The 285,950-nt window shown below is 45.8% G+C and overlaps 9 protein-coding genes and 2 pseudogenes across 12 annotated transcripts; 5 read left to right on the plus strand and 6 right to left on the minus strand.

The window, feature by feature from the left end:
• Positions 1–17,803: 17,803 nt before the first annotated feature.
• Positions 17,804–24,672, plus strand: LOC124505623 (phospholipase A and acyltransferase 4-like). 2 transcript variants are annotated; one of them, XM_047071616.1, is made up of 5 exons: positions 17,804–17,869; positions 20,623–20,731; positions 22,002–22,270; positions 22,569–22,686; positions 23,512–24,672. In XM_047071616.1, the coding sequence occupies exons 1-5, from the start codon at positions 17,861–17,863 to the stop codon at positions 23,862–23,864; spliced, it is 858 nt and encodes a 285-aa protein (XP_046927572.1). In that variant the 5' UTR covers positions 17,804–17,860; the 3' UTR covers positions 23,865–24,672. The 2 variants fall into 2 exon arrangements, with proteins under 2 accessions (XP_046927572.1, XP_046927573.1); XM_047071617.1 differs by lacking the exon at positions 22,569–22,686 and having other exon boundaries at positions 17,805–17,869; positions 23,512–23,696.
• Positions 24,673–29,023: 4,351 nt separating this feature from the next.
• LOC124506104 (phospholipase A and acyltransferase 2-like) lies at positions 29,024–34,439 on the minus strand. The gene is given in 5 exon segments (XM_047072094.1): positions 29,024–30,275; positions 32,190–32,381; positions 32,383–32,453; positions 33,854–34,078; positions 34,421–34,439. Coding segments are annotated over 5 exon segments (603 nt in total). The 3' UTR covers positions 29,024–30,179.
• Positions 34,440–46,738: 12,299 nt separating this feature from the next.
• Positions 46,739–84,386, minus strand: LOC124504751 (phospholipase A and acyltransferase 3). Of its 2 annotated transcripts, none has more exons than XM_047070265.1 (5): positions 84,208–84,386; positions 83,631–83,714; positions 63,209–63,311; positions 55,364–55,632; positions 46,739–47,545 (listed from the first exon to the last, which is right to left on the minus strand). In XM_047070265.1, exons 2-5 carry the CDS (start codon positions 83,643–83,645, stop codon positions 47,444–47,446), a joined length of 489 nt encoding a protein of 162 aa, XP_046926221.1. In that variant the 5' UTR covers positions 83,646–83,714; positions 84,208–84,386; the 3' UTR covers positions 46,739–47,443. The 2 variants fall into 2 exon arrangements, with proteins under 2 accessions (XP_046926221.1, XP_046926222.1); XM_047070266.1 differs by lacking the exon at positions 84,208–84,386 and adding an exon at positions 84,112–84,151.
• LOC124504993 (peroxiredoxin-1-like) lies at positions 59,789–60,474 on the plus strand (annotated as a pseudogene).
• Positions 84,387–88,382: 3,996 nt separating the features above from the next.
• Positions 88,383–139,941, minus strand: ATL3 (atlastin GTPase 3). 2 transcript variants are annotated; one of them, XM_047070264.1, is made up of 13 exons: positions 139,848–139,941; positions 127,357–127,571; positions 127,073–127,216; positions 116,685–116,789; positions 116,137–116,187; positions 107,675–107,731; positions 105,818–105,910; positions 104,978–105,116; positions 96,170–96,297; positions 95,487–95,543; positions 94,218–94,289; positions 93,398–93,829; positions 88,383–92,622 (listed from the first exon to the last, which is right to left on the minus strand). In XM_047070264.1, the coding sequence occupies exons 2-13, from the start codon at positions 127,561–127,563 to the stop codon at positions 92,539–92,541; spliced, it is 1,569 nt and encodes a 522-aa protein (XP_046926220.1). In that variant the 5' UTR covers positions 127,564–127,571; positions 139,848–139,941; the 3' UTR covers positions 88,383–92,538. The 2 variants fall into 2 exon arrangements, with proteins under 2 accessions (XP_046926220.1, XP_046926218.1); XM_047070262.1 differs by lacking the exon at positions 139,848–139,941 and adding an exon at positions 139,525–139,808.
• Positions 139,942–144,951: 5,010 nt separating this feature from the next.
• Positions 144,952–146,871, minus strand: LOC124506106 (translation initiation factor IF-2-like). Its single transcript, XM_047072095.1, has 4 exons — positions 146,843–146,871; positions 146,439–146,584; positions 146,234–146,349; positions 144,952–146,011 (listed from the first exon to the last, which is right to left on the minus strand). The coding sequence occupies exons 1-4, from the start codon at positions 146,869–146,871 to the stop codon at positions 146,000–146,002; spliced, it is 303 nt and encodes a 100-aa protein (XP_046928051.1). The 3' UTR covers positions 144,952–145,999.
• On the plus strand, positions 146,733–207,736 carry LOC124505276 (reticulon-3). The gene is made up of 7 exons (XM_047071177.1): positions 146,733–147,008; positions 199,272–199,479; positions 201,362–201,500; positions 201,937–202,006; positions 203,220–203,266; positions 204,110–204,168; positions 205,602–207,736. Exons 1-7 carry the CDS (start codon positions 146,870–146,872, stop codon positions 205,645–205,647), a joined length of 708 nt encoding a protein of 235 aa, XP_046927133.1. The 5' UTR covers positions 146,733–146,869; the 3' UTR covers positions 205,648–207,736.
• LOC124505275 (reticulon-3-like) lies at positions 168,987–178,969 on the plus strand. Its single transcript, XM_047071176.1, has 2 exons — positions 168,987–172,039; positions 176,814–178,969. Exons 1-2 carry the CDS (start codon positions 169,726–169,728, stop codon positions 176,999–177,001), a joined length of 2,502 nt encoding a protein of 833 aa, XP_046927132.1. The 5' UTR covers positions 168,987–169,725; the 3' UTR covers positions 177,002–178,969.
• Positions 207,737–211,066: 3,330 nt separating the features above from the next.
• ZFTA (zinc finger translocation associated) lies at positions 211,067–214,276 on the minus strand (the record flags this gene model as incomplete). Its single annotated transcript, XM_047072096.1, has 4 exons — positions 211,067–211,674; positions 211,913–212,476; positions 212,726–213,112; positions 213,667–214,276. Coding segments are annotated over 4 exons (2,025 nt in total), but the record flags the coding sequence as incomplete, so codon positions are not given.
• A 24,404-nt stretch (positions 214,277–238,680) lies between these two features.
• LOC124506108 (ferritin light chain-like) lies at positions 238,681–241,471 on the minus strand (annotated as a pseudogene).
• Positions 241,472–270,965: 29,494 nt separating this feature from the next.
• SPINDOC (spindlin interactor and repressor of chromatin binding) lies at positions 270,966–282,620 on the plus strand. Its single transcript, XM_047071667.1, has 6 exons — positions 270,966–271,092; positions 274,566–274,895; positions 274,995–275,144; positions 275,410–275,547; positions 275,699–275,899; positions 281,858–282,620. Exons 1-6 carry the CDS (start codon positions 270,966–270,968, stop codon positions 282,067–282,069), a joined length of 1,158 nt encoding a protein of 385 aa, XP_046927623.1. The 3' UTR covers positions 282,070–282,620.
• Positions 282,621–285,950: the final 3,330 nt, after the last annotated feature.

Genomic DNA, 285,950 nt, shown 5'->3' on the forward strand with positions numbered 1-285,950 from the left:
TTCCTTACTTTCTCTTTTTCTTTACTGTTTATTTATTTATTTTGAGAGAGAGAGAGAGAGAGAGAGAGAGAAAGCAAGTGGGGGAGGGGCAGAGAGAGAAGGAGAGAGAGAATCCCAGGCAGGCCTCCACACCGTATCAGGACAGAGCCCGACACGGAGCTCGAACTCACAAACCGTGAGATCATGACCTCACCTGAAATCAAGAGCCAGACGCTCAGCCGACTGAGCCACGCAGGCGCCCCATTTTTATCATTTTAGTAGTAGTAAGATCGACTTGGGAAATGGGTAAAATTCTGAGTTTTAACACGTGCGGAGGTTTGTGTAACCACGACCGCCACAATCAGGACATGCGAAGACCCCATCACTCCAAAACCCTCTCTTGTGTCACTGCTTTGTAATCATACCTCCTTCATCCCTCCCCTAACCCCAGCAACCCGAGGATCTGTTTTCCACTCCTACGTGTGGCCTTTTTTGGAAATGCCGTATCAATGGAATCCTACAGTATCTGACCTGTTGAATCTGGTTCCTTTCATTGTGCATCATCGTTTTAGATCCTTCTAAGTAGCTGTCTGCATCAGGGACCAGTTCTCTTTATTACTCGACAGTATTCCATTGTGCCACAGTTCATTTACCTACTGACCCATCGAAGAACACTTGGGTGGTTCCAGGTTTGGGCAGTCATGAGTAGAGGTACAAGTCTTTGATGAACGTGAGCTGTAATTTCTCTAGGGTAGGTACCTGGTAGTGCGATTTCTGGATCATACGATAAAGGCACCTTTGACCGTATCAGACACTGCCCAACAATTTTCCAGAGTTATTTCAGAGTGGCTGTGCCATTTTGCATTCCCACCAGCAACGTGGGAAACTTCTAGTGGTTCTGCATCCTCGTACTTGTGATTGTCAGTGGGCTTTTTTTTGTTTGGGTTTGGTTTTTGTTTTGTTTTTTAATTTTTTTAATATTTATTTTATTTTTTTTTTAATTTTTTTTTTCAACGTTTATTTATTTTTGGGACAGAGAGAGACACAGCATGAACGGGGGAGGGGCAGAGAGAGAGGGAGACACAGAATCAGAAACAGGCTCCAGGCTCCGAGCCCTCAGCCCGGAGCCTGACGCGGGGCTCGAACTCACGGACCGCGAGATCGTGACCTGGCTGAAGTCGGACGCTTAACCGACTGCGCCACCCAGGCGCCCCTAATTTTTTTAATATTTATTTTTGAGAGAGACACACACACAGAGCGGGAGCGGGGAAGAGGCAGAGAGAGAGGGAGACACAGAATCCAAAGTAGGTTCCAGTAGGTGTGGCAGCACAGAACCCGATGCGGGGCTCGGACTCACGAACCGTGAGATCATGACCTGAGCCGAAGGCGGATGCTCAACCGACTGAGCCACCCAGGCGCCCCTAGCGTTTTTTATTTTAGCTATCCTCATCTGTGTGAGGGGGGATGTCATTGCGGGTTTTCATTTGCATTTCACTAATGGCTGAAGATGCTGAGACTTTTTTTATATGCTGATTTGCCATCCGTGTATTCTCTGGTTCAGTGCCTGTTCTCTCCTTTGCTGTCGTTGTTGTTATTTTTTTCTAAGTAATCTTTACACCCGACGTGGGGCTCAAAGCTACAACCCCGAGATCAAGAGTCACGTGCTCCACCGACTGAGCCAGCCAAGCGCCCCTCTTTCCTCCGTGTTTTAACTGAGTCGTTGGCCTTTTTACCCTTGACTTTGAAGGGTTCTTTATACAACCTGGACAGAAGTCCTTTGTCAAATATGCTATTTGTAAAGAATTTCTCCCCATCTTAGCTTGTCTTTTCATTTGGTTTCTTCCACCGAGTATCAGTTGGGTTTTGGTGAAGTCCAGTTCAACAATTTTCTCTTTCACGGATTATCCTTTTGGTATCATAAGCTACAAACTCTTCGCCTAGTGAGAATTTCTCCTTTGTTTCCCTCTGAAAGCTGTATACTTTTGTTAAGTAATGAAATTGAACCAACTAAATCCAGAGATCTAACAGGCTTTGTTAAACCATTCATGTCGGGCGAGCTCCCCATGTGGCAAGCAGAGAGGTGCTCCAAGGAGTTAAACAAAATGGAAGGTTCTTATTAGCAAGAAAAGATTGGTCCAGGCAGGCCTGCTTTCTAGGGGAAAAGGCAAGGGGTCTTATCATGCAGATGACCTCATCTTTCTTTGGGGGGGGGGAGGGGACCCAGGTGCTCACTGATGCTGATGGAAAGAAAAATTTCCTGACTGGTTGAGGCCACATTTCTGGGGGAGCTTGAAACTCCAATCAGATCGGGGATTGAGCCCCAGTTTGGGAACGTAATCTAAGCGCCGCCATTTGGGGCCTGCCGTCTTCTTTTTGAGCAACCTCAATAAACCCAACTTAAATAAAAAGACTAGTCTGGAGGGGCGCCCGGCTGGCTCAGTTGGAAGAGCATGCGACTCTTGATCTTGGGGTCGTGAGTTTGAGCCCCACGTTGGGCGTAGAGATAACTTAAATAAATAAATAAATACTTAAAAAAAAAAAAAAGACTAGTTCGTGGAAAGTAAGAACGTGACAATCAGGGCTCGTTCAATTATTTTATGAAATGATTAGAGAGAGCACCTTGTTTTCATTACTTACATATTAACAACCCCTCTGTTACAAGGGAAGTTTACGCTGAACTACATTCCGAAGCCACCTCCCGGACCAAGGCACGGATATTTTCCGAGGCAGATCGGCGACTCCCTCCCACAGCCGCTCTCTGACTGCACATTCCAGACACCCTGGGAGTCCTTAAAACATGCCAGTTCCTGGTGCCCACCCCAGAGGGACGAAATCAGAATGTCTGGGTGTGGGGCCTGTGCCGCAGAATATTTTAGGAGCTCCCAGGAGATTCTGACATGCAGCTAGGATCGGAAATGACTGTTTCAGGCCCCGAAGACTCTGGACATTTCTGTACCTTTACATATGAAATTGCTCCAGGAAAGAAAAAGGCCTAGTGACCAGCCCGCTGAGAGCAGGGCTTGAGAGATGGGACCCCAGCAGGGCGGGGATCGAGGGTAAGATGAAGTAGCAATGCCAGAGAAGAGGGGGACAGCCCAAATTAGGGAGCCAAGCCCCTCAGGCATACCAAGAGCGGGAGGGAGAGTGGAGAATGTGCCAGACTCAAAGGGACAAGATCTATGCTGATGAGCCTCAGGTAGACCCCGTGACCTCTCTGGTCTTCAGTTCCTTCACTGTAGAATGAGGATAAGTCATTGCTCTGATCGCCCCACAGGACTGTGGGGCTCACGTGGGAGCAGCCCTCTCAGCTTTCCAGCACTTTCCGACACATCTCATCCCTGTAAAAACCCTGTGATGTAACAGGATAAGGATGACGCAGGGCCGACCGGCCGAGTAATTTGTCAGAAGGTCACAGAGCGGGTCTCGGGGTCCTCGATTCAGGAACCAGCTCTTCCTGTCTCCTGGTCAGGAGCTCTCCACTGATTATCCTCTTGAACGTGGTTCCCAAGACATAGAGCCCGAGTTCAAATCCTGCTGTCTCTACGAGCTTAGAGGTCATGGCTTTGGGCAAATTCAGCGCATCCGCGTGGCAAGGTATGAACAGTTACATCAACCCAGCGGGATGGTTGTGAATTGAGGAGTCAAAATTGCTTAAAATGCTGCGTACTGAGTTGGAACTCAATAAACGGTGGCTCTTGCCAGACATGTGAGCAATCAAATGTCGCCCCCTCCCCCCCAACCCCCTCCCCCGGCATGAGCAGAACCAGGCGGATGGCCCCGTGCTCCCGGCCACTCAAGGACATTCTCAACCAGGTCTCCAGGCATGGCGCTTGGCGCACCTCCTGGGAAGCCAGGGAGGTGAGGACGCGGGCCGCGTAAGGGATGTCCGACCCTGCTGCGCCTCTCACGGGGTCCCCTCGGCGCGGGGCCCAGATGCTAGAGTCTGGGAAAAATGACCCGCGCTCCCACCCCCCAAGTCGTGGAGAAGGAGGGAGGGTCCCAGGACTACACGTGTGTCTGCTGAGCGCACGTTCATTGGGTGTGTGTTCACGTGCCTGTGTGGTTGCGTTTCCGCACCCGTGTCGTCGTGACGCCATATGTCCCAGCATCTTTCCCACGTGTCCAAGCACCACTCCCAGAAGTCCCCGTGGAGTCCCTTCCCTCCTCGGAGGCTGACCCTCGAGCCCAGCACCCTCCCCCCCCCCGCTCGTGGTGTCCATGGCCACGGTGAGGCTCCTCCTTGGATTCCCCTCCTGGCCTCGGGATGCCATTCTCTCTTGGCTGGTGTCCTGACCGGCAGCTCGGGCAGGGATCAGGATCTCGGGGCGGGGTGGGGGGGGGTGGCCACACAGCTGGAGGCAGTGGGGCGGACGTCTGCCAGCCCGCCCTCCCATCCACACAACCTGAGGAGGAAGCATTATCGCCCCTTGTTCAGGTGCGGGAACCGGGGCTCCCGGCCGGTGATGACTGGCTCGAGGTCACTTGTGTGAAAAGGCTGAGCTGCGTCTCTCCTCTGCCCACGTCTCCCACCGGCTGCCCCCCGTGGCCCTGCCTTCCACACCCCAGTCCCTGCCGTCAGTGTTCTACCCAGGACACCCCAGCTGCAAGAATCGACACTTTCCCGCTTCCTCTTCCTTCTATGTTCCTGATCCCGGGAACGACATCGGCACTCTAACCCTTTATTGCAGGCTTTCCGGTCCCCAAAGAGGGCCATCCTAAGTCTTCCATTCCCCTCACACACCCCTTCCCTCCACGTCCACCCCCACCACCTGTGTCCAGTCCCAAAGTCCAGTCAATGCTAACTCTAGAAGCTTCTCCTGAATTCACCTCCTCGTCCATCTCCCACCCCCTGAATTGGCTCGGGGCAGCGCTGGCCCGGCCTCTGTGACCCCCACAGACTCCTGACCGCCCCCTGCTACCCCACATCCCGTCTCCCCAAGACCCACTGTGGCCTTCCCAAAGGGTACATGTGGCCTCAGGGCACAGGCCTCAGGCCTTTGGGCAGCGGCTCCCAGGCCCTCCTGAGCGGCCCTTCCTCAGCCCCCCTCGCCCTCTGCCCCACCCGGGATGACTGAATGGCGTGCCCTCCTCCTCACCACGGAGCTGGTTCCTGCCTCCGCTCCCCTGCACATCTGGCTGTCTCCTCCTCCCATCACCTCCCCTCCTCCCCTTTGCCCCCCACACCAGACACCCCTCTCCGAGAAGCTGCTCCCCAGGGCCCCAGCCTGGCTCGGCTGCCACTCCCTGGGGTCCCCAGGCCCCTAGGACGTCCCCCTCCCTCTGCATGGATCACGTCTCGCTGGCATTCCCTGTGCCTGTCTGCACCTCCCCCGGGGCGGGATCCTGTATGCTGCCCCTCCCCCCTTCACCTCCAGGATCCGGTGAAGGGCCTGGCTTGGCATGGGGGCCCAGGGATGGTGAACACGAAGGGGCTACTCACCTCATCCCTAAATGCCTAAGCCCTCAGCTGGGGCGCTGTCAACAGGATCCCAAATCTGAGCTTGTTCCCTCCCTGGATGAGGAAACAGAGGGACACTGGGGACAGGACAGCTCCCTTCCAGAGCGAGGCCAGACAGCCTTCGCTTTTCCAGCTGATAAGGAAGACATGCTTTTCAGGAATGTTCCATTCCCGGGAATCAATGCACGAACCCCCGGCTTGTTCCTTTTCAGCTGCACGCCACTGAGCCCAAAAACCCACCCCGCCTGCAACTTCAAAGACACAGAAAGGCGGGGCTACTGGAACCTGACAGTTCACGGCCTAGGCAAGAACGGTCTGGAACGGAGAGGAAAAGACTGCAGAAGGAAGGAGAGGGACAGAGGTGCCGTGGGGAGGTAAGAACCTTTGGCCGGAGCAGAGGCCACACGATGGGGATCAGTTCACCTCCCAGAGACTGAAGGTGTCCCCCCGCCAACAGACACAGCATCAAGGCTCCTCTGTGGGCTGCGTGGGGGCAAGCGGGGCCCCTAAGGCCCAGACAGACACAGCTTCTAGAACAAGAATCCGGCTCCCTTCGTGTTTCACTCGCTGTGCCTTCCCCTCCCTACAGGCCGGGCATGCAGTCAAGCCCTGGGGACACAGACAGGAGCTATCCACTCGGAAAAGACCTCATAGTCCGTCCCCCCGCCACCGCCTCCAGGGAAAAAATAGGCTTTTATATAATAACGGCATGTTTCCACAAGTTTTCAAACTAGCAGCTGGTGCCCACTCTTCCCAAGCCCCGCAAAGCAGACCGAGGGAGCCAACCCCCAGCAGAAGTGCCCTTCTACATCAAGAGGACCTCGGCGCAGACATCACCAAGCGGAGGCTGAGTAAGCCTGGCACCTGCTGATCGCCCGCCCCGCCTTCCATACGAACTCCGAGAATCCCACTCTTGGTTCCATTCTGCCCTGCTCAGAGCCCCTCGCTCACTCACCGGCCATTGAACCCAACTCGGAAGCCTGAGAGGTGACCGTGATGTACAGTCACACAGGGACCCCTCACACGCGGAAGCAGGAGAGAGATACTGCCCCTGGGAAGCATCCCTGACCCGAGGGAGGGCCACATCCCGACTCCCACCTGAATGTTTCATCAGCTTTGCTGGGGTAACAAACAAACCCCTCCCCATCCCCCGTATCAGCAAACGCTTAGCTCTTCTCCTTCATGTAACCTGAGGGCTGTGGATCAGTGACGATTCTTCTGGGCTTAGCTGAGTTTGGCTCCTCGAGTTCAGGCCTTCCACCACCAGGGGTTCATTCTGGTACCCCGGCTGAAGGGGCAGCCTCGAGCCGGGACGCGTCTTCCTTGGGACAAAGAGCACAGGAGCTAAAGAAGCTGAGCCTAACCGGGGCGCCTGGGTGGCTCTGTCGGCTGAGCGTCCGACTTCGGCTCAGGTCAGGATCTCGCCGTTCACGAGTTCGAGCCCCGCGTCGGGCTCTGTGCTGACAGCTCGGAGCCTGGAGCCTGCTTCGGATTCTGTGTCTCCCTCTAGCTCTCTGCCCCTCCCCTGCTCATGCTCTGTCTCTCTCTCTCTCTCTGTCTCAAAAATAAATAAAAACATTAAAAAAAAAATTTAAAAGAAGCTGAGCCTAACCATGCGCGTTCCTATAAAACTGCTCAGATGGGGAAACGTGTGCTCCTTTGCTCCCATTGGTCAAAGCAGACCACATGACCCAGCCCCCCAGCCCAAGGTCAATGAGGAACATGGTAATGCTCCAGTCACATGATAATGGCAAGGATGTGTAATCTATTACTGTGAGGGAGGGTAGTGGGGAGCGAAAGAATCCAATCCACAGCAGGGACACTCTTTCCACAACCGTTCAGGAACTGAGCTCTCAGGAAGTATTTGGTCAGAAGGGACTGGAGAGTGACAAGTGGGAGGCACTGCATCTACAGCAAAAGCACAGCAGATGGGATCTAGATTAGGTGCTTTCGGGCACAAAATGTGCACTATGTTCCCTGGAACATCTTTGGCAGAAAGTAACTAAACTACAGTGCATTAGACAGTGAGGATGTAATACTCAACTCCCAGTTGCTGTTCAAGAAGTCAAGAGATGGCAGTCCCAGGATTTGTCAGATGGTCTATGATGCCATCAAGCTCCCGGCTCCTGTCATCAGGTCCTTTTCAACAGCTACGGTATCAGCCCTCATGGAGGCAAAGCGGCTGCAGCAGCTCCGTATGTCACATTCTCACATGACAGCTTCCAAAGGCAGAACAGACTTGTTTATCATGAGTCTCTCTTTTTATCAGGGAGCAAAATCCTTCCCAGAAACCTTGCAGGCAGCCTGGTTATTCACAGAGATCATCACTGTTTGAGGGAGGGGCCCATGTTGGTTGTCTAGACAAATCAGGGATTCTAGTAGGAAGAAGACTGGGAAGTGTAAGTAGACGGCTATTTAAGAAAACAACAGTGTCTTCCATGGCTCTTGATTAAAAAAAAAAAAAAAAAAAGGATTCAAGAGTATCCACAGGCAAGAATGGCATTTAAATCCATCAGACTAACTCCTTCCAGAATTCAGGCCAAGCAAGTTTGAATATGGCCCAGCCCTTTGTGCTGGGAGAGCTGTTCACTGCCTGCTCCCAAAGGGCCGTTCTCTCCTTGGACTTGTTCTTTGCTGGTTCTTCTGAAGACTTGCTAGCAAGCAGAGTTTAGGGTTTTGTTATTCAAAGACCCCAGAGGACCCCAGTGCGGATTTTTCTAGCGCCTTCTCACAGCTTATTTTCTCCCTTGAAAATCCCAGTCACCCAGTCACCCCTATCCCACCACTATCCCCAGTCTCCAATCTCTGTCTTTTCAGCTTAACGGGATTGCCACACTGTTTTCTTCCCCCTGCCCCAAAGTGGGGTCTGGAAAGGGCCGGCGGGCAGAAAGCTGGGCTGCTTGAAGCGCTCATTTTACTCAGAGCTCTTTTCTCCGATTTCCAAAGTCCAGTGTCTGGAAACAGTCATTCCGGGCGTTTTGCCAAGTTGCATAGCTACTCGTAACAAAGAGCTACTCGAAGCAGGTACTCCCCGCAACCCTCTTGGGTGTACGTTTCACGTTTTGATAGTTCCAGCCTCGCGGATCCTGCTTTCCAACGTAGAGTCTAAAACACGACATTTTTCCCTGGGTGCAAACAGTGACCCGGGTTCTGTCGTCACACGCACCCACGTGGGTCTTGGTCTAGTCGTGAGTTATACCGAGGAAACACGAGAAGTGTGCAGAACTAGTTTTGCTGATGCAAGATTGTGTTTGGCTTCCATTTTTACTCAGGAAATTCAGGTTGCTTTCATCTGGATCTCTCTGTGTAAGAGCCCAAATTAGGATCAAAGGCAATACAGGGATTCCGCCAAGTGTTCGATACATCCGTCCCAACTATGCTTTGGGGAATAAGTGAAATAAACAAACATAGGACACATAGGATGGGTTTGCAGCCCCACCGAATGCATTGCAAGCTGGAAAATCCCATTCGTAAACGTGGTTGTCTGCTAGATCTGGTAATCCAGGCGTCTCATTAGCTTTAGGCCAATATTTTTTTACATCTCTGAAAATTCTAGACGTTGTCCTCTCGGGAATCGGTTTCCTGCTACCTGCCACAGATCCTCCAGGGGGAAATCGGGATGATAATCGACAGAACATACTTGTGATATTTTCATAGGGCTTTTCTTCAAAGTAGGTCTCCTTTACTCAAGGAGATCTGGGTCTGTGATCTGACTCAGGTCTGGATGTTGGGTAAAAAGCTGTTAAGCACTCATCAGGCCTCTGAACATCAGACCTAAGGTTTTCTCAGCTGTGCAACTCAAGTAAGAATGAGTTGGGTGTTGGGGCGCCTGGTGGCTCAGTCGGTTAAGCATCCAGCTCTTGGTTTTGGCTCAGATCGTGAGCTCACGGTATGTGGGTTCGAGCCCCGCGTTGGGCTCCACACTGAGGAGCCTGCTTGGAGTCCTCTCTTTCCCTCTCTGCCCCTCCTCCACTTGCTCTCTCTCTCTCTCTCTCTCAAAATAAATACATTTAAAAAGACAGAGGGAGAGAGAGAACCCCAAGCAGGCTCCATACTGTCAGCACAGAGCCTGATGCGGGGCTTGAACACCTCCATCTAGCTAGCTGTCCCAGTGTAGAGGCTTCCTGAATACCCACTCCTACTGCCCACCGTGCCGACTCACCCAGTGTTCTAACACCAAAGGTGCACGGCCAGAAGTTAAAATGAGATACAACGGTCTTATGGAAGCATCAGAATAGCAGAGAAAAAAATAAGGTGAGAGATGAGCAGAGTCGGAGGCTGGTCTACAGAAGATCCTTCCAAATCTTAGAGCTCATATACAAGGGGAGCTAGATACAGGTTTTCCCAGACTTGACCGTCAACCAAAAACGCATGTAATATTACCAATGGTGAACGGAGAAGGTGAAATGAACTGGATCCCAGAAAAGAATTGTATGCTTTCGCCAAATTCTTGCCAGCCAACCCGAGCTCACAAAATGGATCCTCCAACCCATGGGCTCCTTTGCCACCCAAGTTTGGGCAGTCAGCCTAGCCTTGAACGGAATCTTAATTGCAAGGGAGTCCAGGAAATGAAGGGTAGCGTAGCCTTGAATGGAATCTTAACCGCAAGGGAGTCCAGGAAATGAAGGGTAGCGTAGCCTTGAATGGAATCTTAACCGCAAGGGAGTCCAGGAAATGAAGGGTAACCATTCTTAGCCTTTATAATAACCCCTGATTGAAACAGGTACTAAGTTAATTCATAATATCTGTCCTTCAAGGTAAATGGACTGATTTGATGTCTCCCTGCCAGACACTGCGTGGGTTATATTACTTGTTAACTCAGCAGGAAATAAGCCATCAGTGGAACCAAATGCAGGGGGTGAGAAAGGTTGTTATTATTTGTTACAAATCCTCCCTCCTCTGTGATAATGAACATAGTGTCAGAGGTGTGTGTGTGTGTGTGTGTGTGTGTGTGTGTGTGTGTGTTTAGGGAGCACGCACATATATGAAGAGGTGTTGGGTAACTTGAAATATCTGTCATTGGGTTGTTTGTTCACAGTAAAAAACATACTCAATAGCCGAGATCATTCAAACTGAATTTTAATGATACTGAGTCTTCGTGGGGTAAAATGTCTATTTTTTGTGGTATACAAAACTGTGCCGCCATGGAAGGGAACGTGGTTGTTTTATGGACGGGGTTCCTCAGTTTTTTTTTTTTTTCCATTAACTTGCAAGTCTTATTTTTCAAATTTCCATCTTTTTAAAATCGACCTTTGTACGGAATGCTCCGACCCGTCCGCAGGTTTATCTCTGAACGCTCTATTTTGATTCATTCTAGCTTTGAGCCAACATCATCTCTAATATTTCGTGGTTTGGCTTGTGTATTTCCTCTTCCTAGCCATCATTTTTACCTTGACTTAGGTATTCATAAACCTCTATTTTTCCATATAAAATTTACAGCGACTTTGGTCTCTCAGAAAGAATCTAGCTTAGGTTTTGGTTGTTGGCTATCAGATAAATACTAATCAAGGCCAAAAGCATCAATAATAGCAATCCAGGATGTTTCACGATCACAAAAGTTTATTTCATCATCCCCCTCCCAGCTTCTAGAGCCTGCGTAACCCATCCATGTCGTCAATTCCACCGTCTCAAATACCAAAGGTTTTCGTGAGTGGGCAGCAAAAGCTGGAGCAGATTCTGGCTCATGATTAAGGAACAGAGGCCACATTTTCATTACCCACACGGATGGCCCAGTGCTCCTTGTCAGAATACAACATTTCAAGCAGATCTCTGGAACTTGGCTCTGTTAGGATGTCAGTTACTGGAGAAATGGAGAGAGGTCGATCTGAGCAGACAATCGATAGCCCAGTAGACAGGAAAGAGAAGCTCTCCTCACAGATGAGACCCCTTCCCCGCTGTCCCTGTCAGTGCAGGCCTTGATCCCTTGACCCTGGGATCATGACCTGAGCCCAAATCAAGAGTCGGATGCTCAACTGATTGAGCCACCCAGGCGCCCCTAGCATCTGACTCTTTTTGTTTTTAATGTTTATGTATTCCTTTTGAGAGAGAAAGAGCACAAGCAGGGAAGGGGCCGAGGGAGAGGGAGAGAGAATCCCAAGCAGGCCTGACACTTAACTGGCTGAGCCAGCCAGGCGCCCCAAGACTCTCGGTCTCAGCTCAGGTCTTGATCTCAGGTCATGAGTTAAGCCCCGCGTTGGACTCCATGCTGGGTGTAAAGCCTACTGAAAAAAATAAAAATAACATATTGAGCATTCAGGTTGTTTCCAAGTTTTGATTATTATTAAAATGATGTTATGAATAACCGTACCTTTGTCTGGTTAAGAAAGGCAACATCGGGGGCGCTGGGTGGCTCAGTCGGTTGAGCGTCCGACTTTGGCTCAGGTCATGATCTCGCAGTCCGTGAGTTCGAGCCCCGCATCAGGCTCTGTGCTGACAGCTCAGAGCCCGGAGCCTGCTTCGGATTCTGTGTCTCCTTCTCTCTCTGCCCCTCCCCCACTTGTGCTCTGTCTCCCTCTGTCTCTCAAAGATAAATAAATGTTAAAAAAAAATTTGTTTTTTCATAAGAGAAAGACAACATCACTTTCTGAGTGCTTCCTTTCTGCCAGGCACTTACGGGCTTACCTTTTTATATATAACCTCACTTACCCACCTCCATCACCTCAAAAGGTAAGTATTATCATCCTCGTTTTATCCGTTGAGCCTCCAAGAGATTAAGCAACTTAGCCAAGGTCTCTGCTGAGCTGTGGTGCAGCCAGGATTTGGAACCAGGCTCACAAGGTGCAAAGACCCAGCCTGTCTCTGTTGACAGGCTGAAAGGTGTGGATCCTTTACACGCAGGTTCTGTTCCTGACCTTTCTCTTACCTCCTGTCACCTGGCACATTTGAGACACAGGACAGGGTTTTACACACACAAGATGCAACTCAACTGATATAGAGTAAGTTCCATCTAGGAATAAATGTCCGTATATAATGTCTCATTTCCACAAGAACAAGCTAATTGGCTCATCAGAACATAGTACTGATGTTAATTTCCATTCGAAACTCAGGGCTGCTGTTCAAATAGAAAACCGTTTCCCTGCCTGGAGAGGCCACGTGGACCACCCGGCAATGATCTTAACCAGGGTAAAAATTGCAACCTAGCCTCCAGGCTTTGGGGCGGCCTCGGACAAACAAACCAGACGAGGAGGGAAGATGTGTAGACTGGGCGGTAACTTCCCCCACGAGGCTCTGATATTCCGGGGTGAATCCAGCCAGGGACAGCGGGGTAGAGTCAGGGGCTGGAGCCCGGGGAAACGCCCCCGGAGAGATGAGGAGGAGAAGCGTTTGTCCAGGGGTATGTGTGTGTTATCGTGTGCCTGCTGGTTGTCTATGTGTGTGCGGGTGTTATTTTTTGTGTCTGTGCATGTGAATACACGTGCCTCGCGGGCGAGCACATTCAGTAGGTCAGAGCAGCAGGTATAACCCAGGAGAAGTGGGAATTAGCTATTTTTCTCCCTCCCTCTTCTCAGGACCTAACATGGTCCTCCTGCCTACCGCGTCCATGGCCACATGACACGGGGATTCCCTTCCTCTGATTCCCTCTCCAGCCTCAGGACCCCCATCACTAAGAGCTGACTGTCTGGGAGACAAAAATTAATGGGACCTTAGTGCTGTGCTCCCACAGTCACCCCCAGAAGGAGCCGGTCTTCCTCATCCATTAGGTAACTGCAAATCCCAGCTTATATGTTGGCAGTAGGGAAAGGGATACAGACTGGAAGGCACCCTGATTCCCCGGAGGAATATCCTGACAGCGAAGCGCGTTACGCTGTTTCAGAGAGACGTGTTCTATGTCCCCATCAGGAGGTTTTTGGCCCCAAGATATAAGACCTGGGACACCTGGGTAGCTCAGTCGGTTAAGTGTCCAGCTTCGGCTCAGGTCATGATCTCGCGGTTTGTGGTTTCGAGCCCTGCATCGGGCTCTGTGCTGACAGCTCGGAGCCTGGAGCCTGCTTCAGATCTGTGTCTCCCTTGCTCTCTGACCCTCCCCCACTCACACTCTGTCTCTCTCTCAAAAAAAAAAAATGAAAACCAGGGGCCCTTGGGTGGCTCAGTCGGTTAAGCATCTGACTTCGGCTCAGGTTATAATCTTGCGGTTCGTGAGTTCGAGCCCCGTGCCGGGCTCTGTGCTGACAGCTCAGAGCCTGGAGCCCGCTTTGGATTCTGTGTCTTCCTCTCTCTCTGCCCCTCCCCTGCTCACACTCTGTCTCTGGCTCTCTCTCTCTCTCTCTCTCTTTCTCCCATTTCTTTCTCTCATTTAAAAAAATTTTTAATGAATAAACAGTAAAAATAATTTAAGAAAAAAGATACAGGAATTAAATTCAAACTACTTAAATGATCCAATTTTGCTTTCTACATACCATTATCCATTAAAAGGCACCAGGCTGCCTGGAAAAATGGCACATTCCAGGGGAGGGACAGGGAAAGTAGAAGCCAAACCTGGATTACATTGCTTTGCCAGAAGGTAAATGTCATAGGTTGAATATTCAGGTTCCCCCCCCCCCCAAATTCATGTGTTGAAATCCTAACCTTCAACACTTCACAATGTATTCGGAGATGGGGTATTTAAGGGGGTAATTAAGTTAAAATGAGGGCCTATGTGTGGGTCCTAACCCGACTGGTGTCCTTATGAGAAAAGAGATTAGGACATAAAAATGCACAGAAGGGAGACCGTGTGAAGATCTAGGTAGAAAGCATCCATCTTCAAGCCACGAGGCTTCAGAAGAAACCAACCCCGTGCACACCTTGATCTTGAACTTCCAGCCTCCGGAATCCTGAGAAGATAAAATTCTGTCATTGAAGCCACCTAGTCTGTGGTATTTGCTACGGCAGCCCTAGCAAACTGCACCTTCGACATACATGAAGAATCCAATCACTTCTCGCTGGTCTATTGCCCAGAATACTAAGGGCTGCTCTCGCTGCTTCTACCCGGGACCCCGCGGGCTATTCTCAACACAGGATTCAGAGGGAGTCTCTAAAAACTACCCGAATCAGGTCGCATCCCTGCCGTGCCGCAATCCTCCAGCTGATCCCATCTCATTCAGAGTAAGACTCAACGCCCTTAGGGAGGCAGCGCCGCCCCCATGTAAACAGGGCTCACCGTACCTCTTGGCTGTCCTCTCCTGTGACCCGCTCCCTGGCTCCGGACACCCTGGCAGACACGTGTGGCCACAGGGCCTTTGCAATAGCTGCTGCACTGCCCGGGACACTCTGCGTGAACATACACGCGAAGGGCTCGCTTCCTGCCTCCTTGAGTTCATGACTCAGGGAGGCTGTCCCCCCCACACTACCTAAGATTGCACCTCCCCCTCAGCCCCAGCCCCATCCTCTTCTTCATTTTGCTCAGCGTGTGGCCATCTAACGTAATACCTCCCTTACTACACTTTCGTCCAGTCTCTCCAATGAGAAAGTCAGAGCCACGGTGGCACATATTCGTTATCGCCTGATTTTGATCACTGGCGCGTGCCTACAGCGGTGCTTGGCACACAGGAGGAGCTCAGTGGGTCCCTGCTGAATAAAGGTGCAAGGCGAGGTTACACCGTGTGCCGGGCACCGCGCACTTTAGTCATCTCCGAGTTCGACGCTGAGATAATCCTTGGCCTTTGCTCCCCAACCTGGACAGCCAGCACGGCCTCCCTCTTGCCCCCGCTGCCTTGCCCTCCCTGCTCCGCGGGTTCTCGTGGGAGGTTCATGCTCTGATCTCTTACTGGCTAGAACGAGGAAAGACCCTAGAAATATCCGGGCTGGGCAGCAAACACGCGGAATACCTCCCAGGCCTCGCTGAACATTTGTCAGGCCACGTCAGTGCCAAGAATTGCTCGGGTCCTGATCAGACCTGATGGCAGAGCCCTTGAGGAAGAAAGGCAGGAGGGATGTGGCCGGCGGCAAGTCCCCCTGATGGGTAAGCATGGGAAGAGCCGCTGGGGGCAGAGGCACAGACCACCTAACAGACCACCTGCCGAAACCACCCACCAACTTTGAACCTGGAGACAGGCCTCAGCAACTGAAGTCCAGGGACAGAGGTGGCTCCAGCTGGGTCAGCAATGACCAGAGTCACCATCCCTCCAGAGGCTCCAGATCGGCAGACTCACAGCCTCTAGCGTGACCAAGACGAAGCCCTCCGTCTTAAAGAGGAGGTAACTGAGACCGGGAGAGAGAGGCGACTGCCCAAAGTGACACCGCTTGAAAGAGACAAGACCTTGCTTGCGACTCACTTTGGTTTTTGTGGGGGTTTTTTTCCTTCTTCTTTTTTCAGTTTGAACGTGACCTCAGTGCAGGGACGTGAATGGTCATGACTTATCAGGGGGGAAGGCTTCCCCCTGCCCTTTCAAGATCCTTTGAGCTGGACTGAAAATTAAATGGAGATGAGACCGATTAACAAGAGAAAATCAACTTTAGTTTCGTACCAAAGGGCATCCACAACTATTTGGTCAGCAAATAATTGCCAGGCCACCCAGAGACGGTGAGACACAGAGGACTTTAATCAAACAGCCCTTGCTGGTTCCTCCCTGTTTATTATACCCGGTTCATGGCATAATGTAGTTATCTGTGGTGACAGCTCTCTTCCCGGAGCAAGCCTCCCATCTAAATTCCTTTTGGCATTTGTGCGAGAGGACAAATGCTTTTCCTGAATCTGTTGCCAAATCTGATTGCCTTTAACTGAAAAATAACCTTCAAGCCAAGGTGGACCGTCGTGGGGCAGCCTGCCCTTGGCCCCTCCAGTCTCTAAGGCTCCTTTTACAAATGAAGTTCACTTGGAAGCAGAATGGGTGGTGCCGTTCTGGGGCCAAGGCCAAAGGAGCCAATAGACCTTGGACCGTCAGAAGGTCTAGTCGAGAGAACCAGGGGGCAGGGGGTCATGTTGACAGAGGCAGTGCCCTCCCTGAGCCCCTCAGGCATAAGCTCCTTCCGATGGGGGCTCTGTCCGCATCACGTCGGCAAGTCTGTTACGTTCTCTGCCGGTCACTGAGTCAACTGCCCCCACTTTTCCTGCCAGATCCTATAGGGAACCAGTCTGGTTGTTTGCAAACGGTCTGCAGCCTCTGTGTGGCCTTATAACAAAGCTGTTGTGACAGCGGATGGGAAGGAGGTGAGTGAGGGCTTCTTCTGTATCGGTGGCCTCGCCAGTGGCCATCTCCCCACCCGCCCACACATACACACACACCGCCCCTGGCCTTCCCCCAGGCTCACAGGGCCCTGCGGTTCACTGGGCAGCAAGAGCCCTGCCTCGGATCCAAGGAAGCCCACAACTGGTTTAGGACCCAGTGCTGGGGAGTGAAGGCGTGGGAGCGAGACAGGCAGGGGATCGTGGGAAAGCTTTGACTCCCAGGAGAAAAAAGAGACCAGTGATGAGAACCATCTTCCTTTGCCACTTTTGGACATTGCCAGGTGAAAATGCGCCCCTCAGGGCTGCTGGCAGCTGACCGATGGCCTCCAGGGGGCTTTGAAGCTACAGCAAGACTAACTCCATCTTGAATTCATTTTGCCTTGAACCCTTCTCCCTCCCTCGTTATGCCGCATTACACCTGCCTGCACACTGTACTGTAAGCCTGAAGGGAAACTAGCTGACCTTTGAGTTTTTGTTTTATTTAACAAAAAAAAATTTTCTAATGTTTATTTTTGAGAGAGAGAGAGAGAGACACAGAGTGTGAGTGGGGGAGGGGCAGAGAGAGAGGGAGACACAGATTCCAAGACAGGACCCAGGCTCTGAGCTGTCGGCACAGGGCCCGACGCGGGCCTCGAACTCACCCACGGGGAGATCGTGACCTGAGCGGAAGTCAGAAGTTTAACCGACTTGAGCCACCCAGGCGCCCCTGACCATCAGATTTTACTGGGATGACTGCATTAAGACAAAACACATTGCACAAAATAATCAGCACATTCTTGCCTGTCACTCCCGAAACCCATGAGAAGCTTTTAGTAATCAATTCTGTTTGAAGTTTCTTAGGGAACCTGAGCCTGGCCCCCATTAATTGAAGACATCTGACTGCTCAAGTGCTTGTATGAGCTGGTTTCTCTCTTCACGTCTCTCCTGTAAAACCCCTGCCTGCACCGACACGGGAGGGTGGTTTATTGGGACGTCAGAAGGCCATGTTCTGGGTTAGGTGACTCTCTCGAATAAAATCACTTTCCTTGTCCCAACACTCTTGTCTCTCTCGTGCAGCGAGCAGATCAGACCTGGGTTCAATAACCAGCCACAGTGATTCCATGGTTTGGGGGTGTTTCCCGGCTTTCCCTTTAGAGGAAATGTTTAGTCTCTCTTAAAAAAAAAAAAAAAAAAGGTTAGCATTGAGCAGTTTCTAAGTGATGTCAAAAGGAAAGCGAAAGCAAAACTCAACTTTGGTGCAACAGCCGGCTCACCAGTGGCAAACACCACCAGACACAGCCATGGCTCAGGTAAGCTCCCTGGAACTTTCTGTTGGTGGCTCTACAGCAGGAGGGGGGCCCCCTCCGATAAAGGCCTCAGTCTGGCCTTGGGCACAGTTAACCCCAGACCTCAGAAAGGCTCTAGAAGGCGTTTATGGAAAACCCTTTGTTGTGGAAAAAGTCCCTTGCCCTGCAGGACGGCGAGGGCTTGGGGCTGAGGCTCCCGTCTGGCACAGCGTGGGGCCCAGGGGCCTCCCGTGGAAGAGCCGTGGGTGGGTGGCTGGGGGCTTTGCCGCCGGGTGGGGTGCACAGGCAGAGGGGGGAGCCAGGACTTGGGAAGTGAGTGGATCCCCACCCCGCCAGCCTCCGAGCTCGGTACCTGCTCAGCTCTGTCCTTCCCTCTCTCCCGGGCATGTGTCCTGAATGTGAGGTTTCCTGGCTCTGCATCTCCCGTCCTGTCAGCCCTGCCAACACAAAATCCTGGCTCTATTGCCTGGGCAACTGTCTCTTTATTCGGGCAGGGCCCCAGGTCACATTTGATCTGCCACCAGCTACCGTGGACAGTTTCCGGGCCCCACCTTATTTAGATATTTAATCTCGGAGTGAAAAATCCCCTTCTGATTCCAACCCGGTGACCATCCCTGGCCCTGCGCCGCCCTGGCTGAGAGAGGGGAGGAGCGGGGAGGGGGTCCTGGCCCCGCTGATGCTCCAGCCCCTCTCCCACGGAGATTTCCTTTGCCCCCATGCCAAGCCAGGCCCTTCACCGGATCCTGGAGGTGAAGGGGGGAGGGGCAGCATACAGGATCCCGCCCCGGGGGAGGTGCAGACAGGCACAGAGGGTACCAGCGAGACGTGATCCATGCAGAGGGAGGGGGACGTCCTAGGGGCCTGGGGACCCCAGGGAGTGGCAGCCGAGCCAGGCTGGGGCCCTGGGGGGCAGCTTCTCGGAGAGGGGTGTCTGGTGTGGGGGGCGAAGGGGAGGAGGGGAGGAGGGGAGGTGATGGGAGGCAGACACAGCCATTCAGTCATCCTGGGGGGGCAGAGGGCAACGAAGGGCTGCTCAGGAGGGCCTGGGAGCCGCTGCCCAAAGGGCATGCCCTTTGCCCTGAGGCCACATGTGCCCTTTGGGAAGGCCACAGTGGGCCTTGGGGAGACTGGATGTGGGGTAGCAGGGACGGGGACAGTCAAGAGGCTGCGAGGTTCGGGGGGGGCCTGGCTGGTTCCTTCAGAGGAGCACGTGACTCTTGATCTCGGGGTCGTGAGTTTGAGCCCCGTGTTGTGTGTAGAGATTACTTAAAATAGGGGCGCCTGAGTGACTCAGTGGGTTGAGCGTCCAACTTCGGCTCAGGTCATGATCTCACGGTGCGTGAGTTCGAGCCCCGCGTCGGGCTCTGTGCTGATGGCTCGGAGCCCGGAGCCTGCTTCGGGTTCTGTGTCTCCCTCTCCCCCTGCCCCTCTCCTGCTTGCACTGTCTCTCTCTCAAAAATAAATAAACATTTAAAAAAAAAAAGAGATTACTTAAAATAAATAAAATTTAAAACGACAAAGGAAAAAAGGAGGCTGTGAGATCTCAGAGGCAGGGACAGCGGCTGCCCTGAACCAAGTCGGAGGGTAGGAGATGGATGAGGAAGCGAATTTGGGAGAAACTTCCAGGGTCAGCGTTGGTTGTTGGATATTGGCAAGAAAAAGATGGTGAAGGTAAACTGACCCCGGGGCTCCGATCGGATGACCTGGAATGAGAGATAGGGGGCTGTCGTTTGCTAAGATCAAGGCACAGAAAGGGAGACCAACTGAAAAATTCTCAACTCAGAAGCTGTGGCACCCGGAGGGGCGGGACGCTGAGGGGCAGGAAAGAGGCGAGGAAGGGGAGGAAGGCAGATGCCTGGTGTGGCCACGGACTAGCAGAGCCAAGAGGTGTGACAAGGACTTGAGGGCCAGTCTGAGAAGCCGGTGACTCACCTGCCCGACTTGGCTGGGGAGGGTGTGGGGCTCCCAGCCTCAGTGAAGGGGTTTTGTTTGTTTTTTTTTGTTTGATTTCTTAATGTTTCTTCTCTTTTGTTTCTTTTGAGAGAGAGAGAGAGAGAGCACTCAGACAGGAGCAGGGGAGAAAGAGAGAGAAAGGGAGAGAATCCCAAGCAGGCTCTGTGCTCAGCATGGAACCTGACGTGGGGCTCGATCCCACGACCCTGGGATCATGACCTGAGCCGAAATCAAGAGTCGACACTCCACCCACTTAGCCACCCGGGCGTGAGGGGGTTTTACACCCCAGGGAAGGGGTTGTGACGTCCACACTCTCAGGAGCGCGCGCACAATTCCCCTGCACGTGGGCGTTCACGCCCTCGGTGTGCCCACGAGCATACCCAACACGAATCTACAAACCCAACACATACAACACACACAGAGATGTGCATATACACAGAACACGCAACACACGCGCATATGACATGTGCACACACACACGTGTGCCCATGCACCCCCGTGCGATGCGGGCACACACGTACATAAGAAATAATACACACGCACTGAATAAATCTCCACTCTCCCATTCCACGGGGTCCTTTTTTCCAAGCTTCCAGCCCCCAGTTGTGGAGAATCCTCTAAAAGAGACAGAAGGCTGAGGCCCCCACGGGGGCTAGGACTTCCTTCCCATTCCAGGCTCTGACCCGGTGATGAGTATCGGCAAAGGAGTGGGGGGATCCTCAGGCCAAGCTACGGGGCCCCCGCTGGGGTCTCTGCTGTTGCCTAGAAAGCTGCCTACGCCATCTTGGGTTTTTCTGTTGCAGTTTCATGGAGAACCCAAGCCTGGAGACCTGATTGAGATTTTGCACATTGGCTATGAGCACTGGGCCATCTATGTGGGAGACGGTTATGTGATCCACCTGACTCCTCCAAGTAAGGACCGTTGGAAATATAATTTCCAAAATATTTGTTAACATAATGAGAGCAACCAGGGGCGGCCGGGTGGCTCAGTCGGTTGAGCGTCCGACTTCGGCTCAGGTCACGGTCTCGCGGTTCGTGGGTTCGAGCCCCGCGTCGGGCTCTACGCTGACCACTCAGAGCCTGGAGCCTGCTTCGGATTCTGTGTCTCCTTCTCTCTCTCTCTCTCTCTCTCTCTCTCTCTCTGCCCCTCCCCCCACCTCACAAAAATAAACAAAGATTTTTTAAAATTCCAAGAAAAAAAAACCCAAAAAAACATAACGAGAGGAACTGAGAAAAGAGCTTAACCAGGGAAACCTGAGTTGGTTTCTTCCTGAGCAGCCCTTGAACACGCCCGTCCTGTTTGAGTAATCGAGCGGGGTCCCATGGGTCCGGGAGCAGGGAAGGCAAGCAGAATGCACGTTCCAAGGACAGGGAGGGAGTGGGGAGCCTCTGACCGCTGCCGTCCAGGTCATGGGTCAGCGGTGGTCATATCCTCTGGATGACCTGGCCCGACACCAATATTGGTTGTCAAATGGAGATCATCACCTTAAAAGTTAAAAAGGAGGGGCGCCTGGGTGGCGCAGTCGGTTAAGCGTCCGACTTCAGCCAGGTCACGATCTCGCGGTCCGTGAGTTCGAGCCCCGCGTCGGGCTCTGGGCTGATGGCTCAGAGCCTGGAGCCTGTTTCCGATTCTGTGTCTCCCTCTCTCTCTGCCCCTCCCCCGTTCATGCTCTGTCTCTCTCTGTCTCCAAAAAAATAAATAAACGTTGGAAAAAAAAATTAAAAAAAAAAAGTTAAAAAGGAGAGTAGTAATATCTGAAAAGTCGCACAGTGTGTGCCTCGCAGTGGGTGCTAAGATAAACTTGATCTCTTTCAGAAATGTACAAGGGCACAAAGATGAATTAATTATAAATGTTTGACTATCATTGTCTATAATGGCGAGATTTTTGAACAACCTCAATGCTCAGCAACCAGGGCTTGGTCAGATAGCCGATATATATCCGTGTAATGGGACACGACGACACTGGCACAAGCAGCCGTGACATTCAGTGTCTTGAAAAAAATACCCACAGCTTGTGAAGTAAAAAGAACAAAATCTGTGGCCCCTCCGGTCCCATCTGTGAAAAGACAAACACCAACACCTCGATGGGGTGCTCCCCTCGGCCTTCTTCCTCGCCCCGCCCCTTCTCTGTCTCGGTCTCGGCTTCCCCAGCGGCTCCCCGTGACGTGTCTCCGACTCCAGGTGACCTCCTGGGGGCCAGCTTCTCCATCATCTGCTCCGTTCTGAGCAGCAAGGCGGTGGTGAGACAAGAGCTCCTGCGGGACGTGGTGGGGCACTGCCGCTATAGGGTCAACAACCACTTGGACCACAAGTACAAACCACGGCCTGTGAAAGTGATCATCTGTTCTGCGAAGAAGAAGATTGGTGAGGAGATGGAGTACAGGCTTCTGGGCAAGAACTGTGAGCATTTTGTCACCGATCTGAGATACGGTGTGCCCCACAGCAGGCAGGTAAGACCCTCTTTGGGGCCAGCCCTCTCCCCCTGGAGGTCTGCTGCGGGGCTGGGGGTGACCAGGCTGTGTGGCCAGAGGGGAGACTCACCATGACCCACTGGCTGGGAGTCGGGCCGTCCGAGCTCAAATCTCGGATCTGCTTCTGATCCGCTGAGGGTCTTTGGACAGGTCGCTGTCTCTCTGGTCCTCAGTTTCCCCATGTGTAGGAGGAGTTGGATGGAGGACCTCTGGAGGCCTGCCAGTCTGACCTTCTGGGATCCTTTGCCTCTAAAGGTAGATCGTGATGCCCCCACAGGTCGTCAGGAAGAGTCTGGGCCAACCCAGCACCGTGACTCGTCTCCGAAAAAGAGCACACAGGCAGGGGGTGTGCTCAAGGTCCACGGGCCTACGTAATGGCTCAAGCATTTGTCTATGTAAGACCTGGGGCACAGGGTCTACCCCCACCCCTTCAGTCTTCCGCGTCTGTTGTCTCAAAACACACAGCTGATAAGTGGCAGAGGTGGGATTCGAACCCCAGCAGTCCTTCTCTGCAGTCTCTGCTCCCTTCCATCGTACAGCGGCACCTCCGGGGCTCCAGGCCCAGTTGATTGGGTGGACGGGGGCCCCTGGATGAGATGAGGATAAGGACGGGAGGAGCAGGTTTGAGAAGGGAAATCCAGAATTTGGATGTGGTGGTGGGTGGCCAGTTAGACCTCCAGGTGGAGATGTTGAGTCACAGGTGGACCTAGGAGCCTGGCGTTCAGGGCCGAGGTGGAGCTGGGCATAGAAGTTTCCAGGCTGCACTTGGCAACCATGCACAGTGAACCCGAAGTACGCTGCCCGTGGCCCTAGTCTCCTGAAGTCTCTCCTCGGCTTTTGGCACAGCCCTCCCTCCGCAGGGGTGTAGCCCCGACTGCAGAGCCGTTTCCAGGCTCAGCCCCAGAGCCCGGGCTCTGGGAAACCAGGCACAAAGCCTCCTCCCTCCCCACTCAGAGTCAGGAACAAATGTCCTCACCCAGCACGCTCACACGAAAGGATCCCATCCGCCCATCCTGCCAGGTGTCGGGACAAACCCTGACAAGCTCACCAGTAAGAAGTGTTCACAACCCCATCTCCCGGGGCCCCTCTGACTCATCCAGCATCTTCCTGGGCTGGCCAGCTCAGAGGGCAGGAGGATGAGGAGACTCCAGGCCCTTGGAAGGGAGGGAGAACTGGCCTGCATTTGCGGTGGATGTTGAACATGGGTTATTCACTTTCAGGCGGAACTTACCCTGATTGGAGGAGGGGTGTCCCTGGGACTCGGCATTCTAGGCATGGTTGGCTACTCGCTTGTGAAGACATGATCCCAAAAGCAATGACAGCCCGAAGGAGCCCCAAATCCTTCAGCTGCAGAGACCAGTGGAGACACCCCATGGCTCCTCTGTCTACCGGACCCTCAACCTCCAGCAACCTGTCGTTCTGTCTCTCCCTCTCCCACTCCCTCTCTCACTGGCTGAAGGATGGGCTAATTGTGCCAAGACCAATGAATGAAATAAATATATCTTCAAGAAGGACTTCCACTATATTTTTGCAGACTTCAGAACCAGGAAGGAAGGAAGGAACATTACTTTGACACCTGTTGGGTTCTCCCCGCAATTTCTAGCTGAGTGACCTTGAGAAAATCTCTGGACTCCCAGAGCTTCAGTCCCCCTTCTCTGGGACGGGGATAAGGATTACATAAGGCAAGGTGATGTGGAGAAGACTCCTGATGTCTGGTAACCAGCAGATATTCAACGGGTGGTCTACATCGCTCCATGTAGATGCTACATCGCTCCGTGTAGACTCACCATTGTTGTCACGAGACATCGTTCATTTTACCGTCGGGGTGCAAAAGTGCCCCAACAACTCAGTTATGTCCTGGCACAGCCACACCACCTGGTGCGTAAACATTTCCCAACACCTTTCCGAGTACCTTCTTCATCCAGCCTTCCTTTCAGTTTTCCTTTTCAACTCCAGGGCCTAGTCTTCACCCACCTGGGACTGCCAGACGGAAGTATGTTAACTTTCCATGCCGACGTTGCCATGGCTCAAGCTGCCCGTGGGTTGAATGGTGAAAATTCGCCACCTCAATCTTTAGGGCAGTGAAACTCTGAATGAGACCATAGCGACGGGTACATATCATTACACGTTCGTCCAACCCCACAGAATGCACAACACCAAGGGTGAACCCAAAGGTAAAGTGTGGACTTGGAGGGATTGCGGTGTGTCAATGCCGTTCGTCCGTTGTAACCCACACGGGTCCTCTGGGGAGGGATGTTGATGGTGGGAGAGGCTGTGCCTGGGGGAGAACAAGGGGTGTATGGGAAATCTCTACCTTCCTCTCAATCTTGCCGTGAATCTAAAAAGTCTCTAAAAAATAAACTCTCTATAAAAAAAAAAAATTAGCCTCCTCTGAGTATCCCTCCGTTACTTCCCAGCAAGCCCTCGGTGCGGTCTCAGAAGCTCCATGGTCTCTCGCTTCCTCAGCTAGCCTCTGCTGCCGGTGACCCTACTGAATGGCCACTCCATGGTGGTCACCGCAGCCACTCCCCCTCTGGCTTGAGCACTAAGGATGTCACCCTCCCCTGGGCTGTACCCTTCGAGGATGTGAAAGCTGGTGGGTTCCTTAATCCCCCCGTGCTGCAGAGACCAGGCTGGCGCTAATCACAAGACCCCCCCCCCTATAAAACACAGGGCTCTCAGAAGGTTGAAGGTTCAAGAACAGAGAGTAACTCACAGTTGCTACTATCAAAGGGGCCCCCGCTCAGACTGCCAGGCTGGACTATCCGCCCCCATCTGAGGGTTCCAGAAGGGTCCATGCCTGCCGCACTCTGGTCAGAGGGCCCCACTGCCCTGTACAGAGTCTGGGCCCAAATGGGAGGCCCAGAGAGAGGGGCAGAGGCTTCCTTACTCCTTGTTGTCTAAGACTCGCCTCCCTGGACCTCGTTTCCTGTCAGGATCAATTGTTGCACCAAAATGGACAGTGGGAGTCTCCAGGCCCTTCCAGGGTGGGCTTGGCCTACGTGACCAAGTCATATCCCCGTTAGTGGTCTCGGGTGCCCACGTATCTGCCCTTTACGGCAATTGTCACCGTGGGACCCCAGCATCCATCACAATGCCTGGTGTACTGCCGGGGCTCAATAAAAAGTTGTTTACTTCATAAGTTCACTACTACATGGGAAAATACCATTATTATTCTCTGCAGTCGAGAGAAAAACTGATATGAAAAAAAGTTGCAGCCCAAACAAAAAAAAGCGTGTTGCCATCAAGTTTTAAAATGTAACGGACCGTTGGGGCGCCTGGGTGGCTCAGTCAGTTAAGCCTTCAACTTCGGCATCCCACTTCGGCTCCTCCAACTCTGATCTCACGGTTCGTGGGTTCGAGCCCCGCGTCGGGCTCTGTGCGGACAGCTCAGAGCCTGGAGCCTGCTTTGGATTCTGTGTCTCCTTCCCTCTCTGCCCCTCTCCCACTTGTGCTCTGTCTCTCAAAAATAAATAAACATTGAAAAAAAATTTTTAAATATAATGGACCAGGGGCTCCCGGGTGGCTCGGTCGGTTGAGGGTCCGACTCTTGATTTTGGCTCAGGTCATGATCCTGGGGTCATGGGATAGAGCCCTGTGTCCATGCTAAGAGTGGAGCCTGCTTGGGATTCTCTCTCTCTCTCTCTCTCTCTCTCTGTCTCCCCTTCCCTCTCCATCTGCCTGTTTCCCCTGCTGGTACACGCTCTGTCTCAAAAAATTAAAAAATAAAAATAAAAATAAAATATACTGGACCAGGCTCCTACCCTCTAGACTGACTTCCATAAACCGGATTCCAATAAAATGTAAAATATATATATAATTAATAAAAGCACACTTTATTTTCATATGATAAGCTGACAAAATGGTTGCACTCGCTCTGGACAGTCCTTGTTCTCAGCAGAACTGCTGTTAAGGACTATAACTCGCTTTAGAGACTATGCACATATTCACCGACTGTGTGTCAGCCCAAGAAAAGTTTACCAAAACTGAGGAATGGGTGCTGAAGAAACAAGGATTCTGGAGCCTGCAGGGCATGACTCGGATTCTCCTTTAACGTCATTCTGTCACTTTTGCAAGCCAGCGTCTCCGTCGTCACCCCCACAGCTGGGGAAAGGCTGGCAGGACAGATGAAAGTCCCCACTGCTTCCCCTCTGGCCTCGTGGATGTCTGGGTGTTTTCCTCCGTGTGCCTCCACCAGAATCACCAGAATTTTCTAAAGGCGGTTGGGATCCGGGATGACGGAGACATAGGAGGACAAGGGAACTCTCAGGACCGCCAGCCGGCTGGATGTGCCACAGAGCCATCCTCCAGGGGAATGACCCTGTGCTGCCTGGGGTGAGGGGACAGGGGCTCAGGGGAGATACTTGCCGGGGTGACAGCAGCACCAAGAGCACCTAGTGACCCTTGGCAGTCCCTCTGCTGTGGGGAAGGGCCATTGTCCCATCTCGTGGCTGGTCACCTGGAGAGCTGTCTCCCGTCATCTCTCTGCAGGTTTTGGGGCAGTCCCCCTAACCCCAGTCTGTTTCTCTCTGCCGATCCTGGTACCTGGAATTTGCCACAGTGAATTCAGTTTTTAGCATTTGCCTTCCCAGACAGCATTCGCATCCAATCTCTTTTGAAGCCGTCGGTATCTTAGTAAAAAGTGGTCCTGTGGCGGCCTTCAGCTCTCTGGAAGGACCTGGAAGAATCGGGACTTAGGGCGGGTAAGTCTTGGTGTGAGAGTGTGTGTGAGGGTGTGTAGCCAGGAACCGGGGCTGTTATAGGGGGAGGAAAGTGTTCTTTAAAAGAAAACAAGACAACGGCACGCCTGGGTGACTCAGTCGGTTGAGTGTCCCAATTCCACTCGGGTCGTGATCTCACCGTTCGTGATCTCACCTGCTTCGTATTCTGTGTCTCCCTCTCTCTCTGCTCCTCCCCTGCTCACACGCTGTCTCTCTCTCAAAAATAAATAAAGATTAAAAAAAAATTTTTTTTAAAGAAACAAACAGGGTGGGGAGGCAGTAGGGAGTCAGGAAAGAGGGATGCTGAAGAGGGAGGGGGGAGACTTGAAAGCTTCCCAGTTTCCCAGGGAACACCTTGCACGCTACAGGGCAGGAGGTCAGTCCTGCTCTGGGGGCTTCTGGAAGGCACACGGGAGTCAGAAGGCTCGGTGGCCGCCCTCCGGGAGAGGCTGGTGGGGAAAGGAGACGGGAGGCCAGGGTTGTGGGGATCCCCTCGGCCCTTCCGCTCAGCCAGACCCTCAGGGCAAATGCTGGCATCCTCAGACTGCAATCTACACCCTCGCTGTTTGCTTTGCTCTCTGGGCAGCTCTTCCTTGAGACTTTTCCGGGAAAAGGCCATGCTCAGCCCTGATGCACATTCTCCAGCCACCTGAAAAACAAAAGAGAGAGAAGCTAGTTTCCCCTCCTCCTCTTGGCCCCCCCAACAAGAACTCCCCAGGAGTTATTAATGAGGAAACCGAGGCCCAGGGGCACCAGGCTGGCATTCTGGCCGAGTGAGATGGACACATGAACTGTCTTCATGTCTGAGGACCCGATGTTTTCCGAACTAGCGCACCGAATCCTGGAAATGGTTTTTCCTTGGAAAAACTAAGGACGTGGTAATCAGCCCAACAGGGCCTGGCGATGATGTCTCGTTGGTGAAGTGAGTGCTATCCGTGGGATGCGAACTGGCTCAAATACTTCGACCCGCCCCGCCCCTGGCAGGAGCACAGTGCGGGAGAGAAGCCCGGAGCCTGTCTCTTGAGGGATGGCATCTGAAGCTTGACTCGTAAACTCGCCCGTGCCCCGCCTCCGGGGGGGATTTCTGGTTGCCTGATGCTGGCCATGCGGGCACCAGGACCCCGCCTTGTGTGAGCCTTTCATGCAAGGCGTGGGCACAGCACGGGACAGGATGGTGGGTTCATGTGCTTCCAGAACAGGCTGGATGATTGGCGAACGCGTGTTTAATCAATACTGAGGTGTGTGATGTGCTCAGCTTTTGTTATAACACGAGGGGGAGGCCTGGGGAAGTGGCTAACAGTCAGACATTTCCCTGGCTACCATTATTCACCAATGGAAACCCAAAGAACTGTGCAGGAAAGCGACAGCTCAGCTGATCTGCCACAGTGGGGGCCAGGCTCTGGCTCACAGAACTGGTTCTGGGCCCACAGGAGGCCCCTCACGGCCGCCCTTCCTCTTCACGCGGTAGGCCCTCAGCACAGACAGGGGGTCTGGCCAGGTGGGGCTGGAGGGACAGAGCCTTTCTTCTTCTTTCTCAGTGCTCCTGACGATGAAATGGACATCTGTCATGAGACATGAAAAACATAATCACAATAAGTAAGGGGCGCCTGGGGGGCTCAGCCCGTTAAGCGGAGGACTCTTGATTTCAGCTCAGGTCATGATCTCGCGGTTTGTGGGTTCAAGCCCGGCATCGGGCTCTGCTCTGACAGTGCGGAGCCTGCTCCGGATTCTCTCTCTCTCTCTGCCCCTCCCCCCCCCCACGCTCTCTCTTTCTCTCTCAAAATAAATAAATATTTAAATGAATGAATGAATGAGTTGGAATCAAATATTTTATTTTCCAAAGAGTAGTGAGGTTGTGGAATCAGATCTTAGGAGAGATGTGAGCGCCAGCCTGTCATTCCAGTCAACGAAAGTCCCCTGGGTCAACACCCGGATTCCCAGCAGAGGGCCCCCCCCCACCCCAACCAGGGCACTGGCTCCGCCCCCTCCCCCTGGGGCTAACCGCCTCTGGCCCGTCCCTCCCAGGTCAATTCACTCTGTGGTCAGCTTTGAGCTGGGTGACCCCGCCCCTGCGGGCAGAGCTGATTGGCCTAATGAGATCACCTGACCCAGCGGCGGCCAATCAGCAGGCTGAGCCAAGAGGGGCGCAGAGCCCCCCCCCTCCCGCCCCCGCACTCTCTTTTTGGGAACGCGTTGCGGTTCCACAGGCCGAGGTGGGCGAGGTGGAGCTGGGGTGATGGGAGAGGAGGAGCCGCAGAAGGAGTGTGGGGCGGGGAGGGGGTTGTTGCACACGACAAGCCCAAGTGGAGAGGAAGCAGGAGCGCTGGGGACGTGGAAGCGATGAGGCAGAGGAAGGATGCGGAGAGCACAGAGAGCGGTACGAATCGGTCCCCGGAAGGGCGAGGAGCCGGGAGTAGCAGGATCGGGGAGCTTTCCCTCCCTGGCGTCACATTCGTGGCCGAGAGTCTTGGACGCAATTCCGGCTGCTGAGATCCCAGGCCCTGGCAGGCCCGTGGTTCCTGTTTTTATCCATCGTGGGTGTGCCTCCCTCCCCCTCGTGTGTCCTCACAGCATAAAAAAGAATCCAGGCCTCGAGAGCTGTCAATGGCCAGGGCGCACCTTGCGGCGGGGCGGGGAGGGGGGCTTCAACAGAGGACATTTACATCTCATGGTTCCGGATGCTGAAAGTTTCAAGATTGAGGTGCAGGCGGACCCAGTTCCTGCTCAAAACCTTCTTCTTGGCTTGCCCGTGGCCACCTACCCACTGTGTCCTCACATTGGAGGTGTGAAAAGAACTCTGGTCTCTCTTCTTACAAGGTCAGTAACTCCATTGTGGGGGACCCCACCCCCCATGACCTCATCTAATCCTGACCACTTCCCAAAGGCCCTCTTCCAAATATATCGCATTGGGGGGTTAGGCCTTCACCATGAATTGTAGGGGAATACAACCATGCAACCCATAACAGAGCCAGTTGTGTCTTTAATAGACGCTACACGAGGCTGCATGTCCCCAAACGAAATCTTCCTGTGCTTTCATTTAGCTTTGCTAAAACAGGCCTAAAGGGTCACGAAACAGAATGAAGTCAATAAACCAACCGCCACGGCTGCTGGCCAGGCAACGTTTTGCTCCATAGTCACCGGATACCCGGAGGACAGTTCCCTTCAGCTCATTGTTTTTTCCGCTTGCTTCTGGCCCGCAGAATCCTCACGAAGACCGTGGCAGCCAGGAGAGCCGCTTGTATGGTCTTGACCGCATCAGGGATCTGCAACGGAAGAGAAAAGGGGTCACGCTCAACATCGGGGGGGGGCCTGACCACGGAAACACACACCCAGAACCCGCATCTCAGGAAAGCGCCTTGTGGCATTTATCCTCGCTGACAAAACCACAGACGCAACAAACGTCAGCAGGGAGGGGGGATATTAAAAGCGCAGGCGAACCAAGAAGTTAGCCTGGTGGGTATTGACAGCATAATAAAGCCCCAAGGGGTGGCTGTGGAAGGACAGAATGACAATGTCTGATGTTCTAGGTCAGGGGCGATGTTGTAGGTCAGGGCTGGCCTCGAAGCAAGTATAAAACTGGAGAAACCACCCTCTGAGGGCAGAGAGCTTGCCTGGATTGTCCTCCGTGTTCCAGGAACTCAGCCCGCCCCCAGGCACTCAGAAGGTGTTCGTGATTTATCTGCTGAACAGCTGTCTTGACTCCCAAGTAGCACTAAGCTCTGCATTTATGAAATAAGATGGCCTCACTTGTGCGCTGATAGCAAAAGGGCTCTGGAAAAGGAAGCGGATCCTCTGAAAACACGCCATGAGGCGACAGGGCCGTGAGGATGATCCCTGAGGGTCGGTGTACCCAGCGTAGCTGGTGGGAGCCCAGGGTTCTCACTGTGTCGGTGAGACCGGTGGAGGAGAAAGGAGCGAGAGGGAGAAAGGAAGGCAAGGTAATGAGCGACCTTCAGGGGAAGGAGTTCAGAAAGAGGCACCAGAGCAAGAGACACACGATGTAAGTGAGGTGGGTCCCTCCTGCCCTCTTGAGCTCTGACCTCCCAGAAGCGCAGCAGAGGGGACAACCACTCTCAAAAAGTTGGGGTCTCCCAGATTGATTGCTGAAGCTTCCGCACAGCCTTTGGATGTGCTTCTAGATACTTCTAGATGCCCATCTCTCTCCCTCCCCTCCCACCCCCTGCCACCACCCCTCCTGGACAGAGGCAGGTCTGCCCTCCTCAGCTCAAAGGAGCAAGGGACCATCAACAGGGTCACTCCTGGCCACCCTGAAGCATTCCCGCTGTGCCCCAAGGCCACCAACAGCGCCTCGGTTAACAGCCTGGGCTCCTCATTTCCAGAAGGTAAGGCTTCTCCTTGCCCATCCCCCTTCCCCCAGAGGCCTTCCCCTCCTTTCCGAGAGAAGAGCTTAGACCTCACCCACCCTGCATCTGTAGTGCACAGCCTGAGGTGTGAACGCTCCTGGATGCCAATAGGGAAGGTTAACTAATGCGCTGTCCTACCCAGGCAGGACTTCTGGAAGAAATATGTAACCCCAAACCCACCTCCAAGGAGGCGGCTCACACTGTTCCCTCTGCCCGTCCTCCTTATCACTCTACTTCCTGGTCAATCTCCAACTCACTTTCCAGTTTTAGATTAATCAAAAGAATTAAATCAGACTCACCTCAGGCATGACCTTGCACGAAGCCTGGCTAGACCAGAGCTTTTGGAGCAGAACACCTCTGGGTGCAAACCCCGCCTCTGCACAGTGGCTGTCCTGGACTAGAGACTCAGTACCTAGTTGCTGAGTGAGTTTGGACTAGCTACTTACACGCGGTAAGCCTCAGTTTCCCCATCTGTAAAGTGGGATTGGTAACACCTGCGTCTGGGGCTGTGGTAAGGGTCTCGGGGCCTAGTGGCCAGGGAGGGCTTGACAAACAAGCTGGCATTCATGGCCGTGACTCACGTCCTTCGCCATCACCGCCCCCCACCATCAGTCCGCGGGGCTGGCTTGTGGGTCTCCACACCCTGGTCCCCACCCGGACTGTAACATCCTTGGGGCCAGGGATTCTGTCTCTGTTATTTTTGTCTTATTCATGCCCCTGTCTCCGCCCAAGCCCGGCCCACCCTGACACCCAACCACTGTCAGCTGAGGGAATGGCCCGGCTCCTGGACGGGGACACAGGCTGGGGACGCACCTGATCGCTGCGGGCGACTCCGTAGCGCAGCTCGTTCGCAAAGTGCTCGCAGTTCTCACAGGGCAGCGAGTAGGGCAGCTCCTGGCCCACCAGCTGCTCCGCCCGCTGGACGATTTTGCTGGGGGGCAGCGGCGAGTACTTGTCATCGTGTTTGTTATTGACGTGGTACCTGTCTCTCCCGACCACGTCATTCCAGCAGCAGCTTCTCCGTCACGGCCTTCTCAGTCAGGGTGGACGTGGTGCGGCCACACCAGCTCCCACGATGTCACCCGAGATTCACAAAGAGGAGACGGTGACTTCAGCCCTGGGCTCAGAGCCGTCCCCAAGCAGGCAGCCCCGTTGCCCTCGGCCTCATCGGTAAGGATGAACTAGGGCCAACCTGCCTGGCCTTGAACTCCGAAACAGGCCAGGCCCATGCCTGGGTGACTTTGGAGAAGTCACCAGGAGTCCCCGGGCGCTGGTTTCCTCACTTCTAAAGCAAAGGACGTGAGTTCCTCTAAAGGATCACGTGAGCTCAGATGCCCCCAGAAGAGCGGAGCAGGAGTCAAGCCGAGGGGTGCAGGGCGAAGGGAGGGGACGGAAGACACTCAGGTCCTCCTCCCGTCCTCCCCTCACGTGCCCGTGGCCTAGAGACCGTCACCGAGCCCCCCTGAGCCGCAGCTGTGTGGCCCCAGCAGGCTAACGTGGCATTTTGAAATAGTAAGAAAGGAAGCATCTGAACAAGACGGAGGCCCGACCTGGGAATCAGGGCCCCAGACCGCAGCCCCGGCCCATTCACCAGGCCTCGAGCAGGTGCCTCCTCTTTTCGCCAGCGTTACCATTTACAGACTGAAGGGATGGGGCCGGGCAAGTGTCCACACTCGCTCAGCTCAACGTTGTCCAGAAGGAAAGAGAGGTTGGTTGGGCACGGGGCTAAGCCCCGCACCGGGGCTCTTCCCGAGCACCTCTTCGTAACTTTCCTCCACCACCAGGAGGCAGGGCTTCCTGCCGGCTCTCCAGGCTGCGGTGAGCAGGGTGGGCAGGGGACCCAGGATGCCACACTGGTTCTGTGTAACTGGGAGACCTGTGCTCCTTCCATTACACTCTGCGGCCAGTTGTAAACTACTCGAAGGAAGTAGCTGCCTTTTACTCTTGTCTGTCCCTCCAGAACCACAGACGCATAGGGGATTGGACCTGGGGAGTGACGTCCCTCAAATACAACGGGGTGGGTGGAAATGAACCCTGTCATCTAATGGAATAAAGGTGCACGGTGTCTCCACGAACCTCCTGCTAAGGAGGAATCACAGTCGACGTACAGAGCAGGGAAGAACACGCAGCAAATTGTCACAGAGGGCCTCTTAATGCCAGACACTCGCGAACACCCCCATACACGCATGACTGTTCACACCTCACTCCTGGTGCTTAAACAGAGAAACTGTCCTGGGGCGCCTGGGTGGCTTGGTCAGTGAGGCGTCCGACTTCGGCTCAGGTCACGATCTCACGGTTCGCGGGTTCGAGCCCCGCGTCGGGCTCTGTGCTGACAGCTGGGAGCCTGGAGCCTGCTTCGGACTCTGTGTCTCCCTCTCTCTCTGCCCCTTCCCCGCCTCGCGCTGTCTCTCTGTGTCTCTCAAAAATAAATAAAGGTTAAAAGGTTAAAAAAAGAAAAAAAGGGAGAGGGAGCATATCCTTACCCGAGGGAGCCAGATGGACCACATAGCCATCTCCCACGTAGACGACCCAGCGCTCGTAGCCAAAGTGAGAGACCCCAGTCAGGTCTCCAAGGGGTGGTCTGGGTTTGCCCCGCAGTGGAAAATCCAGAGGCAGGCAGAGGTGAGCCCTTGCTGGGACTGTTCTAGAGCCTGACCTGCAGGATGACCCAGCCCAGCCTGTAGATTCCCTCTGCCCGTCACCTGCAGGAAACAGGGAGGAGGGAGCCCTCCTCCCACCGCTGGGAAAGCCTCCCCTCTACCGGGGCTCCTGTGTCGGAAATGAGCTCTTACGGGGAAACAAAGGTGAAACGGAGAGCTGCGCTCACGACACGGTGGGGGTGCAGCACGGGAGTGGGGCCGAGTGCCGTGCACAAGCCGGGTATGCGTGCATTATGTGCACGGAGCATGGACGTGTCATCGAAGGAGTATATGATTCCCAGGAGGTCTAAAGTCCCTCATAAAGGGCCGCCTGCTGCATCCCCGGGCCTGAGTGATTCCTGTGAATCACCGCCTCTAGCCCCGAGTGTCAGACATAGTGCTCACCACCGGACCATCTATCCATCACTCCTTTGGGTAAGAACGATCATTATTACGCCACTTACCAGAGGAGACATAAGACTCAGGAAGGTTAGGCGATGTGCCAAAGACCCTTCCCTGGTGGGTAGGAGACCAAGACTGAAACCTAGGTGCAAACGTTTCTAATATTGATGGCCTTCACAGAATGTCCTAAGCAAGCCCGGGGCAAGTGACGGCTGGGGATCACAGGGTAGGTTTGGAGTCGATGGCGGGGAATGTCCTTCTGGACTTGGCACGAACAGGAAATAAGTTGCCTTGGCCACACTCAGAATGCCGTTGCCATAGGAGCTCTCTGAGATCGGATAGCACCAGCCCCACCCACCTCCACTCTACCCTCCCCACCCACCCCCGGCTCAGCTGAGCCAGGCCTGGGGCTGGACCACCTGATCTGGGGATTGAGCCTCTGGAAGCATCAAGGCTGCCGGCCAACTGAAGGCCTTGGAGGGGAGTCACAGTTGAGAATAAAGCCTGAGTACAGGGGTCAAGAGTCAACTTGACCAAAACAAGCAAAAACGAAAACAGAGCCAACTTGACCCAAGATGGGACAACATGAGCATCAAAAAGAATAATCACTGGGGCGCCTGGGTGGCGCAGTCGGTTAAGCGTCCGACTTCAGCCAGGTCATGATCTCGCGGTCCGTGAGTTCGAGCCCCGCGTCGGGCTCTGGGCTGATGGCTCAGAGCCTGGAGCCTGTTTCTGACTCTGTGTCTCCCTCTCTCTCTGCCCCTCCCCCGTTCATGCTCTGTCTCTCTCTGTCCCAAAAATAAATAAACGTTGAAAAAAAAAAATTTAAAAAAAAAAAAAAAAAAAAGAATAATCACTGGGGCGCCTGGGTGGCTCAGTCGGTTGAGCGTCCGACTTCGGCTCAGGTCATGATCTCACACTCTGTGAGTTCGAGCCCCGCATCGGGCGCTGTGCTGACGGCTCAGAGCCTGGAGCCTGCTTCGGATTCTGTGTCTCCCTCTCTCTCTGCCCCTCCCCTGCTCATTCTCTGTCTCTCTCTGCCTCTCAAAAATGAATAAACGTTAAAAAAAATTTTTTTTTAAATAACCACGGCACAGAGATTGAAACACATCAAGTATGCTAAAAGCCATGCATTTGTAACATTTTAAAAACTCATCAGTCGCCTTGGCAGGATGTAAACAAAGTCAACATTGTATTCCAAAAACCAGTAAAGGAAAGATTCAAGCATTTCCTAAATGAACTGTCCTCGGGGGACCAGACTAAAAACCATAACAAAACCCAAAGCCACAAAACGACACTTATAGGGTGACTATCTCTATGTAGGCAAAGGCGTAGAAAAATACGTAGGGGGAGGGGAGGACACGCCAAGCTTTACTACCTACGACGGAGGGGATAATGCTAATAGTTTCGATTTGGGTCTTGTTTTGTTCTGTGGGGTTCTTTTAACAAGGGAAATGGATTCACATGCGCTCGGTGGCATTGAAGACATTAGTCTTTTTCGCTTTTGTTTTTGTTTACAAAAGGAAAGCCTCTGGAGTCAGACCCTCCTAGGTTCAGATGCCCTCTCTGCCTCTTGGGTAAGTCGCTTTGCCAGAGTGTCCGTGCCCTCATCTGCAAAGTTGCTGCTTCACACAGTTGTTAAGATTAAATAAAAGCCTTCCGCGAGGCATTGCCTCCTTTGTCAAAGATTAATTGACCATCTAATTGTGGGTTTGTTTCTGGGCTTTCTATCCTGTTCTATTGATCTCTATATATGTCTGTTTTGGTGCCAGTACCATTTTGTTTTGCTTACTACACCTTTGGTATAACTTGAAATCTGGACTTGTGGTAGCTCCAGCTTTTCCTTTGTCAAGCAAGATGGCTTTAGCTATTCAGGTTTGTGTGTGTGTGTGTGTGTGTGTGTGTGTGGTTCCATACAAATTTTAGGACTCTTTGTTCTAGTTCTGTGAAAAATGCTGTTGGCATTTTGATAAGAATGGCATCAAATCCATAGATTGCTTTGGGGAGTGTGGACATTTTAATAAGATCTGTGCTTCCAGCCCACGAACATGGAATGTCTTTCCATTTCTTTGGATCATTTTCAAGCTGTTTCATCAAAGTTTTATAGCTTGTAGAGCACAGGTCTTTCACCTCCTTGGTTAAGTTTATTCCGAGGCATTTGATTATTTTTGGTGCAGTTTCTCTCTGCTGCTTCATTAGGAGCGTACAGAATGCGATGGGTTTCTGTACATTGATTCTGTATCCTGCAACCTTACTGCATTCATTTCAGTTTTAGTAGGTTTTTTCTGTAGCATCTTTAGGGTTTTCTGTATATAGTATCATGTCATCTGCAAATAGTAAAAGTTTTACTTCTTTCTTATCAATTTGGATACCTTTTATTTCTTTCTGTGGACTGATTGCTGTGACTAGAACTTCCAGGACTATGTTGAATAAAAGTGGTGACAGTGGACATCCTTGTCTTGTTCCTGACCTTAGGGGAAAAGCTATCAGTTTTTTTACCGCTGAGTATGATGTTACCTGTGAGTTTTTCATATGTGGCTTTTATTATGTTGAGTTGCGTTCCCTCTAGACCTACTTTGTTGAGGGTTTTTATCATGAATAGATGTTATGCTTTGTCAAATGCTTTTTCTGGATCTCTTGAAATGATCATATGTTTTTTTTTTTTTTTTATCCTTTTTCTTACTGATGTGCTGTATCACATTGATTGATTTGTTAATACTGAGCCACCCTTGAATCCCGGGAATAAACCTCACTTGATCATGGTGAGTGATTTTTTTTTTTTTGATGTATTGTGTATTTGGCTTGTTAATATTTCGTTGAGGATTTTTGCCTCTGTATTCATCACAGATATTGGCCTGTAGTTCCCTCTTTTCATAGTGTCTTTACCTGGCTTTGGTATCGGGGTAATGCTGGTCTCATAAAATGAATTTGGAAGTTTTTCTTCCTCTTCTATTTTTTGGAATAGCTTGAAAAGAATACAATCTGTATTTCTCTGGTGTTGGTTGTTACTTCTTTCATTTCTGATTTTGTTTATTTGAGCCCTCTCTCTCCCTCTGTCTCTTTGAATTGTCTGCTAAAGGTTTACCAATTTTGTTTTCAGAGAAGTAGCTCTTGGTTTCATTGATCTGCTCTATCGGGTTTTTTAGTTACTATTTCGTTTATTTCTGGTTTAATTCTTATTATTTCCTTCCTTCCCCTAGTTTGGGGGTTTGTTTATTGTTCTTTTTCTAGCTCCTTTAGATATAATGTTAGGTTGTTTATCTGAGATTTTTCTTGCTTCTTGAGGGGGGCCTGTATTGCTATAAGCTTCCCACTTAGAACAGCTTTTGCTGCATCCCAAAGATTTTGACCGTTGTGTTTCCATTTTTATTTGTCTCCATGCATTTTTAAATTTCTTCTTTGATGTCTTGACTGACTCATTGTTAAGTAACATGTTATTTAACCTCAATGTGTTTGTGCTCTTTCTAGATTTTTTTCTGGTGATTGACTTCTAGCTTCGTAGCCTTGTGGTTGCAGAAGATTCATGGTATGACTTCAGTCTTTTTAATTCATTGAGACTTGTTTTGTGGCCTAATATGTGATCTATTCTGGAGAATGTTCCATGTGCACTTGAAAAGAAAGTATTTTCTGCTGTTTTAGGATGGAATGTTCTGTATATGTCTATTAAATCCATCTGGTCTAATGTGTCATTCAAAGTCACCGTTTCCTTGCTGATTTTCTGTTTGAATGATCTATCCATTGATGTAAGTAGGGTGTTAAAGTCCCCTACCATTAGTGTATTACCATTGATAACTTATGTTTCTTATTAACTGCTTTGTGTTTTGGGGTGCTTCTGTGGTGGGTGCATATATTCCATTGTTATATATTTTATCCATTGTTAATCATTTATGATTATATAGTGTCTTTGTCTCTTGTTACAGTCTTTGTTTTCAAGTCTGTTTTGTCCAATATAAGTAGTGCTTTCTTTTCACATCCATTTGTATAATAAATGTTTCTCTGGCCTCTCACTTTCAATCTGCAGGTGCTTTTAGGTCTGAAATGAGTCTCTTATAGGCAGCATATAAATGGGCCTTCCTTTTTTATCTGTTCCATCATCCTATGTCTTTTGATTGGAGAATCTAGTCCATTTACATTTGAAGTAAGTACTGAGAGGTATGTATTTATTGCCATTTTGTCATTTGTTTTATGGTTGTATTTGTAGTTCTTATCTGTTCCTTTCTCCCTTGCTTTCTTCTCTCATGATTAGTCGGCTTCTTTTAGTAATATACTTGGATTCTTTCTCTTTATTTTTTGCATATCTATTACTGATTTTTGATTTGTGATTACCTTTAGCTTTGTATATGACATCTTCTGCATATAGCATAAGTTGATGGTCACTTAAATTTAAACCCATTCTTACTCCTCTCCCCCTCATATTTTAGATATATGGTGCTATACTTTATATCCTTTTATTTTGTTAGTGCCTTGATTGATTTTTACAGACATACTTATTTTTACTGCTTTTATTCTTCCTACTTTTACACTCCTACTTATGGTCTTTCCTTCCCACTCAAAGAGCCCCCTCTAACATTTCTTGTAGGGCTGGTTTAGTGGCCATGAATTCCCTTAACTTTTGTTTGTCTGGGAAACTCTTCATCTCTTCCATTCTGAATGATAGCCTTGCTGGATAGAGTATTCTTGGCTGCAGATTTTTTTCCTTTCAGCACTGTGAAAATATCATGCACTCCCCTCTAGCCTGCAAAGTTTCTGCTGAAAAATAAGCAGATAGCCTTGTAGGTAACTGTTTTCTTTCTTTCTTTCTTTCTTTCTTTCTTTCTTTCTTTCAAGTTTATTTATTTTGAGAGAGACAGAAACAGCATGAGCAGGGGAGGGGCAGAGAAAGGGACGGAGAGAGAGAATCCCAAGTAGGATCCATACTGTCAGCACAGAGCCCCATGTAGGACTTGAACCCACAAATGTGAGATCATGACCTGAGCCAAAACGAAGAGTCACATCCTTAACCGACTGAGCAACCCAGGCATCCCTGTAACTGCTTTCTTTTCTCTTGCTACTTTTAAAATTCTTTGTCACTTTGCCATTTTAATTACTATGTGCTTTTTCTTTTAAGTTTATTTATTTTGAGAGAGAAGGAGAGAGAGCATGGGTGGGGGAGGAGCAGAGAGAGAGGGAGAGAGAGAGACCTGAGTAGGCTCCACGCTGTCAGCACAGAGCCCAACACGGGACTCAGTCCCATAAACCATGAGATCATGACCAGAGCTGAAATCAAGAGTCAGACGCTTAACCAACTGAGCCACCCAGGCAACCTGATTACTATGTGTCTTTGTGTGGACCTCCTTGGGTTGATTTTGTTGGGGGATCTCTGTGCCTCCTAGATGCAGATTTGTTTCCTTGCCCAAACTCAGGAAGTTTTCAGCAATTATTTCTTCAAGTAAGCTTTCTGCCCCCTTTTCTCTCTCTTCTTCCGAGATCCCTAAAAGTGAATGCTATTACATTTGATGGGGTCACTGAGTTCCCTGAGTCCATTCTCATTGTGAATAATTTTTTTTCTCTTACCTGCCCACCTTGATTACTTTCCATTACTCTGTCCTCTGGGTCACTGATTTGTTCTTCTGCTTCCTCTAGCCTACTGTTTATTCTATCGTATTTTTAGTTTCATTTATTATGTTCTTTATCTCTGATTGGTTCTTTTTCATCTCTTTATTAAGGGTCTCACTGATGTCCTCTACTCTTTTTTCAAGTCTACAGCTGAGTAGTTTTAACAAAGGATTGAAGATTTTGGTTCACAGTGGTCTTGCACTCCATATATCTACTGCTGGGTGATGAGGGAAGGCCTAACTGAGTTGAGCACAGAACCCAAGAAAGTGGGCGAGTAAGTTCTGCAGCTATATCTGGGGGAGGGGGTGGGGAGTAGTGGAGTAGGAGACGGGGCAGCAAGACGACCTGGGGTGGAGGGTGCTTGGCAGGATTGGAGAGCAGCAAGGAGGCCAGTGGCTGGGACTGGGAAGTGTGACAGGAGGAGGCTTAGCGATGACGTCAGCGAGGCATTTAGGTCCTGCTGATGCTCGGCTTTTGCAAGGGCTCGGGCTCTTCCTCTGGGGGAGGTGGGAGCCGTGTGTTGAGCAGAGTAGTGATGTTATGTGAGCAGAGGGTCACTCTGGCTGCTGCATTTGGGATAGATTTTTAGGGACAGGCGTGCATTCAGTGAGGCCGGTTGTGAAGCTGTTGTAGTAATCCAGGTGAGGCTTAATAAGTCCGTGTTTGTAAAATGCGTAGCTTTGTGTGCCTGGAAAAGAGTATGTGCTTAATAACTGCAAGCCATTATTTATCATTACTGTCACTACCTACGGTTAATTACTCGCGGTCTTCTATTCTCCACGCAGCGGTCCTTCTATGTTCGTCCTGTAAAATACTGTTCCGTGGCGACTCCAGCGTGGAATGCAGTTCTTAGCATGACTTTCTGATTCCACCTGTCCCATTGACATTCAAGAAAACACATCAGCATACAGAGGAATGAGGGTGTCATTTATTATGGGGATTACCTGGAGTTAGTTCTAATTTATAGTCCTGTAAAAAGCAAAGAACATCCTTCCTCAGCCTTGGCCTGTACCTGGTGACTGGTGTTTCTGCACCGGGGCCACGACTCAGTGGTTGAGAGCTGTTGTTCTTAAACGCGTCTGTCAAAACTTGAGTTCGACACCTTTTCCCCTGAAACGGATTCCTCTCTAGACTCCTGCCTTCCGCACACGTTTCTGAATGTCTACCTCGTGTGAGGCGGTGCACCCGGTGCTGTAGACACAGTAATGCTTGAGGCAGACGTCATCGTGTGTGGATTGTGTCATCCGGTCAGCGAGAGGTCATAAATGAGTAGGGGTGGGTGACGGGTGAGGGCTGCTGTAGCCAAGGACCGCAAACGAGGGGGCTCACACAACACAAAATTATTGGGTCACGGTTCTGGAGTCTGGAAGTAGAAGTCCAGCTGTCCACAGGGCCATGCCCTCTCTGAGCCTGTGGGGAAGAGTCCGTTCCTGCCTCTTCCTCGCTTCTGGCCGTCCTCGGCATTCCTTGGCTTTGTAGACTTTCGGTCTCTGCCCCTGTCTTCCCTCCGTGTGTCTCTTTGTCTTCACCTTGCATTCTTCCCCGCGTCTGTATTACTTTTTCTCATAAGGACCCCAGTCATACTGGCTTAGGGCCCACGCTAATGACCTCGTCTTAACGTGATCACCTCTGTGAGGACCCTGTTTCCAGTAACGTTTCCTGGTGGAGATGCTTTCTTCACTCTATGCCGTCTTCATAGAGGCTGAATTTAGCTCTATAAATTAGTATATGATATCTATCACTGTAGTAAGTTCTTTATTTTTTTTTAATTTTTTAATGTTTATTTATTACTGAGAGACAGAGCATGAGCAGGGGCGGGGCAGAGAGAGGGGGACACAGAATCCGAAGCAGGCTCCAGGCTCTGAACTGTTAGCACAGAGCCCGACGTGGGGCTCGAACTCATGAGCTGTGAGATCATGACCTGAGCTGAAGTCGGATGCTCAACCGACTGAGCCACCCAGGCGCCCCCGCAACTCTGTACTTTTTAACCCCCTTCACCCATCTAGCCTGCTCCACACTCCCTCTGGCAACCAACTATTTGCTCTTTGTATCCGTCAGCCTGGTTTTTTGTTTCATTTTGGTTTTGTTTTGTTTGTTTGTGGTTTGATCTGGTTTGGTCTTAGAATCCACGTGTGAATGAGATCACACAGTAATTTTCTTTCTCTGCCTGATTTATTTCACTTAGCGTAATACCCTCAATGTCTCCCCATGTTGTTGGAAATAAGCAAGATTTCCTTCATTTTATTATTCTTTCTTGGAATAAATACCCCAACATGGATTTGCTGGATATGGTAGTCCTATTTCTAATTTTTTGATGAATCTTCATGTTGTCTTCTGTAGTGGCTGCACCAACTAAATTCCCACCAACAGTGCACGAGGATTTCCTTTTCTCCGCATCCTCACCAACACTTGCTATTTCTTTTCTGTCTGATACCAGCAAAATTCTGACAGGTGTGGGGTGATACAGCAGAGAGAGGGAGAGAGAGAGGGAATCCCAAATAGGCTCTGCACTGAGCGTGGAGTTCCCCAATGCGAGACTCGATCTCACCACCCTGGGATCGTGACCCAAGCTGAAATCAAGAGTTGGACACTCAACTGACTGAGCCGCCCTGGTGCCCTTCGCCGAGTGCTTTTTCATGCATTTGTTGGCCATCTGTTTGCCTTCAATCTTCTTAAACTGGATGATTAACTTATTAATTTGCACTTTTCTCTTTCTTCATATAAGGACTTGTGCTACAAATTTTTCCAAGTCTCCCTTTTGTTGCATGGCCCCAAGATCGATATCTAATATTTTTGTTACCATTCAGTTCCGAATATTATCTAATTTCCATTACGTTTTCATCTTTGTCTCATAATGTAACTACCGATGTGCTCTAAAATTTCTGAAAGTAGAGGGGTTTTCTAGCTATCTCTTCCTTATTCATTTCTAACTTAATGCACTGTGATTAGACAAGATAATCTCTATGTCACCAGTCCCTTGAAATTTGCTTAAGACTTGCTTTGAGGCCAGTTTTATGTACATACATTCCTTTGTGTGTGGTCAAAAGAATCTGTTTGCCACAATTGTACTATGTAGTACACGGCATATACACTGTGCTATCTATATTAAGTCAGCTTGTTGGTTTTTCAAATGTTCCATATCTTTGCTGATTTTTGTGTCTCCTTGATTTATCAGTTCTGAGAGAAGTGCATTTACATTCCCTACTGTAATGGAGAATTTGTCAATTTCTCCTTGCAATAGGCCAACATTTTCAGTATCTGGTTTAGAGATTCGTATTAGATGCAAACAAGTCAAGAATTATATCTTCCTGGCGAGTTGAGACTTTCACAGAACCTTTTGGAGTGTTTTCCTACACCAGCAACCTATCCTGTGATTCTCCGACACCAACTGGGCGTCCAACAACTCGTTCCAGTTTTGACAGCGACACCTGGGAATTAGCACAGACCCCACAGTAAGGGCTCAATCTCACCAGACTGCACCGCCCCTCCCCTCCTTCGGATGTCATTCACAAGACCCGGCCCATCCAGGCCTCTGTCCATGGGTTATAAATTGGGGTTTCCCATGACCACCCTTAGGTCCAAAAATCTGCTAGCTCACAGAACTTAGAAAGGCACTTTACTTATGTTTAGCAGCTTATTATAATGGGTATAACCCAGGAACAACCAAATGGGAGAGATGCACGGGGCAGGATATGGGGGCAGAGGGATGCAAGGAGCTTCCGTGCCCTCCTCAGACATGTGGCTCTCCCAGCACCTCATGCATTCACCAACCCAACAACTCATCAAGTCTCCTTGTTCAAGAGGTTTTATGGGGCTTTGTCTTCAACCTCACTCCCTCTCCCAGAGATCAGTGTGGGAGCGGGGCGGGGGAGGGGGGGTGGAGAGGGGTGGTGCTCTAAGTTCCAATCCTCTAATTACTTGGTCTTTCAGATGACCAGCCCCATCATAAGGCTCTCGAGTGCCCCCACCTTACATCAGTCATTAGCACAGACTCAGGTGTGATAGAAAGGGGTTCATTTTGAATAATACTAGAGAATCTTATCACTCAGGAAATTCCAAGGGAGCTCATGCTCAGAACCAAGGACAAAGACCAAATATGTTTCTTATTATGCCATACTTTTTATTTTTTATGTATTTTAATTAATTATTTTTTCAATTTTTTTTTTTTTTTTTTTTTTTTGAGAGAGAGAGACAGAGTGTAAGTGAGGGGGCGACAGAGAGAGGGAGACACAGAATTTGAAACAGGCTCCAGGCTCTGAGCTATCAGCACGGAGCCCGATGCAGGGCTCAAACCCACAAACTGACCATGACCCAGGCCGAAGTCAGCCACTTAACCGACTGAGCCATCCAGGTGCCCCTATTTATTGTTGTTGTTTTTTTTTTTAATGTTTATTTTTGAGAGAGAAAGACAGAGTGTGAGCGGGGGAGGGGCAGAGAGAGAGAGACACACACACACACAGAATCTGAAGCAGGCTCCAGGCTCCGAGCTGTCAGTACAGAGCCTGATGCGGGGCTCGAACCCACGAGCCGTGAGATCCTGACCTGAGCCAAAGTTGGACACTTAACCGACTGAGCCACCCAGCTGCCCTGTATGCCATACTTTTTTTAAAAAAATGTTTATTTTACTTGTTTTGAGACAAAGAGAGAGCCAGGGAAGGTCAGAGAGAGAGAGGGAGAGAGAGAATTCCAAGCAGCCTCCTGCTGTCAGCACAGAGCCCGAGGCAGGGCTCAATCTCACAGACCATGAGATCATGACCTGAGCTGAAATCGAGAGTCAGACGCTTAACCAGCTGAGCCACCCAGGCCCCCCCTTAGGCCACACTTTTTAATGACCTTTCTGTCTAGTAATAATTTTTGCCTTAAATCCTATCTTTTCTGATACCAATACAGTATACCAGCTTTTATTTTTTTTTTTTTTTAATTTTTTTTTTCAACGTTTATTTATTTTTGGGACAGAGAGAGACAGAGCATGAACGGGGGAGGGGCAGAGAGAGAGGGAGACACAGAATCGGAAACAGGCTCCAGGCTCTGAGCCATCAGCCCAGAGCCCGACGCGGGGCTCGAACTCACGGACCGCGAGATCGTGACCTGGCTGAAGTCGGACACTTAACCGACTGCGCCACCCAGGCGCCCCTACCAGCTTTTAGTTAGTATATGTTCTTAGCATTTGCCTCACGTATCTTTTATAATTTTTAAAAATTATTATATTTATTGAAGTAGGTTCAAAAGTCTTATTTAACTGTCCAAGTTCAAATTTCAGATTTTTAAAAAGGTTTATGATGTAAATTCTTAACATATAGAAAGTACTAGAAAGACTAGTACAATGACCACCTATATACCCACTGCCTTGATTAAAAAAATTTACTGTTTTGTCATATTTGGTTTATCTGCATCTATTTTGTCAATGTTTATTTATCTTGAGAGAGAACGTGAGCAGGAGAGGGTCAAAGAGAGAGAGAGGGAGACAGAGGATCCCAAGCAGGCTCCGCACTGTCAGTGTGGAGTCAGAAGCCGGGCTCCAACTCACGAACCGTGAGATCATGACCTGAGCCAAAATCGAGTCAGACGCCCAACCGACTGAGCCCCCCCAGGCGCCCCTGCGTCTGTTTCTTTAAATCAGGTCATGTGTTCACACAAGCCTAAAACCAATTCACTTAACAAAATTAATAATTCCTTAATGTTCTTTAATACCCGGGCCATACTCGAATTTCCCCCAATTGTCTCAAGTTGCTTTCACGGGTGTTTTTTCACATTTAGCTGCTTTGGGCCAAGCGTGTCTTTCAATGGAGGACAGATTTCACACCCCCTCAGTGTTACTCCTCGATAGCGTTCATTTTTTAAAGACATCAGTCTTAACCCAGTGTCTGTCTCCAACCCAGTGAAAGGTGTCTCTCTTACGTGGCCAGTTTATATGGTGACGATCAATGTATTTGGAACCAATTTTTCTATCTTGTTTGGTTATTTCTACAGCATCCCACTTTTTTGGATAGAATTTTTATTTTTTAATGGAACCAGGTGTCTTCGTTTTGTTTTCTTGTGTTTATCCTTCCTCGGCCCTCTGTTCTCGATAATTAGCCTGAAGGTTTCCACCTCATGCGTCCCCATCGTCTCACCTTATGCCATGTGAGAGGGGGGCCTTCGGGAGGACCCGCCCTTCGAATTTGGCCTACGTCCCCTGCTTTGGGGAGCTTGAGAACTGGGACGAGATGTTACATCAGCAGAGCTGAGACACAAAGAAAACCGCACTGGGAGACAACTATTCTCATCTCTACGCTGGGGTGTGGGTGGGCACGAGTTGACCCTGGACTGGATCTCGGCCAAGCAGGAGGGAGTTGGCAGGGAGCCACGGGCAAGTCCCGTCCGGGAGTCTGACAGACGAAGGTCTCCGGGCAAGCAGGGCCGACAAAAGGACAGATCTGCAACCAGATGGAGAAGCCTTGCCCTGTGGAGGGCAGGCCTCTTGGCCCCAGCACAGTACTTCTGAGGAAGCCACGAAGGCCCCCCTGCAGACAAGTGGCCCCTCTGAACACCTGCCAAGTCCGGCCAGCAGCAGCAGCGGCAGACCTCAAGCCACAGAAGGTGGTGCCTCGTCCCCAGGGGAGACCGGTCGTGGGGGCAGCCGCAGCCGGGGTCTGAGGCTTCCCTGTGACCCGGCCCCATGGGCAGGGCTGACTGGCCAAGCGGCAGGCTGGGCGTGAAAGCTGAGAGCCACCGTGGATGGGGGGCGTGGAGCGGACGGGCCACGGGAAGAGGGGGCCGCAGGAGGGGTGCGAGATCCAAGACTCGGGGGTGGGGGGACACGGCCAGCCCGAGTAGCCAGGAAAGGGGGGGCGCAGGGGGCTGGGGGCGACAAGGCAGAGGAAAGGTGTGGGGAGCAGGGGGAGACGAGGGGGGTTTTCACAACATCGGCGAGAGCACACACCGAGTTTCCTTCGGGCAGAGGTTTGGTTCGGGCTTTGGTTTGGGCTTTGGCTCCACTGACCACCCGCAGACCTCGGCTGCTGAGCCCCGGAAGAAGCCGTCCCGGGTCTAGTTCCAGGCCAAGGGTCCCGTCCTCGCGCATCGGTCACGTCCATCTGTCCGTCTCCCCGGCTGCTCGCCTGTCTCCCCACAACCCGAGATGCCCATTGCTTGAGCTCAGGAGTCGGCCTGTTTCCTGCAAGGGGAAGAACGCAGCCGGCAAAGACAAAGGCAGGGAAGACCACCAGGGGGTCCAGGGCCCGGCTGTGCGCTCGACACACTTCACACCAGGCAGCTCCTGCTGTATTTCCTCCAGCAAAATCCTCCCTTACTGGGCTTTATTTTATACTGCGAAAATAAGCCTTATCATCAAACAGCATGAAATCTGCAAACTGAAACCTCAACACCTCCGGCCCGACAAGACCCCCTGAGTGTACAAAAGTCACTGCTGCTGGGACGGTCCCTTCCCACTCATTGCTTCTGCCGCTTGTTTCTGGAGAACATGACTCCGATGAGGCCCACGGCGGCCAAGCCCACGCCGGCGATGCCAGCCGCCACGACGGCGTCTCTGACCTGCAAGAGAGCGGAGGGGAGATCAGACTCTGCGGGGACTCCGCGTGCAGGCCGTACCTGCGACAAGAACGCCCCGCTCCGGGAGACTCACATGCCCCTTGGCCCACTCGACAAACTCGGGAGTCAACGGATATTGGCAGGGAAATGGGGAGAAGAGGGCTGGATGGGGAAAGAACAGATGGATGGAGCCAGCTGGCCAGGAACGCACATGGGCCTAAGGGCAACTCGATTCACTCTGTGGGTGTTGAAAGCACACAAACCCTCAGAGCGCGGTTGTGCGAAGGGCAGGGCGGCGAAGCCCGGGTGGCTGCGGGGAGCCCTTGAAGCGAGTGCAAAGCGGGGCAGGAACTCGTGTTGAATGGTCAGTATGCCAACCTTGCCCTTCATGAGAGCCAGGACCTCGCCCGTCTCCCTTGCCTTGTGCCTGGCTGCACCCCCGTGCCCAGTTCTGCCAGGCACAGAGATGCTCTCTACGAGTTCTTATATGAGCCCCCGACTATGAGCAGTAGCGATGTCATACTTTATTAGGATTGCTGACTTGTATTGCTTGTACTAGGGGGGAAAAAGTGTCGCAAAAGTCAGAGTAGATTTCGGGGTAAAAAGTGAACGTGTGTCAAATTTCACTCTCTCCTGACACTTAACCAAAAGGAAGGCACTCGTTTTAGGCATAATTCCACAAGGGACCCACAGGACTCTACATTCTAAGGCGGCAGCAGGAAAAGTCGAGGATCCAGCCGAGTTGTACAACAGGGTCCTCAGGAAAGATCACCTATTGGCAATGTCAAATACCTCCGGAAACAGGAGAGAGAGCTCTGCGGCTAGGTCCCCGGACCCCTCCTTAACCACAGCGGAAGTCTGAAAGTTTATTCTCTGCAGACGGTGAAACAGAAGACTTGGGGGCCTTCTGGAAATCCAGAAGCACACATGAGGATGTGCCCAAAACAAGGGACGGAGAGACCAGAAACATGCTAAAGGTGAGACCCTTGGCCCTCCTGGCCCTCTCTGCTCCCAGAACTTGACCCATCACACACGAGTCAGGAAAACTTTCCTGGGGAATCTGACCAGCCCAAGTAGAAACAAAAGATACCAATACGAAGATTCCCCAACAGACTGTCCACCTATGTCACCCAGAAGTGAAACTCAAAGTCAGCAAGCCACTGTCCCCTCTCAGTTCAACTCAGAATTTCCGTTCTGTAGGAAACCACCCACCCTGAGTCATGAGCATACGACCAGGATACCAGACATCTGAGGAAGACTCTGAAACAGGAGACAGAGAGCAAGACCAACAAAAAACAATCTGGGGAACCAGAAACCGTATCTATTTTTTTTAATAACGAGGTTTAGTTTTTTAAAGTTTATTCATTTATTTTGAGACAGAGAGAGAGCAGGGGAGGGGCAGAGAGAGAGAGAGGGAGAGGGAGAATCTCAAGCAGGCTCCACACTGTCAGCACGGAGCCTGATGTGGGGCTCGAACCCACGAACCGTGAGATCACGACCCAAGCTGAAATCAAGAGTCGGACGCTTAGCCGAATGAGCCACCCAGGCACCCAGAAACCGTATCTAGGAAAGAAAACATCTTTAAAAAATGATCGCCAGAGAATAAGAGGATGTACTGCATCCAATAAATAACACACGGTGCTATAACAAATAATAGAATATTGAGAGAATAAAAACAATTCTTAGAAAGCACAATGGAAATGACAGACTGAATAGAAAGTTTGAAAGATAGGGGCGCCTGGGTGGCGCAGTCGGTTAAGCGTCCGACTTCAGCCAGGTCACGATCTCGCGGTCCGGGAGTTCGAGCCCCGCGTCGGGCTCTGGGCTGATGGCTCAGAGCCTGGAGCCTGTTTCCGATTCTGTGTCTCCCTCTCTCTCTGCCCCTCCCCCGTTCATGCTCTGTCTCTCTCTGTCCCCAAAATAAATAAACGTTGAAAAAAAAAATTTAAAAAAAGAAAGTTTGAAAGATAAAGTTGAGGAAATCTCTCAGAAAAAAAGAATTTTTTTTTTAAAAGAGCAAAAAGATGAAGACAAAGAAAACAGAAGCCAAAGGAAACAAGAGGGAATAATCCAGGCAGGCCAATATCTGAATAATAGACGTTCCAGAAAGAGATAATACAGGAAACACAGAGGAGAATCAACAATGAAATTATCCATGGACTAAGGGAGGCAGGTTTTCAGATGGAAATGGTGTTCTGAGGCCCATCATGATGGATTAACGTAGACCCACCCGAAGGCACACGACTGTGAAATTTTAGAAAACTGGGTAAAGAGAGGCACTTGGGTGGCTCAGTGGGTTGAGCGTCCAACTCTTGATTTCAGCTCAGGTCATGATCCCAGGGTCGTGGGATCGAGCCCCCGCTTTGGGTTCTGGGCTGAGCACGGAGCCTGCTTGGAATTCTCTCTCCCTCTCTCCTTCTGCCCCTCTCCCCCACTAGTGCTCTCTCTCTCTCTTTCTCTCTCAATATTAAAAAATAATAATAATAAAGAAAATTGGGTAAAGAAAAGATACTCCAAATGCTAGCACAGGGAAGAAAAACAGGAAAGAGAGGAAAGATCAAGAGATCAAGAGTTGGGATCGCTTTAGATTTCTCCAAAGCAATTCCGGAAGCAAGAAGGCAATGGAATATTGCCTCCAAAATTCTAGAGTAAAACAATTTCTAAACTAGAAATTCCGTATCCAAACTATCAAACCAGGTGCAAGGATAAAACAAAATAATTCAGAAACGCAGGGTTTTCAAAAATGTACCTTCCATACATCCTTTTTCAAGAAGCTGCTAAAGAAGGTTCCCGCCAGAACAAGGTAGTAAACCACGAAAGAAGACACGAGGTGCAGAAGAGGGGGCGCTCCGGTACGAAAGTGGACCGAAGAGAATTTCTCCAGAATGATGGGGAGGGGAGATCCCCGGGACAACAGCCTTGTGCCAGCTGTAGAGAGTAACCGGGAGGCAGAAATATGGCCCCCTGAAGACGTCCATGTCCTAATTCCAGGGACCTGTGAGTATATTGTGCTACATGGCGAGAGAGAACTCAGAGTGCAGATAGAATTAGGTTGCTAGTCAACTTACCCTAAAAAGGGGAGCTAACCCTGGGTTACCCACGTGGGCTCCAAAGTGTAACCATGAAGTTCCTTACAAGATGGAAGAGGGCATCAGAAGAGTCAGCATCGTGCAACGTGAGAAAGGCTCAATCAACAATTGCTGATGTTGAACACGGAGGACGGGCTTCAAGCCGAGCAGCGCAGGAAGCCTCTAGAAGCCAGAAAAGGCAAGAAAATAGATTCTCTCCCGGAATCTCCAGAAAAGAACACAGCCCTGCTTCACCTTGATTTTAGCCCAGTGAAACCATTTTTAGACCTCTGACCTCCACAACGGTAAGGCAGTAACTCTGGGTTGTTTTAAGCTACTGAATTTGTGGTAATTTGTGACGGCAGCCAGGGGAAGCTTATACAGTAACCAAACCGGATAAGAGCGGTGTGCCTCAGCATCCCCGTTATCTCATGTACTGTCTTTCGAACCTAAAGCCACTTCTGAGGGACGTGGTCTACGTAAATTAAGAGAAAATCTGAGAAATAAGAAATGAAGAGATCATGGAACCAGGGTATCCGATCCAAGAGAAAGGCAAAGGAAATCCCAAGGAAGACAGCAAAGGGAAATCCTGGGGTAAAACCATGCGGTCAGCCAAGAGCCAACCAGCACTGACGGCAGAATGGCCATCTCGGGGATGCATGTGTCCAAAGAGAACATCCTAGAACTGATAGATTACTTGGACATGATTTCCCTTGTGGAGAACTGTACTGAGGGCTAATCAGACAGTGTGGGGAGAACTGACAATAGGTACAAGGAAAACTAAGCAATGAAAGGAGATAATAATTATCTTCGAGGAAAAAGGAAACCCTGGGGCACCTGGGGAGCTCCGTCGGTTAAGGGTCCAACTCTTGGTTTCAGCTCAGGTCGTGATCTCATGGTTCGTGAGTTCAAGGCCCATGTTGGGCTCCACGCTGTGACGTGGAGCCTGCTTGGAAGTCTCTCTCTCTCTCTCTCTCTCTCTCTCTCTCTCTCTCTCTCTCTCCCTCTCTCTCTGCCCCTCCCCCACTCTCTCTCTCTCTCTCTCCCCCTCTCTCTCTGCCCCTCCCCCGCTCTCTCTCTCTCTCTCTCTCAAAATAAATAAATAAACTTAGTTTTTAAAAATTTTTAAATAATGGGGAGCCTAGGTGGCTCAGTTGGTTAAGTGTCCAACTTCAGCTCAGGTCATGATGTCACGGTCGGTGAGCTCAAGCCCCGCGTCAGGCTCTGTGCTGACAGTTTGGAGCCTGGAGCTACTTCAGATTCTGTCTCCCTCTCCCTCTGTCCCTCCCCCATTCATGCCCTGTCTCTCTCTCTCTCTCTCTGTCTGTCTCAAAACTAAATAAACATTAAAATAATAAGAAGAAATATAATACAAGAAATTCAGAAATAGGTAAATGCCAAACTCAAAGAGAGAAGAGTGGCTGCTGGGGGGGATGGGGAGGAGTAGAGAGGTGTGGGGTAGGGTACCCTGAGCCCTGGTTGTCTTTACAAATTGTGTGCATGCATTACTTGGAAAGATTAAAAATTAAATTTCAAAGACTTCTCCAGAAACAACAACAACAAAAGACAAAAAAATAGAGGCAACCACAGTTAGCTCAGAAACCTGCCGCGAAACCCTTCTGCACCCACTTGGAATGCCGACGCCATGTCTACAAGACTTGAAAGGCAGGAAGGTGATGGGGAAGCCATCCCATAGGTGAGGCAAAGACTATGGGCATTTCAGGAAGACACACACGTGACATCCCAGCAAACAGCCACGGGAAAACGTCACTGATGCATCACACAGACAACTATGTGTTACACTGATCGAACAGAAGCATGTGGTTAAATGATTGCTGTTGTGATAGTCTGGCTTTGTGACGGGGCCACTGAGAGCTCCTGCACGCCTGCACGCGCGCGCGCGCGCGCACACACACACACACACACACACAGCTCAGATTCATCCTTCACTTTGTTGGAAACATTCCCCTTACCTCTGACCTCTGCCCTTCAACCTGGTTTGTCTCAAGTGCCTAAGAGTGCACTCAGCTTTGCTATTGGTGTTCCAGACGACAGGACTCTGTCTACCTCTAATAAGCTTTCAGGAATTAGATCTGCTGTCCCAGCTCTTTTTTCACCTCAACATTCAAGTCCATTTGATGTGCATAGCACTCTCCTTGTATAATTTGAGAACCCGACAGTCTGCCACTGAGCTGAAACATGGTGGCCATAGATGAGCTCTATGGACGTTAAGACCTTCGTTTCGGTGTCGATCAAAAGCCTCTGTTAGTGAGTGTTGAGGATGTACTCTGAAGCTTAGAAAACACCCCCAAGGGGCACCGGGGTGGCTCAGTCGGTTGCATGTCCAACTCTCGGTTCCTGCTCAGGTCATGATCTCATGGTTCATGGGTTGGAATCCCGCATTGGGCTCTGCAGTGACAGCACAGAGCCTGCTTGGGATTCTCTCTCTCTCCCTCTTTCTCTGCTCCTCCCCTGCTCTCTCTCTCTCAAAATAAATAAATACACATTAAAAAAGAAAAAAACACCCCCAACACAGAAGTCAGTTGCCCTAATGTACACTCCGGCTGCAGAGCCAATGTATCCAGTGGCCCTTTCCCCAGTTTCTTTCCCAGCTTCCAAGCCACCGTGTCCTCACAGTCACCGTTCCGCCCTTCACGTGTTATCAGGTGCAGCAGCAACACTGAAGGTAACAAAACTCAGCGGAAACAATTCAGATCAGCAAGAAACCGTGAGAAAGTTCGGCCTCTTCCCATTTCCAGCACTATCCAGGCGCAACTCTGGGGGCACGGGCTCCCGTGACAAAGCAAAGGGAGAGCCAGCCCTCCCTTCCGCTCACAGCCACTGTCCCCAGTGAAGACACAATGCCCCAAATCAGCAAAACTGTGCTTTTTCCCAGCGAAGGCAGGAAAAAGCATCATGAACAGGGATCAAGAAATCTCACCCACAAACCAAGTCAGGTGTTGAAGCAGAACCAGGGACAGCAAAGACCACGATTTTCGATCCTCGCTTTTATGCCAAGAAGTCCAATGAGGACAACGTGCCAAAAATTGCAGGAACAAAAAGGATGGAAACTATGAACTTGATACCCAAAACGAACACGCTTACCCAACACGGTCGACGATGCCCTTGCCGCCTAAGCTCACAGGCTGCCTGGATTGGATGCTGTGACTGCCCAAACTCCTACATGACCCCCTGGAGACAAGAACTTGGAGGTCTTCGATGGTGAAAAATATATACATCTTGGTGCCGCCCAGGCTTACGTGGGCCATAAAGGGACCCACCATAGCTGTGCGCGGTGTCAGGAAATACGCCCGCATCACTGACGTCACCAGCGTGGTACCCAGAACCGCCGTTCCCAGCAGCCAGAAGGCGTGACGACGGAGTCCGGATGAAGCTGCTGACCTGACATTTGCCTACAAGCCAACCTTTAGCCTTCCTCCTGGAGGAAATCCGGCATGGCCTTGTGACAGCTGTGCTTCTCTGTTATGGAACCTGCCCGAAAGCACTTGTCCCCAGCGTTTTCCTCGCTCAACGGATCTGTCCGGGTGGGACAAACAGTTTCAGATGATGCAGGAGGCACAACGCGCCCCCAGTTCTCTACAGAACCTCACAGAGTGAGGGCAAATGCTGAGGCAGCGGCTTCGGACAAAAGGTACTTTGTCAAGGAAAACCACAATAGCCTGACTGCGAGCGTGGTCCGTGAGGCATCAAAGGGTATCATCAAATGCAAGAAAGTGGTCTCTGGTTAGTTCTGATAGTGCACATTTTACGGGGGATGGGGTGGGGGTGGGGGGGCGGGTAGTGAAGCCTGAGAGAGTCAGCACTACGGCCACCACCGGGCATTTCCTAGTCGCGGGGCTGCTGGGTGAGCCCAGGCTCCGCGCTGAATTATGGGAGCTCTGATCACAAAAAAGGGCCACGTGGTGTGAGCACACACAGGTCTTCAAGGAGAACAGCATGAAACAGAAAAAGCTGTCCCTCGTTAGAAAGGCGAAGAAATCTGCCTTTTTGGTTTTTTTTTTAATTTTTTTTCAACGTTTATTTATTTTTGGGACAGAGAGAGACAGAGCATGAACGGGGGAGGGGCAGAGAGAGAGGGAGACACAGAATCAGAAACAGGCTCCAGGCTCTGAGCCATCAGCCCAGAGCCTGACGCGGGGCTCGAACTCCCGGACCGCGAGATCGTGACCTGGCTGAAGTCGGACGCTTAACCGACTGCGCCACCCAGGCGCCCCCCTTTTTGTTTTTTTAAGCGGACAGACTGAAATTCTGTTAGAGCACAGAAAATTAGCCGGTTAGACTACACGGCTCCCCCGCGCGAAGCCCCAGCATTATTCCTGGGCACAGGAAAATTCTACCGTGCGCTTTCTTCACTCTTAGCAAAGTTCTAAGTGGATAAAAGAAGAATAGTGTTGGGGCCCCTGGGTGGCTCAGGTCATGATCTCACGGTTCGTGAGTTCGAGCCCCGTGTCGGGCTCTGCGCGGACAGTGCGGAGCCTGCTTGGGTTTCTCCCTCTCTCTCTCTCTCCCTGCCCCTCCCCCACTTGTGCTCCCCTCTCTCAAAATAAATAAATAAACTTAAAAAAGAAAAAGAAGAAGGTTATTCAAAACACAGGATTCCATCAAGGCAGCGGCTGACGACGGCAGGGATTCTGCCTCTACCGCTTCATCGTCTTTGTGCCTGACGCCCAGCCACAGTCAGCTGAGGGAATGGCCCGGCTCCGGGGGACGGGGACACAGGCTGGGGACGCACCTGATCGCTGCGGGCGACTCCGTAGCGCAGCTCGTTCACAAAGTGCTCGCAGTTCTCACAGGGCAGCGAGTAGGGCAGCTCCTGGCCCACCAGCTGCTCCGCCCGCTGGACGATTTTGCTGGGAGGCAGCGGCGAGTACTTGTCATCGTGTTTGTTATTGACCTGGTACCTGTCTCTCCCGACCACGTCATCCAGCAGCTCTTTTTTCACCACGGCCTTCTCAGTCAGGGTGGACATGATGCTGGCCGCGCCCGCTCCCGCCATTTCACCTGAGGATTCACCAAGAGGAGACAGAGGGATCGGTCCCGGGCAGGCCCGTGGGGTCCGTCCACAGGCCCTTGGCACCATCCACAAGAGCGTGAGCAGATGTGGGAGGGAAGGGGGAGCAGGGCCAGACACCTGCTGTGTGGCTTTGGAGAAGGTACTTGCGGTCTCTGGGCCCCGGTTTCCTTACCTGAAATGTGGAGTGGTCAAGTTTCGGGATTTGTTGTGATTTTTTTTTTTTTTTTTTTTTTTGGACCCAGAGAAGCTGACCTTCTACACCCCGTGACTCCTCAGGGGCCCTGTTGGCTGTGCAAATATGGGCCCTGAGCACAGCCATCTCCCTAGGGGAATAGAGTATGACCCTTCTGGGAGTCCAGCAGGGATGCGCTCCCGAGACAAATACAAGGCTGATTACTGCAGAAAAGGTGGATCTGTAGCTCCCAGACTTCTGGAAGCGGTTCCTCGAGACGTGGCGCCAGGGAGGCCCACTGGGTGCACTGGCACGGCCCCGGCCGAGGCTGAGGGACTGGAAGGGACACCAAAGCTCCAGAAATTAAACTGCCTGTGGAATATTACTCAGCCACAAAAAAGGATGAGGTCTTGCTATTTGCAACCACACGGGTGGAGCTTGAGGGTATTAACGCGAAGCGAAAGAAGTCAGACGGGGAAAGATGGATACCGTATAATTTCACTTACATGTGGAACTTAAAAAACGAAACAAATGACTAAAGAAATAAACGAAAAGCAGAAACAGACCCATAAGACAGAGAATGAAACGGTGGTCGCCAGAGGGGAAGGAGCAGGGGTGGGGTGGGAGTGGGAGGTACAGGCTTCCAGTTACGGGGTGAGGAAGTCATGGGGATAAAAGGCACAGCACAGGGAGTGTCATTAGGGATGTCGTAGTAGCCTCTTATGGGGGCGGATGGCGTCTAGACTTGCGGTGAGCACAGCGGAATGGGCAGACTTGTCCCTTCACTGCACACCTGAAGCTAATGCAACATCATGTGTCAACTATACTTTAATTTAAAAAAAATAGGGGCGCCTGCGTGGCTCAGTCGGTTAAGCATCCAACTTCGGCTCAGGTCATGATCTTGCGGTCTGTGGGTTCGGGCCCTGCGTCGGGCTCTGTGCCGACAGCTCAGAGCCTGGAGCCTGCTTCAGATTCCGTGTCTCCCTCTCTCTCTGCCCCTCCCTCCCTCCCTCTCTCAAAAATAAACATTAGACATTTTTAAAACCATAAAACTGCCTCAAAGAAAGGCAGTCTAGGGTCAATACAAGGACCAGGAGGGTGGGGAGGGGAGGCTGATGTCAGCACAGAGACTGGCCATCTCCCCCCAAGGCGGCCAACCTACACAGTGCGAGCGTGCTTTGCGTACGACAGCTGAAAAAGCGGGTGCACACCAAAGAGGTGGACCCCGGAGGGACCCAGTCTCTCTCAGAGGGCCTCTGTGGCCCTGCTGGGATCGGATCTCCAAGGCTCCTCCTGGCAGGGGACGCACCGTGTTAGGCTGGGCAGGAACTGTCTTCCACTGTGACACCGTGTGACAGCAACAAGCAATGCCAGGAGGGGCTGATCAGATTCCAGGTCCTACGCTGCTTGGGCTTTCCAAAGAGGACTAAACCCCTCTGCCCTGAGTAGAATCCTGAGAATTTAGAAAACCAGGGGAGTTCAGACTGGCTACCAATAGGGCAGGAGGTGTTTGAGGGAGCCATTGGAGTAAATAAAAGAGGTGGGTACCCTGGTGGGTGGTACAACAGGGCCCTGGCTGACAATGAGACTCATTCTGGCCCCATCGCTGAGTGGTCCCGACCTGTCACTTCATTTTGCTGAGCCAACACAGTGGGAGTCCCCAGATACATACCAAAACTGACACCCAAACACACATCGTAATTTAAGTGTCCTTTTCAAAGGATTAATTTCTGTTTTTAAAGTCAGTCCATTAAAGGGGCGCCTGGTGGCTCAGCCGGTCAAGCGTCGGACTTCGGCTCAGGTCATGATCTCACGGATCGTGAGTTCGAGCCCCACGTCAAGCTGTGCGCTGACGGCTCGGAGCCTGGAGCCTGCTTCCGATTCTGTGTCTCCCTCTCTCTCTGTCCCTCCCCTGCTCGCGCGTTCTGTCTCTCAAAAATAAACATTAAAAAAATTTTTTTAAGTTAGCCATTAAAGAAAATATTAATTAAGTGGGATGCCTGGGTGGCTCAGTCAGCTGAGCATCTGACTCTTGATTTTTTGCTCAGGTCACGATCTCATGGTGTGTGGGATTGAGCCCTGCGTCAGGCTCTGTGCTGACAGCAGGGAGCCTGCTTGGGATTCTCTCTCCCTCTCCCTCTCTCTCTCTCTCTCTCTGTCCCTTCCCTCTTCATGCTCTCTCTCTCAACATAAATAAACTCAAAAACAAATCTTTCTTTAAAAAAAGAAAATATTAATTAAGCAATCATAGAAAGGGCACATGCGTATGGCACACATTTGATGACCGAATTGGGGGAAATATCAGACTGGGCAGTATAACATCATGGTTAAAGGCCCAGAATGGAGAGTCAGACAGCCAGAGTTCACCTCCCACCTCTACCTCTATCTGCTGTGTGACCTTGGGCAAGGTGCTTAACTTCTCAGAGTCTCCAATTCCTTGTAGAACAGAGACGATAACAGCCCTCTCTGTCCCTACTGTACCGCAGTGGGGGCTGCAAGGATGATCAGACCTGGCCATGTAAGGTGACTTCTCTGGTGCCTGGAACAGGGGGAGTGCCCAGCAAGTGTCAGCTATCACTATCATTAGGGTCGTTCTCCATGCTTCCTTCCAACTCTGATTTCTACCATTTCCTGAGTAGCATGAGGTCAGTCCTGACCTATCTGGCAAGATTCCTGCGTAGCTCTCATGAGAAGATACACGTGGAAGCAACTTTTCCCATTAAAGGAGCATCACCCACCCAATGACCCGTGACACACACCTGTCCCCAGGATCCCTGCCATGCCCTCCCCTGTCTCCTGTCCACCAGGTACATCCACTGTGCAATCAGGCAACATGGACGCCCTCCTGTGTGTCGGGCCTTGTCCAAGGTGCTGGAGACAGTGGCATGAACTGGACAGGGTGCCTCCCCTCAAGTGGCTCACATTGCAGTGAGAGGACTCACCCCGATAAGGAGCAAATACACAAAATCAGGTACTTCTAGGTAGTGAAAATGCTCTGGATTAGATTAGGTGAAATATTACAGGAGATGATGACTAGGAGAGGATTACAGGAGAGGGGAGCCTTGGGAAGGGGAGGTCCACCCCAGGGAATGGGCGTCGAGTGGAGCCTGGAATGATGGGGGCAAGGCAGCTGTGCTGAGATCCAGGAAGGAGCATCACATGCAAAAGGAAGGGCAAGGGCAAGGGCCTCCAGAAGGAAGAGTGTGGTATGCTCCAGAGGCTGCAGGGAGGCCGGTGTGGCTGCAATCCAGAGACCCAGGAGGAGGGGAGAGAAAGATGAGGGTCAGAGAGGCAAGCAGAGGCCAGACCACACCGGACCTCATGGGCCACAGTATAAACTTTGAGTCTTATTCTATGTGTCATGGAAAAGCCGATCAAGAATTTGGGGGTGGCTGGGTGGCTCAGTCAGTTAGGCCTCCGACTTCAGTTCAGGTGAGTTCGAGCCCCACATCAGGCTCTCTGCTGTCAGCGCAGAGCCTGCTTCGGACCCTCTGTCTCTCTCTCTCTGCCCCTCCCCTGTTCATTCGCACTCTCTCTCTTGCTCTCTCTCAAAAATAAACATTAAAAAAAAAGGATTGGGGCACCTGGGTGGCTCAGTCAGTTAAGCATCTGACTTCAGCTCAGGTCATGATCTCGCGGTTCGTGAGTTCGAGCCCCACATCGGGCTCTGTGCTGACAGCTCAGAGCCTGGAGCCTGCTTTGGATTCTGTGTCCCGCACCCCCCTTTCTGCCCCTCCCCTGCTCATGCTCTGTCTCTCTCTCACAAAAATGAATAAACTTAAAACAAATTAAAAAAAAAAAAAGAATTTTAAGGGGCATCTTCTTCCCAACTGGTCTTTGGCACGTTGTCTCAGAGCTGGTGAGAAGCACTCCCACACCCCGGTTGGCACTTTCTCCTCATCCTCCCCCCCTCCCGGGGACCTGCCCTACTCAACGTAGGGTGCCCTGAAGGGGGAGGCATCCAGGTGAGCTCTGGTGCTCGAGAGTGGTTAGGGGCAGATAGCAAGATGGCTTCAGGAAATGCCAAAACTGGGCACCCTGCCCCCAAGTACAAAGCCACGGCCGTTATGCCAGATGACCAGTTCAAAGGCATCAGCCTCTCTGACCACAAAGGAAAATCTACGCTGTGTTCTTCTTCTACTCTCTTGTCTTTTCACCTTCGCGTTCCGCACGGAGATCTTTGCTGTCAGTGACAGGACGGGAGAATGTAAGAAACTCGATTGCAAGTGATTGGTGCCTCTGTGGACTCTCATTTCTGTCGTGAATCCACACACCCAGGACTGGGACCCAGGTATCACACCCCTAGGGTACCATCGCTCAGGACAATGGAGTCTTCAAGGCTGATGAAGGCATCTCGTTCAGGGGCCTCTTTATCATTGATCATGAAGGAATCCTTCGGCACATCATGTGAATGACCTCCCTGTCGGCCGCTCTGTGGATGAGACTCTGAGACTAGTTCAGGCCTCCCAGTTTACTGACAAGCAAGGGGGGAGTGGGCCCAGCTGGCTGAAAGCCTGACAGTGATACAGTCAAGCCCGATGTCCAGAAGGGCAAAGAATAATTCTCTAAGCAGAGGCAAGCGCTGGGTCATTTTCGGGCCGGGCTGCAGTGGGCGGCCATGAAAACAAAACCTCTTTTGTACTATTGTCATGCTTAAAACACAAGACTTTAGATTTGGTACTGGGATAGGACAGGCCTTTCCTGCAGGGGCTGGGGAGGCCAGCCTTTCTTCCTCGGGCCAGCCTTCCTTCCTTTCTTCCTGGTCACAGCTCAGGCTGTGCTATGGGGCAGGCCAACTGATCTGCACGGTAGTGGGGCATCGCTTTTGATCTTTTGTTGTTTCTATTAAACTTGAACTGAGAGGGGGGAGGAATTTTAAGGAGAGAAGTCACATAATCAGATTTATACTTTAGAATGATCATGCTGGCTGCCCAGGGAAGGAGGGACGGACCACAAGCGGGCGAGAGGCAGAGAGACCAGCCGGAAGCTTCAGATGAGAGAATGGTAGCTTACCCCAGGGCACGACAGTGGAGACGGTGAGAAGTGATCAGACCCGGGGTCTGTCTTGGAGATAAAGGCAACCAGCTTTCCCGGTGGATCAGATGCGGGGTGAAAAGGATTGAGGGTGACGCCTGGATTTTGGGCTCCAGAAGCTGGGTAGTGCCATCCACTGGAGACTTTCAGGACATGTCAAGTTCAATGTGCCAACTGGACACCCAAGTGGAGATGCCAAGTGGTCAAGAGGCTATATACAAGGCTGAAGCTGAGCGGGGAGGCCTAAGCTGCGGGTATGGGCTTAGGAAACATCCACCAATAGAAAGTGCTGGAAGCCAGGGGCCCGAGGAGGTCACCTGGGGAGAGTAAGGATGAGGGATATGGGACAGGATGAAGAACCCACACAGGAGACCATGAAAGGAGGGCCCAGTGAGAGAGGAAGAAAGACGGGTGCTGGGTGAAGACCAGAGAGAGGTTGCTCGTGTCAAATGCTGCAGAGAAGCCTCGTAAGTTTTGACGAGAAAATGGACCTTTAGCTTTGTCAAGATGTGAAAGGTCTTTCAGTAGCTGTGAGAAGGGCTACCTCGGGAGGGGGCTAAACAAAGAGACAGCCCAGTGGAGGGAACCGAAGAGGGACGGGCAAGTGAAGAAGCGTTGCTGGCCATGGTAGACAATCAAAGATTTGCTCTACAGGGAGTTATCTAGAGAAGACATGGGGAGGGCGGGGGAGCATTGTTCATTTCATCAACAGAGCTATTACCGTGGTTTCTATGCCAGTTGGAATAACCTAGTAGAGAGGGGGACCATGATAATACAGGAGGTGAGGAATTTGAGGAGCAAAGTGCTCATGAAAGTAAGAGAGGGGGTCTAGGACCCCCATGCAGAGGCTGGCCTTTTAAACCTTAGGACAGGGGCACTTTTTGCATTTTAGCAGAAGAAAAGGCAGATGATATGGGTGCAGATATTGGGGGTTTTGGTTCACCAGGGCTGGGGAAGATGACCTATACTCTGGTTACTTCTGGTTTCTCTGTAATTACAGGGTGAGGCCATTATTTAGAGGAAGGGGGAGGGTGGGGGCAAAAGACTTGTCCAAGAATGTCCACAGCAACTGTGTTCACAGCAGCCGAACACTGGAACCAATCCAATGTCCGTCAGCGGGAGAACGGATAGCAAACCAACGTGTATTCACATAACAGAAAACACCCAGCAATGATAAAGAACTTGCTCCTCACAAGCCGATGACTCTCACGGGCTGAAGGAAAGAAGCCAGACACAAAGGAGCACAGACTATGCAGCTCTTCTGACATGAAGGTCTAGAGCAGGCAAAACTGATTTATGGCAAGAGAAGCTACAATAGCGATCGTCCCTGGGGGTGGGGGTGGGGCAGTGATAAGAGGGAGCCTCTTAGGGTAGGGGAAATGTTCCAGATCTTGGTCTGGGTCACTGTCACACAGATGGAGACTTTTTTTTTTTTTTAATTCACTGACTATACGCTTTACTATGTTTCTGTACTTTACTATATTTATGTTATACCTCAGTTTAAGCGAAAAAAAAAAGTGTAAGAAAAGTGATGGGGGACCGTCACGACGATTCTCCCGGTGAAGTGTTCTTAGCCTCAGTTTACAGAAAAGGAAACCGAGACTGAAGACTAGAAACTAGGTTCGCCACCAAACCTGCTGCCCAAAAGCCCATGCTCTCTCAGGGAGCTTTACACTTAAGAGTTGAATGTGTTGGGGTGCCTGGGTGGCTCAGTCGGTTGAGCGTCCGACTTCGGCTCAGGTCATGATCTCACGGTCCGTGAGTTTGAGCCCCGTGTCGGGCTCCGTGCTGACAGCTCAGAGCCTGGAGCCTGTTTCAGATTCTGTGTCTCCCTCGCTCTGCCCCTTTCCCGCTCGTGCTCTGTCTCTCTCTGTCTCAAAAATAAATAAACGTTAAAAAAAAAAAAGAAAAAGAGTTGAATGTGTTCTGGGCGCCTGCATGGCTCAGTCAGTTGAGCATCCAACTCTTGATTTTGGCTCAGGTCATGATCCCAGGGTTGTGGGATCAAGCCCCATGTCAGGCTCTGCACTAAATTCAGAGCCTGTTTGGGATTCTCTCTCTCTCCCTCTCTGTCTGCCCCTGTCCCCTGCTCACATTCTCTCTCTCTCTCTCAAAACAAAAACAAAAACAAAACACAAAAGCAGAGCCACCCCCTTGGAAGCCCACCTCAGCCCCTATAGGGAACCCTTAGGGTCCCAAGGGGCAGAGTTTGAAAACCATTGCCTCACACCAGATTGCCTCCCCGCAGCACTCAGGAACCAGCCACCAGGCGGGGAGCTGAGGTCACCTGTTACCCACAGCCGCCCATCTCCCTCTCCTCCCAGCCCCAGCACAGCGGAGGCCCTCAGCGCCCTTACTTGGGGGTGCCAGGTGGACCACGTATCCATCGCCAACGTAGATGGCCCAGTGTCTGTAGAAAGGGCGGAAAATCTCAATCAGGTCTCCAACTTTGGGCTCTGGCTGCAAAATCAAGAACAGGGCTGTTAGAGGTGGTACAAGTGAGACCTTGGAACCAGGTAGCAGAGGCTGGGGTCCCTTGCCAGAGGCTGTCAAATTGGGAGGGTGTCTCTTAGGTACTCCGCAACCTGGCCTTGGGCCTGACCAAGAATTGGTATGTCTCTGGAAGTAATGTCCTCCCAGCTGCTCATCCCAATGACGAGTGGCTGCGTGTGTGTGTGTGTGTGTGTGTGTGTGTGTGAATGTTAGTATATGAATAAAGGAAACTTCTTTCTCCTGTACACTATACTCACACCAACACTTCTAACACCAGATATGTGGTTTTTCCACACCAAGCCATTCGATCCTCGATGGAAATGGACTGGATGTCGTACAATTTACCCCGATTCTGACACTCACTGCCCAGAGTTAACACCGGCCCCACGGGTTAAGGGCTCAGTCCCCCAAGGCTGCCCCCCGCCAACTCCACTTCAGCTGCCAGTCACAAATCCTGGGTGTCACCTGTGCTTCTGACCAGCCAGCTATAAATCAGGGGTTCCCATATCCCCCTCCTCAGGTTCTGTAATTTGCTAGAATGGCTCACAGAACTCAGGAACCATTCACTTACTAGATCACCGGTTTGTTATAAAGAATGCAACTCAGAACAGCCAGATGGCCGAGACGCGCCACACCCGGAAGGCATGTGGGACGCACACAGCTGTCCGGGGTGCCACTCTCCCAGCACCTCCCTGTGTTCACCAACCCAGAAGCTCTCCGAACCCCTTAGGTTAGGGTCCTCACGGAGGCTGTGTTAGTTACACAGGCATGATTGATTCATTCATGGGTCCTTAGTGATGATCTCGCCCTCCAGCCTCTCTCCCCTCCCAGGAGGTCGGAGGTGGGGCTGAAATTTCCAGCCCTCTAATCAGGTCAGTTCCTCCAGCTCTGAACTCTCATCACCTCATGAGCAGAAACTCCAGTGCGGGTGGAAGGGGCTTGTTAAGAATAATGAAAGATTCTCCTCTCTCTCCTGTCAGTCAGGAAATTACAAGGGTTTTAGAAGCCTCGTGCCAGGAACTGGGGACAAAAACCCAAAATTATACTTCTTACTGCCTCACGAGGAGTGCGCGCAGGGGTGAGTGGGTGCGCGTGTGCCAGGGAAATGCCACTGGGAGCCCTACCCTGCTGGGGCGCATGGGGCAGAGCCGGAGAAAACTTCAGAGAGGTTCGAGATCACTTGCCTTAGCATTATTGAGGGACCAGCAACAGACCCTATGCTAAGTGCTGGGGGTGGGAGCATTCGATTTGGACCAGAATCAGGGGTGACAAGTTTCTCTGGTCCAAGCCAATCTTAAATCTCTTTAATGAGCAAGGAAAATCCCTTTAGTCTTCAGCGAGTGAAGGATCTGGGGGGGTGGGGGAGCCTTTGGCCTGCTTGCCCTTGGTGGGCAGACCCACGGGGGCTCGCCCACATTCCACCGCCAAGCTCCACGGACCTGACAGAGATTTCATCAAGGATGTGATGGGGAGGACTCACCCTTGCATGGCCTCCCTGGGGATAAAAACAAAGGTTAGTGGGACTAGCCAATCACAACTCCACAAGCCCTACGAAGCAAGGTCAATGGCAAGTTCATTTCTATTTATACAAACATTAAAACTGCAAATAACTATTACATATGACGGGAAAAAAATCTTTTCACAGAAACGTCATGGATAAATCATGTTCTCTTCTGCAGTGATTGTAAATAGTCTGCCAAAAAGAAGGCTCCCCGACCTTACTGGGAACCTACTTCGGAACAATGGACAATGGTTGCAATTTATGAATCCCACTTGTTTTCCAGAATAAAAGAAAAAAAATGTATTGTGTATGGTTTGGTGAGAGTTAGGGGGTCTTCAGAAATCCCCCAAAGGGAGTTTAGCTGGGGGTCCCCATGAATAAGCAAGGACATGAAGACAAGGCAGGGATCCAACCCTCAGGAAGCCCACCGACTACAACAGGAGACAGTTTGACCATCAGTAATAAGATGTCAGGCAATGAGCAGTTGGTGGGTATGCAGACCCGAGGAGCTCACTGTGTTCCAGACAAATACCAGTGAAAGGAGGTCTACACATAGAAGGATGCCTGAAAAAAAATTTTTTTATTGCAATGACAAAAATATCTACAAAGAAATTCAAACCTTATAACCGTAAACATCAAAAGGTAACAGAGCGGCAAAAGCCTGGTGCTCAGTAAAGGAAGCCATACCCAAAAAGCAGTGCAATGTATTAGCCCACGTATGTCTCGTTCCAGAAAAGCCGTCATTATAGGAGAGAAAAACGATCCGTGATTGCCAGGGGCCAGGAGTGGGGAGAGGAGTGGACAACAAAGGGGCAGGAGGGAGGAACAAACTTTCTGTAATGTTCTGTATCTGATGGTGGTGACAGCTATGCAGTCATGTGTGTTGGTGAAAACTCATAGAAATGAACGCTAAAGGGGCGCCTGGCCGGCTCAGTTGTGGAGGGAGTGGCTCTTGATTCAGGGTTGTGAGTTCAAGCCCCACGTTGGGTGGAGAGATTGCTAAAACAAATAAACTTTTTTTAAAACCAGAACTATTAGGGGCGCCTGGGTGGCTCAGTCAGTTAAGCGGCTGACGTCAGCTCAGGTCATGATCTCGCAGTCTGAGTTTGAGCCCCGGGTCGGGCTGTGTGCTGAGAGCTCAGAGCCTGGAGCCTGCTTCGGATTCTGTGTCTCCCTCTCTCTCTGCCCCTTCCCTGCTTGCTCTCTGTCTCTGTTTCTCTCTCTCTCTCTCTCTCTCTCTCTCTCTGAAAAATAATAAACATTAAAAACATGTATTAAAAAAAACTAAAATTATTAAAGAAAAGAAAGGGGACGCCTGAGTGGCTCAGTCGTTAAGAATCTGACTTTGTGACACAAGAACAGACACTCAGATCCATGGAACAGAATAGAGAACCCAGAAATGGACCCACAAATGTATGGCCAACTAATCTTTGACAAAGCAGGAAAGAATGGAATAAAGACAGTCTCTTCAGCAAGTGGTGCTGGGAAAACTGGACAGCGACATGCAGAAGAATGAACCTGGACCACTTTCTTACACCAGACACAAAAATAAACTCAAAATGGATGAAAGGCCTCAGTGTAAGACAGGAAGCCATCCAAATCCTCAAGGAGAAAGCAGGCAAAAACCTCTTTGACCTTGGCCACAGCAACTTCTAACTCAACACGTCTCCGGAGGCAAGGGAAATAAAAGCAAAAATGAACTACTGGGAACCTCAGCAAAATAAAAAGCTTCTGTACAGCGAAGGAAACACTCAGCAAAACTAAAAGGCAACTGACAGAATGGGAGAAGATACTTGCAAATGACATATCAGATACAGGGTTAGTATCCAAAATCTACAAAGAACTTCTCAAACTCAACACCCAAAAAACAAATAATCCAGTGAAGAAACAGGCAACTGACATGAATAGACACTTTGCCAAAGAAGACATCCAGATGGCCAACCAACACATGAAAAAATGCTCCACATCGCTCATCATCAGGGAAATACAAATCAAAACCACAATGAAATAGCACCTCACACCTGTCAGAATGGCTAACATGAACAACTGAGGCAACAACAGATGTTGGTGAGGATGTGGAGGAAGAGGATCTCTTTTGCATCGTTGGTGTGAATAAAAGCTGGTGCAGCCACTCTGGAAAACAGTATCATTTTCTAAAAATAGAACTACCCTACGACCCAGCAATTGCACTACAAGGGATACAGGTGTGCTGTTTCGAAGGGACACATGCACCCCCATGTTTATAGCAGCACGATCGACAATAGCCAAAGTATGGAAAGAGCCCAAATGTCCATCGATGGATGAATGGATAAAGAAGATGTGGGGTATATATACAATGGAGTATTACTCGGCAGTCAAAAAGAATGAAATCTTGCCATTTGCAACTATGTGGATGGAACTGGAGGGTATTCCGCTAAGCGAAATTAGTCAAAGAAAGACAAATATCATATGACTTCACTCATGTAAGGAATTTAAGATACAAAACAGATGAGCATAAGGGAAGGGAAGCAAAAATAATTTAAAAACAGGGAGGAGGACAAAACAGAAGAGACTCATAAATATGTAGAACAAACCAAGGGTTATTGGAGGGGTGGTGGGAGGGGGGATGGACTAAATGGGTCAGGGGCATTAAGGAATCTACTCCTGAAATCATTGTTGCACTATATGCTAACTAATTTGGATGTAAATTTTTAAAAATAAAAAATAAAATTAAAAAAAATAAATTGCAAATACTTTCTAAATAAAAAAAAAAAAGAATCTGACTTTGGCTCAGGTCATGATCTCACAGTTCGTGAGTTCAAGTCTTACATCAAGCCCTGCTTTGGGTGAACACAAGCCCCACTTCAGGTAAAACATGAGCTCTGGGTGAGCCCCACTTCTCTCTCTCTCTCTCTCTCTCTCTCTGTCTTTATGTCCCTTAGGGGATTCTTTCTCTCTCTCTGCCCCTCGTTCACTTGTGCCCTCTCTCTAAATAAATGAATAAATAAGAATTTTAAAAGAGAGGAATGCTAAAAAGGATCAATTAGACCTCAATTTTTAAAACAGATTTTATTTTTTTTAATGTTTATTTATTTATTTTTGAGAGAGAAAGCACGAGCACAGGAGAGGGGAAGAAGGCAGCAAGAGAGGAAGAGAGAGAATCCCAAGTAGGCTCCAAGCTGTCAGCAGAGAGCCTGATGCAGGGCTCAAACCCACAAATCATGAGATCACGACTTGAGCCAAAATCAAGAGCCAGCAGCTTAACCAACTGAGCCACCCAGGCGTCCCCAAACACAAAATTTTTTAAATGAATAAAAAAATTAATGTTAATGGATGTCTAAAGTTTGAAGGAAAAAAGTTTTTATTTTTTAAAATCTGCAATCATGGGGCACCTGGGTAGCTCAGTCGGTTAAGCATCCGGCTTCAGCTCAGGTCATGATCTCACAGTTCGTGAGTTCAAGCCTCGCGTCGGGCTCCGGGCCGACAGCTCGGAGCCTGGAGCCTGCTTCGGATTCTGTCTCCCTCTCTCTTTGCTCCTCCCCCACTTGCATTCTGTCTCTCTCTCTCTCAAAATAAAATAAATAAATAAATAAATAAACAAATAAGCATTAAAATACACAAGCAAATTGCCTGCCCCTTATAGGAGCAGATGGTACCTATTTCCAAATATGCACAAGGCCAATACATAATAGCACCCAAGGACACTTCTTTTTAAAAATGAAGTGAAAGGTGGCGGACTCACCTGTGGAGCCCTGTGCACCAGTTTCTAACTAGTGCAAAGACTCGGTGTTCACATGGCAACAAGGATGATCTTTTAGATACAGAGCTAAGTGGAAAAATGAGAATAGCTCTGCCACCCAACACCGTTTATATAGATTAAAGGTACCCACACGCACACCAATGATACGCATCTTAAAAGAACCATACCCGCAAAGATCGTTTTAAAAAACCAACAAGAAGGGCGCCTGGGTGGCTCAGTCGGTTAAGCATCTGACTCTTGGTTTCAGCTCAGGTCATGATCCCCATGGTTCATGGGTTCAAGCCCCACATAGGGCTCTGCACTGACAGCACGGAGCCTGCTTGGAATTTTCTCTCTCCTTCTCTCTCACTCTGCCCCTCCCCTGCTCGTTCTCTCTCTCTCTCTCTCTGCCCCTCCCCTGCTCGTTCTCTCTCTCTCTCTCTCTCAGAACAAACAAATAAATAAATAAATATTTTTTTAATAAAAAATAAAAAACCAACAAAAACAAGAACAGAATCATGTGGACTAAGGAACACACATTAAATACATCAGGATCCCAGCCGTTGGAAAGGGATGAGGATATAAGGGAACCCAAAGAAACCAAAACAAAAAAACCCACAAGAGAAGGGCGGCGGGGGGGGGAGAGGGCCTTACAGGGACCAGCCAGGACAGGATGCCATGAACTAAGAATATGAATGACTTCACCCTCTGTCATAAAATCTAACTAGAGAAACAATAACTTCATGAAACACACAAGCCAACTGAGCTGAATCCAAGTTAAGAACTCAAGGAATCATGTTATAAAATCAGATGTATGAGCACGACAATCCCAGCGCCAAATTTGTGCCTGTGCTTATCTTTGTATGCAAGCTAAGAATGTTTCTTTAAGTGGTTGGGGGAAAAGTCAAAAGAAGAATGATGTTCTGTGACACATGAAATTGCATGAAATTCAAACTTCAGGGTCCATAAAATTTTATTGGCACACAGCCACACCCACTCATTTACATATTGTCTGGGGTTGCTTTCTCTCTACGGCAGGTGAGTTGAGGGGTTGCAACGGAGACCCCATGATCTGCAAACCGTAAAATCGTCACTATCTGAGCTTTACAGAAAAAGTTTGCCAACTCCTGTTATAAAAGGATGGGTAGTGAGGTAGCTGGGTGGCTCAGTCAGTTGAGTGCCCAACTCTTGGTTTCTGCTCAGGTCATGATCCCGTGGCTTTGTGGGCTCTAGCCCCACATCGGGCTCTGTGCTAGCGGTGTGGAGCCCGCTTGGGATTCCCTCTCTCCCTCTCCCTCTCTCTCTGCCCCTCCCCCACTGGTGCTGTCTCTGTCTCTCTCAAATCAAATAAATAAACTTTAAACAAAAGGATCGGTAGTGATGTCTCCCTCACTCAGTTTGATCCACATTCTGGGGGATCTGTTTGTCAGCTGGTTCTTCCTCCAGGAACAAGTGGCCAACAGGGAGCATCAGGTAGAGAGCTACCTCGGGGTGCCTGGGTGGTTCAGTCGGTTGAGCATCCGACTTCCGTTCAGGTCACGATCTCGCGGTTTTTGAGTTCAAGCCCCGCGTCGGGCTCTGTGCTAACAGCTCGGAGCCTGGAGCCTGCTTCGGATTCTGTGTCTCCCTCTCTCTCTGCCCCTCCCCCACTCACGATCTCTCTTTCTTTTTCCCTCTCTCTCTTTCTCTCTCTCAAAAAATAACCATTTAAAAATTTTTTTTCTTTTGAAAAGCAAGAGAGCTACCTCTCCAGGGCTGGACTCCTGGGATTCCCCAGCACACACGGTAACCAGGGTTCTACTGCACAACGCAGGCGGAAACAATGGCAAAGCTGAGACTCTGTGCCCATGGGATTTCAGAACAAAAAGTCTTTATCCTTCCCACAAAAACAGAGTTACAAAGAGCTGCATAACAGCCATTTTCCTTAGCAAGCAAACCGAGGAACAATTTCTGGCCTCCGAAATTATCGGAAAAACAACCTACATAATCATCAACAAGAACCAATTAGATAAATTATCCTGCATCCACCTGCCCATGTGCACATACAGCCATTGGAGAAAACAAGGTAGATTTATATGAGCTGACGTGGAACTAATTGTAAAAGTATGTTGAAGACATGATTATCCCATTTTTTCCCTAAAATACATTTTTGTATATTTATAAGCAAAATGCACTGTATATACTATGCATGATCTGGGAAAAACAGACCAAATTGTTGTGTATTATTTACAGTGGGGGTTGGGCTTCAGAGACTTTCAACATTTTTTAAATGTTCTTTATTTATTTTGAGAGAGATGGGGGGCGGGGAGGGAGAATATGAGTGGGAGAGAGGCAAAGAAGGGAGAGAGAGAGAATCCCAAGCAGCCTCCATGCCATCAGCGCAGAGCTCGACGCAAGACTCAATCTCACAAACCCGGAGAGCATGACCTGAGCTGAAATCGAGAGTCAGATGCTTAACCAACTGAGTCACCCAGGTGCCCCTGAGTTACTTGTATAATAAAAACTTTTTAAGATTTTTAGATGGGGGGGAAAAATCCCTCATGTTGATGAGCTTGCAGTTTTTAATTGGAAAAGGTGGCTAATATCTGTCACCAAAATCCCTTGAAATCATCTCCCATCTGGAACCTGTAAATATGACCATGTTAATGATGTTTAAAAATCAGTAACACTTTAGGGGCACCTGGGTGGCGCAGTCGGTTAAGCGTCCGACTTCAGCCAGGTCACGATCTCGCGGTCCGTGAGTTCGAGCCCCGCGTCGGGCTCTGGGCTGATGGCTCAGAGCCTGGAGCCTGTTTCTGATTCTGTGTCTCCCTCTCTCTCTGCCCCTCCCCCATTCATGCTCTGTCTCTCTCTGTCCCAAAAATAAATAAACGTTGAAAAAAAAAATTTTTTTTAAATCAGTAACACTTCAATATAAGATATAAAAACATAAATTTTAAACTAATATTGAGGGATAGGTATCATCTTAGAATCAAGACCCACTAGGAATAAAAGCCAAAGAAAAAGGCACAAAGGAAAAGATAAAAAGGTTTTTAAACGTTTTAAAAATGTTAAAGGTCTTATTATTAAAAGTTTCTAGGGGCGCCTGGGTGGCTCAGTCGGTTGAGCATCCAACTTCAGCTCAGGTCATGATCTCAACAGTTTGTGGGTTCAAACCCCACGTCGGGCTCTGTGCCGACAGCTCAGAGCCTGGAGCCTGCTTGGGATTCTGTGTCTCCCTCTCTCTCTGCCCCTCCCCCACTCACACTCTGTGTGTGTGTGTGTGTGTGTGTGTGTGTGTGTGTGTGTGTCTCAAAAATAAATAAACATTAAAAAAAATTTTTTTTAAGTTTTCTACCACTGCCTGCTATGTTCAGACTCCCTTTTAAGGGAAAATGATTGCCCACAACCCCAGCTGCCCAGGCAAACAGATTTCATTCCATGTGACCACTGCCTCCCACATCAGCCAGCCGGACCCGAAGCAGGCATGGGCCCGAAAATTCCTCGCCCTATGATCCTCCGTGATAAGTGAAGCTGGTTGTCGCTTGCACTCTCCCTCTTGCTCTGACTCAAAGATCTGAACCAAGAAATGGAGGTGGGGGGAGGGGGATAGCTTTCTGGCAGTGGGGGCTAACACTGAAAAGTCATGATGTAGAGGAAGCAAGAGAGACTGCAGGGACCATGGGCCAAACCAAGGGTGAGAGGAGAGAATGCCAACTCTGGTCAAATAGAAGATGCTTTGACAAATCAAGAATGGCTAGTGCGTCACGTGCATGGGGACGTACTAACTCCAGCAACCGAGGGGCCTGCGACGACCTTGATCCTGAACTGCCTCCCAGCTCCCTGGGAGACCTAGCCTTATTATAGCTCAAGTTCTTAGATTTTCACGAGAATCCTCCTACCTCTCCACCTGTGTCCTTAAATTAAAAACTTCTTTACCTAAGCTGGCGTAAGTGGGCTGCTTGTTACTTCTAGCCAAAAGAGCGAGACCAGCACATTCTATGCATTGAAACAATACCACAAATGACCACGATCAGCTGGAAGAAAATGACAGAAAAACAGATAAATATCTTTAATATATAAAGAGTTTTTACGAACCAATAAAAAAGATTTAAATATCAAACTAGGAAAAAATGGACAAAGAGCATGATAAAGAATTTAAAAAGGAGATATACATATTACCATTAACACAAACACATTCTAGTATCACTATCTCACGAGTGGTCAAATAAATGTAAACTAAAAACTGGCTTTTGGGGGAATTAAAATACTGATATTATGGGGCGCCTGGGTGGCGCAGTCGGTTGAGCGTCCGACTTCAGCCAGGTCACGATCTCACGGTCCGTGGGTTCGAGCCCCGCGTCGGGCTCTGTGCTGACGGCTCAGAGCCTGGAGCCTGTTTCCGATTCTGTGTCTCCCTCTCTCTCTGCCCCTCCCCCGTTCATGCTCTGTCTCTCTCTGTCCCAAAAATAAATAAACGTTGAAAAAAAAAAATTTAAAAAAATTAAAAAAAAAAAAAAATACTGATATTATGTTTTTATTATTTTTTTAATGTTTATGTGTTTTTGAGAGAGACAGAGTGTGAGTGGGGGTGGAACAGAGGGAGACACAGAATCTGAAGCAGGCTCCAGGCTCTGAGCTGTCAGCACAGAGTCTGACGCAGGGCTTAAACTCACAAACCATGATGTCATGACCTGAGCCAAAGTCAGATGTTCAACCGACTGAGCCACCCAGGCGCCCCTAAAATACTAATATTAAATATAAGAAAAGATACAAGTAAACACATACCCTCATTCGCTGCTGATGGGAATACAAATTAGTGCAACTTTTCTGAAGGGTAATTTGGCAATTTGTATCACTAACCTTAAAAATATTCATACTCTTTGACCCAGTTTCTACTTGGAGACCAGATCTTAAGCAAATCATCTGAAATATCCACAAAAGATGTCCATTCCAAAGTTACATCTAATGACAAAACATTGGATATGTAAAAATCCTACATAAAGAGCTTCTTTAATTCTTGCCATATTTATATACGAGGATACTACATGTTATGTTGTAAAGATTTATTTTAAAGGAATACTTAATGCGCCTGGGTGGCTTAGTCAGTTAAGAATCTGACTTTGGCTCAGGTCATGATCTCACAGTTGGTGAGTTCGAGCCCCACATCAGGCTCTGTGCTGACAGCTCAGAGCCTGGAGCCTGCTTGGGATTCTGTGTCTCCCTCTCTCTCTGCCCCTTCCCTGCTCATGCTCTGTCTGTCTCTCTCAAAAATAAGTAAAAATTAAAACAATTTTTAAAAAGAATACTTAATGACAAGAAATGCCCTTTCATATTAGTTAATGAAAAGCCTTATACAAAATAGTATATACTTTTAAACTTTGTTTAAAAAAGAAAACAATGGAGAAAATCTGGAAATATGCCAAAATGTGAACAGTATTTATTACTAGGCAGTGAAATTGGGGGTATTAATTTTCTTTTCAATTCTCTTCTAGTTTTGCAAAATGTTCAAATACACATATATTCATTTTAGGATCAGAAAAAAAAAAAAACAAGTCTTGACAAACATCAGTCTGTTCAACTTTGGGTAATGCATACAATTACTATTATGTAACAAAATAAATACACATGGAAATAGACAAGAAAGATAAATACCAACATCTCAGAGATTCCCTCTGGGTGCAGGGGCGATGTGTGGTTACTGGAATTATTCTCCTCCTTCTATTTTTTGGTATTTTCTAGCTTTCCCACAAATCGCATTTTTAAGTTCATAGCATGCTTCCCAACATTTTACGATGCAAAATTTTCAAAGAGACAATCAGAATTTTCAAATATTCAAAATTGACAGGGGGCGCCTGGGTGGCGCAGTCGGTTAAGCGTCCGACTTCAGCCAGGTCACGATCTCGCGGTGCGTGAGTTCGAGCCCCGCGTCGGGCTCTGGGCTGATGGCTCGGAGCCTGGAGCCTGCTTCCGATTCTGTGTCTCCCTCTCTCTCTGCCCCTCCCCCGTTCATGCGCTGTCTCTCTCTGTCCCAAAAATAAATAAACGTTGAAAAAAAAAAAATTTAAAAAAAAAAAAAATTGACAGAATTTTTTAGTGAACATCTGTGTACCCACCACCTGAGATTCTACGATTCTGGTACTGTATTTGCTTTATCACAATTATGTGCACCTACTCATTCCACCTGTAGAGTATCTTTAAACTCTTCCTTTAAAACTTAAACGGAAGTCGAGGTGTCTGGGTGGCTCAGTTGGTTGAGCGTCCGACTTCGGTTCAGGTCATGATCTCATGGCTCATGAGTTCGAGCCCCCCATCAGGCTCTGTGCTGTCAGCTCGGAGCCTGGAGCCTGCTTCAGATTCTGTCTCCCTCTCTCTCTGCCCTTCCCTCGCTCAATCTCTCTCTCTCAAAACTAATAAATAAACATTTAAAAAATTTTTTAAAAAACTTAAATGGAGGTGTGTGGGTGGCTCAATTGACTGAGTGTCCGACATCAGCTCAAGCCATGATCTCAACGGTTCGTGAGTTCGAGCCCCGCGTGGGGCCGTCTGCTGTTGGCACCCAGCCTGCCTCGGATCTTCTGTCCTCCCTCGCTCTCGGCCCCCACCTCTCAAAAATAAATAAACATCAAAAAAGTTTTTTTAACTTAAATGATCAGTGTTCTGAGACAAGCAGAGGTGAAGTGCGGAGGGAGTCCCGGACAAGGCAAACAGCAACATCGCCGTGTGTGATGTGCTCTAACTGTGCTCTAGAACTCGCTGGGTTCCTGACTCTGAGCCTGCAGCCTTTATCCCCAGCTGTGGTTCTGAGACTCGAGCGAGCACACAAATTGCAGGAGAGGGGGCTGCTGGCGTGCATGTGGAATCACCTTGCATTTAGAACAGATCCCCTCTCCCACCCTAGGGCGATGGCGTCAGTGGCCAAGGACCTCCCTCGAGAATCCCTTCACCTTGGGGATGCCCGCCTCTGCCTGGGAGGATCAAGGAACTCATTTATTTACTCCTTTCACTCAACACATGCTCAGAGTGCTAGGTGCCAGGCGCCAACCTAGGCACCTGGGCTGTGTCTGTGAACAAAGCAAAGATTCCTGGCGTCACGAGCTTTTGTTCGTGGGGGAGAGACGGCATTTTTTTTTAAACCTTAGTAAATAAGTAAATCACCTAGAATATTAGAAGAAATACCAAATAAAAACAAAAAGAAAGAAAAGGTAAAGCAGGGTTAAAGGGGCTGGAGGCTGGAGGGGGACGGGAAGGGGTCAGGGAAGGCGGACAGCAGGCCCTGCAGATATCTGGGACGTCGAGGCAGAGGTCACAGCCTGAGCAAAAGTCCCAGGTAGGAGCGTGTTTGAGGAACAGCCCAGGAGGCCAGTGTGGCTGGAGAGAAGGAGGCGAAGGAGGAGAGGGTTTTGAATGAAGGATGGAGAGAGGTGTAGACGGCTCAGAGAAGACGGGGCGGTGGGGAAAAGAAGCAACAGGTTTCTGGATTTCTGTGACGGTTGAACCAACGGGATTTGCTGATGGAGTGAGGTCGGGTGTGAAGGAAAGTGGAGTCAAAGATAACTGGGGTTTGGGGGCGCCCGGGGGCTCCGTCGGTTGAGCGTCCGACCCTCGATCTCGGCGCAGGTCACGATCTCACGGTTCACGAGATCAAGCCCCAGGTCGGGCTCTGCGCTGACAGCGTGGAGCCTGCTTGGGATTCTCTCTCTCTCCCTCTCTCTCTCTCTCTGCCCCTCCTCCACTTGCACTCTCTTTCTCTCTCTCAAAGTAAATAAATAAACATTAAGAAAAAAAAGAAAAAGATAACCAGGGTTTCTGGCCAGAGCAAGTGGGAGGCAGAATGAATAGGCTTTTGGACAGGCCAGCCGCTCGGGGCAGGGGGTTGAAGCACTCCCAGGTAGCCACACGGAGAGGCCAGGGAGGCAGCTGAACCCACGAGTCTGGAGGTCAAGAGAGTGCTCTAGGGAGAGGGTCACTGGTGACCTTTATGAGCACAGCTCCTATCAGAGGTGGAGGCGGAAGCCTGACTGAATGGGTGTCAGCGAGGAGGGGGAGGGGAGCTGCAGAAGAAACTAGAAAAGGCAGCACCTGAGATTTTTGTTGAGGTCCTGAAAGGTGAGAGGGGCAGAATTCAAACCCGAAGCCTACGCTCAACCCTCACACCCTCCTGAAGCCACAGAAGGTGGAGGGGGAGGAAGTTGCCTTCAAGGAGACAATGGACACAGGTACGCAGGGGCGCGGGGCGGACTGGAGCAGAAGCACAGCTGTGAGGGCATCACAGGGGCATTTTTTTAAAGCTTCCAGGTGGTCCTCCTGTGCAGCCCAGAGTGAGGACCAGAGGGGAAAGAGCAGTGACACAGAAGGTCAGGCTGAGATGGGCACAAATCTCATTTGGCAGGTGGGGGGGACCGAGGCGAAGGGAGATGAGGTCATTTACCCAGGGTCGGCCTGAAAGGGGCAAAGGGAGAACTAGAAGCCCCTCCTCTTCCACCACCGCAGGGAGAAAGGAAACGGCCCAGCCCTCCCATAGACAACTCCATCTACGATCGTGGCCCCTGCGTAACAATCCACATTCACCCCCCAGCTCTGCTCCAGGGTGAGGCCCTCAGCTGAGGGCACCAGACAGGGCCAGAGACCACAGTGGCCGCCCCTCCAGAAGAATTTTCAACCCAACAGGTGAAACAAAACAAAAAGAATGCTTCTCTTCAATTCAAGGCCGCCACGGAAGGGCTCCATTCCACACACATCCGGCCCCATGTAGCCATTTTGCTCTTTTAAGTTTACTTATTTATTTTTGAGTGAGATAGAGACAGTGCAAGCTGGGGAGGGGCAGAGACAGAGAGGGAGAGAGAGAATCCCAAGCGGGCTCCACACTGTCAGCATGGAGCCCGACGCGGGGCTCGAACTCACGAAACCGTGAGATCACGACCTGAGCCGAAACCAGGAGTCAGATGCTTTAACCGACGGAGCCACCCAGGTGCCCCTGCCATTTTGGGTTTTTTTAATGAAATATTTCAGGTGTACAAAAACTACGGAAAGTAGGCTCCTGAGCGTCGTGACTCCTGAGCGTGTTTAAATCAGGACGGATTTCATTTTCAGAAAAAGCACACTGACTATACAGCCTCGGGGTTCCAGAGCCAGACAGCCTCGGTTCAGATTTGGGCTCCACTACTTACTAACTGGATAGCCTTGGACAAGTGACCCAACTTCTCCTAGCCTCAGTTTCCCCAGCTGTAAGTTGGGCGTCATTGTAGCCCTTGATTCATGGGGCCGTCCCGAGGATCAAATATGTCAATACCTACAGAACACTCAGCAAATACCGCCTGGCACACAGGAAGGAAGACCTTCTGTAAACAGCAGGGTTTACAGCCACTGTTCCTGGGTGTGTTCTTATTATTTTTCTGACTTGGAAAGTTCCCAGCTCCAGGACCAGCTGGAGAGGCTGTGGAGGTTGTGAAACGCAGCCCGAGAACAGGCTGCCCTTGTTCCCAAAACCACGTGCTGCGTGCGGCGAATGTGGAAATCCCAGCCTCAGCCCCTGCATTTCTGATGCTCTGGGAGAAATGCCTAGAAGTTAGTAATAACGAGAATGACTGAAGTCCAGCATGGGTGCTGGGAAGGGACTTCCCAGCAAAGAGTTGGGAGTTTGGTACCAAGGCTTCAGGAAGAGAAGAAACCTGCGAGGGCCTGGGCGTCAACCCCGTCTGTCCAAGGCTGCGTTTTCAGAAGCAGAAACCACCACCCAAGACTCAGCCCCTCCCTGCTCTGCTGCTCTGTGAGTTTCAGGAATCACTCAACCTCTCTGAGCTTCTCTGGTACAATGGGGCCATACGGGCCCAACCAGCAGAGTTTGTGCGAGGAATACATGAGATCATGGGGCAAAAGCTGTAAAACTACGTGTACCCGTGAGAGGGTTGAGATCCTGCGCCCCCCCGGCCTCAGGCCCAGAGAGAAGGTGGAGGACGGGTTGGGCTGACACATCACCTCCACCCTTGCCAGTGGCTCCAAGGGACACCAGGTCCCGCCCCCGCAGCCCAAAGGTGTCTGAGAAAAAGGAAGCAAAACTTATCTGCCTTCCACGGCTCTTGATCTCCTGGCTCGAGGCCCACACTATGACGGAGTCCAGCCTCCCCCCACGTGAATCAGGACTGCCTCCTAACTCATCTGGAAACCACCACCACCCCCACCGGGCACCACTCGGCACACAAGTTACCTGGAATTCTTAACAGCAGCCCGATTTTACAGATCGGGAAATGGCTCAGAGATGGGAAGTAACGTGCCCAGGGTCTCAGAGCTCCCCAAGAAACACTGCCAGGACTTTCTGAATCCAAGGGCCAAATTCTCCCCAGTATACCAAGTAGTTCACACGAAGGTACCGACTTCCGATAACAACTCCTTCCCCCCATCCCTCGGCGAGCTGGGCCTCTACCTCCATGTTCTCTAGGCCTGCAGTACCCTTGGCTATTCACTGGCACAGCCCTATTCACCCCTCCAGATGGGCTCAGCACATCCACCTCCGTGCCTGCCCTGCTACCCCACCAAACAGTGTAGCTGCTGCTTCTGCAGGCCGCAGCCCTGTTTATCCGGGGACTAGAATTGTTGAGCTGAGCCCACGGGAAGGAGGGATGGGGTTCCGATGCCCAGCACACCTGCTAGAGCCGACAGCCGGCCTGGCGCCTACGATGTTCTCAGCAGACGGTCATGACCTCGATGAATGCGCTCCTTAAGCCCCTCCCAGTTGCGGCCCCTCCAGGGTGCGGATGAATCCGTGCAGGGCCTGGCTCAGAGACCTGACAGAACGGCGGACAAACTTAGAGGGTCTTAAAAGTTGTCGAGAAGGGAGTCTAGAATCGAGATCAGAGTTAAGCCCATCAGTTTCCTCCTACTGAGAGCAGGGACTGGACTCAGGTCCCATCAACCCTGACCTTGAAATAGAATATTCCTGGGCTGTCTCCATGGGGGGGGGGGGGAGCCACAATTCTTGCCCCTTGAATAGTCTACCTTGCAGGAATTCAGAGAGAGGATGTTCACTTGAACCGAGGATGTTTACTACCAAGATCGGCTTAGACCAGACCAAACCAGTCTGCACCCCAAGAAGGACCCCAGGGCTGAACTTCTCCCGACTTTTCCTCTCATGAGAATACTAAAAATCACGCCCAGGGGGTGGAGATTTAACATGCTAATTAGACCTACTACACACAACAGAAGCATGACCTTTAAGTGCCTAGGTGCTAATAAATCCCTCCCGCACACACCCTTCCCACCCCCCCCCACCCCCCCACCCCCGCCTAAGTTTCTTTTTTTTCTTTAAGTTTATTTTGAGAGACAGAGCAGGGAAGGGTAGAGAGAGAGAGAGGAAGAAAGAATCCCAAGCAGGCTTCGCACTGTCAGCGTGGAGCCCGACGTGGGGCTGGAACTCACGAACTGTGAGATCATGACCTGAGCTGAAGTCAAGAGCCAGACATTCAACTGAATGAGCCAGCCACCCAGGCGCCCCCTCCCCCCCACCTAAGTTTCTTTGAAAAACTCACCCTGACCTCTCTTCGCCCAGTCAGCCTACAGATTCTCTCCTTCATGCTGCCTCCCTTGTGTCGGAGCATAAGCCCCAGTAAAGCCTTTCCTGGAAGTCTCTTTCAGCCTCTTACCAATTTCTATTGTTTCAAGAGTCCAAGCCCCCAGTTTGGTATCCAGATTATGGAGCCCCTGTTTCACTTTGGATTTTCACTTCTCCAGCAGCCAGCCAGAGATTTAAGGGCAGCATGGCTGGAGAAAAGCTCCTAGCCCACTCATTCTTCGCAGATTCGGAACATGGACGGGTTAGCGCTGGCACTGACCAGGAGGCATCACAGGCTGGACTAAAGAGAGAGAAACATTGGCCCGGACGGCAGACACGCGGCTCTCTGCGCCTCCGGGTCCGGGCACCTGCTTTAACAACAAATGACATTTGTCAAGCCCTGAGAGTCAGACAGCGGCACACTCAAAGAGCAGGGAGGTAGGGGCTGTATTCCTTGTGATGAGAGACACAAAGGCAAGAAAAATGTAATTTCAGTTACATTTCCTTACAGATTGCAGCCCACACTGATAGACCCCCGAAACACGCAGAGTATATGACCTTCCTCAAGGAACTCACGGCTGCCTTAGTGCCTTAATGTTTACGTTTGATTAAAGACTAAAAGTAGGGGTGCATGGGTGGCTCAGTCGGTTAAGCGTCTGACTTCGGCTCAGGTCACGGGTTCGAGCCCCGTGTTGGGCTCTACACTGACAGCCCAGAGCCTGGAGCCTACTTCTGATTCTGTGTCTCCTTCTCTCTGTCTGCCCCTCCCCTGCTTGCTCTCTGTCTCTCTTTCAAAAATAAATAAACATTAAACAAAATTTTAATAAAAAATAAAACTAAAAATTTTGCCTTCTACATGGAAATGCAACCAGAAAACACCCAGTTATATAGTCTGCAGACACACAAACTCAACCATTGTTCTAGCAGTAAGTTCCAAATAGCTCAGAGCCGTACTGAGCTCACTTTTGACACAGTTTGTGTGCCAACTGTCCAGGTCCTACATTTTCCTGTGTTTAAACAGAAGACAAAAGAGACGGCTCTCTCAGCGCCAGAAGAAACTAAAAGAGAAATGGATCGTTTTCATCGAGAACTAGACTTATTCTAAAGCAATGGATTAAATAAGTGTCAGCATTCACTACCATTCAACCGTGTTCTCTGATTTTTCCAGAAGGAAAACTTGGGAGAATTTTGCCAAATGAGATAAAAACGTATGCTGAATTTTCTGGTGACGACGTTGTAGTAAAAATGTTTCACATACGGAGATATTTAAAAGCAAGCAGATTGATTTTTTTTTTAAGAGGCAGTATCGCGATTTCTGAATTTATTCTGAAATGTGCTTTTTATGAATCTCTGACACACTTGTCCTAATGTGTAAGACTTTTCTTATTTGTATATCTGTGGTTTCATGCGAGAGAAACCTTTGACATTAAAATTAATAAAAAGTGCTCTTCAGTCAGCTGCGAGCAAAAATAAGACAAATCTAGCTCAACGGACTACTGAACATAAATATGCAGAGAAGATCAATTTCGACAGAGTCATGGACAACTTTCCAGAAGTAAAAGTTCCAAAAGAGAAACTGTAATATTGCTATCATTCATGACTGTGACCAACCTACATGTAAGAGTAAGCTTTCTTTCAAAAATACACAAATGCAATTAAAAACCCTTCTTTTTAAAGATTTTATTTTTAAGCAATCTCTACATCCAACATGAGGCTTGAACCCACAACCTCAAGATCAAGAGTCGCACGCTCCACCAACTGAACCAGGCACGTGCCCCGCAGTTAAAAACTCTTAATCCATTACTTTTCCCCCATTTTTCTCCATAACATTTTTCCTTACTTTTCATGTTTTTCCTCTTTCACTGGCATGATTTCATATGCAAAGCTCAATAAAAGAAAATTTTCACCCTTTCTTTTCTGAATATTGTTACTAATAGTATTACTAATATTAGTAATATTTCCTGTTATTAGTAATCAGTTCCTGGTTATTATTGAAAATAGTGTTGTCAGATAAAGGAGAGGGATATTTAAAATGGCCACTCCAAGGGGCACCTGGGTGGCTTAGTTGGTTAAGTGTCTGACTCCTTGGGAATGCAAGCTGGTGCAGCCACTCTGGAAAACAGTATGGCGGTTCCTCAAAAAACTATAAATAGAACTACCCTATGACCCAGCAATTGCACTACTAGGCATTTATCCAAGGGATACAGGTGTGCTGTTTCAAAGGGACACGCGTACCCCCATGTTTATAGCAGCACGATCAACAATAGCCAAAGTATGGAAAGAGCCCAAATGTCCACCGATGGATGAATGGATAAAGAAGATGTGGTATATAGATACAATGGAGTATTACTCAGCAGTCAAAAAGAATGAAATCTTGCCATTTACAACCACGTGGATGGAACTGGAGGGTATTATGCTAAGTGAAATTAGAGAAAGACAAAAATCATATGACTTGACTCCTATGAGGACTTTAAGAGACAAAACAGATGAGCATAAGGGAAGGGACGCAAAAAGAATATAAAAACAGGGAGGGGAACAAAACATAAGAGACTCTTAAATATGGAGAACAAACTGAGGGTCGCTGGAGGGGTTGTGGGAGGGGGGGGTGAGCTAAATGGGTCAGGGGCACTAAGGAATCTACTCATGAAATCATTGTTGTACTACATGCTAACTCATTTGGATGTAAATTTTAAAAAATAAAAAAGTGTCTGACTCTTGATCTCAAGCTCAGGACTTGATCTCAGAGTAGTGAGTTCAAGCCCCACGCTGGGTGTGGAGCCTACTTTAAAAAAGAAAATAGTGTTTCTCTGAAAAAATAAATGAATTAATAAAACGATCACTCCGGGCATCAAATATGCCAGGTACATACTGATGTTGGTCACTGTGGCATCTTTTTGTGGATTGAGATAATAGTAATAGTGAATTTCAGTTGAGCACTTAATACGTGTGTGAAACACTACTCTGAGCACAGCCTTGTATTAAGTCATATAATCTTCACTTTAGGGGACAGAGTAAATTTGAAACAGGAAGTGCTCAGAACAGCACTTGGCACACATATGTCACAGCCAAGGGCTGGGTGGGAACACAATCCCAGGTGGGTCTACTTCAAAAGCTGGTGAATGGAAGCATTTGGTAAGCCCCTTTATGATTTCTGAACCATATCAGATTAGAAAAAGGAAAAGTGAAAGCCTGGAAATTGGGCAGGGCTGGTCACGGGGTGTGTCAGCTGAGACCAGAGGTCAGACCCAAGGCCAGGTGTTCTGGTCTCACTTGTGGAGCCAGTTGCCCTCGCTGCCTCCCTCCTCCGTAGGTCCTGCCTTCCCTGGGACTTGCTCCAGACAGGTGCCTGTGCAAGAAAGGCAAGCACGGAGACGACCAGGGGCTGACTTACTTACATCTGACACTTGATGGCCCGAGGCTCCTAGAGGTGTGGCCCCACGTCCTCCAGGATCCTTCCCATCAGTAATAATTCAGACTCCAGGACCATGAGTCCCCTCTGAAACACAGCCCCCGCCCCAGCCCACGCCGCCCCACACTTACGATGGACGCTCGCATCTTTTTTCCTGCCGTGGACCCTCAATTTCAGGCTGGAGTTCGGTTTATCTGCTGCGTAAAGGCCTGAGGCTGCGGGGAGCAGGGGTTCGTTATGTCATTAATGGGGAACAGCGCTCCCAGGACCCCAGGGTACGGAGGTGGGGGGGGGGGGGGTCTGGCCAGGAGACCGTGCGCGGTTCTCCCCCGACTCTTCCGAGGGCCGCCACCTCGCTCCCTTCGAGTTCCTCGCCGGCTCCCTCCCTGCCCCTGCACTTGGCCGTGAACGGACGAACCCCTCGAAGGGTCGGGTCGGGGGAGGCTCACCCCACCCCCACTCCCCCCCCCCCTCCGCCACCGGAGAGGCGGCGGCGCGGCCCCGGGGGAGCGCGATCCCTGTCGCCTGCCCAGGGTGGCGCGCCCGGCCCGCAGGTGCCAGGGGGCGCCTCTGCCGACGGGCTGCTCCCTAACTTGCTTCTTCCCGCCTCACCCAACTTCTCCGCCTCGCACGCAGCGGTCCGGGACCCGGAGGGCCACCCCGAGCATCTCACCCTTCCTTAAGTCGGGGCAGGACCGCCCCACCCACCTCGAGGACTGGGAGGCAGCGCAGCCACCGAGGGATGAGCTCTAATGGCCGCAGAGGCCGGGCCAGCGTAAGGTCAGCCGGCTCCTCCCCGCGCGGCTGACTAATGAGAGCCGCCAGGGCTCCCGGCCCCGCGCCCCAGACAGCCGGCCCGGCCCCTGGGGCAGACAGGCCAGGTTGCCGCCCGCTCCCCGCCGCCGCCGCCTCTCCCCACGCCCTCCTCCACCCAGAGGCGCTCCGGTTCCAGCGCCACCGCCTCCTCACCCCTTCCACCCGCGCGCTTCCGGCCGCCCCGTATTTGAGCCCGTCTTGTATTACACTCCACCTGCATACACAGCCCACGGGCGTGGAATCCGTTTACTTACCTCCTCCATTCGAGTGGACTCACGGCTTAAAACGACATTGAATTTGAAAGTCATTCGAAGGCAAAGGTCTAGCAGAATGAGAGCACTTTTGGGGGCGTCTGGGTGGCTCAGTCAGTTAAAGCCTCGGACTTTGACTTGGGTCATGATCTCGTGGTTCGAGGAGCTTGAGCCCCACATGGGGAGGGGGGTTCTGTGCTGACAGCTCAGAGCCTGGAGCCTGCTTCAGATTCTGCGTCTCCCTCTCTCCCCCCTCCCCCTCGCATTCTGTCTCTCAAAAATAAACATTAAAAATTTTTTAATAAAAAATAAAAAGAAAGCACTTTTAACTATTGGGTCTTAAGCCCTCAGCCCCCAAACACGGCACACAGCAGGCATTACGGCACACAGCAGGCATTCCGGGAAGGAAGGAAGGAAGGAAGGAAGGAAGGAAGGAAGGAAGGGAGGGAGGGAGGGAGGGAGGGAGGGAGGGAGGAAGGAAGGAAGGAAGGAAGGAAGGAAGGACCAGACACTGGCCCTTCCTGGCACTGGGCTCTGACTGGGCTGTGACTCCCTAAGAGTAGAACCAACTCCTGTTCACCTCTCTTCCGGCCAGGGCCGGGCAAGTCCCTGAGCCTTGCAGTCAAGATGCTTGGGCCAATCCTAGCCCTGTCACCTGCTAGCTAGAGGGCCCAGGACACCCTTCCCTCTCTGAACCTCAGTGTATTCATCTCTTAAACGGAGTGATGATGGTATCGGACAACATGGAAGTTAACCTATAAAAATGCATTCCCCAAAGGGAGAGCAACAAACGAAATGATGCTTGTAAAGTGCTGAGCCTGTTGTGTGGCACGTGGTAAATCCTCATCAGGACATGCTGGCCGCTAACAGGAGGAAAGGCACGTGCTCATCCACATCAGGGGTCACTCACTAGCTTCCCGACAGGTGAGTCAGAGGCGATGCAGATACATACCAGAGCTTTTATGGGCATTACAAACTGTAGTGCAGATGAAGCAGGTGACTGTAGAACAGTCCAAACCCTGGGTGGAAAGGTTCAGTTTTGAGCCCACCAGACTGACTTCTGCTTCTCCTTACTCCCTGCTTTCTACCAGAAATGTCACTACCCAGATGTCACTTTCCTTTCTCCTCCCACTGTGCTGTGCCAGGAAGAACAAAACAAAAAGCATATGGGGGGGGGGGACTGAGGATGTCAGGAAAGGGATTGGTACCTTCCACACGGCTCTCAAAAGAGGAGCTCCAGGGGCACCTGGGGGGCTCAGTGAGTTAAGCCCCCAACTCTTGGTTTTGGCTCAGGTCATGATCTCACAGTTCGTGAGTTCGAGTCACGCATTGGGCTCTGTGCTGGCAGTGTGGAGGCTGCTTGGGATTCTTTCTCTCTCTCCCCCCTCTCTCTCAAAATAAATAAATAAACATTAAAAAAAAATTTTTTTAAGGAGCTCTGTAAGACAGACTGCAGGCTGAGAAGCTACCAAATGATGTCGGTCCATTGTCAGCAAGACTCTCCTTAAGCCCCATCCCAAGTCCATCACCACTGTATGGGTGGGAAGCCATGCCAGGATCAACACCAAAGCTCCTGGTTTTCCTGCAACCACAGCCATGGAGACCCGTTCTTCTTGTGACAGGGGAGGAGCAGTATTAACTAATTATTTGCAACGTCCCCATTCTCCTCCTTCTAAGGAGGGGGTGGGCTACTCCAGGAGAATCCACTGTTTTGCTCTCTGAGAAAGTAGGAGAAAATGGCTCAGGCCTATGCTGAAGGCGTGGCACCTTGTGGGGATTCCGAGCAGGTAGGGTAGAAGCAGCAGGAAGATCAGAGCAGGAGAAGGAAAGGAGGAAAGGGGCAGGGGGAGGAGAGAGGGCAGGCAAGCCACATTTAAGGAAACAGAATCCATTAGGAGTATTTTGTTGAGAACATGAGCATTTCTGTTGCTTGACATTAACTCTCAAGACCTGAACACTCTTCATGGGAAAGCTCTATCAGTCAACTGAGTACAGGTTTTTGTTTTTTTTTTTTTTTAAGTAGGCTCCACCCAATGCAGGACTTGAACTCAAAACCCTGAAGTCAAGAATTGCGTGCTCTGCCAGGAACCCCTTAGCCAGCCAGATGCCCCTGAAGGACATCTCTTTTAACATTTATCCATTATACTCTGGTGAGGCTTTGCGAATATGCCAGTTCTGACAATTTGCTCTGACCAGAAAAATCAGGTTTTTATGAAAGAAAAGAAAGGTGACGTATAACTTCCTCCTGAATCTCCATCTCTGAAACCCCTCAAGTCCTACTGAAGAGAACAAATCCTTATTAAGAGGCCCTGAAGAGCTTCCCCTGCATAAATGTGCAGCATAACGACCATACTTCCCCTTGAAAGAACATTCCTGAAATGTTCAGCCTTTCTCATCCCACTGTTTGTTAAATGGCCTCACAGTCCGGGGACCTGGGAACTGTAATGGACATTCATTTTTGTCCAGCGGTCTTTCACTTGGTGACTCTGGGTGGTTCTGGTGGATCTGCCATATCACAGTACTCTGTCACCCTGACTGGGGACATCCGTGACCCAGGTCCAGCTATTGAGGCCCCAGCCCCCAGGATATATCCACTGACCCTGGAAGGAACATATGACCCAAGCCAGACCAATCAGAAGCCTTCTCCAAGATGGAGCTATGTACACACACACACACACACACACACACACACACACACACACACACAATTTTAAAATAGGCAGTGGGTCAAAAAAAAAAAAAAAAGGCTCTTTCCTCTGGAGACATTTAAGTGGTATGATGTAAGCCTGGAACCATCTGTGACTTTCCTCCCCTGCAGCATGGAATAAATCCATCTGCTTTTGAATTTGCCAACACATACCTGAGAGAACAGACCTGTTGACATGAGTTCTTCCAGTACTTGGTATCGGTTTTACCCTGAGACATCCAAATACAATTGCTTTTTCTTCGATTAAGCTAGTGAGAGTTGAACTCATCTTTGCAAACTGATACATGGAAATCAAAGGCAAGAATGTCAATGTACCAAAGACAAACCAGTTTGCTGGACACACACACCACATCCCCATCCACACACACCCACTTTCCCCCCTTTCCTTCTCCCCAGCTTATGCTAATGGAGGTATCTGCACTCTGATGGTAGCACCCAAGTATTCACCATAATCTTCGTAGTGTTATCAGTTCGTGAGTTTGCGCCTTCCCTAACTAAACTGTGCGGAACTCAAACATGACAGCTAGCCTGGCACCTAACACATGACCACCACTGGCGGGGGAAGGCAGGTGGATGGACAGATGGATGCTACTGACCCCACCCAGCCTGTTTCAAACTAGAAACATAGTAGAAATCTTCTTTCTTACTGCAGGGCCAAATGGGCTATGTCTGGCGATTAGTCAGTATTTGAGAAGTTCAATGCAACCTCCCCCCTGGCTTCAAGGTCACCACTGAAAGAGAAAGCTTTCGGTAGAGCTTCACCACACCCCAGTCCCAAAGAGGAACCATCTAACCAGATGGGGCGACCAGGTGAAGTGCTACAAGTTCAAAGGTCCTCACAAGTTCGTGTTGTTGCAAATGAAATTTGTGCTCGATTTTAAGCCCCACCACCAAGTGCACAGCCCTCTCGAGCACTATGCTAGGAAGATTGTTCAGGACTACTTGGCAGGACAGAGAAAGGGGACAAGCTCAAACCACATTACTACTGCCCACTTTGACATGGAGTTATCCATCCCCTTAGATCTCCTATTCGCTTTGCCAAGCCCGAATCTATCTCACAGATCTTCCCACATTAAAGAATGGAGAAAGGGGGAAAAAAAACCCACAGACATGGTGCTATGATCTTTATTCAATTAAATGACCTTACAACTAAGAAACAGAAAACATGCTTTTAAGAAACTAATAGCATAATCTCATCCCATTGCACTTTTTAAAAAGTATATTAAACTTTAAAGCCATTCAAAGGCAAGGGTCTAGGAGAAAGTATTTTCAACAAATCATTTTTTAAAGAAAAGAAAAAGAACTCTGAGAAGAAAACCTGTATATGCTCAGGATTAATATTGACCTTTTAAGGCTAAAGTCCATGGCAGCATTTAGCCATCTAGATTAGAAAGCTTTGAGAATCAAATGCAACCTTCCCTTGGTCATAAGAGCACTGCATTTAAATTTTAGTTCTGGCACATGAAATTTCTTCCCAGGGAGGAAAAATTTCTTTTGAAAACTTTCTGCTTTTAGACCTAGAACTTTGAGAAGTTCCTGATATGGGGCACTTTTGTCACTAATTTTCAAAGTTGTTTTCTCCTTCCTTTTCATTATTATTATTTATGGCTTAAGGTTTTCTGTACAGGAATGATGAGGGGTTCAAGTCAAAGTGCTGAATTTTGTTTTTAAAGAAAAACAACTTTCAAAATAGTTTTTTCAAAATCCTAATTACACTTGTTAGTAAACAGGATACGTGTACATTCATTTTTCAGAGAAGGCACTATGACATCCTGATTTACAACAGCTTTAAGGAGCCTGGACGATCCTCTAGATGAAAGATATCCCCCTTATTACTCTGAACGTGGGAAACTCTCAGCCAGGGTCTCTGGCGGCAGACCACATATCGTGAGCCTTCGGTAAAAGCTGTCTGTCCACTCGCCTCCAGACAATACTGAATTGCACTTCCCCATCACATGGTGCGGTCTCTCTCGCCGGTCTCTGAGCCACCTGCAATACTGTCTTATCAAAGTGGTGACTCCAGGGCCACAACCCAGACCCCCTGAGGCAATCCCTGACATAAAGCTAGGAATCTGAATGTTTTTAAACAAGCCTCCCAAGTAAGTGTTATGCACTCCAAGGCAGATGAGAGCCACTACCCAAATCATAACTGTAACAGGACATAAGAACACTATTCAATTGCAGCAAATGGTCTCATACAATGGACTTCTTAAAGTGATTTTAAAAAAATCACTTATATACATGGTTTGTACTTTCATGACTGAAGCTTGTCTTCATTATGCCCTTATTCCTTGACTAAAATTTTGTCAGATCGAAATGTAAGCCAGAAAGATGTAGCCCATTCTGGCTACCTTACATGGTAGCCATCCTAAATCACCCTAAATTACATTTCAATAGTTCTATGGGGGGGGGGGGGAGAAGTCCTATGAAGATTTCCATATAAATTATTAAAAAAAAAAAACTCTAGGAAAAAAAATAAAATGTTTATGAGCCAGGTAGAACACTGGATATGACCTGCTAAGGAAACACACTGCCAGCAACAAGGCAGTTTATTTGTTTGCCTAACTTCACGTTAAAAGAGAAAGAACAGATAAAGCGAAACAGTATTCATAGACAATTTTACCAAGTATAAAGCAGGCATTAATACACAAACCTCCACAGAACAGACTTCTTGGCATACTGCTAAAATACGGTAGGACTCCAAAAGATGCTTACCATCATACACGATCATTAGATTATTCGTGAAAGAATTGAAATTCTGACTCTATGATTTTTACCATAAAAAGCTAATTGGAAGTATTAAAAAAAATGAAGAAACATTTTTCCCTGAAATGAATACTTTTCATCGAAATTCTGAAAACCTCCTTTTATACGTTAACAGGAATAGGCCCCGTGTAACCATTTGAAATGAGCACACAAAAATCGCCTGTGTGGGAAGACTGGCCAGGGATGGCAGAGCAACATGGCCAAGCCAACGCTTTCAGTCTGAACTATCCCTCCTCAACGTCTCCGACCCACAAACTAAAGGCTGAGGGAAGTTAAGAGGGAAAAGACATTCCTTTCAACCTGATTATAAATCTCCCCAGGACTATTTAAAGCCAGCAATGAGAATGCATCTTGTATTGAAAAAGATGATATAAAACCATCAACTTCCTGTAAAAATAGGCCAAAGAAAACTCATTAAGGATCCTCATTGAGAAAAACTTTATAAACACGCTCCAGAGGCATAGTAAGTTAATAAAAACAAAAATAATAAGGCTTCCCCAGGGTAATTAAGCCAAATTATTTCTTTAAGGTCAAAACAGAAATGGTGACTTAAACAGTTAACTAATAGTAAGACTGCACTAATCACATGACATATTTATTTTAAAATTTCTAATACTTTAGGATTAAAATAAGTTTTAGACACATCATCCTTTTCTCATTAAAAGCATCGTTCTAGACAATTATTCTGAAAACTATAAATGTGCTTCTACAATGCATTAAAAGCCAAGTATCTCAACATGTGTAAGGCCTTTCGCTAGTAAGGACAAACCTTCAGGAAAATGAGGGGCCACCTGATATGCACCAAAATTTCAAAGAGAAGCTTTCGATTTAATAGTCAAAACTAAGCATCACTGATATGCAAGTAGACAGTTTTCAGAACAAGCTGGAACTTTCCTAAAATTTAATGGCAACTGAAAAAAATAGCAAGAACTTCAGGATAAGATGGTGTATAAATATGGAAACATACAACATGCTCGGAACTAGTTCAGGACTTATAAAAATGCTTCAGTGGTGAGGCATCAAAGAAATAAAAAGAAACTTCCTTGATTAAGAGATTACATGCCACACGAGACTTCTTTGTGCCTTCCGTTCAGACTTCACGTACATAGAACCTACACTTGGATTTGGCCTAAGCCCTCCCTATCTCCCCCCAAAACAAGAAATATCTTAAGAATTAAGGCTCTCAGACCTGAATGTTTATATAAATACTTGCAGGCAAGTTTTATGAAGTTTTAAAATGTACAATTCACCATTATAAATCAAAGGAAAAGGCAACTAATAGATAAAGTGTTTTTTACCACACAAGGTAAATAAAGGTTTCGTGGATACTTCTAGATACTGTCCACATTTGGGTAGGACTTTGGTCCCTACTAAGCCAAAGCTATTTTAAAGCTACAGGATGACTCACTAAACAAAACTGACAATGTTAGTAGCTTCGTTATTAAAAATCTTAGTGCATAGGAAAAGACAAATGGTTTAGATAAAGACCTGATTTACTGCTAGGCCACAAGAACAGGACATCAACTAAAGGCAGTAATGTTTGGTAACGTGTTTCCTCTAATCCTTAATAAAGTTCATTCTTATGCAGAACTCTTGAAAAAACAAGGCCTCTCAAATGATAACCGTGAGTTATATATAATACATATATGCATACAAACCTACAAACAGTGAATCTGACCAAGGCACAAGTTCAAGTGACTTATCAGAGGTCACATGGTTCACTTAAACTCAAGCTTTTTTCTTAAAATATCAAGCTCACCCCTTTTATGATGAGCCACTCTGGCTTTTCAAGGCATGTTTGCTTCTTTTCTAGAAAGAAGCTATAGGAATGAAGGCAAAAATAAAATAAAAGTATATCCCACCAAAACTGTTAGCCTGTCAGGTAAAAGACTGGAAATTCCAGGGTACGGTGGATTTCAACGTGATACAATCTTCCCACACTATATGGCAAACAGGATTCTCTAATATCATAAGATTTTAAAAGTGTAATGGCATCGTTTTCAGCCTTTTGTTCCGAAACTTTTGCAAGTTTTGTAAACTGTTTAAAAAGAGTAAGGTATAAAAAGAACGGACAGGTTTCACCCCAAAACAGCATCTTCCATGAGGTTATCCTCAATCCCCTCCCTATCATGTCCTCAAAAGCCTGGATTCAATCTTAAAAGGCACGAAGTGGCACATTCAGGATTTAAAACCACATTTGCATTTTCTCCTTTCGCTTTCTCCCCCTTTAAAGTGCACAAAGCAGAGTAACAAGGAAATAGACACAGGCTTGGATCTATTATCAGCAAGGAAAAGAAATGCTTCCAACAGAAATGGAAGTATGTGTAAGAATTTGAAGCCACGGGAAAGGTCTGTTCATTTATTACTGCTGAGTCTCAGCTCTTCCCGGATGATTCCCAGATCTGTGTTCCTCTGGACCTGGACCTGTGGCCGTGGCAGAAACCCAGAAATCGGTTGGGGCTGGCTGCGTTCTCGTTGGATCCTCTTGTGAAGATGCTACTAAGCTTTTTTATCCGCGGGTGGCCTCCCAACGACCGCTTCCCTCACAGCGGCCTGAGTGGAATTACCCATATGGGATGTAGCCTGCAAAAGTCCATTTGTTCAAACACGTAAGTTAATAAAATACAACACAGCGCCGAGAGAGTAAGACCGCGGAGACAAACTTTCAGACATCTCGTTCTACAGCACGGGTATGTTACAGAAAATGGGGAAATGAAAACACAGGTGTTGGGGGAGCAAGTGGCAGCAGCAGACCCCCAAGAGAGCCCACTGAGCCCCTGCTCTGTGACTGTATGTAGCAGGGCGGGCAGCTCTCCTGGCTTCTCACAAGCTTCTGACTTAACCGATCTGTTCATGCTACTCAGAAAAAGAAATCAATCAGGGTCTCAAGTATCTGTAAATCTGGAGGTCACGTCAATGTCAAAAGCCACTGGCTTGTTGAAAGATCTGAAGTGAAAGAGATGCCATCCATTAGAACTCAAAACAGAAAATTTTCAAAGCTCTTGATTTTCAGGGAAGCAAATTAACCTCAGATCAGGGAGAATCACACAGGAATCGTCTGAAGAGCATGTGGTTAGAAGTTTCCCGTGATAAACACAGTATGTCCAAGTTGAAACTCTGTTTGCATTAGAGGAGAGTTTTTAGGCATGAAAACAAAATAATAGGATTAAATATGAATATCCTCAAGAAGGATGATACAACATGTCTATCAAAAAAACCCAAAACAAAACAAAAAGCCAGGGGAAGTTTCTCACGCCTTCTTTCACTATGAAACTCTTTCAAATGGAAATACTTTACAATAAAAGCACAAGCATCCGTCCCTTATCGACCCTCAGCCTTGTCAGCTGGCACCACTTACCTGCTCTAACACGTACGCTGCACCAGAATCAATTGCTCCGCCCAGCTCACGATATTGACCAGAATACCTGATGTAGCCCCACGTGAGAAGGGCTATTAACAGCAGTCCAACCATGCAGTTGAACAGCTGGGCCACAACCTCAAGACCAACAAAGCCAGTGAGGCCTGAGGCGATGTACAAAGCCACAATGCCTGTGAAAAGCACTGCGGGGGTTCGGAAGGTGCTGAAGACATTCTTGCTACCATTGTGTTTGCAGAAATTCTCATACAGTTCGTTGATTTCCTCCTCTAGCTCCTGCTGATAGCGGAGACTAAAATCCTTCCCACCCATCTTCTTGGTCTTCTTAAAATGGTCCAGAGCAAGTTGTTTGAATTCACAGTGCTTCTCCTCTAGAATGTCTGGAGACAAATAAGGTTTCTCTCCTCCACAAACCTAAGAAGAATGAAGACATAGGTGTTGAAGACGCCTTCGAAAACAGGTGCCCAACGAAACAAGTGAAAACACTGCAAAAGAATGTTTTAAGATATTAGAAATGAACTGTAAAATGGTGACCAAGACCAATAAAGTCTGGTTTCACCTCCTCTGAAAAGTGCACTTACATAACCAGGGTGACACTGATCAGTGACAGCAACGACACCGTAAGAAAGCCTTGGTTAGAAATGGTAATAATTGGAAGACCCCTATTACCCAAGGGACCTGAACACAGCTTTGCTGTCTCATCACGTTAAGATACGGTAAACAGGGTGAGGTTGGGCTTCCGAAGGCAGCAACAGGCCCAGGTTATATAGATCTTTCAGAAGACGACACATGCCCAACATACCTCCTCCATGTTGTTGTAATAGATGTCTTTGGCAGACGCCGCAGCTGCTAAATTGTTGGCTTCAGCAGTGGCCTTTTAAGAAAGGAAAGCATAAACTGTGGATCCTTCCTCTTTTAACATTCTTCCACAATCTCCTCTCACCCTATCCCCGTTCACTTTTTTATGATCCTTCTGCCATTATTTAGGTTCCCATATAGCCCTATTTATAAAATAAAATATAACTTTGCTTCCAAATTTTCTGCCCCAAAAGTTCTTATATGTAAGAATCTTATCGCAAAGTAAACTTCTAAAAATATCATTCCCTTTGCTTCAATTTTAAATGTTAAGAAACAGATACAAGTCAAAAAAGGGAAAAATTTATCTGTACATGAATCCCAAGCTCTGGCTTCCTTTGTGAAAATGTTTTGCTATTAAAGAAATAAACCTTTGGGGGCGCCTGGGAGGCTCAGTCAATTGAGTGTCCGACTTCGGCTCAGGTGATGATCTCGCAATTTGTGAGTTCGAGCCCCGCGTCAGACTCTGCTGTCAGCACAGAGCCCTCTTCAGATTCTCTGTCGTTCCCCGCCCCACCCCTCCTTATGTACACATGCTCTCTCTCACTCTCAAAAAGAAACATTAAAAAAAAAAAAAAAAAAAAAGAGGAGGGGGGCCTGGGTGGCTCCGTCGGTTAAGCGTCTGACTTCAGTTCAGGTCATGATCTCGCGATTCGTGGGTTTGAGCCCCACGTGGGGCTCTGTGCTGACAGCTCAGAGCCTGGAGGCTGCTTCGGATTCTGTGTCTCCCTCTCTCTCTCTGCCCCTCCCCTGATCACACTCTGTGTGTCTCTCTCAAAAATAAACAAACATTATAAAAATTTTAAACAACAACAAAAATAGAAGAACCATTTGGCAGTAAATTACCTTATGTTATGCACCTGAAAGTCAGAAATTATATATTTTAATGAAATTACATCTTGAAAATACCAAAATATTGAAAATAAAAATCTCTGAAAACAAAAAACCTGACTAAAGAAGTATGTCAGGATTTAGTAGACCACAGATAACAGGAAAGTAATTTGTCTAAGATGAGTGGGCCCGGCCTACCAGGCGTAAGAAAAAAACAGTGCTCTCCCCGGGATGTCTGGCGGGAAGACCAGGGGAAAATCCGTTCTGCTTTAACTGTACCACCGGAATACGCACAAAAAACCCAAAAGGCAGTCACACTCCCATTCTCATATATGGGTCACCAGTAACCAAACAGGATCACTTAAGAGGTCAAAGAAGTGCTCACCTGAAGCATGGACTTGGGATGAGGCAGATCTTCTCCTTGGTAAATTTTAATATACGCCTTAGGATATAAACGTAAAAAGAACTATGAAAAATGTCATTCTGTCACAATTCAGTCACATTTTAACTTTTTAAAAGTGACCGTACAACTGCATTTTCCTAAAGACCTAGATCAACACCCAGGAATTAGCCAAAACACAACACACCTTTGAGTGCATGTTAGCGTATTTTGAGTTAACTGAAAGTAGCTCTCAAGCAGCACGAGCCTACCAAGGCTAGGATTCCCACCAGATTCCCCATGCACACTGGCCTCACCACTGCCTGTGGGCACAGTGACCATCCGCCTTGAGGTAGTCGTGTCACATCTAGGTGCCGTCTCCTCCTACTCACAGCAACTTCCTAACCACCTCCTGTCCACACCATCTTCCTTGAGGAACAATCTTCCTTTAGCCACAGTAATTACTCCTCTAAGAAAGTGCAAAGAACATTCATTTGGTTCCTAGACCGATACTGCCACCCAGTGGCCCGCTCCTGGAAGGACCCCGAAGGCTCTGAAAATGCCTCTCACCATCTCCCCGTGAAACTTTCCCCCTTCAGCTTTAAAATAGTGAAATTCAAAGTTAGTTTACAGCCTAGATCAGTTTCACCAAAAATCACATTATTTTGATAATTAAAACCCATATTTACCTTAAAATACTCCAATAGCCCCCGACAGGTGACTTTTGAGCCATTGATCTCCTTTTCCATTAAATTAGCCGGGTTTAACACAAATGGAATCAGGGTCTGCAACTGCTCTTTGAACTCACTGGCAATATCTGTTCATGAGACCACGAAGAAGCAGACAATAAGCGAAGCAGACTTACTCAACCAAGCTGAGCATAAAATGTGATCTTCATAGTCTGTTTTAACATCTGCTAGTTGAAAGTGAAGGGAGGGGGTCCCAACTGTGTCTGACACTCTCTGCCTATGACCAAGCTGCTGTCGGACCTCTGTCTACATGTACCCTCACTGTCTCCTTCCCTCCCTTCTCAGGATTGTTTGCGGGGTTTTTTTTTTTAAGTGTATTTGTATTTATTTTGAGAGAGACAGACAGAGAAAGAGGGAGAAGGAATGAGCGGGGAAGGGGCAGAGAGACAGGGAGAGAGAGAATCCCAGGCAGACACCAAACTCCACGCTGAGCCCAAACGGGGGCTTTCAACCTCATGGGCCTGAGCCAAAATCAGGAGTTGGACGCTTAGCTGCCTGAGCCACCCAGGCACCCAGGAAATGATTTTCTAAAATACGACTTTAAAAGTACTTCACAAGAAGCAAAAACAATATAACAGCAGGGAGGGGGACAAAACATAAGAGACTCTTAAATACAGAAAACAAACACAGAATTGCTGGAGGAGTTGTGGGAGAGGGGATGAACTGAACGAGTCAGGGGTATCTACTCCTGAAATCATTGTTGCACCATGTGCTAACTAACGTGGAGGTAAATTATAAAAAATAAATAAGTTATAGAAAGTAATGAATGCAAAAAAATACATAATAAACCTTCAAAAATAAAAATAAAAGTACTTCAAAAAATCAAAAGTGAATGAATTCAACCACATTAAAACTAAGGCACCATTAAAAAAAAAAAAGACAAGACACAGATGGCAGAATACACGTGCAACACATAACCAACCAGCAAAGCTTCATATCTTAAAATACACATATAGGATGTATACGTTGCATAGAAAGACAAGCCCCATCTAAAACTGAACAACAGGCATAAGTAGGAACTGCAGAGGAAAGGAACCATGAAGGAAACATGAATGTAACTAAATACACGAAAAGATATTCAATCCCATGAACAATCAGAAAAATGCAACTTAAGACCATAATGACATATTATTCTATATCACTAATTTGGCAAAAACTAGAAGTCTGAAAATGCCAAGCACTGCCAAGGATATGGACCAATGGGAACTTCTGTACACACTGATGAAGGGACCATAAACCGGAACTACACTTTGGGAAACAATCGGCATTATCCAGTTGAGGGGAAAATACACAGATTCCAACATCCAGTAGTCTTGCTTCCAAAGCACATACCCTCAGGAAACTCTCATTTATCCATATATACCAGATTGTGCATGGCAGCACTGTTCGTAATAGCAAGTAACTGGAAAAGCTTATATTTCTATTGAGAATAAACTGCGTTATATTCACAGAAGGCACAATTATGCACAACGAAAGTGAATGAACTACAACTACATGCAATGATACAGATAATCTCAGAAATAAAACACTCAATGAAATGCAATGCATACTGTTTTTAATAAGTCAAAATTAAAGAAACTTGGCAACAAACTGGTTCAAACACAAGCAATAGTTGTTGTTTTTTTTTAATTTAAGGGTAGAATAAGCAAAATTTAGAACAGTGAAACAGTACTGGTAATGTTCTAGACAAGAATTGGCAAACTACAGCCCTTGGGGGCAAATACGGCCTGCAAACTGTAATTGTAAATGAAGTTTTATTGCAACACAACCATGTCTTCACTTATGCATTGTCTATGGCTGCTTTCTTGCTACAACAAAGCTGAATAACTGTATGGCCCACAAAACCTACAATATTTACTATCTGGTCCATCACAGAAAAAACTTGTCAATTCTGGTTCTAGATATTAAGTTGGGCAGTAGGTTTGTGATGTTCATTATATGATGTACGAAGCCTTACCTATATAAGTTCTGCGTATTCTTTTATATGTGTAATACCGCTACATTCTTTGGTAGTTAGGCCAAGATTTCTTCTGTACTGGTTCATCAGCTGATCTCCTTTTCCCCTACTAGGGACCTGTTTCTTAGAATACAGTCACTCTTCACAAACTAAATAAATATGCTATCCTTATGTGTACTAAATTCTCCAGTTTGTTTGACTTTTTTTTTTTAAGTTTATTTATTTATTTCGAGAGACACAGAGAGAGAGAGAGAGAGAGCAGAAGAGGGGCAGAAAGAGAGGGAGAGAGAGAGAATCCCAAGCAGGCTCCACACCACCAGCACAGAGCCTAACGTGGGGCTCGAACTCACGAACCGTTGAGATCACAACCTGAGCCTTACCTGACTGAGCCACCCAGGCATCCCTGTTTGTCTTTTTATAACATGCATAAAACTATCACGTACTCAAACCGACACCATTTTTCTTTGGCAATTTCTTTTATTCCTCCTAATTTTAAGGAGTCCTTCCCCAATTCCAGAGGTCTAATAAAATTAAATTTTCCCCATGCTTTTTTATAATTTAACTTTGTAATCTATCTAGAATTTATTTATGCTTCATAAATTGAAATCTACATGGCATTTCTCTGTAAATAGTAATAGGTACTTCTCATCTCCACCAACTCACATCCCATCTTAAATAACTGACCAATTATAAAATCTCTTGACATCGAAAAATTGTTTAGGTTTATAAATCTGTCCTACCAAAAAGTAAATTGGTACCAATCTCCCATCCAAATACTCTTAATTCTATATTCTCCTCAGGATGGCGCCAAAGTATGGCCTATGCAAATGTTAAAAAGGGATCAATCCCCATATTACATATTGATTAGTGGCTTAATGTATGATAAAGGTGACATTTCAACTAGTGGGGCAAGCTGGACTATTCTATAAATACTTCTGGAACAAATGAGCCGCCATTCAGAAGATGAATCTAAATTGGATCATAAGTTATAATGTGAAAGTGAAACTGCAAAATTTCAAGAAAAAAATGGGACAAATTCCTCATGACTTGAAGCAAAAAACGCCTAAAATTGTGCGTATACTATGCTATTCTGCGTATACAGTATTCATATCTGCTGGCACACTCTAAAGAAAACTCTGGAAGCCTATAAAAATGGAAGAGAGACTTTTCACTAAATACTTTTTAATCCTTTTTGAGATTTTAAACATGTGAATGTATCACGTATTCCAAAAAAAAAACTTTTTTTTTTTTTTATGCCTTCAACTTTTATCATATTGGAAGACTAAGGGCTTCAAAAATATTTCACTCAAGGAACTGGCACAATCTAGACACCACAGACTGTTCCTAAACCCAGTTTTACCCAGATTTAAAGACCTTTAAGCATTAATGCTTCTCTGAAGGCTGTACCAAAATACTAGTTTTAGACTCAGAATAGACAAGAATGGTCTCCTGATAATCTCAAAATCTCGTGCTGTCAAAAAAGACAGTGCCCGGGGCGCCTGGGTGGCGCAGTCGGTTAAGCGTCCGACTTCAGCCAGGTCACGATCTCGCGGTCCGTGAGTTCGAGCCCCGCGTCGGGCTCTGGGCTGATGGCTCAGAGCCTGGAGCCTGTTTCCGACTCTGTGTCTCCCTCTCTCTCTGCTCCTCCCCCGTTCATGCTCTGTCTCTCTCTGTCCCAAAAATAAATAAACGTTGAAAAAAAAAATTAAAAAAAAAAAAAAAGACAGTGCCCTACAAACTCTTCAGGTTAATTTCTAGCTAAACAACTCAGTGGTGGGGCATCTTGGTGGCTCAGTCCTCGATTTCGGCTCAGGTCATGATCCCAGAGTCACAGGATCAAGCCCTGAGTCGGGCTCCAGGCAGAGCATGGAGCTTGCTTAAGATTCTCTCTCTTTTCTCTCTCCCTCTGCCCCTGTAACCTGCTCATGCTCTCTAAAATAAACTTAAAAAACAAAAACAAAAACAAAACAAAACTCAGTGGTTACTGCATTAAGTCTCTCTGCTCTAGAAAATACAAAGATGACAGTTTTCTTTATGGTGATGACACAGTCATCTGTGTCTGATGAAAGGGGTCTTAACAGTGAGCTAATCTAGCCAACAGGAAGCAGCAGCAGTTAAGCAGTAATTACACCAAAACTAAGATTGTGTTTGGCAAGTGTTCACCTCTGAATAAATGGTCGTTCTTTAAAAATAAATAAAACAGGGGCGCCTGAGTGGCTCAGTCGGTTAAGCAGCCGACTTTGGCTCAGGTCATAACGGTCTGTGAGTTTGAGTCTCATGTCAGGCTCTGTGCTGACAGCTCAGAGCCTGGAGCCTGCTTCAGTTTCCGTCTCCCTCTCTCTGCCCCTCCCCTGCTCACACTGTCTCTCTCTCTCTCTCTCTCTCTCAAATAACAAATAAACATTAAACAAAATTAAAAAAAAAAAAAAAAAGATCCTCCTATGGATTAGGCCTAACTGCTCTCAAGCTAATGTCTTTCTCAGGTTGTATGGAATAGGGCAGCAGGATCTCAACCAAGTCACTGTACAAGGATATACTTGAGAAAATACAGCATCTAGGCATTTTCTTTAACTCTGAAAAGTACATCAGCTCTATTTACAGGTCCCCCACTATAAAGTATATGTGGTTCTCAGTCAAGCACCTGCCAAATACTCCAAGTCACCATTTGCAATTTAGCATCCAATTTATGCTTCACTCAAAACCCTTCTTTTAAACACCGTTTAGATTTCCTAAAATTACAAAATATCTGTCTCCAAAGCTACGAAGTACACAGACCTTTGCAGAGCTAATAAGAATTCTTTGGGAACAATCCTAATGACTATAGTTCCTGAAACAGACACACAAGGGCAGATTATAAACATATTGTTGAAGTAAAGCAAAAAAGGAATTTTTTATTTTTCAGATCTTTTCTTAAAAACATAATTATAAATACTATTTTGGAATAAATAGGATCATACAACATATGCTACTGTGCAATCTTTCTACATTTAATAATATGTCATAGACAACTATGTAAATACATACAGATCCATCTATCTACCTTAACCTTTTAGAAGACTTTTAATAACTTTTTAAAATAAGCTTTTAAAAGTGCAGAGGTACTAGGGCACCTGGGTGGCTCAGTCAGTTAAGTGTCCATCCAGCGCTCGATCTTGGCTCAGGTCATGATCTCACAGTTCGTGGGATCATACCCTGAATCAGGCTCTGTACTGTCAGCCCAATGTTTGGGATTCTCTCTCTCTCTCTCTCTGCCCCTCCCCTGCTCGCCCTCTATCTCTCAAAATAAATAAATTAAAAAAAAATGGTTTTAAAAGTGCAGATGTACCATGATTTCACTAACTCCTCAAAAACACCCATTTGTTTCCAATTATTCCCTGTTATGCTACAGTAATATATATCCTTGTCCATACATCTGCTTAGTTGAAATTCTGGATCAAAGGACATAAACATTTAAAATTTTGATACCGACACATAAAGACTGAATCTGTACCAATAAATTTGCACTTTGTTAATTATTTTGCTGCTACACATACTTTTATGAGTATATACTGACCACTTGTATTTCTTCTTTGGGGACTTGCCTTTCACGTAAGAGAGGAAGATTTTAACCTTATAAATGTGTTTTGAACATCAATGGTGGATGAGGGAACCAAATAATAATCATGAGGCTAAAAGTTGCTTATACAGAATTTGTTCCCTATTTTATAAATATATGAAAATTAGCACACTGAATACTCAGTGATAAGCTGTTCATAATTTTTAAATACATACAGGGTTGAACAGTACCCCCCCAAAATGCATATCCTCCTGGAATCTCAGAATGTGACCTTGTTTGTAAATTACATACATAACTAGTTGAGATCCTACTGGATTAGGGTGGAACCTAAATCCAAACAGTGGTGTCCTTATCAGAAGAGAGAACACACAGAGATACACAGAAAGAAGGCAGCCATGTGATGACAGAGCCCGGAGTGACACAGCTACAAGCCACGGGGTGCCCAGGCTTGCCAGCAAACCCCAGAAGCTAGGAGAGAAGCACGGGACAGATTCCCCCTCAGAGCTTCCAGAAGGAATCAATGCTGACACCATGATTTTGGAATTCTGGTCTCCTGAACTGTTAGGGCAGTAAATCTCTGTTGTCCTAAACCACCAGTTTGTGGTACTTTGTTACAGAAGTCTTAGGAAAGATACAATACACAAACCCAACAGCGATACAAAATTTCAAAGCTCAGGGCTACAAAACAGTTAAAAGAAACTTTTCCTATCTCCTAGAATAACATGATGAAAGTGATGAATTTTAAAACAGAATGTTTTAGGGGCGCCTGGGTGGCGCAGTCGGTTGGGCGTCCGACTTCAGCCGGGTCAGGATCTCACGGTCGGTGAGTTCGAGCCCCTCGTCGGGCTCTGGGCTGATGGCTCGGAGCCTGGAGCCTGTTTCCGATTCTGTGTCTCCCTCTCTCTCTGCCCCTCCCCCGTTCATGCTCTGTCTCTCTCTGTCCCAAAAATAAATAAACGTTGAAAAAAAATAAATAAAACAGAATGTTTTAAAATGTTAAAATGCTTGAAAATACCGAGGAATGCCATTCTGTATGTTTATCCCCGAAAACCTGGGACCACCCTGAGGCAAGCCCACTCCCTCCTCAGATTCCTCATTTAGGAATCCCCTGGGCACCTCCTCGCCCAGTGAGGACCAAACCAGAGTTTAGGTTTGGTAAAAGTATGTCTAATAATAGAGTATCACCACCCAAAAGGAACACATCACCTACACACCCAACTTTCTCTACACGCTCCACTCAGAAAGTACCTGTTACTGCTTTTCAAGTAAAAGGTTCTAGCTCCAAACTTGGATTTCTGAATTGCCATCTAATAGGCTCTGAAGTCTCCTGCTCAGGAAAGCTGCCAACCACATAAAAATACCACACAGGGACAAACAGAAGATAAAGCCTCTCAAACGCAGTTCCTTTAGCAGTATTAAGACCAGCTGGAATGTAAATCTTAAGGTGAACAAGTATATTAACGTTCTTGGATCAAGTAAGTCCAATAAATTGAAAATGATGCATTTTGTGTTTAATATGAGGCCATGAAAAACTTCCACTTCAAAAGTTCTCCTGGTAACTAAACATTATATACCCTCTAAACTATTTCCTCAGGTCGCCTGGGTGGCTCAGCTGATTAAGCATCTGACTCTCTGATCTTGGCTCAGGCCATGATCTCAGGGTTCATGACATGGGAGCCCTGTATAGGGCTCTACACTGATTCTCTCTCTCCCTCTCTCTGCCCCTCCCCGACTTGCGCGCTCTCTCTCTCAAAATAAATAAACATTTAAAAATAAAAAATAGGGGCACCTGGGTGGCTCAGTCGGTTAAGCATCCGACTTCAGCTCAGGCCGTGATCTCACAGTTCATGAGTTTAAGCCCCACATCGGGCTCTGTGCTGACAGCTCAGAGCCTGGAGCCTGCTTTGGCTTCTGTGTCTCCCTCTCTCTCTGCCCCTCCCCGGCTCACACTCTGTGCCTCTTTCAAAAACATATAGAAAAAAATTTTTTAATAAAAATAAATAATTTCCCCCAAAATAACAGAGAAACTTCTATTTTAGCACAATATGACTCTGGGGCAAAAACATTCTAGATGTGAATCTCTACCCCATCACTTATCAGCTGAGTACTTTGAGCAAGTTGCTTAACTTTCCTAAGCCAGTTTCTTCATCTGTGAGATACGGGAGAGAATATCTGCATATGGAACCACCGGGAACAGTAAGTGTGAAAGTGAACTACCACAGCGCTGGTTCTATAGTCTGAACGTCTGTGTCCCTCTCAAATTTGGTATGTTTAAATCCTAACCTCTAAAGACGGTGGTATTAGCGGGTGGGGCCTTTGGGAGGCGGTCAGGTCACCAGGGTGGAGGAGCCCTTGTGAACGGGACTAGTGTGCTTACACAAGAGACCTCACAGAGCTGGCTAGTCCTTCCACCACATGAAGGAACCAGAGGCCTGAGAGCAGGAAGACAGCCCTCACCCGACTGTGCTGGCACTCTGACCTTGGACTTCCAGCCTCCAGAGCTATGAGGAACAAATTTCTGTTGTTTACAGCCGCTCAGTATACGGCATTTTGCGACAGCAGCCCAGACAGACTGATGGCGGGGAACATGGCTGAGCCTCTAAAAATGGCAGCTATTTCCATTCCAACTTTACCGGGAACCTGAGAAGCTCAGACACGTTTATAAACAAAAGTGCTTGTTTTAAACCTGTGTAAACGGAGGGCTAGCCATTAAATGAGTCAACGTCTTAATGAATAAGGAACAAAAATAAGATAATGGAATCCAAGAGTCCCGACTCTAATTTCTCCAAGCTGCCATCTAGGCAACACCTCCTGATAATCGCAGGTGACCCGGCATCAGGTTTTGCCATAATCACAAAGAAGATGAAAACAAACAGCCAAGCCACGCATCATGTTACCATCCTTTGGCAACTTAATTTTACTTGATAAGTATTAGCTAACCAACGTTTAGTCTTTTATTTTAGTACTGCTATGTCTTGTAAGCCAGTAATTACAACACGTCTCTTAGAAAGACATCAATATTACCACCACCATTTCAGATGGAAAAATTAAGGTAAACTCTGATGGTCACAGTACGGCAGATGTAAAAACTAAAGTAGACTCTAACTACCATTCTTTCTAAGGAAACATACTATTCCTCTTAAGCATTCTCTGGACTCGTAACTGATAGTTTCTGGTCACTGGTTCATTCCAAAGCTCAAATCACATGTCTAGAATAACATGACTTGTGACACACCTTTCAATTTCCCATCAAAGTCGGGGCTTGTGGCCACCTGGAGCCCTGGATGCGGCAGGAGAAAGCAAGTGACGTTGGAGAAGCATGAATGAATGTGATTTCGGACATTCTGAATTTCTTCATGCTGATGTTCTTTTACCTGCCAATGAAGACCAACAATTTACAAAAGACCAGTTGTGTTTCTGCACTGGGAACCAATGGTACAGGACAAAGGAGAGAAGATATCCCAACTCTGATGCATCAGAGCAGCCTATGTTTTGTCCAGTGAGGAAACTCAGGACGCTAGAAGCAATAAATGCATACATTTGATTAACCATGGCCTGGCTCCTTTAGCCACTCAAGAACACGTACTGAAGACTTTCTTTTACAAAAAAGAGGATTGCACAATACTGGAGAAGAACAATGGAAGGTTTGCTTGTGAGCAGAAGGAGGATGTAACTAGCTAGTAGCGATTGACAGAGGACTCCTGTATTTTAATTTTGGAGAACAGGCTAAGCCGGTTTATGTCCACCCCAAAACAAGCAAGAACTGTGAACAAGAACAACAGAACAAAAGTTCTGAATATGACATTCTAAAGGCACATGGAGAACCTGGTGTAAAACATGAAATGGAAATTACAGTCAAAGCTCGGGCCTTTGCCAGGAGAGTCCTTCTCTGCAGTCTCTATGCATTACATACCCAGGCTCTGTGCTCTTACACAAGCACTATTAGTGTGCCGATACCTGTAAGTATTTAACACTTAAATTTTCTATAATCTGCTTTAAATACAATAGCTAAAGGCAAATGAGAACGTTATCAAGACATGTAGGTAACTCCTCAGAAGACTGCATTTCTATTTACCTGCAGGCGCTTATCCAAAAAGGACATTCCTCCCTGTAGTCCGTAGCTGTATTCATAGGGGAAACTCCAGTCTCGAACCAAAAACATCAGTGTCTATTTAGGAAAAGAGCAGAGCATGTCACAAGGCTGCATAAATGCATTTTCAAAATAACAACTGAAATACTTCTTTGCATAATGCCAGCTTCTTCAAAGGGAGCAACAAAATGTGAAGGATGTATTTCTTCCGTAAAGTCTTAGGAACATTATAAACACTCAAGGACACGTATAAGCCAAATGTGTGGTCACCAGGGGCGCCTGGGTGGCTCAGGCGGTTGGGCATCCGACTCTTGACTTCAGCTCAGGTCATGATCTCATGGTTCGTGAAACGGAGCCCCATGTCAGCTCTGTGCTGACAGTGTGAAGCCTGCTTGGGATTCTCTCTTTCTCAAAATAAATAAGCATTTTAAAAAACATATTAAAAAAAACAAAACAGGGACTCCTGGGTGGCTCAGTCGGTTGAGTGTCTGACTTCAGCTCAGGTCATGATCTCGCGGTTCGTGGGATCAAGCCCCATGTCGGGCTCTGTGCTGACAGCTCAGGGCCTGGAGCCCGCTTCGGATTCTGTGTCTCCCTCTCTCTGTTCTTCCCCTGCTCACAGTCTGTCTCTCTCTCAAAAATGAACAAAAATTTAAAAAAAAACTTTTTTAAACAAGTTTTTTAAACAAAACAAAACAAATGTGAGGTCACTATAACCTATCTGCTGTTTTTGTTCCCATGGGTTCATAAGAGCAGAAGGAAGAAACTGACGAGAAGACGTCAAATCTGGGGCTGTGCTATAAAGACAAGTATAAAGAACGGACTAAAGGACAAGAAAACAACATGGTAGCAGCATATCATAAAATCAGATCTACTTTAAATGTTAGAAAGGAAAACTAAACATCAAAAAAAAATTTTTTTTTTTTTTTTTAACACAAAAGGAGCGCCTGGGTGGCTCAATTGGTTAAGCGTCAGACTTCGGTTCAAGTCATGATCTCACGGTTCGTGGGTTCAAGCCCCTCATCGGGCTCTGTGCTGACAGCTCAGAGCCTGGATCCTGCTTCGGATTCTGTCTCTTCCTCTCTGTCTGTCCCTCCCCCGCTTACAGTCTGCCTCTCTCTCTCTCTCAAAAATAAACAAACACTAAAAAAAATTTTTTTTAAAAGAAAAGAAAACTAAATTAAGTAATACTTAAAGCTCCTCTAATCTCACTGAGGCTACTATGCATTCTCACCCTCATGAAACAATTAACTAAAGCAGGGGCCAGAAAACTTTCGTAAAGGACCTAAGAGGAAGTATTTTAGAAGTATTTAAGTATTTAAGAAGAAGAGGCTGTGGACAAATAAGTGTAGCTGTGTTCCAATAAAACTTTATGTAAAATTTAAATGCCAGTGTCCACAGCTAATTTACACGTCATGAAATATTATTCCTCTTTTGACCTCAATCATTGAAGAATATAAAAACCACTCCTAACTCACAGGTCTTATAAAAACAGGCCGCTAATGGGGCGCCTGGGTGGCGCAGTCGGTTAAGCGTCCGACTTCAGCCAGGTCACGATCTCGCGGTCCGTGAGTTCGAGCCCCGCGTCGGGCTCTGGGCTGATGGCTCGGAGCCTGGAGCCTGTTTCCGATTCTGTGTCTCCCTCTCTCTCTGCCCCTCCCCCGTTCATGCTCTGTCTCTCTCTGTCCCAAAAATAAATAAACGTTGAAAAAAAAAATTTAAAAAAAAACAAAAAAAAACAAAAAAAAAACAGGCCGCTAGCCTGATCTGGCCTGTGTCCTGCAGCTGGCTGGTCTCCGAACTGAAACAAAGACATGAATTACATTATAGTTAACACTCTACCTGGAAGGGTTTTTGGAAAATTTCATCCATCGCCAGACGACCATATTCTGTGAAGAGCTTTGAAAAAGAAAAGTTAATGGCTTGTTAGGCCAAATTATTTAAAGTACTTCTATGGGTATTCTTTAGCAAAGAACTCATTTAACAGACTCAATACTACTCATATGAGACCACAGTTCTACGGCTTCAAAAACTCAGAGAGCCATGAACCTTACAATAACCTGTTATTCCTATCTCACATCCCATGTCCCAATTCATTAACAAACCCAGAAGCCAACCACTCCAGCTTCTATGTGGCTTGGAATATTACACAGCTTCCTAACTGGCCTCCCTGCCTTACCCTTGCTCCGCCCCCCAGACTATTCTCAATACAGCAGCCTGGGTGGCTGTGCTTTGAGAAGTTAGTTAGATCACATGATGCCTCTGCTTAAAACCCTCCAACCTAATCGTATAAAAGGCAGCCCCTTACGGTGAGATCTGGCTACACTGGCCCTCCTTGCTCTTCCTCCAGCACGCTGGGCACAGTGCTTGCCTCAGGGACTTTGTTCTGACTCCTTCTGCCTACAATGTTCTCCCCCCAAATAACTGCACAATCAGTTCCCTCACTTTTTAGTCCAAATGGCTCCTTCTCAAAGAAGACTTCCGGACCACCACCTACCTGAGAGGATTACAAGTCTCCCCACAATTCTTCCTACCCCGTGTCTTTCAAATATTTTTCCTTAACCCATCTCACTAGGCTACACACCACACCTTTACTTACTTGGACAGTGCCTGCCTTCACTACTAGCAGATACACTCCAGGGGGGCAGGAATGTCTGCCTGTTCTGTGCACTGTCTCTCAGGCAGCGGGAGGAATATGGGGCCAGGGGCATATATGCCATGCAAATGACCAAATGAGCAAATTCTCTACGGTCAGGGTTTACACGTCCGTTTATGTCTATGTCCTTATGAAGCCTCGCACTAAAAGTACAGCAAAACGGGGGCACCTGAGTGGCTCAGTCGGTTAAGCCTCCAACTCTTGACTTCAGCTCTGGTCATGATCTCACGGTTTGTGAGATCGAGCCCCGCGTCAGGCTCTGCGCTAACAGCACGGAGCCTGCTTGGGATTTTCTCTCTCTCTCTCTCTCTCTCTCTCTCTCTGCCCCTCCCCTGCTCACATTCTCTCTCTCTCTCAAAATAAATAAATAAACTTGAAAAAAACAGTATAGCAAAATGAAGTTTAGAAGTTATAAATTCACAGGACAAAGAAGATGAGAACTGATATGGCAGCAAAGAGTTATCAAAAATACTCTGGAAGGAAAACAGACAAATGAAAACTGTCTCAAGTGTTGTCTTTCTCTGCCTTAAGTTGTCTGTGACAGGCAGGGGCCAACAGGAAAAAAGCAGATTCTCTCAGCAGAATCCCTGAAAGGCTCAGAAATGAGAAGCACCGGTCACCATGTAGGAGGGGGGTGAGGGAACGGGACTAACAACTAAAGAAACAGTTGAAAGTCTTTGGAGAGAGCACCTTTTGGAGCACCTAACCTCACAGATCCCGCTTCCTCCCCGCGCTCCAAACCCTCTATCTGCCCACAGAAGATGGGAAGTGTACTATCTGGAAGGGATAAACTAGAAAGAATTTAGACTTTGATACCGAACTCAGCCAAGAGGAGTAAGTCCCCTACTTTACCAGAAACGGGCACTTCAGTCAAGGTCGACATACTGAACAGTGAAGTCTCCTTAGCCTGTCGCCCTGCTGGAGCCACAGTAAGCTTCTACCCACTCGGGCAGGGGTTTAAAGAACTCTTCTCTGGGGACACTCATAGCCCAAGAAGAACAGTCTGCAAATACAGACATTTCGGGGTTGCAATAAAATATCCAAGTAATCTTGCTCAGTCACCTCACTGTCCAAACCAGTGCACAAGGCTCGCCCTCTCGCCAAAGGTCCCAGTCAGATTTTTAATAACTCATCTTAAATACACATGGCCAAGGACACCAGACCTCTGAGACAAGCTTCCAGAAGAAAGACAAAAACTCATGTCCTTCATTCTAGAACATCATCTTACATTATCCCTTTTATAATTTCTTTCCCTCCATTTTCTCTTTTACTAAAACACCTATCATTAATAACAGGTGCGACCTCTCTTGAACTGATGCTCAATGTTTCCTTTTTTTGCTGTGCCCTCCTGTTCTCCTTCTTCTCCACCTCTCCCTCTCCTCTCTTCTTCCCTCTTTTCCCTCCTCTCTCCTCCCCACCCCCCTGCCCTTCTCTCTCTGCTTCACTCCCTCCCTCTGGTCTAATTTCTACTCTGTTCTTTCATTCAACCTACCAGCAAGAGTTTCTCCAATTTGGCGTCTAACTCCTTCTCTACAAAAGTTTCCGTTTTTGCTGCCACAGCTTTCATTTCCAGGAGCTTTTGTTTTCTGAATGTTGCTTCTTAACAGCATCCAGTTTTCTCTTGGTTGCAAGAGCTGCAACATCTTATGTTTCTGAGGATGCGGGTTTACAAAGAATGAAGAAAAAGCCCACACTAAGGTACATTACCATGAAAATTCATGCCAACAATAAGAAGATCTTAAAAGCTTCAGAGAGAAAAAGGTCACATACAAAGGATCAGGAATCAGATGGTGTGGGACTTCAGCAGCAACACTGGAAGCTGGAAGGCAATGAAGCAATGCCCTCAATTCTAAAAGAAAATTACTTCTATCCTATCATTAATTCTAGGATAAAATTAAAATATTTTCAGACTTACAAGAACTCAAAAAAGTGATCTGCTATACATCCATTCTAACCTTTCTCAGAAAAGCTAGGGGAGAATGTCTAGAATTAAGGAGAGAATAAACAACAACAACAACAAAGGAGAGAATAAACAAATAAAAGGTTAAATAGGATTCAACTGCAAAAGGAATTGAAAAAAACATCCCAGGCCCTGATTTCAAGCTATATTACTGTTTTGTAATAAACACTGTATGGTATTGGTATAAAACCAGACATGCAGATCAATGGAACAGAACAGCTCTCTGTTCTCCTAGAAATAAAACCACATACAGATGATCAATTAACTTTATGACAAAGCAGCCAAGAATATACAATGAGGAAAAGACAGTCTCTTCAACAAACGGTGGTGAAAAAACCGGACAGCCACATGCAAAAGAATGAAAGTGGACCACTATCTAACACCAGACACAAAAATTAACTCCAAATGGATCAAAGACTTAAAACTTGAAACCCTAACACTCTGTGAAGAAAACACAGGTGGTACGCTCCTTGACGTCAGTCTCGACAATTTTTTGGATTTGGCAACAAAAGCAAAGGCAGCAAAAGCCAAAATAAACAAGTGGGACCACACCAAACTAAAAAGCTGCACAGGAATTAGAAAAATACTAACAACATGAAAAAGCAACCTACTAAATGAGAGAAAATAATTTAAAATCATATATCAGATGAAGGGTTAATAGCCAAAGTATATAAAGAATTCAGGGCACCCAGGTGGCTCAGTCAGTGTCTGACTCTCAATTTAGGCTCAGGTCACGATCTCATGGTTCACGGGTTTTTTAACAGCTTGGGATTCTCTCTCCCCTTCCCTCCCCTCCCTCTCTGCCCCTCCCTCCCACACACTCATTCTCTCAAAATACATAAAAATAAACATTTAAGGGGTGCCTGGGTGGCTCAGTCAGTTATGCATCCAACTTTGACTCAGGTCATGATCTCACGGTTTGGGAGTTCAAGCCCCACATTGGGCTCTCTGCTGTCAGCACAGAGCCCACCTCAGAGCCTCTGTCTCCCTCTCTCTCTGTCCTTCCCCCACCAGCGTACAGGCATACACTCTCAAAAATAAATAAACATTAAATTTTTTAAAAAAGAAATAAGCATTTCTTAAAAATTAAAAAATTAAATAAATTAAAAAATTTTTTAAATAAAAAAGAATTTATATAACTCAACAGCCAAAATAACAAAAAAAGAAAACACAAACAACACATGCCCACAAAAACCATAATCCAATTAGAAAATGGGCAGAGAATCTATACAGACATTTTCCCAAAGACGATATACTGATAGCCAATGGGTACATGAATTATTCATGTTCACCATCAATAATCACCAGGGAAATGAAAATAAAAACCATGATAGGGGCGCCTGGGTGGCGCAGTCGGTTAAGCGTCCGACTTCAGCCAGGTCACGATCTCGCGGTCCGTGAGTTCGAGCCCCGCGTCGGGCTCTGGGCTGACGGCTCAGAGCCTGGAACCTGTTTCCGATTCTGTGTCTCCCTCTCTCTCTGCCCCTCCCCCGTTCATGCTCTGTCTCTCTCTGTTGCAAAAATAAATAAACGTTGAAAAAAAAAAATTTTAAAAAACAAAACAAAACAAAAAAAAAACCATGATATATTACCTCATCAGTGTGATGAATGAATGTTTATCAAAAAAGAAAAGAAATAATAAGTGTTGGCAAGAACATGGCAAAAAGGGCACCCTTGTCCACTGTTGGTAAGAATTTAATTGGTGCATCTATTATGAAAAACAGTATGGAGGCTCCTCTAAAAATTAAAAATGAAACTACTATATGATCTAGCAATTCCACTTCTGGGTAATTATCTGAAGAAAGCGAAAACAGTAATTCAAAAAAACATATGCACCCTCACGGTCAATGCAGCTTTAGTTACAACAGCCAAGATATGGAAGCAACCTAAGTATCCATCCATGTTTGAATGGATACAAAAAATGTGGTGCAAAATTCAGTGGAATATTATTCGCCATAAAAAACAAGGCAATCTTGCTATCTCCAACAAATATGGATGGGCCTTATAGGCACTGTACTGTTTTACTAAGACAAAGACAAACACTATGTGATCTCACTTGTATGTGGAATCTGAACAAATTTAAAAACAAGCGTATGGATACAAGGGTGGAGCGAGGGTAGGGGAAAGAAAGTGAAGGGGGTTAAAAAGTATAAACTTCCAGGGGCGCCTGGCTGGCTCAGTTGGTAGAACATGCGACTCTTGATCTCAGGGTTATGAGATTGAGCCCCATGTTGGGAATAGAGATTACTTAAAAATAAAATCTTAAAAAAAAAAAAGTATGAACTTCCAGCTATAAAATACTTAAGTCATAGGGAAGCAATGTACAACATGGTGGCTATAGTTAATAATATGGCATTGTATATTTCAAAGTTGCAAAGACATATCATAAATGTTTTCATCATGAGGGAAAACATAATAAAATGTAAAATTAAAAAAAGAAAGAAAGAAAGAAAGAAAGAAAGAAATTGACAGTGGGACAGCTGTGCACCAGGCCTAAAGGAGGCAGTCCAGGGGAGAGGAGGAGAACACTGTGACCAGGCATGAGGCCTCCCCAAGGAGAAAAAAGAAAAAAAAACAAAACACAAAACACAAAACCAGAGCCTAAGTGTGTAGATCATACTGAGAGGTTTAGGAGTCTATCCCTTGAGATACATTAGTGATAAGCACACAGAACACTAAACTAATGACGACCACAACAAAAAAAGCAACAGGTAATTCATTACAAGAAATGCAACCATAATTCACAAGAAACGTCAGTGATGAAAAACATAGAAAAATACCCATACAATAAGGCAAATACAAATACCTTTTTAGCTACAACTTGTGACCTACCTATTGGAAGGACGAGGGGAAGGAAGCCAATGGGTGAGGGTGGGAGAGTGGTAAAGATGCTAAATCCTAATTCTGCACAAGAAGCTATGACTATTTCAATTGTAATAATCCAGAAGGAACAGTATAAGCATGTTCTTTAAACATTCAGAAGCAAATAGCAGAAGACACAGCCCAAAGCACAAGTGGTTGCCTCTGGAGAACGAACTAGGAGGTCAAAAGAATGTTCTTTTTTATTATGAACACTGCAATTCTACTGACTTTTCCACTATGTGTGTGTGTATAGTATATATACATATGTGTATGTATATACATTATTTTGTGCATATACATTATATATATATTACTTTGTCAAAACAATGAAATGATACTTAAAAAAAGAAAGCACCTAAAACATATAAAATACTACATATAAACAAGACAAAAACACACATACAAAACTGTACAAAACCCATGATCTCTCCTACCTAATTCTGAAATCCAACAAGTTCTGAAAACCATTTGGAGGAAAACCTGCCTTGAACTGATGTGAGGCTTTTTCTAAGCTTTATTTGTCCCATTTCATCTCTCAGACATACCTTTCACTGCAGAAATAGTAAAATGTTTTATTAGGAGGTATTATCTGAATGTCTATTACTGTCCTCAACCTCATGCTTATATGCATCATATTTCTCTATCTAAAATCCAAAAAATTTAGGAGTGCCTGGGTGGCTCAGTCGGTTGAGCATCCGACTTTAGCTTGGGTCATGATCTCGCGGTTCATGGGTTCAAGCCCCATATCGGGCTCCGTGCTGACAGCTCGGAGCCTAGAGCCTGCTCCAGATTCTGTGTCTCCCCTGCCCCTCCCCCGCTCTCTGCCCCTACCCTTCTCCCACTCTGTCTCTCAAAAATGAATGTTAAAAAATATATATTTAAAGTCCAAAAAATTTCAAATTCCAAAACACACATAGTCTCAAAGAGTTTGCATAAGGCACGTAGTCACGTTACCTATTTTCTATAGGGATATATATGTGCTTACAAAGAAAAAGAACAGAAAGGATACATTCAAACCTGATCTGTGTGGTGAAGGAGGAGTTCAATCTATCCAAGGTGTCCAATTTTTTGCAAGAACATCATCATTTTTTTAGAACATCATTTCTAATGTCATAAGGAATACACTTCACTTTTAAGAATAAAGAAACTACTACAGTGACAGATAATGTATTACTAATTTATAGAGCTAAATTCAGCCTCTATGAAGACGGCATAGAGTGAAGAAAGCATCTCCACCAGGAAACGTTACTGGAAACGGGGTCCTCACAGAGGTGATCACGTTAAGACAAGGTCATTAGCGTGGGCCCTAAGCCAGTATGACTGGGGGTCCTTATGAGAAAAAGTAATACAGACGCGGGGAAGAATGCAAGGTGAAGACAAAGAGACACACGGAGGGAAGACAGGGGCAGAGACCGAAAGTCTACAAAGCCAAGGAATGCCGAGGACGGCCAGAAGCGAGGAAGAGGCAGGAACGGACTCTTCCCCACAGGCTCAGAGAGGGGATGGCCCTGTGGACAGCTGGACTTCTACTTCCAGACTCCAGAACCGTGACCCAATAATTTTGTGTTGTGTGAGCCCCCTCGTTTGCGGTCCTTGGCTACAGCAGCCCTCACCCGTCACCCACCCCTACTCATTTATGACCTCTCGCTGACCGGATGACACGATCCACACACGATGACGTCTGCCTCAAGCATTACTGTGTCTACAGCACCGGGTGCACCGCCTCATACGAGGTAGACATTCAGAAACGTGTGCGGAAGGCAGGAGTCTAGAGAGGAATCCGTTTCAGGGGAAAAGGTGTCGAACTCAAGTTTTGACAGACGCGTTTAAGAACAACAGCTCTCAACCACTGAGTCGTGGCCCCGGTGCAGAAACACCAGTCACCAGGTACAGGCCAAGGCTGAGGAAGGATGTTCTTTGCTTTTTACAGGACTATAAATTAGAACTAACTCCAGGTAATCCCCATAATAAATGACACCCTCATTCCTCTGTATGCTGATGTGTTTTCTTGAATGTCAATGGGACAAGTGGAATCAGAAAGTCATGCTAAGAACTGCATTCCACTCTGGAGTCGCCACGGAACAGTATTTTACAGGACGAACATAGAAGGACCGCTGCGTGGAGAATAGAAGACCGCGAGTAATTAACCGTAGGTAGTGACAGTAATGATAAATAATGGCTTGCAGTTATTAAGCACATACTCTTTTCCAGGCACACAAAGCTACGCATTTTACAAACACGGACTTATTAAGCCTCACCTGGATTACTACAACAGCTTCACAACCGGCCTCACTGAATGCACGCCTGTCCCTAAAAATCTACCCCAAATGCAGCAGCCAGAGTGACCCTCTGCTCACATAACATCACTACTCTGCTCAACACACGGCTCCCACCTCCCCCAGAGGAAGAGCCCGAGCCCTTGCAAAAGCCGAGCATCAGCAGGACCTAAATGCCTCGCTGACGTCATCGCTAAGCCTCCTCCTGTCACACTTCCCAGTCCCAGCCACTGGCCTCCTTGCTGCTCTCCAATCCTGCCAAGCACCCTCCACCCCAGGTCGTCTTGCTGTCCTGTCTCCTACACCACTACTCCCCACCCCCCCCAGATATAGCTGCAGAACTTACTCGCCCACTTTCTTGGGTTCCGTGCTCAACTCAGTAAGGCCTTGCCTGATCACCCAGCAGTAACAGGACCGGACCGCTGTGAGCCAAAAACTTTCCCCCACCATTCAATCTATTGCTATAACTACTCAGCTGCAAAATTTTTCTTAGTCTCAAAACTTTTAAATGATACATTATGACCTTAAGACTTTTATGATGAATATATACCTGTAGCTGCTGAAGATCATCTTCCTGAATGTTCTGGGACAGATTATAAATCTAGAAAACAAAAATCCAGATTGATACCACTCTAGCTTACTTGAAAGGAACCCCAAATAAGCAAAAGCACTGAAGAGAAGCTTTGTACAACTAAAGGTTTGCACAGAAGTACCCAAGGTCTGTCCAAACAGTAATATTATCTCTCTTTTGGGAAACGACACATATAAGGTTGGAATCACATAATTCTTCCTTTACTGCTTAAAATACAGTTTTCTTAAGTTCTTACCAAATCCCCAGTTCCTGTGTGATGTAATTAACGTGATTCAATTTCCACTTTCCAGACTTTTTTTGGCGTATTTTATATATACTTACGACCAAAGTGGAAAAACAGTTTAAGCTCCTTTTTGAGCTTCTAAGAGCTTAACGTCTATCTGTAGTCTAAAAAGAACATTTACATGTCACCTAGGGATTCTGATAACAGAACAATAACTGAAAATAGATATACTCCATTTATCTTATTTCCTCTGCAAACTTTTATCTTAAGCAAGTGGTGTTACCTGCACAGAACTGGTCATGGTGCTTAGAGCGAAGATGGTGGCACAGTCTTTCACGGTGGACTGGCTGTCAAATGCCCCCTGGGTATCCATCAGAACAACTGCAACCTAAGAGAAAGGAAAAGACCAGCAAAGTAAGAGTGAGAAAGGGAAAAATGTAAAAAAGAAATTGAAAAGTCCAGGTGACATGTAAACGAGGCTTTGGCACCTGTTCGTAAATTCCACAGAAAAGTAGTTATTTAGGGGCTTTGTCTTGATCAGAGAATCTTCCTGGAGAAGATTATCTGCTCTGACTTGATGAGATGGTATGAAACAGAGGCCTACAGAGCAATACGTATGGAAGGGAAAAATGCCCACCAATTAAGAGTCAAATGTTGGGGCGCCTGGGTGGCTCAGTCGGTTAAGTATCTGACTTTGGCTCAATCTCCTGGTTCATGAGTTCAAGTCGGGCTCTGTGCTGACAGGCCAGAGCCTGGAGCCTGCATCAGATTCTGTGTCTCCCTCTCTCTCTGACCCTCCCCAACTCACGCTCTCTCTCAAAAATGAATAAACATTAATTTAAAAAAAAAAGTCCAATGTTGAGACCGATTAGCTCACCTACCTAGTCAATCATTCAGGCATTTTTGTTCACAAAAATGATTATTACTTTATGTAATTCATAGATCAGGTCCTAGTAATCACATATTATGTTTTTGAGTTTATTTTCAGATACCCAACCCACTACTGTGGTAGAAGAGATATGATATAAATCCACGCAAAAGAAAGTATTATGCATCGGGGCACCTGAGTGGCTCAGTCAGTTGAGCATCTGACTTCAGCTCAGGTCATGATCTCATAGCTCGTGAGTTCGAGCCCCGCGTTGGGCTCTGTACTGACAGCTCAGAGCCTAGAGTCTGCTTCGGATTCTGTGTCTCCCTCTCTCTCTTCCCCCAACCCACTCGCATTCTGTCTCTGTCTCTCTTAAAAATAAATAAACGTTAAAAAAAAAATTTTTTAAAGGAAGTATTATGCATAAAAATAAATCAAAGCAAATAAAGTTTCTAGCCTCAATACACTGAAACCTAGTGACAGACATGAAAACTTTATCCTTTCCACACATCCATTTTCTGAAGAGCATACTGTCAAACTGAGTAATCAACACCAATTATAGCTGAAACAAATGAATATCCACACACAAAAGTATCCCTACCTCACATCACCTACAAAAATTAACTCAAAATGGATCAAAAACCTAAATATAGGAACTAAAACCACAAAACCCTTAGGAAACAGAGGTGTTTCCAAGATCTTCATGATCTTGGGTTTAGTAAAGGTTGCTTGAACATAAAGCACAAGCAAACAAAAAAAAAAGTACACAAATTAGATTTCATTAAAACTAAAACTTTTGCACGTCAAGAGACACTATTAAGAAAATTAAAAGACAACCTATCGAATAAAAGAAAATAACTGCAAATTATCTATGTTGACAAGGGTCTAGTATTCAAAGTATATAAAGAACAATTCAACAATAAAGACAAATGATCCAACTAAAAAATGAATTTGATTTGAATAGTTATTTCTCCCAAGAAAATATGCAAGTGGCTAGTAAGTACATAAAAATATTCTCAACATCATTAGTCATTATGGAAACACAAATGTAAATCAAAGCCACAATGAACCAAAATAAAAAGCTTTTGAACAAATGAAATTTAAAATTTTTAAATTGAAAAAAAAAAAAAAAAGCTACTGCACAACAAAGGAAACAACCAAAAAAACAAAAAGGCATTACTGAATAGAAGATAGGAAAAAATATCTACAAATGATATATCCAATAAAGGATTAATATCTAAAATATATATATAGAACTTATATACCTCAACACTAAAAAGCAAACAATCTGATTAAAAAGTAGGTAGAGTGGCACAAAAACAGACACATAGACCAATGGAATAGAATAGAAACCCCAGAACTAGACCCACAAACGTATGGCCAACTCATCTTTGACAAAGCAGGAAAGAACATCCAATGGAAAAAAGACAGTCTCTTTAACAAATGGTGCTGGGAGAACTGGACAGCAACATGCAGAAGGTTGAAACTAGACCACTTTCTCACACCATTCACAAAAATAAACTCAAAATGGATAAAGGACCTGAATGTGAGACAGGAAACCATCAAAACCTTAGAGGAGAAAGCAAGAAAAGACCTCTCTGACCTCAGCCGTAGCAATCTCTTACTCGACACATCCCCAAAGACAAGGGAATTAAAAGCAAAAGTGAATTACTGGGACCTTATGAAGATAAAAAGCTTCTGCACAGCAAAGGAAACAACCAACAAAACTAAAAGGCAACCAAAGGAATGGGAAAAGATATTTGCAAATGACATATCGGACAAAGGGCTAGTATCCAAAATCTATAAAGAGCTCACCAAACTCCACACCCGAAAAACAAATAACCCAGTGAAGAAATGGGCAGAAAACATGAATAGACACTTCTCTAAAGAAGACATCCGGATGGCCAACAGGCACATGAAAAGATGTTCAACGTCGCTCCTCATCAGGGAAATACAAATCAAAACCACACTCAGATATCACCTCACGCCAGTCAGAGTGGCCAAAATGAACAAATCAGGAGACTATAGATGCTGGAGAGGATGTGGAGACACGGGAACCCTCTTGCACTGTTGGTGGGAATGCAAATTGGTGCAGCCGCTCTGGAAAGCAGTGTGGAGGTTCCTCAGAAAATTAAAAATAGACCTACCCTATGACCCAGCAATAGCACTGCTGGGAATTTATCCAAGGGATACAGGAGTACTGATGCATAGGGGCACTTGTACCCCAATGTTTATAGCAGCACTCTCAACAATAGCCAAATTATGGAAAGAGCCTAAATGTCCATCAACTGATGAATGGATAAAGAAATTGTGGTTTATATACACAATGGAATACTACGTGGCAATGAGAAAAAAATGAAATATGGCCTTTTGTAGCAACATGGATGGAACTGGAGAGTGTGATGCTAAGTGAAATAAGCCATACAGAGCAAGACAGATACCATATGGTTTCACTCTTATGTGGATCCTGAGAAACTTAACAGAAACCCATGGGGGAGGGGAAGGAAAAAAAAAAAAAAAAAAGGAGGTTAGAGTGGGAGAGAGCCAAAGCATAAGAGACTCTTAAAAACTGAGGGGCGCCTGGGTGGCGCAGTCGGTTAAGCGTCCGACTTCAGCCAGGTCACGATCTCGCGGTCCGTGAGTTCGAGCCCCGCGTCGGGCTCTGGGCTGATGGCTCAGAGCCTGGAGCCTGTTTCCGATTCTGTGTCTCCCTCTCTCTCTGCCCCTCCCCCGTTCATGCTCTGTCTCTCTCTGTCCCAAAAATAAAAATAAACGTTGAAAAAAAAAAATTAAAAAAAAAAAAAAAAAACTGAGAACGGGGGCGCCTGGGTGGCGCAGTCGGTTAAGCGTCTGACTTCAGCCAGGTCACGATCTCGCGGTCCGTGAGTTCGAGCCCCGCGTCGGGCTCTGGGCTGATGGCTCGGAGCCTGGAGCCTGTTTCCGATTCTGTGTCTCCCTCTCTCTCTGCCCCTCCCCCGTTCATGCTCTGTCTCTCTCTGTCCCAAAAAGAAATAAACGTTGAAAAAAAAAAAAAAATTAAAAAAAAAAACAAAAAACTGAGAACAAACTGAGGGTTGATGGGGGGTGGGAGGGAGGGGAGGGTGGGTGATGGGTATTGAGGAGGGCACCTTTTTGGGATGAGCACTGGGTGTTGTATGGAAACCAATTTGACAATAAATTTCATATATTAAAAAAATAAAAATAAAAATAAATAAAATAAAAAAATTAAATAAATAAAATAAATAAATAAATAAAAAGTAGGTAGAGGAGGGGTGCCTGGGTGGCTCAGTCGGTTAAACGTCTGACTTCAGCTCAGGTCATGATCTCACGGTTCATGAGTTCGAGCCCCGCATTGGGATCTGTGCTGACAGCTCGGAGCCTGGAGCCTGCTTCGGATTATGTCTCCCGCTCTGCCCCTCCCCCTCTGCGCTCGCGCACGCGCGTTCTCTCTATCTCTCTCTCTCTCTCTCTCTCTCTCTCTCTCTCTCTCAAATAAACATTAAAAAAAAAGTAGGTAGAGGATCTGAATAGACATTTTTCCAAAGAAGACATACAGATGGCCAATAGATACATGAAAAGATTCTCAATATCATTCACTAATAATCAGGGAAATGAAAATCAAAACCACAATGAAGTACCACCCACACCAGTCAGAGTGGCTCAGTGGGAGGGGGCCTGGGTGGCTCAGTCAGTTAAACATCCGACTCTTGGTTTCAGCTCAATTCTTAATCTCACGGTTCATGGGTTCGAGCCCCAAGTCAGGCTCCATGCTGTCAAGTGCAGAGCCTGTTTGGGATTCTCTCTCTCTCTGCCCCTTCCCCCCTTGCACATGCTATCTCTATCAAAATACATGAAAAACTTTTTTAAAAAATTAAAAATAGAACTACCTTATGATCCAGCAATTCCTCTTCTGGGCATATACCCAAAAAGAATTCAAATCAGTATCTCAAGATATCTTGACTACTATGGTCATTGCTCCCATGGTCATCAACTGATGAAGGAATACAGAAAATGTGGTATCTACCTACAGTGGAATACTACTGAGCCTTAAACAGGAAGGAAATCCTGCCATACATGACAACCTTCGATCTCTCCCAGGTCCAGTAGGAACCAAGCAAGGTCATTGCCGTATTGCCAAAATACGCTTCCGGGCATCTCTTTCTCCTCAATTAGCGCCCATGAATTTTTGCTATCTACCAATTTAGTGTAGAGGATACTGAGATAAGCCAGTCACAGAAGGACAAATGCTGCCTGATTCCACTGACATGAGACATCTAAAATAGTCAAACTCAAGGAAACAGAGAAGAGAATGGTGGTTGGCTGGGGAGAAAGCTAAATGGGCACTGTTTAATGGGTATAAAGTTTTAGTTACGCAAGATGGACGAGTTCTCAAAATCTGCTACACAGCCTACTGCCTATAGTTAACAGCATTATATTATGCACTTAAAATTCTAACAAGGTAGATCTCATGTTAAATGCTCTTAACTACAGTAAAAACAAGGAGAAAGAAAACCTATGTTTACATGAAAACTTGTACATGAATGCTCATGGTAGCATTACTCATAATACCCACAAAGTAAAAATAACCCAAATATCCTTCAAATGATGAAAAGATAAAGTGTGACACGTCCATACAACAGAGTATTACTCAGCCACGAAAAGAAATGAAGCATTGATGATGCTACACCACGGATGGGTGTTGAGGGCGCTGGGCTGGGAGTGGGGAGAGGCCAGACATAAGAACCACATATTGTATGATTCCATTTGTATGAAATAAATGTTCAGAGCAGGCAAACAGATCCGTGGAGAGGGAAAGTAGATCAAGAGTGGCCAGGTGCTGTGAAAAGAGGGAAATGGGGGAGTGACTGCTAATGAGTACTGGGTTTCTTTTTGGGGTGATAAAAATGTTCTGGAATTAGACAATAGTGATCCTTGCACAGCCTCATGAGTAGATAAAAAACCAGTGAATTATACGCTTTTAAAAAAAATATTTATTTTGAGAGAGAGAGACAGTGAGCGAGCAGGGGAGGGGCAGAAAGAGAGGGACAGAGAGAATCTCAAGCAGACTCTGTGCTGTCAGTGCAGAGCCTGACGTAGGGCTCGATCCCATGAACCCAGAGATCATAACCTGAGCAGAAGTCAAGAGTCAGGTGCTTAACCAACCGAGCCACCCAAGTACCCCTAAATTATATACTTTTAAAAGATGACTTTTATGATATGTGAATTATATCTCAATAAAAAAGAGCTCATCGTGGCATATATTTACAAAAAGAAAAATAAGGCAAATGGGGAAACGAAATGCTAAAGAGAAGCTCTTGCAGAACAGGAGTCACATGTACACTCAGATAAACTGCTGGATGTCTGGGGAAATGGTATTCTCGTATCACATAGTGAAATGGTGAACTGTCACAACCACGGTCAAGAACAATTTAGTAGCAGCTAGAAAAGAGGAAATGGGCATTCTCAGACCTAGCAAATGCACTGCCAGGTGGCTCTCTAATGTTCTGGACCAGAACCCAAAGAAAGAAATATATTTAACATCATGACTGAATACATTACACACATACACAAAGCTGAAACTAAATGTGTATGCACACTGCACTCTGATACTTTCTGCTCTGTTCTAGTTCTTTCTTTTTAAATACTGGTCATGAGCCAATAAATTGATTTCTCTACCCTTCATGGGTCATGGACAGAGTTCAAAAACTATGGCTTGGGGTCATGCTTGCACATTTACTCAAGGAGAGATTTATCAGATTGTTCACTGTAGCAAGGATTATAAAAATTAAAAAAAAAATTTTTTTTAAAAAGGAGACCATCTAAATGGGTTTAATTTAAGTTAATGGAGTAGGTAAATGGATAAAATAAGACATTCATATAATTACTACATAACAGTTAAAAAGAATACACGAGTTACATATTTAAAAGATTTTCAACTAAAAAGTATAAATAAATTTACATTTTTATCCAGGTAAGTGCTAAGCTAAAATCTCACCAAGTATATTAAAAAGTTAAGACAATCATGGAGTGCCTCATGAATGGCTCAGTCAGTTAAGCATCCGACTTCAGGTCAGGTAATGGTCTTTCGGTTCGTGGGTTCGAACCCCTGCACTGTTAGCACAGCACAGAGCCTGCTTCAGATTCTGTCTCCCTCTCTCTCTCTGCTCCTCCCTCTCCCTCCCTCTTCCTCTCTCAAAAATAAATAAGTAAACATTTTTTTTTTTCTTTTTTAAGTAAGACAATCATGGGATGCCTGGGTGGCTCAGTCAATTAAGCATCCAACTTCGGCTCAGGTCATAATCTCACAGTAGTGGGTTTGAGCCCCATGTCAGGCTCCCTGCTGACAGCTCAGAGCCTGGAGCCTGTTTCAGATTCTACGTCTCCCCGTCTCTCTGACCCTCCCCTGCTCATGCTCTCTTTCTGTCTCTCAAAAATAAATAAAAGTTTAAAAAAAAATTAAAAAAAAAAAAAAGACAATCATGTGAAACTTTTATTTGGGAAACTTCTAAAAAAACTGCTTATTAATATTTATACAATATTATATTGATTTCTGAAAGCACTCCTGATCCTGTTGAATGTCTGAACATAATGTTTTTTAAAGAGGTAGGAAACACAACACCAAGATATCTCTGGGGGCGCCTGGGTGGCGCAGTCGGTTCAGCGTCCGACTTCAGCCAGGTCACGATCTCGCGGTCCGGGAGTTCGAGCCCCGCGTCAGGCTCTGGGCTGATGGCTCAGAGCCTGGAGCCTGTTTCCGATTCTGTGTCTCCCTCTCTCTCTGCCCCTCCCCCGTTCATGTTCTGTCTCTCTCTGTCCCAAAAGTAAATAAATGTTGAAAAAAAAAAATTAAAAAAAAAAAAAAAGATATCTCTACACACCTATTAGGATGGCCAAAATCAAGAAGATGGACAACATTAAATGCCGACGAGTATGTGGAACAACAGGAACTTGCATCATTGCTCGAAACAGTACAAAATGATACAGCTACTTTGGAAGACAGTTTGGCAGTTTCTTACAAAACTGAACATCGCCTTACATACAATCTAACGATCACACTCCTTGGTATTTACTCAAATGAGTTGAAACTGACATCCACACAAAAACCTGCTCACAAATGCTTCCAGCAGCTTTATTCGTAATTGCCAAAACTTGGGAGTACAGCTCAGGGGTAGGGCATTTGACTGCGTAACTGCCAAAACCTGGAAGCAAACAAGATGTCCTTCAGTAGGTGAAGATACACTGTGGAACATCCATATAATGGAATATTATTCAGGAATAAAAAGAAATGAGCTATCAAGTCATTAAAAAAGGTGAGGAACCATAAAAGTACATTGCTAAGGGAAAGAAGCCAATCAGAAAAGGCTACAGACTGTATGATTCCAACTATATGACTTTCCAGAAAAGGCAGAACTATGCAGACAGAAGATCAGAGGTTGCCAGTTCTGAGAGGAGGAGGGGGGAGGAGGCAGGAACAAACAGGTGGAGCACAGAGGATTTTTAGGGCAGTATACCTATTCTGTCTGACACAATAATGGTAGCTGCATATCAGTATACATTTACCAAAACCCACAGAATGTAGAGCACAAAGAGGGAATCCTAATGTAAACTGTGGGCTTTGGTTAATAGCAATATATCAATATTGGTTCATTAATTATAAAAAATGCATTACACTAAAACAAGATATAAACAATAGGGGGAAACTGGCAGATGGGAAGGTGAGTATGAGAACTCAGCAGTTTCTGATCAATTTTTCCATAAATCTAAAATTGTCCCAAAAAATAAAGTCTATTAATGCAAACTGGTGCAGCCACTCTGGAAAACAGGATGGAGGTTCCTCAAAAAAATTAAAAATAGAACTACCCCACAACCCAGCAATTGCACTACTAGGTATTCATCCAAGGGATACAGGCGTGCTGTTTCAAAGGGGCACATGCACCCCAATGTTTATAGCAGCACTGCCGACTATAGCCAAAGTATGGAAAGAGCCCAAATGTCCATCGACGGAAGAATGGATAAAGAAGATGTGGTAAATATATATATATGATGGGATATTATTCAGCAATCAAAAATGAAATCTTGCCATATACAACTATATGGATGGAACTAGAGAGTATTATGCTAAGTGATGTTAGAGAAAGACAAATATCATATGACTTCACTCATATGAGGACTTTAAGAGACAAAACAGATGACCGTAAGGGAAAGGAAGCAAAAATAATATAAAAACAAGGGAGGGGGCAAAACATAAATATGTTTTGTTTCTCTTAAATATGGAGAACAAGCAGAGGGTTACTATAGGGTTTGTGGGAGGGGAGATGGGCTAAATGGGTCAGGGGCATTAAGGAATCTACTCCTGAAATCATTGTTGCACTATATGCTAACTAATATATGCTAACTTAAATTTACTTGGTTGTAAATTTTAAATAAATAAATAAATAAATAAATAAATAAAATAATCATCTCAAAAAATAAATAAGTAAAATCTATTAATTTTTTTAAAGGTGAGGAAGCCAAAATGATGTCAAAAAACAATGAGCTTTATGGGAGTCAATTCACCAAGATAAAATGAGGGCACTACAAATGTCAGATAACTAAAAGCAAAGTTTGCTTACTACTAACTTTGTAGAGACTTCCTAAACTATTATGAAAAATTAACACACCAGTTGCCCCCCAAAATAAGAATCAGATCCACCAGTTCTACAAAATCACGAAGTCAAAAATAATTACGTATTCCTAGAAAGAAAATTATGAAAGCATCTACCATACATTATCAAAAATGTAGAAAGAGAGCAATGATACTGAAAAACACAGAAATGAACAGTTGTAGGGCCTTGTTGTAATGCCTGACCGAAGAGCCCCTGTATTACCCACTGCAGGCCTTAACTCCCTGGGTCTCTTTCTGGCATCTCTAAAATGGGAAGACTGGGCTTCCACTTCCCACCAAAATGGAGTAAGAGACTGAAATTACCCTCCTACCCGAAACCAAAAAAGAACAAAATACATGAAAAGGCAGTTCAAGACACTGGACATCAGGTAACAAAGGATAATGATCCTCAAGGGAAAGGAAACAGGTAAGGTGAGCCCGTCCGTTGTCCCAGCTTACCGGCCAAGGCTCGGGCAAGGGAAACCCAGGCAGAACCCGACAGATTCCCTGAGTTGAAGAGACACAGCTGAGAGTCAGGGAGACCAAGAAAGCTGGAATTCCCAGGCAGAGAGAGATACAACAAACCCCAGGGATCTGCAGAGGGTCCACATCAAGAGTTCAGCTGAGTACTTACAAGCACGTGTGCATGAGGACACTACCTGAGGCTCGAGAAACAACCATCCAAAAGGTTCAGAGGGAACAGTACCCCGTGCTCACAGACAGCCAAGAACAGGCCTATTCCCTCAGCCAGACTGAAAAGTCCCATAATTCTAGAGTACTCAGAAGAGTACTGGGTGGTGAGGAGTAAATAGGTCTAGATTAAATACAACTCTGGTACCATTTAACAAACCTTTTTATTCTTTTTTTTTTTTTAATGTTTATTTTTGAGAGAATGCGTGGGTGGGGTAGGAACAGAGAGAGAGAAAGAGAGACAGAGGATCCGAAGCGGGCTCTGTGCCTACAGGCTGACAGCAGCGAGCCTGATGTGGGCTTGAACTCATGAACCATGAGACCATGACCTGAGCTGAAGTCAGACACTCAACCGACTGAGCCACCCAGATGACCCTGGATAAATATTATTTTTAACGGAATTATCAGAGTACACATTAAAGTTCCCATTTTGTTGTTTTTGTTCATTTAAAAGTCTGTTCTTCCTTACCTTCTTCCCACCTGGCTTCTCCACAGTGAAAACTTCACTCCAGATCTGAATCCCAGTGGTTTCTGGGTCAGAGCCCCCTCTCCATGAAAATCCTGTTAACGGTTCTTCTGAGTCACCCAACCAATTTGAACGGCCACCTTCCTTCTACAGGAGAAATAAGCAATATCCATTAAATCTTAAATTTTGAGTAATTTTGCACATCAAGGATAATCCATGAGCTTATTTTGCTCTTTTGGACACAAAAGTCTCATTTTCTAACCTGAGATGAAATAATTCTTACTTACCTGGAAATATAAGTATCGTAGCATAAAGTCCAGAAAGAAGGATTTGCCCTTCCGGAAGGCACCAGCCACGGACACCACCACCACATCAAGGTCTCGGATGTGGTCCTGCAAGAGAATGCTGGCCAAAGCTTTCTCTTCTAGCTCAAAGGAATGCTGGTCTTTCTGAACCAAAACAACCTGCACTGGACCAGGCTTTCCAGTCTCCATGGCATCACCTAGATTGTTGGAGAGAAAAATATTAAGTTTCAAATCTTTTTTTAAATTTGTATTTTTGAACATGGGAAAAGCAAAACCTTCTTAAACAACACAAAAGCACTAACCATAAAAGAAAAAAATGACAAATTAGACTCCATGATAAAATTAAGAATTTTTGCTCATTAAAAGACATCATTAAGTAAATATGAAAGCCACAGGCTAGGAGAAAATATTCACAATACCTGTATCCAAAAACTCACATCCAGAATGAATACAGAAATCCATAAGAAAAGGACAAATATTCCAATTTTTAAAATAGTAATAAGCAAAAGGCACTTCATGAAAAAAGGATATCCAAATGGTCAATAATCATATAAAGAGGTGGTTCCATACCATTACTTAGCAAAGAAAACATAAATTAAAACCATAATGAGATACCATCACCTGTCCATCTGAAAGGCTAAAATTTAAAAGACAGACAATATCAACTGTGGGAGAGGATACGGTACAACTGGAATATTCACACACATTCTGATGAGAATATAACCACTCTGGAAATCTTCTTGGCAATATCTATTAAAACTAGACATACCTACCATCTAGAAATTCTACTCCTAGGTATGTAAGAGAAATAAATGCTTATGTCTACCAAAAGACAGAGATACAAGAATGTTCATTCACATCAGCTTTATTCAAAATAGTCCAAAACCAGAAACAATCCAAATGTCCATCAACAGTAGAAAGGATGCCCGCCACTGCTAAGCCTTTTACATACATTTAATTTAATCTTCAGAACAATCCTATGAGGTAAATAATACCTCCCTGTATTTAAAAACAAGGATACTAGGTGGGAATGCAAGCTGGTACAGCCACTCTGGAAAACAGTACGGAGGTTCCTGAAAAAACTAAAAACAGAACTACCCTATGACCCAGCAATTGCACTGCTAGGTATTTATCCAAGGGATACGGGTGTGCTGTTTCAAAGGGGCACATGCACCCCAATGTTTATAGCAGCACTATCAACAATAGCCAAGGTATGGAAAGAGCCCAAATGTCCATCGATGGATGAATGGATAAAGATGTGGTATACAGATACAACGGAGTATTACTCGGCAATCAAAAAGAATATCTTGACATTTGCAACTACGTGGATGGAACTGGAGGGTATTATGCTAAGTGAAATTAGTCAAAGAAAGACAAATATCTTATGACTTCACTCATATGAGGAATTTAAGATACAAAACAGATGAGCATAAGGGAAGGGAAGCAAAGATAATATAAAAACAGGAAGGGGGACAAAGCATAAGAGTCATAAATATTGAGAACAAACAGAGGGTTACTGGAGGCGTTGTGGGAGGGGGGATGGGCTAAATGGGTAAAGGGCATTAAGGAATCTACTCCTGAAATCATTGTTGCACTATATGCTAATTTGGATGTAAATTTAATTAATTAATTATATTAATTATATTATAATTAATTAATTAATATAAGGATACTAGAGCTTACAAAAGCTAAACATCTCGCCCAACAAGTTCTGGAGAAAAGCCTGAAAGGATGTTTAGGGGCTAGGACTTGCAGATCACTCTTAATAACCTAGTCAACATTTTAGGGGCAATTAATTCTTTAGCTCAAAATTAAGCACTAACTAGTAGTTTCCCTGACACAGTTGAATGCACAAAGATATTAATTCTTTGAAATTCAGAGCCGGGGCCCCTGGGTGGCTCAGTTGGTTAAGCGTCTGACTTTGGCTCCAGTCATGGTCTCACGACTCTTGGGTTCAAGCCCCATGTCAGGCTCTGCGCTGACAGCACAGAGCCTGCGTGGGATTCTCTCTCCCCCTCTCTGCCCCTCCCCTGCTTGCACTTTCTCTCTCAAAAATGAACAAAAAAACTTAATTTTAAAAAAAGAAAGAAATTCCGAGCCACTTAGTAGCTATGGATTTATGGAAAGTTTACAAAAAGCTACAAGTGTAGCTTAAGGATGAAGCAAAGCACTATCTCCCTAAATGTGAGTATGTGCCACAGGCATTAAAGGAGATGTTTCCATGTAGTTAAAAGGACAATTTTTATTCTAATAATTATGTATTTTAATGTGTATTAGGAAACAAAACCATGTTTTAACGGACTATTGCTTAGAAGGATGGCAAGTTTAAAAGGAGAATCAGGGGCGCCTGGGTGGCGCAGTCGGCTAAGCGTCCGACTTCAGCCAGGTCACGATCTCACGGTCCGTGAGTTCGAGCCCCGCGTCGGGCTCTGGGCTGATGGCTCGGAGCCTGGAGCCTGTTTCCGATTCTGTGTCTCCCTCTCTCTCTGCCCTTCCCCCGTTCATGTTCTGTCTCTCTCTGTCCCAAAAATAAATAAACGTTGAAAAAAAAAAATTTAAAAGGAGAATCAACTTAAAGTCAATTGAGAGGCACCTGGGTGGCTCAGTCAGTTGAGCATCTGACTTCCGCTCAGGTCATGATTTCACAGCTTGTGGGTTCGAGCCCCACATGGGGCTCTATGCTGACAGCTCAGAGAGTGGAGCCTGCTTCAGATTCTGTGTCTCCTTCTCTGCCCCTCCCTTGCTCATGCTCTCTCTCTCTCTCTTTCAAAAATAAGTAAACATTAAAAAAATTTAATAATAAATTGAAAGATAAATATTAAGTAAAGCATTGTACAGGTAAGCAGGTATGGCCAAAATCACAAATATGGTTCCCAAGTTACTTTTGTCTGGGAAGGACTGAAGGTTGCATGATCACAGCAGGCAAAGTCAACAAACAGCATGACTGCCATACTGCACCCTTTAAGCTAAAGAAATTGCTGATCACTTTTTATATTTAAAATGTCAGCAATAGGGGCGCCTGGGTGGCTCAGTCGGTTAAGCAGCCGACTTCGGCTCGGGTCACGATCTCGCGGTCCGTGAGTTCGAGCCCCGCGTCAGGCTCTGTGCTGACAGCTCAGAGCCTGGAGCCTGTTTCAGATTTTGTGTCTCCCTCTCTCTGACCCTCCCCCGTTCATGCTCTGTCTCTCTCTGTCTCAAAAATAAACATTAAAAAAAAATAAAAAAAAAAATAAAATAAAATGTCAGCAACAAAAGGGTCTTGCCACTTTTTAATTTTTGGCAGACTACTGGAAAACAAGTTATAAATACACAATAACTGTCATGGTATCATTGTGATAAATGTATAGGAATATTTTTCTTTCCCTTTACTGCCTGGATAAAAGGAAACATTTCTGTGAATATTCTCTCGCAGGTGAATCCAGGAACTAAGGACCTTCAATCTTTCATATAAAAGAACTAACAAGAACAATTTATTCGGACCTTATGGATAAGCCACAGTGTTAAGTACTGTGCAATACTCAGAGCAGTTCCAAACAAGGTCCCTGAGATGGCTGGTCGCTCCCCCAACATTCATTTTCCCCTCCTGCTATGGCAACAAATTTTTAGCTGGGCATAACACTGCCGGAAAGAAAAACGTTTTCAACCCAATCCTGTAGCAGGGCCATCACCGTGTGCCTAAATTCTGACTGGAAACGATATAACAACTTCCCCCTTTCCTGCTAGCTGGATGCTTCAGCGGGAGGGAGTCATCCTGCACCAGGCACATGAGGGCAACGCCCGGGAGCACTGGAGCAACAAGAGAGGTAGGGCCTAGGGCTTCATGCAGCAGAAGCGCCATGCTGGCTCGCTGTTATGTGAATGAATGCATGAATGAATGAATGAAACTTACTTGAAGGCTCTCTCAGATACAGCCAAACCCAATAACCCGTACAACAGTCCCGGGGGACTTCACAATTAAGTTCATGATGCTGGCTCTTTCAATTTCATCTATTCCACCATTAAAGTTTGCTGAGCAATGTGGACGTTCTGACACACAGCAGGCTCACAATAAACGACTGTAAAAACAATGAACCGTATGTTCTGGAATACGGTTGAAAGCTACGACCCCGAGGATGCAGATGGTTTTGTCAGAGCACCAGGCACAGGAGGTAAGGCTCCTGGGGCTACAGAGAAGATGGAATAAACCGATGACCAGAACGTATGCAGTTGTGCACAATGAACTGTGCTTCAAGGGAAGATGAAGACGACGGAGAAGGCCAGTTGGGAGAACAAAGGCGGTAAGACCGTCATTCATTTCTTCCTCTTTCCGCCTACAGCCCAATGAAAAGGAAGAGAACCGGGCTATGTTTAGTTGGAGGACCCGGGGTGAGCTTGCATTTCTCTTCACAACAGTTTACTGGGCACACTGCATTTAAAAAGATCTTGTTCCTTTGGTTTGGTTCCACTTAAGGGAAAAACCATTTTGAACTGTACACACCACCGATAATTCAATTTAAACAGAGTTGCTCTCTTTTCACCACATCATCTTTCTCTCTCACTTCCTAAGACAAAGAGACAGTATCATTGATCTTCCAAGTAAAAACTTTATTTCTACTCACACCTTTCCAGATGTTATATAAATGTCCTTTTTGTCTTAAAAAAAATTAAAGATTTTATTTACTTAAGTAATCTCTACACCCCACGTGGGTGTAGAATCACATGTTTCTCTGACTGAATCAGCCAGGTAACCCCCCCCCCAAAATTTTTTTAAAAAGAGGCACCAGGTTGGTTCAATCGGAGGAGCACATGACTCATGATCTCGGAGTCGTGAGTTTGAGCCCTACGTGGGGTGTAGAGATTAGTTAAATAAAACTACAAAAATAAATTTTTTAAATAAAAAAATAACTGTCCTTTGCTGATTTATCTGCATATCTCAGGCTCCCTGATCCCTTAAGATCCCTTCATCAAAACCCTAGCTTAGGCCATACCACCTCCAATCTTTCTTGACAGTTAGGCACCGTCCCCAAGGGTTACTTTAATGATAGGACCTCATCCATTAGGGCTGACCTTCGTTACAGCACAAAAACACATCACGACAGCAACTACACAAGGGGCTATCAAAACACTTTATGGACTGATGGCTCAAAGCTAAATCTCCATCCTCTAAGCCAAAGTTGTTCACGGTTCTCCCCACTGCCTTGGTTCGTCTAATTCCTTACTCCCCTCATCTTCCCAGGCAGATTTACATTCACTGGTCTTTCTACTGGAAGAAACTTAGGATTCAGGTCCTGTCCTGCCTGGATTCCAAAATTTCCAATGTACAACCTATTCAGCCATTTGTTCCCACCTCCTGAAATGCAAGCTCCCCCGACTCCAGGCAAACGATTATATTTCGGCGCTCACATTCACCTTCCCTCTGTCCTGATCCCTTCCAGCCCAGACTCTCAGAGCCTATCACTTTACCTGATATACTAAAAAGAAAACAGGCTCTGGAATCCAGAGGGCAGGGCTTGAATCTTTTTTCTCTCCCCTCTAGGATGTAAGCTCCATGAGGGCAGGAATTTTTGTCTCTTTTGTTCAATGTTAGATCCCCCAAGATCCCAGAACAAGGCCCACACCTAGTGGACACCCAATAAATACTTGTGGAATAACTGAATAAACCCCACCACCTAGTCTCAATGTGACTATGGATAAATTTCTTACCACTTGTAGCTCCATTTATTTACAAATTGAATACTCATTTCAAAGCAGAGTCTAACACATATTAGGAACTCAATAAAGTGGTCCCACTTTCCTATTTCCAATAAAACCTCATACCTACTATTATTCCACTCATTATAACACTAGCATTTGTGATCATGACTTATTACCCAGCTAGGAGCTTCTGGGAAGTAGGGAAACTGTCACATTCAGTCCCAGTATCTAAAAGGAAGAAGTTTCCTTGTATTGCGCACATTAACCCCAATAGTACATGTCAAGTATCTTAATAAAAATCAGTTTCTTCTCTTCCCTCTTGCAGTCTCCTTTCACCGCCAAACTCCTTGAAGGTATGTCTTCATCCATTTACCCATTCCCTTCTCATCACTTTGCAATCTTTCCTCTCAATCTCCCTGTTGAAACTATTCTCAGGTTTATCAATGACCTCTTGCCAAATCCAATGGCCCTTTCTTGATTCTCATTCAACTGTGTGACAACACAACTGCCACCTGCTTCTAGAACTTCTGAAAACCTTTGGACTCAGAGACAGCGCTCATTCCTAGCTCCCACCCAATCTCTTTACCATCTCCTTCAGCTGCTTCTTTTTCTCTTTGGCCTCCTGTGAGTTACACCAGCACTCTGCTTCAGTCTTGTGGTTCTCATTCGCTCCCTCAATGAGCTCTTTATTCTTGTAATTTCACTATACCCTCTATTTTGGTGATGCAACTTCATTAATTCCTAACCTGCATTCAGGTCCAAATGTGAAACTGCCTAAGGGACAGATTCGCCTGGATATTCCACCATCACCTAACTCTCAGAAGTAATATGTAGAAATATACGGGTGTAGGAGTCAAGAGACGAGTTCCTGTTCCAGTCCTACCACTAACAACCTGTGTCATTCTGGGCATGTCTAGTCTTCAGTCTCAACTGTGAAATGAGTCAAGATTCAACCTCTAGAAACCCTTCCAGTACTAACATTTCATAAGTCTACTTGTAGTGTCATCAAAATGAATCCTCTCAATTATTCCACTTCTCTGAAATCTCTACCTCTCAACCTCTACACCTCCCGACTCTATCTTCCTTTACACTATATCCCCAAATCCTATCATTTCCTCCTATGACTCAAGCTCCTCTTTTGGCAAAGGTTGTTACTCTAGTGAGGCAGAATGTACAGGAGAAAGGTCTGCCCCAACAACTGGGGCCCAGTTTTGCAATGACTCTTAACAGCATGAGTAAATCATTTTACTTCTCTGTGTCTCAGTTTCCTCTACAAAACCAGGCAGTTAGGTGAAGTGATTTTCTAGCTCTAAAATTCAATGACTCTTTAACAATTGAAAATTTCCTGGATATTTAAATTGGCCAAACTTGCTAGGTAACCCATTCATCCCTTGGCGTAATTTAAATTATACAGGACTGGCTAAAGAACGGATCAAAATTTATAACGATAAAAACATTAAAGCAACTTGCTAAGGATTCACACGAAAGCTTTCGAGGTTTGGGGTTTTGTTTTGAGGGGTTTTTTTTGGGTGGGGATTGGGATTCCCCCTAATTGCAATGAAATTACTCCCACTTCTCAGGAATCTTAAACTCTAAAGATCCAACCTCCAGGAATGGTAGTAGAAAAACTTTTAAGTGGCAACCTTACATGCCTTCTCCCTTTAGTGAAGCAATTCTTCCCCAAGATCTATAAATCTACTCTGACACAACAGTAATGCTCACTTATATGAACAGTTAATGTTGGTTTATATGAAGAGCTAAGGCTGTATTGTGTTTATATGAATAACAGAGACATTTTTGTACACATATAGAGATGTGGCCTGACCATAGTCACATCTGTCATCCGTATACATATAAGGGAACTTAAAACCTATGTTCAAAAAAAAGTGTGTAGGACAAATGCTCTTTCATACTGCCAATTCTGATTATTGCTGTAATAGCTCATAGTAATACTGAAACAGCCATCACTTCAGGTATGTAGGAAATGCTGAAAATATCTGGATAATTAAAGTCTTTTAACAGTTTGTGTGGAAGCTACAATCTTTTTTCCAATTACTTTTAAAGTACTGATTTATCCTTTACTTTTGGCACAACACACCTTAATCCGGACTCACCAACAGGTCTATATACACCTGTTCAAATAATCTCTGTGATAACTGCATTCAATACACTTAGCTCTGCACCAAAATGGCAAAGGCAGACAACCCAAGTGGAAAGTTGAAAGACTTAACAGGTGAAACAAATTATCACAGGGAAGCATTTGTAGAGACCTAGCAAATTACAGCATTAACTCTTCCTAGAACGATCTAACTTTGAATGTTTAAAAGACTTTTTAAAACGTAGTTCCACAGGCTAAATTAAAAATAGGTGAGACTACTGAATCATAACTGGGCTTTTCAGGTCTATGGAAAACATAACTTCTAACAAATAAATTCTATCAGAAAAGCATTATAGGGGGGCACCTGGGTGGCCCAGTCAGTCGGTTAAGCATCTGACTTCTGATTTTGGCTCAGGTCATGATCTGGCTGGTGAGATCGAGCCCGTCAGGCTGGTGCATTGACAGTGCAGAGCCTGCTTGGGATTCTCTCTCTCCCTCTCTCTCTCTCTCTCTGCCCCTCCCCATTGTGTGCTCGCTCGCTCTCTCTCTCAAAATAAACAAACTTAAAAAAGCATCGTAGGAAAAAAAGTTTAAATTCCCCTCAAATATTTGAAAACACACCTGAACGGGGATAAATTCAATGAAACTAGTTAACTGGAAGCAGTTGCAACTGCTACTTCAGAAAATTCATACAGAATTTAGTTGATCAATTCGACAGTGTAGACCAGGGTTATTCAACCTGGGCATTACTGGTATTTGGGGCCAGATAACTCTCTACTGTGGGAAGCTATCCCATTCATTGCAGGATATTGAGCAGCAACTCTGGCCTCTACTCACTAGATACCAGTAATGCTACCCCCTGGTTGTAAGACCCAAAAATGTTTCCAGAAATTGCTAAATGTCCCACCGGGGCATAATCACCCTGGGTTAAGAACCACTAGAGTAGAGCCAGCCTCAGTGCTCATCTTTACTGCTCAGAGAGTTCCAAAAAGCAAATAAACTTCAGTTTCAGAAACATTTCTACTAAGTATAGTGTATGACTCAGGGTAAAGTTATGACCTGAGTTCTCCACTCTCCTTTTGAAACACATTTAATAAAGGGCAAGAGCAACACACCAAAAACAGAGGCATATCATTTCATGCCTTGTTCTCGCTGGCAGTCTTTAAAGTTCCTAATTCAGACAAGGCCAGAGAAAACACATCATCATATGTGAGGGTAAGTACACTAAGACCTCAGCCAACTCCAACTGCTGGGTGTGGTTCCATTTGCTCATGGCTGGGGAGTGCTTTTATATACTGTATTCTATTCTGTCTTAAGGCAGGAAGTAGATACACATATTTTTTTAAGTTGTCTCAATGAAAATACTACTTATACGAAACAAAAGAGAACACTGGGGGAAATTTACATTCTAATCAATTCAAGGGCTTAAGAGGAATTTTTTCTCAATTCATCTGCCATAAAAAAAAAAAGCTGTGTACTTTAGCACAGAATGCTGAACAAAACCGTATTTTCCTGGTCAGTTTTGTAGTGCTTTATGAACTTATAAAGATAACTATGACTAAAGAGTACTGAAAATTCAGAAATGCAGAGACCAGGCTGAATCTAAAAATGACGCCAGGCTGTATTACAGAAAAAAAAAATTTTTTTAATAGAATGAGTTCAATATTCATCCTATTTGACTCCTCCCTAAAAATAAGAAATCACCAAAATCAATTTGGTTACCTGAAGGTTTTATTTGTCTGTGTTCCAACTGAATAATGCTTTCTTAATTGGCAATATTTGACTTGGATGCCTTATCAAGACATGAAAACAGTTTTTTCACCTACTACACCAGTAAAGTCTATTTCCTAACTTGTAATATAATTTAGCTGTGAAATATATCAAGTTCTATCAAAATACATGCTACTAAAAAGTATTTTTTTACAAATTTGCAAAGAGCATCAACTTCTCAATACAAATACTGATATTACGGGGACACCTGGGTGGCTCAGTCGGTTAAGTGTCTGACTTCGCTTCAGGTCATGACTGCGAGGTTGAGTTCAAGCCCCACATGGGGGTCTGGGCTGACAGCTCAGAGCCTGGAGCCTGCTTCAGATTCTGTGTCTCCTTCTCTCTCTGTCCCTCCCCAGCTCTGTCTCTCAAAAATAAACATTAAAAAACAATTTTTTTAAACGCATATTGATATTACAAATTATAGTTCCCATAAAGTAACAAATCAATTCAAATGTAAGCAACCACCTACAGGGAAATTTTAGTATATATTAGTACGCAAATTAGAATTACTTGGGGTTAACTGTTGGCTGGCCCCTGGATGAAGTAAATCAGAATCAGTGGGTCCCACACATCATCAGGTTTTAAACACCACAGGTTTTTCTAATGTGCAGAACTGAGATAGTTGGCTCTACAGTGACTAAAGCTTTTTTTTTTCTTTTAAACAAAAGCTTTCCCCTCACTTCCCCCTTCCCCTGCCATGTTTTTTAGACAATATATTCCTAAAACTTCAGATAACTTGGGGAAATGTTTTCAAATTCAGATTAACTTTAAAATGCATCTGTGTTACGTGAACAATTTCTCAGTTCACAAGGCCAGAGAAACTTAACAGGCATGCCTAGTCATTATAGGCAAATTTTAAACCGGTTCTCAAACAAGTTCACACAACCCAGGTGCTTCATAGGAATCTTAATGGGCGCCTGGGTGGCTCAGTCGGTTGGGCGTCCGACTTCAGCTCAGGTCACGATCTCGCGGTTCGTGAGTTCGAGCCCCGCATCGGGCTCTTGGCTGATGGCTCAGAGCCTGGAGCCTGCTTCCGATTCTGTGTCTCCCTCTCTCTCGGCCCCTCCCCCGTTCATGCTCTGTCCCTCTCTGTCCCAAAAATAAATAAACGTTAAAAAAAAAAATTAAAAAAGGATACTAACCAAACTGTTAAATGACCTAGCACTGGGGATATGGGGAGGTCAGACAACTTTATACTGATCTCTTGCTTCTTACAATTCTCTATTATCTCATTTTAAATAATGAGTGTGCATTTAAACTTTTTTCTAAGATTTAGAAATCATATGAAAAACACAGTGCTGCAACGCAGAAAATCAATCTTAAAAAGCCCATTCGAAACAAGTCCTATTTAGTGAACGCTAAGAAAATTATGCCAGTGCACACATTTATCCCCTATCGTTATTTTCCTTAATTTCACGATTATCCCAATGAGATAGTAAACGGTAGCTAATAAAACAACGTGCTGCACTAGTGTTATTTCTTTTCTTACAGAGATCCGTTTCATCCAAGCATTTCCTATACAGGTGGTAAAAGCAGAAACAGGGATTTCTACACTACAAGTCTAGTTTGGTACAAAGTCGAAAAAAGCACTAATTTGAACTTCAGGTCACTGCAACACTGAACACCTGACACAGATTAAAACCACGTAGGTTTTGCTTCTCCAAAGGCAAGCCAAAACGTGAAGTGACGTTTTGGGGTCCGTTAGTTCTTCTCTCCCTTTCACAAAACATTGCACCCAACTTCGCACTCAGATTCGAGGGCTCGGATTTAAGATTCTCCAAACAATGTTCTTTTTTTTTTTTTTTGCTTCTAGGTTTCTCGAGTAAAACTTTAGGCGATTTCAGTTAACACACAAGCCAAGAACAAAGCTGGGTAAAATGACTGATGAAGTATCTATCCTTCAACCTATGGTCTCTATTTGATTGTTAATACTTTTGCTCTTTGTTAGGTCTTCGGGAAAGCCTCGGCACAACGTCCGGTGCCTAACGTCCTAGAAGAACTTCCTAAAGACCAATTCAGGCCACATTCTTTGATCTCGTTCACGGAAAGAAGGGTGATGTTAAAATCCACTCTCCTAATACTTGTCAGCGCCTCGAGGTCGTTAGGACGAAAATAAAGCTTCCAACTCCAAGACTTCGGAGTCCGCCAGCACCTTGCCAAAGGCTGAACCTAGACCATCTACCTTCCCGCTCCCTGGGCCCCCGGATCCCGGGCCGCGAGCGAGAGAGCGAGCGAGCGAGCGAAGTGCCGGGCAGGGAGGGGGGCCGCAGCCCCGGAGCCCGCGCCGCTCGGCCAGGGCGGGGCCGGCGGGGCCGCAGTTGCGGGACTCCGCCCGCCCACCCGCCCCACCAGCCTTCGCGCACTGCGGGCCTCCCCCGCCCGCAGGGCCCGACCCCCGAAGGCGGCCGCTCCCAGCCGGGAGCCAAGGCGCCGCCCGCGCCCGATCCTCGCTACCAGCCCCCGGCCCCGAAGTCGCGGCCGAGGGTACCCTGGGCAGGGGCGCGCGGTACAAGCCCCGGGACCGAAAGGGCGGCGGTGCGGACGGGCGGTCTCCTTGGAACTATAATCAGGAGGGCGGCGGGGGCGGGGGAAATTGGGCACCTCACCTGCTCCTCCCGAGGCAGCCGCTACCGCTCGCTGAGGGGACAACATGGAGCCTCCGCCTTCAGCACAAGCAGCAGGGGCGCGGAGAGGGGCGGGCTGAGGCGAGAACGAACCGGGCCCAAGAGGCGGGAAACGGGCGGGGCCTGGGCTCCAGAAGAAACTGGGGAGAAGGAGGGGTACGCAGAGCTTGGAGGGAAAGAACACGGGGCGGGTCTGCGAGGCGCTGCAGGCGCTTGGGCGGGCCGGGGGTGGGGGAGGCGCAAGCGACCGAATCCCGCCCGCCCGACGCGTGTGCTCGTGCGCGCGCGCGCGCGCCGCTGGCTACCTGGGACTGCGCAATGGGGGCGGCTGTCCGTTGGGAATTGTAGTCCGGCGCCCTGAGTCCCAGCCTGCGGTCCCTAGTCTGCGCACTCATCCGGGGCGGGGAGGAAGCGGAAGAGAAAGGACTTGGCGCGGCTCTTCGACGACTGAACTACAACTCCCGACAGGCCACGCGGGGAGGGGAGGAGCGAGCCCGCTCAAGCCCGGGCCCGCCCGCGAGCCCCGCTGGGATCCTGATCTTGCGACACGGTCCGGGGCGAGGGATTTGGGGTAACCGGCCTTCAGCCCCTACCCGCCGCGTCTGAGACGGTTTCGGTGTCTAAGGACGGAAGGGAGGCCTCAAACCGGGATGACGTGAGCGTCACTGGTTTTTTAACGATTTTGACTTCACAAGGAGAGGAGGTCGTGACTTCATTACCACCATCATCAGCTTCACCCCGTAATCCCCTGCCTGGCCAAGGCTGGTGGTGCAGGATCACCACCGCCCTGATAGCTAAGAAATTCCAGTGAGTCTCCTTCCACAGGCTTTGTCCAGCCTAAGCTATGGCCATGTCTGGTAAATGTCAGATTTACAGGAGCTTGCTTTGAAACTACTTTTGCAAGCACAACTCACTGATCAACGCAAAAGCAGGTTCTCCAAAAATGCTTTTATTCACACGTCACATATGATTGAGAAAATGTCAGTTGCCACAGTTGAAGAATCTTGTTATTTCGGATTTGTTGGGGTAGGGGCAGTTATCGGAGCTAAGTAGCTGGTGGAGCTTATAGGAGGGTAAAGCAGCCATCCCAGCACCACCACCACCTCTTGGTATTACCATTCCCTCATTCATTAGATAAATTATTATACTTTCTTCTGCCTCTGCCTTAACTATTATAACCTACCCAGAACCTCCTTCCAGCTACCTGTAGGCCTTGCCAAGCCTTTGAGCTGTCTTTAGTGCCTGAGTGATTAGGACAGAGGTGAGGAGATAGAGATAATTCTGCCTAATCTTACTAGAGAGACCATGTTTAGATTTCTTTTCCCCTGCCTTCCTATTCTTCCCAAACACTCAAGATCACTTGAATACTCTCCTTGAGGCTTTAGATTTAAGAGTCTAGATCTAGTCCATTTAGGCCAGCAAAAACCTAGACAGGGACATCAGGGCAAGTGGCTAATGGGGTTTCACACTAGGTGTGCAGGCCCTACAGGATGTGTCACAGCTACAGGGCATTATGTGGCATGCTCAGAAAGAGAGAGGGGCCAAAGGCCAATGACTGGTCACAATTGCAACATACAGTGTAAGAATTTAAAATTGGACATACATCCCAGAATTCTCTAGACCCTTTCCTCATCCATTTTCATTAGACTTCTTGCCATATGACTTATTATGTTTTAAGTAAAACATAGTCTTTTAAAATATTTACTTATTTTGAGAGAGTGTGAGAGGGAGAGAGAATCCCAAGCAGGATCCACGCTCTCCACACAAGAGACTGAGGCAGGGTTCAATTCCACAACTATGAGATCATGACCTGAGCCAAAATCAAGAGTCAGATGCTTAACCAACTGAGCCACCCAGTTGCCCCTAAGTAAAACATAGTCTTTTCACTTCTCTTCCCATCAGAATAGGAAGTTTTGTCTGTTTTTGTTCACTGTTGTATCCACAGTGTTTCAAACAATGCCAGGCAGATAGTAGAAACTCTAATATTTATTGAACAGATAAATAAAGAAGGGATATGTGACACCTAACGCTGCTCACTCACTTTCTTGCTCCCTTAATATTAAGTCCCGAACTTCTGCTTTTGAACAAAATACCCTGTTCTATTTTAAGGGCTCCCAACGGAGATCTGCTGAAGTCCATCCTGTCAGGAAGTGACCAGTAAATGCTGACATTACATCTGTCTCAATATAATATCACCAAAGTCAGTGTTAGTTGCATTTGGAACAACAGTACAAATTATAGGTAGATTTTAAGGATTAGTCACAGCTCAGAAAACAACTCCTATAAACGAGAAAAAATGTTTTGTTGTTAGTGTCATTGTTTCTTCGCCAATAACCAGGGTCATCAAAACAGTAGACATTTAAAATGCTCAATATTGATAATACTGATTACAGCCTGCCTTTAGCCATCTCACTCTGAATTGAGTCATGTGGTATGACCAGAGTCTGTGTTTTCCTTGTGGCTTTCCAGAAGCAGGTGACATGTAGACATGTTTGAATGGCTAAGGCCACAGTGTTTGGGGTCAGACCAGCCTGTCTTTGAATTCCGGCTCTGATGCTTATTAGCTGTGCAAACTTGGGGGGAGTTACTAAACCTCTTTGAACTTATTTCGTTATCTCCTGCCAAATGATTCGAGTTGTTGTGGGTTAAATGCGATGTAAGTGTTGGGCAATTATGACTGATGCATAGTTGGTGCTCAAATATTGGTAACCGGAGTCATTTGGGAAAAAGCAAAACAAAGTCAGAAATATTCCAGATAACCAAGTGTTTTATGAAGCACACAAGTAACAAAATTGTTTTCTGCAGTGACATCCACTGTGACTCAGGTCCCAAAGCTTTCCAAAAATAGCTTTCCAGAATTGTTATGTGCCAGACATAGTGCTAGGCCGTATTGCTGATATATGAGTAAGACACATTCCTGTCCTCCAGAGACTCACAGTATTATGGGGTAAATAGCCAAGTAAATAATTATCACTCACTGTGACTGTGCTGGGACCCAATTCAGCCTTTTCTCCTACCGCCTACTCCTAAGATCCACGTTTAAGCAACAGTCTGGGGCCTTGGAAGGGACAGACTGGACTACTGGCATCTCTGGGTGTCATTTAAATATCTACCTTACTTTGCTCTGTGTATAAAATGAGCTATTGACTTGGTGGCATAGTTTATGAAAAGAAAATAGTCAACCCCAACTGACAGGGTGTCAGAAAGTTGGAGGGGTGCCTGGGTGGCTCAGTCGGTTAAGCGTCCTACTTCAGCTCAGGTCACGATCTCATGGTTCGTGGGTTGGAGCCCCACATCGGGCTCTGTGCCGACAGCTCAGAGCCTGGAGCCTGCTTCGGATTCTGTGTCTCCCTCTCTCTCTCTCTGCCCCTCCCCTGCTCATGCTCTGTCTCTCTGTCTCTCTCTTTCAAAAATAAATAACATCAAAAAAATTAAAAGGAAAAAGTCGGATATCAGGCCCTCAACGTGGTGGTAACACAGTAAAATCTCAAAACGTATCAGCTGTTTCATCACTGTTATTTCAGCCAACAGCACAGCTATCTGTTTCTTCAAAAAGATACTAGAGGGGCGCCTGGGTGGCGCAGTCGGTTGAGCGTCCGACTTCGGCCGGGTCACGGTCTCGCGGTCCGTGAGTTCGAGCCCCGCGTCAGGCTCTGGGCTGATGGCTCGGAGCCTGGAGCCTGTTTCCGATTCTGTGTCTCCCTCTCTCTCTGCCCCTCCCCCGTTCATGCTCTGTCTCTCTCTGTCCCAAAAAAAAAAAAAAAAGATACTAGAGGGGTGCCTGGCTGGCTCAGTCAGTTCAAGCCTCACATTGGGCATGGAGCCTACTTAAAAAAAAAAAAAAAAAACGATACTAGGAAAGACCCTTAGAATTTACTATTAAGGAAAGGAAGCAACAACCTGTGTATAGCATGCTATCATATATGTTAAAAAGAGTGAATGAGGATGAAGATTGGCTCTCTTCACCTTTGCATTTGCCACAAAAAGCTCCTAACAGTATTTACCTATGTGTGTGTAGAGGAGACTAGTAGCTGGAGAGGGGTTAAGAATAGAAGAAAACTTTATAGCGGGCCTATTCTTGAATATATATACTCCTATATACATGACATATGAATATATTCAAAGAGGTTTCTTAATTAAAATATATCCTTTTTTTTCCCCTAAGTCAGGGGGAAAAAAATGGGATAATGAGATGGCCTAGAAGCCGAGGTGGGAAACTAGCTGTGTAAACACCAGTCCTCTAAGGACAGGGCCAAGGAAGAAGAGGCCCAGCTCAGTGCCTCAGCAGCAAAAAATTACTCCAGAAAAAAAAAAAAATTGCTACACAGAACTGAGAAGTGGCTATGCTCCAGTGAACACTTCAAAAATCCCAACTGAGGGGCACCTGAGTGGCTCAGTCGGTTAAGCGTCCAACTTCGGCTCAAGTCACCATCTCACGGTTCGCGGGTTCAAGCCCCGCGTCGGGCTCTGTGCCGAGAGCCTGGAGTCTGCTTCGGATTCTGTGTCTCCCTCGCTCTCTGCCCCTCCCCTGCTCGTGCTCTGTCTCTCAAAACTAAATAGGCATTGAAAAAACATTTTTTTAATAATCCCATCTGAGCCCATCTCTGTCGGAAAACCTCACTGAATTCACTGGGTCCCCCATATTCCCATTAGCCTTAAGAGGAACCCTCAGTTCCTCAGTGCTGTATTCCTGCCTTTCCACACTCTGGCCCCGACACATCTTTCCCATTTTACCTCCCTCTTGTTTCAATTCAAGCCCTTGGCTCTAGCCAACTGGGCTAACCACACCCTAAAAACCTTACTACAGTCACACTTCTGACCCTCTAGCCACCACAGATGGCCGTGTAGTCTACGTGTAGCCCTAAGGCAGCCTGTGGAGGGGAGGGGCAAGAGGGGATCAAATCTAGGCCAAGTTCTGCTAAACAAGCCAGCATTGAAGTGCATCATGGGTTGGGCAGGGAGGAAGGAGTGCTCTCCAGTGATTGGTCTGCCCAGAAGGAGGTCTTACTGTATACTTGCACAAAAGCAGCCGCTTCATTTGCTTCACTCCATTCTCTGCTTTTAATGACCTCCTTACCATTCCAAACTCTGACTTTGTTCTTCATAAAACCTCCCAAGCCACTACCAGCTCCATTATGATCCCCTCTCCCTTTAAATTCATACAACTGAGTTGCCATCTCATCAGAACACTACAGTTCTGTGTTGTTTGGGGTTGTTTTGGTTGCCATTTAATTTTTATTTTTATGCGAGTATTTTCAAGCCCCAACCAGCTTGTAAGCTCATTGAAGACAGGACAAACATATTTTTTTGATTCCTCCACATTCCCCAGGATGGTGTCATTCTCTCAGCAGGTGATCAGTAAACATTTGTGGAACAAATCATAGATACAAATAACATCTCACGCAAGAGTCAGTCTCAGGGAAGTTTACTGGTACAGCAAGAGGGAGCAGGAAAGAAAAAGTTTCAGGAATTGGACCTAGCACAAAGGTCTCTTACGGAAGAAATCTTAAGAGTATGAAAGGACCACCAAGACATCCGTGCCTTTATTTTTAGCTTCTTTTCTCTACTTCTAGTTACCACGAAAACAGGTTTCCTTTCCTTTCCTTAAGAGCCTAGCAATCGCTGTCAGGGCTAAGGACCAGCCTCATTCATTTTCTTATCCAGCATCGAATAGCATACATTTTTAAAGTTTATGCATTTATCAGAATGGGTAGATAACTGGCTTGGTTATCAGATTGGTTTCTATTTCCCTTTGTCATCTAAAGGACAGATTGCTGCATTATCAACTGATGCCGTAAGTGTCAGAGGAAGATATTTGCCACGTATTATTTTGGGAAATATCTTCTGGGCCTTTTTTTCCAGAGCATTTGCAATGGCCAGTTTTTTTCCTATCTGGGCTTTACCTGACCTTAAAAAGTGTCAAGGGCAGATGTAGTCTACTTCCTGTTCTAGAAGATTTCCAATGGTCAGATCACTCGTCCTTTCTGTTGCTGCCTGGCATACCACCTCCCCCTTCGTGAGGCTGCATCTCTACAGGATCTGCTGATCTTGCAATTGCCCTTCAGGTCATCGATTGCTGCTTTAGCAATCACAAGGCCTACAGTTTTGATTTTTGCCATTTCCAGTTTACATTCCCCTTTTTAAAAGAATCATGCACATTTCAAGTATTTTGATCACGTGTATGGAGAAGGCTTTGAATTTCACAATCCAACCAAAGAGGAGACCAAAACAAAACAAAACAAAAACGAACAAAATCCAGTATAAGCTAGATATCTGGCTTCAAATAAATTTTCTACTAAAGACTCCATTTAGGCTATGGATAAAATTCAATTGTATGTATTTTGTGGCATATTCTCAATACCTCATTTTACCATCCCCCCATAACCGCAGCCAGGATGTTATCTCCGGGCTCTTCTTCTCATTAGCTCAGCTATTTTTTCTTCAAAATATGTCTTCTTTACTTGATAGCCTATTTGGAGGAAAGGACAACCTTAAGACCCAAGGTGGACCCCTCTTTGGGAACAGAAACAAGGTAAGAATATGAAGCAGGTTCTGTTGGCTGCATTGGAATGTGACTAGAATGAGTAATAGTTTTTCATTCTGTATAGCATCTTGCTCCACCTACCAAATGGGAGACCGTGCCATCTCTGCCTCAGAGATTACGACACATCCAGAAAAATTAATAAAGCACCTTGCACAGTGGGCCTATATCCACATTCCGGTTTTCACTTTTCATTGGCGTCACAGGCAGGAACGCATCAGACAAAAGACATCCGCTCTGGAATTTATGGGAAAGACATTCTCCAGCTAATGGAAGCAAAGAAACTTCTGTTGTTAAAACCCATAATCCGGCGACCCTGACACATTCACATAAGGAGTTATGAAGAAATACTAACCTGCGGGGCCCCCTCCCACTTCGGCCGCAGTGGTGGGCGGGGCTTGGCCTTTGGCCACGCCCCCTTGCGTCTTGTTCCCGGAGGGGCGCGGCCCACCCCGGCCTCTCGCGCCCGCGCTTGGTGAAGCCAGTTTTGCCCCTCCTTCCCTGTAGGAGCGCGGAGGGACAGTTCTTGCGCTTGCGCCCTGCGTCGCTGGGCGCCTAGACCCAACCGCCGCCCGCCCGGGAGCCTTTTGTGCGCCTGCGCGCTCGCGCTCGCCCTCCCACCCTCTCGCTGCGCTCGGCTGAGTCAGTCAGTCTGTCGGAGTCTGTCCTCGGAGCAGGAGGAGCGAAGGGACTTCCGAGAGCCAGCTGCCCGATTGTTTTCTTTCCCCTCCCTCTCTCCCGCCCCACATCTCTCTTCACCCCTCTCCTGCCCTTGCTCGCGCGGCCATGGCGGAGCCGTCGGCGGCCACTCAGTCTCCGTCCGTCTCGTCGTCGTCCTCCGGGGCCGAGCCTTCGGCGCCCGGCGGCGGGAGCCCTGGAGCCTGCCCCGCCCTGGGGGCGAAGAGCTGCGGCTCCTCCTGTGCGGGTGAGGCGCTCCGGGGAACCCCGCCCTTGGGGGGTTGGGGGGGACGTTGGAGTGTCAGGGAAGGCAAAGGACCCTCGCCTACCGGAGGCTTCAGCCCCCGGTTACGAGCGGGTGGAAAATGGGCTAAGGGGGAGGGGAGAGTAAGGTGGTGCAGGCGGTGAGGAAATAACGGGGTGTGAGGCAAACAGGTTGGGGGCGGGGAGATATTCTGGGGAGTGGGCGTTAACGCCGAGGCACAGCAGGTGGGGGAGAAACACCATTTCGGGGGAGCCGTCGGCTGAACCGGGGTGATTTAGTGGAGGATTAGAGAGATTGAGAGGATTGGGGCAGGTTGGTTGCAGGAGAGCGAGCTGGCTAGGGTTTTGAAGAGATGATGGTGCAAAGGTTGCACTGCGGGTTTACAGACAGGTGTTGACATAGTCGGAAATTCGTGGTAGTCTTCCAGAAATATAGAAATATTTTTTTGATTTCCCGTGGGGGAGGAGGATCAGGACGTTTGATGGAAACATGGTAGCCGTTTTCTATGCTCTTTTCCTGCGCCTGTAATTTTTGTTGTGGTTGGACTCCCTAAATGCTCGCTTTTCTGAGGCTCCGAGGTGAGAGGAGGCGTGATGAGAATAGCTCCGGGAAGATTTGGGAGGGAGCAGCTGATGGTCCAAGATGGATCCGTGGCTGCATCTGCAACACAGCCCGCTCTTCACTGGCGCGGCGTGGGGGTGGGGACAAGCAATCAATTGCTTATATTCTAGAAGATAATAGAGTCATGCCAAGCCATCAACACATTTTGATTTCATGCTCTCTATGGGCCATTATTGATCGCAGTGTAACAAAGGGGAGTGTTTAGCGCAGAAAGGGGGGAGGGGGAGAAAAATTAGACAAAGCAGGAGCTGGTTGAACCCCCTTCTTCTGTCTCTCTGTGAAAGACTAGGAGGCAAGCTGCAGGCCGCTTTTAGTTTCCATTGTATACGCGTTTGCCTGCTGGTGGGAGCTGGCTGGCAAGCTCCCCTCGTGCAGAGATCTGCAGTGCAGATGCCTTCTTGAGGGCAAAAAAAAAAATGCACCATGAGCAGGTGGTGGTTCTTAGAGGAACTCAGTCTTTGAAAAAAAGAAAAAAGAAAAAAAAAACCTTTTCGTCAAAGGAAGGGGGCCATAACCCGGGGAAAGTACAGACAATTTTGTTCTGCATTTAGTTACCTTAAAGGATTTTGAGCGGGTTTAAAATATTCCGTTGTCTCCATTGCCAGAATCTTGGGTTGATTGTTCTAAAGAACGTGGGATTTCTGATCTTGGCTTTAAATATTCTCTAGATGTTCTGTTTTGTTTAATCTCTACACCCAAAGTGGGGCTCGAACTCACGACCCCAAGATCAAGAGTTGGATGCTCCACCAACTGAGCCAGGCAGGTGCCCCTTTTCTCTAGTTTTTTGAACACTGGATTTCCACATAAGAGCTTTGGGACCCTGTTGGATTTTCCAGTGTGGTTATGGCCATTTTGATAGAGACGATATCAGAGGAAGCTTCTGCAAGGTCAAGATTAGCTGTCCAGATAAAGGAATGAGGCAGCAAATTTAGAACCCTTGTTCCCTTTAAACGGCCAGCGTTTCTCCTCCAAATTTTTGTGTTCTGGGCAAAGGTCCAGATGAACAACAGCTTCCCTATAACTTAGCAACTTGGTGTTTTGGATTTAATCACTTGTCATTGCTTACTGTTTGGTTGTTGGCCCTTTTGTATAGACCTTTTGATTCTTCGTGATTTTGAATTCTTGATTCACCTGCAAAATAGATAGATACGCTGTCTTACTTAAGTTCTCATTTGTTGTAGATGGGTATTAATATTATCTAAAAAGCATTCATACAGTTTTGGTGGGCCTCATTGGTCGGGTCACTACTTGAAAAGTTGAGCTTAAGATACTGTAATGTGTGCTTAATCATTCCATTGGAGAAGCTCTTCCCCCTTGTAGAATGTTTTCTCCATATCTCAAAGGAAATGTCCTAGGCTTCTGCACTACGAAAATAAGGTGAAGTTTGTTATTCCACAATTTAACCTATTTAAAATGGACATTTAAAAATCTACCTCGATTGTTTAAAAAGTCTACAAGTGTTGATTGATGTCAGCCTTCAGCTTTCACATTCTTTCACCAAGCTCCTCTTGGTTTAAGAGACTTTCAAAATGTGGAAAGGGTGGTCGCTTGGTGTCCTGCAGGAAAAAGTTTTGTCTCAACTGACCTGTCTAGTAACAGCTTTTAGAAATATTAGTTACTACCTAAAGGTAGAGAATGAGTGATGACACTCTCTGGTCTAGTGCCCAGGTGCTAGTGCAGCCAGCAGAGTATGCTGGGAGAAGGTGGTCAAGGGCCAGAATTGGCATCCCGATTTTCTGCCTTTGAAGAAAATCAAAGATCTCAAAGGCAGAAATTTGAGGTCAAGGTAAAAGAAACTTAAACATTTAGTGTTTTTTCAGAAGGGGGATTGCCTTTATTAGACACCAAGTATAGATACTGTGTCTGAACTTTGAAGGTTTACTGTCTTTTTAAAGCGATTAATAGTGTTTAAAATCCTACAACTTGACAGAGACTGTCCTTTATTATTGCTCTGAATATCATGATGCCAGAATAAAGCTACATTTCTTGTATCTGTTCATGGAAATTAACTCAAAGCAAAAACAGCTTGGACAGTTAAAAAAAAGTTTTTGCTTTAAATCCTTCTTTTCTCACTCGTGAAGCTTAGTTGTCCTGTGTACTTTTTATGGCATCACTTTCACAGTTTATTCTATTATGTCAATCAAATATAAGTATGTAATTTGTATTTTCCATCTTAACCCTTAGGAAGGAATCTACCTGTTTAACACTGACATTAACTGTATTATATTCATGTCACATTATCAGTGGCAGTATGACATGGTGATAAACATGCAGATTTGAGCTCCAAAGGCATATAGATTTCAAGCCTGATTCTTTTAATGGTTGTATGACCTTGTGCATATCCTGAGCCTCAGCAATATGACCTAGGCAAATTTGCTTTGTGCCCTTAAATCCTCACTTTCACTGAATAAGAGTACCTAATATTTGATTCATTTATTTGCAGGTTACAAACTGTTTGCACATAGATAAAAAATGTCAGTTGAATTTCAAGTGAGAAATCATCATCTTCCTCACAATGAAGGAAGATCTTACACCACTTTCCTCTTTATAAAAGTGGGTGTTGCAGCTTTTGACCCTTCACATTAATGTCTTCTAAGCTACCAGCCCTTTTCACTCAGCCAGTCTGTTAAAAGGAAGGTGAGGGGCAGCCGTGTTTTGTAGATAGCTTGGCATGACATCAGTATGATTAAGTATTGGGGCGCCCAGCTGGCTCATTCAGAAGAGCATGCAACTCTTGAGCCCTACGTGAAGTGTAGAGATTACTTAAATAAAGCTTAAAAATATATGCTTAAGTATTTTCTGCAGCATTCTGACCATAAGTGTGTTACAATACACTGTCAGCGAAAGCAAGAAAGAGTGCAGGAGACAGCAAGAATGGTCATGTCAGTATGGTTTACATTTGCCTATTGACTTGGATGGTTTTTATTCCCCAGAAATAAAATGTTTCTTTTAATACTGTTTTCTTTTAGAGTCACATTCACAAATAGTTTAACCACTCTAATCTAGTCTCTCATGTGTGACAAGCATACCTTAACCCTAAATTGAAATTTCTAGATGATTGTTTATGAAAATTGCTGGTAAGTACATCAGTGTTTTTAAATTTTTATAATTTGAGATGGCCTAAAAACAAAATAAGATGAATACTATTGCTTTTATTGTATTTTCTGGTAAGGAAATTATATACTCATCCTGATCTAGGACTCACTGGTTTATTTTATTTTATTTGGGGGGAGGGGCTCACTTACCTCTTTAATCCTGTGTGTGTTTCAAGCACTTGTAAATGAAGTTTAGTAGTGAGGGAGTTGGTGACATGTCATTGAAGTTTAGGGAGAGTTAAGGTTTCCAGTTTTTTTGAGGCTGTTTGTTCTATAGAAAAGCACTTCCCTTTAGCAGTAATCCTAGAACTTAACCATTTTTGTAATTCCAAGTGGAATTATAAAAGGCTCCAAATAAATGAATAATTACACATATTTGTTGTATGTGCTTAATAGTTTATGTTCAGCTTTACTGTTAATGATGAATTTTATAACTGCCTCCAAAACTTCATAGGCTTGTGAAAAATATATTAATTTAATAGTAAAGCTTTTTAGATAAAAATTATCAAGTTGATATTATGTTTACATAATTATCTTATTCAGAAGCTGCCCAGGAAACTGACTTGACTTTTTACTCAGTTCATTTATTACAGCTGTTAATTCTAGAATTATTTTTGGTCATTGAGTATGCTACACATGTTTTGAAAAATTGTATATGCCACGTAAGTTTGCTATAATCAGTATTGCTTGTGATTGCGTCATTGAAGTCTTTTACTGCATTCTTGTGACTTATGTAAGACATTTTTACTCTGTGATAGTGCAGTTTCAGAGAGAATCCCTTTAAATACTGTATCAGATTGGTGTTTGTTTTATTAGGAAAGGGTGTGTCAGAAGGTAGCCTTCTCTTATGATTTTCTTTTTTAATTTCGAAGAAACATACTTACCTATTTTCTCCAATCAGCTGTTTTATTTCTCCCTGTAAGCATATCATCATAACCTAACCAGAAGAGGCGGTTGGAGCTTTCTGACACGTTCCTCATTGGCACCTTGCCCTTAAGGATATTGAAGGGTATCCTGGAAAACTTTTTTAGCAAAACTGATACAGATGCCCTTTTGTCCTGTTACCTGAAAGCATTTCAGCAATGCAGTGTCTTTTACATAGGAGATAGAAATATTTGATTTTTATATCTTATCTTTGTGTATTGCTTTATAGTGTAAGTTGTGCCCATACATTGACTTAACAAATGTTTGAGCATATAGTAAAGCTCTTTGGGAGATAGGCAGGTAAAACAGATATCTGTATCTCTGGAAGCTATATTCAATAAGAGAAAGACTTGTGTTATGTCTATCTATGACATAGATAGTGATATAAGTGTCATTTTACAGATGAGGAATCAGGCTTAGGGAGATTAAGTGACATGCCTAAACGTTTGTTGCCGTAAAGTTGAGGGCAGAATAAAACTAAGGGATTGAGGGTCCAATTCAGTTCTCTTTTGTTTTTTTTTAATTTTTTTTTTTTTCAACGTTTATTTATTTTTGGGACAGAGAGAGACAGAGCATGAACGGGGGAGGGGCAGAGAGAGAGGGAGACACAGAATCGGAAACAGGCTCCAGGCTCTGAGCCATCAGCCCAGAGCCTGACGCGGGGCTCGAACTCACGGACCGCGAGATCGTGACCTGGCTGAAGTCGGACGCTTAACCGACTGCGCCACCCAGGCGCCCCTGGTTCTCTTTTGAATACACATACTGCCTCTCTTTAAAATTTGAAACAACCTGTGATAAAAATCTTTCAGTCACCCTCTTCACTTCAGTTATTGGTTGAACTTAAAAAGTTTAATTTCTGACTGTATGTTAAACTAACAAATTTAAATAAATAAATTTTTAAAAAATTTAATTTTTGATCCCATGCTTCCTAAGCCATGTGCCGTATGGCTCTGCTTTTCTATAGAAACTTCTGTTGTGCTCACTAGTTATTTTCCACATTTTAAATCCAATAGCCACTTCTTAGTCCTCATCTGAAATGCCCTATCAGCAGCTTCTGGTAAAATTGGTCACTTGCTTCTTCTTTGAAATAATACTTTTCCTTTAGTCTTCCACGACACCACATGCTCTATCACTGGCTGCTCCTCCTTTGTGTCTTTTGCTAGTTCTTCTCCTCCTCTTTCCCCTCTCCTTTTTTTTTTTTTTTTGAGATACAATTCACATAACATAAAAAGCACCATATTAAAATGTTTATATATATATATATATATATATATGTATACCCAAGGTTATGCAACTATCACCACTGTCTAGTTCCAGAACATTTTCATCACCCCCAAAAGAAACCCTGTACCTGTAGCAGTCACTCTCCATTCCTCCCTTCATTCCTTGGCAACCACTAATCTTTCTGACTCTGTGGATTTCCTTATTATTGGGATTTCATATTGCTAATTCTTTTTTTGTCTCCCCAACGTCTAAAATTTAGAGTGTTCCAGGACTTACTTCTCAGAACTTTTCTCTGTGCTCTGGTCTCATTTATGAGAGCCATCTTGTGGTTTGCAATACCATCCATAAATTGGTGACTTCCAAATCTTTATCTTCAGTCTTCATGTCTATGGGCATCTCATACTTACTGTGTCTAAACTTGAACTCCTGATCTTTTATAAGTCTGTTCTTCTCACAGTCTCGTGCATCTCAGTAAACAGTCATTCTCTCCATATTTTGCCCAAATCAAGAAACTTGAAGTCATCCTTGACTCCTTCCTTCATATAACATCAGCAAATCCTGTTGATTCTATGCTCAGAACATATCCAGCGTCTAACCATTTTTCTTGACCTCCGTTGTTACCCTGGCCCAGGCTGCTATCATAGCTCCGCTGGATTATTGCATTTGCCTCCTAACTGGTCTTTATACTTTATCCCTTGCCTCTTTTCAGTCTGTATTCCATACAGCAGATGGTGTAAGCCTGTGAAAAACGTAAGTCGGATCATGTCACTCATGGGCAAATGCTCCAGTAGCTTCTGATCACACTCAAGAGTCAATGCCGGTCTCACCCTCCCCCTTGCTCACCCAGCTTCAGCTGCAGTGGCTTCCTTACTGTTCACACCAGGAACACTCCTCTACCTCAGAGTGTTATTTGCTGTTCACTCTGCCTAGGATGCTCTGCCCCCATATATCTTCACAGCTTTTCACTCCCTCACTTTCTTTAGGTCTTTGACCACCTTATCTAAATCGAACAAGAAAAAACACCTTATAGGGCTCCACTGCTTTATATTTCTTACCATCTGTCATATCTGTCACAATCTTACTATATTTATATAGTATATGATCTGACTTACTTTGTTTATTGTCTGTCTTCCACACTAGATGCGAGTTCCATCAGAGTAGAGATTTTTGCTGTTTTATTCACTGCTTTTTTTTTTAAATATTTATTTATTTAATTTTTTGAGAGAAAGAGAGGAGGGAGGGGCAGAGAGAGAGAGAGAATCCCAAGCAGGCTCTGTGCTGTCAGCACAGTGCCTGATGCAGGGCTCAATCTCACGAACCATGAGATCATGACCTGAGCCAAAATCAAGAGTCAGATGCTTAACCGACTGAGCCACCCAGGCGCCTCTTCACTGCTCTATTTCTTTTTTTTTTTTTTTTAACGTTTATTTATTTTTGAGACAGAGAGAGAGCATGAATGGGGGGAGGGTCAGAGAGAGAGGGAGACACAGAATCCAAAGCCGGGTCCAGGCTCCAAGCTGTTAGCCCAGAGCCTGACATGGGGCTTGAACTCATGAGCCATGAGATCATGACCTGAGCTGAAGTCGGACGCTTCACTGACTGAGCCACCCAGGTGCCCCATTCACTGCTCTATTTCTAATATCTGAGCAGGACCTGGTGCAAAGCAGGCCCTCAGATATTTTTGGATGAACAACTAATCATTTTTGTTAAGCAACTAAAACTAGTCCTTGGTTTATAATAGGTGTTTAATAAATATTTATGAAATGAATGGTTGGAGACATTTTATTCCCAGAAAAACAGGCATATAAACAAAGTAGTGCATAAGCTTTCACAGAGTTCATGAACTGCTATGAAATTGTTCATAAACCACAGATGAGGAATGTTTGGTTTTTGAAAATCAAATTAGGAGTTTTGTAAAAAACTTATTCCTGTGGAAATTGATACATTGACATAGGTGCTAAGAAGAGGGTTTTTATGTAAGCCCATAAAACTGTATCTGTAATAAATATATCTTGTGTTTAAGATTGGCTTCTTTACGTCTGGACTTGAGGTATTTTTCACTAATGGTTTTAATCCAGAAAAGTCTCTGTTTTGTAACCACCTGAATGCCACATTTTGGTGTGTTAGACTCCATTTCGAATAAGGACTCAGTGGTAGGCTAGTCTGATGTGTCAGGATTTTTAAATATGTTAAAATAAGTCTAATTTCCATCTCATTCCTAAAAAAAAATGAGATTTTGATTCACTACATTGATCTTGAATACTATTTGGAGAAGGGTAAGACGTTTCTAAAAGTAAATGTAGTGCTGTTTTAGAAATTGGGTCATTAAAATATTTGTAGCCAATTTCCTATTAACACCGTCCATTTAGTTTCTGTTAGACTTTCTAATTATGTTTCTTTTGCAACAAGAGTTCTGATTGTTCTTCTCTTGGATTATATATACATTTATTCCATAAATGTACAAAGAAACCCAACTCTTTTAGTGTTCTAATAAAAGACTTAAAGTAGGAAGTGCTTAGTGACTTGGTTTCCAGAGAGTACAGTGTGGAAGGATGGGGGAGAAGTACTACCTGGAGAAACCTGGCAAACTCCCTCAACCAAGGGATCAAGGTTAACATCTTCAGTGATAAGTCATATTGAGATAGTAGATACCCTTGATACGTTAGAAGGAGGACCCTTCACCTAAGTTGTAGTCTTCCCCAAAACCCAAAACTCCAGTCTAACCATGAGAAGAACATCTAAACATGAGACAAACCCAAATTGAGGGACATTCTGTAAAGTATCTGACAAATGCTCCCTCAAAACTGTCAAGACCATCAAAAGCAAGGAAAGTCTGAGAAATTGTCATAGTCTAAAAGAGACTAAGGAGACTTGATGACAAAATGTGATATGGTATCCTGGATGGGATTTTGGAACAGAAAAAGGGCTTTAGGGAAAAATTAATGAAATGTATCAGTGTTCATTAATTGTAACAAATGTACCACCATATTAAGATAACTTGTTAACAATGGGAGAAAGTGAGCACTGGATATAAAGCAATACTCTACTACCTTTGGGCCTTTTCTGTAAATCTAAAATTATTCTAAAATTAAAAGTTTGTTTTAAAGAAACCCTTAATCATGAAATCAGAATTGCTTTGGGAGAGGGAAGGAGGCCCACTTTCACTACTTCTCTTCAGTGATGCAGTAATAGAAAAAATATACGGGAAAAATGGAATAAATTTTGGGGAAAAAATTGGTCTGCTTATCCCTGGAATTCTGATTAGAATTCTGATAGGAGAGAGGGCATTATGATAACTCATAATGATGTGAGTTATCATCAGGAATTGTGGTCACGAGAAAGAATAGAAACCCTTTTCGAGGAGCCTACCTTTATAGGCAAACAGGAAAACTAAGTAATGAAAAGAATATTTAATTTTAACGTTAGAGAGAAAGATGTTTGAAAGAGCTGATGGATTTCTAATTTTCATTATATGAGTTTTAGATAAAGTTTCAAATACTACTTTTCCTTATGTATTGAAAGATGCCTTAATAACCGAACCTTGTTTCTCTGTGTAAAAATATAGTTTGTATTCTGCTGGTGTTGAAGGACAGCTGTCACTAAAATAAATAATTTGTTGGAATAATATTTTAATGGGGGTTAGAAAATTCAAACAGTGAGATTTATTTGGTTTATTTTCCCTCAATAATAAATCAAAACTGAAGTCTCATGTACAGTCCAAAGCACCTCTCTTCCTATTCCCTCTGCCCCCAACAGTATCTGGCACAGACTTGACACAGATTTGAAAACCTACTCTAGTGTGCCCTTTTGCTCTCTTTGCACCTGTTTTTCCACTTCTCACCCACTCAGTATGCTGCTAGGGAGAGAAGGGTTAAAAGGTAGGGGACAAGATCTTATTTTACTGGTCTGGTGAAGTTTTAAAACATAAACTTGACTAGTAAATTTTTAGGTAACTAGCATATAAGATAGGTAATCTGACTGGTGGATAGAATTGTATAAAAAGAAAGGCACAGACTTCCAGGAAAAGTGTGGATTTGAATACTGATTCTTGACACAAGCTTCAGGTTTTCATTTTTTTTTTTTTAAATCATAAGTGAGGTTTGTAACGATTTCATTTAATATGCATAGAAGTATTTAGTTCAGTGTCTATCAGCATTCAGGACTCAGTAAATGGAACAACCTGTTTTCAAAGTGGCATGATGTGTGTGTGTGTGTGTGTGTGTGTGTGTGTGTGTGTGGTAGTTTTGACAGTTGCAGATTAAAGTCTTACGAGGATTAAAAATCTAGTGGTGTGAAGACTAAAAAGATTATTCACTAAAATTTTATTGGAAGACCTGTTAGAGATCCCATTTGAGGTGTCCTTTTTCTCCTCTAAGGTTGCTTACCTGTTCCTTGTAAGGAGAGGGCAATTAGAAATTAGAAATTTAGAATTCTTGAAAAATGTATGTCTATAACAAAATTCAAGAAAAAAATACAAAGAAAATTAAAAACCAGTGAGTAGTACCATCCAGTTAACATTTTCATGTATATCTTTTCATATATGTATGAATATATGTATATATATGAATGGAATGTCATATATATAAGAATTTGTATGTTAAAATTTTCCATTAGGAGGGGATGTTAGGTAGAGGTAGATAGGCAAGTTCACAGGATCTGTTTTGGCAAATTGTTACTGGTTATCTGTGTTTTGTATCAGAGTAGATGTGATGCATAAGAATTTGTGTGTTAAAATTTTCCATAGGAGGGGGTGTTAGGTGGAGGTGGATGGGCAAATTCATAGGATCATTTTTGGCATTGGGCTTTTTCAGCATTTGGTTTTTGCTTATTCAAATTTAAACTCATCATCTGGTGGAGATTTAATGTTGAAGGTAAATGCATATAGGGATGAACCCATCTGGAAACATTAAAGAAACCTATAGAAATGCTTGCTTTAAAAAGAAGAGAGATGGGGTTCCTGGCTGGCTCAGTTGGAGGAGTGTACAACTCTTGATCTCAGGGTTGTGAGTTTGAGCCCCGCGTTGGGAGTAGAGATTACTAAAAAAAATAAATAACGGAAAACAGTTTTTCATTTGTAGTGGCAAATGTGGTGCTTTATCTTAAGATGATTAAAAAGCAATGAATTTTAAAAGTCTGGTCTTGAGTTACTGAATTACTGCTACTTGTCCACTAAACTGTCTTGGTGTTATGTTCTCCATATTTGTTGACTAAGTACTTACAGTATAGCTATAGCCCAGTCCTTTAAAGCAATCTCCCCCATTTTATTTCTAATGTTTGTAAAAACATGTTTATAATTGCAAGGAAAAAAGGAGGTAACAAGTAAAGGCCAGTATGTTTAGGGGCATTTGGGGGGAGGTTGCTTTTCCCATGCTATTTTTATTAACTTTTTTTCTGTATTTACTGAAAAGATAACTTATATGCTTTGGTTTGTTTGTTTTTTTTTAAAGGGCCAAAGGTTGTAGTTAGAAGCAAATCTCCCCCACCTCAAACCTTAAAGTCCCTTTTGCTAGTCCCCTTTGTTGCCAGTTAACAAACGGGGGCATATGTATATATCTCTGCCCTTTGCTTTTTCATCAACTGTATCAACATACATAGCTGTGCCTTTCTTCTTTTTCATAGCAGCAAGTATTCCATTGTTTGGATGTAACTAGTTTCCTGTTGGTGGTCATTTTGATTATTCCTAATATTTATGACCACTGCTTTTATAAATATTCTTATAAACATGTTTTTATACTCTGTGACAATATTTTATGTTATATTCCTAGAAGTATAACTGGCCAAATTCAAAAGAATGCTGATGGTTGGTGGGGATAGTACATGCATTTAAAATTCTGATAAATGTTGCCAAATTTAGAGGAGTATAATTTTAGAAGGTGGAAGGTTTCTCATGTAGTCCTATTTGCCTAGTGGATTATTTGTGATTTTTTTTAACGTAATCAGGGTCCACTTTGTTTATTTGCCAAGTATATAACTTTAAATGCTCATATTAGTGACTAACTCTTCAAATGCAGTTGAAAATAGTTAAAAGGAAATATCAATTAGTACTAAGATTCTTATTTTTTCTTTCCCAAAAAGACTTGCAGGGGAGTATCATCTTTCTTGAGGTTATATTTGTTTTAAAATGCTAGGGGTTCCTCTTTTCGTTCTCTGAGGGTGAGAATATTTGATCCAAAAAATTAAATTAACTTTTAGAAATGCATCTTGAAAATGAAATAAGGTTTTGCTGCCAGGTGAGTGAAAACAGTAAATGGAAGTAAAGATTTGAGTTTTCCCATCTTGCTCAAACCCAATGAAATTATGATGCTTGGCCAAAAAAAAAAAAAAAAAAAAGGAGAGTTGAAGTTAAAATTCCTGTGTGAGGTTGTCAAATTCTCACGCTGTATATTTTCTTTCAGATTCCTTTGTTTCTTCCTCTTCCTCTCAGCCTGTATCTCTATTTTCGACCTCACAAGGCAAGTCTGTCATTTTTTTGTGTGCATTTATAAAAGAAAAATGTTGAGAAAGAGGCTGTAACTGGGGATATGAGGCACAAGTTTTCTATTGCTCCCAAATCCCTTGAGATAAAATCTGTAAACCAATTCTTCATATTTAGCAGTTTGCATTGGATTTCCTGTAAAGGTTAATAGATTAAGGCTAGGTAGGTGGACTCTTTTAACAGAGCAAAAGCTTTAGGTATAGTTTTGAGCATTTCTTAAAGGTTATAAACTCAGCCACAGAATTTAGAGCAGACAGAATTGTGGCTCAGAAAACAACTCACTGCAGGATGCATTTAACTTACTGATTTGCAGTTATGTAACTGGTTTAGAGAGGTAGTAGATTTGGAAAGACAGTATAAAAGTGTGCTTCCGCTGAACTGCTAATCCATCAACCTAGCTAGAGTACTTTAGTGTGAATTTATCTGAGATTTGTCCCAAGAGCTAGGCTCGTACCAAATTGCCTAGGGACATTGAACAAGTCAGTTGACTTTTTGAAAAGCAAGGCTTGTTTTCTAGGGATTGTGGGGTTGCTTGTTTGTTTAATTTCCCAGCCAGTGAAGAAGGGAATTGGAGTGTGATAGCTGTATGTGGGGGTAGCACTACCAAGAATCTGCAAGGGAGAGCACATTTGCACTGATAATAAAGTACAGTTTCATTTCTGTGGTTGTACTTGACCTAAAATATAGGTCAATGGAAAACGCTTATTTTAAAAAAAGGTAATTAAACTCACTAGATAGGTCTGAGAAGCCCTGTGCAAACAGATTATTGTCCCTGCTGGAATTGTCCCATCTGTAGATGCAAAGTGTGACTGCTGGTTTGGTAGGAAGACTTTGACCTTATAAGAATAAAAATATAATGGGATAAAGTGAACAAGTATATTTTTTCAGGGGTTTAATCTGCTTCTTAGAAAGCATGGTAAATAATTTATTGCTTTTAATTCAGACTGATAATATTAGATCCCCCCCCAGCCCCTTTGTAATGTGTCTCATTGTGTGAATTTGGGTATCTTGGGGTCAAATCATGACCTCTAAAATTAAGCATTTATATGGGCCACCTGGGTGGCTCAGTCGGTTGAGCGTCCGACTTTAGCTCAGGTCATGATCTCACAGCTTGTGAGTTCGAGCCCCGCATCAGGTTCTGTGCTGACAGCTCAGAGCCTGGAGCCTGCTTCAGATTCTGTGCCTCCCTCTCTCTCTGCCCCAACCCACTCACATTATGTCTCTGTTTCTTTCAAAAATAAATAAACATTAAACAAAATTTTTTTAATTAAGCATTTATATTAAAAGATAGATATTTTGTGAATACTAGAAAATAACTGAAATCTACAAAGAGAGTCAACATCTGGAGCCCAACCAAATGATATTTTTAATTTTTTTTCTTTATGAGAAATTTAATAATTTAGGCAAGTAGGTGTTACATGTATTCTACTCTGGAAGATAAACTGGTAAAAATATCATAGTGTAAATGGAACAAATCATTACATTCTCTCTGTTGTAAATATTTGAGATCTTTTAAAAATAAATTCTTCATGCTTATAACTTTTAGTCACTTTTTTCAAAAAGGGGATAATTGATATCCTGATATCGTAAATAGTGTAACAGTGTAAGCCAAGCACAACATCCCTAACATATGGAATGTTGACAAGATAAGTGTCATAGCTTCAAAAATTATTTTAGGTCCTGTTAGGAAAAATACACATACATTCAAGTAGAATGGAGGTAAATAAAGGATTTTGTTAATTAAAAACTAAGGTTTAAGTAGACTTCAGTGGCATAGTGAGTTTGTAAAAGAAAATAGATTTGCCATTTTTCCTTCTTGCTTATAGCTATTTTGACCAGTGCAGATTTAGGATAATGTTATTGTTAAAAAGGGTATCATAAAGTGGCAGTTTTGGGGTTTTTTTTTAAGCTTATTTACTTATTTTGAGGGGGGTGGGGAGTAGCAGAGAGAGAATCCCAAGCAGACTTGTGCTGTCAGCACAGAGCCCAACACAGAGCTTGATCCCACAAAATCAAGAGTCAGACACTTAGCCAACTGAGCCTCCCAGGTGCCCAGTAGAGTAACAGTTTAAAAAGCTGTACCCCTGAAGGTCCCAGGAACGGAGGCTCAGCAGACTGAGCCACCCAGGCACCCCTCCATTTCTTTTTAAATAAACTGTACTCCTGAGTTGGTCCTTTGTAGTCTTCTTCTTATTGATTCCCTTTTTCTCATCAATACAGTCTAGCCTGTATTAGTACTAACATTTTTCTCTTGCAAAAACAAACCAAAAAAAAAACAAAAAAAACAAAAAAAACAAAAAAAAACACGTAATGGAAAAGTAACCCAATTGGTGCTCTACTTCATTGTCAAGTCTAGAGATCAGCCTGTTGTTTGAGGAAACACCTTGGCAAGTAATTAGGTATATTCTAGAATAGCCAAAAACGGTAGCTTCTAGAATGCCTTAATAAAAATGAGGAAAGAGGATGTTGATGTCCTTGATTAACTGGCTTAAAAACCCTGGGGAGAATAGCTGAGACCAGTCTGGCCCAACGCAGGACTTTCAGAGTGACTGCTGCTACCACCAGGAACCTTGAGGGGCACCTGGGTGGCTCAGCTGGTTAAGTGTCCAACTTCAGCTCAGGTCATGATCTCATGGTTTTGTGAGTTTGAGCCCCACAATGGGCTCTGTGCTGACAGCTCAGAGCCTGGAGCCTGCTTTGGATTCTCTGTCTCTCTGTCTGTCTCTGTCTCTCTCTGTCTCTCTCTCTCTCTCTGTCCCTCCTCTGCTCATGGCTCTCTGTCTCTCTCTCAAAAGAAATAAATCATTTAAAAAACAAAAAAAAGAGGAACCTTAAGTCCATCACTGGCATCAACCCAACTAACTAATCTGTCTCTGGCTTCCATAGCCCTTGACCATTTATTTAGTCTTGGAGAATTGTGTCTCACTTTTATGTATCTAAACCATATTAAGCAATATGTAGCAGTTATTGAGTAGGACGTTTTCATATTTAAGAATGACATCTTCAGTCCTAAAATAGTTATCATTATTGGCCTTCAGGGCTATCCCATTTACAAAAAACTGCCATTAATTTGGACTGAATAAAGGAAGGACAGAAAATAAAATTATATAATATTTATAAAATTATATAATGTTTATAAAATTGTACTACTTTGAAGTATACAGCTATTTAAATTAGCAAAGTAGGGGCGCCTGGGTGGCGCAGTCGGTTGAGCGTCCGGCTTCAGCCAGGTCATGATCTCGCGGTCCGTGAGTTCGAGCCCCGCGTCGGGCTCTGGGCTGATGGCTCAGAGCCTGGGGCCTGTTTCAGATTCTGTGTCTCCCTCTCTCTCTGACCCTCCCCCGTTCATGCTCTGTCTCTCTCTGTCCCAAAAATAAATAAATGTTGAAAAAAAAATTAAAAAAAAAATAATAATAAATTAGCAAAGTAAACTTTTTGACAGCTATTAAATACATTTGTAATGACAATAGAATACTCCATTTCTTCTTATTTATTTATTTTTTTAAGTTTATTTATTTACTTGGGGGGGAGGGGCAGAGAGAGAGGGAGAGATAGAATCTGAAGCAGCCTCTGCACTGTCAGCACAAAGCCTGATGTGGGGCTCGAGCTCACAAACCAAGCGAGATCATGACCTGAGCCGAAACCAAGAGTCACACGCTCAGCTGACTGAGCCACCTAGGCACCCCTCCGTTTCTTTTTAAATAAACTGTACTCCTGAGTTCGTCCTTTGTAGTCTTTTTCTTATTGATTCCTTTTTTCTCATCAAGCAGAATTTAATTTCAGCCTAATCCCTGAGTATTTCAAAATAGGGGAATACATTTTCATGGTGTTTTCCTGAGTGTAAAATAAGGATACCAACAGAGGTATAGACGTAGGATGTGGCTCATTTTTATTGAGCTTTTACCTTGTTCAATACTTGATGAGAACCATCTCATTTACTCCTCACAGCCAGTTTTATGGAGGAAAAGGCACTACTAGCTCTTTTACCAGATGAGAACACTGGGTTTAAAATGGTGCAATAACTTGCTCAAGATCACAGAGTGACAGATGGAGAACTCCCAAGTCCATGCCCATAAACACTGCCTATGGTAAAGTATATTAGTCGTAGTTTAGGGTTTGCGGATATTTTTTAGAGGTGTCATTTTCAGGTTGATGTTACAGTCATGAGAGCAGGGGAAGAGGCAGAAATTACTATTTGAACCATATTACCGCTGTTAGTGATATAATTTAGTATCATTGGGGATATGTGCTCCCTCCGTCAGCACAAAATCAAACTGAAATTTGGTTTCTACTTTTGAAACCTTTGATAAGAGTGGAGGCTGGAAAATACTCTGGTTTTCTTTAGAAAACATGGAAGAAAAGTAGGTGAAAATAAGATGGGAAAGAGAGGAACCACCTACCCTGGAGAGCTGGGAGCACATTTGCAGTAATGAACATTTGCATTCAATTTGAGTAATGCAGTAGGCATCTGGAATAGGAAGTTAAACACTGAACTTTGGGGCAAGTGTTGAGGGAAGAAATTTGCCAGTTACAGCCTTTTTTTTAACAAAACCAAAACATTTTTCTTTGTACAAAAGAGACTTTTTGTTTAGAATCTAGCTTGGCTGCAAAGTGTCTGCTGGCTAACTTCCTATTTTGATGCTGTGGCTGAAAGTTGCTGATACTGTTTTGCACGAGAATTTGTCTTTTCCTGTTTTGTGCACATGAGAAAATTCAAGTGTAGGAAAACCTATACCTGAATATTTCAAGCCTCCTTTGTATGAATATGCATAGTATTTCTTCACTGATGTGTATGGTTTTCCATGTTCCAGCTATCCTTTTACTTAAAAGTAATAAATTTCCTTAGTGAGGGCGAGGGGGTGGGGGGAGTAACCAGACAGTAACTATAATGATTCTAAGCTATTCACTCTTTTTAGGAAGAACTCTGATGACATTATTGTTTACTTGTTTCCTAGATCACAATGTTTTCAGTAGTTAAGTTACCAACACCTAAATACAAATACTAAATCTTTTTTGAAAAGGCAGTTTGGGGAATAAAAGTAAAGAGGAGCTGTTTTGAAGGATAAACAACACATGAAGGGCCTTTTTCAATTCCAGTGCATTTACTTGGTGTGAACCCAGTGCTTACTTGGAAGTTGATTTTTCATTCTGCCATTTTTAACTCCCCTCCTTGTTCTGTGAGGTAAAATACTGTAGGCATAGGAGAGAGGAACTTCTTCCAGAACTCCCACACCAAAGTCTCTAGTCAAATGGAGCTTTTGCCTTATTCAGCCAAATTTTCGAGTTCCTATACTTTGAAATTAGTAGGTAGAAGCATTTAAAGCAGGCACAAAGGACCACCCTTGCCCCACTGATGTGTAAGCTGTGCTTCTGGACGAGGACCATCCAGGGGCAAGAGTGAGAGAGAAGTGTCAGGCTCATCTCCTGTGGGATTTTTACAGGATGGGAGTTGTAAAGTGCAGACAGGCTGTGGGTTTCAAACCAGGTTCATTACCTAGGACACTTGTAATGCAGATTGTATCCATCTCAGGAAATGCTGAGTAAGTCAGAGATCACACATGAAGGACTAGCAGTTCTAAAATTTGAAAGCGATTGCCAAAGATGGTGTCAAACCGTGTTTTTGGGCCAGGTGGTTGTACTGTTCAGCTAGTTGCACATTGAACTAAAATGTACTTTGACCTTGATGGTGGTAAAATGGGAAAAGTTCTGTTTTCTTTCAACATTGGCTTCAAATTTTTTCGGTATTGGGCTGTCTTAAATGTCTTTACCTACACAGAACCTAGCATGATTCTTGGAATGCCGCAGGCATTTGTTGAGCAATAACTGATTGAGAAGTTGCCTCACTCAGATTTTTGAAATACATCAAAGCTCCTTAGTAATTACTTCCTTTTATTTGAGAATGGTAGGAGGGAAAGTGTCTAAAACTCTGAGTTTTCTCTGTGTTACATACTCTCCCCTATCAAAAAGGCATATGATATGGAGTCTGTATGTCAGGAGAATTTTTTCCGAGAATGTGGAGGTGTTAGGGGATGTTTACCGAGGGTTTATTAAGTGCCGGATGTGTTCTCAGCTCTTCTCACATATTAACTCATTGAACCTTCACAGCAGTTCTCAAGTAAGGTGCTTTAGTATCCCCATTTTTTTAGATGAGAGTAAGCAACTTGCCAAGACCATGCGATTAGTAAATGTGATAAAATGATTTTGCATCTTTTAATAGGAATTTGTGGTCTGGGAGAGGTCTAGAAATTTAGACTATGACTGCCAACTTAATTTCCTAGTCTTTTTCAGGTAGTACACTCAAATGGAGACCTCTAAATATTTAGAGCTTAAGAAGATATGGGTAAGCAAAGAACTCAGTACTGGATAAATTTGGGAACATTCTCATGATCATCATGGGCTTATGATATTTTTCACTTAACATACATAATTCCCTTTTTAACAAAGCTGTTAAGTGTATAACCCCTTTGTTAATAGCCCCTTATTTTTAACTAATTAGAACTCTTGAAAATGAATATGCACGTTAAATCCTATAATAGAAAATAAATGAGCAAATATTCGCAATGAGGAAAATTTTTTTGACAGACAGTGGTTTTGAGTAATGTTGTAAGTCTTGTAATACACGTGAAGGGTTGGATCTTCTGAAAAAGGAAAGGGAGTGGACATTTCCTGAAATGTAAGAGGATCCCAAGTTATTCTATCAGGCAGTTTTATAGTATATAGTATTTTAAAAACTAACAAGCTTCAAACTCCCTGGCGTTTCCTGCTGTTTTGCAGGCTTGGACAACACCAGTGACTATTAAGTGCCATACTCACTAATTGGAAGAGTCCTTGCTTATGGGAGCTGTTCTAAAAAAAGGCTTAGTAGATGCTGGTCTTCATTCTGTTTAATTTTTTCATGCCTTTATAAACTCTTTACTTCCAGCCCAGTTTTTTCCATTGTCTTGGTACAAGTCAGCTGTGTCCAAGTTTGTTAGGGTTTCAACTAGCCAAAAAACTTCTTTTCATTTGCTGAGATTCTAAACATGATAATTAAAGCACAGGTGAGGGTCTAACTTACTTTGCTACGTGTGGGAAAGCCTGATTGCTGATGCCGAGAGCTAGCGCCTGTGTCACAGCCTCTGCGCGATTACTGCGTTGAGCTCTTTCTCTTTGCCCCCCCAAGGCTAACCTCCCAGAAAGCACTCTCCACCCCATATGTTAAGTCACAGAATTACTAGGAACACAACTAAAGTTATTTTTGTGTGCATAAGAGTGACGTCATATGAGTCTTAATTAAAGAATATTGGAAGTTTATTTATTGCAGGACTTGCTGGTATTCTGAGAACGATTTCTAATGTAATCTTCTAGCTTCACCTCAGATTATTGTATATTTAACTTGAAACTTTTAGAATATTGAGTTCAAAGAAGATAAACAAGGCTTGGAAAACTGACAAGTGTGTGTCCTGACAAAGCATGTTAGAACAGTTCCAACATGCTTTTTCCCACTAATGTGCACATTCTCTGATTACCAATCAGTGTAGGTTGCTTTCTTTTTCATTTCTTCAAGCCCACTACCACCACATCATCATTTTACTTGTTGATTTTGCTTACTGTCTATCTCCCACTCTGTGCTGTGAGCACCACAAAGGCAAGGATTTTTTTTGTTTTGTTCACTGCTTTTAATCTAGTTTCTTTTCTTTTTTGTTTTTTGTTTTTTTTTTGCTTTAATGTTTGTTTCTTTTGAGAGAGAGCACGTGCATGAGCGGGGGAGAGGGAGAGAGAATCCCAAGCAGACTCCAAGCTATCGGAGCCACTCTATACGACACAGGGCTCAATCCCAGGAACTGTGAGATCATGACCTGAGCTGACATCAAGAGCCAGACACTTAACTGACAGAGCCACCCAGGAGCCTCTTAGTCTAGTTAAAGCAGTGTCTGGCACATGATAGGTACTTAGTAAATATTTGTGGAATTATTACTAATTCTTTTTGTCCATTTTTGTCTAGAAGATGGTTGGTCTGAGTAATCTGATAGTGCAGTCTCTATAAATCATGTAAGTTGAGCATTCCCTGTAAGGTGGATTCAGTTTTGATCATGTCAAAGTTCCACTCATGTTTGAAGGGAGGGGTTCCCAAACAGTTTTACCTAATCCAGATTTCATCCATTGAGCATTGAACTGGTAGAAACAGTAACCAGTAAGTTCAATAACAATACGTAGCTCAGATCATGGAATGTTTCTGATTTAAGTGTAGCCTATAAATGAACTACTAAAAATGTAGTTCTTTAAATTGCAGGGTTTTGAACCTTTTTTTTTTAATGTTAATTTTTTGAGAGAGAGTGATCAGGGAGGGGCGGGGGGCAGGGGGAAGAGGATCCAAAGCAGGCTCTGTGCTGACAGCAGCGAGCCCAACACGGGGCTTGAACTCAACCAACTGTGAGATCATGACCTGAGCCAAAGTCAGATGCTCAACTGAGTCACCCAGAGGTCCCAGGTTTTGAACCTTTTAACCTATAATGCTGAGCTTCATTTATATTGTTCCCTTAATTTGGTCTTGTTGAGTACTATATAATATTATATCATAGTATATAATGATAGATGCAAACCATCTCTGTCTACTACATTAGAAGTAAATGTGCATTCACCTTCAAATATTTTCTCTCTCACTAGTACAGTCTGTACCACCAAACTTTATTATTCCTCAGTTTACAAAGACTTTTTCCTCAATACCCAGATTCCAGTTAAACTATTTTAAAAGGTCAGATCCTATTACATGAAATTTCAGTGATGCATTGATGTGGAGGAACTTTATCATCTGGCATTTGGAAACATTTTTATAATAGTGGAATTTTATTTATTGCAGTAAGATATTTAATTTTCTTTTCAATCTTATATTTTGAATAAAGTTACAATTTTGCTTTCGTCAAGTATTCAGCTCCTCACATGAAAAAAAAAATACAAGCTGAATGAAAGTAATCCCAAAGGTTTTTCTTTTTCACATCTTCACAATTACTCATTCACACTCAAGGTGTTGCTGTCCTGGACCTGCTTAGCTCTCATCTGACCAAACTGAATCTTTGATTCACTCATTTGGAACTATTTATTTAAGACCTACTTTTGTTCCAGCTGCAGAGGTAACAACATGCACGAAAGACAGCACCTGCCCTTGGGATGGTTGTTTTGATCTTTTCTCAAGTAAAAACTTGCTAGATTGGAAAGTTGGAAAACAATGTGATAAATCACTGGCTACTGTGGTATTAAGAACTGATAAGACTTAATGTATTACTTTCAGAAGGATATTTTCTGTTTTAAAAGGATTTCTGGAGTTAATTCTTCCTAACCAAAAGACAAACCTCACTGATTCACACAGTTCAGTGTTGGTTAAATTGGCAAGTTGATGTAAGAGATTTTGCAGTCAGCCATCCTTTTCATACTCTTTAGTTTAAAATCATTGAGACCATCTGGGGCTCTTGGGTGCTCAGTTAATTGTCCAACTTAGGCTCAGGTCACGATCACAGTTTGTGAGTTTGAGTCCCACGTAGGGCTGTGTGCTGATAGCTCAGAACCTAGAGCCTGCTTCAGATTCTGTAGTCTCCCTCTCTCTGTCCCTCCCCTGCTCACGTTCTCCCTCTCTCTCTGTCTCTCGGTCTCTCTCGGTCCCTCTCTCAACAGTAAATAAACATTAAAAAAAAATTTTTTTTTTTAAAGGAGGCCATCTGTACCTGAGGCCAATCTTCCCTAGGATAGAATACAATAATTCTAGTCTGATTCTTAGACCTGGGAGGAATCTGCTATGTCTCCTCAGAATCAAAAGAACTGTAGTCGCTTTTTTTTTTTTCCATCTCAAATTGTTGGACTGTAACAGTGGATTTGTAGAAGCTGTGTGTACTGAAATATGCAGCTTACAGATGAGAGCATATCAGTGCTTCATAATAGTGAGTTGTTTTATATGGATTACATTGAGTAGCTCTACCAAAAAAACAAAGAAAGGAACCTTCCCAGACTTTCCAATCTTTTTATACTTCTTTATGCTTTACGTTTACAATGGAAAAAGTAGACTGAAAAATATGTCATGAAATTTTGTCATTTGCAATTTGTAGCATGATACAGCTTTTCTGTTTGACTGTTGGCAATTTTATGCATGTTTTATAGGATTACTGTTGGTCCTTGTTTTGTTACATATTTACGTGTGTTGTGTGCGTGTATGTGTATATGTATATATACATCCTGTGTGTATATATATGTAACTTGAAAAATGAAAAGCATGCTGCTTGGCCTGAGTAGTTAATGTGTAATTGTGCCTGGTAAACAAACTTTTCTCTTTCAAATTCTGACCATAGAGGGATTGAGCTCTCTTTGCTCTGGTGAGCCACCTTCAGAAATTATGACTTCCTCTTTTTCATCTTCTGAAATGCATAACAATGACCTTACAATACTACACGGAGAAAAAAGCAAAGTGTCAGGCAGCCAGCCTATTTTAGCCAAAGAAGGAAAAGACTCCTTGGCTCTCCTAGATGTGAAAAAGATGGAAAAGCCTCAAGAGACCAGTAGAGACCTAGCATACTCCCCAGATTCTGTGGCAGAAGGAGTTCAGTGTACCCGTCCTTTCATTCCGGCCAATTTCCCAGATCGTCCTGCTTTTCTCTCAGAGGAAATGAGTCTACTGGAACAGCAAATAAATAAAGATCAAGAGTCCAAGAACCCAAATGAGGTACCAAGTACAGACGGTAAAACTGAATTGGATGCTGATGACAAGTTCACTTTGCTGACAGCTCAGAAACCACTGACCCAGCAGTCTAAGGCAGAAGGCATTTGTAAATATTCCTTGTCCCCATCTGAAGTTTCAGGAGGTGGTATTATTGAAAAGGATTCCCCTGAGTCACCATTTGAAGTAATTATTGACAAAGAAGCATTTGACAAAGAATTTAAAGATGTATATAAGGAGAGCACAAATGATTTTGGTAGCTGGGCAATGAACACTGATAAAGAAACATCTGCAGACATTTTAGAGTCTAATGACAAAGTATTTCCACTGAGAAGTAAAGAGGCAGGGCGTTACCCAACCTCTGCATTGCTCACTAGACAGTTTTCACACACAACTGCAGCACTGGAAGAAGTGTCTAGATGTGTGAATGATATGCATAACTTCACTAATGAAATACTGACTTGGGATTTGGTTCCCCAAGCAAAAGAAGAGAGCTGTAAGTCTGACTACATCACAAAAACCACAGGACTTGACATGAGTGAATATAAATCAGAAATCCCAGTTGTAAATCTTAAAACTAACACTCACCAGAAAATTCCTATACGTTCTATTAATGGGAACACTCCCATCACTAAATCAGCAGGTGATCGGGCACAGGAATCCCTCCCACAAGAAAATGCTAACATTGACAAACCTGTACCGGATTGTCTCAATTCCACAAAGGAAGTCAATATCAAAGGTGTGGGAGGCCATGCGCAGAAACAAGATAACACAGTTGCAGAGTTCCCTGGGTCTCCATTTGACAAAGGTGTCTCTCGGGGTTCTGGAGTGGCCACCGTGAAAGTGGTTTTACCTGATGGCCACCTGAAAGATGAAATGAACTGGCAGAGCGCTGTGTTAGGAGAAGCGACAGAAGCTGATAGTTCTGGTGAGTCTGATGACACAGTAATAGAGGACATCACAACCAGTGTTTCATTTGAAGGTAAAAAAATTCAGGCTGAAAAACCTGTTTCCATTCCAAGTGCTATTGTAAAAAGAGATGAAAGAGAAATCGAAGAGGCTTTCAATTGCAATAGGGAAAACAAAACATGTGAAACCTTTGAAGGGCCAGTCAGTGACCCTGAGGCAGCACACGTTCAGCCTGATATTCCCGAAAGGAGTCCAGTGGGTGAGGCGGCATGTTCACAAGTACGTGATCTGAAGATCATGTCAGAAGATGTGCAGCAGTCAGGTAGTATGAGTGAAGCTGCTGCTGAAAAACATGTTGCAACTGAGAACCCAAAGCATCCTTCAGCTGTATCTCCAGGTGTTCTTCATGAGACAGAATTCTCACTAAATGTGACAACCTCTGCCTATTTGGAGTCATTACATGAAAAAAATGTTGAAGATGTAGATGATTCTTCCCCAGAGGACCTGATAGCAGCCTTTACAGAAACCAGAGAGAAAGGAATCATAGGTAAAGGTGAAGGGAATGCCTTTGACGCAACATCAGAGAAGACTAGGGACTTTAAAACAAGTCTTGCTGTGGAAGTCTTGCATGAAAGTGAGTCAGGTGGTTCTGAAATTAAAGACCGAAGAAGCGAACCCATGGAACAAAGCAAAGAAACAAATGGAAGTGAGATTCTGGGTGTTTTCCCTGCCCGAGGTACTCCAGTGGCATCTCTTGACTTAGAACAGGAAGAGCTCACAATCAAAGCCCTTAAAGAATTGAGTGAAAGGAGGACTGAGAAGTCAGCTTCTGTACAGGGTGATGTAGAATCTCCTCCTGAAGAAACACTCGAGCACACTTTCACATGTGCTCCAGAATCCTCTTGGCTTCAGAGAGCGTATGATGTCCTAGAACACACAGAAGTTAACACTGGATCTGATCTTGGGATTTCCAAGAAGCCCACAATTGTCACAGAAACTACTAGGGTAGATATTATACCGAGCCTTAGTAAGACTGAAGTGGTAAACAAGCAAGTCCTAGCAAGACTTCTGACGGACTTCTCAGGTAATCATTTACATTAGAAATACTGCATGTGATTACTTCTGCTGTGATTGATTATTTAATAGAATGCCATTTTTCTAAGTCTCTGATTTTATATCACCAAAATTATGGCCAGAATAAAAACACATTGTATAGTGGAGAAAGGTAAATTTTTTTCATGGTTGCTTGATTTGGTTTTCTTCTACAAATATTTCCCAAATCAGAACACTTGTTAAATTAATATTCTCCTTAAAACATTGTTTTATGCTCCAATTGTTTCAAGGTTCTCCTTTCCCTATAGGTTGGCCCTAGGGCAGTTGGCTGCATTTAAGGATGTCATTAGGCATATATTTATTTACAAAGCTTATTTTTTTTTAAATAATTTTTAAAACTTTTTTATTTTAGAGAGAGAACAAGCACAAGCAGGGGAGAGGGGCAGAGGGAGGGAGGGAGGAGAGAGAGAGAGAGAGAGAGAGAGAGAATCCCAAGGAGGCCCCACACTCAGCACAGAGCCTGATGCAGGGCTTGATCCCATACTCTGTGATCATGACCTGAACTGAAATCAAGAGCCAGTTACTCAACCAACTGAGCCACTCAGGCACCCCCAAAGCTTATTTTTAAATCTCCATAACAGTTGCACTGCTTAGCACTTGGGTTTTTTGCTGTGGGCCTTGTGAAACCTATTTAGCAATCAAAGATAAAGGAATTCCTGCTGGGAATGACAGCAAATGAAACTTTTAATTAATTTGATCTTATACTACAGAGATTTTATGTTCTGAAAGTAGGTAACCAGTATTATATTGTAGTACTGTTTTGTGAGTATTGCTCAAGAGAAGTCATGCATTCTTCTACTTTGGACCTTATTTAATATTGTTCAGGCCAACAGTTATTTGGTACTAGAAGCCCTTCCCATTGTCTCTGTTTACTTGATTACTTTTCTCACACTCAGCCTTCAGTTAAGTTACTTCAAATGCTATCTGTTCCGGGGTCTTAGAAGATGTAAGAAAAAAAGGATATTCCAAGCCTTCCAAAAGGTACCCCCAACTTCTGATCTAAGATCTATACTTACTATATGGTCACTCTTAGGTGCTTTATAGGGATCTGTGGTTGTCCAAACTTCTTTGACAATAGATCCCTTTTTTCAAATGAAATCATACATAGAGTTACAATATTTAAAAAGATTTTTTTGTTAGGATAAACTTATAAATGTGATTATACTATTTTCTTTTATCCTCTTCTTCTTCTGTAAAGGTTTTGTTATGCACAGAATGGACAGGAAGCCCAGCCCTTAGCAGCCACTTTCCTATCCTGGTGGCAGCCAGAACCTGCTCAGCTCTTCTTGCTGGGGTGCCTCTCGTGAGGAGTGAAACACACCTCTCAGATCTTGTCTTGCACTGATTTGATGTGCTTGGTGGGGTGCTCATGCCAGCAGTGCTTTGGCTTGCTCAAGTTCTTGGTCACCTTGGGGCCCTTGTTGAGACCCATGACCATGGGGTCTGCAGAGACGTGGTTGCTGCTCTTCAGTGGCTGCTGAAGTGGAAGGGCACCATTTCCTTTATATTTCCTTTCTGAAGACCACAGGTGGTTTACTTAGTCTTTCTAAATTTTAATCGTTAATATAGAGATAATTGTGCTTACCTTATATTAATAATGTAGGGATTAATTGTGGAAATGCAGGTAATGCAGTGCCTAGCATATAGTAAATACCGCATAGTACAAGACCTAGCATGTGGTAGGTACCGGGTAATTAATTGTTAGTGAATGAATTGATCAGTATCAGTGAAAACATTGAGACTGTTTCACAAACTAAAAAATTTGAAGTGACTGCTAAGGATAGCTGTTATCCTCTAGTGATTGAAGATTGCTGAGCTTGGATTAAGGAGTGAATTCTCATTGTTGCTTTACAACATCTAGAAGTGTGGCTTTGAACAATGAAGTTATGTCACCTTTTGGGGCCTTAGTTTCCTTATCTATAATGCGAGAATGTTGAAGATTATCTTCAGTATCATTTTAATAATACTCTCTGACTGTAGGGGCCCCTGGGTGTCTCCATCAGTTGAGCATCTGACTCTTGATTTCAGCTCGGGTCGTGATCCCAGGGTCGTGGGATTGAGCCCTGCACTCAGTGCAGAGCCCGCTTAAGATTCTGTTTCTCTAAAATATAAAAATAATATTCTCTGACTCTAGATTTCCTCATGAGTTGTTATTGTAATTCTTATAGGTTCTTTTGTGTGATGAGGCATATGGGAATTAGGCTACAAGAATTTTGGTGTCTAATTTTGGCACATTCCTGCTTTAGCATGACCTTAGCTCATCTAACTGGTTCAACATCTTCCTTTGTTAATATGGCTATAATTATTTTGCCATCCTTTATAGTGTTGTAGTAAATAACAAACTGTGTAAATACTAATTATTACTAGTTCTTAACTGAGTTGTTTAATCTATTGTGAGAGGTGAAAAGGGCCGTGGAAGTTTAGGATATTTGTCACTGGCTAAATTCTGTGATTAGTAGATATATTTAGATGCTAATTAAAAACCAATATAATTAGATCAAGACGCTAAAAAGTCTTCCTTTGCAGGCTTCAAAACAGAAAACCTTTTTATTTTTTTCTTTTTTTTTAAGTTGATTTATTTTGAGAAAGAGAGAGCAGGGGAGGGGAGAGAGGGAGAGAGGGAGAAAGAGACTCTGAAGCGGGTTCTGTGGTGCAGAGCAGTGGGGCTCAATCCCATGACCCTGGGATCATAACCTGAGCTGAAATGAAGAGTCAGATGCTCAACCAACTGAGCCACTCAGACGCTCCCAGAAAATCTTTTTAAATTGTCTTACTTTATGAATAAATCTTTAAAATGTAACTACTTCAGCAAAATACATCAGTCTCTAGTTCTAAGTAGTCCATCTGAATTGCCTTCCTTTTAAAGTTAAACCAGTTCGGGACACCTGGGTGGCTCAGTCACTTGAATGTCCAACTCTTGATTTCAGCTCCAGTCATGATCCCAGGGTCATGGGATCAAGCCCCGCGTTGGTCTCATTGTGGAGCCTGCTTACGATTTTCTCTCTCTCTCTCTCTCTCTCTCTGCCCCTCTTCCCTTCTCATGCTCTCTCTCTCTCTCTAAAATAAAAAAATTTAAAAAGATAAACCAATTCTGTAATTATGTTCTGCCTGAAACTGTGAGGGGAAAATAGGCAAAAGAAAAGTATTAACGGTTTTTTATTTTTCTTTTGCTGTTTTATGATACATTGGGTATAAACTCCTAATGAAGCCTAATTTCATTCCCTTTATGATAACATTAGAGTCTAATAACTGTGATATGAGCTATGATATAACTAATTGGGGAAAATTTAAATCCCTGCTCATACACCTAATTGAGTGAAGACCGTTTTTTGGATTTTAGTATCCAGATTGGCAAGAATGCAAGGAAATAGGCAGGTATATATTTTGGTGATAGGTGTGTGTAAGTTGTTACAACTTTTTTGGAAGACATTTTGGTAATATGTAACAAAGACCTAGAATTGAGCTAGCAATTATGTTTCTAGGAACTTATTCTAAGGGGAAGAAATTGTACATGCAAAAACAATTACAAAGATGTTTTTTGTAGTGCTGTTCAGAATATTGGCAGGTATCTCAGTGTCTTAACAATTAGAGATTGGTAGAATATGTTATGACCTATCTGTGCAGTCAAGTATGCAGCCACTGAAGTTGTTGCAGGTTTTTTTTAAGAAATGGAAAAATATAGGAAAGTACAAAAAGACATACACTCACATTTCTATATGTAGAATTAACTTCTGTTAATTAACATTACTGTTAATGGTCATGATCGCCTCCAAACCAAGGAACCCTTTGATTACCACCTGTCCCACTTACTCCCTTCTTCCCTTCTCTGGAGGCAACCACCATCATGGACCTGATAAATGCTTTCAGTTTACTTTAAATGTATGTGTATGTAGTATTGGTTTGTGTTTTTAAACTTTTATTAATATTACCATCTTTGATATCCAACTTGTTTCATTCGACATTAGGGTTTTTTAACTCCTTCCATACTGAAATATATATAATTTCAAAGAAATGAATAATTTATTCATTTTGACAGCTGTGTAGTAATCCTTTTTATCTGTGTTATTTCCCTTTTGATTAGTATTTGGGCTATTTTCCATTTTTTACTCTTAAAGACAGTGCTGAAGTTAACATCTTTGTACTTGTCTGGTTTTACACATATACAAGTATTTCTCTAGGGTCAGAGTGCCGCTGCTCATCAATTTAACTTCTAGGTATGTGCATTATTTTTCTAGTTCTTGTCAGTTTGCCATCAGAGCTGGAGTTTCTGCTGGTATGTGAAAATGTTCATAATTTACTTTTTTAAAGATTTTATTTATTTTTTTACATGATCTCTACACCCAATGTGGGGCTTGAACTTAACCCTGAGACCAAGAGTTGTATGCTCTACTGACTGAGCCAGCCAGGTGCCTCAAATGTTCATAATTTATTAATAAAAATTGTATTATTGAATACCTTTGTAGAGTTTTTGTTATAGGATGGAATGATTACAGTAGAAAAGCACAAGTTAGAAAACAAGATATTCAGAATAATGATTAAAAGTGAATCTATATTGGGTGCCTCGTTGGCTCAGAAGAGGATGCAACTCTTGATCTCAGGAGGATAATGAGTTCAAGCCCCATGTTGGGTGTAGAAATTACTTAAATAAACAAAACTTTAAAAAGATTTTTAAAAATCTGTATACCCACACACGTGAAACTGAAGTAAATTTTTAAAAAATAACATCACAATGGTTTTTCTTGCAGTATGGCCAAGTAGGCTTTTACTGGAACTGATCTTTCTGCATATAACTATATATTCTGGACAAAATTGGAAGGAAAAAAAAGATCTGAAGGCCCTGGAAAATGAACAAAAGCAGGCAGATTCTGAAAAGGGACTGACACTTCCAAGAAGAGAAAACATGGAATGTGTTCTCCATGTTTACTGCTGTTAGCCAGATGACAGGCTGAAGTTGACACTCAGCAGATTGGCTAATAAAGCTTTCATAGAAAACTTACGAGAGGACAGAATTTGGGTCAGCCACAGCCATTCAACCACTGAAAAGTAAGAGAAGGAAGAATCCTGGAGAGGAAAGATCCAGAGAGTGAGAGCCTAAAATTCTGTGTACATACTCTCTGTATACACCTCCATTTAATCCTTGAACTACACACATACTTGGAAGACTACAAGCAGCTCAGCTCTAGAAAAAAGAAGTGAACTAAGATTGGAGATGGTGCCCAAGAGGCAAGAGCTTGCAGTTTGATGCACCCAATTAGGTGCATACTGAAACAAGTATCAGCACTCTCCAGAGGAATATAACGGAGTCCAGAGGCTGTACAACGTAATATTCACCGTGTCCAAGATATAATGCAAAACTACACATTTTAAAAGCTGAGAATATATGACCCGGTCTGAAGAAAAGGACAATGAACAACTACTAACTTCATTTGTTGGAATTTGGAAACCGGGGTTTTAAGGCAGCTATTATTATGAAATAGAGAAAAATACAAGAGCCGAGTGGAGGTTTTAGAACTGTAAAATACAGCTGCTGAAATCAAAATTCACTGAGTAGCCTTAACAGCAAAATGGAGATCACAAAGGGAAAGAGTCAGTGAAGTTGGTAACAGATGAACAGAAAGTTACCCAACCTGAAGAACAGAAAGAAAAATATATTACTGAGCTTCGGATACCTTTGGGAAATTATTATAAGATCCAACTCATATAATTGGAAGTTTCAGAAGGAAAGGACAATGAGAGACAGAAGTGAGAATATATATGAAGACAAAATAGCAAAAGAATGCCTCATTAAACACACACACACACACACATTTACTGATTAAAGAAGCTTTAGCGGAAACATTAAGATAAGAAAAGAACCATACCTTTGTACATGTGTCGGGTTCCCATGACCACCTTCAGGCTCAATGATTTGCTCGAAGGACTCAGGATTGAGAAGCTGTTATACGTACAGTTAAGAGTTCATTGCAGCAAAAGGACATAGATTAGAATTGGCAAAGGAGAAAGGCACATGGGATGAAGTCCAGGAGAAACCAGGTGCAAGCTTCCTGGTGGCCAGAGGAGTCACACAGGGATGCCCTTAATTTTCCCATCAGTGATATGACAGCATGTGCAGTGTTGCCAATAAGGGAAGCTATACTCAGTGCTTGGTGTCCAGAATGCCATGCAGTGCCCACATGGCTGACCCTAGCTACTCAGACCCCCAGAGTAAAACCAGATGTTTGCCATACATCATATTGTTAGAATAAACTCACCTGGTCACACTAGTACAGCATGGCTCAAGTGCTCAGGCGTGCAAAAAAACACCAGCCAGAGTAGTCCAAGGGCTCAGAGTTCATCTCCTAGGAGCCAGCCAAGGACCAGTCCTGAAGACTGACCTTTCTTTGGCATGTACAGGGTTTGAGCATTTGAGGCCTACTTAGTTAACCCTTTCTTTTACAGTATTATAGTCAAATTACTAAAGCCAAAGATGAGAATATCTTAAAAGTAACTATAGAGCAATGAATGACATATAAAAGGGAATGGCAGTTATAATTAGAGCTAGCTTCTTACCAGAAACCACAAATGCTAGAAGACTGAAATAACATCTTTCAAAGTGTCAAACAGGGAAAAAAACGTCGACCCAGATTTCTCTATTCAGCAAAAATACTCTGCAAGAATGAAGGCAAAATAAAGACTAAATTATTAGATAAAAGAAAACTAAGAATTTGTCACTAGAAGATCTGCACTATAAGAAACACTAAAGGAAATCCTTCAGATTAGAGTTGATACCAGATAGAAACTCAGACCTCCAGGAAGGAATAAAGAGCATTAGAAATGCTAAATACCTGAAAAAAATACTAAAGGCTTAATTTTTCAGGGTGCCTGGCTGGCTCAGTCAATAGAGCATGCAGCTCTTGATCTTAGGGTCGTGAGTTCAAGCCCCACATTGGGCGTAGAGCTTACTTAAAAAAAAAGTTTTTCCTCTAATTTAAAATATATAGGACTTGGGGTGCCTGGGTGGCTCAGTCAGGCGTCCAACTTCAGCTCAGGTCATGATCTCACAGTTTGTGAGTTCGAGCCCCGTGTCAGGCTCTGTGCTGACAGCTTAGAGCCTTGAGCCTGCTTCGAATTCTGTGTCTCCCTCCCTCTCTGCTCCTCTCCCCCTCTCATGCTCTGTCTCTCTCCTTCAAAAATAAGTAACATTTAAAAAAAATTTTAAGTATATAGAATTCTTCAAAGCAGAAATTATTATGTGTGTGGAGATTGTAATGTTATTCGTATAACAACTTATAACAAAATATATGAACTTGTATAGCAAGAATTTCTACATCTTTTTGAAGTGTAAGTATTAATTTTAAGTAGACTGAAAAGTCAAAATTGTGTATTATATACTTGGAAACAACCACTAAGATGATAATACAAAGACATAGCTGAAAAGCCCATAGATCAAATCTTCAAATAATTAAAGAGAGGGCAAAAAAAGAAAAAAGAGGAAATGGTGATAAAATGGGAGACTTAATGCAACCATACCAATATGTTTAGTGGACTACACACTACGATCAGTAGAATGGCAGACTACATAAAGCTGCTAGACCCATCTATATGCTGACTATGAAAGCTGCACATTAAAGACACAGGTAGGTAAAAAGTAAACAGATGGAAACGTATATACCAAAAAATATATAAATGAATACCATGCAAAATTTAAGCATAAGACAACAAAGGGTATTACCAGAAATGAAAAGTGACATGTTGTCATGATAAAAGGTATCAAGAAATCTTCGGTCATAAATGTGTATGTACCTAATAACAGCTTCAAAATACTTAAAGCAAAAATTTCAGACTTAAGAGAAATAGGCAATTCTGTAATCATAATTGGAGTTTTTTGGTTTTTTTTAAGTTTATTTTGAGAGCTCACACGTGTGATCAGTGGAGGGGCAGAGAGAGAGGGAGAGAGAATCTCAAGCAGGCACTGCTGTCATCACGGAGCCTAGTGTGAGACTTAGTCTCATGAACCGTGAGATCATGGCCTGAGCCAAAATCAAGAATCAGATGCTTACCTGACTGAGCCACCCAGGCACCCCTGGAAGATTTAATACCTCTTTCTCAGCAATTGATAGACCAACCTGCACACACCTATGCGCACACACACAGACCTGAGTGCTGCAGTCAACCACTTTGACCTAGATGATATTTATAGAACGCTGTACCCTGCAATGGCAGGATACACAGTCTTTTGCAAGTGGACAAGAAATAAATTTGCCAATGTAGACAATATGCTAGGCCATAAAAAAACCCAGTGAACTTAAAAGATGAAAAGCATACAAAATATATTCTAAGACCATAATGAAATTAAATCTTAAATGAAAATAAGATACCTAAGAAAATTCCTAAGCATTGAGAAATTAAGCAAGACACATTTACATAATCCATAGCTCAACGAAGAAATCACAAGAAAAAATTTTAAGTGCTTTAAACTGAAGTACAGTGAAAATACAGTGTATCAAACTTCTGGAGTGCAGTGCAGAAAGAAATTTATAGCTCTCAATGCTGATATTAGAAAAGAAAAATATCTATATTCAGTGATTTAAGCTTTCAATTCAAAAAGCTAGAAAAGGGGGCACCTGGCTGGCTGGCTCAGAGCACGCAGCTCTTGATCTCGGGGTTGTAAGTTCGAGCCCCGTGTTGGGTATAGAGATTACTTAAAAATCTTTTAAAAAGATGTTTTTTAAGCTAGAAAAAAGAGCAAAGTAGGGGCGCCTAGGTGTCTCTGTTAAGCATCTAACTTCGGCTCAGGTCATGATCTCATGGTTTATGAGTTTGAGCACTGTGTTGGGCCCTGTGCTGAGGAGCCTGGAGCCTCCTTCAGATTCTGTGTCTCCCTCTCTGTCTCTGCCCCTCCCCTGCTTGTGCGCCGTGTCTCTCTCTCTCTCTCTCTCTCTCTCTCTCTCTCTCTCTCTCTCTTTCTCTTTCTCTCAAAAATAAACATTAAAAATATTTTTTAAGTTAAAAGAAAGAAAATATCAAAAATAAGAGCGGAAATCAGTGGAATAAAAAACAAAATTAACAAAGCCAAAATTTAGTTCCTGGAAAAGATCAACAAAATTGATTTCTTGACTGATCAAGAAAAGAGCAGAACCAGATTACCAATATCAAGCATGAAAAAGGGATCACCACTTCAGATCCTACAGATATTAAAAGGATAATAGAATATTATGAATAGCTTTAGGCCAAGAAACTTATCAACTTAGATGAAATGGACAAACTCTTTGAAAAATACAACTTACTGAAACTAACACAGTTTCTATTAAATTCATTATCAAAAATCTGTCATGCAAAAAAAGTTCAGGGCCAGAGGTTTTACTGGGACTTTTTCAAGCTTTTAAGGAAAAAGGAGAGAACACTTTCCAACTCTTAGACAAGTATATAGTAATAGCAAAACTGGACAGAGACATTGCAAAGAAAATTATAGACTAATATCCCTCATGAACATAGTAAGATAAGAAATCTTTTAGAAAATGAGAATTCCTTAAAATATTAGCAGATCAAATCTAGCCGTGTATCAAAAGGTTAATACACCATGACTAAGTACAGTTTGTTCCAGGAATACAAGCCTGTATTAAGATTGGAGAATCAATCAGTGTAACTCAGAACATTAACATAATAGAAAAACTATGATTATTTCAGTCAATACAGAAAAGACATTTGAAAAACCTCAACATCCTTTTCCTGATCAAAATTTTCAGCAAACAAGGACTAGAAGGTAATCTCCTTAGTCTAATAAATGACATCTGTTGAAAACTACAGCTGACATCATCCTTAGTGCCAAAATAGTGAATGCTTTCCCCTTGAGATTGGGTATAAGGCAGGAGTGCTCACTCTCTTTGTATTCAGCATCACACTGGAGGTCCATCCTACCCATTGAATTATGACAAGAAATAGAAATAAAATGAATGAAGACTGGAAAAGAAGTTGTCAAACTGTCGTAGTTTACAGTTGACATGATTGTTTACATAGAAAATCCTAAGGAATTTGCAAAACAACTACTAGGACTAATAAGTGGATTTATTTAGCAAGGTTACAGGATATTAGGTTAATGCACAAAACTCAGTTTGACTTGTTATGTGCTGGCAGCAAATAATCAGGAAATGAAATTTTATTTTTTAAATTTCTTTCCCTCAGTTAAGACAGTATATATGTGTTACATTCAGCCACAAATGAAAACAGAATTAGTCCTGAGATATTTTGGCATTAAGTATATCAGTCCAGGGCAAAGGACCAAAAGGGACTGTTTTTATATGAGCAAGGTAGGCCTCTCAAAGGTGGTCGATATGATCAGATGACGATGGATGTTCTAGATCCGTTTAATCAAGCTCTAGAACGTAGGCATGCAGTCCAAAAAATTGTACCAGTATCCCTGGCCTCTGACTTTCTTCTCCTGTAGCTTCTGTGGGTGCACAAGCTAGTGGTTTACTTGGACCTCTGCCTCATCTTTCTTTTACACTTTAGTCTATAGCCTATGCATTTGCTTCTTCCTAACTTGGCTTTCATGGCACAGAGGTTTCTAAGAAGATGGTGCTAGGTCCGAGAGAGACTAGAAAACGACATATGTTTTAAAATATTTTTAAAGTTTATTTACCTTGAGAGAGAGGGTGCGCACAAGCGGGGGAGGCACAGAGAGAGGAAGAGAGAAACTCCCAAGCAGGCTCCAGCTGTCAGTGCAGTGCCCGACGCAGGGCTTGAACTCATGAAACCTTGAGATCGTGACCTGAGCCAAAATCAAGAATCAGATGCTTAACCAACTGAGCCACCCAAGCATCTCCAGAAAATGAAATTTTAAAACAATAGCATCAAAAGCATAAGATAGAAATAAATTTAACAAAAAAATTTGCAAGTCCTCTATATTGAAAACTGCAGAACTGCAAAGAAAAGCTTAAGAACTATCGAACAGGAAGGCCCTGCTATGTTCATGGGAGCCTCAGTATTGTTAGATATCAGTCCTACCCAGATTCATCAATGGATTCAATACAATTCAAAATCCCAGGAGAATTTTTTCTATAGAAATTAATAGAGTCGTTCCAAAATGTCTATGGAAATACACAGAACCTAGAAAATCCAAAGCAATTTTGAAAAAGAACAAAGTTGGAAGACTTGGAATACTCACTTTAAGACATTATAAAACTCCAGTAATAAAGACGATGTAGTACTTGCAAAAGAGTCAAAAAATAGATCTAAGAAACAAAATTCAGAAATAACAATTTGCTGCAAATTTAGGAACTTAAATCAACAATTTATTATCTCACAGTTTTCATGGATCACAAGTGTGGGCACAGGTTAGCTGAAATAAAGTGTGCTCTGAAAACACCAGATGTGAACAGGGTTGTGATCTTATGTGAGACTTGGAGTTCTCTTCACAGATTGTTGGCAGAATTCAGGAGGTTGTAGGGCCGGATCCCCATTTTCTTGCTTGCTGACTGGGGGCTGGGAGCCATCCTCAGTTCCTGGTCTCATGGCCCTCTCATCACATGGTAGCTTACTTCTTCAAAGTTTTCAGGAGAATTTCTCTCCAGTCTACTACCAGATCTTATGTAACTGAAAGATAAACACAAGAGTGACTACTATCCCGTCATATTTACAGGTTGTGCTCACATTGGGACATATGCAGGACATATATACAGGACATATACACCAATGGGCAAGAGTCTCTGGAACCATCTTAGCATTCTGTCTACCACAATCCCTACTTCACATGACATGAAAAATTAAAATGGATCAGAGACTTGAACATAGAAACTAAAACAGTAAAACTTTTAACAATAAAACTTTTAAAAGAAAGCATAAAATATCTTCACGACTTGGGGGTTTAGGCATAAGTTTATTGCACCATACAATGCACTAGCCATAAAATAAAAATTCGATAAATTAAACTTCAAAATTAAAACTTGCACATTAAAAGATGCCACTAATAGGCAAACCATTGACTGGGAGAAAGTATTAAAAAACATGTGTCTCATAAAGGATTAGTATCTAGAAAATACTACTATATTTTAACAATGAAAGGACAAACATTATAAAAAAAAACTGATTAGAAAAGATTCTGGCATTTCACAAAAGAAGACGTACAAGGGGCGCCTGGGTGGCGCAGTCGGTTAAGCGTCCGACTTCAGCCAGGTCACGATCTCGCACTCCGTGAGTTCGAGCCCCGCGTCAGGCTCTGGGCTGATGGCTCAGAGCCTGTTTCTGATTCTGTGTCTCCCTCTCTCTCTGCCCCTCCCCCGTTCATGCTCTGTCTCTCTCTGTCCCAAAAATAAATAAACGTTGAAAAAAAATTAAAAAAAAAAAGATGTACAAATGACCAATAATGCAATAAAAATGTGTTCAACGTGGGAGTCTTCACATAATTAAAATAAGATATCATTGCACATTCACCTGAGTGGCTGAAACTAAAGACTGACAACACCTAATGTTGGCAAGGATTTGGAACAACTGAGACGCTCATAAATTATTGGTAAGAATGTACAAATACTTTGGAGAAAGTTGGTCAGTTTCTTAGCGACCCTAAACGTGCAGCTACCCTATGAGCTTGTAACTCCCCTGTAGAGAAATACAAATATATTCATACAAAAACTTGTTATGTTCATAGCAATTTTATTCATCATAGCCCAAAACTGGAAATAGCTAGTGGCCCATCAACAAGGGAGTAGATAACCTGTGATACAGCTAGTTATCTTTTGATACTTGTGGCAATATGGATGAATCTCCGAAATTATGCCAAGTGAGAGAAACAGTGCAAAAAAGGTCATACTGCATGATTCCTTTTAGGTGTAATTATAGAACAAGCAAACTGGTCTATGTAGGAAAAAGAATCAGAGCACTTGTTACATCTTGGGATGTTGGCTGCAAAGAAACATGAGGAAACTTTCTGGGGTGATGATAATGTTCTGTAGCTTGATGGAGTTAATTAGGTGTACGCATGTCTCCAAAATCAGTGAATGTGTTATGTATTTCGGCATAAATTTTATATCAAAAGAAAAATAAACATTGAACTTCAGTTCAAGCTAAATAGATTCGTGGACAAAAGCATTTGGGTCTGTCTTTGACAAATAGTTTTGTGTTACTCGGTGATCCTTCTGTGCCATTTTGAAGGGAAGGGAATGTCTTTGGTTAAGGGTAAATCTGTAGCAGGGCAGACTATTAACCCGTTTTAGCAGTCACAAAATTTGAATCTACTCTCTTTTGCAACTCAAAAAGTGGCTTCATTTATTATTGTGAGCTATTAATGTAAGATAAAATAATCAGTGTGAACATATCTCTGCATTTTTCTTTACATCAATAATTGTTCATACCAAAAACTTAATTACCTGTTTCCCTTTTATTAATGTACAGTTTCCCACTTGTGGTCACAAAGCCTCGCTTATTTTTTTTTTTTCTTTCAGCCACATTTCAGTTTGCTTAGAGATACATACTTACAAATTTTGAAAAACTAATGCATGGAACATAGGAAGAGTTGTACAGATTCTTGAGTTGGAAGTTTTTTTTTTTTTTTAATATTTATTTATTTTGGAGAGAGAGAATGTGAGCAGGGTAGGGGCAGAGAGAGGGAGACACAGAATCCAAAGCAGACTCCAGGCTCTAAGCCATCAGGACAGAGTCCAACACGGGGATTCAAACTCATGAACCATGACATGAGATCATGACCTGAGCCAAAGCCAGATGCTTAACCATTGAGCCACCCAGGCACCCCAAGGAGGTTTATTCTTCAAAATGAAGTTAAAGCTGATTAACTGCTAAAACTTAAAATTTCTTAACCATTTACTCCTTTTCAGAATAAGCATTTCAACAGCCTTTCTTCTAAGGTGTATACTTTGGAGGGTGGATCGAAGTCAGTTGACCTTTGGGAATGGCTGAAGTTAATCAAACCAAGAGCTTTTCCCAAATTGAGTAATAAAAATCAATAGGTAGGGACTCAACAAGGTTTGCTGTTCTCACTTGGATGGACAGGTACCGGTTTCTTTTTCCTTAGCCTTGAGCTAACCATTGGGAGTGTTAGTGCCCTCTTTTGGTGTAAGGAGGGTACTGCAGCTGGCATCCTTAAATAATATGTGCGAGCAATAGACATCCTTTTGTGTTTTATTTTTTTTAATTTTTCAAAAAAATTTTAAATTTATTTTTGAGAGAGAGCACAAGCAGGAGGGGGAAGAGAGAGAGGGAGACACAGAATCCAAAGCAAGCTCCAGGCTGAGTTCTCAGCACAGAGCCTGATGCAGGGCCTGACTCATGAACTGTGAGATCGTGACCTGAACCGATTTGGACGCTCAACTACTTGAGTCACCCAGGAGCCCCCATTCTTTTAGGTTTTTAAAGTAAAATAATATGGTCACATTACAGAATATTTGGTAAGTTAAAGGAAGGATTCACTCATAATTCTACCCAAATATAAACATCCTTGATGAATTCAGGCATTCTTTGTCAAATGCTTCAACTGCCGTTAGTAAAATAATTAAGATAACTGAGCAGTGAAGTAAATATATTTACAGTTATAAAAAGAGGTTGTATTGAGGCACCTGTGTGTCTCAGTTGGTTAAGTGTCTGACTCTTGATTTTGGCTCAGGTCATGATCTCACGGTTCGTGAGTTCAAGCCCTGTGTCGGGTTCTGTGTTGACAATATGAGCCTACTTGGGGTTCTCTTTCTCTCTGCCCCTGCCCTGTTCATGTGTGTGCATGCATGCACGCTCTCATAGAGAAGAATAAATTAGTTTTAAAAAACTTTAGATCAGGGGTGCCTGGGTGGCTCAGTCAGTTGAGTGTCCAACTTCAGCTCAGGTCAGGATCTCGCAGTTCGTTAGTTCGAGCCCCGCGTCGGGCTCTGTGCTGACAGCTCAGAGCCTGGAGCCTGTTTCACATTCTGTGTCTCCCTCTCTCTGCCCCTTCCCTGCTCATGTCCTGTCTCTCTCTGTCTCTCAAAAATGAATAAACGTTAAAAATAAAAAACCTTTAGATCAAAAATAGAAATTTTTAAAGAGGTTGGATTATGTATTGAAATATTATGTATTGAAATAAAAAGCATAATTCATACAGCACAAGACTTTCAAGTAGAGACAACTAGAAAAAAATTAAGAATTTTTCAAATGAAAATAAATGTTAGGTAATGTTATATTAAAGTTGTAACCTGAAAAGTAAGGAAACAGTGACTTTGCACTTTTGAGAACTTTTGGCTTTCATTTTTCCAGTACCTATTAAACTGGCTTAGGTCACTACTCTTTAGGACTTTTGGAAAAGGCCAGCCAGAGCTTCATTCTGTCTCTGTAAGATAGAGGACTAAAGTAGCACTTTGTTAGTCCATCGGCTCTCAATTAAGATCTTACTCCACTGTGGATAGATTCAAGAAGGTAGACCTTGTCAGGCATTGGATGTAGGGAATGAGGGAGAAGGAAGAGTGAGTCCTATTTCTCAATCTCTGTCTTGAGTAGACATTCCACTAGGTGCTTAGTGGGATCTCATTGTAGTTTTAATTTGCATTTCCCTAATGACTAATGGTGTTGGGCATTGTTTCATGCGTTTACTTGCCATCCATGTATCTTCTTTGATGAAAGATCTGTCCACATTTTTGACTAGTTTATATTGTTTTGTTTGCTTTTGAGAAAATTTATATATACATATTCTGGATGCAAGTTGTTTAGATAGAAGTCAAATATATACTTTGCAAATACTTTCTAGTGTGTGGCTTTTATTCTTTTAACGTCTTTCAAAAATAGCAGAATAAACTTTTAAAAAAAGGGTGCCTGGGTGGCTCAGTTAAGTGTCCCAACTCTTGATTTCGGCTCAGGTCATGATCTCCCAGTTGGTGAAATTTTCCCACGTTGGGCTTTGTGCTAACAGCACAGAACCTACTTGAGATTCTCTTTCCCTTTCTTTCTGCCCTCCCCTGCTTGCTTGCTTGCTCGCTCTCTCTAAAAATAAACTTTAAAAGAAAAAGCAGAAATTTTTAATTTTGGTGAAGTACTGTTTATCATTTTTTCTATTATATGTCATATGTTTATTGTTATATATAAGAAGTCTTTCCTAAACCAAAGTTTTCTTCTAGTAGTTATATGGACTAGATTTTACATTTAAGTCTGATCTTTTTCTGTTAATTTTTGCATATCGTGAGATACTGATCAAAGTTTGGAGTTTTTTGCATGTGGGCATCTATGTGCAACACTATTTGTTGAAAATTCTCCACTGATTGATTTTGCAACTTTGTCAAAAAATAATTTGTTCATATACGCCTTGGTCTATTTTTGGACTTGGTATACCATTCCATTCCTCTTGTCTCAAAGTCATTGCTACACCATCTTGATGATGATAGTTTTATAGAGTCTTGAAATCAGATAGTGTTAATCTTCCAACTTTGTTCTTTTTCATAGTCAGTTTGGCCTTTCTAGGTCCTTTGACTTTCCATAGGAATTTTAGTATCACTTTGTCCATATCTACAAAAATACCTTCTAGAATTTTGATTGCAATTCTATCGAGTTATAGATAAACTTGGGGACAATGAAGAGTTTAGCAATTTTGAGTTTTTTAACCCATGAAAACAGGATCATTTTCCATTAATTTAGGTCTTCATTAGTTCCTCTCAACAATGTTAAATATTTCAGTGTATGGATCTTAATACATCTTTTGTCAGATTTGTCATGGGGTATAGCTCAGTGGTAGAGCATTTTGACTACCTCTTTTGTCAGATTTACATTTAAGTATTTTATATTTTCATGCTATTTAAAGTAGAATTTTTAGCTCAATTTCTGGTTAATACATGGAAATACATGTATTTACATGGAAATATACATGGAAATATAGTTGATTTTGTATATTGACTCTATATTTTGCAGATTTGTTAAACTCACTTATTCTAGCAGCTTTTTGTAAATTGCATCAAATTTTCTAAATAGGCTATATGCCATCTGTGAATGGTAGTTTTAATTCTTTTCCGAGTTGAATGCCTTTTACTTCTTTTTTTTTTTTTTTTTTACTTACTATACTGGCTAGAACCTCTAATACAGTGTTCCATAGAAGAAGTGAGAAAGAACATTCTTGCCTCTTTTTATGAAATATGTTAGCTCTAGGTTTCTTATAGATTCTCTTTATCAAGTTGAGGAAATTCCCTTCTATGACAGTAGTTTGCAGCTACTTGAAAGGTTGTTGAAATCTTGTAGAAAGGTTTTATTAGAGAGGATATTGGATTTCCTTAATTGCCTTTTTCTGTATCTTTTGAGATGGTCATATGGTATTCTTACTTAGTTTTAGTTTATCAATATGGTGAATTATATTGAATGACTATGAATGTTAAACCAATCTTGCATGTTCCTGATAAATCCCACTTGGTCTTAGTGTATTCTTTTTATATATTGTTGGGTTTGATTTGGTAAAACTGTGTTAAGAAATTTTTGCATCTATGCTCATGAGCAATATTATTGCTCTGTGGTTTTCTTGTAATGTCTCTGTATAGTTTTGGAGTCTAGGCAGTGCTGGCCTTATAAAATGTGTTGGAAAACATTACCTTCTCCTCATTTCTCTGGAAAATTCTGTGTGGAATTGGTATTATTTCTTGATAATGTTTGGCAGAATTCCCCAGTGATGCATCTGGACCTAGAATTTTCTGTGTGGGAAGCATTTTATTTATTTGTGTTTTATTTCTTCAGTAGGTATAGAACTAGTCATTTTATTTTCTGAGTGAACTTTGGTAGTTTGTGTCTGTGGAAGAATTTGTCCACTTTAAGTTATCTAATTTATTGGCATACTGTTGTTCCTAATATTCCTTTATTATCCTTTTAATGTCTGTAGAATCTGTAGTGAAGTCACCTCTTATTCTTGGTATTGGCACTTTTTGTACATTTTTACCTTTTCTATTCCTTTCCTTTCCTTTCCGTTCCGTTCCGTTCCTTTTCTTTCCTTAAGTGTATTTATTTTGAGAGAAACAGAACATATGCATGGGACAGAAAAAATGCTCAGCAGGCTCTGTGCTGTCATGACAGTGTAGGGCCTGATCCCTTGAACCCTGAGATCATGACTTGACCCGAAATCAAGAATCAGACACTGAACTGACTGAGCCACCCAGGCGCCCCCTTTCACCTTTTCTTGATCAATCTAGATAAAGTTTTATCTGTTTTATTGATAGTCTCAAAGTCTTTGCTTTCATTAATTTTCTCTGTTGTTTTTCTGTTACCTGTTTAATTGATGTCTGTTCTGATTTTTTATTATTTCCTTTTTTCTGTTTACTTGGTTCAGGTTGTCCTTTTTCTAGTTTTTTGAGACTGCAGCTGAGATCACTGATTTGTCATCTTTCTTCTTTTCTAACATAGGCACTTTTATACTATGTATTACTTTAGTTGGATCCCACAAGTTTTGATTTTCATTCAGTTCAGAATACTTCTTAATTTTTTTTTCAACGTTTATTTATTTTTGCGACACAGAGAGACAGAGCATGAACGGGGGAGGGGCAGAGAGAGAGGGAGACACAGAATTGGAAACAGGCTCCAGGCTCTGAGCCATCAGCCCAGAGCCCGACGCGGGGCTCGAACTCCTGGACCGCGAGATCGTGACCTGGCTGAAGTCGGACGCTTAACCGACTGCGCCACCCAGGCGCCCCAGTTCAGAATACTTCTAATTTCCCCGTTGATTTCTTTGATTCATGGGTTGTTTAGAAGTGTGTTGTTTACAAATATTTGAGATTCCCCCAATATCTTTCTTTACCAATATCTTTTGTTATCATTTCTAATATAATTACCTTGTAGTCAGAAAACATAAAGGTGACTTGAACCCTTTGAAATGTATTGGGACTGTTTCATGATCCAGGGTTTGGTTTATCTTGGTGAATGTTCCACATGTACTTGAAAAGAATATATATTCTGCTGTTGTGTGGAGTGTTCTATAAATGGCCAGAAGATCAAATTGGTTAATAGTGTTTAAGTCTTCTGGGTTTTTTTGATTTTCTGTCTACTTGTTCTACCAATTATTGCGAGAGGGGCGTTGAAATCCTAAACTGTAATTGTGGATTTGTCTTGTGTTTGTTTGTTTAACACCCTTAATGAGGTATAATTCCAATACTATACAGTCCATCCATTTAAAGAGGATAACTAGGGCCACCTGGCTGGTTCAGTTGGTTAAGCATCTGACTTCAGCTCAGGTCATGATCTCACAGTTCGTAGGTTTGAGCCCTGCATCAGGCTCTGTGTTAACAGCTGCAAGCCTGGAGCCTGCTTCGCATCCTGTCTCAGTCTCTTTCTGCTCCTCCCCCACTCACACACAGTCTCTCTCACTCTCAAATATAAACATTAATTTTTTAATTTAATTTTAAAAAGTGTACAACTATATGTTTATCACTATCCAATTTTAGAATATTTTAGTCCCCCCCCCACAAGAAAGAAACCCCATACTCATTAGCATTCATTTCCCATCTCCCGCCACTACAGCCCTAAGCAACTAATCTACTGTCTGTCTCTCTAGATTTGCTTATACTGGATGTGTTACATAAGTGGAATCATGCAATATGTGCTCTCTTGTAATTGGCGTCTTTCACTTAGCCTAATGTTTTCAAGTTTGAGCCAGTTCGTAGCAGGTAGCATTAAGAACTTCACTTCTTTTTATTGCCAAACAGTAATTACGTTGTGTGGGTATATACTGCATTTTATTCATCTGCTCATCAGTTGATGGACATTTGGATTGTTTCCACTTTTTGGCTATTATGAATTATGCTTCTGTAAATATTGGTGTACTCAAATTTTTGTGTTGTCATATGTTTTTATTTCTCTTGAGTGGAATTGTCGGGTCATATAATAACTCTATGTTTAACTTTTTGAGGAACCGCCAAACTGTTTTCCATAGTGGCTGTGCCATTCTTCCTTCCCACCAGGAATGTTTGAGGGTTCCAATTTCTCCACATCCTTGCCAGTATTTGTTACTGTATCCTTTATTATAGCTGTCCTAGTGGGTTCATTGTGGTTTTGGTTTGTATTTCCCTAATGACTACTGATGTGTGTAGCATCTTTTTATGTGATTATTGGCCATTTGTATATCTTTGGAGTAATGTCTATTCAGATCCTTTATTTTTCGGTTGGGCTATTTTTTAATTATTGAGTTATAATTCTTTATTCCTACCATATTCTGGACACAAATACCTTATCAGATACATAATTTGCAAATGTATTCTTTCATTTTGTGAGTTTTCTTGCCACTTTCTTGGTACTGTTTATAGAACAAAGGTTTTTAATTTTGATACAGTCCCAGCTTATCTGTTTTTTTCTTTTGTCACTTGTGCTTTTGGTTGAGAAATCATTGCCTAACCCAAGATCACAAAGATTTACTCCTGTTTTGTTTATCTTTTGATTTATCTTGGTGAATGTTCCACATGTACCAGAAAAGAATGTGTATTCTGCTGTTGCTGTGTGGAGTATTCTATAAATGTTGATGTAAATGTTCTATAAATATTTAAAAAATAAGCTTTTATCTTAATTCTAGTTAATTAACATAACAGTGTTATATTAGTTTCCGGTGTACGATACGGTGACTCAACAGTTTATACAACACCCTGTGCCCATCACAGGTGCACTCCTTCCTTAATTTCCATCACCTATTTAACTCCTATTTTCTTCTAAGAGTTTTAAGACAGTTTCTCACTTTTCTAAAACAACCATTTATCTTCTTCTCTTGTCCCCACCTCAGCTGAAGTCCTCAGCACCTTTTTTGTTGAGAAACTGGAAGCATTCAGAAAGAAATCCCTCTTCTTGCGATCTTCATGTCTATGGATGAGCCTGTGTCTCTCCTCATCTTCTTCACTGTGTGGTTCTGACAAGGGTCCGTCCCTTCACCTGGGTTCTGGATCGCTATCCCTCCCTTCTGAACTTCGCTTCTTCTGCCCCCCATCTTCAACCTCTTCCTGCTTGTGTCTGCGTATAAACATGCTTGAGTGCTTCCCGTCTTTAAAGAGCTGACCCTTGGTTCCAAATGCCCCACTCCCCTTTGCAGCCAAACTTCTCAGACATTTCCTCTCACGCTGCCTCCACGCCTCACCACTGCTTCCTCTGCTCTTCCCTCCAATTGCTCCTTCCCGTCACTCCGCTACACAGCTTTCGTCAGATCACCAGCTGTCTCCGTGTTCCAAATCCAGGGTTACTTTTTTCCTTATTCGAGCTTGGCAGAATTAGCCAGTTTCCACACCTCCTCCTCAGAGTACTCCTCTCTCCACTTCTGTAATCCCATACTCTTCCTAATCCTCCCCTACCTCCCTGGTTGTTGCTTCTGTTCCCATTCCCTAGCTCCTCTAGTTTTATTCAATTACGAAATACTGGAGTACCATAGAATTAAGACCTGGGCCTTCTTCCCTATCCATATGAGGTAACCTCATCCATTTTCATGACTTTTAAATATTATTTGTGTGCTAGTGACTTCCAAATGTGTCTCTGGCTCAGACCTACTTTGTGTGTTGCACACTGGTAGATCTGACTGCTTTCTTTAATAATGGTATCTCTAAACATGGATCCCCAAATTAATTTTTTTTTTCAACGTTTATTTTATTTTTGGGACAGAGAGAGACAGAGCATGAACGGGGGAGGGGCAGAGAGAGAGGGAGACACAGAATCGGAAACAGCCTCCAGGCTCTGAGCCATCAGCCCAGAGCCCGACACGGGGCTTGAACTCAAGGACTGCGAGATCATGACCTGGCTGAAGTCGGACGCTTAACTGACTGCGCCACCCAGGCGCCCCTGTGGATCCCCAAATTAACATGCTCTGTACTCTGCTCTTCCTCACCTCAGTGAATAACACTATAGCCATCCATTTGTGCAGACCCCAAACCTATGTGTCACCCATATTTCTTCCCGGTGTCATCTCCCACATCCTGTCACCAGGTTTTCCCTGTTCTACCTCCAAACCGTAGCTCATGTCTGTCCACTCCTCCATCCTGACTGCCCCCATCCTAATCTAAATGACAACCATCTTGCATTTGAACATCCATGTTAGCCTTCTAGGGAGTCTCTCTGCCTGCACTTTTGCCCCACCCTTTTCTATATGGTAAAAGCGTTCTTCTTCTTAAAATACAATATATCATGTTATACCCCTGCTTGACCTTTAGTGGCTCCCATTTCACTTGAAGTTAAAATCCATGCTGCTTACCTTGCTCTGTGAAAGTGCTCCATGATCTAGCCCCTGCCAGTCTCTCCAGCCTTGTCACACCATTCCTCTGGCTTTTTGCATGGCCAGCTCCTTCTCATTTTTCATACCTCACCTTTCATGGCAGTCCTCAGAGAGGCTTCTCCTGACCAGTAGCTTCAGTCATGCCTGTGTGCACACCATTATTCTCATCGTGGCACAATGGATTCATATCCTTATGGGTCTCTGGTACAAATGACACTTACCTTGTTTGTTATTCATGCCTCTCCCCCCCCCCCCCCGGAAACTAAGTAAGGTTCTTGTTTGCTTTGTTCACTGCTGTATTATATTCCCAGTTCTTAGTGCTTTGCCTGGCACATGGTGGGCACTTAATTAAAGCTTGCTGAAAGAAGAGAGGAATGGGAAAGGAAGGAAAAGAACACATTAAAAATAAAGAATTCCCAGGACGCCTGGGTGGCTCAGTCAGTTAAGTGTCCAACTTCAGCTCAGGTCATGATCTCATGGTTCGTGAGTTCAAGCCCTGCGTCGGGCTGTGTGCTGACAGCTCAGAGCCTGGAGCCTGCTTCGGATTCTGTGTCTCCCTCTCTCTGTGCCCCTCCCCTGCTCATGGTCTGTCTCTCTCTGCCTCTCAATAATAAATAAATGTTAAAAAAAAATTTTTTTTAAATAAGGAATTCCCTGCTTTACTTTTTTTTAAGTCTGTTTATTTGAGAAAGCATAAGTGGGGGAGGAGGAGAGAACGAGAGAGAGAGAGAGAGAGAGAGAGAGAGAGAGAATCCCAAGCAGGCTCTGCTCTGTCAGCACAGAGCCTGACGAGGGGCTCAAACTCATGAAACCATGAGATCATGACCTGGGCCGAAACCAAGAGTCAGATGCTTAACCAACTGAGCCAGCCAGGCGCTCCAGGAATTTCCTGCTTTAAAAAGTTCTATACTGAAGTATTAAGAGCAGATTCATGAAAGTAGGAGGGAGAAAGAACATTTTATGGAACTAAACCATTGCAGCTTCTTGGTGCCTTCCTGATTGCGCAGCAAACACTGAAACCCAGTATGAGGGCTTCACCATTTTAAACTTTTGGCAGCTGCCTCATTTCTTCCCTTTGTCCTCATGTGTTTCATCCTCCTAACTCTTCCTTGAGGATCAGAGGGCAGCATTTCCAGATGTACCACGTTCCTTTCGTTAGTATTGTATCCTCAGAATCCAAGTCCACCGTACTTGATAGGATCTAGGTGCAGGAACTGGGCCTCTCATAGATTGAGAGAGATTATCAGGACACAAATGCAAACTGGTTATTAGCTTAGCCCATGTTTTAAGCATTCAATAACAGATCTGAAGAGCTGCTGTAAATAAAGTGATCTGTGCTCTGAAGAAAAATAAAGCAGAATAAGGAGATGGACCGTGATCAAAGGAAGGGGAGGTTAGGTAGGGTGTGCATTCTGGGGGAAGTAGCCCATGAACCAGGACCCAAAAGGGAAGGAGCAAGTCACGTGAAGTTGTGGAGGAAGAGCATCCCAGACAGGTTTGAGGTATTAACCAGCTTATGCTAACTTCCCCTCTGTTATCCCCTGCCGTTAATCAGTGTGTCCCTTTTCCAGACCAGACCGTAATTCTACCATTGATTATAAGGCCCAGCCCAGGGCCTTCTATACTATTGTGCAGATTATATACTGCACACCTCTAGGGGGCACCACTCACATATGTTATTGCAGGTTTAAATGTTTCTTATGCCAGTTTTCCAGCAGATGGCAGTAAGGTTCATGAGGACAGGGTGGCTTTTGTTCATCTAGGTTTGCATATAGGCTAGTGTCATTAGCCCTCTTTCCTTCTGTGATGCATATGCATCCAGGTCTTTTTCTCTCTGGGCTCCAGTCTTATCCTGTAAGCTTTTCTTTCTTTTTTCTCTTTCTTTCAAACATTTGAAACTTAAAAAAATATATTTTTTAACGTTTATTTATTTTCGAGACAGAGACAGACCATGAACAGGGGAGGGTCAGAGAGAGAGAGAGAGAGAGAGACACAGAATCCGAAGCAGGCTCCAGGCTCTGAGCTGTCAGCACAGAGCCCGACGCGGGGCTCGAACTCATGGACCACGAGATCATGGCCTGAGCCGAAGCTGGACCCTTAACCGTCTGAGCCACCCAAGCACCCCTCAAACATTTGAAACTTAAAGAAATGCACGTATAGTACAAAAAACTCCCATATAACCTGCGCTCTAGTTTACCAGTTGTTAACATTTGCCTACTTTTGCTTTATCACTGCGTCCCTCTCTCCATAGGAGAGCTGGTTGCAAACATCCTGCCCCTTTACACCCTGACTTTGGAATGTGTGTGGGGGGGGGGGTTTTGGTTGTTTTTATTTTTGTTTTTTTGAGCAAGAATTTTGTTTTACATAGCCGCAGTACACTTACCAAATTTAGGAAATTTAACACTGATACAATACAGTTAACCCTTGAACCTCACAGTTAACGGGCTCTGACCTCCATGTAGTTAAAAATTCACATATAACTTTTGACTCTCCAAAAACTTAACTACTAATAGCATACTATTGAGTGGAAGCCTTACCAATAACATAAATAGTTAACACATATTTTGTATGTTATGTGTATTATATATTGTATTCTCACAATAAAGTGAGCCAGAGAAAAGAAAATGTTATTAAAGTCAAAAGGAAGAAAATACATTTACAAGTACTATACTGTATTGGGAAAAAAATCCATATGTAAGTGACCCATGCAGCTAAAACATGTGTTGTTCAAGGGTCCTCTGTACTTTTATCAGTTACGTAATCCGCAGTCAAATTTTGTCTATTGTCCCAGAGGTGTCCTTTATAGCTATTTTTACCCCTTTATCCAGCATTCAGTCTTTGATCACATTTGGATTTATGCTTTGAAACCGCCTCACTGTATTTTAATTTTTGTTATCTTTTATTGAAGTACAATTAGCACACAATGTTACATTAATTTCAGGTGTACAATATGATCCAGCAATTCTGTACATTACTCAGTACTCATCACAATAAGTGTACTCTTAATCCCCTTCACCTGTTTCACCCATCTGCCTCACCCCCTCCCCTCTGACAACCACCAGTTTGTTTTCTGTATTTAAGAGCCTTTTTGTTTGTCTCTTTTTTCTTTGTTCATTTCTTTTGTTTATTAAATTCCACATATGAGCGAAATCATATGGTATTTTCCCTTTTATGTCTGACTTACTTCACTTAGTGTACCCTGTAAATCCATCCATGTTGTTGTAAAATCCTCAATCTTAGTTTGCTGTTTTCTTACTAGATTGAGGTTCTGTGTTTTTGGCAAGAGTATTGTAGAAATGATGTTGTGTCCTCCGTGCATTACACCACGAGGCACATGGCCTGTTTGTTCCATTCCTAAGCATTCTATGTTGAAACTGTACTTGTGGTCTTAGGAACTGCATGTATGTACTTGGATGCTGACTGTAGGAATCCAGCTTAGTATTTGCTCTCATAAGAAGGCAGCACTCTCTTCAGCTTTCCTGTCCAATCAAGTGAGCCTGACTTGCCTCCCAACTCTTCCTTTGCAATGTCATTACCTGGGACTCTCGGCTTCCCATCAGGAGTCATAATACCTCTTATTTCTCCTAGTGTCACATCCCTCGGCTGGAATCTCTGAACCAGTGATTACTTCTTCTGTACAATCAGCAAATCTTTAGTGTGAACGTTACAAGTTAGGTTCCTTTGGCTCTGGCAAGGTTAGGCTTCAGAGGAGAGTATTGTGTTTGAAGATGGGAAGAACTAGGTACCAGGGGGCCCACTTGAACAGATTCAAGTTCATTTTACCCTCAATCACAGTCTTCCAGGCCTACCGTATTTTGATTGTAGTTAAAATTTGAGTGTTTATTGTGTGTCATTTACAGTGCTAAGCATTCTACTGCATTAGCCTTATATAGTCCTTAAAACAACTCTAAGAACTAGATACTACTTTCTTTATTTTACCAAAGAAAAAATAAAGGTTTAGAAAGGTCAGTTAAGACAATACAACTAAAAATTACCAGGACTCTAAACTCCTATCTCCAATTCCAAAGCCCTTACTGTTCTTTATAAACAGAAGAATCCTACAGTAGGGCCATTAGTGTTGAAATTAACCTTCACAGATTGAAATTCAAATGTAGTGTCATTGCTAGATAGGAGATCATTGCTAGCCACTTTTACACACATATTTTGAGGTGTCTGTAAATAGAAGAACTTAGCTTTTTGCAATTTGGATGTCCCCTGCCGGAAGAGCCACTTGCCTAAGACAGCCTTGGTTTATACCTATTTCATAACAGTTATTAATAGTGGCCCCATTCATTTGCAGAGGTATTGGGGTTTTTTTCCAATTTTTTTAATGTTTCTTTATTTTTGAGAGAGAGACAGAGCCTGAGTTGGGGGAGGGACAGAAAGAGAGGGAGACACAGAATCAAGAGCAGGCACCAGGCTCTGGGCTCGAACCCACAAACCATGAGATCATGACCTAAGCAGAAGTCGGACACTTAACTGACTGAGCCACCCAGGCGCCCTCAGAGCTATTATGGTTTAGATAATGATACGGTCCCCTGCCCATAATCCTTCCTGAGTTCTCTTCAGATTAACAGAGAGACTGGTATATTTCGTTGTAACTAATGCTAATAGTTTGGTTTGTTTTTATCCATCACTCTCTCTGGCCCGGCCCAATTTACACATTAGCTTTGGTTTTACAGTGACCAAACTATAATTTATTGGCATGGTTTGCTTAATTTATTCAACAGTTATCAACACTTTATCACACTTGCTGTACATCCTTTCTGCTGAAACATTTAAAGAAAATGACACTTTACCCCATTGTACTTCAGTAGCCATCTCTAAAAAAATAAGTTTCTAGTTTTTATGAACCTGTCCAGAAACCACAGGAACCTTTTGCAGTGTGGATCATCACTTCTGATATAATTTGGTTTTCATGTATCAGGTTCTCTTAAAGAAGGGTGTGCCTGCAATTGCATGCTAGTATGATGCTTCTCAGGTATGCAGGACACAGCCAAAGAGCGGTGCTGGCCACGTGGCCGCATGTAACCTATGTTTCCTTTTCTTTCGGCAGTGCACGATCTGATTTTCTGGCGAGATGTGAAGAAGACTGGGTTTGTCTTTGGCACCACACTGATCATGCTGCTCTCCCTGGCAGCCTTCAGTGTCATCAGTGTGGTTTCTTACCTCATCCTGGCTCTTCTCTCTGTCACCATCAGCTTCAGGGTCTACAAGTCTGTCATCCAAGCTGTACAGAAATCAGAAGAGGGCCATCCATTCAAGTGAGTTGAAGTATCACAAGTAACACTGTAAACTTTAGGGAGGGGGTTTGCTGAGGCCGGTCAGGTCTGTAATTCAAACCTGACAGAGTCAAGAATTATAGGGCCTAATGCAGCTGATCACTTGCATGAACCATCACCTAAAAACCTGTCACTTAAAAAGTGGCCAAGAACTTTTTGACAAACTTACACTTTAAGGACAAAGAAGACAGTCTAAATTCCTGAGCAGGGTAGAGAGAGCAGGGCCTCCAGGACAGCACTCAGTTACATGGAGTCCCGAGGACATATTTAAGCTTCCACGCAGCTAAATCTTAAAGCAACTTTGAAGTCTAGATTCTGAGCCTGCACTCTAGGCGATACCAGAATTTGATGTGTTTGCTCTTAGTTTTGTTACTGATTTCCTTTTTAATTTTCCTTTAGTTTTCTTAATACCAGGAGCAGGTCTTGATGAGATCAGTAGGTCATGCATTTTTAGAATCCACTTGCTAGCTTTCCTCATTGTGCTGTGATTTTAACAAATATTTTCCTCACACTTTTCCTTTTGAAAATCTTAGTCTGTAAACATTTTTAACATTTGCAAACAACGTTTTTTTTCAAAACCCCTCTCTTATAAGGAAAGAAACTCTTCTGTGACCTCTCAGGACTGTGACAGAATAGGTGTCTGGCTGCAGCTCTGGTCCTTTTATTTTCTCTTAGTGAAAATAGAACAGATAATTTAAACTGTATGCGGCATTAAAAAAGTTATTGCAGGTTAGTTTTAATAAATCAGTAGGTGTTCAGTGAGTGAATAAATTTTACTGTTTTGCCACAAGCTCAGCTGTCTTAGCAGGGTTTTCCTCTTTTGCATGACAGTGTCGTGGATTTTAAATGTGTATTGCTAAGTTGTATGAATTACAACATCCAGTTTTTGTTATTTTCGTATTTGGTTGTACATATTTTCCTGAATACAAAAAGTAAGCATGCCTGTTCCTTTTCTATTTTTCGAAGACTGTAGGCTCTTTAAGGCAAAAGCAGCCTTCTCTTTCCTGATGTGCCCAGCACATAGCAGAGGGTCTGATACTCAGTAGGCACTCAGTAAGTACTGAGTGAATGAACAAGTTAGGAGCACATGGTTACGTGTCAGTTCTGTAGTACATCTGGAAACAGATGGAAACAAACCCAGGTCTTTCTGCCTTTTTCTTCAGTCGTTTACCCTAGTAAACTCAGTATCTGCACCTTCCTTTTTGTTAACAAATACTTTACAATGCCTCCTTTATCATTTTCAAGTGAGATTCATAGGTATCTACAAACAAAATTTCAAAAATAGACTATAATTATAGTATAAAGGAGTAAGATAAGCTATTCATAATAAAATAATATGTATCTAGTCAATATTAAACTGCTTGGACATGACTACACGCACAAAATAAATACAGACATCAGGAACTTGCAGTTAGATGTATAATCTCCAGTACAGAGGTAATTTTTCAAAATAGTAAAGCATCTCAGTAAAGTTTAGCATGAACAAAATTCAGTATTAAAAAATTCAGGATGTGTTAAAACTATGGGGAAAATACCTTGTTTTTATACGTTCTGGGCTTTTGATAATTATAAATGGGTTCACGCCTTCATGAATATCCTGTGAGGCAGTGAAAGTTACGCAGGACATAGGACAACTCTTTATTGTGTAAGTACATCCCACACTTTGCAGACATCTGGCATCTCTGCCCCTGCCCACTGAAGGACAAAGGTGTCCTCTCCTCACCCCGTGACAGCAAAAAATGCCCCTACAGATTTCCAGAATGCGCCCTTGGGGGGGTATCGTGCTCTAAAGAACTGCTCTCCTAACAGAAAGAGATCTTCTTTTTCTTGTCAAATGTATGACTGTTGTTTCTTCTTCTGGAAGAGCCTACCTGGATGTAGACATTACCCTGTCCTCAGAAGCTTTCCATAATTACGTGAACGCTGCCATGGTGCACATCAACAGGGCCCTGAAACTCATCATTCGTCTCTTTCTGGTGGAAGATTTGGTTGACTCCTTGAAGGTTAGTTGTTTCTACAGCTTTTGGTGGTTAGACTGAGGAGAACCAGGGACTAAATTATAATTCAGAAGAAAAACAGTAAACAGGGTTTCCTCACACACAAAAATAAATGTATGCTTCTTGTCTCCTGTATTTGGGACAGAAGTGAAATGGGGATAGGAGTCAAGAGGAAGGGTCTCCTGCACCTGAAGAACTTCAGAACAAGGAGAATGTAATTGGCAGAAATACAGTTACAGTCTGAGCTTAAGAGAACTACAGAATTGTCTGATGCATCCTTCAAATGTATGGTGCAAATGAAGTAACCCTCATTTTGAAATTACTGATGGTATACATCACTGAATTTATGCAGACTTAATTGGCAAGACGAGAATGGCATCAGTTAACCGAAATTTTACATTATGATTATTCCTGCTTAACCCTCTGATGTTGGCTTTCCCAGCTGGCTGTCTTCATGTGGCTGATGACCTATGTTGGTGCCGTTTTCAATGGAATCACCCTTCTGATTCTTGGTAAGGTGACAAGGAAAATGTCTCCATGCTCTTGGAAGTACAGTTAGCCATTGAACAACACAGGTTTGAACTGCATGGATCATAACACTTAAACGTAGAATTTTTGCAGTGCAGTATTATTTATAAATGTATTTTCTCTTAGGATTTTCTAACATTTAGTCTTGTCGTAAGAATACAGTGTAGAATACATACAGCATACAAAATATGTGTTAATTGACTGTGTTCTCAGTAATGCTTCTGGCCAACAGTAGGCTGTTAGTAAAGTTGGGGGTGAGGGATCAGCGGTTGTATGCAGATTTTCGACTGCACGGGGTATCAGTGCCCCTAATATCCACAGTGTCAAGGGTCATCTGTGATTGGTAAAAGTAGGAGCAAAGAGAATGCCCAGCGTGTCTCTACTCTTTGCACACGGCCCAGCCTTTAACATCCATAAACGTTGAACTGGATGTTGAAAGAACCTCTGTTTGTGGCCACAGGTTTATTGAAAGATCCCAACTATAAAGAAGTATCAAAACAGAAGTAAAGGAGAGTTGTCTACATTTGGTTTAAATATGGGGATCTTATAAAAATCATTTTCGGGGCACCTGGCTGGTTCAGTTGGTTAAATGTCTGATTCTGGATTTCGGCTCAAGTCATGATCTCATGGTTCATGAGATCAAGCCCCCGTGTCAGCACAAAGCCTACTTGGGATTCTTTCTCTCCCTCTCTTTCTCTGCCCCTCCCCCCTCTCAAAAATAAATATTTTTTAAGAAGAAATCATTTTCATAATTTGGAAATTATTTGTAATACAAAGAAGGCAGGCAGCCTGTGTACCTATAGCTAACTGTCCTTTTTTTTTTTTTTTTTTTTAACATTTTATTTATTTTTGAGACAGGGAGAGACAGAGCATGAACAGGGGAGGGTCAGAGAGAGGGAGACACAGAATCTGAAACAGGCTCCAGGCTCTGAGCTGTCAGCACAGAGCCCGATGCAGGGCTCGAACTCACGGACCGCGAGATCATGACCTGATCCGAAGTCGGCTGCTTAACCAACTGAGCCACCCAGGCGCCCCTATAGCTAACTGTCCTTAATTGAGGGCTCTAGGTAGGATTTCTCATATTGAAGATTCAGGTTTCCCTGTATTTCCTGAGGAAAAATGGTGTGTATTACTTGAGTCTTGGGTCTTTTTGACTGCCTCACATTATACCTGCCGTGTCCTGTGATTCTCTTACAGCTGAACTGCTCATTTTCAGTGTTCCAATTGTCTATGAGAAGTACAAGGTAAGCACGTATCTGTTTTGAATCGGATAAGCCTATTGATTATGACTAGTTTCAGTTCACGTTTTAGGCATCGAAAGTTTGGAGCAACCATTTTCTAACCCATTTCTGCAGTCTGATTTTATAAGTCAGGAGCCTATATGAAATTGGTAATAGTGGTTTCCTATACCAAGAAAAACTGAATGTTGAGGAGAGAAAAGGGTAGGAAGGAGACTTATTTTTGTGCCTTGCTGTGTCTTTCAAGTTTTAATCAGGTGAATGCATTATCTGTGCAAAAAACTAAGTTGGAAAAAATGCTTAAGTAAATAAAAGCTGGTATCTGGAAAGAAATTTAAACTGTCAAGGCTATTATGGGAATCCCATCGGTGTGGAAAGATGTTTGCATTGTGGAATGCCGTGTGCAGAGCCTTGGTGGATGTGAGAAGGTTTTTCTTTGTAGGTTGTCATCCATCAACAGACTTTATTTATGCCTTTTGGTATTAAATGAATTAGTCTTACGTGGGAGCCAAAACACGTTTGTGATTACAGAGGATAGATTAGACTGTTTCTAGTATTCAGAAAATGCTTTACTCCAGTGTCTCTAAAGGAAACACCTAGCAAGTAAGACCTTAGCAAAAGAAATGAGTGATTTTTACTTCCAACAGAGTATGAGGTGTTTGTGGCATAATTTAAATTCTGAAACCTTAAGTTTTTAAAATATATTTTTTTAAACGGGGCATTTTCATTTCGCAGAGTATGCATTACTATTTTTTTTTTTTAATTATTAAACTGGACAACAGAACGTTGCCTTCAGGGAAATTGTTAATCTGTGTGTTGCCGTAACTGAGTCTCTTTCCTTCCTTAAAGACCCAGATTGATCACTATGTTGGCATCGCCCGCGATCAGACCAAGTCGATTGTTGAAAAGTAAGTATGCTTAAGTTCCACATTTTATTATGGCATGTGTGTTTTTCCCCAATTAATTTTAGCTTCCTCTGTAAAATACTGACTCAGAAAGTAATTTTCACCCTGAAGAAAAAATGTTGGTTAATAGTTTGATTTTATTAGAAATTATTTCATCTGCTTCCTTAAAAAAATATCCTTTGTGTCTTAGACTAAAAAGAATCAATGGAATTAGAACCTTTGCCTTTTTGAATTGGCCTTTAAAGGTTTGTGGTTGCCAGCTCACATGCATCTGTTTTCACATGTATCAATTTTAAGCCAAACTCTTCCCTCTCTTTTCAGAAATGAGAGATTTACTAAAGAAGTGACTCAAGGTGCAAAGCTACCTCTTTTCTAAAACTACCAAATCCCCGTTTTCTGTTTTCTTAAACCCATTTAATATTAAAATCAAGTTAGTAATAAAATACTGGTAGACATTTTTATGACTCCCTCTATCAAGGAACCATTTGGGGTTTTTTGGAGCTTTTTAAATGACTTACAGTAAACACTAAGGAACCCATACTTTTAATTAAAATATTAACATTTTTCCATATTCAGACATTTTAGAAACAAAACATCAAAAGCAGTTGTTTCTCTTTTGTGCTCTCCCCACCCCCAGTTCCAGTCCCTTTCATATCCCAGATTTTAGTGCTTTTTCTAGTTTCGATAAGTGGAAGCCGACTCTGTGCACACAACTTGGGCTTGATGCCAGGGTCTTTACTTGCTCTTTCGCTTTTTTAGGTATACATTGGAGCTAAAACCAGGCAAGGACAGTTAGCACAAATATGTATCTGGTTGCTGTTCACTCCTCATTGGGAAAGATGGTCATAGCTTAGCTTTTAAACCTGATGTCTTGGTTAGTCCCTGCTGGAGTGGCTTTGACATTGGTTGAGAGGTGTGTGAATGACCTTAGTGATGGGTAACCTTGATGCACAAAATAAAGGGTAGCTCTGGTGTCTGGTGAGGGGCTGGGAACCGTCGCCTGCTCCTGTCGTCTTTTTATATGTCACCTTGACCTTTGACTCTCGGTTCCTTTGGGGCACTAGTGGGTAACCTCGCATTCCCAGAGAAATGGGCTCTTGCACTGCCGGTGTGGAGAACATAGGCATTATGCCCAGATACCCCTTATTCTCCTCTGGAACCCCCAGGGAAGGAGCCAGGAGGTGCAAGCAGTGAAAGAGGACAGGGAGCTGGCATGGTGGCGGGGAGAGGGGATAGATCTTTGTGGACCCCTCAGCTCGTCCCGGACCGGCCTCGGCCCCTGCCTCTTTTCATCCAGAGTAAGCCTGTTGGGAATGGGAGGGTAAGTTTCCACAGTGCTCCAGCAAGTTCAGGACTGTCTTCCGGTATCACTATTAAAGTAAAAACCTAGAACCAATGTCTGTCTTTTCACCTTCTTTTTTTTCTTTCTTCAATAGGATACAAGCAAAACTCCCAGGAATCGCAAAAAAAAAGGCAGAATAAGTACATGGAAACCAGAAATGCAACAGTTACTAAAACACCACTTAATAGTTATAACGTTATTACTTGTACTATGAAGGAACGTGCTCAATGTCAGCTCGAGCCTGCATTCCAAGCTTCTTTTTCTTAATTTGGTGTTTTCTCCCCTCCTTTCCCTTTACCCTCAGTATCAAGCACAAGAATTGTTGGACTTAAAAAAGAACTGATATCTTAGGACCCAAAAGAATAAAGAAAGAATCTAATAGGGTAAATCAGTACCTTAATGGTGGTGGGGCTTTTACTTGGAGCTTGAAAGGGGAGAGGTTGGAGGTCAAGGAGAAAATGAAAGATAAAGCACTGCTCTTGGATTCTGCTATCCAGTGTTCAAGGACTAGTCTTACGCAGCTTCCCGTCAGTTTTACCCTTATTTTTAAGTTAAATGATTAACTTATGAGGAAATTATCCGGGGACAAGAGTGGGATTCCTTCCCACGGGTCTTTGGCAGCTCTCTGACCCCATCTTCCTGCCCCACAGTGTGAGCGGCTGCTCCTAACATTCCTCTTCTTCACGTAATGATAGAACTTTCAAGTCTATGAATAACTTGTAGGTGATAGTGTGCATTCCTGATTCCCAGAATGCCATCTGGTAACCGGGGTTGGAACCGGAAAGTGGGACTGTGAAGGCCCTCCCTCTCCCGCTCATCCCTAGAAAGGAAAGTTCCCGCCATTTGGGAGGGTGGTGTCTGTGTCGTTTCTTGTGGGCACCAGTTCTGAGCTTTAGTTTGAGAACTCATTCCTGAATGTGCTTTCCTCCTCCTTCCCTGCCCACCTCACCTCGAGTTTAATAAATATGGTTGTACTTTTCTTATTATGAAATAAATGTCTGTAACTGCTGTAAACTTGTTAGAGAAAAAAAATAATCTGCATGTGGGCTCCTCAGGTGTTGAGTTATTGTAATCCTGTCTCAGTCCATGGGGGGGAAACATTCTCAAGAGGTGAATACAGAAACAAAAGGCCTTTTTTGCTTTTGTCTTTTCTCTGCAGCTTCCTCCTTCCCATGCCACATCCTTACCCCGTGCTCGTCATCTTACCCTAAGCACCAAAGCCAAGCTGGCTTGAGAGGAGATTGTGTGTGTCTGTGGTGGAGAAGCCACAGGTTAGTGTAAGGAAGTGCATTCTGTGGTTCACAGGAAGCTTTGACTTTGAGGCTAGCTCACGGGTGTGTGTTATAGTTTGAGGCTCCTTCGGCTTCAGGCGCATGAAATGTCTTAGCGCCTCTGCCATGGCCCAGGGTGCTCCTTCTGAGAGTGCTTTCCCCGAAGCGTTAGGTAAAGGCGACCAGGCAGGGCCAGCTTGTGTTGATGGACTCCGTGCACAATTGAAAGCTAACAGAACAACCCAGACCGACATCAGATGGAGGGCGATCAGGAATCTGATTCCTGTTGAGACCGATCAGTGTCTTTGTCCCCTTCCAACATGAAAATTCGGTCACCTTGAAAGAAAAGTCGTCTGAGCTCCTTCAGGTTGTAAACTCCTAGTCATGAGGGAATGTGCGCTGGTGACTTTAAAGTAAGGGCTATAGTGTTTGACGGTCCCAAAGCAGTGCAACTCTGTAGAAGGTAGTGGAAATTTTCTTTCTACTGTTTTGGAGAAGTTACTTCAGCATTTAGATGGGTAAAAGGTACCCTTGCCTTACTCCATTTTCCTGTTTTCTTAGCCCTCTTTCCTTTTGAACTTTTAAGCTGATTTCATGTCGGAGTCAGAAACATATTCTCCATCCTATCTTATGCCCTCCCAGGAAGTCAGTGCACTGATCAACTTTTTGGGCTTCCCCTCCAAAGGACCCTCTTCTGCACTGGAAGCCTCCACACCTAGCTGTTTTGTTTTGTTACTGCTGTATTTAGGTAATTGGACAGATCTTTGTGCCACACAGGAGTTTTTTGTTTTTTTTTTTTCTTAAGAAAAACCCATAGGTGAAATATTACTAATGAAACTGTGTGTGCGTGTATGTGCGTGCAACATAAAAATACAGTAGCACCTAAGGAACTTGAATCTTGGTTCCTGTAAAACTGCAAATTGATGTGTTATTAATAAAAAAATTGGAAGAAAAAAAACACAGTGACTGCGGTGTCGTTCTGCTAACTTTATTCTTTATACACAGTTTGGGTAAAGTAAGAACCAGGCTTCCACCAGCCCCCATCCCCACTCCACTTTTGAGGCTTTAAAAAGCACCTACTAGTTGATACTGGTCATAGTTCCCAAGGTTGCGGAATTTCCATAGTAGAGCAAAGCTGTGCATTTGGTTTCTGAAAGATCACGGAGACCCTCTGAGAGGTGACCTTAGGAAGATGAGGAGTGGGAGGGGCCAGAGGGTCTGTTGTCCCAGTTCAGCCTCACACCAACCTAGGAGGGTTTCCCGTCTGCAACATGAAGCAGCCTATAAATCAGAGCCACAGCGTGCTTGAGTCACCATGGAAAGCGGAAACTACATACATTAGGTCTTTGCTGAAAGAACTGTTATCACTTCAGATTTTTTCTTCCCCCAAAACTAAGGCTGCCATGACCCTTAAGCTGGATTTTAAAAATTTATTCAACATACCTCTTAGAAAACTTAGGCTGAAATTTTTAAAAAATAACTGATGCAAACAACTTCACAAATACACATACAAATGTTCGAGTAATGTCACTAACATGGTATATAAATATGGATTCAGAGTAACATTTACATATTGGCCATAATAGCAAGCATACCATTAACAAAAACTTCATGAAGAAACTTCACCTGTTCATGTCAGACTTCCCAAGGCAGGGAGGAGGCACCTAGAGAGGAGGACCACCTAACCCCCCTGACCCCTAACCCAAGAGGCCATGGCCGCCGTCAAAGCAGGAATCACTACAGTGGCACTCGGGTCACTGGGGCTTAGATCTTCAGCTTCATGATCATTGGAGGGCTTATCAGAAAGGACTGCTGGGTGCCGCCCATTTCTGATTCATCAGGGTGGGGCCCAAGGATTTGCATTTCTAGTAGGTTCCTGAAGTGATGCTGAAGCTACCGGTCCCGTGGCCACACTTTGAGAACCCCTGGAGTGCTTGGGGCTGCCTCTCAATGAAGACTTTGACTCCTGTCTTCCTAAGGCCTCTCTCCCTGCCTATCAAGGGGAAAAGCCATTCCTAACCAGCTCTCTGTCCTGGCCGACCTGAACTTGGGCAGCAGGCTTGGGTGACCAGAATAGGTCACCCCACTTTGCCTACTGTTTCTGAACAGGCAGAGTAGTAAAAGTGGTAAAATACTCATTCTGGATCTGAAAACAACATGCACGAAGGAAAATAAAAGAATGGCAGTGCCCAGCCTGGTGCCATCTGCAATCCCTGTTCTCAAGCTTTTAATACTGTCTCAAAAACCCTGGGAGTTTCAAACACACTGGGAATTCACTTTTCGGTCAACCGACAGCTCATGCAGGATTTCCCGAATCGCTGGTGGCATCTGCAACAAAACCCAGAGACTACCAGAGCCCTTGCCCTACTGGAGAGGCCATGGGACAGGTGTTAGCCCCCACTTGTGGGGTTCTGATGAAGACTGCCGCCCAAACCCCGGAGCTGAGGCCTGTGGTGGCCTGGAGACTGCTCATTCCCAGGAGGCGTGCAGTTCTTTGCCATCCCCAGGTCACGACTGCACTGAAACGGCCTGCAGCACCCAGCATGTGCCATCCTTTGGCAGGCCTAGTGGGAAAAGAAGTTGTACGAATTTACAGAGACTGGGAGGCAGTGTGGTGTAGTGCAAACAACACTGAATTGGGAGTCGGGATTTCCATTCTAGTTCTATACTGTTCCTACCTGGCTGTGTGATCATTTCAGTTTCTGTACTTCACTACCTTATCTGGGAAAGGGGTTAAGGGGGCAGGTACTGGTTGATCTCCAAGGTCTTTCCAGCTTTGACAATCTTGAATTATATAAAAATGCTATAAAATCCGTGGTATAAAATCCAATTCCCAATCAGGAAGAGTCCAGGGGACTGGGCCTGAGGCACTTGAACCTTGGGCTCTGGCCTGGGGGTGCTGGGATGAGGAAGGGCTTCCTCTTTGCACTGGGCTTTCCCACCCACCCACAGAGGCCGACCCTGGCCCCAAGTGCCAGGGCCCCTCCACCTCCAGACCCAACCCTCAAGTCCGCCCACTCACCTCCCCACTCTCAGGCTTTAAGACCAAAGGAACCGGCCTGGCTATGTGAAGAGCAGACACTGGGGCCCAGAGGCTTGAGGACAGGCCCCGGAAGAGGGTCACACATTAGTGTGGGATGTTTGGGGTCCCCCAGCCCCACCTCTGTCCTCACTCCTTCCTGTAGGTCCTTCCTCCACCACCTCACAGCTTATCTCTGATACACGTATAATAAATAAGACATTTGCACATAAGGGTGAATGGGACAGCTCGCTCCCCGCCCCTCCCCCTTTCATATAAAAGCATTAAATACAGTTTCAAAATAAAATACAAAGAGCAAAAAGGGCCTGATCTCGGGGCCACCTGTTCTCCACAGGAGAATGAATCTACACATCCCACTCGGACCTGCCTGGGAGATCGCGGGGCCCCTTCCCGGCCCCACCGGGCCTGGCGCTGCCGCGGGTTAGAGAAAGGAAGGCCGAGGCCCGGCCCCAGGCCCTTGGGTGCTGAGAATGGGTGGCACGTCCACCGTGTACAAAGGGGGACAGGGAGGGACGGGAATAGAACGCCAACTGCCGGGACCTCCAGTGCCCCGGGCTCGGACTGTCGGGGACGATAGAGCAGGAGTGCCTGACTGAGTTTAGGGGGAAACGGAGGCCTTCAGAGCAGGAGAGGAGCAAAGGAGAAAAGTGCTAATCCCTTTACAAGATCGGGGCCCGGGAGGGCGTGGCAGGAGCGGAGGAGGCGGGAGGGGCCGCGGGGCGCACCGTCCCCAGAGCCCGCCTGGGAGGCTGGCGCAGCTGCCGGAGCCCCAGCCCAGCTCCGCCCCCGCCTCCGGGACGCCCGCCCGCGGTCCCTGGTGTCCTCGCCGCCCGGGGGGTGGGGCTCCCGAGCCCCGCCCCCCGCTGGAAGCCCTCGTCCGCAGTCCTGGCCTCCGAGCGGCCGCGAATACCAATGAGGCCCCGGCGGCAGCCGCCCGCGACCCCGGGGGCCGTGCCTGCCCGCGTGCAACTCCGCGGGGAACTGGGCCCCCGCCCAGGGACGGCGCCGGCGCGGCCTTCCTGCCCTCCCCCCCAACCCTTGGGGCCCTAATACTGACTGTCGGCACCCCCACCCCGGCCCGGCGCGGGGCTGGGGTTGGAAACCCAACGTGCGCACGCTCGGAGGGCCAAGGTGGCCTTTCGGGAAACGTGGGGCCCAGCGCGGGGGAGGGCCAGGGCTCCGGCTCCGAAGCGAGCGCGCGCTTCCCGCAGCGCACCGACCGGCCCGGGGGGTGCTCCTGGGCACCGAGCGGAAGCCGGCGACCCCACCCAATTCCTATCTCCGCCCGGCCCGGCCAGCGGGGGGGCAGCTGCGGCGGTCAGGGCCGCGGGAAGCTGGGTGTCCCGGCCCGAGGGCCGGCCGAGCACAGGGCCGAGCCGCCCCGCGAGCCCGCTACGCGCGACAAATGGCGCCCGCTTTGAGGTCCGCGCCGCCGTCGCGCGGCGCCGGAGCCGGCGGCCCGAAGCCCTCGTGGCCGTAGCAGCGCAGCGCCGCCTCCTCGTAGGCCTCCAGGATGGTCTGGCGCTCCTCGGGCGTGAAGTCCATGGAGAAGGGGTGCACCTGCAGGATGTGCCGCTTGATGGTGCTGACCTTGAGGGTGGCCAGCGCGCCCCCGCACACCATGCACACCAGGCCGCGCCGGCTGCCGTCGTAGTCCATCAGGTACTCGCCCCGCCAGCGCGGCTGGTAGTTCCGCCGCTGCTCTCGGCTGCGGGGCGGGGGCGGAGGCGGCGGCGGCGGCGGCGGAGGGGGCAGCGGCGGGAAGGCGAGTCCCCCGGGCTCCTGGCCGTCCTCGTCGTCGTCCTCTTCCTCCGCGGGCCGTTCCGACGGCTCCCCTGGGGAGAGCGGGACGTCGCCTGGGAAGGGACAAAGGACCGCACTGGAGCCGGCGGAGGGCAAGCCGACCGCGTCCAGGGTCTCGGCTCCACGACCGCCCGCCTCGGCCCTCCGGGCCCATCCTCCCCGGCCTCCCCTTCAGCCTTCCGCTCTCCCCACCCCCTTCCACCCCAGCACTCCCAGCCTTCGCTCCCTGCCTGGCCCGGGTCCCTGCCCCCACTCTCCCGCGCCACCTGCTCTGGCCCTGCGCCAGCTCACCCCACCACTCCTCCTCCGGCTCCTCCTCCTCTTCCCCTCCCCCCTCCTCGGAGGCTGCGGCTGTGCCGGGGGCGGCAGGGTCCCTGGGGGACTCGGGGCAGGGCAGCCCCAGGGCCAGCAGGTGAGCGGCCTGCTCGCTCCACTCCTGGGCGATAAGGGCCTTAACAGGCCCGCTGAGGCGTGTGGAGCCCGGGTGGCGCTGGCGGATGTGCCGCTTGATGGTGCTCATCTTGAGCGAGGCCAGCGCGCCCCCGCACACCATGCACACCAGGCCGCGCCGGCCGCCGTCCAACTCCATGAGGTACTCCAGCCGCCAGCGCTCCTGGTAGCGGCGGCGGTGGTCACGGCCCCGCGGCGACCGGCCCGGGACCCCCACCCTCTCGCCCTCCTCCTCCTTCTCCTCCTCCTCCTCCTCCTCCTCTGCCGGCCCGGGCCTCTCAGGGACCCCGCCAGCCTCTTCCTTTTTTACGTCTGGGGGACTGAGATCCTGAGAGGATAGGGCTCCGGCAGTGGGGGCGGGGTCCCGGCTCTTTCTGGTCAGGTCCTGGGGGACGAGGTCGTCGTCTGTTGGGGAAGGGGTGAGGGAGAGGGGCTCAGCCTGGTGGCAGGGCTGCCCTTACCCACGCAGAGGGGTCCTCACCCCAGCCCCTGTCTAGAGGCCCCAGCCGGTGTGGGTGTGGGTGTGTGTGTGCCTGTCTGCGGGTGGGTGAGTGTGGGTGTGGAGAGGAGTCCCTCCCGGTTTTGGCCACAGGCCCCACTTTGCAGCCCTAATATGGGGGGAGGGGGGTCTCGGCCCAGGGATGGGCCTCGCACCTGGTGGGGACCGAGTGAGCTCAGACAGTGTCTCGGGCTGGCCTCCCCAGGCTTGCAGCAGGGCGCTGCGCTGGGGGCCGCTGAGCCCCAGGGAGCTGGGGTGCACCTCCAGCACGTGGGCACGGATGTCGTCCAGGTGCAGGCTGGGCAGTGCCCGGCCACAGGCCATGCACACCAGCCGGTTCCCCCGAGGGTCATAGTCCATGAGACACTCTGCCCGGAACCAGTTCTGCAGGGACTCCTTCAGCCTCCGCTCCAGCCGCCGGGCCCCCAGCCCCCTGCTGCCCCCGGCCCTCCGGGAGGCTGACAGGCGCCGACGCCGAGCCCGGGGTGCCACTGGGCCCCCTCGCCGCTGGCATCGGCCGCCCTCACCAGCTGGGGCTTTGCCTGAAAGGGTCGGAGCGAGGTTAGGAACCGAGATGCTGGCGATCCAGGGAGCTCCCCGCGGCAGCCAGGTCCTCCACAAGCCTCTCCCTCGCTCGGACTCTGCCTAACCTCCGGCCTTCTCGCCCTCTCCCCCCATGCCTTGACTCCTTCACCTCCGAACCTGCCTGCACACAAACCCGAAGCCCCACCCGCTCCTCCCGGAGACCCAGATTCTGGCCGCTTCCCCGGACTTCACTGTCAGGCCGGACCTTTCCAGCACCCTCTCCTCCCAGCCTTCCCCCCCCCCGCCCATCCCCCCACCTCCAGTCTCCTTGAACCTTCTACATCCGCAGAACGCCGAATCTCTCTCGGGGGATGCGGGAGACCCCCTCACCTCACTGTCCCTCCCCCAGTATTGTAGGGTAAGGGCAGTAAGCAGACCCCACCCAAAAAAGAGCAGTGACTGGCTCAGGAAAATCCGTTCGTTGGCTGGGGAGGCGGCCCCACCCGGGCCCCGGCCCCGGCCCCGGCCCCACCTGCCACCCCGGCCCCTGCCTCTCCAAGTCCTGCGTTACCTGGGCCCTTGGGCGGGCAGGCTTGCAGGCTGGCCCCCTCCTCCTCCTCTTCCTCTTCCTCTTCCTCCTCCTCCTCAGCCCCCTGGGCCCCCAGGCCCTCAGACTCTCCACAGGCCCCCAGCCCCAGGTGGGCATCCCAGCTGTTGCTGATGACTTCCTTCTCCCGGGGGCTCCAGTGCAGGGAGTAGGGGTGCTTTTGGCGGATGTGCCGCTTGATGGTGCTGAGCTTGAGGGTGGCCAGGGAGCTGCCGCACACCATGCACACCATGCCGTGCCGGGCGGGGTTGAAGTCCATCAGGTACTCCAGCCGCCAGTGGTCGTGGTAGTAGCGCCGGTGGTCGCGGCCGGGGATGCGGCTCTTTCCGGGCCTCGAGGCCCGGGCCTCACAGTGGTCTGAGTATTTCCTGCCTGAAGATGCCGGTCCCCTGGCCCTGGAGGAGGGCAGGGGGGCACTCCCCCAGGACCCCAAGGCACCCCCTTCCAGCTGAAGATCTTGCCCTGAAGAGGGGAGGGGGGGAAAGGGAGACGGTTTTTCAATGTCCGATTTCCAGGGAAAGAACCCAGGCTGGGATTTTGCAGAGAAAGGGAGGCGGGGGAAGGGTCGTTCAGGGGCAGGAAAAGGATGGCAACAGCAACAAGAGGGATGTGGGAGAGGTGGGAGTCAAAGCATTGGCCCCTTTATGAAGAGTGAGGACCCTTTAAGAGAGGGCCAAGAACGAAGGGATGCGAGGGGCGAGCTCTGACTTTTTTTTTTTTTAAATGAGGTGAAGGCCAAGCAGGCAGCTGGCTCTCTATGGCACCCTGTTTGGAGGAGGGCTGTAAGAGCGAAGCCAGGAGAGCAGCACGCCGGGGCGGTTCCGGCCAGAGCAGAGCGGGCAGTGGGGCGAGAAGAACAAAGGGGGCATCTGTCTGCATCCAGGGCTGCACACAGGACCCACCCGTCTGAGGCCCCAGCCAGGAGGGCCCCACCCAAAGATCTTCCCCCTTTTTCCAATGATGCCTCCAGTGCAGCCTTCTGAGAGTCCCATTTTGGGGGGTCCTAAGCATCGTCGGTTCCCCAAATACAGGCACCCACGGGAGGGATCCCCAAGACAAAGCTGTCAACACCTCCAGGGAAAGGAGTTTCTAGGACCCTGACTTCCCTAGAGTCTGGGAGAGCCGACCACCCTGCAAGGGGACCCGCAGGAGGGCCACCAAAGTGGCTACTGAAGATTCTGCGGAAGGGAGTGGCCACCACCCACTGGAGCCCATTAAGTCTTTCTGGGGATTTATTTTTTGCTCTGGCAGAGAGCCGGCCACTGCCCAGCAATCAAGGGGCAGGCACTGGAGAGGCCCAAGCACAGCACACTACCCCGGTGGTGTTGCCTTTGGCCAAACAGGCAGACACCCGAAGCGGTCCCCCACCTTCCTTGCAGTTTGGACCCTATTTTATGTAGAAAAGGGTTTCCTGGCCACATAAGCTGAATGGACAAGTGTGGTCATGCTCCCTCTGGAGAATCTCAGGGTCAGAGAAACAAAAGACAGGACCAGATAGGACTCCTGTCACCATTGTGGTGTTTGCCTGTTTTGATTTCAGTAGATCCAGAGAAAGAAAAGCACTGGCTTCAAAGTCAGAGACCTCGGTTCCAGTATGGTTTCCACCCGTAACTTGCTCTGTGATCTTTGATAGGTCGTGTGGCTCTCTGGGCCTAAGCCTCTTTGTCTGAAAAGGCACTGGATGGCTAGCTGGTCTCTAAGCATCCTTCCAGCGCTGGATCTATGCTAGTCTAAGGTGGATTGGCCCTTTAAGAGCCCAAAAAAGGGGAGGAGCTGAGATTCTTTAAAAACAAAAGGGGATGGGGAGTTTCTGGGAGGGGAGCTCGAAGATTAGGGCAGAGTCTCCCTAGCCTGGACAGAACCGTCACGGGTCTTAAGGCGCTGACCCTTCAGCAGGGGAATGAAGACACAGTGTCCTCTGGGAGAGAACGGGGAGGACGGGCTGGTCCTACTATAGCTGACAAATTGTGGCAAAATTTTCTGAAAAGAAGGGAGGCGATAACTCGCGGACGGGAGGGGTATCTGCCTTTGTGAGCGAGCCCATCCCTTTAGAAACTGCCCGCGGTGGGTAAGGTAGTGGTGGGTCCCCCCACCCCCCACCCCGAGGCGCAAGCCAAGCTCTTTCCTAGAAAGAACATGGGGAAAAAGAAAAAGGATTCCTGTCTGCAAGCAAGGCCACAGGAGGGGAGGAGCAGCGCGACTTAAAGCAGCGGAGTTCCCAGCTCAGCTCCTCTAGGGGAAAGCCCCCCGAAAGCGACCCATAGTCTGGGCAGACTTTTAAGAGACAGCCGGATAAGGGAGACCACCTGGGAGTCTGAAAGAGAAAGGGGCGGGGGCGCAAGTCCAAGAGCCTACAGCGCGCGCCCCATGGCGCCTGGCCAGGCCCTTTGGGGACCCTACGGCCTGGTCTCTGAGGCGGGGGCCGCGGGGCCCTTTAAGGGGGAGGGAATCCGCCCGAGCCCCGCGGGCGGACCCCGGGAGCTGGGCGGGGGGCTCCCCCGCTGGCCCTGCAGCCGCGATCCGCGCCCGCCAGGTGGCGCCCCCGGCCGCCCTGCCCGCGTCCCCCCCTTTGTTCGGCGGCGGAGAGGGGCCCGGAGCCCGGAGCCGCAGCCCTCCCCTCCCCCATGCCGGGGCCCCCGCCCGAGCCGCCGGCCCCAGCTCTTACCGCCGTCGTCCTCCTCGGGTTCCGCGCCGCCGCTCGATCCGGCGGGCGGCAGCCGTCGGCCCCGTGCCGAGGCCGCTGCTGGCCCGGGGCCGCCCCTGCCGCCGCCGCTCCGGCTCCGGTGGTCCCCGCCGGGCTCCATGCGCTGCGCTGCGGAGCGGGGCCCCGGGGCGGCGGGGCGCGGGGCCGCGGGGCCGGCGGCGGCCCGCGCGGGGCGCTCGGTGCTCGGGGCCCCGGGGCGCGGGGCGCATGCACGGGGCGGCTGGCCGCACGGACGGCTGGCTGCTCGCTCGGCGGCGCGGGCTGGACCGGGGTGGGGACTCCTGTCTGGGGCCCCTGGGGCTCCTTTAAGGGCTCCTGGGTAAATTTAAAGGGGCCGCGCGCTATTTCCTCCTGCCAGCTCGCGGGGGGCTGGGGGGGAGAGGCGGGAGGCGACGAGCTGGCCCGAGGCTCCGCAGCCGGCGCCCGCCCCGGACGTTGGGAGCACAGACCTCGCCGCCCTCGCGGGCCCGCACCGCCGCCTCCGAGGCTCCGGTCCCGGCTCCTGAAGGGTCACCGAAGTGGCGAGGGGAGCCCGCGTCCGCTGCGACGCGCTTCCACCCGGGCTCCGCTCGCAGCCGCTGCCCCCTCGGGGCATCTCAGCGCCCGGCTCCCTGCACCCGCGCCGGCCGGGGATCGCCCGGTGGGAGGCCCGGGTCCCCGCCGGGGCTGCCTCCGCCCGCGCGAGCTGGGCGCGGGCCCCAGAGCGGACGCGACTGGCAGGGGCCCCAGATGGCCGCGGCCCCGCCGAGAGGGTGGAGCCGCGGGGGCGGCCGCGCCCCCTCCCGCGGGAGCCGCCCCGGAGCGCCGGGAGTTCGGGCTCCTCCATTGGAGGCGCCGACCGGGCGAAGCTGCCCCGGAGCCGGCCGGGGGCGGGGGCCGCAGAGACCCAGGCCGGGAAGAGGGGGCGCGCGGTGGACACGGGGGGAGCCAGCTGTGCCGGGGCCCGACGCTGCGGGACGGAGGGGGCCCCAGACTGGAAGCCGGGAGGAGAAGGCGTGTGCCGCCGTGACTCAGGCTCCGGCCCCCGGAGGCCTGGGGGTGCCCTTGACGCAGCCCCAGGACCCCCGCCGGCCCGAGGAGGCGAAGAACGCTGACCCCGGGCGGGGTGTCGGGCACCTGGGGACGGGCGCCACCACGGCTGGGAAGCGCTGGGGCGGACCCTGGCTGCAAGCCCCCGGACGCCTCGGGGGCCCCAGCTCCCCAGGATGCGGAGAGAAGGGACCCCCCCGAGAAGCGGTCAGGGGCGCGGCAGCCTGGGGTCCTTCCGCGAGGACCGGCTGGAGGAGCAGGTGCTTGCTTCGCGTGTGGTTGGTCGCCCACAACAAAGGCGATTCCTAGAGATCCAAATTACAGGGTGCGGAGGCCATGCAGGGTCTTATTATCTAGAGGTGGGTTGTATGCTTTTCCCTGGGGATCCAGCGATCCGCTGAAGAAGTCACCCTCGACAGACTCATTCGCCCACCCAATACCTACTGTGTGCCAACACGCTTTTAGGCGCGGGGCAGTGAACAAGACAGACAAGACTGATACTGTTTACGACTTAACAGGCACCAACAGCTTAAAACAAGGAAACAATTCCAGCCCTTCGGGAGCCATGGGAAATATTAAGCGATCTGGAGCACAGGAGGCCTATCCCCTAAGCGTTTGTGAAGAGGGGCCCAGAACTAAAATTTCTGAAGTGCCTAAAGGTGTCTGTCACCGCTGGAGATGTTAGCCCCATGACGACCTGCCGGAGACGTCACTTTGGGTAAACTGAGTCTCGGCCCTACGGCTCTGTTCGCTCCACTGCTGGCCCTGCTTTCGGGTTGGAGCCGCACGACTTTTAGCCTCTGGGGGCTGGGGGGCCCTGGTGCTGATGGAGTGCCAGGCGGTGCCAGGAGATGGGAGAATTCCCTCATTCATTATGTGCTACACTTGTGCCAAGCCCAGGGCCACAAAGGGAAAATGAGATACAGACCTGACCTTCACATGCTCCTAAGTATGGGTTAAAAAAGTACGAGGGTAAGCCACCATCAGGGCTGGCCTCCCTGCAACACTTCGGTATATGTCCTTTCCAGTTCTCTCCCTAAGGATAATTTTTGTTTTAAGATTTTATTTTTAAGTAATCTCTCTGCCCATCGTGGGGCTCCAACTCACAGACCTCAGATCAGCAGGCGCCCCTAAGTAAGATCATTTTGTTACCAAAAGAAAGACATCAAGGCCCCTGTGGAGCTTTTTTTTTTTTTTTTTTTTTTTTTTTTTTTACTGAGCCATGCTTCTCTCCTTGCCCACATCCTGCACAGCTCCAGAAACAGCTCCAGGCTCTGTAGTCCTGCAGGATTTTCACCAACTGGTCCTCACAGCCACCCTACGGAGATAAAGCTTCGAATTCGTCACTGAAAAAATTACCTAACACAGCCAGGTTGGGGGTGGGAAGGGGGGGGTCATTTCCACCACCTCCCCCCCCCCACCCCAGCAGATCTTCATCTACTGGGTCTACTAAGGCGATGGGAGGCAATGGCAGTCAGGACCCCATTGTGGCTTTTCACGGGCCCTACCTACTTTAGCCTCCGTGAGTGTCTTCCTCTATTTAAAAAAAGAGAGAGAGAGAGAGAGAGATTTAATGGATTTTTATGGGCCCTGCAACTGTCTTTATTTTCTCCCATGTGAGAAAAAAATAACGCCTCTTCTTGACCCTCGAAGGTCATTTTTCTCTTCTGATTTTAAAGTGAATTAAAATGTTTCCATGAGCCCCTATAGATATCGTGGGCTCCAGACACTACGTCCTTGGTGCCCAATGGTTGGCCAGGCTTGACTGCAATTGGCGGGGGGGGGGGGGGGGGGGGGGGGGGGGATAAGAGCCAAGAGCCAAGAGAGAGGCCATCCATAGGGCGCGTGGGTGACTCCGGCTCTTGACTTCAGTGCAGGTCATGTGCCCCTCGTCAGGCTCTGTGCTGATAGCAAGGAGCCTGCTTGGGATCTCTCTGTCCTTCTGTCTCTGCCCCTCTCCCGCTTGCACGCGCTGTCTCTCTCTCTCTCTCTCTCTCTGTCAAAATAAATAAACTTTTTTTAAAAATTAAAAAAAGAGAGAGAGGCCACCCAAACTGAGAAGACTTCTAGGGAAGACATTGCTAGAGGCAAGTCTTGAAAGACCAGGAGAAACCGAGGCCCGGGAAGGGAAGTGCTGAGTGAAGGAGGGGTGAGGGTGGGAGAGGCAGAAGAGGAACCGGGAATGAGCTGGGCGCCATGCTGGGTTCCATGCTGAGAAGCTGCCTTTGTCCTGAAGGCAGGAGGCCAGCCTGGAGCCCGTGTCCAAGGCTTTCTGGAAGCAGCCCTGAGAACAGGAGGGAGGGAGAGAAGAGAGAAAGATTGTGGACACTGTCCAGCAGTCCACACCTGCAATAGGAATGACATCAAGGGGCGCCTGGGTGGCTCAGTCGGTTGGGCGTCCGACTTCGGCTCAGGTCATGATCTTGTGGTTCGTGAGTTCGAGCCCCACGTCTGGCTCTGGGCTGACAGCTCGGAGCCTGGAGCCTGCTTCGGATTCTGTGTCTCCCTCTCTCTCTGCCCCTCCCCCACTCATGCTCTCTCTCTCTCTCTCTCTCTCTCTCTCTCTCTCTGTGTCAAAAATAAATAAACATTAAAAAATTTTTTTGAAATGACATCAAGGCAGTGGGGCTAATGGAGAGAAAGCAGATGGTGTAAGCAGGGCCACACAGCCCAGTGTGTGCAATCTTCTCTGCACACAAGGGGACAGTTTTGGGGTGAAATGCCACCTGTGCCCCAGCTGAGTCATGCACCCTGGTGTCTGCCAGGAGGAAAGGATTCCTCTTCTCACCAAGGAGCGATTTGTTAGTCCAGCATGTTCCTGAAAGCTGCTTCCGCTCGGAGGGGTCGTCTTTCCCTAATTCACTAGCCCAAAGGGGGCCCTTTTAACTAATTTTTAACAAAGGCCCCTTAGAGGCTAGCCGCTGTCCTAGATTGAGCCATATCAAGAGGGTAGAAACCACAGGACATGGGGCGGGATTAAATGCCTGATCAGAGAAAGGACAGGCTAACTCCCAAGTATGTGGAGCAGGGGGACAGGGATATAAAAAGAAACACAGATCTGGAGGGCGGAGACAGAATGAGGTCTGGTAAAAGATAAACTGAGGCATATTAAAATTTTAGGAATTTATTTGAGCAAAATCGATTCAAATGGGGCAAGGCCAAACCAGAAGTGGTTAGAAGCACTCCGTCGACGGGAGCTGGGGACAAAACTTTCATAGAGAAAAGGCGGAAGCAAAGCAAGGAAGTTATTGATTGGCTATAGCTCGAACCCTTGTTGGCTGTTTGCGATTGCTTCTCCCTAGGTCTCACTTTAGTGACCTTGAGGTATTTACAGGTTTAAATTTTGGTTCGCTCACACAGGTGTGAGGGTGTTAGAGCCATCTCAGTCTAATGGCCTCCTTGTGTAACTAACTTAACAATTTCTCCCATTTGGTCACCCTTTCACACGTGGGAGATTGACCACAAATTTGGAACGGGTACCACTCCCCGTGTCCATCAGAGTTGAATTGTTCTTAACCTTACCATGAAACTCCTCGTCATGACGAGGTCACATCCACTGGAGAATTGCTTTTTGCTGTTTGTCAAACATCCTGTTTCTGGTTTCTCCCCGCTGATGTGCTGATGGCTGCAAATATCCATGTAAGATCCTCAGAGCACGGGAGGGGTTACAATGCTGACATGAGTAGGATCATAGTACCAAGGGGCTGAAGTGTACCCTTCGCCAGGTTCCCCATGAACCAAAAGAATCGGTGCCACGTAAGTCAAAGAATGTACCCGATGAGGTATCAGCCTGTGCTACCAGGAAGCTTGTGGGTTCATCGCTTGTATTTGAGTTTTTACAAAACCAGAGGTGTTGGTTCAGGTGCAGCAGACGGCTTTTTGCTATGGCACAAGCGCCTCCTTTCTCAGCCGGCAAGTAATCTAAAGCAATCCTATTATCCAGAACCGCCTTAGCAAGAGAGTTTAGGGAACTTTGTCATCCTACCGTGGCGTTAGCAATAGACTCAGCGATGGTCGCTAATCATGTTTGTTTGTACAATTCCAGGTGAAGGAAGAAGGGACTATATACATATATACATAGTATACAGTATATATATACTATATATACTATATACTATATATATATACTATATACTGTATACTATATACTATATATATACTATACTATATACTATATAATATATATATACTATATACATACTATATACTATATACTATATATATACTATATATATACTATATACTATATATATATACTGTATATACTATAGTATATACTATATATATACTATATATATACTATATACTATATATATATATACTATATACTATATATATACTATACGATATACTATATACTATACATATAGTATACTATACATATAGTATATATACACTATATACTATATATATATACTATATACTATATATATATATACTATATAGTATATATATATAGTATATATATATAGTCAATGGATTTCATTTCCAAATCCCAGATTTAGGGATCTTTAACTTAAGGCAAAGATTTAATATTTTAACTTTATAAAAGGGGCCTGTGGAACAATTTAGGCATACAACGGCATGTGGGATGTCAGTGAAATTACTCATAGGGTGAACCAAGGGGTCTCTCCCTGCACATCCCGATTTTGGCACGGCGTGGCATATCCAGCAGTTCGCTAAGTTTCCTGCAGTGGTAGTATTTGCGAAATCCTAATTATAGTGGTGTCTCCCCAGGCATTAATAGAGAGGAAAGCAAATAGCAAATAGACAGAAGGAATAACAATTTCATATTGGAAATGGAGATCTTGACCCATGATCTTGGGAAAGTTGTCCAACTCAAGATGTTGACGGCTTCGGGGCAGGAAGCTCCCCGGTCTATGTTAACTTTACGTCTCTGGCTCACATGCAGTTCCGAGTCCGGAGGAGCCCTTTTCAATTGGGACACGTGGACCCCAATGTGCAAGTCCCTGAGATTTGGCTGCCACCTGAGTAGTAAGGAGAACCTGGTATGATCCCTTCCAACGAGGTTCAAGGGCAACCTTCCTTAGGGGTTGTTTCCAGAAGACCCACTCTCCAGTTTCTAAGTTGTGGAAAGTTTGGCCACCTGTAGGAGGATTACAGAAAGCATCTTTTACCTGCTGGAAATACACGCGGGCATAATCCATTAAAGTTTTACAGTACTGAAGCATATCAGAATTTATGAGTATGGGAGATACATGGGGTTCTATCATCAAAGTCATGGGTCTACTTGTTACTGTTCCCTTTCTAAGGCATTAATTTATGCTTTCCCATAGGTGTTGATCTACTCACCATCCAAGCCAATGGTAGAACCTTTAGCCACGGCAATCCAGTTGATTTTGTTAATTTAGGTAGCTTTGGTTTTAAGCTGCCACTTGTCCATTCAACTTTACCAGATGACTGAGGATGGTAAGGGCACCGGTAATGCCATTGTGTCAGCAGAGCCTTATTTCATTGTTTACCTACCCAGGGAGGTGGGTTCCCCTATCCCTGGAGATCACTCTTTGGACACCCCATCAGGAAATATATTTTCTCAAAGTTCCTTAGTCACCATTGTGGCATCAGCTGTTCTGCATGGGAAGGTTTCAATCCATCTAAAGAACACACAATACAAACAATTACAAGAACGTATTGATAAACCCATTGCAGGGAGCCATTGAATGAAATCCATTTGTAAGTCTTCAAATGGCCCAGCAGGTGGTGGGAATGCTCCATTTATTACCTTAATAGTCTTTCCAGGGTTATGGGTGTGACAGATCAGCCAACTGGCTAACCAATTTGTTAACCAAAATTGGTAAACCAATTAGGCAACATTGGAACAGTTACCTTTCGTAATTTGGGTCATTTTCTCTGCGCCGCAAGGAGTCGCAGAACGTAGGGCTTTTAGTGATGGCATTCTTAAGGACTGAAAAAGAACCGAGCACCCACCTGGGCCCTCAGGGAGTCCTCATTTAATATTAAACTTGCATCCTCGGTCATTCAAGTTACATACTGGAACAGTTTCAGTGCTGGCTGATTTAGCATAGAAGCCTGCTAGGGTATTTCCCTGACACTCAGGTTCTGTTTTCCTGGTATGAACTTCAATTTTAATCGTTGCAATTTGGTTAGGCAATAGAGTAGCAGGGAGTAGTTCGTTTACTACTTGGGCCCATTTTTAATTGGGGTTCCATTAGAAGTGAGGAACTCTCTCTGTTTCCATAACATGCCCAAGTCATAGACCATCCCACAGGCCTATCTGCTATGGTGTAAACGTTTACTGATTTTCCTCTGGAGAGCTGACAAGCCCAAGGGAGGGCACGGAGTTCCGCTCCGTGGTTCGACTTCAGCTGGGGAAGATATCCGTTTCCAGTAGTTTATATTGAGTTGTTACAGCATATCCTGCTTGATATTTCCCTTTTGAATTCTTAGCGTGGGGACCCATCCACGAAGAACATGGCATCTGGGTTTTCCACCGTGTCCCATGAGTCAATGCGAGCCAAGACCTCCCGCCCACGCAGGTATGCTGCTCTGTACCCTTGTCAGGCAGGGGGAGCAGAGTAGCAGGGCTGAGCACGTGGCAACGCTCACGATGGAGGTTAGAAGGTGAAAGTAGGGGTGCCTGCGCGGCTCAGTCGGTTCAGCGTCTGCCTCTTGGGTTCAGCTCAGGTCATGATCTCACAGTGCGTGGGATCAAGCCCCACGTCAGGCTCTGCGCTGACAGCACAGAACCCGCTTGGGAGTCTCTCTCTTCTTCTCTCTCTCTGCCCCTCCACCCCCCCCCAAAATAAACAAACATTAAAAAAAAAAGAAGAGGGGCGCCTGGGTGGCGCAGTCGGTTAAGCGTCCGACTTCAGCCAGGTCACGATCTCGCGGTCCGGGAGTTCGAGCCCCGCGTCAGGCTCTGGGCTGATGGCTCAGAGCCTGGAGCCTATTTCCGATTCTGTGTCTCCCTCTCTCTCTGCCCCTCCCCCGTTCATGCTCTGTCTCTCGCTGTCCCAAAAATAAATAAACGTTGAAAAAAAAAAATTATAAAAAAAAAAGAAGGTGAAAGGAGAAGGTTCTCATGTGAGCCGGCCTGCTGAGAAACGTTGAGTCTGATCGGAGCGTAATAGACTCCCGATGGCATGGGGTACTTTTAAGTGTAAGTCATGTCCTACCTAATACCGGTTGGGCTGAGGCTCCCACCGATCGCACTGCCGTGGCTACAGCTTTCCAAAAGTTTGGATATGGTTCGGCTGCTGGGTATAGCTATGAACAGCTGGTCTACGTTTTCCTCCATGCGGTCGTGTTAGAATTCCTAGATTCCTGCTTATCGTGTTTTGCACAAATAGGGTGGAAGATTTAGTATCATTTAGGAGGCTTGGGGCTGGACTTTGTTGCAGGACTAATTTTGGTTGGCTAAAACCTTGCTCACACTTATCTCCCCAGGGGGCAGGCTCTGGCTTTGACGCCCTTGTAAGCTCCTCCAGAGGCATTGCAATCAGAGAAGCATTGGGAACCCAAGATCCACAATGTCCTGAAGGAGACTCCTTAATGGTCTCTTGGTTGTGGGTCTGGGGAAACGCGGGAGAGTCTTTGTTCTTTCAGGTGAGACAGAGACTGCCTTTTGCAATCGCACCATGCCCAACGTCGTGGGCCTTGTCTTTTGAGAACTGGACTTTTTCCTTGGAGATCTCATGGCCTTTGCAAGCTAATTGCTATAAAAGAGATATCAAATCTAACTTCTTGGGCCTCCCTCCTAGGGGGACATACCAATGGGTCATCTACATATTGAGTGACTGCAGCGTTCTTCGGGAACTGTAAGTTTGCTTATTTTTTGTGAAAAATAAGGATGTTGTCTCAGCAGTCCAGGTGTATTGTTGGTTGTTCCAAGTGAAGGTGGGCAAATATTGGTTCTTCCTGTCAACTGGGCTACTAAAGACAGAGGAGCAGAGATCCATCACCACTGCGAACCGTTCTGAGTCAGCAGGGACGTTAAACAACAAGGTGTTGGAGATTTGGAACCACAGGGAACCTCGGTATCGCAATTTTGCTGACGGCACAGAGATCCTGGACAAAACACCAACCTCGTCCATTTGATTTTTTTTCATGTTTTATTTTTGAGAGAGAGTGAGAGAGAGCCGGGGGGTGGGGGGTGGGGGCAGGGGCAGGAAGAGAGAGAGAGAGTCAGAGGATCCAAAGCAGACTCTATGCTGTCAGCACAGAGCCCGGCGGGAGGCCCGAACCCACCATCCGTGAGATCACGACCTGAGCCGAAGTTGGACGCTCAACTGACTGAGCCACCCTGGCACCCTATTTGATTTTTTTTTTTAACTTTTATTTATTTTTGAGACAGAGAGAAACAGAGCATGAGCAGGGGAGGGGCGGAGAGAGAGGGAGACACAGAATCCGAAGCAGGCTCCGGGCTCGGAGCTGTCAGCACACAGCCCGACCCGGAGGCTCGAACCCACAGACCGAGAGATCATGACCTGAGCCGAAGTCAGACGCTCAACTGACTGAGCCACCCAGGCGCCCCCCCCCCCATCTATTTGATTTTTTAATGGATTAGATAGAAGAGTTGTAGGAAGCAGTCCCCGCTTCATTTGGCCTTCCCCAATTGGTGAGAGCCCTTTGCTATTAGTGGAAATTCAGCCAATTTAGGCGGGGGTTAGGAATGATCTATTTGGATTTTTATGGGTTCGGTTCCATTAATTTTGCCTCTGTCGGTTGAAGAAGAAGCCCATAGGCATTCAGGCACTTCTGAGAGATTGGGACTCTTATTTTTATTTTTATTTTATTTTATTTTATTTTATTTTATTTTATTTTATTTTATTCTATTTTACTTTATTGTTTTGTTTTGTTTTGTTTTGTTTGTTTTTCATACCTTTGAGTCTTAATTTCACCAATTTCTATTGGCAGAGAACAGAGCAGTTCCGGTTCAGGAGGGTTCAGGAAATTCTAAGGTCATTTCTCCTTCTGAGTTAAATTGTACACGACTCCTGAATTTAGAAAGCACATCTCGTCCTACCAGGTCTGCTGGGCCAGTGGCACACAGGAGGAAAGCGTGGGTCCCCGAAAAGGACCCTCATGTCATTGGGACTGATTTCGATACAGGTACCCTTAGAATTTGGTTAGAAACCCCCACTCCAGAAATATTCTCTTTCCTCCTCTTTCTGTTTTATGAAAGCAGCGTTCCAGGTAGATAAGGCTCTCGGATCCACCAGTGTTAAACGGGACTCTCCATTAATGTTCCCCTTGCTCGTTGAGAGGTATCACTGGGAACGATTTATATGAGGATCCCTCAGAGTCCCATCAATGCTTATTATTATTTTGGTAACAGGGGAACATCTTCCCAGACCAGCTTGGGTCTCTTCAAAAGATTGTTTTTAAAAATTTTTTTTTTCAACGTTTATTTATTTTTGGGACAGAGAGAGACAGAGCATGAACGGGGGAGGGGCAGAGAGAGAGGGAGACACAGAATCGGAAACAGGCTCCAGGCTCTGAGCCATCAGCCCAGAGCCTGACGCGGGGCTCGAACTCACGGACCGCGAGATCGTGACCTGGCCGAAGTCGGACGCTTAACCGACAGCGCCACCCAGGCGCCCCGAAAAGATTGTTTTTAATCTTTATGTATTTTTGAGAGAGAGAGAGACAGAGCATGAGTGGGGGAGGAGCAGAGAGAGAGGGAGACACAGAATCGGAAGCAGGCTCCAGGCCCCGAGCTGTCAGCACAGAGCCCGACGCGGGGCTCGAACTCACGAACCGCGAGATCATGACCTGAGCTGAAATCAGACACTTAGCGGACTGAGCCACCCAGGGGCCCCAGCTTGGGCCTCTTCAATAGGCAACTTAGTTTGGGCCCAAGCCTGCTAATGACTAAGGAAGTCAGGGCGTCTTTCTGTGCCTGCGTGTAGTAAAGAAAGCTTAGAGTGTGTCACGAAAAGTGTTTCCAGTCTTGTCTTGTGGTCTGAGACTGGTTCATCCTTCTTTTGTTGGCAGGATTGAATGATAGTCTTTTGAGGAAATAGTTCATCAATCCTCTCAAACGGGTCTTGGGCGTTTGTTTCTAGTGCGTTTTGGCCCATCTCTGGCGGAGTGAGTAGTATGTGAGTCTTTAATATCTCTCTCAGTCTCTTCCCATTTGACCTTGGCTGTCCATTTTCAGGTGACACGAGGACCTAATGTCATGTGAATAAATCGGTAGAGGTCTGGGAGCCCCGGATGGTAAGCTCTATTAGAATTCTAAAATTTCAGGGATCTCCTGGGTGGCTCAGTTAGTGAAGCCTCTGACTCTTGATTTTGGCTCAGGTTGTGGTCCCAGGTCACGAGATCAAGCCCCGCGTCAGGCTCCGAGATGAGCAGGGAGCCTGTTTAAGATCCTCTCTCCCCCTCTGCCCCTCCCCCGCTTGCGCTCTCTTGTGCAGTCTCACTCTCTCTCTCTAAAATTAAAAAAAAGAAGAAGAATTCTAAATTCCTGGGGCACCTGGCTGGCTCGGTCGGTAGAGCGTGCGACACTTGACCTTGGAGCTGTGCGTTGGAGCCCCACGTTGGGGATCGAATTTACATCCAAAATAAGTTAAATAAAATTCTGGCTCATCTTCTGAGTGTCAAGGGATTAGTAGATTCAGAATATTTAAGGAGAGGAGGTAAAGGGAAGGAGCACTCGGACAAGTTAGTCAGTGTGCATTTCTTTATAGATTCAGCATCGGCTTGTTGTATATGCTTTTCATTTGCCTTTTGTAAAGAATCTTTAAAAAAATTTTTTAATGTTTATTCTTGAGAGAGAGAGAGAGAGGGAGCATGAGCGGGGGAGGGCAGAAGAGAGGAGGAGACACAGAATCCAAAGCAGGCTCCAGGCTCCGAGCTGTCAGCACAGAGCCCGACGTGGGGCCTGAACTCACGGACTGTGAGATCATGACCTGAGCCAAAGTCAGATGCTTAACGGACTGAGCCACCCAGGTGCCCCAGTGAACTGGTTTGGGGAAATTCGGGATCCTTTTTCTCTAGAGCATCTCCTAAATGGATAAGATTAAGTGAGATTCCCTATCGTGGCCACTGGAATTTTCAAGATTACCTTTCGTAAGGTTAGCCCACTGGTTCACAAAACAGAGGTTCCGGGCCCCCCCCTTTTTTTTAAAGTTTGTTTGTTTATATTGAGAGACAGAGGGAGGGAGAGTACACACACACATGTGAGTGAGAAAGGGGCAGAGAGAGAGGGAGACAGAGAATCCCAAGCAGGCTGCGCATCGTCAGCACAGAGCCGGATGCAGGGCTCAAAGGCATGAATCTCGAGATCATGACCTGAGCCAAAACCAAGAGTTGGACATTTAACTGGCTGAGCCCCCCAGGCGCCCCCTGGGCCTCTAATTTCTATTCCTAGAGTTAGTTGGGGTTCCAGATGGAGGAAGCCCAGGTTGTTTAGACTCAGAAAAACCCATTTCTCTCTCTCTCTCTCTCTTTTTTCTTTTTCTCTTATTACACGAGGCCTCACACTGGACCCAGCCCAGCTTAAGTCAGATTCAGTCCGACCTTGGACCCAGTCCAGTTTCTAAGTTGGACCTAGTCTGATCCTGGACTCGGTCCAGTTTCTTTTACATTGGCTGACCCCAGCCCCGGACTGGAGAAAGAAAATGCTCGAAGAAATTCAGAGAGCTCTTTTCAGGGCAAACCCCCCACCCCCTCCTGGTCGCTCACTGCTCCCGGGGCCTTTGGGGGTCTCCTTCGGATCCCCCTGCTGGCCGGAACCCTTCAAAGACAAACTGAGGCATATTCAAATTTTAGGTATTTATTTGAGCAAAAATCCATTCGAATTGGGCAGCGCTCAGCTACAAATGGTCAGAAGCGCTCCCTCGGGGGAGCTGGGAAAAACTTAATTTACCGGGCAACGGAGGAAGCAAAGTGGGGAGATTACGGATTAGCTATAGCTTGAATCCTAGTCGGCTAATGTGACTGGGCATCCTTCAGGTTTGCTTTTTGAGGGACTTACAGGCTTGGGTTTGGGTTTGCTGAGGCAGGCCCTGCGGCGTTAAAGCCACCTCAGCTTAGTGGCCTCCTTGCTTAATTAACAGGTGACGAGCTGGAAACTTTGGGGCCAGTATGAAACCCAGAACACCTCATGTTTGCTCCTCGCCTCTCCCCTGCAGTTCTCTGACTCAGATCCTTGGTCCACCATGTTGTGTCTCCATAGGGTGGCTGGTCCTAGCCTACAAGGGCCAGGGCCACCCAGGGCGCGTGGGGGCCCTCCATCCCCAGCGCCTCAGTGGTTCCTTGGGCGGTCCCCAAGGGTGGAAGGAAGAGCCCGGCTGCTGACCAGAACGGAGGGACTGGACTGGCCACGTTCTCCGAAAGGTAGACCTGAACTCTTTCAAAGAACAAGGAACCTGTGGGTGTCAAAGGGGTGTAAATGTAGTTTGTAAATTGAATCACTCCGGGGTGCCTTGGCTGTAGGGCAAATGATACTTGCTGGGGGCTGGAGGGTGTTTCCTGAGTTCAAGCCCCACGTGGAGCGTTGCAATTACTTTAAAAAATGAATAAATATATATATAAGGAGCGCCTGGGTGGCTCAGTACGTTAAGCATCTGACTCTTGATTTAGGCTCAGGTCATGATCCCTTGGTTCCTGAGATCGGCCTCCTCATCGGGCTCCGTGCTGGTGCTGGGCGTGGAGCCTGCTGGGGGTTCTGTCTCTCCTTCTCTCTCTCTGCCCCTCCCCTGCTCGTGCTCTCTCTCTCATAAATAAATAACTAAATACATCAACTTTAAAAAGAAAGAAGATAAAAAAAAAAATAGGGGTGCCTGGGTGGCTCGGGCGGTTGAGCGTCCCACTTCAGCTCAGGCCATGATCTCAAGGGTTCAAGTGAGTTTGAATCCTGCATTGGGCTCTCTGCTGTCAGCGCAGAGCCGGCTTCAGTTCCTGTCTCCCTCTCTCTCTCTCTCTCTCAAAAATAAACAAACAACAACAACAAAAAGATCAAAAATGAATCATCCCTTGTAAAATCCTGAAGGAATTGCAAACGTAAAGATTATCTCCCGGTATAAACTAAAACTTCCGACTTTGTAGGTATGTGTTGGGGGTGGGGGGAGGGGGAAGGAGGGGAGGAAGTTCAAACCCAGCACTTCAACTTGAAAATGAAGCAGCCAACATTTGTGGGTTTTTTCCCATTTGTTTTTAGAGAAGAGAAAACCGGCAAGCTGTTCCCCAGTGTCAACTTAATCGACTGTGCAGGTGAGTAGGATGTGACATCCCAAGAGGGACAGTCACAGATGGGAAAGAAGTAACTCATCCAGAAACACAGCTGGTATTGGTGTAAGGAAGTCTTAACCCCCGACCTGCCAGTCCCTAAATCCCTGACACTTAAAACCCCTTTTTTTAATGGGGCCCCTGGGTGGCTCAGCCGGTTAAGCGTCCAACTTCCGCTCAGGTCATGATCTCATGGTTTGTGGGTTCAAGTCCGGCATCAAGCTCTGTGCCGACAGCTCAGAGCCTGGAGCCTGTTTCGGATTCTGTGTCTCCCTGTCTCTGCTCCTCCCTTACTCATGCTCTGACTCTCTCTCTCTCTCTGTCTCTCTCAAAACTAAATTAAAAAAATTTTTTTTCAAAATTTAAAATAAAAATTAAAACACTTTTTTTAATTATAAAATATTTCAGACATACGGGGGGAAGCTATTATATTCATCCATATATATACCTGTACCTCTCAGCTTTTACAAATCTAAACATTTTGACATGTTTGCTCAGAAATAAAATATCAGAGACGGTTGATCTCCTCCACAAGCCTTCCTCCTCCCTTCCCCTCACACCCTCCCCAAGCTAACGCTTCCTATGGCCTGCTTATTCCCAAACTGCTTCTGATACTTTCACTGCTTATGTCCATAAACACCATAAATCAATGACTTTCCTGGGCGTAAGGTTGAAATAAGTGGTATCGCTCTATGGTGTTAATTCTGGAACTTTCCAAATTTCTTGCACTCTCCCCACGCCACACAGTCTATTCTCAAACACATTCATTTTTTTTTCCCCTTTTTTTCTTTCATTCGCTCTTGTTTCTTGACTATCTGTTCCAAATATTGCCACCAAGGTTGGCTCCCTGATAAAAACCCTGGCCAAGACCCTGGGATTTCTGGTTCGGCTTCTGGAGGACCTGGACCAATGAAGCACTCTTAATGCCCAGGCTGTACGATTCATTAGGGCGATGTGATCAATGAGAAAATACAGGACAACATACCTGCCCCTATCCAAAGGAAGGATAATTCTAAGAGCCACGGCACAAGTGACCTGAGTCCCTGCCACCCCAGCACTGCCGGTCCTCAGAACCAGCCTCAGATGCTGGCCTGCGGCCGGGCCTCCAGCGTCCGGTTGTAGGGATGTCTCCAAGATGGTCCCAATGTCCTACTCTTCCTGATCTGGAACATGAACATGTAAGGATGTGAGGCTTCCCCCTACTTCTCCACCCTACTAAGGTCAAGTCCCACAATGGCCCAACTCCTTGATTTGGCCACAGGCAGAAAGGGGGAACAGAGAGTAATTGACTACCAAGGCCTGCATTCCTGTCCTTCTTTCAGGGTGTCAGATGAGATGGGGCGCGTTCAGGGTGTATGGCCGTAGACTCTTCCAGTGTGTCAAAGCTGGACATTTGGGATTCCTCTGTCCCTTTTCTGTAACCTGTCATCCAACACGGAGCATTCCAGTGGTTGCTTAATGTTTCATTAATCCTGTCTCTTTGTATGAGTTGGAAAACTTTTGGTGGTAAATGACAGAAAACCCAACTCAAACTGGTTTTTAAAACATTTTTTCAGGGGGGAGAGGGTGTACGTTTGTTTTGTTTGTTTGTTTTTCCTCACTGCTGTGGGAGAATCAGCAGGCCACTGAGTTTGGAAGCCTGGGTTAATAGAAGCAGAGTCGCGGGATTGTTCCAGAAGGGAAGGATCTCAGGAGTTGAAGGCAGTCCTGGCAGGATTCCAAGGGAGGCAGGGAAGGGCTGCCTGTGGACACCTCCAAGGTCTTGAGAGCAATGGGAAGATCGCTGGACTGAACTCAAGGAGGAGTTTGTCAAGCTCTGAAAAAGTCTAGCAGTGGGTCTAGGTGGTCAGAAAAAAGCTCACCTGCGAAAGCCAGCGCACCGGAGGGATCTGAAGGCAGGGCAGGCGTGGAGCAGGTGAGTGCGGTTGGGGAAGACCACTCCTGGCATTCTAGCATGTGCAAAGGGAACAGACTCAAGAAGGAAGTAGTTGGGGCGGGGAGGGGGCATCTGGGTGGCTCAGTTGGTTAAGCATCTGACTTCAGCTCAGGTCATGATCTCATGCTTGGTGGGTTCGAGCCCTGCATCGAGCCTTGCACTAACAGTGCGGAGCCTGCCTGGGATTCTCTCATTCTTCCTCTCTTTCTGCCCCTCCCCCCTCCCCCAAGTGTGCATGCAAGCACTCTCTAAGTAAATAAATAAACAAACTAAAAAAAAAAAAAAAAGAACAAAGGAGTGGTGGGGCACCTGGTTGGTTCAGTTGGTAAAAAGCGTGTGACTCTTGATCTCGGGCTTATGAGTTCGAGCACCATGCTGGGTGTAGAGATTACTTAAAACCAAAATCTTTAAAACAAGAAGAAAGAAAGAAAGAAAGAAAGAAAGAAAGAAAGAAAGAAAGAAAGACGGATGAGGTATGGTGTGAGGTAGGCCCAAGTATGCAGGGTTTTAAAGACCTATACCACTTGCCTCCAAGAGAATCCTGATTAGGGGAAGACCCCTGGTTGAATTTTGTACATGTTGAACTTGAGATGCCTCTGATGTTAAGTAGGCTGTTGCCCACATGGGTCTGAGCTGGAGGTTTAAAATCACAATTCCCCTTTTATAGATGGTGATTAAATTCCTCAGACCTAGAGCCCAACGTGACACAATGTAGGGATTTAATGAACATATGCACGAGTGAATGAACGAACGAATGAACGAATGAACAAATGTAAGAGTCAGATTATTCGTTAGTAGCCCTTTAAAACCAGAAATTCTGACCAGTCCAGGTAGATGGGATAAATGGAATGAATACAGCTAAAGAAAACATTAGTGAACTGGGTGATCAAATTGAGTAACTTTCCAGAAGGAAGAAGCAAAAAACAAAAATAATAGAAAACATAAAAGAAAAACATAAGATACATGGGGCGCCTGGCTGGCTCGGTCCAAAGAGCGTGTGACTCTTGATCACGGGGTCATGAGTCCGAGCTCCACTGGGCATAGAGATTACTTAAATAAATAAAACTTAAAAAAAGAAAAAGAAAAACATAAGATACAGAGGATAGAAGTAGAAGTAAAAATATCCAGACACAAACATTTCAAAAAGAGAAACATAAAAATGGATTGGAGAAAATGTTTGATGACATTTTTTTTAATTTAAAATTTTATTTATTTATTTATTTATTTATTTATTTACATCCAAGTTAGTTAGCATATAGTGTAATAATGATTTCAGCAGATTCCAGTGATTCATTCCCTATGTATAACACCCAGTGCTCATCCCAACAAGTGTCTTCCTTAATGCCCCTTACCCATTTAGCCCATCCCCCCCACCCATAACCCCTCCAGGAACCTTCAGTTTGCTCTCTGTATTTAAGAGTCTCTTATGTTTTGCTCCTTGGTTTTATATTATTTTTGCTGCCCTTCCCTTATGTTCGTCTGTTTTGTATCTTAAATTCCACATATGAATGAAGTCATCTCATATTTGTCTTTCTTTGTCTAATTTTGCTCAGCATAATACCCTCTAGTTCCATCCACGTAGTTGCAAATGGCAAGATTTCATTTTTTTTTTATTGTTGAGTAATACTCTATTGACGAGTAATACTCCATACTATATATATATATATATATATATATATATATATATATACCACATCTTTATCCATTCATCCGTCGATGGACATTTGGGCTCTTTCCATACTTTGGCTGTTGTAGATAGTGCTGCTATAAACATTGGGGTGCATGTGCCCCTTCTTTTTTTTAATGTTTTCATTTATTTTTAATTTTTTTTCAACGTTTTTTATTTATCTTGGGGACAGAGAGAGACAGAGCATGAACGGGGGAGGGGCAGAGAGAGAGGGAGACACAGAATCGGAAACAGGCTCCAGGCTCTGAGCCATCAGCCCAGAGCCTGACGCGGGGCTCGAACTCACGGACCGCGAGATCGTGACCTGGCTGAAGTCGGACGCTTAACCGACTGCGCCACCCAGGCGCCCCTTCATTTATTTTTAGTATATGTGCTGCCAAAGCGAGGACGATGTTTTTATTTATTTTTGAGAGAGAGACAGACACAGAGACAGAGACAGAGCACAAGCAGAGGAGGGGCAGAGAGAGAGGGAGACACAGAATCTGAAGCAGGCTCCAGGCTCTGAGTTAGCAGCACAGAGCCCGACACGGGACTCGAACCCCCAAACTGTGAGATCATGACCTGAGCTGAAGTCAGACGCTTAACCTACTGAACCACCCGGGCACCCCCACATGTGCCCCTTCAAAACAACACACCTATCTCCCTTGGATAAATACCTAGTAGTGCAATCTCTGGGTCGTAGAGTGATGACATTTTTTTTAAAAGATGAATTTACTAGAATTTTTAAAAAGATCAAAAGGCTCCACTCCCAACCAAGATACAGAGTTTTCAGCAGGTCACTGCTCCCACTGCAAGAATTAGAAGGGGGGGGGGAACCCAGAAAAGTTGCAAGAACCATCTTTTTCAAGACAGCAGAGGGCTATAAATGCAATGCTATGAATGAATGAAATGAACAAAAATTTCAAAGACAGAAAAGACTCTCCTTCCTGAATGAGCTGAGGATCACTGCTCACATAGTCTTCCCTGGGGCCATTGCCAATTCTGGCCACAAAAGCTTAGCTCAGGCAAAGGGACCCAACCGGGAGAATGAGAAACCAGTGGAGTTGCTGGTGGCCATGAGGAGCTGCGGGCTCCTGGAAGCTCCTAAGTAAAAGACAGAGTGAAATCTTCTGCAGCCCCATCATGTTTAGAAAACCGAGTCCAATTCGAGAAAGAGGGCCTGCCTGGAACAAAGGATATTTGCCAGATTTTGAAGGTATGTGGGGTAGGAGGCAGGAGAGTTAAGCTCAAAACCTCCAAAATTCAGAAAATCTCCCACTACTCACAGGCTGAGACAGAGGGCTTCCAGAACTGAGGAAGGAACATGTCCGGGAAATGAAGACGAAACAAAGGTAGAGTTTTGGTAAAACTGGGTCTCATCCCCAGTCTGGCTCCATCCCTACTAGATAGATGTGAGCAGTTTCTTAGTGCATGAGCCTAAAAGAGTACAGATAGAACATTCTCTGGTGGGAGATAAAAATCATCTCCATAAAAGTCAGATGGGCCCAACTTTGGGCCCAGTATGTAAGAAGTTTGGAAGTTACCTATCATAACCAGTAAGCAGGTGAACTACCTGAAAAATGAACAATTCTTCTTAGGTCTGTAAGAGAAGGGAGGTCACAGGGTGCCTGGGTGGCTCAGGAGATCAAGCGTCCGACTTCGGCTCAGGTCATGATCTCGCGGTTTGTGGGTTTGATCCCCACCTTGGGCTCTGTGCTCACAGTTCAGAGCCTGGAGCCTGCTTCAGATTCTGTGTCTCTCTCCCTCTCCCTCTTCGCCCCTCCCTTGCTCACGCTCTGTCTCTATCTCCCTCTCTCAAAAAATTAACATTAAAATTTTTTTTAATTAAAAAAAAAAAGAGACGGGTGGTCACAGCAAGTGATAGAAGGTCTCAGAGTGACAGGGACACGTACAGTGAGTCCCCAGAAGTGACCTCGCAAATTGGAGAAACAGACACGTGAATACAGAGAATCCAAACCTACCAGAGCAGAAACCCACAACCCGAAACTTCCATGGGAAGCAGCGCTAGGGTAGGGAAACCCGAACTGTAGGTGACAATTGCTGGGGGCTCAGTGTGGACAGCTCTGAGAGTTAAAATCTCTAGGGAGACTCAGTCATAAGGGGGCCCTGACACTTTTGCCAGTTTTATCTCCAGGAGCTCGACCCGGTTTTCACAGCATCAGAGAAAAATTCCCTTACGCTTCTGGCCAGGGAAGGGGAAGAGTAACCATTTTGAAATATGCCAAGTATTCTGTCCTTCTTAACAAGATCTGCCTTCGAGAGAACCTATTTAACCAGACCCTAACCGGCTGGGGTTTTATCAGAGCCTAACTGGCCTGGGGAAAGGAAAATACCCAACTCCAGATAGTTGTAGCCACACTGTCCCACCTAAGGGAGGAGAGAAAACACACACTTGCACGCACGCACGCACAACAACCGAGAAGACACATGTGAAGTTCATAGCCCAGAGGTAAAGACTCACTAAAAGACTGAGACGTAATCATGGGAATATGGCATGCTTCCTCCTCCCCACATTACCACCACATTACTACTGGCTGATCTACAACAATTCTTTATCCCCAGTATATCAAGAAAAAATTACAAGGCATACTAAAAGGCAAAACAAAACAAAACACTGTTTGAAAAGACAAAGCAAGCATCAGGATGTTGGAATTATCAGACCAGGAATTTAAAACAACTGTGATTAATATGCAATAATTATATCCACTACTGGACAGAGCAGACAGCATGAAAGAACAGATGGGCAATCTAAGGATAGATGGAAATCCTACAAAAGAACTGAAAGAAATGCCAGAGCTCAAAAACCCTGTAACAGAAATGAAGAATGCCTTTGGTAGGTTTATCAGTAGACTTGACACACTTGAGGAAAGACTCTCAGGCTTCAGGACACATCAAGAGAAACCTCCAAAACTGAAAAGCAAAGAGAACAAAGATGGAAAATAACAAAATAAAATATCCAAAGACTGTTGGACAGCTATAAAAAGTGTAACATACACATAATGGGAAAACAGAAGGAGAAGAAAGAGAGAAAGGAACATAAGAAATATATAAAACAACAATGACTGAGAATTTCCCCCAAATTAATAACAGATGCCAAGCCACAAATCCATGAAGTTCAGAGAACACTATGCAGGATAAATGCAAAAACAAAAACCTATACCCAGGCATATCACATTCACACTACAGAAAATCAAAAATAAAGAAAAAATTCTGAAATAAGCCAGAGGGGAAAGAAAAACACCTTATTTATAGAGGAACAAAGATAAGAATTACATCCAACTCTCCTGGGAAACCTTACAAACAAGAAAAGAGAGAAGAGTGAGATATTTAAAGCACAGACATATTTCATTCTTTCTCATTGCCAAGTAGTATTCCATTGTGTATATAAACCACAATTTCTTTATCCATTCATCAGTTGACGGACATTTAGGCTCTCTCCATAATTTGGCTATTGTTGAAAGTGCTGCTATAAACATTGGGGTACAAGTGCCCTTATGCATCAGCACTCCTGTATCCTTGGGTAAATTCCTAGCAGTGCTATTGCTGGGTCATAGGGTAGATCTATTTTTAATTTTTTGAGGATGTAGCCACATGGATGCAACTGGAGAGTGTTATGCCAAGTGAAATAAGCCATACAGAGAAAGACAGATACCATATGTTTTCACTCTTATGTGGATCCTGAGAAACATAACAGAAGACCATGGGGGAGGGGAAGGAAAAAAAAAGTTAGAGAGGGAGAGACTCAAACCATAAGAGATTCTTAAAAACTGAGAATAACCTGAGGGATGATGGGGAGTGGGAGGGAGGGGAGGGTGGGTGATGGGCATTGAGGAGGGCACCTGTTGGGATGAGTACTGGGTGTTGTATGGAAACCAATCTGACAATAAATTTCATTTTTAAAAATAAAAATGAAAATTAAAAAAAATAAAGCATGGACAGAAGAAAAATAACCAACCTAGAATTCTGTAATCGGTGAAATTATCCTTCAAACGTGAAGGAGAAATAAAAACTTCCTCAAACAAAAATTGAGAGAATTTTTTGCCAGCAAACCTACCATTTCTTTTAAGAAATGTTAAAAAATAGTTCTTCAGAAAGAAGGAAACTAATATAGGTCAAACATTTGAATCTACACCAAGGAAGCATATCAAAGAAAGAATAAGTGGAAGTAAAATAAAAAAATTTCTTTCTTTCTTTCTTTCTTTCTTTCTTTCTTTCTTTCTTTCTTTCTTCTTTCTTTCTTTTCTTCAAAAAGATTTATTGTTTCCATGTGGTCCATGGCTTGGGAGAGGGTGCCAGGGTGGTGAAAAAGCTGCCTAGTGGTTGCAGGGAGAGGCTCAGGTACAAGCCTTGTCACCAGGGGGATGCCAGAGGGGGCCCTCAAAGGATGCTGGGCTTCAGAGGCTCCTAGTCATGTTTTAGGGTGAGCCTTTTGAAGAGATACTGGTCCAACCCAGCCTGGGGACCAGCCAGCCTGCAGATGTGAGTCAGATGGTCACCATCTTGATGAGTTTCACATCCCCATCTAGGAAGTGTTTCTCCAGGAAGTCACAGAGATGGGAGTCTGCACAGGAAGAACCCAGGGCATGTAGATATAAAAGGGCCTGATTCAGGTTCTTCTAAGAACCATGGCAGCTTCCATGGCATCCAGGGTTTATCTTGGGACAGTTTCTGCATGTTTCAAAAGAGGGCATGGCCACCTTGCATCTTCAAGAGAGGCTCAGCACCCTCATGCTTCTCCTCAGCCAACTTGTGGAAGAAGTGACCAACTCCTTGCAGAGCCACACTGTTAAGGTCAACATAGAAGCCCAGAGAGAGGTAGGTGCAGGAGGCCTTCAGGTGCATGTTGACCAGGCAGTTGAGGTGGCTTCCACCTCAGGGGAATAATTCTGATGAATCTGGGAGCTCACGGTTGATCGGTAATAAGGAGCTAAGCCCAAAATAGTGTGTTGGCTGGTCCCGGAGGCAGAAGGTGGCCAAGAAGATGGCTCTGAAGGCTGTGACTGGAAAAAAGATTGGAGGGTGGTTGGAGGCTGGTAGAAGGGACATCCCTTGGTCTGTTCCATCAAAACACTGTTAAAGCAAGAGACAGATCTGCAGGACTGCCAGGCATTCTGCCTAGTTTTCTTAGTCTTAATAAGTTTGTCCAAAATGATAATAGTAACAGTCTATTAATACACACACACACACACACACACACACACACACACACACACAATGGATTCAAGCCCCTGCTCTATCTCTCTCCCTCTCTGCCCCTCCCTTGCTTGTGCTCACTCTCTCACTCAAAATAAATAAATAAACTTAAAAAAGAAGTGAATGGGTGGGGAAAGGAAAGGTATACCATGGTATATACTATATATCATCAAAAGAAAGTAGTAGTAGCTATATTAATTTTAGACAGAGCAGACTTCAAAACAAGAAAACTTATCAGAAATAAAGAGGGACATTACATAATGATAAAGGAGTCAGTTCTCCAAGAGGACATAACAGTCCTTAATGTGTATGCACCTAATAACAGAGCTTCGAAATATACAAGGCAAAAACTAATTGAACTGCAAAGAGAAATGGATAAATCCACTGTTTTAGCTGGAGACTTCAACACATTTTTCTCAAAAAATGGACAGATCCAGAAGGCAGAAGATCAGTAAGGACATAGATTAACTAAACAACACCATCAATCAACTGGATATAATTGACATCTATAGACTACTTCATCTAAAAGCAGAATACACATTCTTATCAAGCTCACATGGAATTTTCAGCAGAATAGACCATATTCTGAGGCATCAAATGCACCTAACAAATTTAAAAGAACAGAAATCAGGGGCACCTGGGTGGCTCAGTCAGTTGAGCAACCGACTCTTGATTTAGGCTCAGGTCATGACCTCATGGTCATGATTCCAAGCCCACATAGGGCTATACACTGACAGCATGTACCCTGTTTGGGATTCTCTCTCCCTCTATCTCTGCCCCTCCCCAACTTTCTCTCTCTCTCACTCTCATTCTCTCTCAAAATAAATAAATAAACTTAAAAAAAAAAAAGAATTGGGCACCTGGGTTTTCAGTCCGTTGAGCGTCCAACTTCAGCTCACACCATGATCTCATGGTCTGTGGGTTCAAGCCCAAGTCAGATTCTGTGCTGACAGCTCAGAGCCTGGAGCCTGCTTTGGATTCTGCATCTCCCTCTCTCTCTCTCTCTCTGCCCCTCCCCTTCTCATGCTCTATCTCTCTCTCTATCTCGAAAATAAATAAACATTAAAATTTTTTTTAAAGAATAGAAATCATATGTCTACTCTCAGACCACAATTAAATTAAACTAGAAATTAATAACAAAAAATCAATTGCAAAATACATGGAAATTAACACACTCTAAATAACATATTGGTCAAGGAAAATATCTCAGAAATTTTAAAAAATATTTTAAACTAACTGAAAATGAAAACACAACTTATCAAAATTTGTGGAATGCAGCAAAAATAGTACTTGGATGGAAATTTAGAACGTTGAATACATATATTAGAAAAGAAGAAAGGTCTAAAATCAGTATTCTAAGTTTCCGTTTTAGGAAATTAGTAAAGAAGGGCAAATTAAATCCAAAGTAAGCAGAAGAAAATAAACAATAAGAATTAGAGCAGAAATCAATGAAATTGAAATTAGAAATCAATCAAATTGAAATTAGGAAACAGAAATTAGGAATCAACCAATGAAACCAAAAACTTATTCTTTTTTTAATTTTTTTTCAACATTTATTTATTTTTGGGACACAGAGAGACAGAGCATGAATGGGGGAGGGGCAGAGAGAGAGGGAGACACAGAATCGGAAACAGGCTCCAGGCTCTGAGCCATCAGCCCAGGGCCTGACGCGGGGCTCGAACTCCCGGACCGTGAGATCGTGACCTGGCTGAAGTCGGACGCTTAACCGACTGCGCCACCCAGGCGCCCCCCAAAAACTTATTCTTTAAAAAGATCAATGAAATTGATAAGCCTCCAGCCAGATTAAGAAAAAAAAAAAAGAGACGACAGAAATTATAATATCAGATGTGAAAGAGCAGACATCACTACAGATCTCATGCACATTAAAAGAATAAAGGAAAACTATAATCACCTCTATGGCCACAAATTTGAAAACCTATAGGAAATGGACCAATTCCTTGAAAGACACAATGCACTAAAACTCACGCAAGAAGAAATACATCATCTGAATAGGACTTATCTACTAAGATATTGAATCAGTAACTAATAACTTTCCAAAACAGAAAGTAGCAGGCTGAGATGGGTTCACTGGTGACTTCTAACAAACTAAAGGAAGAAATGATACCAATTCTCTACAATCTCTTTCAGAGGATAGAAGCAGAGGGAATATTTCCTAACTCATTCTATGAAGTCAGCATTTTTTTAATACCAAAACCAAAGATGTTGCAGGAAAAGAAAACTACAGACCAATATCTCTTGGGACTATAGATGCAAAAATTCTCAACAAAATATAGCAAATCAAATTGAACAATTTACAAAAAGAATTATAAAGCACCACTGAATAGGATTTATCCCAGATATGCAAGACTGGTTCAATATTCAAAAATCAATGTACTCTATCACATCAAATTAAGGTACTCTATCACATATCCAAGTGTTGGCATGGATGTGGAGAAATTGGAACTGTTGGTGGGAATAAAAATGGTGCAGCAGTGGTGGAAAATAGTATGACATTTCCTCAAAAAATTAAATACAGAATTATTATATGATCCAGCAATTCCATTTCTGGGTATAGACCCAAAAGAATCGAAAGCAGGGTCTTGATGAGATATTTGCACACCCATGTTCATAGCCATATCATTTGCAATGTCTAAAATGTGGAAGCAACCCAAGTGTCCACTGACAGATGAATGAATAAGCAAAATGTGGTATATGCATACAGTGGGATATATTATTTGGTCTTTTTTAAAAATGTTTTTTTTGGGGGGGCACCTGGCTGGCGCAGTCAGTTAAGCATCCGACTTCAGCTCAGGTCATGATCTCACAGTTTGTGGGTTCGAGCCCCGTATTGGGCTCTGTGCTGACAGCTTAGAGCCTGGAGCCTGCTTCAGATTCTGTGTCACCTTCTGTCTCTCTGTTCCTTCCCTACTCATGCTCTGTCTCTCTCTCTCCTTCAAAAATAAATAAAAACAGGGGGTGGATCACCTGGGTGGCTCAGTGGGTTAAGTGTCTGACTTCAGCTCAGGTCATGATCTCACATGAGTTCAAGCCCCAGACTGAGCTCTCTGCTAACAGCACAGAGCCTGCTTAGGATTCTCTCTCTCTCTCTCTCTCTCTCTCTCTCTCTCTCTCTTCTGCCCCTCCCCCAGCTTGTGTTCTCTTGCTCTATCTCAAAAATAAATAAACATTAAAAAAATTAAAAAAAATAGCAACTCTATTAAATATGTTTTTTAAGGGTGCCTGGGTGGCTCAGTCAGTTGAGCGTCCAACTTTGGCTCAGGTCATGATCTCACAGTTTGTGAGTTCAAGCCCCACATTGGGCTTGTTGCTGTCAGCACAGAGCCCATTTCAGATCTTCTATTTCCCTCTCTGTCCCTCCCCACTTGTACTTTCTCTTTCTCTCTCTCTCTCTGTCAAAAATAAATAAAAGATTTAAAAATGTTTTTAATTGAGGTATAATTAACATATAACATATTAGTTTCACATGTACAACATGATTTGATATTTGTATGCATTAGAAATGATCACCACACTAGGTCTAATTAACGTCTACTCAGTGTTTAAAGGGAAGGAAATCCTGATAGATGCTACAAAATAAGCCAATCACAAAAATACAAGTACTGTATGATTCCACTTATATTAGGTACTTAGGGTAGTTAAATTCATAGAGACAGAAAGTAGAATGGTGGTTGACAGGGACCAGGGGGGTGGGAAAATAGGGAGTAACTGTTTAATAGGTATGGGGTTTCAGTTTTACAAGGTGAAAGGGTTATAGAGATGAATGGTGTTGATGATTGCACAACATTATGAATTTAATGGATTCAATACCACTGAACTGTATACTTAAAAATAGTTAAGATAATGGGTGTCTGGGTGATTCAGCCAGTTGAGTGTCTAACTTCAGTTCAGCTCATGATCTCACATTTCCTGAGTTGAACCCTGCATCAGGCTCTCTGCTGTCAGTGTGGAACCAGCTTTGGATCCTCTGTCCACCTCTCTCTCTACCCCACCCCCATTTGTGTTTTCTCTGTCTCCCTCTCCTCTTTCTCTCTTCCAAAAATAAATAAGCATTTAAAAAATGGTTAAGATGATAAAAATAGTTAAGATGATAAATTTTATGTTATCTGTGTTTTACCACAATAAAATAATTGAAAAAAAATCTATAGGAGGAGAACTACAAAGCTGATGAAAGACATCAAAGAACTAAATAAATGGAGAGATAGTCCATGTTCATGGATATGAAGAATCAATATTATCAAGATGTTAAATTTTTCCCAATTTGATCTATAGATTCAACACAATCCCAATCAAAACCCCAGCAAGTTATTTTATGCATATTTTTTAAATTGCATATGCAATTTTAAACTGATTCTAAAATTTATATGGGGAAGCAATATACCCATGATAGCCAACACAATATTGAAAGAAAACAAAGTTGGAGGATTGACACTATCCAACTTCAAGACTCACTAGACAGCTACACTAGTCAAGACAGTGTAGTACTGGTGAAAGATTAGACAACTAGATCAATAGAACAAAATAGAGAGCCCAGAGATAGACCCACATAAATGTAGTCAATTCATCTTTGACAAAGAGGCAAAGGCAACACAATGGATAGAAGATAGTCTTATCAATAAACAGTGCTGGAACAACTGGAAATTCACATACAAAAAAATAAATCCAGACATAGACTTTACACTCTTCACAAACATTAACTCAAAATTGATCACAGACCTAAATGTAAAATGCAAAACTATAAAACTCTTTAAAGATAACACAGGAGAAAATTTAGATGACCTTCATTTTGGCAATGACTTTTTAGATTTAACACCAAAGGCACAATCCATGAAAGAAAGAATTAAAAAGCTGGACATCATTAACATTAAATTTTTTCATTGGGTGTAGAGATTACTTAAAAAAGAGAAAATAAAAATTTTTTTAATTAAAAATTTCTTCTCTGTGAAAGAACTGTCAAGAGAATGAAAAGACAAGCCACAGACTGAGAATAAAAGTATTTGCAAAATACATATTTAACAAAGGATTGTTACCTAACATATACAAAGAACTCTTAAAACTCAACAATAAGAAAACAAACAACCTGATTAAAATAAGAGCCTATCTTAGTCCATTTGGGCTGCTATAACAGACTGGGTAACTTATAAACAACAGAAATTTATTTCTTAACAGTTCTGGAGGCTAGAAGGCTAAGATCAGGGTGTAAGCATAGTCAGGCAAGCCCCTCTGGTAAAGGCTTGATTCTTAGTTCATCAATAGCCATCTTCTCAATGTAACCTCATGTGGTGGAAGGGGCGAGGGGAGTATCTGGAGTCCTTTTTATGAAGACACTAATTCCATTCATGAGGGCTCTGTTCTTATGACTTAATCACATCCCAAAGTTCCCACCTCCTAATGCCATCACATTGGGGATTAGGATTTCAACATACGAATTTTGAGGGGATACAAACATCCAATCTATAGTAGGGTCAAAGACTTTAATAGATACCAAAGAAGATATACAGTTGTCAAATAAACACATGAAAAGATGCTTCACATCATGTGTTATCAGGGCAATGCAAATTAAAACAACAAGATACCACCACACACCTGTTAAAATGGCAAAAATCCAGGAAAATGACAACACCAAATGCTGACAAGGATGTGGAGTAACAGGAACTCTCATTCATTGCTGGTGGGAATGCAAAATGGTACAACTAGTTTGGAAGATAGCTTGGCAGTTTCTTGCAAATCTAAACATACTTCTACCATATGATCCAGGAATTATGTGCTTGGTATTTATCCAAAGAAATTGAAAGCATGTTCAAACAAACAAAAAAACCCTTCATAACGATGTTTATAGGACCTTTATTCGTAATTGCCAAAACTTGGAAGCAAGCAAGATATCCTTCAGTCGGTGAACAGATAAATAAACGGTGGTGCATCCAGAAAATGCAATATTATTCATCCCTAAAAAGAAATGAGCCATCAAGCCTTGAAAAGACATAGAGGAAACTTAAATGCATATTGCTAAGTGAAAGAAGCCAATCTAAAAAAGTTACATACTGTATGATTCCAACCATATGACAGTCTGGAAAAGTCAAAACTTTGGAGATCATAAAAATATCAGTGGTTGCCAGGGGTTAAAGGGGAGAGAGGAGTGAATAGGTCAAGGACAGAGGATTTTTAGACCAATGTATTTACTAAGTATGATACCTTAATGGTGGATATATGTTAAAATACATTTGCCTAAACCCATAACATGTACAACACCGAGAGTGAACTCTAATATAAATTATGGACTTTGGGTGATAATGATGTGTCAATGTAGGTAATCAGTTGTAACAAATGTGCCACGCTGATGGGTGATATTGATAATGGGGAAACGGAGGAATGGGGCAATAATTATGTGGGAAATCACTGTAACTTCCTCTCAGTTTCTCTGTGAGCCTAAAATTGCTCCAAAAAGTAAAGCCTATTTTTAAAAAAAGATAATTGTTCATTTATATCAAATGTCCAAAACATAGTTAACATTCACTAGACATGCAAGGAGGCAGGAAAATATGACCAATATTCAAAAAGAAATGAGAAGTAGACTCACGGATAATTCAAATATCCCAGTAAGCAGACATGGACTTTACCATGAATATGTTTAAGAAAGTACAGGAAAATAAGAGAAAATGGATGAAAAGATGTAATCGAATTTCCAGAGAGTCAGAATCTATTACCAAAAAAAAGTCAAATAGACAAATATATAATTTCTGAAATTACGAACTCATTGGATGGGTGTAAGTAACTTTGTGCTGTGTGTTTGGCTAAAATAGAACTACATGTCCCCAAATCCCCTTTCCTATGTGGTCCTGGTTAGAGTTGGCCTAAAGAGACAATTTCGAGAATCAGGGAAGGCAGAAGTGATAAAGCAGGCACTGGGTTTCAGTTAAAGATGCTGGTGGAGATCAGCTTGCCCAGCTCTTCTTTCCAACCCCTGGCCTCTTGACCAACAGGAACACCCAGCCCAGCACCAGATGCAGAGGCAGTAACCTTCCATAGATATCTGTACTGGCTATTTTTTCTGGTCCAAGTCTGGCAGCTGGATGTGCCTGCCTTCCCAGATTCCCATAGCACCTACTCTCATATATTGGGTCTTCTCTCTCAAATTGTCCCTACAGCCTCATAGGATATTCCTGTGAGCAGCAAACTGAGAAGGAAAATCTTTGGGCCTGGTTTACAAGTTATTTGGCATAAAATGTTGGCAGGCCACCTGGGTGGCTCCGTTAGTTAAGTGTCTGACTCTATTTTGGCTCGGGTCATGATCTCACAGTTCCCAAGATCAAGCCTCATGTTAGGCTCTGTGCTGACAGTGCAGAGTTTGCTTGGGATTCACTCTCTCCCTCTCTCTGCCCCTCCCCTGCTTGTGTTTGCATTCTCTCTCTCTCTCTCTCTCTCTCTCTCCCCACACACACACACACACACACACACTAAATAGATAGATAGATACATAGATAGATAAATAAATAAATAAATAAATAAATAAATAAAAATTTTTAAGAATAAAATATAATGTTGGCACTGTCTGAATATGCACCCTGCAGCACTATAGCCCCGCTCAGGGTTGACCCTGAGAGACAGTGGTGAAGGAAAAACTCCCAGGAGACAGAACCTTGAGAAGTGTGCATTTGGTGGCTCATTTTCTTCCAAAAATGGAGCTCTCCAGAGGTGCAGATCTACACTGATTTGTGAAGATTTAATAATGGATTTCAAGGACTTGAGAGAAACATGAATGGAAAATTGGCAGCACAGAAGTCTAATGAAGAGATAGGTGGATGGACTCTATGAAGTGACAATGACCATGAAGATACTTTGCTGCATGTGAATACTCACTGAGAAGACCAACAACCCACTAAAAATGGGCAAAACACTTGAACAAGTTAATTTAAAAAAAAGATATTCAGGCAGTTTTTTCTGCTCACAGGTCCTGTCCCTGTGCTTTAATAAAAACACCTTTTGCACTGGAAAAAAAAAAAAGATATTCAAGTGGGCTAATAAATATTTTTAAATGGGTTTTGCATCAGAGAAATGAAAAAAAAAAAGCACAAGGAGGGGTGCCTGGGTGGCTCAGTCCGTTAAGCAACCAATTCTTGGTTTGGGCTCAGGTCATGATCTCACACTATGTGAGTTCGAGCCCCGCGTCAGGCTCTGTGTTGATGGCTCAGAGCCTGGAGCCTGCTTCGGATTCTGCGTCTCCCTCTCTCTCTGCCCCTCCTCCGCTCATACTATGTCTCTCTCTGTCTCGAAAATAAATAAAAACATTAAAAAAAATTTTTAATAAAAATAAATAAGTGCATATGTCCACCAAGAGATGTGCATGTGAGTGCAAACAGCAGTTTTATTTGAATAGTTCTAAAATAGAAACCATGCTAATTGCCATCAACAGTGGGATGGATAAATAATTGCTGCTCTACTTCTAAAACTACAAAGCAACGAACAAGAACAAAATACTGCTCTACACAATAACATGGAAGAATTTTACACACATAATGTTGAGTAAAAAAACACTGGATGCAAAAAGTACTGTGTCTCTAATAAGATCAACTGAATTCCACAGCAGCTGGCTAAGCAAGATTTCTCCACACTAAATGGTTGCTTTCAGGACAATTCCTTGGACCTATTGCTTTTCCTGTTTGCTTCTGACTCTAGATGAGGCCTGCGACAAGCATACCACTCCTAGAACACCTGTTATACCTACTGTCTGTGACCTGCAGAAGAGAAGGGGGGGAGTGGGTCACCCTCAACATCAGGGGTTTAAGCAGAGATACATACACCCATCCTAAAGTTCAGGTGGGATCTCAAGGGGCCCCCCAAGAGCCCATACAATATCGAAAAACAAGAACAGAGTTATAGAATTCATACTTTCCAATTTCAAAACTTCACAAAAATGACAGTAATCAAAGCAGTATAGTATTGGCATATGGAAAGACAGACAGAGCAATGAAATAAAATTGAGAGTCCAGAAAGAAACCTGTATAACTATAGGTCAATGGATTTTCGACAAGGGTGCCAAGGAGAGTCGGTGGGGAGAGAATTGTCTCTTCAACAAATGGTGCTGAGACTACTGGATTTCCACATGCAAAATAATGAATTTGGACCTTTCCTCACATTACATGCAAAAAATTAACTCAAAACGGATCAGTGACCTAAATATGAAAGCTAAAGCTATCAAACTCTTGGAATAAAACATACAGGGTAATCATCATGCCCTTGCACTTGGCAATGGTTTCTTACGTATGATACCAAAGGCACAAGCAACAAAACAAAAGACATTAAACTTCATCAAATTTTTTAAAAAATAAAAAAAAAACATTTTCAAGAAGGCGAACAGACAATAGAATAGCAGAAAATATTTACAAATCGTGTATCTGATGAATCTAGTATTCATAATGTTTAAAGAATTCTTATAACTCAACGGCAAAAAGAAAATACCCAATTAAAAAATGGGCAAAGGACTCGAATAGACATTTCTCCAAAGAAGATATACAAATGGCCAAACAACATATGAAATGATGCTCAATGTCCTTAGGTAAATACAAATCAAAACCATAATGAGATACTTCTTCACACCCACTAAGATGGCTGTAATCATAAAAATAGAAAATAGTCCAGTGTTGGTGCGGATATGGAGAACTTGGGACCCTCCTATGGTGCTGGTGGGAATATAAAATGGTGCAGCCACTGTAGAAACCAGTTTGGCAATTCCTCAATAATTAAATATGGTAGTACCATATCACTGGAAATTCCACTCCTAGGCATATCCTCAGAAGTGAACACGTTCAAACAAAAGCGTGTATATGAATGGTTCATAGAAGCCCTATTCATGATAGCCAAAAAGGTGGAAACAACCTGAAAGTCCGTCTCTGATGAACGGATAAATAAAATGTGGTATATCCATCCGTACAATGAAAAATTGTTCAGCCTTCAAAAAGAATGAAGAATCGATATGTTACAACATGGATGAATCTTGAAAACATTATGCTAAATGAAAGAAGCCAGACAGAAAAGGCCACATATTATACGATTCCATTTATATGAAATACTGAGAATCGGCAAACGCAGAGAGACAGAAAATAGAGCAGTGGTGGCCAAAGGCAAACTCTGAATTGCCAGAATTGGGAGTGAATGCTCGACAGGTACGAGGGTTTCCTTTTGGGGTGATGAAAATATTCTGGAACTAGATTGTAAGGATGGTTTCATACACTGTGAGTGTACCAAATACCACTGAATTATGGGCTTTAAAATGGTTTAAATGGTGGGGCGCCTGGGTGGCTCAGTCGGTTGAGCGTCTGACTTCGGCTCAGGTCATGATCTCACAGTTTGTGGGTTTGAACCCTGCATCGGGCCCTGTGCTGACCGCTTGCTCAGAGCCTGGAGCCTGCTTCAGATTCTGTCTCCTTCTCTCTCTCTGCTCCTCCCCCACTCACGCTTTGTCTCACTCTGTTTCTCAAAAATAAATAAATGTAAAAAAAGTTTTTTAATTAAAAAATAAATAAATAAATCATACAATGGTTTAAATGGTGAATTTAATGTTATGTGCATTTTAGTACAATGTGTGTGTGTGTTTTTTTTTTAAAGGGAGTCTCAAAAGGGAGCACTAAGGGAGGATAATTCAGTCTCTCAATACAAATTGACAGGTTAGTTTTTCTGTGGATCTGTTTCAAGATGGCTGCCATAGCTTTAGAACTTCCCGCCCTCACATGACAATACCATTTTCTTAGGGAGGAAAACCCTCCCAAGAGCCTTCCAGCAGACTGTCCCTTAGAATCTCATTGGCTAGAGCCTCGTCACATGCAGACCCATAAACCAGAAACTACAAAAGAAATAGGATTCTGGTGTTTGGGTTAGACCAATTACGGTTCATCTGAGGCTGAGCAAAGGGCTGTCCTTCCCTTCACATTGCTGCTGAATAGAATTTGCACTCTGTTAGCAAGGGAAAAAAGGGACACAGTTATTTGATAGACAGGTGGTGGTGTATACCATATCCTTCTTCCATGATAATATCATCCCACAGATACTTTGGAAACTACCAAACATAACTCTCAAAAATGTGGTTCAAATGGGATGTAAGAGTCACAGTGATGGTTCAAGGATGGGCATATGGCCTCGTCTCACTAGTAAGAGGCATCCTCTTCACTTTTCTGGAATTTACTGGACAAGACGAATTTACTCTCTGTTGAGCTTGCTAAACTACCAGATTATAAACCTGAAGTGGCTATTGATGTGAAATGTTGGGGGCTGGGAGCAAACAGTCAAGAAGGAATTCTTGAGACATCTTTAGTGCAAAAAGGGTGGTTTTATTAAAGCATGGAGCACAGAAGTTGTGGGCAGAAAGAGCTGCACTGGGATCGTGAGGAGTGACTGGGAGAGGGTTAGGGATAGTATAAGTCTCTAAAGAATTTGGAAGAAAGGTTTCTAAGACCTTGAGGGGTCATTTACTACTGTCTAGTAAACTCTTAGTCATGAGACCCTTCAGGTGTATCAGTGGGCCATATGTTTGGGGGATGATCGATAACATATATCTTGGGGAGTGGGGTGGGTAGAGATAAAGGAAGTTTCCAAAGGGATTTTTTACAGGATCCTGGAGGTTGGGCTAATGTCAAGCTAGGGTTGCCTTTTGCCTCTAACAAATGGTGAACATTGAGGCAGCTAAGCTCCCAGAGGAAGATCACTCTGCCTATCTCAAGTACTTGGCAATGGCTTGTAAGTTGTGAGGAAGTTTAATTTCTTTTTCTTTTTCTTTTGCCTTTGTTCTCCACATCATTCCCCCCTGAACAATTCTGACACTTAAATCTTTAAGTTGCTGAGGATGGAAGGTCTCATCTTCTGTAACTTCTTCCTGCTGAATAGGGGTGTAGAGACGTTCCTACCTATGGGTCAACATTGGTCAGTTGGCGACTTCTATATATAGGAGTTACAAAAGGCAGGAAATATGGATCTTCCTGAGTGGAAAGGATCATCTGTTGACTTGGAGTTATGGCAGTGAAGGAGTGTTGGCATCAGGTGGATAGATGTGGGGGTAAACAACAAAACATGATTAGAATAACAAAAAGAAAAAGAAGCCCAAATAAGAGTCCTTTGATCGTTAACAAAAATCTTCCTCCGGTCCAGGAATTTAACCAATCATTAAAGGAAAGAGAGGGATCATTTAAAGTGCCAATTGAAGTATTCATGTCAGTTAGAAACCCAGAAATACTTTTGTGGTAATCTGGAATGTATACACAGCATTCTGTTTTTATGAGAGCACAAGTTCTGCCTTGCGCAGCAGTTAAAACATCTAATGCCGTTCCATTTTGTAAAACTGTTTTCCACATTTGTGTTACTTCAGCATTTAATAGGTAAATGCTATTTTGAGTGTCATTTAGGGCTTTGACCATGTACTTATTAAAAGCTTCCATGTGCTAAATGACACCCTCCAGTTCTCAAAAGGAAATAAAGGTGGAAAGTTAGGTGGTCATACAATGAAACACAGAATGTGCCCACCATTATGTTTAAATTTGGAAGGTTGGCTGGGTTGGTAATGGTTTTAATCATGCATCTATACATCCAGGCAAAACCCAGAGTAGAGAGGCCTACCCAGCCTGGAGGGAGTCATGGCCACAGGTTAGAGTCACACAGCCACTGGGCCCTGTTAGGAGCCAGCCATCTGATTCTGGGCCTCCTTGAGCTGCAGTCAGGATATTAGGGGCCGTGTGGTTTTGGAGGGCCACCTTCTGAATTTGTGGGTGACTAGGAGTTGGGTCTGGATAAAGATGGCTGCTATATGCTTGGCTAAAGCCTCTATTTGCAATTTTACATCAATAGAAATGGCTCCTAGGACAAATATGGCTAAGGGATAAAACCATCAAGAAGCCCTCTCTCTTTGGGGCACGTGGGTGACTCAGTCGGTTGAGCAGCCGACTTCGGCTCAGGTCATGATCTTGTGGTTCGTGACTTTGAGCCCCGCATCAGGCTTGCTGCTTCAGATCTTCTACCCGCCCCCCCCAACCCTCCCTCTCTCTTTCTTTCTCTCTCTCTCTCAAAAATAAATAAGCCTTTAAGAAAAAAAAAAAGAAGAAGCCCTCTCCCTTTGAGGTTTAGCCTTAACAATATCTTAATTACAACTGGAATCACTGGCAGTTGGGAGATGATCTGTCTCAGGAGATGAGGACATTCCTAAGTGTATCATCTAATCCAATCATAGGGTAAGTGGGGCTGTCCATTATCACCACAAGTCATAGTTAACTCCATGGTGTGGGGTATACTCTGGCTTTTAAGGAGTGATTTTGTCATTCTAGACACATAGAATTGGTCAAGGTGATAGTTGAGTTATACAGTTGTTGGGGAATTCATCCCATTTTCCAGCTGCTCAAATAATCATATGCCCATGGGGTGCTGTCATTCCACAGAATAACAAGCACAAAGGTTATTTATACATGAGCCATTGTGGCAATTTCTCTGAAGTTGACTTCAAGTTGTCTAGTTTAGGCAAACAACAAACATTCAAAGACAATCAGAACTAGAATTTAGCATTTGCAAAGGTGTGTTATTGAAACATAATTTTGTCTCAGCCACCTGTATGGCTCAGTCAGTTAGGCATCCAACTCTTTATTTCAGCTCAGATCTTGATCTCAGGTTCGTGAGTTCAAGCCCCATCTTGGACTCTGCACTGGGCATGAAGCCTCTGAAAGAAAGAAAGAAAAGAAAGAAAGAAAGAAAGAAAGAAAGAAAGAAAGAAAGAAAGAAGAAAGAAAGATTGATTTTTCTTTTTATAATCACCCTTATTTCCAGAGACAGCCAAATCAAGACTAATTCATTTGCAAAACAAGTCCAAATTTAACAAACCTGGCCTAATTATTTACATCAGTTCAACAAGAATAGTAACTGGTCATATAGATGTCGTTAAAATATGCTTTGCTAGAACTTTTCATAAGTAGAACTCTTAGTAGCCCCTCTAGGCCAGAAGCTAAGCCAAGTACTTGCCATGAGACATGCCTACAAATATTTGCAGATTTGGGTGAATTCCTCTTCTTGAGGTCCCCAAAATATCCTGAGATTCCTGCACCTGCCAGGAAGTGACAATCTTTATTCACCCGGTAAGGGTGCCACAAACTCTTGTAAGCAAGGTATCAGGCCAACATTCCAGGGGGCTTTATTGGTTCCATAAGGTCAATCTTAATTCCTTAAAGCTGTTTGGTCCTATCTGGGTCTATGCATGTGTCTCAAATATGACATTCCAGTCAAAGCCTTGGTAAAATAACCAATGTTTCCAATGGTGTCCTTAACGAGAACAAATTCTTATTGAACTTATGCCAATAACCACGATTGCCATGGAAGAAAGAAAACTCACTGAGACTTTTCTGAATTCTAGAGGGTTCAGGTAGAGAGGAGAGTTAAAGAGCTTCAATTCATTCATAAATGAATATTTTATCATATTTATGTAAGTCATAGATAAGAGAAAATTTCCTTAATCTGCAAGAGCAAACATTAGAGAACCAGCAATGTTTCAAACAAGAGTCACAAAATTATAAGCATCTTCCTCAATTTATTTAGTCCCATGTTACTAATTCTTGTTCAGTTTGAATGCAGCTTTTTAGTTCTGGAAATTCTTACCTATTTTAGTCTCATGACCTTAAAGATATAAAAAACCTGTATTTGTCAAAAGCCCTTCTTATGAATCTCCTTGAAAGTGAAACTTATTTTGCAAGAGCATCAGAACAATAACTATAAATGACAAAAAATAAAAATAAAAAACCTTGGAAATGGACATTGTTAACGATCTGAGAGTTCATTATGATGTAAATAACAAGGAAACTTAGTTATTTCTGTGACACAAACATAGAAACTGGTTTTCCTGGGCAAAGAGAAAATAACTTTATTTACATTTTCTTATCAAGGGCAGACAAACAATCCAAGAAAACATTGTCTTTTTTTTTTTTTAATTTTTTTTTCCAACGTTTATTTATTTTTGGGACAGAGAGAGACAGAGCATGAACGGGGGAGGGGCAGAGAGAGAGGGAGACACAGAATCGGAAACAGGCTCCAGGCTCTGAGCCATCAGCCCAGAGCCTGACGCGGGGCTCGAACTCACGGACCGCGAGATCGTGACCTGGCTGAAGTCAGACGCTTAACCGACTGTGCCACCCAGGCGCCCAACATTGTCTTTTTAATAGACAGAAAGCAGAAATTTAATCTTATACTAGTGCATTTATTTTTATTTTTATCTTTAGAGAGGGGGGGAGACAGAGGGAGCACCAGCGGGGGAGAAAGGCAGAGGGAGAGAGAGAGCATCTTAGGCAGCCTCCATGCTCAGTGCAGAGCCCAACACAGGGCTTGATCCCACAACCCTGGGATCATGACCTGAGCCAAAATCAAGAGTCAGATGTTCAACCGACTGAGCTACCCAGGTGCACCTAAACCAGTGTATTTTTTAAATCCATTTATTTTGAAGCACCTGGATGGCTCAGTTGGTTAAGCGTTCCATTCTTGATTTCAGCTCAGGTCATGATCTCACAGTCATGAGATGGAGTCCCAAGTCGGGCTCCATGATGGGAGTGGAGCTTGCTTAAGATTCTCTCACCCTCTCTCTCTGCTCCTGCCCACTCATTCTCTCTCCCCCTCTCTCAATAAAATAAAATAAAAAATAAAATAAAATAAATAAAATCCATTTATTTCAACCTTAGCTCATCCTGACCATACATAAAATTCCTTTCCAATGATTTCCATTCACAAAACTCCTACAATTGTCTTTTGCATTCAGATTTTTCCCCCAAGCCATTTCTCTCCAAATAACCAGTCTCATTTTAGGACAAAATTACTTTCTTTTTCCTTCAACAAAAATGTATTCCCAATAGAAAACCTAGAAGTAGACCCACAACTATATGGTCAACTAATCTTTGACAAAGCAGAAAAGAATATCCAATGGAAAAAAGACAGTCTCTTCAACAAATGGAGTTGGGAAACCTAGACATCAACATGCAGAAGAATGAAAGTGGACCACTTTCTTACACCATACACAAAAATAAATTCAAAATGAATGAAAGACCTAAACGTGAGATAAGAAACCATCAAAATCCTAGAGGAGAACACAGGCATCAACTTCCTTGACCTCGGCTGGAGCAACTCCTTACTAGACATGTCACTGAATGCAAGGGAAACAAAAGCAAACATGAACTACTGAGGCTTCATCAAGACAAAAAGCTCCTGGGAATGACTGGGTAGCTCAGTCGGTTAAGCATCTGACTCTGCATCTTGGCTCAGGTCATGATCTCACAGTTTGTGGGATAGAGCCCTGCATCGGGCTCTGTGTTGACAGCATAGAACCTGTTTGGGAGTCTTTCTCTCCCTTTCTCTCTGCCCCTTCCTGCTGTCTCTCTCTCTCAAAATAAATAAATAAACTTAAAAAAAAAACCACTTCTGCACAGAGAAGGAAACGATCAACTAAACTAAAAGGTAGCCTATGGAATGGGAGAAGATATTTGTAAATGACATATCTGATAAATGGTTAGTATCCAAAATCTATAAGAACTTATCAAACTTGACACCCAAAAAACAAACTAGTTAAGAAATGGGCAGAAAACATGAATAGACACTTTTCCAAAGAAGACATCCAGATGGCTAACAAACACATGAAAAGATGCTCAACATCACTCCTCATCAGGGAACTACAAATCAAAACCACGATGAGATACCACCTCACACCTGTTAGAATGGCTAAAATTAACACAAGAAACAACAGGAAAAAGGGGAACCTCTTGCACTGTTGGTAGGAATGAAAACTGGTGCAGCCACTCTGGAGAACAGTATGGAGTTTCCTCAAAAAAACTAAAAATAGAGTTACCCTATGATCTAGCAATTGCAATGTTAGGTATTTACCCAAAGGATACAAAAATACAGATTTGAAGGGATACATGCACTCCAGTGTTTAGAGCATATTATCAACAATAGTCAAACTATGGAGAGAGCCCAAATGTGTCCATCAGCTGATGAACACATAAAGAAGATGTGGTGTGTGTGTAAGTCAGCCATGAAAAAGAATGAAATCTTGCCATATGCAATGACATGGAGGGAGCTAGAATGTATCATGCTAAATGGAATAAGCCAACCAGAGAAAGATAAATATCATATGATTTTACTCATCTGTGGCATTTAAGAAACAAAAGAGATGAACATATGGTGGGGGAAAGAAGGAAGGGAAACAAATTGCAAGAGACTCTTAACAAGAGAGAACAAACTGAGGGTTGATGGAGAGGAGGTGGGTGGGAGACGGGCTAGATGGATGATGGGTACTAAGGAGGGCACTTGTGATGAGCACTTGGTGTTGTATGTAAGTAATGAGTCACTGAATTCTACTTATGAAACCAATATTGCACTGTATGTTAACTAACATTTAAATTAAAAAAAAATAATCAGATAAAAATGTATTCCCATTCCTTACATCTTCCTTACACATTTTCTACTTTCCTACATACAGAATTGCTTCCCTTGTTTCCATCAGTCTTAATTACATTTAGCAGAATTTTAACTCTTAGGAACCTTAGTCTCCAGTGAAAACTAAGTAGTAACCAACTGTCAACTGTTACACCAGAATTCCTTGGATGGCAAATTTATGAATCAATTAAGCACAAAGCATGTTTTCCAACATTCAGATATTCTTAGTTGTTTTGCAATAAGAAGTCAAAAGCAGAGAAATCTTATGTTCAGTAATCAATGCTTTAGTATATTATCTCCTTTGGAAAAGACTTAGATGTCCAATGAATTCAATCCGATTTATCATCCAAGCAAAGCTTCAAACTGTCTTACCAATTACCCAAGAAAACTTTAATATACACAAAATCAACCATCATCTTAAGTCATCGTTTTGCCGACAAACTGCAACAGAGAGAACATGGGCTTATTTGACCTTCAGTGAGCCAGGGTAGAATAAAAATTTCATATGTAATGCTGGTAACTCTAAAGACATGTCCATATTAATTAACCCAACAAACTTAAATTAGTTTAAGTACCGAATTATGTTCCACCTAGGTCCACTCAAAAGTCAATGAATTTGTTCCCCATTGTCAGATTTTACCTGGGACACCAGTGGGGAAATCTGAAGTGGGTGGTGCAAGTCCAAGGGTCTTTGCTCCTTGACAGTGAGGGGAGGAGGAGCAGGAGTTGAGAGTGCCAGAGGCACCAAGGATGATATAGGAGCCAGTTACGCAGGTATCACCCAAGGGGTGCAGAAACAGGAGGAGGGGGAGGAGGAGGCAGAAGATTCGAGGTGGTGGAGGAGGCAGAAGATTCGAGGTGGTGCCAGAGGACAGAGAAAGAGGATTCCTTGTTCTAGAGTTTGTCAGCTCGGACAGATGAGCAGATGCCATATTTGTTTGCTTGCTTTTCCCTCAACAAATGGAATTAGGCAATCCACGTTGGGCCAGAGGACACAGGGAACTTCCCTCAAACAAAGGGAGTGTTAGCAGCTGCTTGGGAATATTCCTTAAAGTCCCTGGCCTGAGGTAGACTAACCACAGTTGGCTCCAATGATCATAGTCATTAACCGGGGAAATGAATGAGGAAGCCCCTGCATCTATTAGGAGGAGGAACAGTGAAAGAAGGTCAGCGTCCCCTTCCTTTGGCCCCCAAATGAGAACCTGTGTTTCCTCCAGCAACCTGGATTCTATCAGGAGGAGGCCTATTTAATTATCATCCAGTACGTAAGAAGGGAGTTTATCGGCCAGGTTTGTGGCCAAACACAGTTTGCAAGGGGACCTTAGATTGGGGTCATGATTTAGGGCCATGAAGTCCTGGACATAGAGTATCTCAGTCCATTTGCCCCATTTCCTGCAGAGGAGATCTGACTGATAAATCATACTAAGGTCATGCAGTGTTACAGAAGATCAGACTTTTTAACTTTTACAATATGAATTATTCCCAGTGGGTTAAAAGGCATCCCAAGGGAGAGTCCTTGAGAACCAAAGAAGAAGGCTAGAGAAGGTCCATTATCCAAAAAATTCCCCCTGACTCCAGGGTGGCATCCCACGTGCAGGATATGTCAGAGGTTCCTGGTGTCAAAGTGACCCAAGGCATCCCTCAAACGAAATCACTACTGATCGCCATCCCGCCTGCCATAAAGGCCCAGTAGGAGGGATTGCCAACATCCCTCCACTTCCCTGTTGCACCCTAGGCTGCAAATGGGTGCTGGTGAATGGACCGACATACTGTATTGTGCCATGCCATGACGAACCTGCTGTTTTTAACCCATGGAGAACACTAGAAAAGTTTTACAAAGGAAAATTGCCCAGTTTTGTAATTTAAGTAGTTAGTAGGGGACATTGACAGAAATCAGTAAAGATAGAAATGCATCATGGTCTGAGCAACGTTCTAACACACGTGGTCTTCACGGCCGACTTCCCTAGGAAATCGTCCCCAGTTGGGTTTTAAGGATCGGAGTCCAGATGAGAAGACTCAGGCTGCACATTGGGCACCGAAATGATGGGAATTGTTGGGGTCCGGGAGTGAACAGTCAAGAGAGAATTCTTGAGATGTCTCTGGTACAAAAAGGACGGTTTTATTAAAGCATGGGGACAGGACCCATGGGCAGAAAGGGCTGCACCCAGATTGTGAGCAGCGACTGATTATATACTTTCAAGTTGGGAGGGGGTTAGGGATAGTGTAAACCTCTAAGGAATTTGGAAGCCAGGTTCCCAGGATCTTGAGGGGCTAGCTGTTGTTAGGAACAGGTCATTTACTACAACCCAGTAAACTCTTAGTTGTGAGACCCCTGAGATGTATATCAGAGGGCCCTATGTTTACGGGATGATTGTTAACATATATCTTCGTGGGGGAGAGAGAAAGGAAGTTTCCAAAGGGAGTTTTTACAAGATCCTGGAAGTCAGGCTAATGTCAAACTAAGGTTGCCTTTTGCCTCTAGCAATGTATTGACATTGAGGCAGCTGAACTCCTTGAGGAAGGTCACTCTGCCTGTCTATAAGTTGTAAGGAAGCTTGATTTCTTTTTCTTTTGCCTTTGTTCGCCACATCAGCTGTGATGTTCATCTTCGCCACCACATAGTGGATTCTGCCTGAAAACAAACCCAAGGCAGAAGATCGAACCCGGAGATGGAGAGATATGACATTCCTGAAAATATCATGTGTGCTCCTGAATCCAGCGATGCCTGAAGTCAGCTCGGGGTTTTTCTGATACATGGGCCAACGCTTTCTCTTTTTCGCTTGACCCAGTTTGCATTTGGTTTCCATCGTCTGCAATGGAAAAGTTCTAAATGATGCAGGAAACAAGCAGGGGTCAGATCAGGAAAGACTTGTATGTAGTAAGTTTGGACTTTATCCTGGAGTAACTGGGAACCAAGCAGGGGAAAAGCATGGTCCCTCTTACAGAAATTGTGGAGCCCATTCTTCTGCCCGAGGCCAAAACCAGATCCACTACGTTATATTGGTCCTCGAATCCCCAAATCCCGTCACTGTCAACGTTATCAGAGGTAGACTGTAAATGGAAAGACTTTAATGACTGCTGGTACCACTCCCTGGGCAATTAACCAAGCAGCTAATAAAAGTAGGTATGGGGGCAGGGTGCCTGGGTGGCTCAGATGGTTAAGCAGCAGACTTCGGCCCAGGGACCTGCTTTGGATTCTGTGTGTCCCTCTCTCTCTGCCTCTCCCCCACTTGTGCTCTCTCTCTCTCTCTCTCTCTCAAAAGTAAATAAACATTTAAAAAAAAGTCTAAAAAAAAAGTAGGTATGGGGGCACCTGAGTGGCTCAGTTGGTTGAGCATCTGACTTTGGCTCAGGTCATGATCTCACAGTTTGTGAGTTCAGGCCCCACATCAGGCTTGCTGCTGTCAGCGCAGATCCTGCTTCCGATCCTCTGTCCCTCCCCTGCTTGCACTCTGTCTCTCTCTCAAAAATAAACATTTAAAAAAAAAAAGGTAGATATGGCTAGGGGCACTTGGGTGGCTCAGTGGGTTAAGCATCCAACTCTGGATTTGGGCTCAAGTGAGGACCTCGGGGTTTGTGAGATTGAGCCCCACATCGGGCTCCACACTGACAGCACAGAGCCCACTTAGGATTCTTTCTCTCCCTCTCTCTCTGCCCTACCCCCACTTGTGCAAACGTGGATCGATAATGGACCCAGGCGACGCAGGAAGGAATTTCATCTGGAAAGATAAGTTGAGAGCCATGCAAATGGGCAGGGGGATGTCTTTTTAGATACAGATGTATACTTACTGCCTCCAGAAACTTTGACAGTGGGGGTTGAAAGATGTGCTTACTTAAGAAGAAACCCGGGGCGCCTGGGTGGCGCAGTCGGTTGAGCGTCCGACTTCAGCCAGGTCACGATCTCGCGGTCCGTGAGTTCGAGCCCCGCGTCAGGCTGATGGCTCGGAGCCTGGAGCCTGTTTCCGATTCTGTGTCTCCCTCTCTCTCTGCCCCTCCCCCGTTCATGCTCTGTCTCTCTCTGTCCCAAAAATAAATAAACGTTGAAAAAAAAAAAAAGAAGAAACCTAACAAGGGAACCAGCGGGCAACCCACCACACTCGTCTCTGCTCTGGGTGCCAGGGCCATCACCCAGAGCTTGCCGGCCTGGCAGGAAGTGAACATCAGCGACCTTCCCACCGAAGCCCAGGACCCACTCTGGACAACAGGATGCAGGAAGGAACACAGAAGCAAAATCTCCCCCTGTGGAAAGGGGTGGAGCCTTCCTTAGGAAGAAAGAAGTTGTCTTACTCAGAGACTGAGAAGGAAGTTCATGTGCACACTCAGGGTGAACCTGATCCCCGGAAAGCAGTCAGAAGAGAACCATCCATCAAGACAAAGATGGGAAGAAGTCTCGAGTCACATACTACTTCTCTGTGGGACACAAGGGAAGGTTCACGTGAGCCAGAATTGTAACCTTCGCTCCCTTTAGAAAGTAAATTCCTCCTGAAAATGGCCTAATTCGGTGTTTTGCAAACTTTCTGTATGTGTAGGAATCACCCATAGGGCTTGTTACAAGTGTAGCTTCCTGGAATCCTTCTATAGGTTCTGATTTTGTAGAAAAAAAGTGGACAGCTGTTGTCCTATACCCTCAGTATCCTTCACCCTGTCTTTGGTACCCTTTGGGGAAACAGAACGAGAGACGTTTGTTCGTTCATCAGCTCCCATCCCTATTGGTCACTGATGGTTCCCTAGGCCACCCCCTTTTAGGATGCACATGTGTTAGCGCTGAGTAAGGTCCCACAATGTCTCCCACTGGGGTGTCAGAGGAACCCCAGAGCAAAAAGTGAAAGGTACAAGGTGCGGGCAAGGGGCAATCAGGTTGTGCCTACATGAAGTTGACAAAGCCTGCCTAGGACGGGCTATAGCCGGGGGCGCCTGGGTGGCTCAGTCGGTTGAGCGTTTGACTTCACCTCAGGCCATGATCTCACGGTTCGTGAGTTCGAGCCTCGCGTCAGGCTCTGTGCTGACAGCTCAGAGCCTGGAGCCTGCTTCGGATTCTGTGTCTCCCTCTGTCCCTCCCCTGATCACACTCTGTCTCTCAAAACTAAATAAACGTTAAAAAAGTTGTTGTTGTTGTTGTTGCTGTTGTTTTAAAGCACTGGTTGTAGCTTGGAAATGAGGTGTGGCTGAGAAGATCTGAAGTTACACACAAGACCGTTCCTGGAAAGTCTGCTTCCAGAATTCTCGGCCCCACTCCATTCAGTCCAGTCTACTACAAGAGGATTCAGGGAATGAGATCCATCCATTACCTTCCTCCTCTATCCCCTTCTCGATTTCTCTCACCTACCCCCAGCATTCTTCCCACTCAGTAAGTGACACTGAAGTCACTGAGGGCCACCATCGATAAGTGGTCACACTAGTGGGGATTTGAACCCACACAGATTGTCTCCAGTGCTTGGGATTTTTACCACTTAACCTATAAAACAATGTCAAGGGAAGAAAGTCCAGGGTAGGTGGCATCCAAGTTCAGGGAGAAAGAAAACCAAAACTGCTTAGAGACGTCTACTGTGGTCAAGGAGGTAGGTAGACAGACCACCAAAAGCACAACGGACCAAGGGGAAAAGAGAGAAATTGGCTGACACCGACATTAAAAACATTTGTGCTGCGAACAATACCTCTAAGAGAGTAGACGGAAGGAGCAGCTGGGTGACTCAGTCAGTTGGGCACCTGACTCTTGATCTTGGCTCAGGTCATGATCTCATGGTTTGTGAGCTGGAGCCCCTCATTGGGCTCTGTGCTGCCAGAGCACAGCCTGCTTGGGATTCTCTCTCTCTTTCTCTCTCTCTCTCTCTCTCTCTGCCCCTCCCCAGCTTCCACGTGTGCGTGCGCCCTCTCTCTCTCTCCAGATAAATAAACACTTTCTAATAAAAGAAACGTTAAAGAGAGAGAGAGAGTAGAAGGAAAAGCCACAGAATAGAAAATATTTACGAATCACATGAGAGATAAGGGTCTAGCATCCAGAATATATAATGAACTCTTACAACTCAACAATACAAAGACGAATAAACCCAATTTAAAAATGAGCCGAGGATTTGAACAGACATTTTCCCAAAGAAGATATACAATCATGAAAAGATGTTGGGGCGCCTGACCGACTCAGTCAGTAGAACCTGTAATTCTCGATCTTGGAGTCGTGAGTTTGAGTCCTATGTGGGGGGGCGGGGGTAGAATTTACCTTTAAAAAATGTTTAACATCATTAGTCATTAGGACAATGCAAATCAAACCTCTGAGATATACCACACAGCTGGCAGGATGGCTATACTGTAAGCGAAGGACGATAACAAGTGTGGGCAAGGTTGTGGAGAAATCGGATCTCTCCTACGTTGCCGGTGGGAACGCGGGGCGCAGCCGCTGTGGAAACACAGTTTGGCAATTCCTCAAAAAGTTCAACGTAGAACTAGCATATGACCCAGCAATTCCACTCCCAGGTTCATACCCAAAAGAACTGAAAACAGATGTCCAAATAAAAACTTGTGCACATATATGTTCACAGTAGCACCATAGCCAAAAGGTCGAAACGACTCAAATGTCTATCATCAAACAAAACGTGGTATGTATCTACAACTGAATATGGCCCAGCAAAAAAAAGGAATGAAGGACTGGGCGCCTGGGTGGCTCAGTGGGTGAAGCGTCTGACTTCGGCTCAGGTCATGATCTCTCCGTTCCCAAGAGTTGGAGCCCCACAGGGGGCTCTGGGCTGACAGCTCAGAGCCTGGAGCCTGTTTCAGATTCTATGTCTCCCTCTCACTCTCTGCCCCTCCCCTGCTCACGCTCTGTCTCTCTCTCGCTCTCTCTCAAAAATAATAAAATAAACATTAAAAAAAAAGCACTGATACATGTTAGAGGAATGAACTTGGGAAACATTTTGCTAATTAAAAGCCAATCACACACAAAAAAGCCAATCACAAAAGGCCAATACTGTATGATTCCCTTTATATGAAGTGCCCAGAATATGCAAATGTATAGAGACAGTAAGTAGATGGGGGGGGGGGATGGCGATGGACAATGGGTAGTGACTGCTAGTGGGTATGGGGTTTCTTTTAAGAGGGGCGAAAATGTTCTGAAATCATACTGCAGTGATGTAGATTGCACACGGAATTGTACGCTTTAGATGCGTGAATTGTACGGAATGTAAATTATATCTCCTAAAGCTATTTTTAATAACCTGAATGCCCCACATGCCAGGAAAGCCCTCTGTCACCCGAGCAAACCAAGAAGGCTTGTCCCCCTCATGCCACCCTCAGCCCTGTAACATTTAAAAAATAATAATAACCAGGGCGTTGGGGAGAGAACACAAGGTCTGGAAGCATTAGCTTGTTGTGGCAACGCTGCGTAACAAACCCTGAAACGCAGTGATTTACGAAAGCAAGTGTTTATTTCTTGCTCACGGGTCTGTGGGTCAACGGCGCCTCTCCTAGGCCAGCTGGGCTCGGGCGCACTTGGGTGTCTCCCATTCCGGGACCCGGGCTGGAGGGGCAGCGTGCTCTTGTCATGGTGGACGGCACACGCCAGGAGGGGCCAACCCACAGCACACAAATACCCACACAGCCTCGGCTAGGATATCGCTTCCTTCACGCTAGCTCACTCTCTCCTGGCCAGGGCAAGTCACGTTGCCAAGCCCAAAGTCAGTGGGATGGGAAGGTATTCCCCGCCTAGTAAGAGGCACTGAAAAGTCTCAAGGTAACGAGGCTGGGCGTGTAATCTTATTACAGGGGGAGTGAAATAGTTGAAAACAAGCCAGTTCACCACAGCTACTGGGCCAAATACTTGTCATTCCTGCCTTATGAGACATTTGTCTAATGTCTGCTGCGTTGGGATCTTTTTTTCCTTTAGTAGGAATTACTATCCTTAAAATCGCGATTCTACAAGTAAAACTACAGATGAGAAAAACTACAGATGGAAAAAAAACTTTAAGATGTGAAAATGAGCCATAATCCCACCATCCAGGGTTAACCAACGTTAATAGCTTCCTGTTCATTCCTGCATATATGTAACCACACTGGTGCTTTTTCTAACATAATCAGGATCACGATATACATAGTTTTGTAATCTCTATTGCCAGTTAAAATCTCATGAATACCTTTCTATATAAAAACATAGATCAGGGGTGCCTGGGGGGGCTCAGCCGGTTGAGCATCTAGCTTCAGCTCAGGTCACGGTGTCACGGTTCGTGAGTTCGAGCCCCGCGTCGGGCTCGCTGCTGTTAGCACTGAGACTGCTTAGGATCTTCTGTCTCCCTCTCTCTCTGTCCCTCCCCCACTCACACTCTCTCTCTCAAAAATAAATAAAACATTTTTAAAACATAGATCATATTTCTTCTTAGAAAAATATTTTTTAATGTTTATTTTTGAGAGAGAGAGAGAGAGCAGGGGAGGGGCAGAAAGGGAGACACAGAGTCTGAAGCAGGCTCCAGGCTCTGAGCTGTCAGCACAGAGCCCGACGCGGGGCTCGAACTCACGGACCAAGAGATCATGACCTGAGCCAAAGTCAGACATTCAACCGAGTCACCCAGGCGCCCCTAAAAAATAGATTATTCTAATGTTTGTGTGAATCGTAGAGTACTCACAACATTTTGCATGTGTTAATGAACGTTTTCATCAATCATTCTGTTATCACAACACATTTATTTCTGTTTCTCATGTTTACTTTTTTTTTTTTTTTTAGAGTGAGAAAGAGAGAACTCGAGTGGGGAAGAGGGGCAAAGAGAGACAGAATCTGAAGCAGGCTCCACACTCAGTACAGAGCCCGACATGGGGCTTGATCCCACGACCCTGATCATGACCTGAGCTGAAATCAAGAATTGGACCCTCCACCCCACAGACTGGGGACCAGCCCCCTCTCCTGCCTATGTCTCTCCCCAAATCCCTTTAGCTGGGGAGGGAAGAGGAGGAGAGGGGAGGGGACCTGCCCCCTCCTCAGGCATCTGGGAGGGCCCTGCCCCCACGGGCTTCACCCTTTCCTGTGGGCTCTCTCCCCGACACATTTGTTAAAATCAAACCTGAATAAAACTACAAGTTTAATAAAAAAAAAAATAAAAAAAAAAAAAGAATTGGACCCTCAACCAGCTGAGGCACCCAGGTACCCCCCTTCAGGTTTACTTTTGATCTGTATCAATGTTATTCCATTTTTTGCTTCCACATAATCACAGCCTATGTGTTTGTTGGTTTGCACACTTAACGTTATTTCATAAATGCTCTTCCAGGTTGTTACAATCTGGATTATCTATTCTTTTTGGTGCTAACACACCATCATTTGTTAGCCGGTTCCTGTTGTTAGACATTGTGGTTATTTCTAGTATTTTACTATTGTATTCATTCATCCCCAAAATTCTTATTGCATTGATTGGCTGAGGGTTTTGCTTGTTTTTTTGTTTTTGCCTTCTTTTCTCCCATTCTTCCCCTCAGGTCAAGCGGAGATGGCCCAGTTGTTGGCATTTTCCAACCGCTGAGTTCAGTAATGTTTCAGCAGTTCGGGAGAGGTGGTTTACTGCTATAGATTTACATAGTTCATAGCCACTGCCCTATATAGTTATTGATAGCTGTCCTCAGTAGGAATGGCTTCCAGAAATTCTCTTGCCCACTAAGCTCATTCAGCTCATTTACTGGCACCAAAGTACAGGGCCAGAAGTCATTTGGTGATATGAGTGCGTCCTACAGAGGCCAGCACAGAAGCACATGTGGCCAGTGGAGGGGAAAGGAGGTTTGAAACATAGAGTTACAAGCTTGTCTATGGAAATAGCGACCATATCACCTGCTATTTGGGAAAAGCCTATCTATAAGGAGAAAATAAAGCTGATATACAGAAAGAGGCAGAGGCCAGAGGTGAAAAGAATGTCCTAGTGGCATTCATTTCCTGGGTCCAGTTATCCCCAGACCCTGCCCATGTCCCTGCTCTTCCCATGATTGGGTATTCAGCCCTTCCCTGAAATCCAAGAGTCAACAAATCCATTTTGTTTGAGCTACTTTGAGTTGACATTTTTGCAACAAGAGCCCTGACATACAGGCTCCAAGCTGGTGCTACCACAGCCCCTGGGCCCATGCCGGAACTAGAAAGAGGGACAGAAAGATGGACCTGCCCTCCAGGAGCCCACAGCCCACAAGGGACTGAGACATGAAAACAAACCATCACAGTGTGCTGTGCCCTTATGCCCATTTCATAGTAGAGCTGTCCCAACTGAGTCCAGAGCCAAGGGAAGGGGACATCTGACTACCTGCAAGAACTGAGTAAAATGTCACCCAGGAGTAAGAGTGTCCTAAGTTTTAAGGATTGAGTAGTTCAAGTGGCAAACGCTGCTGTATCTGCCTTGAGTCATTATTTTTCTTCTTTTGGATGACTTCAGGGTAACTCTTGGCAATGGGATTACTGAGCCGAAGAGCATGGACGGATATTTATTACGGCTTTTGCTGAAGGCCACTACAAGATGCCAAGTTAGGAGCAAAGCCACACATGCACCTGCTTTCTCAGTCGTCAACAGCCCTCTCCACATTTAGAGCTCCTTTATTTCCTGCAGCACCCCATTCACTGTCCCCTCAGCACGGAGGCTTAAAATGCCACCAATAGCAAAAGCTGTACCCAAAGGAAATGCTTCATCCCAGCTTGGGCCTCTGGCCCAGGAGACATTACGGAGAGTGGCCTGGAGCAGCGAATTGCTGGAAACAGGCAATTCGTCCCCAACGCTCCTATCTCCAGGCTGCCCTTCCTGTTTTAGGAATCTCATATTCCAAAGCCAAATTCACAAAGTCCAAAGACAAGTTACAGATGGCCTTATCTAGGAAACGCCTACCCGCTCTCCTCCGCGTGGTGCTATCTCCACAATAGAGATTCCGCAAGCTCTCATTTCGCTCTGACTATGCAGCCGGTGGATGAGAATTCCACCTAAGATGGTCCGGAGCTCCCTCTCAAGTGCTTGGTGCAGAGAGGGCTGGCTCAGCAGCAGGTGTGACAGGGGGAAAGAGCCCTGGTTTTGCAGTGGGACGGAATTGCTCTGTGGCTGGCAAGCTGCTTGACCTCAAAGGACTGATTTCTCTCAGATTTGATTTCTTCATGTATATATCGGAGCTAATACTATCTACCCTTTTGTTCATTTAATAAGTGAGCGCTTGGGTGGCTCAATCAGCGAAGCATCTGACGTTGGCTCAGGTCATGATCTCACGGTTCATGGGTTCGAGACCCGCATCGGGCTCTGTGCTGACAGCTAGGAGCCTGGAGCCTGCTTCAGATCCTGTGGCTCCCTCTCTCTCTGCCCCTCCCCCGCTTTGTCTCTGCTTCTGTCCCTTCCTCAAAAATAAATAAACATTAAAACAAAACAAAACAAAACAAAAACCCAGTACTTCAAGTTCACAGAGAAGCAGAACAGAACTGTAATGGAAAGAGCAAGGACAGGACAGGCAGAGCCAGAGCTGAGTCCTGCTTTTGCAACAAACCATGTTTCATTAAATCTAAGATATCGTGCTAGCAGGACAAGACATTATTTTATGTATCCTTACAAAAAAAACTCTGCCAGGGGCGCCTGGGTGACTCACTCGGTTAAGCGTCCGACTCTTGATGTCGGGTCAGGCCATGATCTCACGGTTGGGGAGTTCAAGTCCCCCATCAGGCTCTGTGCCGCCGACAGCAAAAAAAGCCTGCTTGGGATTCTCTCTCCCTCCCTCCCTCCCTCTCTCTCTCTGCCCCTCCCCTGCTGGTCTTTCCCTCAAAATAAATAAGCATTGAAAAGAAAAAAACTCTGCCAAATTCTGACACGATTTCTCATATTGTATTGTATCTTATAGTTCAAGATCTCTTCCAGACTTACTGATACTTTGACAGACATTTATCATATTTGTCTTCATATACATAAAAATGAAAATGTATGCAAATTAAATTGGCTAAAGTTGTCAAGGCCCTCCGACCAAAGACCACCAGGAACACAGCTGTTATCAAAAAAAAAAAAAAAAAAAAAAAAAGTTAGGTTTACTTAACTTGCTGCTGTAAAGGAGAACGTACCCTAGGGGAAGTCTTCATAGGAGTCTCTTTACATTGGGGCTTGCGTTCCATGGTTCTGTGGAGGACTTAGGGAAGTGGGGACCAGTTCTGGATTGAATGCTGTCAAAAAGCAGAGGCATTTTAGAGACTGAGTATCCTCTAGGAAACAGGAGGATGTAAGCAGGGTTAGTGTTATCTCCGATCTGATAAAGAAGCAGCGGGGCACCTCGGTGGCTCAGATTGGTTGGGCGTCCAACTGTGGTTCAGATCATGATCTCACAGTTCAAGCGGGTTCCAGCCCCGAGTCGGGCTCTGTGGTGACAGCTCGGAGCCTGGAGCCTGCTTCAGATTCTATGTCTCCGTCTCTCCGTCCCTCCTCCAGCTCGCATACGCGCGCGCGCTCTCTCTCTCAAAAATGAATAAATATTACCAAAAAAAAAAAAAAAAAAGGCAGCAGCAATCACTGAGTCATCTTTGTGGTCACAAAGTGGCCTCACCTATGTCTCATTCTAATTCTGCTGGTAACATCAGTCTGATTATCAGAAGGGCGATCTTAAACTTTCTCCATATTCTGAAAACTTCACAATGATGTCCATGATAGAAAGCATTCCCATTCCAAGGATGTTAAAATGTAGGGAAAATGCTCACCTTAGACTTGATGAAATAGGATTCTTGCTATATTACCCTGGGCAAATAATTTAACCCTTTAAGCCTCAACTTCCTGCTCTGTAAAATGGGAACAATACATTGTACCACTTAAGACTTGTGAAGACAAAGTGCCTGGTATAATATTGGGTGTATCACTCGGGGTCCAACGGGGAAAACAGGAACCACTCTACCTGAAACAAATGCAGGGTATTGGTGACACCTGTGGGGGAGGGGGGTTGGAAGGACTGGGAAGTCCAACAGGGGACAGGGAGGCATCCCAGAGATTAGCAAACACAAGAAGCTCCCCAGCACTCCTTAACTGGAGGGACAAATGGAGGAGTGTCTGGTCTGATACGGTGGCATTTTAAGATGCATTTCCAGGGTCAGACATTTTCCCAGCTGAAATGTCACCGGAGCTCCCACAGCAGAGGGAGATGCCCATAAAAGCTCCCCCAAAGTAGGATTATGATGCCGCAGTGTCATGGCAACCGGACTCTGGTCTTGGGGCTCTCAAAGATTTGTGTGACCTTGGGGAGGCTCAAAATCTCTCGACTCACATTTAAGTCATGGAAATCAACACCATCGGGGTGGTCTGCGTGTGCCCACACTCCACTTGGCTTTTCCTTCTTTGCATCCCCTTGTCCAGAAGGTTCCACAATGTTTTCTGAGAGAAAGGATGAGATAGTCTAAGAAAGCAGATAAGGTGCCCAAGGTCACAAGGCTGGCAAAAATCCGAAGGAATTCAGTCTCCCCACCCCACCCCCGCCCTCTTTCCTTCCCACGCCGAGGCCCCGCTCACTGCCCCGCCGGTTCTTTTCCCGCCCGGGGCATCTTCTGGCGGAGGAAGGTTTGTGCCAGGAAAGGCAAAAGCGACCCCGAACACAACCCCAGGGCACCTGGTAGCGCTCCGCACGCCCGCAAGCGTGCCCGACCGGCAGCTCGAGGGAGGGCGCCCCCCGCCCGCGGGGTCTGGGGGCCTCTCCCGCCCGCCGGCAAGCCCCGCCTCCGCGCTGGAGGGCGGCCTGGAGCCCGCGGCCCTCCCCGCAGCCCTGCGGGTCCCCGGGAGGCTAGCGGAGCCGCGTGCCCGGGGCGGGGCCACGCGCGATTGGCCGCGCGGGGTCGGGGGCGGACCCGCGGCGGGCCGGTCGGGCGGGCGCCGACAATGAGCCTCCATAAAAGGGAGCGGCGGGGGCCTGGGGCCCCGGATTGAGCCCTCCCCGCCCGGGGTCCCGACGCGCTCGGTCTCGGGGAGGCCCGGACGCGTCCGTCGCAGGCCGGGCGGTGAGCGGCGGGCGGCGGGGAGGGGGCTGCGCGGAGCGGGAGGCGGCCCCTGGCTGCGCGCCCGGCCTCCGGCGTCCGGTCACCGCGATTCCCACCCCCTCCCGGCCGCACCATGGCCCTGAAGGCCGAGGGCGCCGCGCTCGACTGCTTCGAGGTGACGCTCAAATGCGAGGAAGGGGAGGACGAGGAGGAGGCCATGGTGGTGGCCGTAATTCCGCGGCCCGAGCCGATGCTCAGAGGTGAGGATGGAAGGGGACCCCGCTTCCGCGGCCCGAGCCCGGGCCGGGCGCCCCCTCCCCCTCCTCAGTCAGGGGTTCCGCCGCCCCCTCCCCCTCCGGCCTGGGACCCGGGCGCCCCCTCCCCCTCCGGCCTGGGGCCCGGGCGAGCTCTCGCTCCGCCCCCTCCAGGGGTTGGAATCTGGGGCCTCCCCGAATTCCCTCTCCCCCGCCCCCGTCCAGGGTCTGGAGCCTTCGATCCACACCCGGCGCGCTCCGGATCTTCCGGTGCCCGAGCGCCCCCTCGCCCGGGCCCAGCACCGGCGGCCGCGGTCTCCCGCCCCGCGGGGAGAGAGGCAGACCCGGGGGCCAGGCTGTGTTCTAGGCCGAGGGGCAGCGAGGCCTCCGGGCCGGAGGCTGGGCGCGGCAGCCTGGTGTCCGGAGAGATCCCGAGGATGCCGCTCCCCAAGAGGAGGATTTTCAGGGCCGTCTACGCAGAAAGCTTTCCTGGTCCCCCAACCCCCCTTGCATCCCAGGCCTTCCACTTGCGTAAGCCACAGGTGTCAGATTCTAGCGCTTGAGGGGTGAATGAGATTGCGTACAGCCTACTCCGTTTAGGGAAAGACGTGCTTTCGAGGGGTACCCTCAGCCACGCAGGAAGGAGATGGCCTTGGGAGGGGCTTTGAGGAACAATCTCGGAACACTTGGTTTCCCCTCCCCCTTTCCCAGTTTCTTTAGTCCGCAGAATCTTGCAAACCATTAGAAAACAAAGGGCCATCTTCCTGGAAAACTTAATATTCGTGAAAATGCAAAAAAAAAAAAAAATTTTTTTTTTTTCATGAAAATGCAAATGTCTCTTCATCCTCAGATACCTGTTCCCAAAGCGGGTACTGTACCCAAAAGAGATTGAATTGAGAGCAAGGCCATTCATTTAACCTCAGCAGAGCGTGCTGTCTCCCTGCACTGTCTCTCCTTTTTGGAATCTGGAGAGTTGGAAAACAAGTCAGGGAAATAAAGATCACTACCCTTCTCAGAGCTTTGCATGGAACAGAGGTTCTTTCCTTGCTTTTGGTAGTATTTATTGAGTGCTGGATGCCAGGGTGTCTCAGTTGTCCTGACAACCGTGCAAGAAGCACCCTATTCCCCACTGTTAGGGGTGAGGAAGAAGTCTGGAGAAGTTAATTCATTCAACAGGTCTTTGTCAGGCACTTACTGTAAGTCAGGTTTTAGATTGGGCATGCTAAAATGGCCGCAAAGAAAGAGGAAACGTTTTTCCTGGAACGTATATATAAATGAGTGACCAAGGACAAACAAACAAATGCATCGTGTGTCAGGTGGAGATAAGTGGTTCAGAGAACACTAGAGCAAAGAGGGGAGAAAAGAGAGCAAGGGCGTTTTATTTGGGATATCAAGTGGTCAGGAAAGGCTTCTCTAATAAAGTGAATTCTGAGCACAGGCCCAAAGGAAGAGAGGGAATGAGCCTTGCGGATAATTGGAGGGAAAGCATCTTAGGCAGACGGAATCCTAAATGTAAACATCCGAACGCAGAAGCTTTTTGAAAGAGTTGGGGTAAGAGGGAGAAAGGATGGATTCAAGGTTTTTGGCCAGAGCAGCTGAAAGGACGGGCCTCCCACGCACGGAGACGGGAAGGCTAGGACGCAGGCGCATGCAGCTAGCGAGTTACGGTTTCAACGAGGTCAGTTAGAGATGCCACACGAGTGGTGTGGTCAGATAGGCATCCAAAACGTGCGTTTAGATTCTGGAGGTACAAATACCAGAGTCGTCAGGAGGCAGACAATGGGAAAGAGGTAGACAGAAGGGGTCCGAGAACTAACCAAATTGGGGAGCTCTCCAGGGGTTCCAGGTTAGAGACTGAGTCCCTCATCACACATTTTTGTTTTTTAACGTTTATTTATTTTGAGAGAGAGCGGGGGAGGGGCAGAGCGAGAGAGGGAGAGAATCCCAAGCAGGCTCTGCGCTGTCAGCACAGAGCCCAAGCCAGGGCTCGTTCCTGTGAACCGTGAGACCATGATCTGAGCCGACATCAAGAGTCTGCATGCCAAGCACTGTTCTTGATGCTGGAGATACGGGTGTGACCCATCAGAAGTCATGCCGTTCTGGAGCCTACAGTCCAGCGGGGAGACAGAGTGCACAAGTAAAACACGTGTTAGGCCAGGTGATGGGGGGCTGAGGAGTGAAGGGGAGTGGAGTGCTCGGGGGGGGGGGGTTGCGGGGGGGACGGACAGATGGCAGCTTCCTGCGGGGAGCAGAGAAGGCCTCATGAGAAGACGGTTCTTCAGCAGCGCCCTGAAAGAAGCAGGAGCCGAGCAGGCACCTGAGAAGATGAGAAAAAACCAGCACAAGTGACTGGAAGAGAGTCCCAGGGAAGTACGAGATGAACCCACCGGAGGTGATGCCCGGAAGCCAAGTGGCAAAAATCAAGGTGGAAGAAGCGATGAGTCCGAAGGTGAAGCTTAAGAACCAACTGCTGGGTTTAGCATTGATGACCTTGACGAGGGCTGTTTTGGAGGAATGGTGGGAAAGAGCCCGATGGCAACCAAGAGGTCAAGGCTCCCGTTCACAGTCATGTGGGACATAGGACCTGGATCTTCTGAGTCCTGGCCAGTTCTCAGACCCACACCGAATGCCGCCGCTCACATGCAGGCCCTAGGTGTTGGGGCCTCCTGTGTTTGTGTTCCATCCCATCTTACCTGAGAAGGTAAGAGAGAGGTGCGGCCAGGAGAGACCACAAGGATTCCGCAGAAGCACTGAGCTGCCAGGCTAACGTGGGTCGAGGTGCAGACGGTTTCTGCCCTGCCAGAGCTTGTGGTCCATGTGCACGAAGAGTGGATGGGAGGCAGACCAATGAGATCACACCTGCAGGTGCTCTGGAAAGGGATCGTGACGGGATAGGATGGCCTTTTGAAGGTGCCTCACCAGGTAGAGAAACGGGCTTGCCTGTCCTTCACCGACTGAAGGCTCACCAAGCATCTCCTTTGTGCCAGGCCCTGTGGGGACAAGAAGATGATGACATTTACCGATCTTGTCCTCCAGAAAGGATGCACAGTGGCCTGGAAGTCAGGTCGGATACAACCAGCTGCCAGGGGTGGGAGGTGGGGAGACAGTCCCAGGAGTCGCTTTCGAGCAGGGCCGTGAAGGAAGTAGAAGAATTTGTCAGACTGGTCAGGATGGTCTGGACAGTTGTGCCAAGGCCGAGGACATGTGGGAACACAGCCTGTTGGAAAAATCTGTGGTCCGAGACCAGATTGAGAGAAGATCCAGAGTGAGATGGCAGAATGCCAAGGCACACGGGTTGTGTTTAATACGGTCAGTGCCTCGCGGCCTGCAGGGGAAGGGAGAAAGAGAGACTTTGGGGAGGAGTGTTCTTCCCCTCCCCACCCCCCACTGCTCCACCAAGTTTGGGGAATCATGTTGTGAGTATTTCAGGCCATGGGCACTTTTACTGATAGCACTCTCTGGCACCTCTCCCCCTGCAGTGGCCCAGCAGGAAAAGACCCCACCACCTAGGCCCAACCTGCTGGAGGCGGGCGGCGACGGCTGTGAGGAGCCCAGGCAGCAGGTGTCTTGGGAACAGGAGTTCCTGGTGGGAAACAGCCCAGGAGGCAGCGGGCGGGCACTGTGCATGGTGTGTGGGGCCGAGATCCGGTCCCCCTCCGCGGACACGGCGCGCATGCACATTCTGGAGCAGCACCCTCACACCCTGGACCTGAGCCCTTCGGAGAAGAGCAACATCCTGGAGGCCTGGAGTGAGGGGGTGGCCCTTTTGCAAGACGTCAGAGCTGAGCAGCCTTCTTCACCCACCTCGGGTAGTTGGAACTGGGGGTCAGGGGTGGAGGACACAGGGAAAAGCCGGGACTCTGGGAGCACCCGGAGCTCACTGGGTGTTTGCCACCTGCCACCTGCAGACTTGGGCCAGGATGTCGAAGCTGACCCAGACTCTGACCCAGACCCTGCCAAAATGCCAGCAGAGATTGTTGTCCTCCTGGACTCTGAGGACAACCCATCTCTCCCGAAAAGGAGCCGGCCCAGGGGACTCCGCCCCCTCGAGTTTCCTGGTCAGTCTTTGGAAAGCCCTTATGGCTGAGCTGGGGAGAGGGGAGCATGCGCCCTGTGTTCCGTGTGGAGAGAGGCTCAGGCGCGGCCCGTTCTTTTCTGTTCTGTTCTTTCTTTTCGCAGGGGTGGGGGGAGGAACAGAGGGAGAGGCGCGACCCCTTCTTTTCTTTTTTCTTTTATTTTATTTTGGTTGGGGGGGGGGCAAGGGAAGGAACAGAGGGAGAAGTGCAGCCCCTTTAAAAGGTATGGAGTCTTTTCGTTCCACAGCTGCCCCTGCCTCAGAGCCAGGAAACAAGAAGCCCCGTGGTCAGAGATGGAAGGAGCCTCCTGGGGAAGAGCCAGTTAGAAAGAAAAGAGGCAGACCCATGACCAAAAACTTGGACCTGGACCCAGACCCTGACCCAGGTGACAGGGAGGCCCAGTGCGGGTGCGGGCATGGGCTGTGGCCACGGTGCTCCGAGAAGAAAGCCAAGCTGGTGAGGGGGGCGGTGGGGTCCAGGTCTTTGGATTCTGACTTTAGTAGCGACCCACAGTTCCGTCTTGTGCTTCCTTTCAGACCCCCCATCACCCGACTCCCCCACGGAGACTTTTGCAGCTCCCGCTGAGGTCCGGCACTTCACCGACGGCAGCTTCCCCCCTGGCTTCGTCCTCCAGCTCTTCTCCCACACCCAGCTCAGGGCCTCAGACAGCAAGGACTCACCCAAAGAGGGGAGAGCTGCTGAAGGGGGCCTTCCCCAGCCGGAAAGCCCCTCTCCAGGTGAGCTCCTGCGAGGGGACCACAAGGGAGGGTCAGACAGGCACGTCCCTGGGGTCTGGCCTCGTCAAGGCTGCTCTGCAGCAGAGTCTAGGGAAGAGGTGGTTAGCACTCAGGTCTCCTGAGAGACGGGGCCAAAGGCAGGCAGATTTGAATGACAGAGACTGGCCGGAAAGCTGAGCTGCCCGGCTGGCTCCTGGGGAGTATCCTGGAATTGGTCGTGAGGTTGGGCTAGGCCAGTGCTTCCAAACCCATCACCACACTTAAGGCTGATTCCACCCGGAACCTGAGGTGCCCACCTCGCCCTGGTGGAGCGAGGGCCTGAGTGGGACTAGAACAGGAGAAGGGACCCGTGGTGAGCTCAGCAGGCACCTCGGTGGAGACAGCAGGTCGGCGAATTGCCCGATGTTAATGATCAGCGCACGTGTCTGTGTCACGTTCAACCGATTTTCGGAAAGTTTTGCGTGTGGTTCATCTGGCCCTTGGAAAAGTATGTTTCGTGTAGAAAGGCTGAGTCTCAGAGAGACGGTTCCTTCTTCCCTCGGTCCTTGTATTCGTGTCCTGTGGCTGCTGTAACACATTAACCACAGACGTTAGTGACTTTTACAAGAACACAATTTACTGTTCTTTAGTCCCAGAGGTCAGAAGCCTGGAATGGGTCTCACTGAGCTAAAATCTGGATGTCGGCAGGGTCATGTTCCTTTCTGGAGGCTCCTGGTGGGGAGGGTGGGGGTCCATTTTCTTTTCCTGCCCAGCTTCTTGGAAGCTGTGTGCATTCCTTGGCTTATGCTCTCCTTCCATCTTCAAAGCCAGTGGCGACCAGTAGAGTCCTTCTGAAGATTCCGTCTTTGGTCTGTCTCTTCTGCCTCCCTCTCCCCCATGGGGACCCTTGTGATGACATCAAGCCCACCCAGATCATCCAGGACAATCCCTTTATTTGCAAGTCAGCTGATAGCAACATTTATTCCACTTATAGCCTTAATTCTCCCTCGCCACATAACTTACCATATTCGCAGGTCCTGGGGATTAGGGCAGCCTCTGCCTGCCGCGGTCACATAGCCGAGCGGTGGCAGAATGCAGGTTAGACTGGAATGCATTCTAGGAGGGCAGAGGCCGAGCCTGCTTCCTCTTCGTCTCTCCAAGCCAGACATCTCAGGCTCAGGAAGTGGTTCTTACAGGAGTGACTGAGCGGCACACACAGTCCCTCGTCCCAGCCTGTCTGAAGTGTGCATTCGGAGTTAGAGCTCAGGGGACGATAGCACACGAGGTGCCGGGGGCTCCCCAGAGCAGGGCTTTCGAAAAGGAGGTGTACTTTTTGCATAAAGAAAACAATGCAAATGTGTCCCTTCTGCTCCACCTCGCTCACCCGCAGGGACCGCTGTTAATCAGCTTGTATCCTCGAGACCTTTTACAAAAAGCTTAGTGCGTGCACACGTGCATTTGCGCTTAGTGATGTTTTACCAAAGTGGGTTCCGCTTTTTCTCATCTTGAGGCAGGCGTCATCCCTTCACGTAGATCACGGTTTTAACTGTCTCAAGTTTCAGCTTGAGCCACATTCCAGTCCTGCCTCCCCGAGACTGTGTGCTCTGCTTGGACTTGAGCGTTTCCCGAGCTTCCTCGTTCTCTTCGGTGGATCACTGCTCTAAATGGCTGGCCGCTTCCACTGTTTAACGGGTCTTCTGGTTTCATTCTCGAAAGGGAGCCTTCATTTTGAGTCCTGGGATACCCTGGGCCCAAATTCCACCCATCTGGAGTGGTGAGTAGCTGAGAAGGGAGTCCCTGAGATCTCAGGTTCATATGGGGTGTGCGGGCAAAGTCTCCGAGGCCTTGGGGCTCAGTAATTTTGTGAGAGGGTTTTTCTCGGCAGTGGTGAGATCTAGGGAGGTTGGAGGGGGCCGGAACCCGCAGCAGACGCTGTGCAGCGCGGCGGCAGGTGTTCCTGCGGCCCAGCCCTGAGGGAAGCACTGTGGAAAAATGACACGAGTGAGGCAGCCCTTGTACCCAAGAAACTTAACTCTCTGTTTCGGGGGTACAGGTCAGAGGCAGTGCCGCTGCAGGTAAAGAATGGTGGGGTGCCCTCTGTAGTTCTGTGCAGAGAGCACAGACTCCGGAGTAATGGTGTGACTGTTTCCGGATCCCAAAGCTTGGGCAGATTTCTCAAAAACCCGCAAGGCCTCCACCAGAATGTCTTCACTTTGAGTTGCGTTACGTATCGAAGTTCTTGGAAGATTCCGAGTAAAGATGCTACCACTTTTTAAAAGTTTGAAAGTCAGAGATCCGAAATTGGGGAAAGGGTGTTGTAGTGAGGTCAGCTGAGCTCATAGATACAAATCTGAAGCCAGGGAAGACTTTCTAGAACTTTCCAAGGGCCTTGCAGGATGAGGGTGGGGACGTGTGCAAGCCAAGAGAGAAGGTGAGCCTTAAAGACCCCACTCACAAGTTGTGGGAAAAAGAGCGTCTTTGTCTTGCTAGTGTTCGATGTGAGTAAGACCTGGAGACCTGGCTTTTAGGATTCCTTGGCCGGGCCCAGGACGTTTCCAGGCTGGGCCAAGGAGAAAGTGTGTGTGTGTGAGCTTCGCAAGGGTTAGGGTCCTCGTTCACTGCTGTATCCTCCGCACCCAGTAACGCGCCTGGCGTAAAGAAAGCCCTCAGTAAAGACTTACCAAAAGAAGAGTGGACAGTGCCTGCCTTTACTGGTCATTTGGCAGTGACCTTTTCAGAGTCGCTGCTCAGAAACAAACCTTAATGAGAAAGGAGAGAAAAGGACTTGGGCCCGCCCTCTGGAGAAGGCGTGTGCAGGTATGCACACGTGCACAAACCGGGGGGGAGTGGAGGGGAGAACAAGGCTGGGGAAGCAGAGAGGTTTGGGCTTCCCAGGAGAGAAGGGGACCAGTTCTGGGCTTGGAGTGCAAAAGGGACTCGGCTTGGCCCTGGGGACTAATAAATCAATCCTCCTGACCTGCTCTTTCTTGGCCCTGGAGCCCGAATCATGCGTGATTTCTGGCAGGACATCACACCTCTCCTGATGCTCCCCTCCCCACCCACCCTCACCTCTGCCCTCCATGCCGCCAGGAAGAATTGGTACTTAATCCTGTTGCTTTAAGAAGTCCGTAAGTTAGTGAGCTCTTACTGTGTGCTAGACCCGTTAACGTCTTAGTGTGTTATCTCTTTAAATTCCCACAATCACCATGTACAGTATTATGATTTCCATTTTGAAGAAGAAACAGCCAGGGGGAGGTAAGGCCCCTCTCAGGGCCCCTCACCTGGTAAGTGGCAGCCTGTGTGCGTTTCCACCTGTGCCCATCCCCCTCCAGCATCCAAGCTGCATCCTCTGCCTTCGCTCTGCTGCTGGGACTAAACGGCTTCTGGAACAGCCTAGCCCTCTGGACCCACTGCTTGCGCCCACCCCCCCCACCCCGCTGGCTGCTCTCTCCTCCCTGTCCACCGTCAGTTTTTCCCTCTCCTCCAGATCTTACCCAGCAGCCTATACCAAGCTATGATTTTTCCCTTCCTGACCTCTTTTTCCTCCCTAGCGCCTGCACCGTGTGTCCCCAAACCATTTCAGCAAAGCTGGGGAGCATTTTCTACACTAACTGGCTCTCGTCTCTCCAGGAGCCATTTCCATTCTCCCATCTCATGCTGAAATTGCTCTCTTGGCAGGGTCACTGTTGACTTGTCTAAGATAAAAAATCCAGCAGTCGGTTCTCTGTCCTTACCTTTCGTGATGCGGCAGTAATGGTGACCTTGCCTAATAACTCCTTCCCAGAGCCGCCTTCCACCCTTGGGGTCCCGGGCAACTGGCCGGGTCTTCCTCCAGCCTCACCCGCTGTTCTCTTTCTCCTGCCTGTTCTTCTGCACATGGATCTGATGGTTATCTTTCCTCCCCTTGGTCGAATGTGAGCTGCTTCAGGTCAGGAAGTGTGTCTGTTTCATTTCCCATGAACTCCCCATTTTCCAGCACGGGATCTAGGTGCTATTTACGTGTTTGGCGAGTGAGGAGCTAGATGCCTGAACCACGGGGCAGGGCCTTACTTCCAGAGCAATCCAGGCCTAAGTTCACATGCTCACAGCTCCCACCCAGCTCTCCCCCTAGGTTCCAGCCTCTCATCCAGGGGCCCGTGTGACATGTCTGTGGTTGTCTGTAAGATCTGTCAAACTGGCATATCGGAACTGAAGCCCCACCTCTACCCCCACCCCCAGCCTTCTCTCCCCTTTCTCCATTCTGCACTTTACTCAGGCTAAATAAATCCTTAAGAGTCCTCCTTTTCCGTTTCCCAGGCTCCGCATCAAGCAGTCAGCAAATCCCGTTAGCCCCACCTCCAAAACCCGTTCAGAATTCACCTTCCTGTCTCCCCCGCCACTGCAGCTACCGTGGTCCAAGCCATCTCTTGCCTGGTTCCTTGACAGCCACCTCACTGGCCTCCCAGCTTCTGGTCTTTGCCCGCTGTGGTCTGATCTCTTACAAGTAGCCAGGGTCCCTAATGAAAACCACGGTGGATGTTGTCGCTGCTGTTCCTGTCCCACTCCAGATAAAAAGTCAGGGTCCTCATGGTGACCAGCGATGCTCGCCCCCCTCTCCTACCCTCTCCGGCCCACCTTGTACAGCAGCAGGCATGTGCCAGCAGGGCACCTGCGTTCACTTTTCCTTCTGCCTGGAATGCTGTTCCCCAGCTATCCACATAGCTGACTCCTCACTCTTTGTACATTTCCGCTAACATACCCGCTGTATAAGGCCCTCCACGCTGTCCTGTCCCCTTCTCTGGTATACATACGTATATGTATTTTTTCTTTGCTTTGTTTCTTTCCATACATAACACAGTGCGTCTTGTATTTGTTTATCTTGTTTATCGGCCCCCGCCACTGGAACATCGATTCTAGGAAGGGTACTGGCTCTGCTCCATGCACTGTCAGAGCTCTAGCGGCAGGAACAGTGCTGGGCACAGCGTAGGTGCTCGAGAACCTGCAGTTAAATTCAGGAACAAATGAATGGGATTGAGCCTGCTCTCAAGGAGCTTCTAGTTCGTCAGAGACACGGGGGAGCTCATGCAAATGCAGAGCGGAGTTTGCTCAATTGTGTAACACGCTGGCCTGGCAGCCGTTAAGCGGTTTTGATCCTCCGCAAACTGTGCAGCAAAACTGTGCCTGTTTTCCCGGCCACATTTTAAATCCAGTCTCTAAAAACAGCCTAGGAAAAACACCACAAACCGATGCGTCTCAAAACAGACGTTGCAACAGTCCGCATGTTCTGTTTTGCTTTTCAGTGTAAAGTAACTTCTGCACGTGCCCGTGTGGCTGCTCGAAAGCTCTGGGGAGCCTGCCCTCCCCTGGGTGAGGGCCCGGTTTTGCTTATTATGAGGTTGCTCCCCAGCGCTAATCCCCCGATTCCTGATCCCTGTGTGGTAGGTGCTGACTCTCGGGAGGGGATGAGCCTGGTGAACGTTGCAAAGCAGAGCTGGGGTGCTGAGCCAGGCCTGTGCATCCAGGACTCTCCCCTTACCCTGCGTACCCATTCAAGAGCCCCTCGGTGGGCAGAGCTGTGTCTTACTCTGTTTGCGGGTCCCCACTCGCATCCCCTCTGCCCACACGGGGCAGAAGCACTGAGGCTAGGGTGCCCAGTGAAGTTTTAGATGAGATAGTCGACTGAAGGTAAGAGCTGAGCGAGGCCTACAGCACTGCGCCTCTGGGCACCAGGATACACGAGGGAGGAAGCCTACGACGGGGCATGACTGGCTTATGCCAAAGGAGCCGTGACCTCGTTTTCTGGTCGCTCGTGGTCCCTGGGTGAACCAAGAGTGGAGCTTCTCACTGTCCTCAGGGTCCCCCTCATACCAGGCTCTGGGCTGGGGAAATGAGGGCCCGGAAATGGAGGTGCGGTTTGCAGAGGCCTTCAGGGGACGTCCTTGTGGTGGGGGTCTGGAGGGCCCTGACTTGTGTGTGCTCTCTGCTCCCATCCCTGCCCAGCTCCCCCTCCGGGGCTTCGCGGGACACTGGATCTCCAGGTTATCCGCGTACGGATGGAGGAGCCCCCGGCGGTCAGCCTCCTGCAAGACTGGTCCAAGCACCCCCAGGGCGCCAAGGGTGTGGGAGCAGGTGACACCCCAAACTGGCCTACGGTTCTGTCGGAATCCAGCACCGCTGTCGGGGGGCAGCCAGAGGCAGGGAGTGGTGTATAGGTTCTTGCTTTCCTGGGGAGGGGGGGGAGGGAAGAGGCAGGGTCCCCCTTTGGCTTATCACTCAGAGCTGCCCAGCTCGGCCACCTGATGGAGAGAGTAAAACTGGGTGCCAAGGCAGGCTGGAGGACAGGAAGTGGGGGGGGCAGCATCCACTGTCACTCGGGGGCATTGGCAGACGCTCCCGGCAAGGCATGGGGCCGGGCCCTGAGAGGGGCAGGCTGGCCTGAGGGCAGTCGTGCGGTAGGGCATTGGGCCTGTGGAGAACACCTACCCCAATCCTTTTGCTGACCCAGACCTCTCCGTCCCCCCTCTCAGCCCCCACCATTCTCCCTTGGCACAGTGCCTTACACAAGAGGTGGTCATGATGGGGTTTGAACTGAGTCCCACTACCTCGGGGGACGCCTCTCCTCCCCCACCCGTTCAGGCTCCTAAACCAGGAGGCCTCCATTACCTCTTCCCGTTCCATCCCTGCAGGAGGCCCAAGCAGCCCACCTGGGGGCTTTTGTTCACTCCCTTCTTTCACCTGTTTTCCTGTTGTATATATCTCCTTTGTTGACAATAAATTATTTTTTTTTATTAAGAGAGTTCCGTCTGGGCCGTCATTGGGGGAAGGGGGGTATTCAGCCTCCTGGAGCGACCTTGAGGGGCAGGAGGGCTGAAAGAGGGTCCTGGGTGGGAGGGCAGAGCAGGGCCAGGCCAGGGCTTTGGAGGACTGGGGCTGACTTGGTGCCAGTCAGAGGGACACCTTGCCCCTCCCCCCTCCCCCCCCCCCCCCGCCCTTGAGATGGGGTCAGAAACACCTTTAACATTTTGTACCTTCTGACTCACTTGGTAAGCCTCTAAGAGAGCCTATGGAGGTGCGGAGAGGGGCTCAGTGGCGCTTACACCTTAGGAGCTGAGACATAACCTGACCTTTCTAAAGTGAAATGGTTGTGCCCGCAGGGGAGAGAGATGCCTCCCCTCCCCTGCCCCATGATGCTCCAAACTGCCCTCTCATTGGCTTGATTAAACTCCCTCCTCTGCCTGGTTTCCCCATTCCCTGGACCAAGAGACGGTCCATTTGGGGCTTCTTCACCGGATTCCTTATCCTCCTAAACCAGCATCACAGGCCAAATCCATGTGGGGTATTTTTCTCCCCTTGGGTGACATGGGCTCTGAAAAGGAGCTTGGGGAGCTCTGTCTCAGACCCCAAACCCCACTGCCACATTTAGAATCCAGAAGCAAATGGAGGAACGGGATAGTCTATCCTCTGTACGGAGACTACTTTTCTGCTCCTGATAAATACTGTGCATTGGGGGAGAGGTAGGGCATAGGTAGGACTCTAGACGCCTTGTTCCCCTATAACACTGACCCGGCCAGCTTTTGAGACCAGCCAGGAAGGACCTGGGTATATGCTGTGTGCTCCTCCGAGCTGGTGTCACCCCACGCGTGGACCAGGCGTGAGCGATCTCACAGCGTGGTTGCTTCCTGGGATGCGGTCCTTTTCTTTGACAAGCTTGGGAGAGGAATGCCCGGTTGGGAGGGATTAGAAGGCACGGGTGTGGCATGGCACGTTGTAGAAAAAAGGCAGCGGGCAGAGGTTCAGAACATCTTGTGTCCCAGGTGGCTTCCCCGATGCATGAGGTCAGGTGGGCCACAGAACCCCCCGCTGCATCTCCACCACCGTTTCTGCAAATCGGTAAAACTTCCGTCGGACTTCACAGGGGGTAACGGTAGTGTTGAAAATCGGGCTTTGAGACACCAATGTGAATTATTGCAGGTGATTTCCCACCCTTCCAATCTCGTGACTGTGTTTACATTTATGCCAATGTGCTTTTAAGTCCACGTGGCTGTGTTGCTGGGTGTTTACAACTGAAAAAAAACGTATAAAAGCTCGCTGTAAACTCCTGAAGTTAAATGCACCTTTGCTGCTGTTGATGTGATTGATGGCCAGCCCAGTAGACTGTGAGCTCCTTCCGGGCAGGGACTAGGTTGCATTGACTTTGTTTTCCCAAGGCCCTGCTTAGGGGCCTAGCACATAGTAGGTGCTCAATAAATGTTTGTCAAGTGCCCTCTTGGTGTGTCTTCCTATGCGACATTTTCCCACTGCAAGCTGATCCCTGGAGTATGGCTCCCTGCACAGGGTTGCGGCCATGGTGACTGTGGGTGGCATGGTTGTCTTGTGACTTTACCCCCACATCTTGGTCGGCAGGGGTCTGCCCGGCCTTGGCCGGGACCCTAGGGACTGTATGAGTGTCTGTGGCTGGGAGCTCCCTGTGGGCACCCTGTGGTCTTCCTGGGAGAGGTGGAGGGCGGAGCCGAGGGCATGAAGTTTCTGAACATAGGTGACCCAGTGCTTGGGGTGTGTCCCCCCCCCACCCCCACCCCCACCCCACCCCAGACCAGAACTGCCATCCCAGGGCTGCTGCAGATGTTTGCCCAGAACGCCAAGGAACCCTCCCACGCTGTCAGCAGCCCGGGGCTGGTGGCGGCAACTTTTTCCAGGCATGATGCCGAGGCCCAATCACGACATCGAGTGAAGGAGTGGGGATATACCTGTGCCCCTAGGCCCCCTTGCTCTCTGAAACCGGCCAACTCCTGCTGCTCCCCCCTGATCTCCGTGGGGTCCGGGTAGGGGAGATCTTTCTGGATACCAGTAATAACCATAGAGTCGAAGTTGGTCCCGGACAAAGGAAGAAGCGGCCCCTTCCCTCCTCGGAGGGACACAGGCGTGTGTAAGGGCGTGTTTGGGAAGAGAAGACACCGCTGGGCCCCCGTGTGGCTCCCCGGCTGCATCACTGGTCGCGTCCAGGCTCCGCAGCTCCTGCGGTCCAACCTCCTGTTCCCGTGTAAGATGTGCTCCTCACCCCCCCCCAGCCCTCCCCCGCACGCCTGGGTAGCTGTGTGGCTCAAGTGAGACTGTAAAGTCTTTCCACCACCCCCGAGGTATAGAAGGATGGGGAGCTGGAGAGGGAGAGCATCTCCGATGGGACCTCAGTCTCTCTGTGCCGCCCCACCGGGGCTGTTGGGCCGCCAGAGGAAGCAGTGCCGGACTTCTAGTCTCCCCAACAGCACTGTCAATGCCTCAGGTCTCAGACCCCACATCCGGGTGAGGGAGCAGGAGCAGCAAGGAGGCAGGAGGTTGAGGGTGACAGTCCTGCCGGCCTCAGATTCCACAAAGGTGAATGAAGGCACCCCCCCCCCCGGGGGGCAGGTCCCACGCTAGGAACTGCCGAGTGCACCCAGGACACGCGCCTCGTCTCCATCGTGGGTCACCCCACGTTGTGCCCGTTACACAGGTGAGGGACAGGCACGGCGAGATGAACGAGGTGACCAGCCTGCCATTCCAGAGCTGGTGAAGGAGCAGAGCCGGGCTGAGCCTGGAGCTGTCTGACCCCAGCGCTCTTGTCACCCGCGCTGTGGCCAGTTTCTGCTTCGGGAGGGACTGATGCATCTTCCCTTGAGGGCTGGGGACCTGGGGTAGGTTCAGGGTGTGAGGCAGGGGTGGGTCAGGTGGGAGCAGGGAAGGTCATTCACAACGGAAAGCGCTCAGCGCCTCCTTCGTTCCAGCACTTAGATGGTGGTGCCCAGTGCCCTCTCCATGGCAGTTTCCAGAGTCCCCCCACCGGCCCTGGCACCTGCTGGGATCCTACCTCGTACCTGGCAGTGGCGACTGAAGGGACTCACAGCAGATGCAGGAGGGTGCTATCCCGTCCCAGGTGACAAGGTCTGGGAACCAAGCTGAGCGCTTTGAGGGTGGAGGGAGTCCTGCTTCTCACCTGTTCCTTTTTCAGAAAATGCCTCCTGGCCCCCTGGGTGGGCCCTGCCTGCTGCCCCACCCCCCACCCCCCCACCCCCCCGGCTTCACGGCTTCACTCGGCCACCTCTGATGCTGAATCAGG

This window comes from Lynx rufus, unplaced genomic scaffold (genome assembly GCF_022079265.1).
Source record: "Lynx rufus isolate CCGP_SWC_20201006 ecotype Redwood Valley unplaced genomic scaffold, mLynRuf1.p SCAF_9, whole genome shotgun sequence".
Taxonomy (NCBI): domain Eukaryota; kingdom Metazoa; phylum Chordata; class Mammalia; order Carnivora; family Felidae; genus Lynx; species Lynx rufus.

Bases quoted from the DNA above. Each gene is read 5' to 3' on its own strand.
- LOC124504751 (XM_047070265.1), bottom strand. The intron at 55,633-63,208 runs GTAAGGGCGCTG...GTGAATCCTCAG, and splicing joins GGTCCACCTGGCACCCCCAA to GTGAAATGGCGGGAGCGGGC. The intron at 47,546-55,363 runs GTGCGTCCCCAG...GCTCTCTTGCAG, and splicing joins GAGTCGCCCGCAGCGATCAG to GTCAGAGACGCCGTCGTGGC.
- LOC124505623 (XM_047071616.1), top strand. The intron at 20,732-22,001 runs GTAAGGACCGTT...CTCCGACTCCAG, and splicing joins GATCCACCTGACTCCTCCAA to GTGACCTCCTGGGGGCCAGC. The intron at 22,271-22,568 runs GTAAGACCCTCT...ATGCCCCCACAG, and splicing joins GTGTGCCCCACAGCAGGCAG to GTCGTCAGGAAGAGTCTGGG.
- SPINDOC (XM_047071667.1), top strand. From the start codon at position 270,966: ATGGCCCTGAAGGCCGAGGGCGCCGCGCTCGACTGCTTCGAGGTGACG. The intron at 274,896-274,994 runs GTAGTTGGAACT...TGCCACCTGCAG, and splicing joins GCCTTCTTCACCCACCTCGG to ACTTGGGCCAGGATGTCGAA. The intron at 275,548-275,698 runs GTGACAGGGAGG...GCTTCCTTTCAG, and splicing joins GGACCCAGACCCTGACCCAG to ACCCCCCATCACCCGACTCC.
- LOC124506106 (XM_047072095.1), bottom strand. From the start codon at position 146,871: ATGGCCGCGCGAGCAAGGGCAGGAGAGGG. The intron at 146,585-146,842 runs GTGAAGAGAGAT...GCGCTCCTACAG, and splicing joins CGAGCAAGGGCAGGAGAGGG to GGAAGGAGGGGCAAAACTGG. The intron at 146,350-146,438 runs GTTAGTATTTCT...TGCTTCCATTAG, and splicing joins AGTGGGAGGGGGCCCCGCAG to CTGGAGAATGTCTTTCCCAT.
- LOC124505275 (XM_047071176.1), top strand. From the start codon at position 169,726: ATGACTTCCTCTTTTTCATCTTCTGAAATGCATAACAATGACCTTACA. The intron at 172,040-176,813 runs GTAATCATTTAC...TTTTTCTTGCAG, and splicing joins ACTTCTGACGGACTTCTCAG to TATGGCCAAGTAGGCTTTTA.
- LOC124505276 (XM_047071177.1), top strand. From the start codon at position 146,870: ATGGCGGAGCCGTCGGCGGCCACTCAGTCTCCGTCCGTCTCGTCGTCG. The intron at 147,009-199,271 runs GTGAGGCGCTCC...TTCTTTCGGCAG, and splicing joins CTGCGGCTCCTCCTGTGCGG to TGCACGATCTGATTTTCTGG. The intron at 204,169-205,601 runs GTAAGTATGCTT...TTTCTTCAATAG, and splicing joins ACCAAGTCGATTGTTGAAAA to GATACAAGCAAAACTCCCAG.
- ATL3 (XM_047070262.1), bottom strand. From the start codon at position 139,570: ATGTTGTCCCCTCAGCGAGCGGTAGCGGCTGCCTCGGGAGGAGCAG. The intron at 116,188-116,684 runs GTAACACCACTT...TTTGTTTTCTAG, and splicing joins CCATGACCAGTTCTGTGCAG to ATTTATAATCTGTCCCAGAA. The intron at 95,544-96,169 runs GTAAATATGGGT...TTATATCCTAAG, and splicing joins GGCTATTGGAGTATTTTAAG to GCGTATATTAAAATTTACCA.